The sequence below is a fragment of the Microcebus murinus genome, chromosome 18, assembly GCF_040939455.1.
Source record: "Microcebus murinus isolate Inina chromosome 18, M.murinus_Inina_mat1.0, whole genome shotgun sequence".
Lineage (NCBI taxonomy): Eukaryota > Metazoa > Chordata > Mammalia > Primates > Cheirogaleidae > Microcebus > Microcebus murinus.
The window spans coordinates 12,902,227-13,175,148 of NC_134121.1; the positions used below are offsets into that span (position 1 = coordinate 12,902,227).

General features: G+C 50.6%; 14 protein-coding genes, 2 long non-coding RNA genes, 19 other non-coding genes and 1 pseudogene across 44 annotated transcripts; 15 read left to right on the forward strand and 21 right to left on the reverse strand.

Annotated features, from left to right (window-relative positions):
* The first annotated feature begins 716 nt into the window (after positions 1-716).
* Positions 717-9,440, forward strand: LOC142861856 (uncharacterized). Its single transcript, XR_012912963.1, has 3 exons — positions 717-832; positions 1,320-1,409; positions 8,975-9,440. It is a non-coding gene; the product is annotated as an uncharacterized LOC142861856 (long non-coding RNA).
* Positions 4,914-8,636, reverse strand: LOC105878410 (POU domain, class 5, transcription factor 1-like; annotated as a pseudogene).
* Positions 9,441-16,076: 6,636 nt separating the features above from the next.
* On the forward strand, positions 16,077-25,181 carry ALOX15B (arachidonate 15-lipoxygenase type B). The gene is made up of 14 exons (XM_012775731.2): positions 16,077-16,249; positions 16,351-16,573; positions 16,862-16,943; positions 18,858-18,980; positions 19,251-19,354; positions 20,522-20,694; positions 20,913-21,059; positions 21,156-21,359; positions 22,243-22,329; positions 22,459-22,628; positions 22,794-22,915; positions 23,013-23,113; positions 23,192-23,362; positions 23,820-25,181. Exons 1-14 carry the CDS (start codon positions 16,103-16,105, stop codon positions 23,997-23,999), a joined length of 2,034 nt encoding a protein of 677 aa, XP_012631185.2. The 5' UTR covers positions 16,077-16,102; the 3' UTR covers positions 24,000-25,181.
* A 6,582-nt stretch (positions 25,182-31,763) lies between these two features.
* LOC105877329 (uncharacterized) lies at positions 31,764-36,629 on the forward strand. The gene is made up of 3 exons (XR_001156899.3): positions 31,764-31,876; positions 35,636-35,736; positions 36,394-36,629. It is a non-coding gene; the product is annotated as an uncharacterized LOC105877329 (long non-coding RNA).
* A 52-nt stretch (positions 36,630-36,681) lies between these two features.
* Positions 36,682-47,867, reverse strand: ALOX12B (arachidonate 12-lipoxygenase, 12R type). The gene is made up of 15 exons (XM_012775723.2): positions 47,461-47,867; positions 46,384-46,588; positions 43,804-43,885; positions 43,590-43,682; positions 43,373-43,495; positions 43,020-43,123; positions 42,567-42,739; positions 42,242-42,385; positions 40,588-40,791; positions 40,265-40,351; positions 39,765-39,934; positions 39,208-39,329; positions 37,656-37,756; positions 37,092-37,262; positions 36,682-36,886 (listed from the first exon to the last, which is right to left on the reverse strand). Exons 1-15 carry the CDS (start codon positions 47,605-47,607, stop codon positions 36,707-36,709), a joined length of 2,106 nt encoding a protein of 701 aa, XP_012631177.1. The 5' UTR covers positions 47,608-47,867; the 3' UTR covers positions 36,682-36,706.
* Positions 47,868-56,375: 8,508 nt separating this feature from the next.
* On the reverse strand, positions 56,376-76,838 carry ALOXE3 (arachidonate epidermal lipoxygenase 3). Its single transcript, XM_012775676.2, has 15 exons — positions 76,058-76,838; positions 75,332-75,536; positions 74,244-74,325; positions 73,576-73,695; positions 72,393-72,518; positions 70,231-70,334; positions 69,537-69,709; positions 68,593-68,736; positions 68,302-68,505; positions 68,125-68,211; positions 67,523-67,692; positions 66,773-66,894; positions 61,819-61,919; positions 61,044-61,214; positions 56,376-57,248 (listed from the first exon to the last, which is right to left on the reverse strand). The coding sequence occupies exons 1-15, from the start codon at positions 76,202-76,204 to the stop codon at positions 57,069-57,071; spliced, it is 2,136 nt and encodes a 711-aa protein (XP_012631130.2). The 5' UTR covers positions 76,205-76,838; the 3' UTR covers positions 56,376-57,068.
* A 541-nt stretch (positions 76,839-77,379) lies between these two features.
* Positions 77,380-77,452, forward strand: TRNAK-UUU (transfer RNA lysine (anticodon UUU)). The gene has a single exon. It is a non-coding gene; the product is annotated as a tRNA-Lys (tRNA).
* Positions 77,453-78,036: 584 nt separating this feature from the next.
* On the forward strand, positions 78,037-78,108 carry TRNAQ-CUG (transfer RNA glutamine (anticodon CUG)). Its single transcript has one exon. It is a non-coding gene; the product is annotated as a tRNA-Gln (tRNA).
* Positions 78,109-78,899: 791 nt separating this feature from the next.
* On the reverse strand, positions 78,900-78,981 carry TRNAL-UAG (transfer RNA leucine (anticodon UAG)). Its single transcript has one exon. It is a non-coding gene; the product is annotated as a tRNA-Leu (tRNA).
* A 191-nt stretch (positions 78,982-79,172) lies between these two features.
* HES7 (hes family bHLH transcription factor 7) lies at positions 79,173-82,915 on the reverse strand. Of its 2 annotated transcripts, none has more exons than XM_075993930.1 (4): positions 82,558-82,915; positions 81,520-81,615; positions 80,858-80,945; positions 79,173-80,577 (listed from the first exon to the last, which is right to left on the reverse strand). In XM_075993930.1, the coding sequence occupies exons 1-4, from the start codon at positions 82,597-82,599 to the stop codon at positions 80,126-80,128; spliced, it is 678 nt and encodes a 225-aa protein (XP_075850045.1). In that variant the 5' UTR covers positions 82,600-82,915; the 3' UTR covers positions 79,173-80,125. The 2 variants fall into 2 exon arrangements, with proteins under 2 accessions (XP_075850045.1, XP_075850044.1); XM_075993929.1 differs by having other exon boundaries at positions 80,126-80,597; positions 80,863-80,945.
* On the forward strand, positions 79,483-79,569 carry TRNAR-UCU (transfer RNA arginine (anticodon UCU)). Its single transcript is given in 2 exon segments — positions 79,483-79,519; positions 79,534-79,569. It is a non-coding gene; the product is annotated as a tRNA-Arg (tRNA).
* Positions 82,916-84,320: 1,405 nt separating the features above from the next.
* On the forward strand, positions 84,321-84,391 carry TRNAG-GCC (transfer RNA glycine (anticodon GCC)). The gene has a single exon. It is a non-coding gene; the product is annotated as a tRNA-Gly (tRNA).
* An 11,028-nt stretch (positions 84,392-95,419) lies between these two features.
* On the reverse strand, positions 95,420-95,501 carry TRNAS-CGA (transfer RNA serine (anticodon CGA)). Its single transcript has one exon. It is a non-coding gene; the product is annotated as a tRNA-Ser (tRNA).
* Positions 95,502-95,894: 393 nt separating this feature from the next.
* Positions 95,895-95,968, reverse strand: TRNAT-AGU (transfer RNA threonine (anticodon AGU)). Its single transcript has one exon. It is a non-coding gene; the product is annotated as a tRNA-Thr (tRNA).
* Positions 95,969-96,588: 620 nt separating this feature from the next.
* PER1 (period circadian regulator 1) lies at positions 96,589-111,780 on the reverse strand. 3 transcript variants are annotated; one of them, XM_075994154.1, is made up of 23 exons: positions 111,688-111,780; positions 105,802-106,218; positions 105,583-105,681; positions 105,335-105,489; positions 105,119-105,240; positions 104,826-105,027; positions 104,631-104,682; positions 104,344-104,486; positions 103,865-103,943; positions 103,681-103,787; positions 103,347-103,500; positions 103,138-103,246; positions 102,922-103,053; positions 102,578-102,683; positions 102,315-102,486; positions 102,093-102,223; positions 101,689-101,868; positions 100,842-101,075; positions 99,335-99,945; positions 98,721-98,907; positions 98,354-98,543; positions 97,862-98,012; positions 96,589-97,470 (listed from the first exon to the last, which is right to left on the reverse strand). In XM_075994154.1, the coding sequence occupies exons 2-23, from the start codon at positions 106,074-106,076 to the stop codon at positions 97,192-97,194; spliced, it is 3,870 nt and encodes a 1,289-aa protein (XP_075850269.1). In that variant the 5' UTR covers positions 106,077-106,218; positions 111,688-111,780; the 3' UTR covers positions 96,589-97,191. The 3 variants fall into 3 exon arrangements, with proteins under 3 accessions (XP_075850269.1, XP_012631092.1, XP_075850270.1); XM_012775638.3 differs by lacking the exon at positions 111,688-111,780 and adding an exon at positions 107,726-111,675; XM_075994155.1 differs by lacking the exon at positions 111,688-111,780 and adding an exon at positions 107,060-107,719.
* A 292-nt stretch (positions 111,781-112,072) lies between these two features.
* On the reverse strand, positions 112,073-117,734 carry VAMP2 (vesicle associated membrane protein 2). Its single transcript, XM_012775610.2, has 5 exons — positions 117,597-117,734; positions 116,960-117,080; positions 116,310-116,468; positions 116,166-116,217; positions 112,073-115,553 (listed from the first exon to the last, which is right to left on the reverse strand). Coding segments are annotated over exons 1-5 (351 nt in total). The 5' UTR covers positions 117,599-117,734; the 3' UTR covers positions 112,073-115,536.
* Positions 117,735-132,584: 14,850 nt separating this feature from the next.
* Positions 132,585-136,766, reverse strand: TMEM107 (transmembrane protein 107). Its single transcript, XM_012775607.3, has 5 exons — positions 136,525-136,766; positions 136,285-136,352; positions 136,087-136,187; positions 134,909-135,005; positions 132,585-134,669 (listed from the first exon to the last, which is right to left on the reverse strand). The coding sequence occupies exons 1-5, from the start codon at positions 136,609-136,611 to the stop codon at positions 134,600-134,602; spliced, it is 423 nt and encodes a 140-aa protein (XP_012631061.1). The 5' UTR covers positions 136,612-136,766; the 3' UTR covers positions 132,585-134,599.
* Positions 133,856-133,992, reverse strand: LOC142862307 (U8 small nucleolar RNA). Its single transcript, XR_012913373.1, has one exon. It is a non-coding gene; the product is annotated as a U8 small nucleolar RNA (small nucleolar RNA).
* A 10,993-nt stretch (positions 136,767-147,759) lies between the features above and the next one.
* On the forward strand, positions 147,760-147,831 carry TRNAW-CCA (transfer RNA tryptophan (anticodon CCA)). The gene has a single exon. It is a non-coding gene; the product is annotated as a tRNA-Trp (tRNA).
* A 418-nt stretch (positions 147,832-148,249) lies between these two features.
* Positions 148,250-148,331, forward strand: TRNAS-GCU (transfer RNA serine (anticodon GCU)). Its single transcript has one exon. It is a non-coding gene; the product is annotated as a tRNA-Ser (tRNA).
* A 227-nt stretch (positions 148,332-148,558) lies between these two features.
* Positions 148,559-148,632, forward strand: TRNAT-AGU (transfer RNA threonine (anticodon AGU)). The gene has a single exon. It is a non-coding gene; the product is annotated as a tRNA-Thr (tRNA).
* A 402-nt stretch (positions 148,633-149,034) lies between these two features.
* On the forward strand, positions 149,035-149,108 carry TRNAI-AAU (transfer RNA isoleucine (anticodon AAU)). The gene has a single exon. It is a non-coding gene; the product is annotated as a tRNA-Ile (tRNA).
* A 760-nt stretch (positions 149,109-149,868) lies between these two features.
* Positions 149,869-151,780, reverse strand: BORCS6 (BLOC-1 related complex subunit 6). The gene has a single exon (XM_012775581.3). The coding sequence runs from the start codon at positions 151,660-151,662 to the stop codon at positions 150,583-150,585; it is 1,080 nt and encodes a 359-aa protein (XP_012631035.2). The 5' UTR covers positions 151,663-151,780; the 3' UTR covers positions 149,869-150,582.
* Positions 151,781-158,407: 6,627 nt separating this feature from the next.
* AURKB (aurora kinase B) lies at positions 158,408-163,205 on the reverse strand. 4 transcript variants are annotated; one of them, XM_012775541.3, is made up of 9 exons: positions 163,085-163,205; positions 162,729-162,801; positions 161,200-161,302; positions 161,031-161,085; positions 160,630-160,821; positions 160,205-160,343; positions 159,946-160,094; positions 158,872-159,046; positions 158,408-158,717 (listed from the first exon to the last, which is right to left on the reverse strand). In XM_012775541.3, the coding sequence occupies exons 2-9, from the start codon at positions 162,774-162,776 to the stop codon at positions 158,544-158,546; spliced, it is 1,035 nt and encodes a 344-aa protein (XP_012630995.2). In that variant the 5' UTR covers positions 162,777-162,801; positions 163,085-163,205; the 3' UTR covers positions 158,408-158,543. The 4 variants fall into 4 exon arrangements, with proteins under 4 accessions (XP_012630995.2, XP_012630989.2, XP_075850271.1 ...); XM_012775535.2 differs by having other exon boundaries at positions 161,194-161,302; XM_075994156.1 differs by lacking the exon at positions 162,729-162,801 and having other exon boundaries at positions 161,194-161,302; positions 163,085-163,163.
* A 9,818-nt stretch (positions 163,206-173,023) lies between these two features.
* Positions 173,024-173,095, reverse strand: TRNAW-CCA (transfer RNA tryptophan (anticodon CCA)). Its single transcript has one exon. It is a non-coding gene; the product is annotated as a tRNA-Trp (tRNA).
* Positions 173,096-173,723: 628 nt separating this feature from the next.
* On the forward strand, positions 173,724-173,795 carry TRNAG-UCC (transfer RNA glycine (anticodon UCC)). Its single transcript has one exon. It is a non-coding gene; the product is annotated as a tRNA-Gly (tRNA).
* A 655-nt stretch (positions 173,796-174,450) lies between these two features.
* TRNAD-GUC (transfer RNA aspartic acid (anticodon GUC)) lies at positions 174,451-174,522 on the reverse strand. The gene has a single exon. It is a non-coding gene; the product is annotated as a tRNA-Asp (tRNA).
* Positions 174,523-178,595: 4,073 nt separating this feature from the next.
* TRNAT-AGU (transfer RNA threonine (anticodon AGU)) lies at positions 178,596-178,669 on the reverse strand. The gene has a single exon. It is a non-coding gene; the product is annotated as a tRNA-Thr (tRNA).
* Positions 178,670-178,974: 305 nt separating this feature from the next.
* On the reverse strand, positions 178,975-179,056 carry TRNAS-AGA (transfer RNA serine (anticodon AGA)). The gene has a single exon. It is a non-coding gene; the product is annotated as a tRNA-Ser (tRNA).
* Positions 179,057-179,523: 467 nt separating this feature from the next.
* Positions 179,524-179,597, reverse strand: TRNAI-AAU (transfer RNA isoleucine (anticodon AAU)). The gene has a single exon. It is a non-coding gene; the product is annotated as a tRNA-Ile (tRNA).
* A 733-nt stretch (positions 179,598-180,330) lies between these two features.
* CTC1 (CST telomere replication complex component 1) lies at positions 180,331-202,605 on the reverse strand. 2 transcript variants are annotated; one of them, XM_012775514.3, is made up of 23 exons: positions 202,497-202,604; positions 199,211-199,374; positions 193,806-194,043; positions 193,445-193,656; positions 192,945-193,101; positions 188,537-188,821; positions 188,309-188,437; positions 187,575-187,807; positions 187,276-187,453; positions 186,972-187,172; positions 186,321-186,447; positions 185,609-185,723; positions 185,156-185,480; positions 184,979-185,068; positions 184,529-184,722; positions 183,022-183,110; positions 182,748-182,922; positions 182,351-182,428; positions 181,794-181,938; positions 181,638-181,702; positions 181,247-181,412; positions 181,021-181,147; positions 180,331-180,854 (listed from the first exon to the last, which is right to left on the reverse strand). In XM_012775514.3, the coding sequence occupies exons 1-23, from the start codon at positions 202,527-202,529 to the stop codon at positions 180,715-180,717; spliced, it is 3,666 nt and encodes a 1,221-aa protein (XP_012630968.1). In that variant the 5' UTR covers positions 202,530-202,604; the 3' UTR covers positions 180,331-180,714. The 2 variants fall into 2 exon arrangements, with proteins under 2 accessions (XP_012630968.1, XP_075850273.1); XM_075994158.1 differs by lacking the exons at positions 180,331-180,854; positions 181,021-181,147; positions 181,794-181,938; positions 182,351-182,428 and having other exon boundaries at positions 181,277-181,412; positions 202,497-202,605.
* Positions 202,606-203,059: 454 nt separating this feature from the next.
* On the forward strand, positions 203,060-220,568 carry PFAS (phosphoribosylformylglycinamidine synthase). The gene is made up of 28 exons (XM_012775479.3): positions 203,060-203,191; positions 204,733-204,913; positions 205,000-205,135; positions 205,592-205,697; positions 206,084-206,273; positions 206,393-206,498; positions 206,857-206,997; positions 207,098-207,222; positions 207,404-207,532; positions 208,046-208,177; positions 208,322-208,450; positions 213,016-213,089; positions 213,192-213,348; positions 213,652-213,713; positions 213,858-214,019; positions 214,297-214,422; positions 214,557-214,688; positions 214,970-215,200; positions 215,377-215,557; positions 215,645-215,728; positions 215,959-216,114; positions 216,319-216,438; positions 216,739-216,884; positions 217,011-217,218; positions 217,376-217,467; positions 217,558-217,672; positions 218,644-218,967; positions 219,064-220,568. Exons 1-28 carry the CDS (start codon positions 203,072-203,074, stop codon positions 219,372-219,374), a joined length of 4,176 nt encoding a protein of 1,391 aa, XP_012630933.2. The 5' UTR covers positions 203,060-203,071; the 3' UTR covers positions 219,375-220,568.
* A 6,912-nt stretch (positions 220,569-227,480) lies between these two features.
* Positions 227,481-227,545, reverse strand: LOC142862296 (U7 small nuclear RNA). The gene has a single exon (XR_012913363.1). It is a non-coding gene; the product is annotated as a U7 small nuclear RNA (small nuclear RNA).
* Positions 227,546-231,989: 4,444 nt separating this feature from the next.
* Positions 231,990-233,386, forward strand: RANGRF (RAN guanine nucleotide release factor). Of its 2 annotated transcripts, none has more exons than XM_012775468.3 (5): positions 231,990-232,188; positions 232,278-232,394; positions 232,594-232,750; positions 232,840-232,925; positions 233,105-233,386. In XM_012775468.3, exons 1-5 carry the CDS (start codon positions 232,112-232,114, stop codon positions 233,226-233,228), a joined length of 561 nt encoding a protein of 186 aa, XP_012630922.1. In that variant the 5' UTR covers positions 231,990-232,111; the 3' UTR covers positions 233,229-233,386. The 2 variants fall into 2 exon arrangements, with proteins under 2 accessions (XP_012630922.1, XP_012630927.1); XM_012775473.3 differs by having other exon boundaries at positions 233,117-233,386.
* On the reverse strand, positions 233,354-238,185 carry SLC25A35 (solute carrier family 25 member 35). Its single transcript, XM_012775456.3, has 6 exons — positions 237,785-238,185; positions 236,452-236,848; positions 235,176-235,241; positions 234,602-234,754; positions 234,123-234,257; positions 233,354-233,958 (listed from the first exon to the last, which is right to left on the reverse strand). The coding sequence occupies exons 2-6, from the start codon at positions 236,824-236,826 to the stop codon at positions 233,785-233,787; spliced, it is 903 nt and encodes a 300-aa protein (XP_012630910.1). The 5' UTR covers positions 236,827-236,848; positions 237,785-238,185; the 3' UTR covers positions 233,354-233,784.
* Positions 238,186-248,953: 10,768 nt separating this feature from the next.
* On the forward strand, positions 248,954-260,944 carry ARHGEF15 (Rho guanine nucleotide exchange factor 15). Of its 2 annotated transcripts, XM_012775425.3 has the most exons (16): positions 248,954-249,043; positions 251,140-251,786; positions 252,074-252,406; positions 252,642-252,696; positions 254,139-254,197; positions 254,297-254,508; positions 254,595-254,755; positions 254,916-255,068; positions 255,184-255,313; positions 256,977-257,051; positions 257,161-257,253; positions 257,331-257,491; positions 257,587-257,739; positions 257,894-257,976; positions 258,090-258,194; positions 258,934-260,944. In XM_012775425.3, the coding sequence occupies exons 2-16, from the start codon at positions 251,189-251,191 to the stop codon at positions 259,083-259,085; spliced, it is 2,523 nt and encodes an 840-aa protein (XP_012630879.2). In that variant the 5' UTR covers positions 248,954-249,043; positions 251,140-251,188; the 3' UTR covers positions 259,086-260,944. The 2 variants fall into 2 exon arrangements, with proteins under 2 accessions (XP_012630879.2, XP_012630863.2); XM_012775409.2 differs by having other exon boundaries at positions 254,139-254,508.
* The last annotated feature ends 11,978 nt before the right edge of the window (positions 260,945-272,922 follow it).

Below are 272,922 nucleotides of genomic sequence, written 5' to 3' on the forward strand. Positions count from 1 at the left end.
GCAGCGCTGGGGCCTGTTCAGCCATCGCTGGAGGTGAGAGTCCCTTGCTCCCCACCAGGGAAGGCCCCCAACACTCGCCAAAGATGACCGAGGTCTTGGATGGTTTGGATCTGCATGTTGGGAAAATGCGTTCAGGAATTACCAAGCAGCTTTAAAGAAACCAGCAGTTCGCCCGGGCTGGTCTCACTTTCTCTGGCGTGGCTTAGCAGCCCCGGTGCAGGGGCAGGGAAGGGAGTGGGCTCCACCATCGGGGCAAGGCAGGGTGGCAGGAGAATTTAGGGATTAGGGAGAACATAGTGAACTGCCTTAGACACTCACTGCTTTAAAACCCACCCTCCTGCAGGATGCCTTCCTTGAATCATATGGAGGATATTTATTGTTTGGGTTTTCTATTGCCCAGAAATGGTCTGCCACCACTTCCAGGAAATCCACGGTACCCGACAGCTCATCAGCACCACTGACATGGCCACCGCGGGCAGCCAGCCTGGCATCTTGTATGCCCCTCCCCATTGGGCACAGGTAATTGGGCCAGGGCTGGGTCTCCGTCCCAAACTGGGTCAGTGAGAGCCCTTTTCTGGGGAACTTGGAATGAAACACTCCAAAACCTGTCTGTCTACTCTCTCAGAGAATATATAAATGTAATCTATTGTGGCAACCATTCTCTGCCATGTGAACCGGAAACAGAAAGACCTGGTCGTTGGCAGGGGGACGTACAAAACAGACATGCAGAGCAGAGAGATGGAGAGAACTTCCTAAGAGCTTACAATGGCCCCTCTGTGCCCCTGCCTTCTGCCCTTATAATAAATTCTCCTTTTCGCTCAAGTTCTCTCCGGTGAGTATCTGTTACTTACAAATGCAAGAGTCCTAATTAGCCCAATCCCCCCAGTAGCTAGGGTGCTACAGTCCTTTCTCTCATCTCTCAGGGATACGCCACTGCCCTGGGCCGTATCTTACCTTAAAAATGACACTAGGACTTTCTTTCTTTCTTTCTTTCTTTCTTTCTTTCTTTCTTTCTTTCTTTCTTTCTTTCTTTCTTTCTTTCTTTCTTTCTTTCTTTCTTTCAACAAAAGGAAAGTTCATTTCTCTTTGTACAAGTATCTTCAGGTCTTTCCAATTTTACAGTTTACTCTCATACATATAATTCTAGATGAGTAAGAAAGGGGTCCGTTTTTATAGGGTGAAGAGGTCAAGATGAAAGCGTTTTTCTTTTTGATATACGGGTTTAAAGCCGTGGTATTTGCTATGAGGTATTAAAGCTCCAACTGAAACTATGGTTCTCCATTCTATGGGAGAGACTCATTTTCTTTTGTTTCCAGCAGAGCTTTTAGCCTTTTGGCCTCCGTCATGGCCCTAACCAGCTGCACGTGAGACGTGGAAGGCACATCCATATAGCGACTGGTCCTCACCAGGTATGTTTAAAGAGTCTGCATTTAGGACCCTATGATAAAGGAATTTTTTTATCAAAGGACATGCTCAAACCAGTTGCCACAATCTCACAAACTACTTTTTTTTTTTTTTTAGACAGAGTTTCACTTTGTTGCCCAGGCTAGAGTGAGTGCCGTGATGTCAGCCTAGCTCACAGCAACCTCAATCTCCTGGGCTCAAGCGATCCTCCTGCCTCAGCCTCCCGAGTAGCTGGGACTACAGGCACGTGCCACCACGCCTGGATAGTTTTTTCTATATATATTAGTTGGCCAATTAATTTCTTTCTATTTATAGTAGAGACAGGGTCTCGCTCTTGCTCAAGCTGGTTTTGAACTCCTGACCTTGAGCGATCCTCCCGCCTTGGCCTCCCAGAGTGCTAGGATTACAGGCGTGAGCCACCGCGCCTGGTCCCCACTGTGCATTAGTGTACTAATGCACACTTTATTGCCAGTGACAGTGACAGTCATGGAGGGCAGAGCAGCAGCAGCATAATTTACTACCAGCATGAACAGCAGCCACATTCTTATCCTCTACCAAAGTGAGTGAAGACCCGGCACACTCCTCCTGGCTACTCCTCTCTCAAGCAGGTGGGACAGCAGCACTCACTGAGAACAGCCAGAGAGGCTGGGTGGCTGTCAAGGAGGAAGAGGATGACACTAGGTTTCATCTTCTTTCTTTTTCAAGTGAAAGTGAGATTTATTCAGAAACTATAGAAAGTCCACTCCACAGACAGGGCAGAGGCTAGTGCTCCCTGTGGAGAACCAGACCGTGGTTTCTGTAGCTCCTCTATTTATGCAACGGCTTAATTGTAGACTAAACAGAGGGAGGGATATTCATGATATTTCTTGGAAAAGGGTGGTGTTTCCCTACAATTAGGGTGATGTCCTCCTTTTGACTAAACATGGTCAAACAAGAAGTGTCATGGCGTCAGGTGCATGATGGGAGTGGGAGGTTCCCTAGACACTGTCAAGGTAACGAGGTGTATAAGGAAGTTGCAAGGTCGACAGGGGGTCGATTTCTCCGCCATCTTGGTTCTAACCAGTTGGAACTTGTCCTTCCTCCATCTTGCTTTGCTCAGGGTAGTTGGAGACTTTGTTTGGAGACTTCCTGACTCAGGCAGTGCCTGCCAGTTACTGGTCTCAGTGCTGTTTCTGATGCTCCATTCCCACTAGATTGGGAAATTCTGGCTCCCATTTATAGGCTGTCGGGGTTGGCTTGGGGACCTGCGTGGTCAGTTTGATGCGTCAGCTTGGCTTGACTATGGGCCAGCGATCACTCACCCCTAACTAGGTGATGCTATGAAGGGAGGGAAGCTGTAGGCAATGTCAGGACCAGCTGGCTCCTGTAAAGATGACTATTATCCCGAGTGTCCTGAATGCATCTCCTGAAAGGCAGGACTGAGGTCCCCACAGAGGCAGGAACTCCGCCTGTGGACGGCAGCATCCGCGCCTGGACAGGAGCTCCAGCCTGCCAGCGCAGCGGGATTGTGGGCCCTGACTGACACTGGGCCTACTGTGGATGAACATCTGTGTCCCCCAGATTCATATGTTGAAATCCTGACCTCCAAGGCGATGGCCTTAGGAAGTGGGGCCTTTGGGGGGTGATTAGGTCACGAGGGTAGAGTCCTTGGATAGGATTAGTTCCCTCATAAAAGAAGCCCCAGAAAGCTCCCTGGCCCCCTCCACTGGGTGAGGACACAGCAAAATGACTAACTCTATAACCTGGGCGTGGCGATGCCCAGCTGTAGGCCCAGCTACTTGAGAGGCTAAGGTGGGAGGATCACTTAAGGCCAGGAGTTTGAGGCCAGCCTGGGCAACAAAGTGAGACCCTTCTCTCTAAAAAAATAAATAAAAAATAGGCCAGGCGCGGTGGCTCATGCCTGTAATCCTAGCACTCTGGGAGGCCGAGGCAGGCTGATCGCTCAAGGTCAGGAGTTTGAAACCAGCCTGAGCAAGAGTGAGACCCCCTGTCTCTACTAAAAAATAGAAATTAATTGGCCAACTAAAAAATATATATATAAAAAATCAGCTGGGCATGGTGGTGCATGCCTGTAGTTCTAGCTACTTGAGAGGCTGAAGCAGGAAGATCCCTTGAGCCCAGGAGTTTGAGGTTGCTATGAGCTAGGCTGATGCGACAGCACTCTAGCCCGGGCAACAGAGTGAGATTCTGTCTCAAAAAATAAATAAACAAATAAGAGTGTTAGGCTGAATTTGGAGGCCAGTGGAAAAGTCCAGGGGGGCTTGCCCTTTGGACCGTTAACCCTTCCCCAACTTTGGGGCCCTCGTGGGTAAACAGCCAAAACTGGATATCCTGTTCTTGCAAGGTATTTGGGCTTATGCAAGACAGCCCCACACTCCCTTTGGGGCGGAGGAGGCAGCGCCCAAATTTGAAACCCTGAAACTCGCCGTTTTGGGGCTGGTGCCATCTTGGACTCAGCCTGTCTGTACGCAGACATTAAAATAAACTGCTTTTCACCTAGCCTGGCCTCGCACGTTCCTAACATTTGGTGCTGAAACCCGGGAGGGCTTCATGAGGAAAAGGACTGGGGTTCGGTTCCTGTCCCCAGCCCCGGCTTGCAACTTGGGGAGCAGCAGGCAGCGGTGGCTCCTGCTGGGCTAACCCCAATCCTGCCCTACACTGTGGGATCGGCCCTCCCAAGCCAGTTGGGAGGACCGGGACGCGGGGCATCCCTGCCTTTCCACTGCTCACCTTACATCCCACAGTGGCCGTCTCCTGGGTGAGGGACTCCTGCCCTCTCCAGTTTCATCTTCTATGGCATCTTCTATGGCCATCTTCTATGGCAACTCCAATCAGTTGTTTGTCCCTGTCTGGCGTGCACTGGTGACAAAGATTCTGAGGCCACTTCTGGGCTCAAAAGGAATCATTCATGATTGATTAGCAATGTCTGCTGTGGGCACAGCTTGGTAAGGGGCTGAGTGCTCACCGTGTGCATTTGCTGACCTCATCGCATGCACAACAGCCAGCTCCATGCCTCCCTTTGTAGCACACTCATAAGACATACTTGTTGAATGGCTACATGACAAGAGTGATTGTCTAAGGAAGTTCTTTGGTGGGATGAGTAACACTGAAGCAGAAAGAGGAAGAAGGGAGGAAGAGCAGGACAGGAGACAGAGGCATGTGATACTCTCAGTTCAGAAATCAAATACACAGGTGTGGTGGCAGGGGGGATTCACAGAGTACTTTCCTCACCTCATCTGACTAATACTTGCTCATCTGCAAAATCAGCGTGAGTGTCTTTACTTGTAGGAAGCTTTCTGTGATATGCTCCACTCCCATGTCTGCCTGAGAGGGACCTTTGTACTAATCAGGATTCTTCTGATTTGAAGGGATTCAATTTTCTTTTAAAGGAAATATTTGGTTCATGTAATGAAAAAAAATACCAAGTTCAGGCATGGCTGCATCCAGGTGCTCCCATGTGGTATCTCTCTATACTACTCAGCTATCCTTCCTCTCTGTTGTCTTCATTCTCAGGTGGGCTCTCCTGAAATGGTGACAGAAATAGCCAGTGACAGCCTCACGGCTTGCTTATATTATCTTAGCAACTTCTAAGAAATGAAAGGCTTTTAAAAAATAATTTTAACAACAGCAAAAATAAATCCCAGGGTTGATCTTAGGGGCCCAGACAAGGCTACTTATTCATCCCTGAATCAATACTCAAATTCTGCCCCAAACTCTTTGGGCAGAACTGGATCACGTGCCCACTCCTGGAGCCAAAGGTTGAAGTCAGTTCCACTGTAACCACGTGGGCTGAGAATGGGGAAGGGGTTCTTCTCAATAGGATATTGTCACCAGAATAAGGGGGATGGGTGCTGTCCTCCACACACCTTCCTTTATGCTCCCTTGGGCTGTGGTTCTTTCCATCAAATCAGGAGCTGCTGGAGAGCAAGGACTTTGTCCTGTTTATCCCTTTGTCCCCAGCAGCCAGCACAGGACCTAACCCGGGAGAGTTCCCAGATCGCTCTCAGCTGATGAGTGACCTTGTCCATGTTTCACTGACAAAGTGAAATAACCAGGAAGGGACTCTCACATCATCCCACCCCCGCAGCCTACAGGCCCTTCTGTGACTGTACCCATCTGCCCCAGCGTCCTGTCTGTTATGATGGAAGATGCTCCCTGCACTGCTGGAGGGTCCCTGCTCTGCTGTGAGAGTGGTTTGCTGACTAGCCTTTGTCCCCCTCCTGCTGGCACCACCCCTCACATTTCCTTTAGGAAACCTCCCATTCCCATTCTCAGTCATGGGATTTCAGCGGGACTGACCCCATCCCCAATTCCAAGCGTACACTGTGGTTGGCTTAAGCCACACAATGTACTCCATGCTCCTGGCCACGTTGTTCGGTTCAGGGATTGTGGTGTGACCCACATAGATCAATGAAAAATGACAAGAGGAGAAGACATTTGCCAGGGTTTTGGAAAAGAGAAATGTCAACACTCTTCCATAGGTGCTATCAGAAAAAAACCTCCGTTTTTTTTTTCTCCTGGTTGGTGTGGTGTAGGGATGTGAAGTCTGGAACCGCCTCCAGACCAGCAGCTACAGGTAGGACCATGGATGGAGCCAACTCTGCAGAAGGCAGAGAGAAGAGACAGAAAGACATTAGATCCTTGGCCATCTTGGGGGCAGCTATATTTGTAACCTCAAGACTGGGGAGGCAGAGGATAGAATTGTCACACTCAGCCTAGACCAAACATCATTAAGCACCTGGGGCTAGCCACCTTCCTGCCCCGAACCATATCTCGGTTGATAAGGAAAACAGAAGGCAGAATGGCCATTAGGGTGGATAATTGTGTCTGTCACACACCCTAATTCGTTGGTTACGAAAGTCAACTGTGTTGCAAAAGTCAGTTCCAGTTGGAACTGTTTTCTGTTGCTTGAAATTGTTGACTCTGACTTGTCACCAGTGTCCCTCCTTGGGCTCTGAGTACCTTTTCCACCTTCTCAAGTTTTCACTTCTGAAATGGACTCTTCTCCCTCCTATATCAACTTTGCTCCCTCATTTCCAAGAACACATAAACAGCTTCGGGGGCAGTGGTTCTCAACGGTAGCTGTACATTGACATCATCTGGGAAGCTTTATTTTTTATTTTATGTTTTTACTATGTCCCAGGCTTCTTTATTTAAGAACAAAGTGATGAGTGATGTGAGGATGAAAATCAAGAGCATCATTGAACTTGGCCTTCCTTCCAGCCAGCTCCCCCCAAACTCCCTGCCCCCACCCTTTGTGTTCTCAAATTCCTTCTTTAGTGATTGAAGAACTTAATCCCAAAGTCCCGCATGAACTCCAGGTTCTCCTCCCCTAGCTTCTCCTCTTTCCCTGCTCCCCAGCCCCCCATTCCTAGAAGGGCAGGCACCCCAATTTGAATGCATGGGAGAGCCTTCCCCTTTGGGGAAAAGGACCGAGGAGTAGTGGTGAAGTGAGGGCTCCCATGGCCTGGGGTACTGAAATGGGGCCCTGGGGCCAGAGGAAAGGACACTGGGTCTCCCGAGAAAGGAGACTCAGCAGCCTCAAACTCCTCCCATTGTGAATAGTCACTCCTTGATCCCGTGCCCTTCTTGCTTGATCACTGCTTGATCCCTTGCCCTTCTTACAGACCCACACTGGGACCACAGCCTTTTCCTGCCCAGGCTACCGGGCCATGTGGCTGACCTGCCCCAGTGTGAGTTTCAGGCGCTGCAGGAACAAGCTCTCCAGGTTGCCTCTCACTCGGTCTTCGGTTCTCGACACTCATTCTCTTTCTCTTTCAGCCTGCATCAGGGTCTGTGCTTTGTGCATCTCCTGAAGATTCTGGATGTTGCCAGCTTCCACCCCTCACTGCGGTGGCAGGGGCCACAGCTTACACTGTTCTCAATACTGGCTGCAGAGCTCAAAACAGCGGATGGCTGTTTGGCTAGACACCTTTCCAAAGAGAACCCCAGGGTGAGCCCCACCAGCCTGGGCATCTCCTAGGGGGGGTCCTCTTCTGCTCCAGGAGCTTGGCAAACTGCTCGAGTTCTCTCTGCAGAGCTTTGATGTCCTGGGACTCCTCAGGGTTTTGCTTCCGCTTCTCCTTCTCCAGCCTCACGGCACAGGGGTTCAGGGCTGGGGGGCGGCCCCCTCCGAGCTGCTCTCCACGCCAGCTCCTGCCTCGCTCCTGGGCTGAGAAGTCTCCAGGCCATCTTGGAGCGCGAGCCCCACTCCGGCCTGAGGTGCACAGCACGGCCACCCCTCCACAGAGCTCCCACGGTGGCGGGGGACACGGGGCTCCCCCACACCTCAGAGCCTGGCCCAACACCCCCCCATTCCTGGCCCTCCAGGAAGGCCTTGAAAGCTTAGCCAGGCCCAAGGGTCAACCCAGCCCAGCTCGCCCTCCTGGCCCATCACCTCCACCTGCCTGGCGGGGGTGAGAAGGCAAAATCTGAAGCCAGGTGTCCCGAGATGGGACAGGAAGGCGCCCCAAGCTGGGGGCCTGGTGAAATGAGCTATCCAGGAAGCCTTTTGACAAATACTAATACCTGGATCCAACACCCAGAGTGTGGGGAGGAACCAGGCATTGCATTTTCAAATGCCCCTAGCAGTTCCAACGTGAAGCCAGGATTGAGAAGTACTGTAGGAAGAATCGCTCATCAGGAAAGAAATCTTCCTGGATCCTAGATCCCTTGCTGCCCCAGTTCTTGGCTCCCTTTCACAATACAACTTATCAAAAGAATATTCCGCCCTCACTGCTTCCACTTCCCTACCTTCTGTTCGCTATTTCTTTTTATAATTTTGCAAGTCTTAAAAAAAAAAAACAACAACAAATAAGATGGATGCGAAAAAATAAAATAAAAATGAATGGCCGGGCGCTGTGGCTCACGCCTGTAATCCTAGCTCTTGGGAGGCCGAGGCGGGCGGATTGCTCAAGGTCAGGAGTTCAAAACCAGCCTAAGCAAGAGCGAGACCCCGTCTCTACTACAAATAGAAAGAAATTAATTGGCCAACTGATATATATATATAAAAAAAAAATTAGCCGGGCATGGTGGCTCATGCCTGTAGTCCCAGCTACTCGGGAGGCTGAGGCAGAAGGATTGCTCGAGCCCAGGAGTTTGAGGTTGCTGTGAGCTAGGCTGACGCCACGGCACTCACTCTAGCCTGGGCAACAAAGCGAGACTCTGTCTCAAAAAAAAAAAAAAAAAAAAATGAATGAAAATATTTTACAAGGGCCCACCTCTTTTTGCATTTTTGCCTTACGATTTTCCACAAAATTCAGCTTAGAGAACTTAACTTTTACCTCCTTCAAGGTACTCCCTGCTTCAGTAGAAGTGTGTAGAAAACAGTAAAAAGTGCTAGAATGGGGCTATGGGTGGAACCAGTGAGGAATTAGAAATAGAGAAATATGGCAGGTTGGTCTTCTAAGTTATTCTGGGTAAAACTGGAGATTTAACACAAACAGTGACTTCTGCTCCCCACCCCTAACCCCATTCAAATGGCAGTAAAGGGATTTTTTAAAAATGGTGTTGTGGTAGATTAAACATGTCCTCCCATCAAGAGGTTGAGTCTGTTTCTCCTCCCACATAGACTCTGAGCTGGTCTGTGGCTTGCTTTGACCAATGGAATGCGTCAGAAATGACACTGTGCCAGCTCTTAGGCTGTCAGAGGCCTCCTGGGATCCAGGCATCATGTATCGAAGCTCAGGCAGGATTACATTGAGAGAGAAAGACCCAGGCAGCCCCCAGCCATTGCGGACATGTGAGTGGAACCATTCTTGGATATTCCAGGGCCAGCCTATCTCCTCGGCGAATACAGCTGTGTGCGGGACCCCAGCTGACATTACATGGAGCCCTGCCCAATGCATGAAATCATCAAATACACAATTAGCAAATACACAATTTGGAGCAGTTTATTCTGCAGCAACTGATAACTGAAATAAGCATATACCACAAATGTCACAAACTAATCCAAAATACCCTATCACTAATATCCTCAGAGAAATAAGAGAAAATATTGCAACTATGAAATGTGAATAGGATGCTATTCAAACTATATACACAGAACAAAAAGTAGCTGTTGAAATTAACAAAACATGATAGGAAAAATAAAAATAACTCAATAGAAAAAAATCAGAAGTGAAAGTTAAGGAAATCTACCAGAAAACAGAACAAAAGGCAAAGCGATAGAAAATGAGAATGAAAACAAAATGGAAAACCAATGGGATGAAATGGAAAATGGAGAATCAGATTGGGAGATCCAACATCTGAATCACAGGAATTCAAAAAAGAGACAACAGACAACATGAAGAGAAGGAAATAATCAATGAAATAATTCTAGGCATCTTCCCAATACTGGGGGGCACAAGTGTCAAGACTGACAGGGCCCCCTGAGAGCACCGAGCAGTTAATAAAAGCAGACCGCTCTATGAAATTCTGAAAGCTGAGGGCAAAAAGGAGATCCTATATCAGGTCATAGGAAAAGATTTAGGAATCCAAATGGCTTTAGGTTTCTTTATAGCAACGCTGCTTCCAGTGGAACAGTGCTTTCAAAATTCCCAACAAAAATGACTTTCAAACTGTTGTTCAAGTGTCTAGATAGAAAATAAGCATTTCCAGACAAGCAGGCTCTTTAAAACGTCTCCTTCCTCCCACACACCCTCTCTTACATAACCACGGAAGGACATCTCATGAAGTAAGCCAACAAAGAACAAAAAAGATGCAAGAAACCAAAGCTCTAGCACAGCAGAGAGCTCAAAGGAATGGCGGTGAAGCCAGAGCCCAGCATGACAGCTAAGTAACAGTGCAGACTCGAGATGGCCCAGCAGGAAGACAGAGCTGATTTAGAATTGGAAGTTTCTGAACACGCTGAGAAGTGATCTGGACAAGTGGTGAAGTTTCTGGTTAAATTAATGAAAACTATATAGAAAATTAGACTCATAATAACAAATGTATAATTATCATCTACAGAGACAACAAAAGGTTTTGCAGGGAAAGAAAAAATATAATTACAGTATACTATAAAGCTCTCCTATGAATTGCGTGTTCATAATCCAAATCATGTAAACACCGAGTGCCAGTTTGCTTACAGTTTGAATGAAACTATATTAGAAGGACAGGAGATGAGAAAGGTTTGCCAATGGGGAGCAAGACTAGGAAAGAGAATGAAATCTTGTCTTCCACAGTGGGAAGCCAATATTTATCTAAAGCTGAAAAGCATTAAATAAACAATACATGCATGCTATTTTGAAATGTCACAGTTTAGATAATCAACTAAAAGAGTGAAAGTTATTGTCTGAGATGAAAGAGAAATGGCAGAAGTGCAGCAGGTAGCAGCTGTGGTTGGTAAGGGATTTGTAGAACTATATCACTCCTTAGATCACATGCATCTACAGATTTGATCAGGATTTTAGAATTTAAAAGAAAGAAAAACAGAAGGCAGGAAAGAAGGAAGGAAGGAAAAAGAAAGACAGGAGCCAAATCATTCAGGGGTTCAAATCAGGGGTGGGGTGCACATGATTTGCTTGACATTTTTAAATGTCAAGGCTGGGCTCTGTGGCTCAAGCCTATAAGCCTAGGGCTTTGGGAGGTTTAGGTGGGAGGATTACTTGAGGCCAGAAGTTCAAGACCAGCCCATGCAACATAGTGAGACATCTTCGCTACAAAAAATAGAAAAATTTAGCTGGGCATGGTGCCACACACCTGTAGTCCTAGCTGCTTGGGAGACTGAGGAGGGAGAATCCCCTGAGCCCAGGAGTTTGAGGTTGCAGTGAGCTATGACGATGCCACTGCACTCTGACTGGGGAAACAGAGCAAGATGCTGTCTCAAAAAAAAAAAAAAAAGAAAAGAAAATCAAGTCCCTTCCCCAGTCAGGGTTCTGATTTCTTCATCTATATGTTGATGGTTTAGAGGACAGCTCCCATTCAATCTATCTGAGATCATCATGGGCTGCAGGTCAGAATGATACAAAATATTCAAATACTCAACGGGAATGATTGTAAAGAAAAATCACTGTACTGTGCCTAGTATATTCCCCAGCAAAGCTTCCAGAGAGTCTGCCTTACTGGTGTTAGGTAGGGCTGGGGAACTGGCTTTTATTTATTTATTTAGAGACAGAGTCTCCCTCTGTCACCTGGGCTAGAGCGCAGTGGCGTCAGCCTAGCTCACAGCAACCTCAAACTCCTGGGCTCAAGCAATCCTCCTGCCTCAGCCTCCCAAGTAGCTGGAACGACAGGCAAGTGCCACCACATCCAACTAATTTTTTCTATTTTTAGTAGAGACTGGGTCTCACTCTTGCTCAGGCTGGTCTTGAACTCCTGACCTCAAGCAATTCTCCTGCCTCCTCGGCCTCCCAGAGTGCTAGTATTACTGGCATGAGCCACTGTGCACAACCAAGGAATTGGCATTTTTAACAATGCAGCCAAATATGTCTGATGCCAGTGGTCTGGTTGCCACACCTTGAGCAACCCTACTCTAGAAAAAAACCCTTGGAGGTGCAGGGTCACAGGTTTAATTAACATAAAATCACAAATCAATTCTCTTTCTCAGAGAGAAAGTGTCAGTTTGGTGTTGATACGTTTCCACCCTCCCTTTAACACTTGATAATCTTCCTCTGCAACAAGGAGCTGGCTGCAGGCAACAGAATCTACTTAGAATTGAACCAAACACTGGTTTTCATTACATTCACTTTATTGTTACCTTCTGTGATGGGAAGTGAAATCGATTTTCAATTTATAGTAGTGATACAAAGTTACCTTTAAAATAGATTCATTTAAATTTATAAAAGTCAAAATAAAGAGAAAAATAGCAGGAAAAGGGGATCAAGGTTGTATTTTAGGATGGGGAAGCAATAAACCATGTCTGCCTTTTCCTAGACTCACTGCTTTTGGGCACATGGATTTGTGTAATATTTGTTTGTCTTATGATAGTGACCTGTAAATAGAAAATATTTAACATATTTGGAAATGTGCATATAATTCACATCATACATCTAAAATTTGACCTAGCAATGGATAATAATTAGGAATAGATGGTTTGGGCAAAGACATTAACAGCCATTGCTCCAAAGATGATGTACAAATGGCCAACAAGCACGTGAAAAGATGCTGGACACTAGCAACCATTAGGGAAATGCAGTTCCAAACTACAATGAGATACCACTTCATGCCCACTAGAATGGCTATTATCAAACAAATAAACAATAACAAGCGTAGGTGAGGATATGGCCAAATCGGAACCCTCCTGTATTTCTGGGTGGGAATGTAAAATGGTGCAGCCATTGTGGAAGACAGTATGGCAGTTCCTCAAAAAATGAAGCATATAGTTACCATATGATCCAGCAATTCTACCACTAGGCATATACCTCAAAGAATTGAAATTAAGGACTGAAACAGATATTTGTACACCTATGTTCATAGCAGCATTATTCACAATAGCCAAAAGGTGGAAGCAACCCCAAAGGTCCAGTGACAGATGAATATATAAGCAAAATGTGGTATATCCACACAATGGGATATTATTTGCCTTAAAAAGGAAGGAAGTTCAGACACATGCTACAACATTAATGACCCTTGAAAATGTTAAGCTAAGTGAAATGAGCCAAACACAAAAGAACAAATATTGTATGATTTCACTAGTACAGTCAAATTCATAGGGACAAAAAGTAGAACAGGTTACCAGGGACTGGGAAAGGGGAAATGAGTGGTTCCTGCTTTATAGGCACAGAATCCCAGTTTCGGATGATTAAAAATTTCTGGAGACAGATGGTAGTGATGGTTGCATGATAATGCAAATGCATTTAATACCACTGAATTGTACAATTGAAAATGGTCAAGATGGTCAATTTTATGTTATGTACTTTTACCACAATTTTTTAAAAAAGTCGATGGTTTACAAAATCCAAATTTTTTACCCAGCAACAATATTTTCAATAACATATGCTCGCCTCTCTCTGAAGATATAAATGACAGTTTCTTTAAAGTTTTCTTCTGTTCCCTGCATTGTCTGTTTCCATCGAGTTTGTGTGTTTTGGTCTTTGCCTTTTAGGTAGAAGCCTTCCCTGGAGATCCAGGCATCCCTGAAGATGCCACCCATGCCTCTATAAAAGAGTGTGGCTCACACCTGTTATCATAGCACTCTGGGAGGCAGAGGCGGGAGGATCGCTTGAGGTTAGGAGTTTGAGATTGCAGTGAGCTATGGTGATGTCACTGCACTCTACCCAGGGTTGGAAACCATGGGAGCAGGGCTTGCAAATGGTGGGCTTAGTTTGGCAGGGCCATTTCACTGGGGGATCCCAAATGACACTTGAGCTGATAAGTCCCCGTAGAGAGAAATTCTTCAGTTTTGCATGGGAGTGGGGGTGGGACACATGCAGCTGCCATCACATCTGGAGCCATACAAGGGGGGCACTTGGGACTCCCACTGTCCCAATTTTTAGTACATGTGCTGCCGAAGCGAGCACATCCCACTGCTCAACATGCACTTTCACCCGATCCTCCTCTTTTAAGTATGGTGTCCATCCTCAGCTCCAGCTAGTATCCCCAAGTCTAGACTCCCTCTAGTTCAGTTTCTCCAGAAAATAAATCCCACAGTATCTGTGAGGCTGGGGGAGGATCCTCTCCCGCTGGTTGTGGGAGGTGCAGAAGTGTACGGGGGTGGACGGGTGCCTAACTGCATCAAATAAAAACTTTCATCAGATGGCATCCTGTTTTCAGTGTCACCTATGCCCCACTCTCAGAGGTGTCTGCCTCCCAATTCCTGTGACTTTTGGGTGTTTTAAGGTGGGAATTGACCTACTTCTGGGCTTTCGCCTTTCTCCTGTCTTGTTAAATCTGTTGCTGTCATCTCCATATTCATTTTCTTGTCCTTGTAGGTTTATGCTTTAAGGCTGGTATTTCAGTGAGGTCTCAGGAGGACAGAGGGGAAGGCGTGTGTACATGTTTAGCTGGAATTCTGTCCCCAGGCATTCTCCAATCCACTCCAATCTGGCTTCCACCCGCCTATGGCACCACTGAAACTGCTCTGGGCAGGGCGCCAGAGCAACAGTGGCATCCTGCTGCGTGTGGTTACACAGAAGTGGGTTGATTCCCTCAATCGTGCTCGTCAATTGGCAGCGCAAACCCAGAGATCTCCTTGCTGGTGGATCCAGTGATTTCTCTGTCTCCCTCTTGTCCAGTGTCTTAGCAACAGGTGACACAAGTGACCAATGTCTTCTTGGCTTTTATGAAACACCCTCTCCTGGTTCTCCTCCTGCCTCACTGACTGATCTTTGCTGCTTCTATCTTCTTTGCATGACTTCCAAATATCACAGGACCTTGGGACACAGCTTGCTCCCTCTTCTCTTGTCCACCTACAGCATGTTCTCGCTTAGTGCTCGCCACCATCCTGTGGCCTAGAAACATCTGTGTGCTGTGGCTCTCAGGTGCATCTCTAAGCTCTATGCCTACGTGTAGTTTCTCCACCTGGATGTCTAATGGGCACCTCAAACTTAGCAGTTTCAGACTGGAAACCTCAAATCTGTCATTCCCCCAAATCTAAAATCTATAACTTCCCCTTGACACCTCTCTCTCCCTCCCTCCCTCACTCCTGCCTTTCTGTCCTCTAACAAGGTAAGGAAGCTCTTCCTGACTTTAGGGCCTTTGCAGGGACGGTTCCTCTGCACAGAACTCTCTTCCCCACATGAACGCTTTCTCTGATCCCAGCGCACATGTCACCTGCTCTGAGCCTCCTGGGACCTTCCTCCCCACCTCTGCTTCTCACTCCCTCACATCAGCCTGTTTTATTTCCTTTATAGCACTCACCAACATCTGGAATTATGTGCTGGTTACTTATTTATTTTCTCTGACACTTGATTTTTTAATCTCCACGAGAGCAAAGACTGGGTCTTTCCTGGGCATATATCCCCAGCATTTAACATAGTGCCTGGCACAGAGTTGGTTCTGAAAATTAGTTGAAAGAAATAAAATAGTGGCTCACACCTGTAATCCTGGCACTCTGGGAGGCCAAGGTGGGTGGATCACTTCAGCTCAGGAGTTTGAGACCAGCCTGAGCAAAAGTGAGACCCTGTCTCTACTAAAAGGAGAAAAAAATTAGCAGGGCAAATAAAAATAGAAACAAAAAATTAGCCGGGAGTGGTGGCTCACACCTGTAGTCCCAGCTACTCGGGAGGCTGAGGCAGGAGGATCGCTTGAGCCCAGGAGTTTGAGGCTGCTGTGAGCTATGATGATGCCATGGCACTCTAGCCTGGGTGACAGAGTCTCTCTGTCAAAAGAAAGAAGGGAGGGAGGGAGGGAATAATAGATGTAGTCCAAGAAGAGTTGTGGGAAGAGGGGAGGTGGTTCTGCAAAGGCTTCTAAGGCTAAAAGGCAAACAAACAAACAAGGGGGGAGGGGTGCAAATGTACCCCCAACCCCATCTGGGTCCCAACTCTGGCTCTCTGGCCTGGCACCATCACTGAAAGGTCCTGTTCCCCAAACCTCAGGACTCCCAGTCTCTCCCTGTCCTAGTGTTGGCAACACCCCCCCACCCCTTCCGCATCCTTCAGTTCCACGTTCCAGCCCCTTGGCCCGCCCCTCCCTGCCCTGGATCAGGGGACGGCGATAAGGCTCCAACCCGCGTCGCCTGCAGAGAGCCGGGCCAGGCGGGGCGGGGCGTGTCCGAAGGTGAGCCGCCTGCTCCGCCGTCCAGCGCGCAGTAGACTGCCAGACTCAGGCTGGCACCATGGCCGAGTTCAGGGTGAGGGTGTCCACTGGGAAGGCCTGCGGGGCTGGTACGTGGGACAAAGTGTCTGTCACCATCGTGGGGACCCAGGGAGAGAGCCCCCCACTGCCCCTGGACCATGTCGGCAAGGCGTTCACTGCGGGCTCCGTGAGTGCGTGGGGGGAAAGGGGAGGGAGGGAGAGCTGTGTGGGGAGGGGAGCAGGAGGCACCGGCCACCAGCGTCCTGAACCTCTCCCCACACACACTAGGAGGAGGACTTCGAGGTGACGCTCCCCCAGGACGTGGGCCGGGTGCTGCTGCTGCGCGTGCACAAGGCGCCCCCGGCGCTGCCCCGCCCGCTCGGGCCGCTGGCCCCGGACGCCTGGTTCTGCCGCTGGTTCCAGCTCTCGCCGCCGCGGGGCGCCCCGCTCCGCTTCCCCTGCTATCAGTGGCTGGAGGGGGCAGGCAGCCTGGTGCTGCGGGAGGGGGCAGGTGAGGGGCCGCGGGCGGGCTGGGGCTGCACGCGGGGCACCGGAGGCGGCAGGGGGCTGGTGTTGGGGGGATGGGCGAGTGGAGTGAAGAGGTGAGCGGGTGTGGCCACCGGGCAGGGGCTGGGGACAGAGGGAGGGGGCTGGTGGGGCTGCGGGGAGGAGAAGGTGGCAGTCTGATGTGGGAGAAACTGTACTTTTGAGAGGGGGGGAATGGTAGGGGATGACAGTAGTGGAGGAGAGAGGCCAGAGGTGGGGGGTCTTATCCCCACCTATTCCCCTCCTCCCCCAGCCAAGGTCTCCTGGGCAGACCACCACCCCGTGCTCCAACAACAGCGCCGGGAGGAGCTGCAGGCCCGGCAGGAGATGTACCAGTAAGGAGGGGGCTACAGGGGCGAGGAGGGAGTGACCAAGGGATGAGGGGCAGGTTGGGTGCCACGGACCATGGCACAGACCAAAGCTCCTGCCGCCACCTCTCTTAGCAAAGAGTCATCCTGGGACCACCTGCATCTGCATCACCCAGGAACTCGTTAGAAATGCAAATTCTCAGACCCCTTCAGACCTACTAAATCAGATGTCGTGGAGGGTGGGGAGCAGCACTTTTTGTTTTAACAAGCCTTCCAGATGGCTCTGGTGCCCACTAAAGTTGGAAAACCGCTGCTCTAAGTGCCTTACCCTTGCTGGCGTCTTCCTGGCCGTGGGACTTTTTCACACATCACTGTATCTTCTGGGAAATATGGGCAGAATCAGAAATACCGCCACTCAAGCCCCAGGAACCTCAGTCTCCAGGCTGGGCGAGGGGTGGGATGGGGGCTCTTTCTCTGCTCTGGGCTCAGCACTGGAGGTCACAGGGGAGAGAGCTGGGCCGTGGAGGCCACCCTGGCAGAGGATGGAGGCTGCGAAGGAGCTGGGGCCTCCGGGAGGGTTCCCTTGGCACAAAGCTGGGAAGTGCACGCAGGCTCAGATTTTCAAAAGATCTCTCTGGCCAGTTCGGCTGCTGTCCGAAGCCTGGGCTGCAGACTTTTGCTCTTGGTCTCTGGGGACACAGCAGCCACAAGCTCATCTGGTTCCTAGTGATTCTACGTGTGTCATGAATTCCACCCTCGGCAAAACCATTACACCAAATCCGCCAGCAACAGCTCCAGGAAAGGGAATGGATGTTGAGATATGCTGTGGCCATGGAGACCCAGGGCCCTGCCAAAAATTGCTGTGAGATATTTTATTTTATTTTATTTTATTTTATTTTATTTTATTTTATTTTTTTGAGACAGAGTCTCACTCTGTTGCCCAGGCTAGAGTGCCGTGGTATCAGCCTAGCTCACAGCAACCTCAAACTCCTGGGCTCAAGCAATCCTTCTGCCTCAGCCTCCCGAGTAGCTGGGACTACAGGCACGCGCCACCATGCCCAGCTAATTTTTTCTATATATTTTTAGTTGGCCAATTAATTTCTTTCTATTTTTAGTAGAGACAGGGTCTCACTCTTGCTCAGGCTGGTTTCAAACTCCTGACCTTGAGCGATCCTCCCGCCTAGGCCTCCCAGAGTGCTAGGATTGCAGGTGTGAGCCACCGTGCCCTGCAGAGCTGTGAGATCTTAAGCAAGTCGTTTAATCTCTTTGATTCCTATTTTCTTCTGCAAAAGGAACTAAGAATACCAATCTCATCTGGGTTATTAGAAAGAAAAAAAAAAGAGAAAATGGTTAAGAATGCAGCTAGTCAACTGCGCAGCCTCACCCAAATGTATGCTGTTACTGTTGTTCCTGACGTCCCTCAACTGACTCCGCCGCGACTCTCTAGACCCTCCGTACTTCAAGTGAAGTCTCAGATCCAGAGCACCAGCAACGCTGAGGACTTGTTAGAAATCAGAATCTGCATTTTACCAAGATCTCTTGGTACACACATTAAAGTCTGAGAAGCAGGGTTTGGCCACCACCTGGTGGCAGTGTGCTTTAATTGCAAATTGCTCTTTGAAACCCAAAAGCAATTGTTGAATGAACCAAAGAATGAGTGAGGAAAGGACCGGTGTGTGTGTGGGGGTGTCTTCAGTTTGCAGGGGCATGATTTTGCCATTTCATCCACAGGTCTTGGGCTGTGTTGCTTGTTTGACAACAGGGTTTAGAGATGCCTCAGGCCAGGGCAGAGCAAACTGCTGTGGCACCCCTAAGTTGTGGACACTGAAGTGCCTCTCCATGACATGCCTACCAAGGACCCCAAGGCCTGCCACTTCCTCTGCCCTGGTCAAGGGGCCCCTTGAGGCCTCTTGCTGACCACCTTCTTGCTCCGCCCCCCAGATGGAAGACTTACATCCCAGGATGGCCCCACTGCCTCGATGAGGTGACCGTCAAAGACCTGGACCTCAACATCAAATACTCCAAAGCCAAGAACACTAACTTTTACCTACAAGGATACTCTGCGTGAGGATGCCTCCCCTGTCCTGCCCCTGGGTCTCAGATGCCCTATGACCCCTGCTCCCCCCGCCCCTCGGTGATAAACGTCACACAGACTGACCCGGGACACAGCCTCCTGCCCACTACCTATTCCCACAGCTCCATGGCCACTTTCGGGGAAGTGACTACCTCAGGTCCCAGGGGCTGGTTCAAGATCCCAGGAGGCATAAGGCTGGCTGACAGGGGAGGGTCTCCCAGGGTCCCCTGCCCCCTTCCCACCCCTCACATCCCTGGCAGGTTCACAGAGCTGAAAATCAAGGGGCTGCTGGACCGCAAGGGGCTCTGGAGGAGTCTGAAGGAGATGAGAAGCATCTTCGACTTCCGGACGACCCCAGCAGCCGGTGAGGAGCTTGGGCCAGGGCTCCCGACCTCTTCCCTGGGCCACCAGCTACCATGGCCGTCAAGAATCTCAGGAAACTAAGCTTCACTTCACCGTGTGACCCTGGGCAGGCCCTGTCCCTTGCTACACCTTACTTCTTCCACAGAGACAAAAGAGAATGCGGACTGAGGGGATCCCTGACCTTCTAGTGCCTTCTAATCCAACAGATATTTGTTGAGCTACTACACATCAGACACCGGTCAGGGGCTGTGGACGCCGTTCTCGTGTCACAGGGCCGACAGCTGAGCAGGCCTGTGGGTGCTAACCAGACTGAAATGATTCGTTTCACTTGTGAAAATGCTCATTGGTTCCAGTGAATGTGTAAAAGGGGGACCTGTTCTAGTCTGGGGGTGGCAAATGCTGAGACCTTAGTGTTGGGCAGGCATTAACAGTGCTGAGGACGGGGTCTAGGGCAGAGAGGACAGGCTCAGGGGACAGCAAATGTGCAGGCCCTGAAGACAGAAGGAGCAGACGCCTTTGGAGGACGTAGGAGCGGTGCTCGGGGCCCGGCTGGTGCAGGACTGTGTGGGCCACGGCAGGACGTGGGCCTTTCCTCAGTGCAGGGCCAGGCTGTTGACCGGTTGCCACATGGCGATGTGCTCTGCGGGGTGGCTCGTTGGGGCAAGAGCGGAAGCAAAAGGATCAGCCATGAGGCTCTGGCTGTGGTCGGCAGAGGATGGCGGCCTCAACAAGGCAGTGCCGATGAGTGGAGTGGATGCGGGGGACCAGGAGGTAGTCAGGGTGTAGCATCAGTAGGATTTGGTGGGGGGCAGGGAACTGCCAAGAGGGGGCCTCAGGCTCTGCCCCAGGCGGCTGGGTGGATGGACCTGCCCTTCCCCAGGGGGTCAGACAATGGGAGGAAGAGCCTACCTCTGGTCTCTGACATGTTATGTTTGAGGCTGGTGAGTCATCAGGGGGATATCAGGTAGATGGTGGGACGGTGGGCTGGGGACTAAGAGGGGCTGTTTGGTAAAAGGGCAGTGACTGAAGCCAAGGGGCCAGGGTGACTTTTCACCCTGAAAAAGGCATAGGGTACCTATGTCGGACCCAGGAGGAAACCACTGGAGGGTCAGGCTGAGACCTGCAGGGCCTGGGGTGACCCAGTCCCCACATGCCCCACCCTTTGCAGAGTATGTGTCTGAGCACTGGCAGGAAGATGCCTTCTTTGCCTCCCAGTTCCTGAACGGCCTCAACCCTGTCCTGATCCACCGATGTCGTCACCTCCCAAAGAACTTCCCTGTCACTGATGCCATGGTGGCCCCAGTGCTGGGTCCAGGGACCAGTCTGCAGGCTGAGCTGGAGGTGAACGACCCGCCCCAGGGGTCCAGGCCATCTTGGTGACTTCAGGCCCATCCCCTACTGGGGAGGAGAAGGCGGGGTACACCCACGTTTGTTAGGGACCCACTTTGTGCTGCGTGCCAAGCCCACTCGTCTCCCAGCCCTGAATCCTCTCCCTTCCACCACACCCCTGTCCTTTAGAAAGCCAAGTGACAGCCCAGCTCTGCTTCTTTCTCCCGCAGAGGGGCTCGCTGTTCTTGGTGGATCATGGCATCCTGTCCGGCATCAAAACCAATGTCGTTAATGGGCGGCCTCAGTTCTCCGCAGCCCCGATGACCCTGCTGTATCAGCGCCCAGGGTGTGGGCCCCTGCTGCCCCTCGCCATCCAGGTCTGCGGCTGCGCAGGGGCAGGGCGGCGGGGGAAGGGTCTGACTGAATGGCTGTCGATACTCATGGTTGCCTGTCTCCCCCGCTGCCTCCCCCAGCTCAGCCAGACCCCTGGGCCCAACAGCCCCATCTTCCTGCCCAGCGACGACAAGTGGGACTGGCTGCTGGCCAAGACCTGGGTACGCAACGCCGAGTTCTCCTTCCACGAGGCCATCACGCACCTGCTGCACACGCACCTGCTGTCCGAGGTCTTCACCCTGGCTACGCTGCACCAGCTGCCCCACTGCCACCCACTCTTCAAGGTCGGTGGCTTGGCAAGGTGGCCCAGACTGTGCCCAAGCCTGTAGATCCCTGCACCTTGGCCTGCCCCTCAGCCTGTTCTAAGCAGCCTTTGCCCAGCTGGCCCCACCCTTCCTGGCTGGGAAGCAGAGCCCCCGCCTGCGTCAGCACAGCTGCCCTGGGAGCCTGCTTTCCCAAAGGCCCTGAGGCACATGCCGTGCAGAGAGCACCTTCCTAACGGAGGCCAGACAGGATGAACAGCCATCGTAGAAGTCCAAATCCTAGGACAGGAGAGACCTGAAGCTGGCAGATATCGGAGTGTGAACATGGCTTTGAGGGACCAACAGGTTTTCTGCACAGAGTTCCAGGGTAGGGGAGTCCTGGGGCTCCCTACTCTGTGAAGGACATGGTCTCCCCTCCCGGGGGCCGCTCAGAGTCTCTGACTCTTGCTTAGACCGTCTCCTGGTCCCGGATTTAGACCCTGCTCCGTGCTCTCCAATCCCGGCTGATTCTTTCCAACCCTCTGCAGCTCCCAGGGCACAGCACCCAGAGCTGGGCTCTGGGGACAGTTCCACATTGCCAGGCCCATGGGCCCTGGTTTCTGCGATGCTTTCCCAAGGATTAGGAAATCACAGGATGCCAGAGTCTCGCAGTGCTCAACCCAGGCAGCCCCTTCATTTGACAAAGCGACCTGCTGCCCAGAGAGAGGAAGCTGCGTGCCTGGGGTCACAGAACCAGATGCTGGTGGCGCCCAGCCCCTGGAATGCTTCCCCTGTCCCAGGCTGCCCCTCTTGTCCCTGTTGTCTTTTCAGTAGTGACTTATAGGGCTGGTGCCTCTGGGGGAAGGTCTGGGGCCAGAAAGACCCAGGACCACCACCCCAGCTCTGCCATGCCTGCGCCCCACAGCTGCTGGTCCCGCACACGCGGTACACCCTGCACATCAACACACTCGCGCGAGAGCTGCTCATCGCACCAGGGCAGGTGGTGGACAGGGTAAGAGCTGCCGTGGGGAGGCAGTGGGTGGGCCATTCCTTCAATCTGAGGACTCCGGGATCCCCCACACCAGTGCTACCTCCTGCTTCTGGAGTGAGGGCTCCAGTACTCAGGGGTCCTGTCTCCCAGTCCACAGGCCTCGGCATTGGAGGCTTCTCTGAGTTGATACAGAGGAACATGGAGCAGCTGAACTATTCTGTCCTGTGTCTGCCCGAGGATATCCGGGCCAGAGGAGTAGAGGACATCCCGGGCTACTACTACCGGGATGACGGGATGCAGATCTGGGGTGCAGTAGAGCGGTGAGGGGGCCGTCCTCAGAGGGCCGAGGGCTTGCGGGGGAGGCAGGAAGCCTGCAGAGGAGAGGAGGGCCCAGAGAGGCTCACGACAAGGAGGGCTGGACATTCACGGCCCTGGGCAGGGGCTCTCCTTAGGGAGCTGGGACTCAACCTGGGTATGCCTTGCAGCTTTGTCTCTGAAATTATTGACATCTACTACCCGAGTGACGTGTCTGTCCGAGATGACAGAGAGCTCCAGGCCTGGGTGAGAGAGATCTTCTCTGAGGGCTTCCTAAGCCGAGAGAGCTCAGGTGAGGGAACCTCAGCCCTTGGGGTCCACCCTCAGGCCTCTGCAGCCTGGTCCTCGGGTCCCTGGTAGCCCTGTCCCCAGCCCAGCTCTCCCCGCAGGTATGCCTTCCTCACTGGAGACCCGGGAAGCCCTGGTACAGTATGTCACCATGGTGATATTCACCTGCTCAGCCAAGCACTCTGCTGTCAGTGCAGGGCAGGTGAGGAGAGGTCAGTGCTGGGGTGCAGGGTGGAGGTGGCCTGGTTCCTCGGCCTCATTCTGCCCTCTCGGCCTTCAGTTTGACTCCTGTGCTTGGATGCCCAACCTGCCCTCCACGATGCAACTGCCACCACCCACCATCAAAGGCCAGGCAAGGCCTGAGGGCTTCATAGCCACACTCCCACCAGTCAATGCCACATGTGATATTGTCATTGCCCTCTGGTTGCTAAGCAAGGAGCCTGGAGACCGAGTGAGTATGGGGCTAGGATACAGGACAGGCAAGTTGGGATAAGTGAGGGTGTGTTGTTTACGCTCCTGGCCCAGACCTGCCCCTGCTATCAGTACCCGGGTGGACCTTCTAATGGCACACATGAGCCTTGGACATGTCACAGTGAGGGTCAAATAGCCAAACGAGATGATGCAGAGTCCCCTTTAGCTACAAAGGCAATGTGTGACTGTGCTCCTTTGAAACTCTGAATTGAGCTTTTATTCCCCAAGAGCTTCCTGCAGACGATCACTTGGAGAGGACCTGTTTAAGGGGAGGGGCAGGAATCAGGCCCAGCTGGGGGCTGCTTCAGGTCCCCCAGGGAAGGGGCTGGGGCTAGAGCCGGCTAAGGTAAGTCATAGCTGCTCAGAGGATGGGGACAAGGAATCTGGCATGTGAGACCTCAGGGGGCCCCTCACCCAGCTTTGTGGTTGGTCCCCAGAGGCCCCTGGGCACCTACCCAGACGAGCACTTCACGGAGGAGGCCCCGCGGCGGAGCATCGCCGCCTTCCAGAGCCGGCTGGCCCAGATCTCGAGGGGCATCCAGGAGCGGAACCGGGGCCTGGCGCTGCCCTACACCTACCTGGACCCTCCCCTCATCGAGAACAGCGTCTCCATCTAAATCCCGGGAGAGCACAGCCCATGTGACAGACATCCCTTGACCACATCGCCCTGCCCTAACCAGCACCCAGAGAAAAGGACTCCCCAGGAAAACAGGCCTCCATGTGCCTCTCCTGGGACAACCAGGCCCATGTACCTCACCCCCTCACACACAAAACTAAAACAGAAAAACAACAAACCCACTGAGAACAGAATCTCAGGACAGTACCACCAAGCCTTTTGGAGACTCCAAGCCTCAAAGTGCCTGCACAGCCTCCCTTAAGAGTTTTGCTAGTTGGTCTTGGTTTTTGTTCCATTACCATGGGGGGGAGCCACAAGCCACAATTCTGCTGTGCGCCCGGCCACAGCCACCGCTGATTGGGCCTCACGGTCTCCTAACTCAAGGGCAGCCACCAAGAAGGCCTAAAAAGTGACCAAGGCCTAAAACCTGACCAAGAGGTTGATCATGACCTACTGTCCCACCTTTAAAATGAACAAAATGCTGAAAATGGGTCTCTGAAACCAGGCAGAAGGAGGGAGACCTACTTCCTGGGTCAGTGCCAGCCAGCAATGCCCACATATGCTTTCTTAAACGATTCCCTCAAAGTATAATAAACAAAATATACTTGTATATTATAAAGCAGGTTCCATTTCCGGAGAGTTAGAAAATATTATCACAGCCAGGCATGATGCCTCACACCTGTAATCCCAGCAGTCTGGGAGATAGAGGCAGGAGGATCGCTCGAGGTCAGGAATTCCAGACCAGCCTGAACAAGAGTAAGACCCCATCTCTACTAAAAATAGAAAAATTAGCCAGGTGCAGTGGCACGCGCCTGTATCCCAGCTACTCGGGAGGCTGAGGCAGGAGGATCACTTGAGCCCAGGAGTTTGAAGTTGCTGTGAGCTAGGCTGACGCCACTGCACTCTACTCAGGGCGACAGAATGAGACTGTGTCTCAAGAGGAAAAAAAGAAAATATTATCACATCATTAATCATACCTTGCCTGCTAGACTTCACCTTCAGTGATGGAATTCCAATATTTCATACACATTCTTTATTTCTGTTTTTCATTTTTTCTCATTCAGATTCGGTGAGAATGGATTAAAGTTAAAAAATGTGTCTTTTCAAATTTACCTAATGATTTCCATCTCTGTCTCATATTGCAGATCTGAGTGCTTTGGTTTTTCAGTTTAACTAATTTTTATAAAACAATGTGGACAAAATGTAATACTGATACTATCACTGCACAAACACAACCATGGAAATAAATGGGACAGTATTTCAGAAAGGGCAGGCTTGCCTTGCAGGCAGCACTTGAACTGCTCGTTCCTCACTGAGATTCAGTGTACCAAGAGTGGTTTAGACATGTGTATGTGTTAAACTTCTTTGGTTTCAATCAATAGAAAACAATTCCCACTAACTTAAGCAATAAAGGAGTGTTTGGAAAAGAAACTGAGTGCCTGGAGGAATTAAAGAGTTAACCCATGCAGTCTCAGGAAAGATAAAAAACCCAGGAAGCTCCAGGTAACTGGGGCACAAGAACCAATGGACTGTCCCCAGGCACTGCCATGAGAATAATAAAGCTCCTACCATTTTTTTTCCTTGAATGATTTGCTTCCATGTTCAAATTCCAAGAGGGAGAATCTGTTTGACTTGGAGTGGCAGAAACCACCAGTTGCTATAGGGCAGTCTGCGCTCTCCAAATACCTTGTGTACTTCTTAGCATTTCCCAGCCATGTGACTAATTCTAGCCAAAGGCCTGTGAGAGGAGTGATATATGTCCCTTCCAAGATGAGGCACCTTGGAGGCATGTTCCGATGACATGAGCCCCATCCTGATTTCTATCACTGGACTGTAAGTTCAGGAGGACATGGTCACGGCTGCCCACCACAGTGCCTGGTACAATACAGGTGCTTGGTAAGTTTGTGTTGAATGGAGGAATTCATACACAGATAATTCCTAAAATCCTGTGGTGCCCTTTTTCATTTACCTATGTATACCCAACTAGACCACGAGCTTCTTGAAGGCAGGAGCTGGGTCCCATTCAACTTGATCTGCCTGGCACCCAGCACTGCACTGATGCATGAGAGAGACCCAACGAGTGTTTGCTGAATGTTGGGTGATGGGAAGAATGATTGGATGGATGGGTGGACACATGCATGCAGGCGTGGATGAACTAGTGAGTTGGAGGGCAGTTGTGCCCCAGTCAATAAACTGGTGTTGGTTTCAATGGATGTCCTTTGGGATCAACTATCATCTCCTGGAGAAACTGGAGATTCTCAGGCAGCTCAGCAATGAAATTCCCAGCAATCAGTCTCTAAGCACCCTTGCAAATCATCTATCTACCTCCACTGCCCAGGCTCCATGAGCTTGTGAGCCCTCTGAGCTCCCTGCCCACCTCTCTCTCTCTCTCTCTCTCTCTCTCTCTCTCTCTCTCTCTCTCTCTCTCTCTCTCTCGCACACACACACACACACACACACACACACACGAATTCTAGTCCTTGGCTCTTGGCTGACCAGCCATGAGAAGAGAAAGTTGTTGCAGGTAACATTCACCTCTAGGAGATGTCCAGTTAACTTTCTTAGTTGGTGGTCCCCTTGCACTAGGGTGGGGACTTCTTCATGGACAGTGAGGCATTGGGCATCCAGGCCCCAAAGTCATGCTGTACAGACCCCTGCCCTAGTTGGATCGGCCAGCCAGAGGGGGAAGACCAGCTCCCTCTTCACTGTCTCTGATCCCACCTCTACTATCCCAGATCTTGCAGTTGGGAAATGAAGGGATCAAGGAAAAGGAAGAGAGAAGGAGAGAGTGGAAAGACCTAAAAGTGGGGCAGGAGCCAGCTTACTCCCTGCCCAATATTCCAGGACTGGGTGGAGGAGGAAAAGGGTGTGGATATGTAGTAGCAAAAGCAATAGAAACTGGCCAGGCGGTGGCTCACGTGTGTAATCCCAGCACTTTTGGGAGGCTGACGCAGGAGGATTGCTTGAGGCCAGGAGTTTGAGACCAGCCTGGGCAACGTATTGAGACACCATCTCTAAAAAATATTTTAAAATTAGCTGGGCATGGTGGCATGTGCCTGTAAGTCCTGGCTGCTCTGGAGTTGATGACACCACTCTATCTTAGGTGACAGAGCAAGACCACAGCTCAAAAAAAAAGGAATAGCAACAGAGATGTAAGATTCTAAGACAGCACAGAACAGGGACAATGAACTCCTGCTGCTAAAGGTTTGATGAGACAGTGTAAAAGGTCTCCAAGGTTTCCAGACACAAAAATTAAAGGCAAACAACCAACAGGAGAGACTATTTGCAATAAATGATAAACATCCAATATATACAAAGAGCTTCTACAAATAAATAACACAGCAGGAAAGGGGCAAACAATATAATAGGAAATTCACAAAAGGCAGTTCATAAAATAAACCTAAATGTGTAATAAACAGGTGAAAAGATTTTTAACCTTCCTAGTCATTAGGGAAGTGTATTCAGAGTTGCCAAGGGTCCGAAGCACCTGGGTGCTGGTATAACAATGTGACCGTGTAGCTTTGGAGGAAAACTCTTCGGAAGTCTCAATCAAAATTTAAGAGCAATGCAAATTATTTCTGTTCACTAGAAAAGATAACCCCAGAGATTGTAGTTTATTGCCCTGTAGCACACTGACTAGTTTCATATCTAACTCCGTAATCATATCCTAGCATTCCTGTATTAAATTGCCTTTATAAAGACTCAGCTTCTCAATTGTTCTTGGAATCAACATCACTATCCTACTGAATTGAATAAAATCTTTGACTTTTGTTCATTCTAATTTTTAAGAGTCATGTTTTTAATTATTTTGTTGGGTTTTTTTTTTTTTTACCTTTTTTTTTGTTTGTTTTTGTTTTTGAGACAGAGTCTCCTTTGTTGCCCAGGCTAGAGTGCCATGGCGTCATCCTAGCTCACAGCAACCTCAAACTCCTGGGCTCAAGCGATTCTCCTGCCTCAGCCTCCCAAGCAACTGGGACTACAGGCATGCGCCACCATGCCCGGCTAATTTTTTCTATATGTATATTAGTTGGCCAATTAATTTCTTTCTATTTATAGTAGAGACGGGGTCTCCCTCTTGCTCAGGCTGGTTTCGAACTCCTGACCTCCGAGCAATCCTCCCACCTCGGCCTCCCAGAGTGTGTTTTTAATTATTTTGAAAGTTATACTTTGACAAGCTGAAGGGAGGGGGCCACATGCCAACCCAGACTGGTGCCTAGAGCCCCAGTCTCTTCTCTCCTCAGTGCTGGGTCCTCTTCCAGCCTCCGGATCTTTGTGTCCACCCCCTTCCCATCTATGCGGACTTCCCAGATGCCTTTGCTCACTACCCTTGGAGGATGGGAAGCAGACTCCCCCACCCCCACCCCCACCCCCACCCTCACCCCCACCGACCTCAGAAAACGCTGGCCTGGGACAGAGACAGGAGACGCAGAAATGGAGAAGGGCATGCTGGCAGTGGGAGGACACAGGGTGACTCAGCGTCCGCTACTCCAACTGATTCACAGGACAAGCCCCCCAGGGCAGGGAGTGGACAGGTGGAGACGCAGAGGAGGCGCCCGGTGCTCTTCGTGGGGAGTCAACCCGAGCCCTCTGGAGGAGGGGACAGGGTGTTTCCCAGAGCCCAAAGGAGACCCAGAGCCCTGAGATCCGGAGAGACGGAGGCAAGCACGGACCGCAAAGCCTACGGCCAAAGGAGCTAACGTTCGACTGCGGTGGAGGCGAGGGCTGCGGAGCGGGTCGAAACCTCTCCCGGCGCCCTGCGCTCCGCCCTCTGGGCGCCGCTGGGTGGCGGCACCCCTCCTCCCGAGGGCTCCCGGGCCGGCGCACCCTGGTCTCAGCACCTCCCGCCGCCGTCCCAGCGACTGCCAGTCCCCCTCGCAGCTGAGCCCAAAGGCCAGCCAGCCAGCCCCTGCCTGGGCTTCTGCGGCACTGCCGGTCCCTCTCGACCGAAGGCCACGGGCGAGAGCCCGGTGCGCGCGGCCACCAGCGCCTTCCTGGGCTCGGGAACCTGGGACAACGTGTCAGTGAGCCTCGTGGGACCTGCAGCTGGACAACTTCGGGAAGAACTTCAGCCTGGGCGTGGTGAGTGCCCGCGCCGCCCGCCGGGCCCCTCCTTGCGGCCCCCTCACCCCCACCATGAGCCTTCTCCCACTGCCCCCTGCCTCCAGGAGGAGGACTTCGAGGTGACGCTCGCCCAGGACGTGGGCCCGGTGCTGCTGCTGCGCGTGCACAAGGCGCCCCGGCGCTGCCCCGCTCGCTCGGGCCGCTGGCCCCGGACGCCTGGCTCTGCCGCTGGTTCCGGCTCTCGCCGCCGCGGGGCGCCCCGCTCCGCTTCCCCTGCTACCAGTGGCTGGAGGGGGCGGGCAGCCTGGTGCTGCGGGAGGGGGCAGGTGAGGGGCTGCTGGCTGGCACGGAGGGGGTGAGGGAGGCTGATGTGCTTGTGGGTCGGGGGTCATAGTGGGGAAGGACGAAGGGGGTAGAGCCTCTGGGGGCGGAGCCTCTGCTCCATGCCCAGCACCACGCAGAGATTAAGCAGAGGCAGCAGAAATACCGGGGAGCAGCTCAGGGGACTTGGGGCTGTGATCCCAGGAGTGCCCACCTCTGGCATGCACCCGCACAGCTTTCTGTAGACGAAGGGCCTCCCTTGCTCCTGCCTTCTGAAGTCAGTTGAGCCTCGGATCTGACCAAGAACAGCACACCTGAGTCCTGGCACACACCCTCTTGTGAGCTCCCTGTCCCACAGCACTCTGTACCATCAGGCCTGGGGACCCACAACCTCTGTACCCTTTCCAGTCCCAGAAGGGTGGGGCCCAGCCTGCAGTGACTCAGGCTCATCTCCATGGCTGCCCTTGTCCAGGTGGAGGGAGTGTTTCCCAGGGATACCCCCTGCCTGGATGCCGAACATGGCAGGGAGCTTGATCCTGACTTGCCCTACTCGGTCACCAAAGAAGTCAACCAGAGGCCGGGCGTGGTGGCTCACACCTGTAATCCTAGCTCTCTGGGAGGCCAAGGCGGGCAGATCGTTTGAGCTCAGGAGTTCGAGACCAACCTGAGCAAGAGCAAGACCCGTATCTACTATAAATAGAAATAAATTAATTGGCCAACTAATATATATAGAAAAAATTAGCCGGGCATGGTGGCACGTGCCTGTAGTCCCAGCTACTCGGGAGGCTGAGGAGTTTGAGGTTGCTGTGAGCTAGGCTGACGCCACGGCACTCACTCTAGCCTGGGCAACAGTGTGAGACGCTGTCTCAAAAATAAATAAATAAATAAAAGAAGTCAACCAGAAATTCCATCTCACCTCCCTGGGATCCTGCTGGACACCCCCACACACACCTCTCCCTCTCTGTGCCAGGGTTCCCTCCCCAGCCACACCCTCTGTCTTTCCTTCTGCGGGAACACGGCTCTGACACCACAGGGACTGCTGGACAGTCAGATGCCCTGGAGGAGATCCAGCACACCTTCGTCTTCCCCAACTCATGAGTGTCAGGTCTGGCGGTGTGAGGGCAGAGGGGTGAGGAGGCTGTGGCAGGGCCAGAGGGTCTTCAGTGGTCACCTTATGGGACTGAGAACCAGAAAGCGGAGTTGGAATGTTCTGGAAATCACAGGACTGCACCACTGCCATTTCCCTCCTCATTTCTGTCCTGAGAAGGCACACTTCTTGTCACCTAGTGGGGCTGGCAGGGGTGGCCACTGTGTAGGAAAAAGGTGGTGAGGCTGCGGAACCCTAGGAGGATATTCCCCCCTAAATGTCCTCCTCATGGGGCCCACTGTTCACCCAGCTTCTCTTACCTATCAGGACTTTGGGAAAGGGGCCAGAAAGTAAGTTCTAATAACTCCAATTCTTTGTCAAGGCAAGCTGGGGTCCTGAGCACTTCCAGCACCAATGCTCCTGTGACCTCTGTCCTATAGCAAGCCACGCTCCTACAGCTGCTCCCAGGTCAGGGCCCTGGGTCTGTGTGCTGGCCATTCCCCTCCCCCAGCCCCATACCCACTGCTTCAAACTGTCCCCAACACTGAAAACACCTGTCCCATGAATATCCTCAGCAAATTAGCAAGAAACATCTGAAGCAGAAAGACTTTTTTCCTTTCAAAATCGTGCCTTCTTGGTTGGAGCCGAGGCACTTAGACTTGAAAGCCAACCTAGCCGGCGGACTGAGGAATGCCCACTCTCCGGTCCCCTCGGCCCTCTGCGCGCACCTTGGGTTCAAACTACACATGTTGAACCCTTGGTTCAAAAACCTAAGCACCAGCTCATGCCCCAAAGTGGTGCAAACTCTTTTTGAATGATTACTCTAGTTTAACAAATTATCCAGACTGTCTTTTGGCAAAGTAGCAGCAGAATGGGACATGGAACCAGTGAGTTTGACAGAGAATTGGAGTGGCCAGGCCAGGACAGGCTGTGCTGGGAGCCAGCGTTCTTCAGTCTTCTGATTTTCTCTCACTCTGTTCTCATCCTAGGTGTGGTCTTGGCGTCCTCCACAGGGTACATTGGGCCTCCCCCAAAATGTGTGGTTCACAGGACTCCTCGGGCAGAACCCAAACCTCCAATCCCTTGTTTTCTGAAGACCACTCAGAAAATAAAGTCTTCCAGCTAATCAGAGGAAGGAGGAGGGAGCCCAGCCCACCCACTATCATCAGGAAGTGACCATGCTGGGAAGTTGGAGGTGGGTCTGAGAGTGGTGGCAGTGCTGGAGGCAGGGGACCAGGGTGACCCTCCCCATACCCACCTCTGCGGAGTATGTGTTTGAACATTAGCAAAGAAGCCTTCTTCAGCTCCCAGTTCCTGAATGGCCTCAACCCCATCCTGATCTGCCGCTGTCGCTACCTAGCAAAGAGCTTCCCCGGTCACTGGGACCAGTCTACAGGCTGAGCTGGAAGGTGAGGGGCCCAGAGATCCAGCCTCCCTTCTCTGCCCTCTGGTGCCCACAGGAACCCACATGCCCAGTGCCCCAGGCCCCCAGCCTGCAGGCCCCCTGTCTTTCCCACCCAGCCCTGGCTGTCCTTCTTCCCCTCACACTCCTCTGTCGAGCTCCTCATCCTCAGCTTGCTCAGCCATGCCCTGGGTCAGAGACTCCTGCTCATCCCCATCCCTGGAGGGAGGTGCGTGGCTCTGAGAGGGCTGAGGGCGCAGGGCTGAGTGGGGACTGAGCTATCCTGGTACTTGCTAGGCTCTGTGCACTGGCAGGGCCCCCCAGCTCAGAAACCATGGTGATGAGTTGTTGTCATGGTTACTAAGGATGCCCTGCAGCTGGTCCGCTGAGTGGTCCCCAGAGCTGCCACTCTTCTCTTTCTGGGCCTTTGGGAGGAGACGTTCCCCAACCCCAGAAAAGTGCCTTCTGCATTGCAAGGCACTGAGCCCCAGCAGGGCTCACTTCTCTCACTGCCTGTCACTGACGCTTGGGTCTGGCCACAGCAGAGGCACCTTCAATACCTGGGTGAGGATGTGGTGGGGGAGGTCTCTTTCTTTGGAACCAGAAGGTGGCTCTGAGCTGAAATGCCCCACTGGCTCCAGAAAATGAGGTTCCTCTAAGTGAAATACTTTCAGATCCAGGGTAAGTCCTCCCTCCCCCACGCTTTCCAGAACTGCACAGGGTGGCTCACTCCCTAAGCCTTCCTCCTCCCCTCTCCCCCCATGGAGGGGCTCTCTGCACCTGGTGGGCCATCATCCTCTCAGGCCTCTGCCCCAGTGTCATCAATGGAAGGCCCCGGCTGCACCCTGACCCTACAGCCCCAGCGCCCCAGCAGTGGCCCCTCCTACCCCTTGTCATAGGGTGAACAAGGCAGGGCCCTGGGGCTGATGGGTGGGGTAGGGGAGCGTATCCATGTCCTCAGGGTGACTGAGAGGTTGTCTTTCCCCAGGGCCACTGTGCCCAGGGCTAGAGATCACACCTCTAATTTTAGCCTGGCCCCTCCTGAGTTTGTTGTTTTTCCTCCTTTTTCCTCTTTGTCCTCTTTGATTTCCAGCTTGATAGAAAGATCCTGATAGTCAGTGTCAGAAGACAAATTGCATCTTGACACTGGGGACAAAACTGACTCTACTGAATCATGTACCTTTGTCAGTTTGATCATGTTTCCAACAGTTAAAGTCTTAACCCCTTCTGGGGGGTGTCCCCCGCCCTCTCCATCCTTCCAATCTCTGCAACAAATGGAGCCCTGGATGACTGGCTGGTACCAGCTATGCCAACAAGGTGGCCTTGGGTCACTTCACCTCTCAGAGAGATTACTGTCAACTTCATTTTACTGTTGAGGAACCTGAGTCACAGAGAGGTTAATTAACTTTCCCACGGTCACACAGCTAGTAAAGAAGTTGATGTGTGATTTGGCCCCATGGAAGTGGTGATGGGCTGCTCTTCCCCAGTTTCTGCCTGATGCCTGCCCTTCCCTGGGTCCCCAACACCAGCTCATTCAGACACCTGGCTCAGACAGACCCATCTTCCTGCCCAGTGACCCAGCTGAGGACTGGCTCCCGGCCAAGACCTGGGTGCAACACCCAGAGTTCCTGGTGCACGAGAAGGTCACTCACTGCTTGGAGCCCACTTTGTGGCAGAGACCTTTGCTTTGTCCATGCTGCGGCAGCTGCCCTTGTGCCACCTTGTTTTCAAGGTAGAGAAAAGTGCCCAGAGCTGTGGGACACCTGGGGCTGCCTCTGGCTCTGGCTCTCTCAGCTGCTCACCCTCATTTCAGCTACACCTTCCGCATCCTGACATCTAGGCCCGCACTGGGCTCTTTGCACCAGGAAACTCACTGACCAGGTCAGGGGCCCGGGAGGCCTGCCATCCTGGTGGTTGGCAGAGGGGGCCAGGAGGGGGCTGAGGTTTGGTCCAGAGGCCCCTGCTCCTGAGCCCCCGGCAGCAGTGGGGTCTCTGCTCATCACTGTCAATGTGGTTGGGACAGGTGGGCTGCCTGGAGCTGACCGCCAAAGGGCTGGCAGCTGTCACCTACTGCTCCCTCTGCCTGCTGGCTGACCTCGGGGCCCAGGACCTTGCCCACTGCTCCTGCTGAGATGCTGCGCTTCAGATTTGGGCAGCCAGAGAGGTGACATTGTCCTGGGCCTGAGGGCTCTGAACCTCTCTGTTGGTTTATTTAACTTCCACCCATCTCCTGTCCAAACACACGGCCCTTCCTGCTTTCCCTTCTTCCTTCCCAGCTGTGTGGCCCTGGGCGAGTCATTTAATCTCTGTGCCCATTTCTTTATCGGATGATAGGGGCAATAAGAGCAGCTATCTTATAGGTCATTAGTATTAAATATAAAACCCTGAGAGCAAACCTCAGGGAATAGAAAGTGCTCTGCAAAGATTAGCTATTAATATTATTATTCCCCCCCCCCAAGGATTACTATTATTCACCCCATGGATTAAGTCACTGTATCTCCACATTTTTCCTCCTGAATCCTCCTCCTAGGAGAGCTCCTGGGGACATACTTCTGGCCTCCGCCTAGGTGGCCAGATGCTCTTGACATTCGGCCTCCTGCAGGTTCCCATCTCCTGCCACTAACCTGCAAAATGACCTCACTCAAGCACTGGGATGTAGGACAGTGCTGCTGCTGTGAGCCTCCCATGGCTCCCAGGTTCTTGCCACATGCCATGACGAGTTCACTGCGGCGTCCCAGCCCCTCTGGATCTGCCCCCTCCATTCGTCCTCCTCAGCATGCACTGGGTCGAGGGATGCCTCCCTCCCTACCCAAACAGCACCCCTGTTCCAAGCCCAGCTCATGTCCCACCTCTCCCTTGAAGTCCTCAGGGACCCCCCTATGTGAACACCCACAGCAGGAGCTTCCTTCGCCCAAACCTTCTCAGCAGTGATCCACACACCCTTCCTGAGCCTTACTGTGGCTGGGGACAGACGGCCCTTCGGGAGCCCGTCCAGGAGATGGGCCCAATCAGAGTCCCAACACAGAGGGGCCACACCACATATCTAATCCTTCCCTGTGGCTTGATGTAGCTCAAAAGGCTGGAACTCAAATGCCTGCAGGACCAGCAAGTAGAAAAAAGCGAGGGAAGAAGGATGGGCAGGGACTGTGGGCAGTGGAGAACTCATTTGTCTGATGGGGACAATGGTGACCCAGTTATCACTGTGGCCAGATCTTCAGATTTTTCAAGAGAAACTAGACATCTTCTAATATTTAAATGTCAGCAAGTGAGTCAACTAGAAAAAAAAAAAACAAACTTTGCCAGGCAATCAGACCAACTTTGGCCTTCAGGCCCTTGGTTTGCACCACCCGGTGAAGACGGCAGCCTCCAGGGTGAAACTCAGTTCTGCAGCCGAGCTCTGTGTGCCTGGCTGCCTCCCTTCCTTGGCCTGGTCCCTGCTTTGTGGGCATCTGGTCTCAGTGGCCTCTTCCACCCCACACCCCAGGTCAGTGTTGGCTCCCCCAACCATTAATCACCATAAATTCCTGGATCCCCAGCTTTGTGACCAATATTGGTGATATCTGCTACCTGGACAATGTGGCACTGAACAGGGACTCAGAGCTCCAGGCCTGGGTCGGGGAGATCGTCCAGGAGGGTTTTCTAAGCCACATGAGCTCAGATGAGGTGTCCAACCCTGTCTCCTGCCTTCCAGACCCCACTTCCCCAGGGCAGCTCAGCGCAGCTCCTTGGGTCTCAGCTCAGTTCTCCCCACCCCACTCCCATCTAGGGGTCTCCTCCACCCTGCACAGCTGTGCTGGCCTCACTCAGTATCTCACCATGATCATCTTCACCTGCTCAGCCCAACATGCTGCCATTAACAACGGCAAGGTAAGCCAGTGCCAGACCTGGGGGGACAAGCTGGGTCATGGGAGCAGTGGATCTAGCAGTGGCACTAGAGCTCCATACTTACTGAGTTTACGGGGTCAGTTTGAATTCAGTGCCTGGATGCCCAATATTCCACCACCATGAAGTTCCCCCACCACCACCAACGGCCAGACAGACCTGGTGGCCTCACTACCTGAGGTCAACAGCCCCGTGCTCTTCTGGGGCATCAACAATGAAACCAAAGACACTATAAGCAAGGCCTAGGGTGGGGATGGGTGTGGTTTCAGGTTCCAGGGGAGTGGGTAGGGTTACAATGGGTTACTTGGAGGGTACAGTTGGCAGGCTGAACTCCCAGGTGGGCAGGGTGTGGAGTGACCGAGTAGCTGGTGTGTGGTTTAGGGTGGTATGGATTCCTAGTAGGTGGAGCTCAGGGTTTCAAGTGAGTGTGGCTTGGGGCAGTATAGGCTTCTCAGAGGCCACTGGGCTTTTGCCTAGGCAGGTGGGTGGCTTATGTTTCAAGTTGGACAGGTCTGGGTCCCCTACATGGCTGGAGCTTGGGTGGACTAAGTCCCCAGGTAGGGGGACTTAAGATGGACCAGAATCGCCATGAGTTGAAAGATGAAGCTGAGGTCCCAGCCTTTTCTCCTGCTGTCCCCAAAGGCCCTTGGGCACCTACCCAGAGGAGCACCTCACAGAGGAGTCCTTGCAGCCTTTCAGAGCAGCCTAGCCCAGATCTTGAGGGGCATCTGGAGTGTAACCAGGGCCTGGCACTGCCCTACGCCTACCTGAACCCTGTGGTGGGTCGTGGATGACAGCATCACTGTCACCATGTGAGCACCCGGCGACCCCAGTCCCGGCCCGCACCCGGAGGCACCAGCCTGGCTGCCCGCCCCCAATAAAAGACCCAGGGAAAATGTTTGAAGAGTTTTTTGGAAAAGAGCAGGGCGGGAGAGGCGAGGAGGGAAGGGCTGTCCTAGATAGAAATGCTGTTCTCGATCAGCACGGGGTCCAGGTAGTAGTAGGGCACCGGGAGGCACTTGTTGCGCTGGCGGATGTTGTGCGAGATCTGCGCCAGGCGCTGGCGGAAGGCCTCCATGCTGCGCCGCGGGGCCTCCTCCACGAAGTGGATGTCCGGGAAGTGGCCCAGGGGCCGCTGAGGGCACAGAACCGAGAAGCTGGGAGGAGCCGGGCCCACACCCCGCCCCTCCTGCCAGAGGCCCTGGCCCCTCTGGCCTTCCGCTTCCTAAGTAGCCTCTCACTTCCTGCGCCCACCCTTGGCACCCCAACTACCCCTGTCCCTGCCCCTGCCCCGTTCCCAGCCCCCTGCCTAGGCTCAGGGTGCCACCTCCACCCCGCACCTTGTCATCAGGCTCTCGGCTGAGTGTCCAGAGCACCAGCAGCACGATGCACGTGGTCTTTACATCTGGCAACGTGTCCATGAAGGTCTCCAAGGTGGTCAGCCCTTTAGCCTGCATCGGCGGGTTTCGCATGGATGATGGGAAGTTGGGCATCCAGGAGGTGTACTCCAGCTGGAGGTGGGGTAGAGGAGGGGTTCTGGGTCAGAGAGCACCCCAGGAGCGCCGTTCCACCAGGCCCTTACCACCCGCTGTCCCAGCACAGACCTGGACTCCTGGCGGTGGGCAGGGGCTGGGCTGGGCGGGTTGGGCTGGCGTTGGGTTTGGGGCTGCCTTGAGATGAAGGCGGGGCTGGGGCTGAGGTTGGGGCTGAAGCTGGGCCAGGGTCCGAGTTGGGGCTGAGGCTGAGAGGCTGGGCCCAGGATTTCAGTTGGAGCAGGGACTCGAGTTGAGTCAAGTTGGGGCTGGCCTAGGCATTATGGCTGAGACTGGGTTTGAGGTTGGGTTGGGACTGAGTTTGGCAGGTCTGGACCTGGGGCTGGGGCTGGGGCTAGTGAGCACGTATACCTGGCCTGTGTTGACAGCTGCGTGCCTGGCAGAGCAGGTGTAGATGACTATGGTGACGTATCGGATCAGCTCAGGCACCGTCCGCAGGCACGTGGGGAAGCCTAAGGGGCAGGAGGAAGGCCCAGGACACTGTGTCAGTCCTGCCCTTGTCCTGGATGCCTGGCAGAAGGCCCCACTAAGCCCAGCTCTCCCTGACTTGCCACGGTCAAGCTGCTGCATCCATCCCCAAATCCTGCCTGCTTGGCCCTCCTGTGGCCACAAGCCCAGACCACAAGGCTGGGGGCAGGAAGGCTTGGCAGGCCCTGGCCAGAGTCCTCCAGGGATGTCTCCGGCCCTTGCCTGAGATGGCCCCTCAGATCTGTCTTCTAGCTCCCCTGGAGGTAGGGGGTCCTCACTGGTCCCAGGTCTAGGGTGGAGGGTAGCAGGGGCTTCCCTCTGTTTGGAAGAACCCTTGCAACCCCCTCAGTGGTGCCCCCTGGCACTTGGGGTAACTCCAAACTCCTTAACCAGATTGTGCCCCTGGCCCCTGCTGGACCCCAGCCTTGGTCCTCTGGGAGCCTGCCCACCTCCCGCCCTAAGCTCCAGTTGTGCAGGGAACATGATTCTGGTAAGCAGATCCCAGAACTCACTATGTTCTCTCTGGTTTCTAGGCTTTTCCACAAGCTGCTCCCATTCAGAACTCTCCAACCCCACCCTCTGTCAACTCACAGGTGACCTCCCCATCCTGCAGCCCTTAGCTAGACAGAGGTTAGCCAAGAAGTTAGATGTCAGCTTGCTGAGCCAGTCCCCCCCCCATCTCCAGCCCTCCCCATGCTGGGCTAACCCCGGGCTCCCAGAGCCCCTTCCCAGGCTTCCCCGCCAACCAACCGCACAAGTCCTGCTCTAGTGGAACCGCCTATGGGCTTGAGGGACACGCCCTCCACTCCAGACTGTGGGGTAGGGTCTGAGTTGGGCTGAGGCTGAGAGGCTGGGCCCAGGATTTCAGTTGGAGCAGGGATTCGAGTTGAGTCAAGTTGGGGCTGGGCACCCACCTTGAGGGTGGGCACCTTCACCTGTCTTGTTCCCTTTTGCTTCCTTAATAACCAGCACGATGTCACATTGTAGATGCTCACTACATGTTCATTGAGTATGATGTGCCCAAGTGGCATGACCTCAGGGTGCTCCCAGCCCTCCCCTGGAGCCTGCCAGCTGCCCCCAGCTGCCCAGCCTCCAGCACACTGTGGCCTTTCATGTTGGAGCTCACGTCCCATTCTCAGTCCACCAAAGATTTGTCTCGGGGGTGGGGAGCTGGGACCCCTCCAGGTCTCTGCAGAGATGACCCACAGCCCCTGTGCTCAGACAGGGACCAAGGGCCAGCCATGTTTTCTTCCCCAACTTCTCCCTGCTCCAGGGCCAGGGAAGAGCCCTGTCAAAATCCTAGAGCAGTGACTTGGCCCCCGCCAGCCCCCAGTGAAATCTGTTCTGATCCAGCCCAGAAGAGCCCTAGTGGACCTGCCTGAGGGCTGCCCCCAGCCCCTAGTCCCTGAAGGGTGCCAGGTGCCCTGACCCATACCTGAGCTCTCGCGCCCTAGCAGGCACTCCTTGAATATCTCCTGCACCCAGGACTGCAATTCCGGGTCACCCTCCACGGCTGCGTCATTCGGGTAATAATAGGTGATGATCTCTGTCACATACCTGACCGGGGAACAGGGCCTCAGTTTGGATCCTCCCCTCCCCCTCTTCAGCCACGCCTCTCCTACCTCCCCCAGCATGCTCTGGCCTTGGCTGGTCCCAGAGCTGCCCCAGGCCTGTGGGTGGGCAAGTCCTGTAGGGCAGAGTGAGAGGGTGGCTTGACAAGATCAGAAGACACGCAGAGAGCTCCTGATAAGGCCCGGGTAAGGTCCACAGGCCGCTGGAGCCCGGAAGAGGTCTGGCTGGTGGGCTGGGCTGGGAGCAGAAGCAAGGAAGGGCCCGTCGGGCCTAGGGAGCAGGTGTGTGATGGGCGTGCAGACCCCAGGCCCCGATTTCCCCATGACCAGGCCCACAGTCAGGTGTTGAAAAGCTCCCCGTAGCCCCTCCATCATCCCCAGGTGTCCACCCTGAGTGCCACCCACTGCCATCCAGCGTCACCTCTCCAGCGCATCCCACACTGCCAAGCAGTCATCGCGGTAATAGTATCCGGGCAGGTCCTGGACGCCACGCTCCACGAAGTCATTGGGGATGTAGAGGCTGTCATAGGTGAGCTCGGACAGAGCCCGCACCATCACCTGGGCAAAGCCCTCCAGGCCCAGGGACATGCCCTGTTGGGAGGAGGCAGACCTCGGAGTCGGCTGGGCATCTCTGCAAGTCCTCCTCGCTGGGGACCACACCCCTCAGGTCCTCTGGGGGTCTAGTGAGTGCGCCTCTCAGCCCAGCCCCAGCCCCCCAGGCACCCTCACACTCCAGGCCAGAACACCCGCCCCTGCCTCTGTGCCCTTTTAGACACAGCACCCACGTTAACCAGGCCCCTCCCTCCCTTGGGATCATCTCCTCTCAGGATCCAAAGGCAACTGGGAAGTCCTGCTTTTAGTCTAACTGCAAGGGCCAGAAGAAAGCAAATGTCTCGTTGAGGTTGGGGGCAGAAGTCTTACCCTGGCGGAGAGGCCCCCCTCGTTGAGGAGGAGGGCCCGCCCGATGCTGTTGATCTGGACTGTGTACCGGGTGTGGGGGATGAGGAGCTGCAGGGAAAGCAAGGAGGACAAGGACAGAGGGCTGACATTGTCCCCCAGGACCTCAGCACTCCACTGTGCAACAGCAGAGCCCCTCACTTTGGGAAGTCTCCACCCCAAACCCCCTCTTGTGGGTCCTCAGGTGCCTCCCAGGGCCGAGTGGAACCCTCTGACCTCTCAGAGCCCCAAGAGGCTTTGCGAGGCCAGGTGATGCCTCGTGGAGGCCTCTTCCCCCAAGCCCGTACCTTGTAGAGGGGGTGGCACATGGGTAGGTGCCTCAGCATGGCCAGGCAGAAGGCCTCGCCAATGAGGTGGGCCTCCAGCAGGTGGGAGATGCCCTCGTGGCTGTAGAACTCAGCATAGCGCACCCACGTCTTGGCCAGCAGCCAGTCCCACTCAGAATCGCTGGGCAGGAAGATGGGGCAGTCAGGCCCAGGGGTCTGGCTGAGCTGGGGGTAGGGAAAGAGGGAGGGTTAGGTGAGGGCAGAGACCCCCACTGCAGGAAGGAGGCAGAAGGGAGCCTGAGAAGGTGACAACTGCACCATCTACACTCCGGTTCATCTGGTCCCCTGAGGGTACCAGGGCCTTTCCTCCCTCTCCACATTTGCTCCTGCTGTTCCCTCAGCCTGCAGTACGTTCCCCTTGCCCTGTCTCTACCTGGCAGCTCCCACTTATTCTTCAAGAACCAGCTCACAAGCTGCCTCCTCTGAGAAGCCTTCCTTGCTTCAACCCCGAGGCTGCCACATTCAGGTGTGCAGGTTGTGCACTGTACAAGGGTGCCCAGCCTCTCAGCAGGAAGGGAGCTCACTGAAATCAGCCTGCACTGTTCCACTAATGAGCCAGGAGCGTTAAGGCTTGGCTGATAACCCACGAGGGATACTTTTCTCTAATTTACACGTGACCCTTGTGGGGATCTCTGGGAAGGAAACACCTCAGTTCCTTCCCCTACCAGATCAGACTCAAGACAGCAGCTAAGTCTGAGGACCTCAGTGTTTGCAGCAGAGGCCTGGCCCACAACAGGCGTTGGTTTTTCAAGTGGATGGATGAATGAAGTCAAAGAGACAAGCACAGGCCGGGCGCTGTGGCTCACGCCTGTAATCCTAGCTCTTGGGAGGCCGAGGCGGGCGGATTGCTCAAGGTCAGGAGTTCAAAACCAGCCTGAGCAAGAGCGAGACCCCGTCTCTACTATAAAATAGAAAGAAATTAATTGGCCAACTGATATATATAAAAAAAAATTAGCCGGGCATGGTGGCGCATGCCTGTAGTCCCAGCTACTCGGGAGGCTGAGGCAGTAGGATTGCTTGAGCCCAGGAGTTTGAGGTTGCTGTGAGGTAGGCTGACGCCACGGCACTCACTCTAGCCTGGACAACAAAGTGAGACTCTGTCTCAAAAAAAAAAAAAAAAAAAAAAAAAAGAGACAAGCACACTCACAGCGAAACACATGCTTACACATAGAAGCACACGAGTTGGCACACGCACACATGTAGGGGCGTACAGGTACAGTTGACCCTCTGTATCCATGGATTCCACCAACCCAGGATGAAAAATATTCAGGGAAACAAATTGCATCTGTACTAAACATGTACAGACTTTTTTCTTGTCACTATTCCCTAAACAATGCAGTATAACAACCACTTACTGTTTACAGTGTGCCAGGTATTATAAGTAATCTAGAGATGATTTAAAAGATAGGGGGGAATGTGCCAGGCAACATGCAAATGTGCCATTTCCCATAAGGGACTTGAGCGTCCATGGATTTTGGTATTGGGGGGGCCTAGAATCAATCCCCCACGGATACGAAGGGACAACTGTATACACACGGGCGCACACACGGAGGAACATTCACGCAGGCAGAGGCTCAGCACAGGCCACAGGCAGCCCCGCCCGCCGCCCAGGCACCTGGATGGCGATGGGCATCACGTTGCCCTCGGGGTTGAGGTGCAGCAGGCAGAGGGGGGCGCAGTGGTGCTGCTTGCGGCCGTTGAGCTCGATGGTGGGGATGCCCTCCAGGATGCGGTAGTCTGCCAGGTAAATATTCCCCTTCTGGAGGGGAGCCGCGATGTGTGGCGGGTAGGCACAGCTCCAGGCGCCCGTGCCCCACGCCGTGGGTGCACAGTGCGCTGGCCCCCAGGCGCAGGTTGGGCAGGGACGGGGCAGTGGGGGCGCCCCGTGCTGGCGTTGGAGGTGGGGAGAGGCCGGGAGGGAGGCAGGGGGCGGGCCTCACCTCCAGCTCCGCTTGCAGGCACGTTCCCTCGCCCAGGAACGGGGCCACCATGCAGTCTGTGACAGGGAACTTGTCTGGGAGCCGCGTGCAGCGGCGGATCAGGCCTGGGTTGATGCCATTGAGGTACTGGTACCCAAAGAAGCTGTCTTCTGCCCAGTGCTCAGCCACGTACTCTGGGGAGGACGATGCAGGGACGTCACCACGCGACCCGGCCCCCCTCAGGGACGGGGAGTCAAGGGACAGAAGATAATGCGCATGGAGAGGATTGGGAAGGAAAACAAAAGTCCTCAGCCTCGCCCTGAGCGGCCAGAGGAGCCTCGGGCGACGTTTTCCACGAGGCCGCCAGGGGGCGCGGCCGCCCTGAGCCGCTTCCTCGCGCCTCCCTCCGTCCCGAGCAGGGGGCCGCCTGTCCAGGGCCGGGACCACTTGGCTCCCCGTGTTCAATTCCCATACCGGAGATGACAGACTTGGTGCCAGGGAAAATTTTCTTAATGTCCTTCAGTCTCTTCCACGACCGTTTGCAGTCCACCAGGCCGCGGACTTTGAATGCCAGGGACCTAGGAGATGGGGTTCGAGGGGGGAGGCCGTCAGAGAGGCCGCCCAGGGCCGGCTGGCACAGGTGGCAGGGCTGCCTCGGCCCTCTTAGGTCTCTGCGTTTCAAAGTCCTGGGTCCCATGTCTCAAGGACTTTGCATCTCTGGGTCTCTGGGTATGGAGCCTCCTGTTCTCTAGGGCTGTCATTTCAGCTCCCTCTGCTGTCCTGGAGGCAGGCAGGGCCCTCCCTCTCCCCTCATCTCACACACTCACATGGGCCCCAGGCGGAAGAAGAAAGAGGCTGTCTTGACGAAGGAGAAGCGGAGATTTGAGTTCAGGAACTTGGTGGCCTTAATGTTGATGAGGATGGGGAATCCGGGAATGTAGCCATTCCATCTGTGGGGAGAAGGGCAGGGCTGGGGGCTGGCACTGGGGGACAGGGGTGGAGGGGCAGCCATGGGGGGGGCCCAGTACTACTTGGGGTCCTTACTCAGGCCGGTTGGGGTTTCGGTGCCGCCGGACAGGAGGGCGGTAACTGGGAATGTGGATGTAGTTGGGCAGGCCGGGAACGAAGACCCTCCAGCTGCAAAGAGAAGCCGGGATGGTGAGCCTGGTGCCATGCACCGTCCCCGGCCGCAGAGAGCCAGAGGCCCCCCCTCCCCTGACTCCGGCAGGCCCCCCAACCCTCCCACCCTCCCCCTCACTGGTAGAAGTCCTGCTTGGCTCTGATTTCCTCTTGTCTGTGCTCCAGAAGGATGGGGAGTGAGTCATCTGCCATTTTCTTTGCTGTGGGGAGACCAAGGAGGGGAGTCAGGAGCTGACTCCCTCACCTGCCCATCCACCCCTGCCAGCCCCACCCACCCCTGCCCACTTCAGGGAGCAAGAGTTCTGCTTCTATCCCCAAATAGGCTCTGGGGTGCCCATGGCCAAGGATAGGGAGGGCTCCCCCTGGAAGAGGGAGGGTACATCTGCTCCCAGAATCTCAGAAGAAAGGATCACAGGCCCACCCTCTTCCTCCACCCCTGAAGCTGGGCTCTGCTGCTGCAAGGAAGTCCCCCCTCTATCCCCCCTGAAATGTTGCAACAACAGTTATTTAGCACCTATGAAGCACCAGGCTCTTTTTAAGCACTTTACTTATATTAATAATTTAAGCTGCACAAGAACAACCTTATGAGGCCAATGACTATCATTCTAGGCCCAACCCATTCCCCACAATTCCAAAATACAAAAGGCTATGGAAATCAACTTTGTTTGTTTCACAAAAAATTCATTGGTGGGCCAGGCGTGGTGGCTTATGCCTGTAATCCTGGCACTCTGGGAGGCTGAGGCAGGAGGCTCGCTCAAGGTCAGGAGTTCGAGACCAGCCTGAGCAAGAGCGAGACCCCGTCTCTACTAAAAATAAAAAGAAATTAATTGCATCTCTGGGTCTAAAAATCCAACTAAAAATATATAGAAAAAATTAGCTGGGCATGGTGGCGCATGCCTGTAGTCCCAGCTACTCAGGAGGCTGAGGCAGGGGGATCGCCTGAGCCCAGGAGTTTGAGGTTGCTGTGAGCTAGGCAGATGCCACGACACTCTAGCCCAGGCCACAGAATGGGACTCTGTCTCAAAAAAAAAAAAATTCATTGGTGAACAAAACCTACTCTAAGTTTACCTGGAGCTATATACAAGCTTTATTTAATTTACTTGGTGTTCATAGTTTTTGCTGAGAAATATTAGTATATTTGCATGGGGATGCCCTGGGGGTGGATATATCCCATATTATATGGTGTGTGTGTGTATTAGAATTTGGACATGTGCCCAGATGTCCAGCTAGGGAGCAGAGGGGCTGAGATCACAATCTAGACTGTCTTCCTCCAGTATCCAACCGGCAGCCACCAGGCCTGCCTGTATGTCCTGCAGCTCATCCCTCAAGGCCCCATGTCACCACCCCCTCCCTTCTCTACCTGCCTCAGCTCACACTGTGTTCTGGGTGAATGGTGCCCCCTGGAGTTGTGCAACCCAGAGACCCAGCTTGGTTTCATCCTCAGGGCGGGAGCCTCACTTCTTCGAGGGCCCAGCAAGTGACTCAGGTCTCCCTGCCCTGGTGTTGCACGGCAGCTGCTCCACCCAACCTCATTCCTGCCTGGCCACCCGTGTCACCCTGCCTGTGCCTTGCTTCCATGTCACTCAGACCTGTCACTGTGGAAGATACTTTAAGTCCCCAGTGAGGCCCTCCCCTTGGCATGCCCACCCTCCTCCAGGCCTGTCCCTGGCTTAGGCCCCAATTCCCCTCCTTGAGGAAGACCTAGCACGGGGCAGTGAGAACAGAAGAAGGGAGTCAGCTGTGGGAGGATGGGGCTCCAGCCCCCTGAGTGTCCTCAGCTCTGCCCTCCCTTCCCATGTGCCTCACGGGAAGCCAGCAGAAGCTCAGTGGTGGAGCCAGGGGATAGTAGAGGACAGGCCGCCGGCCCCCATGGAACACGAATTAGGCAGCTGACCCCAGCCCGCCTGCCAGACAAGGGCCTCTGGCAGGGATGGGTGCAAGGAGCCCAGGCACTCAGGTCCTGTCCCTCTCCCATGGGAGCAACCAAGCAGCTGAGAGAACAACTGGGCAGCCTTGGCCAGCCTTGACCCTGGAGAAACCCCGAGAGGCGGCGGGAATAACAGGGCCTCCTACTGGCGTGGGACGCATCCCTGCTGGATTAAGGGCGGCCTTTTGGAGTGACAGTGAGTCCTGTTAGAGACATAAGGTGTCCCGTTGGGGTAATAGGGAGTCCTTTGGAGCAATAGAACATCCCATCAGTCTAAAAGATGCTCAGAATGCTCCAGTCGAAAGCCAGGGCATCGTGACAATGTACGAGACCAGAGGGCCACGGAGAGCTGTTATTTTTCATGGAATAACGAGGCGCCAGCTGGAATAATGGGGCCTCCTGTTGGAGCGGGGAGGCATCCTGTTGTGGTGGAATCCTGCCAGGGTAACAGGGAGTAGCAGGAGGTGTTATTTGGCGTAATAGATAGGGTGTCCTGCCGGAGTGCTGAGGCCTCTACTTAGCGCATGTAACAAGGGACCTTTCCGGAGGGGCCGGGTGTCCTGCCAAGTCAAGGGTGGCCTGGGGAGGTATGGGCACGCGCTCTGCAGTGCTGTCTGCTGCCAGGCTCTGGTGCCTCGGGCATCCTCGTTCCTCCAGCCCCAAGCTGGGCCCAGAGCTGCAGCAGTGACCGAGGGTAATGCTCGAGAGTGGCAGGAGAGCCTGGGAGTCCCTGGGGGGCTGGTGCCTGGGATGGGGGTGACGAGGGCTTACCTGTGGCCTCCCGCAGCGCCAGGGTCTCGTAGCCATCCATCCACTGGTAGGCGGGGAAATGGTAGACGCGGCCGTTGGGGGCGCAGATCTGCACGTAGTTGCAGTACCAGGGGTTCTTGGGGAGGATGGAGTGGCGCTCTTTGTGCAGGCGGATGATGATGAGCTCCCCCAGGTCCTGCTGGCACTGGACAGTGTACTCGTCCACCTGGGCAAGACGCAGGGACGGCCAAGTGGGCAAGACTCAATCCCGGCTCCTCAGGGCCCCACTGCTCCGGCCCCTCACCCGGCCCTGCTCCTGCTGGGCGGTGCTCACCTCCCAGGACTGGCAGAGAGGTGGGCTGTCGCCCTGGTCACTGAGTTCCCTTCTGCCCCATCACACTTGGCTGTCCCCTGCTGGGCCCATCTACCCAGGGCTGGGCAGGACCCCAGCCCGCCTTCTCTCCATCCCCAGCTCCTGTCTTCTCCCTCTCCCCTCCCCAGTCACCTGAGGGTGCAGAACCATGCAGAGCCCCGGGGCTGGGGTACAAAGTGGGGCCCAAGGCTTCCCAAGCCTCCTATAGCCTCAGAGTGGGGAGAGGTGGTCCAGCCAGCTCCTTCTCCCCAATATCAGTGAACACGTGGAGATTCAGAAATGGCCACATAGTTGGAGTGCCCTAGGGTGGTCCCATAGCAGCAGGTGGATGGGCCGAGTGCCCACAAAGGGTGCTTCCCACTACACAGCCTGGTCTGATGCCATTTTAGGTGACAGAGAATCCGATGCAAATGTAAGCCGGTTATGATGCAACTTAGCTCAGGAAGAGTAAGAATGGGAGAGGGAGAGGGAAAGAAAGAAGAGTTAGGGAAAGGGAAGGGGAGAGATGGGGAATGGCTGAAGGGAGTGAGAGAGGAGGGAGGTCGGGAGCCAGGTCTGGGTGAGGCGTCCAGAGCCACCCTAGGAGCCCACTGCCTTCAGAGCTGTCCCTGGCTCTCCAGCCCCTCCTGGCCAAGTTCATCTCACCTGCCCCCCCCACACGCTTCCGTCCCTCCCCGTGCCACACGCACACGCGCACACACATGCGCGCGCACACACGCACTCACCGCCCCAGTCGCAAAGTCTCTCCCAAAGTGGTTCAGCCGCTGCTTATCGCTCTCTCCTTGGGTCCCCACAATGGTCAGCGAGATACAGTCCGTGGTTCCCGACAAGAGGTCGGTGCCTGTGGCCACCTTGACTTTGTAGGTGGCCATGGCTGCTCTTCAGCAGGCAAGAGGGGCGCTCAGTCCGGACACGGTGTCAGGGGTCCACGGTGGGTGGGCCCGCGGCAGGCAAGCGAAGCCGAAGCCGGGCGGGCGCAGAGTGCCAAGGGCCAGCCTCCGAGGTGGGGAGGTGAGGCAGGACGACTGGGCCCGCCAGCCGCCCGGAGCCTGGAGAAGCCGAAGCCCTTGGCGGCCGGGTGTGGGTGCCAGCCTGGCAGGCCGGGGTGGGGCGGCCGGTGGCGGATGAGCAGGCGTCTGGGCTGCAAGCTCTTCGGGAGCTGGGGCAGGAACAGCAGGCAGGGCGCTGGGCCTGCCTCTGAGAGGGCGGATAGAAGATGCCACGGATGAAGGAGCCTTCAGGGTGGGGGAGCCAGTCCAGCCTGAGCCAGGGCCCCAGGGAAGTTGAGGGAGGGGGCAGGGCGGGGCCCCAGATCTTTATCAGCCTAACAAGCTCCTTCCTCCTGCTGGTACCCATTGGCTGCAGTGCCTGGCACCCCTGCTAAGCAGAGCCACAGGCAGTGGGTGACCTGCACTGGCCCCAGGGCCCCTGGTGGGCAGGGGCTGGGGGAGCAGCACTAACCTGCCGCTGGCTGGCCTGCTGCCTGCGATTCCTCCCTGGGAAATGGGGCAGTCAGTGGCCGCAGAGGGAAGCCAGGCCCATCCTTCTGCCCCAGGGCCCAGAGTCCACCACAGGAAGGGTGGTGGGTGTTGAAGCTAGGGCTCAGGGGCCGCACGGGGGCAGAGAGCCCTCGAGATGCCACAGGGAGGGATGGCGGGCGTGGGACCAGGATCAGCTGAGGGGGCATTGATTGGAGTTGAATACAAAATTAGCAGACGAGTGAAATCTGAGGCATAAGGATTAAGCTAAAGAATGGACAAATAATTTGTGGTATAAATCATAAAATAGAATTCTACCCAGGAATAATAATAATGAAAAAAAAAAACAAACTGCAATGTGGACGAATCTCACAAAGATTATATTGAGGGGGAAAATCCAGACATGAGAGAAGATGCCCTCTATGATTCCACTGATAAGAAGTTCCAGGACAGACAAAACTAAGCGATTCCTACACAAGTCAGGCCGGAGAGCACCTCTGGAATGGGAGCCCATGGAGGCAGCTGGAAGTGTTCTGTGCTTTGATCTGGTGGTTTATAGGGCACTGTATGCATTTTACCATATCTATGTTATCCCTTAATTTTATAAAGTACACACACTCCCCTGAGAACAAAATGAAGCCAGGAAAAGGGCTGGATTCAGGGTTGGGCTCCAGTGGAATTGGGTTTGTTGGGAACCAGGTCAGTCCCCTCTTCCTCCCCCCCTCCCTCCCTTCCTTTGTTCTTTCCCTCCTTTTCTTGAGCATGACGCACAGTGTTCTAGGCACCACAGATACAAAGAAGAAATAAAACATACAAGGAGCTTCCTGAATAGCTGGGGTAAAAGGAAACAGTAAACTATAATTCGTTCACTATAATTTTGGTTATTAAGTGCTCTGCAGAAAATAAACCTGGAGTTGGGGGTAGATGAGATTGGGGGCTAGTTTCTTTCTTTTTTTTTTTTCCGAGACAGAGTCTCACTCTGTTGCCCAGGCTAGAGGGAGTGCCGTGGCGTCAGCCTAGCTCACAGCAACCTCAAACTCCTGGGCTCAAGCCATCCTCCTGCCTCAGCCTCCTGAATAGCTGGGACTACAGGCATGCGCCACCATGCCCAGCTAATTTTATATATATATATTAGTTGGACAATTAATTTCTATTTATAGTAGAGACAGGGTTTGCTCAGGCTGGTTTCAAACTCCGGACCTTGAGCAATCAGCCCACTTTGGCCTCCCAGAGTGCTAGGATTATAGGCGTGAGCCACCGCGCCCGCCGGGCCGGGGGCTAGTTTCTGATAGAATCACAGAAGCCAGAGCAGTAAGAACTAGGGTAGGGTCAGGCCCTGGGATAGGGAGAAGGTGCTAGGATTAAGATTAGGGGCAGTAGGCCAGGGAGGTTGGCTCTCACCTGTAATCTCAGCACTTTGGGAGGCCGAGGCAGGAAGATCGCTTGAGCCCAGGGGTTCGAGACCAGCCTGGACAACATAGCAAGACTCTGTTACTACAAAAATAAAAATAACCGGTATGGTAGTGCACACCTGTAATCCTAGCTATTCAGGCAGGAGCATCACTAAACACAGGAGTTTGAGACTGCAGTGAGCTATGATTCCATCACTGTACTCTAGCCTGGGTGACAGAGTAAGACCCTGCCTCTAAAAAAAAAAAAAAAAAAAAAAAATTGGGAGCAGTAATGCAAAAGGGTAAGAATTATACTCTCAGCAGATAGCATTTCGGACCCAGGGAGAGTGAGGTGAGAGTCACGTTCCTATCCCCTCCTTCTGGACCTGCCCTCTTTCCTTCCACCTCCCAGGGGCAGCTCCTGCCAACCAGGAAGCACCAGCCCTGGTTTCCTTCCTGGTGGCACCCATCTGTCACCATCAAGGGAAAGTCACATGGTGCCTGGGCCAAGTTAGGGCCAAAGAGGCTGGGATTCTAAGATGGAAAGAAGCTTCCAGTAGATTCTGGATGAGGAATTCGGTCGAGACTGCAGTTCAGATTTAGTTTAAGGATAGGGATGTGGCTGGAGTTGTGAACTGAAATGATTTTTTTCAAGACCCAAATCTACTCACATCACCCTCTACTCCTTCCCCAGAACCATGATCAGGCCTGGCAGTGGCTCCTCCTTGCCTTTGGGATGGTGACATTATCCCTTCACATGGCCCCCACGGCCTGCCTGATTGGCCACTTTCCCCTTTGCTTGCTTCTGTGTGGGACTACGAGCCTTTCATTCATTCATCAACAGACACTGCCTGAGCCCGTACTGTGTGCCCAGCACTGAGTCAGGCCCTGAGAGTGCAACACGACCACAGCAAACCCTCCCACCCATGGAGCTTGCATTCTAGTGGGGGAAACAGACAATATTGCCCAATAACCAAATACATCTAATAATATGTTAAATAATGGTAAATGCTGAAGAGGAAAAATAGAGCAGAGCGGCATAATATAAAGTATAGGGGCCGGGCACAGTGGCTCACGCCTGTAATCCTAGCACTCTGGGAGGCCGAGGCAGGAGGATCGCTCAAGGTCAAGGGTTCGAGACCAGCCTGAGCAAGAGTGAGACCCCCATCTCTACTAAAAATAGAAAGAAATGAATTGGCCAACTAAAATATATATATAGAAAAAATTAGCCGGGCATGGTGGCGCATGCCTATAGTCCCAGCTACTTGGGAGGCTGAAGCAGAAGGATTTCTTGAGCCCAGAATTTTGAGGTTGCTGTGAGCTAGGCTGAGGCCAGAGCACTCTAGCTCAGGCGACAAAGTGAGATGCTATCTAAAAAAAAAAACAAGTATAGAGAAGCAGGGCCGAGTACAGTGGCTCACGCCTGTAATCCTAGCACTTTGGAAGGCTGAGACAAGACTATTTGCTTGAGGCCAGGAGTACAAGACCAGCCTGAGCAACATAGCTAGACCTTGTCTCTACAAAAAATATGAAAAATTAGTCAAGCGTGACAGTGTACAGCCATAGTCTCAGCTACTCAGGAGGCCAAGGCAGGAGGATCTCACAAGCCCAGGAGTTCGAGATTGCAGTGAGCTATCGTGATGCCACTGCACTCTATCTTTGGCAAAAGAAAGAGACCCTGTCTCAAAAAAAAAAAAAAAAAAAAAATAGGGAAGCAAATTTTTAATGTAGAGTGACCAGGAAAGAGCCCCTTGGGCTCTTTTGAGTAAAAACCTGAAGGAAGTGAGGTCAGCTCCTTCCTACCCCAGGACCTTTGCACATGCTGTTCCCCCCCTCTACCTTGTAAACCTGGTTAATATTAATACTTCCTCTTACTACTGATCATAGCTCAATAATTTCTTCTTCAAGGAAAGCCAAATTTAATATAAATGACTCTCACAGTACTATAGCTAACAACCTTTTTTGATGTCTGTCTTCCCTAAAAATTAGACTGTCCATAACTTGGTTTGGTTTTCTCCCCAGTTCCTGGCACAGTACCTGGTACCTGAGAGACTCTTGAAACATGGTTGATGGGTTAATGATAAAGATCAGGGTTGGGGACTGAATCAATGATAGGTTTAGGATTAGGGTGAAGATTCCGAAAGGAAAGCTGGGTTGAGCTAAGGGTGAGAGGAGGGGCCCGGAGTGATGCGGGGAGGGAAGAGGTTAAGGGGAGGGAGCGAGGAGAGGGGAGAAGGCTGAGGATGAGGGTCATGCTGAGCTTTGGGTGGCAGGACTAACTGTCCTGGGCTGAAGACAGGAGGTCTCAGGCTCAGTCTCCCTCCTGGGCTCTGCTCAGCCACCCTGGTGACTCTTGGAGGAAGCTGGGAGCCTAAAGATGCAAATTTGCATCTTAAAATGCAAATTCCAAGGAGGGGGAGGAGGGAAGGAGTAAATTCACACCTAACAGGTACAATGCATGCTGTCTGGGGGGAAGGGCACACATAACTTGGACTCAAACGGTACAAAAGCAATTTATGTAATCAAAACATTTGTACCCCCATGATATTCTGAAATAAAATAAAATGAAAATTTAATTTAACTTAATTTAATTTTTAAAAGATACAAACTCCTTGCGAGCTCTCTCAGCCTCCCCCTTTCTAGCTGCTAAGGCTGGGTGAGGAGCAGGGTGGTACAGTGGACAAACTGAGGCTCAGGGACATGGGACACTGCACCTCCAGGCCCCTTGGGAATGCAGCATCCTGGGGCATTTGAGGTGAGAGGCCCAACCTGACCCTTTGTAATCCCATGGTAAGATCATTGTGCAGGCCGGGCACGGTGGCTCATGCCTGTAATCCTAGCACTCTGGGAGGCCAAGGTGTGCAGGTCGCTCTAGGTCAGGAGTTTGAAACCAGCCTGAGCAAGATTGAGACCCTGTCTCTACTATAAATAGAAAGAAATTAATTGGCCAACTAATATATATAGAAAAAATTAGCCGGGCATGGTGGCACATGCCTGTAGTCCCAGCCACTCAGGAGCCTGAGGCAGAAGGATCACTTGAGCCCAAGAGATTGAGGTTGCTGTGAGCTAGGCTGACGCCATGGCACTCACTCTAGCCTGGGCAACAGAGTGAGACTCTGTCTCAAAAGAAAAAAAAAAAGGTCACTGTGCGTGGGGTGAGGAGAAGGCAGGGACACACAGACACCCAGACGCCTGGAGGACAGGATGGGAGACGGCAGCCGAGGCATAGGATGGGATCAACTGCAAGCAAAGGGATCAACTTAAAAATAACTCCCCAAATCTCTCCCCAGCTATCAACAGGTCTCCCCCTCCAACCAGTCCCTCTCCCAAAAAAGCAGGGGTGGTGGCCCTAGGTTTGCTCAAGGCACAAGTCTGGAATGGGAACCAGGTTCCTGCAGGAAATAGAGATGGAGGTGGGGACAATAGGGACGGTAGGGCTGAGGACGTGGCCGGATGGGATTAGGCATGAGGATGTAGCCGGGATACTCCCCAGGTATGACCAAAATGTGGACGCATGACTCTCGGTAGGTAGGTGCTCATTGGGCTGACGAACTGGTTCTCCTGGACCAGGGGTGGACCCAGAGAGCAAGAGAGGCTCCTGGGAAGGATGGGAGCTTGCCAGGGTGTCTCACTGGGGGCCACCCACATAGGAAGCTGGGTCCTTACTGCGAGGGCATCCCCACTGCCTGGCCCCACCCCAAGTCCTGCAAGGCAGGGAGCAACTCCTGGGGCCCCACTCCCCTAGGACACAGAGGGAAAAAAATCAAATCAGGTCACTCTCTTGCTTAAAATTCATTCACCAGAGCTTAAAAGAGTGTTGTCCTTAGGATCAAACCCAAGGACTTACCATAGACTACAGGACCGTGCATGACCCAACACCTTTCCTAGCCACTCCGGCCTTCTCTCTGTGCTCCAAGCATGTGCTCTTACAGGCCCTTGCACGTGCTCTCTCCTTGGTTTATAATACCTTCTCCCAAGCTGTTTCAAGAGTGTTTTGTTCTCGTGCGGGCACGGTGCCTCATGCCTGTAATCCTAGGACTCCGGGAGGCTGAGGCGGGCTGCTCGCTCAAGGTCAGGAGTTCGAGACCAGCCTGAGCAAGAGCAAGACCACGTCTCTGCTAAAAAATAGAAAGAAATTAATTGGCCAACTAAAAATATATAGTAAAGATTAGCCAGGCATGGTGGCGCATGCTTGTAGTCCGAGCTACTTGAGAGGCTGAGGCAGAAGGATTGCTTGAGCCCAGGAGTTTGAGGTTGCTGTGAGCTAGGTTGACACCATGGTAGCCTGGACAACAGAGTGAGACTCTGTCTCAAAAAAAAAAAAAAAAAGAAAGAGTGTTTTTTTCTCATCTCAACTCAGTGTCACATCTCAGAGGTCACCTTCCCTGACTTCTGTACCTAACGTTTCCCCCAGTCTCCAGTCATGCGGGCCCACCTCCTGGTTGTATCTCCGACTGCACCGGCCACCGTACAAAAGGATTTAGCTGTTTATGCACTTATTGTCTGTCGCTTCCACCAGCCATGGAAGCAGGGGTTGCCCCTGGGAAATTCACAGCCACTTCCCTGGAAGCTGAGGACAGTGTCCAGGGAGACAAGAGCCATGAGGCAAGCAGATCCAGATGTCAACACTGGTAGGGACTCTCCGGGTCTTCCCATCCCACCTATTTATCTGGCAGGTTTGGGCTACCGAGGCAGAGGGATTTGCTCAAGGCCAGCTGACGCGCTTCCCACTGTACCAGTTGGCCTGTTGGACTGGCCGGAAAGCATGGAGGGGTCCACGGTGCAAGCTGGAGGAAGCCCCACACCTCACAGGGCTCCGGCAGCTTGGCGTGAGCCCCCTCCCCACGTCCTGTCCCCAGAGTTGCCCAGAGTCAGGGCAGAAGTCCTATGTGCAGCCAGGTGTGTCCGCCCAATAAATCTCCCTCCAAGCTGGCTTTCTGGGAAACCAGATTCCAAGGATCTGCCCTGGTCCCTCCCTCTCCGGCTCAGGGGCATTTTTCAGGATAGGCAGGCCTTCTAAGGCTACCTTCGTGGAGGCCAAGGACGGTTCATCCTCTTGGCAGAAGGGGGTGCCTGAGCACGCCCTGCCTTTGCTCTCTGCTAGTGCCAAGTCAAAGCCAGGATTAAAGAAAGGGTCCTGCACTTCCAGCCTCGGCCACAGCCCTGCTGGTCACCAGGGGGCTCCTCTGGCTGTTTCTTAGTCCTTTAACTTTGTTCTGGGGCAAACAAATCTGGTGATTTGGGCTAAATTCTTAGGTTGGGATCTGCATTTGAGGCAGCCCCAAACACACCTCTTGGTGCAGAATAGCACAGGATCCTCTTGCAAGAATCGTAGATGCAGGTGAAAATCCAACAGGCAAAGGCAGCCTCCCCCACCGCACGGACACAAACACACAGACACACACGTGCACGCACACGTGCACACGCCCACACACAGAGAAGGGGTTGGGTTCAAGGGAGAAGATTCTTGGGCTGGAAAGAAAGGGGGAAAGGGATGGGCAGTGTTTTCTCCCGGGTCCGTGGAACTGTGGCTGCTCCAAAATTTCAACACAGCAGGGGCCCTGGGATGGCAACTTAGGGAGGAAAAGTGGTTAGATGCGGAGCTGTTTGTGGAAACTGTGCTGGTACCGCAAGCACTTTTTGTGTTCTTAGGCGCTGGCGGCCCAGGCCAAGGCGGCTGGTGGGTCCCCACTGACTGGAGGAATGAATCGAAGACGGTCTACGGTGGGGCTGTGCGACTCTGCACTCAGCAGAGTCCTTGGCCATGTGAGGGTCCGGGCGGGCCACTGGTTATTCTGATACTAAAGCCATCTGATCCCCCTGCCACTAGCACCACAGGGATGAAGCAGCAGTGACCGTGTCATTGTCCAAAGACAATGCGACTCTGGCCAGAGAGAAGCTGTGACCAGGGTTTGGTCAGGCCCAGAATTTGACTCGGGTGGCAGAGGAGGCTAGGTGGGCTGGATCTGAGGTCTAGGGAAGTAGGACACCAGGAAGGGGTCGGTGGCTGCAGAGAGAGGAGACGGGGGGGGGGGGGTGACTGACGTGAGGGCTGCACAAGTCTCTGTTTCTAAGGGCTGGGGGGCTGGAATGGAGAAAACCAGACGCCCCAGATTTGCGCCCATTTGGTCGGGATAAGCCAGATTACGCTGCAATAACAAACACTCCCCAAATAGCAACGGCTTCACCCAACAAAAGTTTATTTCTCGCTCAGTTCCACATCCGACTCAGTGAGCAGGGGCCTCTGCCCTGGTCCCTCAGACACACTGGCGAGTGCCACGTCAACACGGGCTTCCAGAATGGAGAGGCAGAGAGAAGAGAACTCTGGGGCCCTCCATGCCAGCCTGCAGGTGACCAGCATCACTGCTGCTCGTAACTCGGCCAAAACCCACCTGGTGACTCCACCCATCCATAAGAGGGACAGAGGCTGAGTCTTCTGTGCATCCAGGAGCAGAACCGGATGTCAGTGGCAACATTAACAACTACCACACCCAGCAGCCAGACTCAGGCTTTGCAAAATACCTACTTTTTCCCTTGAGTCCAGCCCCTTGAGTCCAGACATTCCTTCACCTCCAGATGACCCGCTCTGGGAGGCAACAGCAGGAATACGGGGCCGGCTGGCTGGTGGATTGAGCTGGGAGGCTTCCTGTCTCCGGAATATTTGATCCGTGGATGGACTCACTGCTGCTTCCTACATGTGCCATCCCCTGACACCTCCACCCCCGCCTGCCCCAAGCACACACACAACATAAAAATGAAATGGGAGCCGAATGCGTTGGTTTTTATTGAATTCACTGAGCTCAAGAACAAAAAGAAAAAAATGGGATTAGAGTTGGGTAGAGAGGTGGGATCAGAGCGCTGGAGAGGGATCCCCACATTTGTGCACAGGCCAGGAAGCCTGTCCCCAAGAACTGCAGCTAGAGGTCCAGGTAAGCTGGGCTGCTGAGGGCAAAGGGGACCATGTGTCAGATCCAGGCACACACCTGCAAGCCCTGTTTCCAGGCTCTTCCAGAGAAGAAAGCTGGGTTGGTTGGTGTTAGGCTTGAGGAAAGGGAAAGCAAAAGGCATGGTGGGAGAAAGAGTTTGGAGATGGGGAGGGCTAGGAAGGCGAGCTCAGAAACCCGAGCTGGCATCCCAATGGTAGGAGACAGATCCCACAAGAGGCTGGGACAGGAGCTGCCCAGAGTAGGGCAAAGGGCGAAGGGCTCCTTCCTTTGGGAGGGCCAATTGTGCATTTGACTTTAGACAGCGGCTTCTCACCCCGGACACTGCTGTACTCGTCCCTCCCAGCTCTGGCCCAGTCCCTGTGATGCCGGAGCCACCTTGGCTGCAACAGTTCCCCGGATGTGGAAAAGAAGGTTCAGGCTGGCTGAGAACTAAGGATGGGAGGGTCTGGAGGACCCTGAGAAGCTGCCCTGCTCATGCCTGGACCCTCCTTTCTTTTGGGGTCGTATGAGGAGGGGCTTAAATGGAGACGCTGTTCTCGATGAGGGGAGGGTCCAGGTAGGTGTAGGGCAGCGCCAGGCTCTGGTTCCGCTCCCGGATGTCCCTCGAGATCTGGGCCAGGCGGCTCTGGAAGGCGGCGATGCTCCGCCGCGGGGCCTCCTCTGTGAAGTGCTCGTCTGGGTAGGTGCCCAGGGGCCTCTGGGGAAAATCAGGTGAGAGGTCGGGATAATGTTCAGGATGGGATGGGAATAATGAAGGATCCTATGCGCACACAAACAGAGTCACGGTGGCATCTCAAACACGACCCAGCTGCAGCCATTGTAAACACCCCCAGTTTGGGGGCAAACCAGGACCCCAAACCACCGTTCCGTGCAGCCTGACACAGAACAGCCCTCCAACGCCCCAAGCCCACACGCTGTTGGGGCAGGATGTGACTCTCGGGAGCCAGCCATCCTAAATTCAGGGCTCCCTCTGCTGGTAACCCTCCGCCTGTTACTTTGACTCTTTGAGACTCAGCTCCTGCATCTGAAAGTAAATAGGTTGAACTAGAAAATCTTTAAAGATTCCTTCCAGTGCCTGATCCACTGCTCAAAGAACTAAAAGAACGCAACCACATTCATCACACAGCTGAGATCAACATAAACAGCCTTCAGCAAATATACCTAAGAAAACACCTATTACCCTCACGATTTCACAAAATTCAAGACAATCAGCATCCTGGTTCTGAGGCATCTTCACAATCAACCAACATGATGGAATTTTTCCAACACAATTGCCATCACCATACACTATTACACTTTATAGCATGGCCAATCACAATCAAGAACTATCACAATGAACGTCAGTCAATGTAATCCTGTGTACAGGACTATCCCTCCCTCAATTATCACAATACACAACCAGTTCACCATGACAACGCAAGGGCCCAGCCTCCTAGCTAGCACAGCTTCCTACCTAGTACAACCTTCATACAATATAACTGATATATAACAATACTGTTTAAAAATTACTTTGCTTGTTTTATTGCATTGGCAAAGCCCTTCAGATCAGTAGTAAGTAACAGCAGTAAGAATGGACATTTTCTTGTCTCTGACTTTAATGAGTAGACCTCTATTGTTTGATCATAAATACAGTGTTTTCTCTTGTTTTCTGAAATATACTTTTTATTGTAATGATTCCTTAAGGGGGTTTCATTTTACACTGAGTTTTTATTAGTAATAGATGTTCACGTTTATCAAATGCCTTTTCAGCATATATGAGATGATTATATGGTATGCTTCTTTATTGACGTAAGGAATTATATCACTAGATTTCATAAGGTTGAACCAACCTTTCATTCCTTTCATTCCATAAACTAGACTTTGTCATAGTATATTATTATTTTACCATTCACTATTGGCCTTCATTGGCTGATAAACTTTTGAGATTATTACAGCCAAGTGGAACAAGTTTATAATTTTATTTTCTTAACAACAGCTAACACATAAGCACATTACACGGGGCCATAACAACCATACAACACCCCTTGAGACAGGTACTTTTCATTCCCACTTTAAAGATAAGGAAATTGAGGCTTAGGGAGGCCAAATTACTAATCCATATCTGATATGTCACAGAGATCGTAAGTGTGGATCTAGGACTGCAGCCCTGTACACAAACCCCATCTTAACCCTTTGCCAGGTGTGGGTATCAGGGTTCTATAACCCAGTGAAATGATTTGTAAAGCTTCAACCTTTTTCTGTGCTTTCAAGCAGTATAAGTGACTAGGGAATTAACTTGTTCCTTGAAAGTTTAAAAGGATCAGATCTTTTACAACCTTTTATTACATTTGTGTATGGTTTTCATCTCTTCTGGAGTTAAGTTTTGGCTGTTTATGTTTTCCTAGAAAATCATTCATTTCTAGATTTATAAATCTGCTTGCATAAAACTATAAGCAGTATTTTCTTATGATTTTAAAAATCTTCTCTGTATTTGTGGCTGAATGCCTTTCCCATTTCTAATGTTGTGTACTTCCCTCTCTCTTTTTTTCTTGATTAGCATGTCTAAAGCTTTATTTTACTGATTTTTTTCAAAGAACCAGGTTTAAGTCTCACTTACCAAATTGGCATCTAATTTCTAAAACTATAGTGTAGAACTAGGACTGCTGGATTCACAGCCTACTTACTGTCGATGTGATGTTGAGCAAGTTGCTTGATTTCTCTGAACCTCAGTTTTCTCCTCTATAAAATGGAACTACCATTTATTGAACATGTATGTCAGCACTGTACTAAGTATTTTAAATATAGCTACTTGTTTGATCTGTATTTTAAAATAGCATATGCAAAGTACCTGGTTTAATGACTGAGCCATGAGAGAGCCTCAGTAAGTGACACCTGCCTTTAGTACTGTCATTATAAGTTTCCAGGTCTAACTCTTACAGGATTACAAGGGGAGAGCCCCCACCCCCATCGTCTCGCCTACTCATCCCTCATCCCTTTGGGACCAGAAAGGGGCAGGACCCACGGACAAGTTCCTGCCTTCCCAGGAAACATCTGCAATCTCTCTAACACCGAACAGACTCAAACATGAGAAATGAGGATATTCACCTGCCAGAGAACTTGTGAGTAAGACAAGTCAGGTAGGAGTGTGACTGGTGGCACAATGTGGAAACAGAGATGATGGGAACTGGTCACTAAAGGGTGGCTCCTAGGCCTAAACTACAGACCTGCCTCCCCTCTGTCCTCCTGCCTCCAAAATCACCCCCTCCACCCATTCACACAGCTACGGGAGCGCCCTTGCCAGAACAAATTGACCCACATCACCTCCAGCTTGAAATTCTTGAGACGCTCCCGATTCTCCTCTGAATGACACTGTGCAGACAGACCCCCTCTCCACCTGCCTCTCCACCCCGCTGCCTCCGCGCACTGAACCGTTTGTGACCCCACAAACACACCTGGAAACCCTTGCCTTCACTCCGTGGTCCTGTCCTTCCCTCTACCTAGAAACTAACCCTGCCACTTCTTTGTCTGCCAAACTCCTACTTGTCCCACAGGTTTCAGCTTAGATGTCACTTCCTCCAGGAAGCCTTCCTGGGTTCCCCCAGACAGACCCAGTAAGGTTCCACGGGGCCCTGCTCTTACCTCTATCACTGGACTGTAAGCTCATAAGGACAAGGTTCATAGCTACACATAGCAGTGTCTGGCACACTGTGGGTGTTGAATGGAGGAATTAATATATAAGTCATTTCTACAGAACTGTACTGCCTGTATGTCTCCTCAACTAGGCCACAGGCTTTTTTTTTTTTTTTTTTTTTTTTTTGAGACAGAGTCTCACTCTGTTGCCCAGGCTAGAGTGAGTGCCGTGGCGTCAGCCTAGCTCATAGCAACCTCAAACTCCTGGGCTCAAGCGATCCTGCTGCCTCAGCCTCCCGAGTAGCTGGGACTACAGGCATGCGCCACCATGCCCGGCTAATTTTTTCTATATATATTAGTTGGCCAATTAATTTCTTTCTATTTATAGTAGAGACAGGGTCTCGCTCTTGCTCAGGTTGGTTTCGAACTCCTGAACTCAAACGATCCGCCCGCCTCGGCCTCCCAGAGAGCTAGGGTTACAGGTGTGAGCCACCGCGCCTGGCCACCACAGGCTTTCTGAAGGCAGGAAGATCTCACTCGACTTCATATGCCTGAGCCCAGTGCTAAGCTGACACAGGAAAAGTACTCAAAAACTGTTTGCCAAATGTTTGGATGAATATGTGAGTAGTTGATGAAGGGTTGGATGAATGGATGGACAGACTGGTAAACTTGTGAATTGGATGGAAGTTGTGACCCAGCCCCTAAACTGGTATCTGCTTCCATAGATGTCTTTTGGGGTCAATTATCAACTGAAGAACCCAAACAGCTCAGCAGTGGGCATAAACCTTGGCGGTCAGTCCTCAAGAACCCCAGAACTGCCATCACCACCCCCACTTCCCAGGCCCTGCAAAACCCTTCCCCCTTTGACATCCCCCCAACACACCTGGTCCTTGGGCTCTTGGCTGACGAGCCAGAAGAGGAGAAGGTTGTTACAGGTGATGTTCACTTCCGGGAGGGTGTCTAGGTAGCTCTTCAGAGTGGTGGTCCCTTTAGTCTGGGGTGGGGGCTGCCTCATGGAAGATGGAGCATTGGGCATCCAAGCCCCAAAGTCATGCTGTGGAGACCCCCACCCCAGCTGAGTCAGCCGGCCAGAGGGGGAGGACCAGCTCCCTTGTCACCGTCCCTGCCCCTACCTCCACCACCCCTGCCCCCACCTCCACCACCCCTGCCCCCACCTCCACCATCCCAGGTCTTGCAGTTGGGAAGTGAGGGGATTGTGGAAAGGGAAGAGAGGGGGTAGAGGGTGGAAAGTCCCAGAAGTAGGGCAGGAGCCCAGCTCATTCCTTGTCACTCCCCACCCAGTCCGTTCCAGGACTGGGTGGAGTGAGTCACCAGGACTCAGAGTGCAGGTAATCCTAGCAAAGGGCCTTGGGCTGGCACGCCACACGGAGCAACCTGATACTCCACCTTGCAGGGTTCTACCCATGACAGGAGCCCCTAAGTCCTCCCAAGGTAACGTCAACATGAGTGGCCATTACAACTGGGCCCAGCCCCACCCAGGCATCACCTGAGGCCAGCCCCTCACTCCACCCAGTAGCCACTCCAAGCCCAAGCCTAACCACAGACCCACCCCAACCCTGACCCACCCAAGCTCTCGACCTGAGCTCAAGCCCACTGCTGCGGCCCGTTGCCCCCAGGCCTGCCCTCTGCAGCCTCACCTGCCCGCTGTTGACAGCGGCGTGCTGGGCGGAGCAGTTGAAGATGATTGCAGTGAGGAACTTCACCAGCTCTCCTGGGGTGCACAGCCTGCTTGGGAAGCCTGGGCGTGGGGAGGAGGAGAGAGGGTGTGGATGGATTCCGAGGGGCAGCTCGGGGCTGGGGCTCACCACAGTGGGAAAGTGAGGACGTAAGGGCTGAACGTTTGGCCACGACTGTCTTAAGACTAAGAGCAGGGTTAAGCTAAAGTGACGGATGGACATCACCAAGGTCTGTGGTCTCTGAAGGGGGGCAGGATAGGAGTGGGAGCTGGGATCAGGCCAGGAGGTGCCTGGCAGGCAGGTGCCAGGACGGAGCTAAGCTCAAGCCAAGCGCCACACTGCCTCTCCCTGACCTCCAAGGCACTCCAGTCTGCAGCCCATGTTAGCACTTATTTACTTCTACCCACTTCACCAAGATGTGTCTGTCCAAGCACCCAGTAGCAGACCATCCTCTGCTGGGCTTAGCGGCAGAGACAGAGGACCACAGAGGTTGCCGTGACGGAAGCAGAAGGGAGCACCCAAGGCCAGCGCCTGGCTCTTTGAGGACAGGGCAAGTAGGACAGACATGGGCACCAGGGTCAGAGGGGCTGTGGGGACCTCCTACAGGACAAGAAAGGTCTGCTCGAGCTGAAGGGTGGGTGAGCTTTGAATGGGAAAAGGCGAGAGAGGAGAGCACTCCCAGGCTCAGTCCTCCTTCTTCCTCCCTCCGTAGCTCACTAGCATCACCCAAGCCCACAGCTTTAACTGACTCCCACTGCCGACAGCTCCCAGCTTCACATCCCTGGCTGTGCCTGGCTCCTGAAGTCCGGACTCAGCAGCGGGCATGAACCTGCAGCTGCTTCCCTGACATGTCCACATGAGTGTCTACGAGACACCGCGAGCTGAACATCTATCTGCAAGACCAACTGCTCTGCTCCCTACCCCACGCGCTCCCCTCCCCGTCCCCCCCACAGGGGTTCCACTTCAGTGCTTTTTATCTGGTTTAGGCCAAAATCAGTGCACTCCGCCTCTTTAATCTAATCCCGCAAGTACCAGCATGGGAGACTTCCAGAAGCCAGTCTCGCCTCAATACCTCACCCTCCACCACCACCCAGTCTCCATCACCTCCCTCCCAAGGAATCCTGTAGTTTCCACCCTTGTCCCTTACAGCCTGCTCTTGACATGACAGCCACAGTGATCCCTTACGGTCATAAATCAGATTGTGTCACTGTTCGCTAAAAACCTCTAAGGGCTTCCCACCTCACTCGCCTCACCATGGCCCTACATGATCTGGCTCCTTCTCTGAATTCACTACTTCTGGACTTTCCTCCATCTCACTTACTCCACTCCAGCCACACAGGCCTTCCTGGTGCTCCTCAAACACGCCAGCATGCTCAGACCTCAGGGCCTCTGCTCGCAGTCCGCCTCCACCTCCACCTGCCCCTCTTAGCCCAGTCACCTGCACAGCTAGCTCCGCTTCCTCCAGTCCCTACTCAAGCAGCGGCTCCCCAGGGAGGCGGCCCGACCACCTATCTGGAATATCTCCCTACCTCGACATGCCACAGCCCCATGCTGTGTCGCTATTCTTCTTAGCATGCACAAGCACCTGACATGTTTGTTTGTCAGTTTTCCGTGTCCCCCGAAAAGAGTGCCAAGCGCCATGAAGGCCAGGATTTTTGTCTGTCTTGTTCGCTGCTAAACCCCAGCACCTACAACAGTACCTAATATTCAGGGCCCAGTGATTATTGGTTGAATGAAGCAAATGCAGGAGAGGCCAAGAAGCCAGAGTGGGAAGGCATGGGGCATAAGCAAGGTGAGGGGACAGGGAGGGGACCTAATCGGAGGCGAGGCTGCAGTGGAGTGTAAGGTCATGCGGTCTCTGGGCAGCATTTCAGAGGATTAGCAGGGTGGCAGACTTGGCGGGCAAGCAACGAGAGGCTGGGAGGGGTGGGTCTGGTTGAGAAGCAGCTGCCACCATGCAGGAGCACTGTGAAGAGGACTAGGACTAGGGTGGTGACAATGGGAATGATAGGGACAATAGGGATTAGCCACCCAACTGGATGTAGGAAGACAAAGAGAGAATGTGAGTCAAAGAGGGCTCAAGGTTTGGAGTCAGGCTGACTGGAGAGAGGCTGATGCAACAGCTCACAGACAGAGAGGTTGGGAGAAGGGCTGGGCATCGGCTGGGAATGTGTGGGAATTTTCTGAATGTCCTGTTTGTGGCTGACTGTCTAACCTTGGAGGCTGGGAATAGAAAAGTAAAGCAGGAGTCAGATTATCTATAGGGATTTTTCTGTAGTTCATAGTGTTTGTTCGGTTTTTTTTTCCCTTGGAATATGGAAGCCAAAATCAGACTGAGGTTGATGAATGTGTTTTGCCATTAAATATTGTATATGAATGTAGAGTGAGCTTGTACTGGTTAAAAGAGCTGTTGTCAACTGGTGTATTAAAACAGAGACAAGTTTAATAAATTAGGATAGGAGAAGGGAATCAAGGTGAACCAATAGTAATTAGATCCACCTCTGAGTCTTAAATAGGAAACAGACACCCTCAAATATGAAACAGCTGCCCGAGGGGAGTGGATCAGGAATGCTCATAATTAACAGTAGGCTTGCAAAACACAGGGAAATGTCAACCTTTAAAAAGCCCAAAAGAGATCTGGCTGTCACCACCTTAACCCATATACCAGTCTCGGCATCACTAATAGCGAGACAACCTGATATTATGTGCGTCCCAATATGATACAATGCGGAGGACACAGCATTCTTAGCAAAAAATGTCTAACCTTCAGATATTACTTCTGGTTTACAAAAAACACAGGAGATAGAGGAACAAGATGAATGACAGCATGAGGAAGCAATGAGATAAATTCAGAAAATGAGATATTCTGCAGAACAACTAGTCTTGGCTCCGCGATAAGTCTATATCGTGTGATTTTAGAAAGCAGAGGAGAGAGGAGTTGTTCTAAATTAAGAGAGACTTTCAAGTTGAAATTTTAAAAATGCACCATGCAGTCTTCGACCTGCTCCTGAATCAACAGGACCAGCTGGGGGGAAATGGGTCACAAGTGGAGAAACTTGAATATGGACTAGATATGAGGGTGCCATTGGAGATTGTCGTCAGTTTTGTTCAGTGTGAAAACAATATTGTGATTGTGTAGAAAAATTCCAGTTTTTAAGATGTATATTGATGAAATACGATGACTGGAATTTACTTTAAAAGGCTTCAGCCATAAACAAAAACAACAGATTAATCAAATATGGCAAAATGTTGGCAATAGTTGAATCTGGTGGTAGGTGTTCACTGTACTCTCTACTTTTCTGTGTTTGAACATTTTTGTTTATAAAGAAAATCTTCCAGCCGGGCGTGGTGGCTCACACCTGTAATCCTAGCACTCTGGGAGGCTGAGGCGGGCGGATTGCTCGAGGTCAGGAGTTCGAAACCAGCCTGAGCAAGAGCGAGACCCCCGTCTCTACTATAAATAGAAAGAAATTAATTGGCCAACTAATATATATATAAAATTAGCCGGGCATGGTGGCGCATGCCTGTAGTCCCAGCTACTTGGGAGGCTGAGGCAGCAGGATTGCTTGAGCCCAGGAGTTTGAGGTTGCTGTGAGCTAGGCTGACGCCACGGCACTCACTCTAGCCTGGGCAACAAGCGAGACTCTGTCTCAAAAAAAAAAAAAAAAGAAAAAAGAAAATCTTCCAAGCCTATTACAAGTAGGGCTGCAATAGCAACTTATTCTATTTGGAAGTGACCTGAGATCCTCCCTCCTCCCTGGGTCTACCCAGAGAGGAACCCGTCTGGGTGGACTCCAGAAGTCAGCTAAAAGCCATCTGTCTGCTGAGAGAAATCCCAGGCCAGGGCTGGGGAAACTGAAAGACGGACATTTGTGCCACTTTGAGCTTTTCCTTTTCTTCTACTGCACCAGATATAGAGGGCTCTTCTATGTTTTTGAGTGCCTGGAATACAAACTGCACGATACAGTGGCACTAGGTAAGTAGGCAACACAGAGTAGCAACAGGGTATGTAACCTGGGCAAGACCAGGTGTCATTCTATAGAGGGATGACATAGAGTTTTCATGTGCTGGTCTTACGGGCGACAATGAGACACCAAAAAGAAAAGTCCTTCAGGGAGTGAATGCTTGGGGGATTTCCAAGTCTGGGAATCAGCTATAGAGGAGAAAGAAGGGGGGAAAGGCTAATTCAATTAGAGAAGGGTAGAGAGAGGAGTCAGAGACCCAGGACAAGCCAGCAGCTAGGAAGCAGAGATGGCCCAGACTCAGGAAGAAGTGGGAAGGGCAGAAGAACGCATCCTCCCTGGAGCTAAGGAAGACTTTAAAGGAGGGTGGTCTGGGACATCTGCTGGGCACTGAAGTTAAGGAAAGGTGGCCTAAGAGGGGGCCCTGGTGTTGGTGGGTCTCAGAGGCCTCTAAGGTAGTGCCAGAGAGAGGGGAGAGTTAAGGTTGGATGACAAGTGTAAATAAAGACTCAGGTAGCAGCAAGACCAACTCACCCCATGAAGAGATTTGAAGCCAAAGGAAGAGAAGTGGGTGGCTTGAAGGGCCACCTGGCAGGACAGTTACAAGAGGGTATGAGAGAAGGTGCTAGAATCCTTTGGAGTCAGTGATAGCTGCTATTGCATGATGCTGTGCATGGAGAGTCCAGCAAGCTGAAATGAATGGACAGGCTCTTATTTAGGCCAAGGAACAAGAGGGGCACAGTGCCGTGGTTGAAAGCAAGGGCTTTGGAGACAATGGGAGCTGGCACTGAATCCTGCCTCTGCCACCAGCCCTGTGCCTATTTCCTCATCTGCTAAGTGGGGACAATAATATATGTACTTCAGAGGCTGGTCAATAAATAGGAACTGATTAATGGGGTAGGTGGGGGGTACAGGATGAGAGCCTATGGGGCAGGTGGGATGAGGGGAAATACCTGAGCTCTCCCGGCCTAGAAACGCCTGAGCAAAAATCTCGCCGACCCAGGCCTGCAGCTCCGAGTCCTGCTGCACCGAGGCCTCGCTGGGATAATAGTAGCCCACGATTTCTGAGACAAAGCTGCAGGAAAGAGAGGCTGGTGCCACTGGAGTAACCTTGGGCTCAGGCCTCTCCAGAAAACCAAGGCCCACACCATTCAGGCTGGGGAGAGGCAGACAGCCAGAGTCCACTGAGCATCCACAGGGGTTCAGTGGGGACCCCTGGATCCAGTTGGAGCCTGAGTGCCCAGGCTTCCCCTTAGCCCCACCCCCACTCCTGAGTCATGGGTGCTCTGTGCCTCCTTCCTGCACAGGGGCCTGAGGGGAGGTACACAGAGGAGAGTCTGGCTCATGCTGCCCCCTTCCCCTCCCCACGCAGCACCCAGGAGGAAGGAAGACCAGCATGCCTGGAGCGCCTGCCCATGTTTAGCTGGTGCACCAGCCCTGGCACCCTGACTCCTCCGAACACCCCTTCTTTCCCTCCTTCTACTACATTCACACACCCCAGCCCCTTTCTAGACCACAGCTACCAGCCATTTCACAGGGACCCCAAATCCAATTCAAAGCCTTGAGAATTATCTATGCTGGGGTCGGAAAACACCTGGACTCCCCACCCCCAAGCGCCCCAGCCGGCAGGAGCCCGGGGCCCACACTGCCCTAGCCTAGGAGGCCCTGTGGGGCTGGAGTGGCTGCAGGGTCCCGGCCCACACCTCTCAATGGCTGCCCAGATCTTGAGGCCGTCGTCTCGGTAGTGGTAGTTGGGGATGGCCAGGACACCGCGCGCCCGCAGGCTGTCCGGAAGGCAGAAATTGGTGTAGGTGAAGTGGGCCAGACCCGTGCTCATGAGGTAGAGAAGGCCTTGCCTCCCGATGGACGTGACCTGAGGACACAGCACAGCTCGGATCCCGGGGGTGGGGGGGGGCAGAGACTCGGTCCAGGGAGGGGCTTACTCGGTTAATCAAGCAGTCCACGACCACGGATCTAACACCCATGGGGACCTGCCTGATGCGGGCTGTGCGGGGTTGCGGCCCTATTACGCGCACAGGAGACGATCCTTAGGTATTGGGTAATTAAAAGAATGAACTGAAAGCCGGAGAGGCAGGAGCCCGGCTGGGCGCAGGGTCAGCTGACAGTAGCGCTGACGATGGGGATGCCCCGCCTGTGGAACCGCGGGCTGAGGGAGTGACACCCGTGGGTGGGACCGGCGGGCGGGGGCGGGGCAAACCGGAGACTGGCGGAGAGGGGCGGGGCTTGGGGCTGGGGCTCGGGACCGGGCGGGCGAGGCCTCGGGGACCTCGCGGGGAGGCCGCACCTTGTCCACGAGGCCCTCAGGGTTGAGCAGCGTGGCCCTTGCGATGGTGTTCACCTGCAGTGTGTAGCGAGTGTGGGGAAGCAGGAGCTGCGAGCGGAGCGAGGTCACGTGAGCCGAAGGTCAGGGCAGGAGGCCCCGACCCCGCTCCCTTTGGTCCTGGCCCGGGGTCGCACGGACCTTGTAGATGGGATGGCACAGCGGCAGCTGACGCAACGTGGCCATGGCGAAGGCCTCGCACAGCAAGTGCGTGCACAAAAAGTGCGTGTTGTTCTCGTGCACCAGGAACTCAGAGTTGCGCACCCACGTCTTGGCCAGCAACCAGTCCCATTCCGAGTCCGTGGGCAGAAAGATGGGGCTGTCGGGCCCCGGGGTCTGGCTGAGCTGCGTCGGAGAGTAATCAGGGGCTGGGGCTCAAGACTGTGAGTTCCCTGACGGCCCCCACCTCCGAAGCCTTGCCCCGCGGCTCACCTGGATGGCCAAGGGCACCAGCGCCCCCTGGGGGTTGAGCCACAACAGGCAGAGAGGGGCGGCGGCGTACTGGGGGCGACCATTTAGGCAATGCGTGGGGGCCTCCGCCAGGACCCAGTAGTCCGCGAGGAAGATGTTCCCCCTCTGGAGAAGGTGCACAGAGACTTAGAGTGCCATCTCAACCCGTGCTCCGCTTCCGTCTCTGTTCTCTGCTCACTGCTACCCCAGGGAGGAGCTAAGGTCCCGTGTTCCGGCCTCCGAAATTCCTGGTGCCTGCACTAATGGCCAACTTGGGTACCCCGCCCTTCCCAGAATGTCCGGAATGAGGTCCAACTGAGTCCCTGGTTGTGCAACCTCTCACCTGGCCTCCCGGCCACCGTCCTGTCCTCCTCCCCCCATTCCTGGACCTTCCTACTCTCTCAACTCAGATGGAATCCCCTTGGAGATCTGACCTGCCAGCACCCAACACAGCAAAATCAACGTCCGATGAGAGTTAACCAGCCACAGCTCTAGCCTTCTGGAGAATGCCTGAGGGCTTGGCTGTCCCAGAGAGCCCAGGTCGTCATCTACCCGGCACCCTCAAGGCTCCTCCTCCTCTCGATTGTCCCTGCTATATCTGGTGGCCCTGCCATTGGTCTGTCCTAAAGAAGCCTTCTTTGGGCCTCCGCACCAAGGACCTAGGAGGCCCAAGAACAGGGGCGAGGCCTTCTCCCAACTGTCCCTGTGGCTGCCCTGCTCATTCACACCCCTCCTACAGGCCCCATCTCAGGCCACAAAGCCTCCCAAGCCCCAACTGGCCCTCATCCATATCTGCTCTACTCAAAGATGCAGGCCCAGGGCTGCCCAGAGGGTGAGGCCACAGACCAGGCCATTCCCCATTACCCTCCACATGCACCCCTTGTCCACAATGGCAACCCCACTAATCAGGCCCACTGCTCACCTACCTCTAGCTCTGTCTGCAGGCAGGTGCCTGGCCCCAGCAAGGGGGCCACCATGTCATTGGTGACTGGCAGTTTGCTGGGCAAGCTGGAGAGGCAATGGAGCATGACGGGATTGACACCATTCAGGTATTGGTACCCGAAGAAGTGGTCCTCACACCAGTGCTCTGTGACATACTCTAGGGGGCAAGAGATGGGACCAGTTGGTCTGAAAACTACTTCTGGTCCTCCCAAGCCCTTTGCTCATTACCATTAGGTGTTCGTCTCAGCAAACCTGGGTGGTAGGTATAATTATATCTTCAACGTAATACTGCACACTGAAGGTCAGAGAGATGGAATGACTTGCCCGGTTGAGTGGTAGAGCAGGGATTCGAACCTAAGCCTTTCTGACCCCAAAGCCTGGAACCCATAGTGGTAGGACTAGGGGAAGAGAGAGTCATGTGCCCCTTTTGATCAGGATTAGCATCATCTAAATGACTGTGACCCTCTTCCAGGCAAGCAGAGTATCTCTGTTTTCACTCCCTGCTTCTCATGGCCTCTTCAGAGGAGGTGGCTTGGTCCCTGAGAGGAAACTGGGAGATGCCACCATGAAACCAGGAGCCCTTTCTGCCCAAATCCAGCAGTCTCCCTGTGGTCACTGGGAGCAGGCCCTTTCCCAGCCAAGATAAAGGACAGACATCTTCTGCCTGGCTCTACACACCTATAGTGAAGGTCTTATGGAACCAAAAGATGTTCCGAATGTCATCCAGCTTCTTCCAGGAGCCCTTGCGGTCTAGCAGCCCTCGAAGCTTCATGCCCACGGACCTGAGGGGGAAGAGGAGGGGAAGGTGAGGGTGGGGTCTGCCATCTGTTGGGAGCCACTGTGCTCTCAGCCTGGAGGGTCAGTCCCCAGAGTAGAGGTATCTGACAGTCCACAGAGAAAAAGTCTAGTGCCCAGTTGAGGCTCTGCAGCCTGGGGGGACTCTGGTTCAAATATAGCCATCCCAGGCCAGGGTCGGTGGCTCACGCCTATAATCCTAGCACTCTGGGAGGCCGAGGTGGGCAGATTGTTTGAGCTCAGGAGTTCGAGACCAGCCTGAGCAAGAGTGAGACCCCATCTCTACTAAAAATAGAAAGAAATTAATTGGCCAACTAAAAATATATAGAAAAAAAATTAGCCGGCATGGTGGCGCATGCCTGTAGTCCCAGCTACCTGGGAGGCTGAGGCAGGAGAATTGCTTGAGCCTAGGAGTCTGAGGTTGCTGTGAGCTAGGCTGATGCCACAGCCCTCTAGCATGGGCAACAGAGTGAGACTCTGTCTCAAAAAAATAAAATAAAATAAAATAAAATAAAATAAAATAAAATATAGCCATCCCTGGGAGGGATAATCACACATGTGGACAAGGGTGGCACACGTGGGCCTTATGATGCAGACAAGTCGTCCTCACTAGTGCTTTGGCCTTCTTTCTACAAGCTTCCATCTTGTCATATTCCCCTCTGCCTGCAGAACAAAGCCCCACCTGCCAAACCTGGCTAGCCCATGAAACTCCCCACCAGCTGGTTCCTGCCAGCCTCTCTCCCACCCTGGGCACCAGGCAAGGCCAAACAAGACTGCTCACCAAACATAACCAGAGATATACTTTGTACCCTGGACTGGTATAAGTGGGGTTGGCAAACTGAAGGATGTACCACTTTTCACTTTTGTGGATGTCTATACTGTCTGGATTTTTTACAGTGAGTATTAATATTTTTAGAGATAGGGTCTTGCTCTGTCACCCACGCTGGAATGCAGTGGTACCATCATAGCTCACTGTAACTTTGAACTCCTAGACTCAAGCAATGCTCCTGCCTCAGCATCCTGGGTAGCTAGGACTACAGGGGCATGCCACCATGCCTAGCTAATTTTTTAATAACTTTTTTTTATAGAGGCAGAGGTCTTGCTATGTTGTCCAGGCTGGCCTCAAACTCCTGGCCTCAAAAGATCCTTCTTCCTTGGCCTCCTGGAGTGCTAGGATTACAGGCATGAGTGACTGCAACTGGCCTATTATTATTATTTTAAGAGATGGGGTCTAGCAGTGTTGCCCAGGCTTGAGAGCAGTGGCTATTCATAGGCATAATAGCTTACAGCAGCCTGGAACTTCTGGGCTCAAGCAGTCCTCTCCTCTCAGCCTCCTGAGTAGCTAGGACTACAAGCACATGCTACTGTGCCTGGCAGCATTATTTTATAATAAGGAAAAAATGCTTGAAATTAAATTGGCTTTCCCCCATTTCCAGGGCTTCATGTAAGCTGCCTCTCCTAGAAAGCCATCTCCTATGTCTCCACCTGCTATAAAATCTATCTGTTCCTCTAGGCACATCTCAGAAGCAAATTCCTTTGTGAAGCATTGCTTGATCTCCCCCAAAACACATCTTGGATCTTTCACAAAACACTCACCAATCCCTGCATTACATTGTAAAACCAGTAGGTGCACATCATCCACATTATACTACAGCTCTGACATACCCAGCCCATAACAAGCACTCGCTAGGTAGGCTGAATCGAAGGAAAAGGAATGGAACAGAGAAGAGTGAGGTCTGTGGCAATCAGTCAGTCGGGTAGGATATGTAAAGATGCTGATGTGCCCTGAAGAGTGTGGGCACTGAGGAAAGGCAGGGTGGCAAGGGGTGACAGGTCCAGGGACACTGTCACCTGTGCTCAGGGAGGGGGGACTGGGGTCAGGGAAGGGGGATGGGGTCAGGGAGGAGGGCCTGGAGGGAGGGAAGGAGGGAACACTAGAGGCAGGGAGCAGGGACTGGGCTTGGGGAGGGGGATTGAGGGCAGAGACTGGGCATCAAAGGGGCAGGGTGACGTGAGTGGAAGTGCAGAGAGGACAATGGTCTCACGCAGGGATGGCATTGAGGAGCAGCGAGGTCGTCTTGGTGACAGAGTATCGAATATTGGGCTCCATGTGCAGCAGGGAAGGGATGTCAATCTTCATGGGAAAGCCAGGCAGGTATCGATTCCCACTGCTGGGGGGGGGAAATAGGACAGGAACCAGTCAGCGGGCCCTGAAGTCCACTCCCTTAATACTTACCTCTGTCCTCCCTCAGGGTCCCCGGGTCTCCTCTCCCTCCTGGCTCCTCCCCTGCCCTCTCTGCTCCTGACCTGAAATGACCTCCTCACTCTTGTCCTCTCCGCCAGACTCCTCAGGGCCATCCCTCGTCTACTCTCCCCCTGACTCTTTTTTTTTTTTTTTTTTTTTGAGACAGAGTCTCACTCTGTTGCCAGGCCCAGAGTGCCGTGGCATCAGCCTAGCTCACAGCAACCTCAAAACTCCTGGGCGCAAGCGATCCTTCTGCCTCAGCCTCCCAAGTAGCTGGGACTACAGGCATGCACCACCATGCCCGGCTAATTTTTCTATATGTTTTTAGTTGGCCAATTTCTTTCTTTCTTTCTTTCTTTTTTTTCTTTTTTTGTAGAGACAGGGTCTCCTCTTGCTCAGGCTGGTTTCAAACTCCTGACCTTGAACAATCCTCCTGCCTCAGCCTCCCAGAGTGCTATTATGATTACAGGCGTGAGCCACCAGCCTAGCGTGGCCTGGCCTGGCCCTCACCCTAACTCTTTTTTTTTTTTTTTTGAGATAGAGTCTCACTTTGTTGCCCAGGCTAGAGTGAGTGCCATGGCGTCAGCCTAGCTCACAGCAACCTCAAACTCCTGGGCTCAAGCAATCCTCCTGCCTCAGCCTCCCAAGTAGCTGGGACTACAGGCATGCGCCACCATGCCCGGCTAATTTTTTCTATATATATTAGTTGGCCAATTAATATCTTTCTACTTTTAGTAGAGACGGGGTCTCGCTCTTGCTCAGGCTAGTTTCAAACTCCTGACCTCGAGTAATCTGCCTGCCTCAGCCTCCCAGAGTGCTAGGATTACAGGCGTGAGCCACCGCCCCCAGCCTCCCCCTGACTCTTGAATGAAACTGCACTCATTACAGACCCTGACCCCTCCTTCCAGGCTCCTAGTGGCCCGTCTTCCAAACAGACCCTCCACTTCACCCCATCCACCTCCCTCCCAAGCCTTGGTCCTCACCTGTCACCCTGGTCTGCACGAGGTGGCATCTTGGTCAAGGCAAACTTCTTGTCTGACTCCATCTCCTCAAAGCTGCTGACATCCACCATGCGGGGGAAGCCAGGAGCATAGATCTTCCAGCTTCCAAGGAAAAGAGGTGAGAGGTGGCAGGTCAAGCTTGGGATAAACAGAAGTCTTAGCTTTTAAAGACATGACTTCAGATGAAAATGCCAACAACCACCCACTTTCTGGACAGGAGACAAAGCGCTGGAATTTTCTCCATGAAGGCACTGGGCTTCAGATCAGGGTATTTTTGAGGATGACATTAGTGCCCATACTGGTTTAGAGATGGGTTTGTGTGGAGATTCAGATCACGGCAGGTTTGGGAGTGAGGCGAGAGTGGACTGAGATTGGTGAGCACCAGGGTCATTGCTGGTATTGGGATCTGGATTTCACCAGGGAATGTTGGGGGTTGCGTATGAACTCACTGATGATATTGGGGCAATCGTTAATAATGGTATTGTGGGTTCTGACTCAGGGTCATTGTTAAAGCAGGGTTAGGTTTAAATAAGAGTCCTGATTGGAGTTGGGCTCCCAAGGTTGGAACTGAGGTTCGAGTTAGGAACAATCTGATGGAGGCTGAGGTCAGAATAAAGGCTGGGGAAGAAGCCAGACGAGGCCACACTCACCGGTAGCATTCTTGTCGGGCTCGGAGCTCCCGATTCCTGTGATCCAGGAGGAGGGGAAGGGAATCCTGACAAATGGTTCTTGCTGTGGGGAATGAAAATTACTCTTGGCATAAGCTTCTTTTCAAACAACACATTTTGTAAACCTTGCCTGAACCCCCCAACCCTTGAGCCCAATCCCATAGCCACATCCATGTGAATCACATGAGGGCACCCCTGTGTTCTTTTATTTCACCAGGAGAAGGGATGTGAGACAACCTGATAACAATCTTCCTAATTGTTTGCATGTTTGTCTCCTTTCCAGACTATGCACTCCTCGAGGGCAGAAATCATGCCGTGTTCATTTTTTGTATTCCCACATCTAGCACGAGCCTGGCACTGTGTACGTAACAAGCACTTGATAAACGACTGATAAGTAAATACATTTTGTGATGCTATGCATGGATGTGCCATAGTAATAGATGGGAGTTCACAGTGACGTCTATAAGAGCTCACTGCGGGCTGTGGAGTAATAATGTTCACTGGCCTCACCTTGACCTAGAATATTCATCTCTCATCCCTGAGACTTATCTCGACACTCAGAGCGGCCCTAGGGTTGCTTCTCTGGGTCAGGCAGCGCTGGCGGCTGCAGGCAGTCAAGCCCAGCGACTTTGAAAGGCCCCATGGATTACACAAGGGACCCTAACAGCGCCTCCCAGGGACTTCACCCACACTCGAAAAACTAGCACTAGAGGACAGGGCCTCTCTGGCCACATTCTCTAAACATTCAGGGCTTCCTCGCCTGTTGAAGTCCAATTACTCAACTGGAAGGTTAATGCCTCTCTGGGCTCCAGAGGAATTCACTCTGGGGCCATGCAGAGGGAGGCTGTGGAAAGCCATCTGCTTGTGTGAGAGAGAGACAGTGCCTGTCCACATGGTGCGCATGTCTGTCTGTCTCCAGAGACTAAACACTGCCTAGAAGGCCCTTGCATTTTCAAGGCTTGAGAGGCTCACTTTTTTCAGAAAGCGTCTACCTGGGAGCCCAGAGTTCCCACCCCTAATCCCAAAAAGATGCCTCCTGCAGTCCAGTTCAGCCCTGGCCTCTGGCCCACCTGTTCCCGGCCTCAGCTCCATTGTGCGGTGGCCTTCAATCCACTGATAGCAGGGGAAGTGGGAGACGGTGCCATCCGGGGCGGTGACACAGATGCGGCTGCAGTACCAGGAGTCCTTGCGGAAGAAAGCGAAGCGCTCCTTGTGTACGCGCAGCAGCAAGAGCTCGCCCAACTCTGCCGAGCTGCGCACCTTGTACTTCTGTACCTGAGGGGACCGAGGCAGCAATCAGGTGAGAGGCAGGGAACCACCAAGACCGTCCATGCACCTTGCAGTGTGCGTCTACACCTATGCCTGCTGCTAACCACAGGGTGCCTTTGTAGGAATTACAAAGAGTATCCAGGTAGAAGCAGGCACCATGCATGGTGCGCGAGCAGAGTGGGCGCTAGTGGATTTCCCTAGTCTCCTTGGGCATTGGGGAACCCTTGTGTAGGCCACCAGCAAACAGTCCTGGGGGCTGATGAAGGCAGGAAGGTCCCCTCCAGAGAAGAGGATACCAATGGCCACCATCAATTATAGGAAGAGCTAGGAAGCCAGAGGGCATCTTCCCACTCCCTGCTCAGTGCTCTCTGAGGATGAGTTTCAGGGACCACAAAAGGGACCTTGAGGAGGTCAGAGCCAGCATCCTGATTTGATGAGTCCAGAAGGAGTGCTCCTCCTCTCCTTCAGGGTCCCCTGCAGGCAGGCCCTGCCTCTGAGAGTCGCACTTCCCTCTCCTTGGTACTCACCGATCCAGCGGTGAAGTCCCTGCCAATCCGATCCAGCCGCTGCTTGGGGCTCTCACCACACGTCCCCACCAGCGTGACGGAGATGTTGTCCAGTGTGCCGGCCATCAGGTAGGGACCAGTGGTCACACACAGGCGGTACACTGCCATGGTGAAAGGGAGGGAGGGATGCCCCCGGCAAAACTGGCCACAGCAGCAGCCGGCCGGGAGGAGGGGAGCGGCAGGTCCGGCAGGGCTGGACTTGGGCGGGGGCGGCCTAGGGGGTAGGGGGACAGCGTGGGCCTGAGAAAGGGCCCAGCTCTCTCCAGGGTGCTCCTGGGCTGTCTCCAAAGCTCTTCGCTGGAGACTCGAGCTCCCTCTCCCCGCCCACAGTTTGCACTCTAATACTTGTTTGCCTGCCTCTAGCACAGCCGGTCCCTCTGGCTGACTCACCCAGATGGATATCGGGAGCCTGGGTCCCGCTGGGGAGGGAGGGACTAGATGCTGAGGTGGAGACAGGGAGGATAATTATACAGTGTCTCTGTACAATTGGGACGCTGACCTTCACCTGGTCAGGGGCCAGACTGATGCCCTGGGACCCTTGTCCGCCCACTCCCCAACTTCCCCCCAAGACCCTTTTCTCCTTCTCTCCCAGCCAGAACTGAGCGCGAGGCAGCTGCATTCCTACACGTGAATCCTCCGTGTGAATCACTATACACAGGTGAGCCGCACTTGACTACACACCTCGCAGTCACACGCTGGTGAATCGCACACGCGTTTCAGCCCCGGCAGGTGGTCAGGAACACGTGTCCTGTCACCCATACACCCATCTCCCCCAGGCCCGGCCCTGTCTGTCCCCGGTCTTGGGCACGCCCGACCTCAGTCTCCCCCTTGGAATAGGGCCGGCCGGGAAACCGAAGTGGAGTCCGGGCGCACAGCGTCTGAAGGCCACTTGTGGCATTCTTTCCACTCCAGGCCCTCCCTGGGCCTGCGGGACGGTAGGCGGGGGCCAGGTGCCGGAGGTGTGCGGGATCTAGGTCACGGGGCCTGCGGAGGAAGCTCTGTACCACGCAAGCCTGTAGCCTGCAGCGGCCCCGCGCGGCCAGTCCCGGCGCCGCACAGTTCCAGCCTCCGCGGCGCGCTAGCCCAGCGGCCCAGCCTCGGCGGGGCCTCTGAGGAAGAGAGGCAAAATAAAAAAGAGCAGTCAGCAGCAGGCGGCCTTCTCTCGCTCGCTCTGACTCTATGCCAGAATCGTCTGCGCAGACACAGTTCTCTCTCGGTTTTGCCCGCTGGGACTTCCGTTTACGAAAATCTCTTATAGAAAGGAGAGCACTGCGTTTGCAAGAGCCCGGATAGCTCAGTCGGTAGAGCATCAGACTTTTAATCTGAGGGTCCAGGGTTCAAGTCCCTGTTCGGGCGTATGCTTTTTTTTTTTTTTTTTTTTTTAACCTTTTGAGTACAATTAATATATTGTGCCCCTTCGAATAAAACAATGGAAAACAGTAACAAAAACACATCTACCTGTTTTAAAAGGAAATGATAATAAGTGGGGCAGGAACTGGAACTACTTTTCGAAAGGTACAGCGAATGACAGGAGAGGGAAATAAAGATGTTTTAGAGTAGTGCATATGTAAGCCATGTTTTCCAATATAAACATTCTAGTAGCTTCGTTAAAATGCAAAAAAAAGGTGAAATAAAATGTAGTACTATTGTTTACTTAAGACCCAATATTCCAAAGTCTTATTTTAATATGTAATCAATATTTAAAATTATTAATAAAATTTTGTCTTTTTTTAATGCAAAGTCTTCTAAATCCGATGTGTATAGAAGTTGACAGTACATCTCAATTTATATTTCAGGTGCTTGATAGTGGTGTTCACCATAGTCAACAGGGGATTTTCTTTTGTTTCTTCTTGTTTTCTGTAAATAAATGGATTAGAAAAACGTGCAGAATACAAAAGTATAGTAATGTATATAATCTCTGAAAGGTGCTTGAACAAGGGGGTTCCATGGTGTAATGGTTAGCACTCTGGACTCTGAATCCAGCGATCCGAGTTCAAATCTCGGTGGAACCTTGAAGTTTTAATCTCACACGCAGAACGTCTTATTGTTGGTTTCACGAATAACATGTTTCTTTCGTGACGCGAGAGCATCTGAAAAACAAAAGCGAATGAGGACCCTAAGTCTTTGAGCTTTTCTCACCGGTTAAGAGGATCTAGGACTGCCAGAAGAACATACAGTAAGTCACCTAAATATATTCGAGGTTGGGCTAATTTTGAGATGAGAATATTGTATTATGAAAACATGTTAAAATAGAGATCAGAGGCTGGGCGTGGTGGCTCAGGCCTCTAATCCTAGCACTCTGGAAGGCCGAGGCAGGAGGATCGCTCGAGGTCAACTAGTTCAAGACCAGACTGAGCAAGAGTGAGACCCCCCCCTCCCCGTCTCTAGTAAAAAATAGAAAAAAATTAGCTGGACAACTAAAAATATATAGAAAAAAAATTAGCTGCGCATGGTGGCGCATGCCTGTAGTCCCAGCTACTCGGGAGGCTGAGGCAGAATTGCTCGAGCCCAAGAGTTTGAGGTTGCTGTGATCTAGGCTGACGCCACTGCACTCTAGCCTGGGCAACAGATCGAGACTCTGCCTCAAAAAAATAATAGAGATCATGATCATTTATGAAGAAATAAAGATTTCTTCAGCACTTTCTATCAAGTCTTAATTTGAGCATGGGAGGAATGTACGATCTGTCTGGAAGACCACAGACGGTAGACTGTGGTGAAACCACTAGTAGGGGCTTCATAAAATTAAAGGAACATGCCAGATGACCCCTTATGGAAAGCTCAGACCAAGAGAAAAACTCCTGCCTGGCAGCGGTGGGATTCGAACCCACGCCTCCGAAGAGACTGGAGCCTAAATCCAGCGCCTTAGACCGCTCGGCCACGCTACCTGCACGGAAGCAAGGTCTCCCAATTGTCCTCCTAAGAGACTAGAAGGGAGAAGTGGGGCAAAGATGATACAGTTAAATTGGTGTCCTTTTCCATATTTTTTATACCAGGAATGGGAAACCGTCGAGACTCTAGACTGCATAGCAGCAGATGGTAGAAAAGATAAACCATAAGAAACAGAGACACACAGAAATTTACAACAAAAAATGTTTATTTGGGTGGGGCCACATCTGGGAGTGGGGTGCGCCAGAGCTGGAAGCACCCCAAGCAGGCAGCCGGAGCTCTGCACTCGCTCACTCGCTCATATTCGGTTGCTTTTCCTCCCTGTTTCTTGCGCGCTTGCTCACAAGCTTTGCGCCTGCTCCCTCCACCTAGCTGGCTTCTGAGATTCAAACCCATGCCGGTGACACTTCCCGCCCGATTCCCTCACACACACCCCCCCTGCCCATGCCCCTTTCCCATGCTAGTATCGGTAAGCCACAGGATGCCATTGCTCGCGAGGTGGCTCTGTGGCGCAATGGATAGCGCATTGGACTTCTAGTGACGAAAGAGCGATTCAAAGGTTGTGGGTTCGAATCCCACCAGAGTCGATTTTATTTGAATTTTTTCTCTCCTTTTTATCCGATTTTTTTCTCCAAGGTTCCCATCCCTTCTTCCCCTACTCTATCTGTGTTTTCCTCCTGGTTTCAGTTCCAACCTCAGTCTCCGCTCTGCTCTCTTCTTTACTTACCTGTCTGCCCCGGAGCTTGGGCCGTGGAGAGCAGGACTGGGGGTGGGAGACAGAAGGGAAGGGAAAGTGGGCGTGGACGTCGAGATAAAGGCAGGCCCCTGGCTCGGGGACACACGGGGATTTAATAACCACTTTATTCCATGCACTAGGGACTTGTAAAGGGACTGGGACTGGGCCGAGAGCAAAGAGGGTACAATCCTAGACGCCAAGGGCGGGGGTCAGGGACAAGGGACAGGAACCAGGGAAATATATATTTATATAGATACTCTAATATAGACCACATCTCACCCGCGCGCTGAGCCCGCGCGCCCCGCCGCCCTCCCCAACACCTCCTCGCCCGGACGCCCGGGTCCCTCTGCTGCCCACGGCTGGAGTCTCTACCCCACCCCCAGCCCCCGCCTCCACCCCACCAAAGCTCAGGGCCAAGGTCTCCAGAAAGCGGGCGGCGGGGGCGGCGGGGCCTTGGGCGCCCCGTCTTGTCTGTGAGGCGGCGGCGGTGGCGGCAGCAGTCCGGTGAGGGGCGCCGGCGCGCCGGCATCCCCGGCGCGAGGGGAGCAGAGGGGTGGGGACCATGCGCAGCGCGGGCTGGGGGGGCCCTGGTGCACTGCGGGGCGCCGGTGCGGCGCGGGGCCGAGGGCGGGTGCGGCGGGGTCCAGCGGCGGGCGCGGCGCTGGAGGCCTCGGCTCTCCCGGCTCGGGCCGGGGCGGTTTGGGGCGCAGGTAGCCGTGCAGCGCGGAGAAGAGCTGGGCGCGGGCGGCCGGGCTGGCGTCGTGCACAAAGGCCGCCAAGCGGAGCAGGCACTCGCGGAAGCCGGACAGGTAGCAGCTGGCGAGCGCCTCGGCGTCCTGGGCTGGGGACCGGGGAACCCCTGGAGCCGCGGCGGCAGGGCAGGGGCCCGGAGGGGTGAGGGGCGGGGCGGGGCGCAGAGATACCGAGGCCGGACAGGCGCACAGACAGAGACAGGAAACCAGGTGGAAGGAGAGAGTGAGGGAGACACAGAGACAGACACGCGCGGGTGTTAGCAACCTCGCCTCCGAGCAGGATCTGCCGCTCCCCAAGCCCACCGTCCGCCTGGGCCCGCCCGTCTTCCCCGGCCCGAGCCGCCGAGACTGCCCTCCGCCCTCCGCTGCCCCACCCCCGCGCTGTACCCGGGGGCTCCACCCGGCTTCGCTCCCTCAAGTAGCCCACGGCGAACTCCAGGATCTCCGCTTTCTCCAGCTTCGGGTTCCGGAGGTTCTGCAGACGGGAGGGGCGGGCGCAGAGACAGAAAGGGGTGGGGAGAGAGGGGGAAAGTGGCAGGGGGAAGAAGAGGGGCGGATGCGGGAGCTGGGGTTCCCGGGATCGCAAGTACGCGCTGCTCACAGAACGCAGGACCGAACGCGCAGTGGGTGACCACGGCCGGTCCTGGCCCGCCCAGAGACGAAACTGTCCCACCCGAGGGGATGGAGCCGATGCGCGACGTGCGAGGACGAGATGTGAAACGGCAGCCCAGGGAGTGAAATTAACCACCCGGCAGAACTGACGCTGGCCGCCCCGAGTGGTGTGGGGGAAGGGAAGGGGGCATTTAAAGACCCAAAGGTGAAACTGACCGACCCGGGGAGTGAAATTGACAGAGCCAGGCGTGAAACTTACAGACCCGAGGGGTGGCGAAGAAGATCGCGTTCTGAGAGCCAGAGGGGGTCTGGGATGGGATTCCAAGGGCGGGACTCGGGCCAGGGTCGCCAATCCAGCATAGGTCCCCACCCCAGTGGAAAGCCCTGGGACGCGGGCATGGGATGCTTGGGGGTCCGGGGCTGGCAGAGGGACTGACCTGGTCCCGGGTCCGCTCCAGCAGCAGCAGCCTCAGCTCTTCCAGGCTGCGGTTGATGCGGTCCCGGCGCCGCTTCTCCACCAGCGGCTTCAGCATCTGTGCCCAGCAGGAAAGGGAGAGCGGCCGACGGGACTGAGACTCAGCGCGGCCGCGCCGGCGGCCGGATCCCGCCGCGGGGACAGCCGGGCTTCCACCCCTTCCCCCGGCCCCAGATTGGCTAGAGCCGGCCTGCTCGGTCCCTCTCCTCTCCCCCGCCCCACGCCCCTAGTCAGTTTCTGCAGCTCGCCTCCTCTCTCTCCCGGGTCTTCCGCATGTTCCTGAGTCTCGTCCTCCCTCCTCCCCTCTCTGTGTCTCTCCTTCTCCTCTTTTCTCTCTACGTCTCGGTCTCGTGCAGTCTCTCTCTCTCTCTCTCTCTCTCTGTCTCAGTGGAGAACTTTGGGGACCCTCTTTGCTCGCAAGCCCATGGGCCGCACGGTGCGGGGCTCAAAGCTGGCGGCCCTGAGTGTAGAAAGGGAGATACCTAGCGCGACCGCTCCTCCTCTTTTCTCTCAAACCCTCTAGGCCGTCACGCTTCCCCACTCGTTCCTAAAATCTTACAGCCGGCCTCTGGCCTCTGGAACCAACGCCCCGCGGCCTTCTCTACAAGAGGACATTGGACCAGCTCCGGCTCACAGCCCGCGTGGAGCGAGTGCCTGTCTTCTCTTGTTGTCCCCATCCTCCTCCCCTGGTTCCATCCGCTCATTGCTTATTCCACTCAAACTCCGGCCCCCTCCCACACCCTCCAGGTCGCCAGGTGCCAGCCCCATTACCCAGGCCCCTAGACCTAGGCTTCCGCTGCCCACGCAGGTATTGCTCTGACCCTTGTCGCCTTCTTCATATTTCGTAGCTTCCTCTCCAGCTCCTGGCTCTTTGGGCCCCCCCTGGCACCTCTCCTTTTCCAGCCCTCAATTCCCAGGCTCTCCCCTGACCCATTGTATCAGGGCCCGGTCCCCTGGCCATACCAGGGACCTCTGCTCCTCCTCCCCTCCCGCCTCTCACCTTGGGGCCATCCCTGTTCTCAGTTCGATCTCGGGTGACCATTGCTCCTCCGGACCCTGGTGTGGACCGGATCCCTGCTCGCCTGGGGCCTTATAGCCCGCGGTGCCAGGTAGGAGGGATAGGACCCGGACCCGCCCACTTCAGCACCCAGATTCCGCCTGGCTAGGACCCCGGCACGAGGCTCCCGGAAAGGGGAGGAGTGAAGGGGGAGGAGAAGGAGAGGAACCGGCCTGGGAGTGTGGGAAGTGAGGGGCGAATAGACACAGACTGGTTTACCGACCATCAGGCTGTATAAGGAGGCGGGACCCAGCTGGAGGGAGGAGGCTATTAGGGGCAAAGGGAGATTAGGTTATTTGGGACAGAACTCCTTTGAGGACGAAGTTCTCAGTTCCCCCAGAACTGAAGCTTTCTTGGAGGCTCACTGTACCCTTACTATCTCTGAAATAAAAGTTAGCATCCCTCAGACCCCAGGCTGAATTTTATACTTCTTCCCTTCTTGCCCCAAATTTGCCTCCTACTCAGAATAGTGTGCTGGGTGGATCTGCCTGACTTAAGTGGGGCTCTGCCAGGAGGTAGAAGAGGCGCTCTGTTCCATGTCCGTCCTGTGCAAGTCCCCCGACCTCTGCAGGCTCACTTTGCGTGCAGGGCGCTGGTCTAGGCTCCGAGGTTCATACTGAGACGTGCAGTAGAGGCCCCGCTTATTCCGCAGGACCATCTAGTGGAAACGACGAGGTGTCATCAAGTAGCTATTACAGAAGCAGAGCCAAGCAGGTGCTCCGGGAAAAGAGTCTGCTTGAGGATGGCTGGACTGAGGTGGGGAACAGAGAGGACTTCAAGGAAGAGGAAGCGAGTCCTTGAAGCATAGCAAGGAGCGAAGGGATCTTTCCACCTACGGCACAACTATTTTATTCACAACTGATCCTAGGAGGTTCAGGAGTATGGCAGACGGGACACCTCACACAAGTGTGCCCGCTGGGTGCCTCTGGAGGCCCCTCGTGACTGTAAGGGAGCAGAGAACAGGCAGTTTTCCTAAAGGGACAAGAAAGGGATACAAAAAAGGGACCAACACCCACCTCAAGCCAAGAATATGACCCTTTGCAAATGAAGCGTGCACACTCGGAGGCTTCAGGACAAAGTGCCTGAGAAAATAAATCAGAAATTGAACGGGATAGCAAGACTGCCAGGGACAAGGACACGGAAGGACAGGGTTACAGACCGAGATGGAAGACAGCTGTGAAGTCAGAGACTTGGGGCTTCCTCCAAGCTCTCCGATCGCCCCTCCACGCCTTATTGGTTGTTTTGTTTTATTTTGTTTTGTTTTATTTTTTCACGGAGCCTGCTTTGCCAAAGCTCCAGCCCGGAGGGGCACAGACCTCGAGAAAGGGGCTCCTATTTGGGATCAGGGCCCCCAACACACCTCCCCCTACCTCGGCCAAATGGGAGCACAGATGTGTGGCACTAGCAGCCCCCGCTGCCCCCCTCCTTGGGAACCTGGGCTCGGGCTGAGTTTTTCTCACCTGCACGCGAGGCTCGGGGCCCTGGGCTGTTCGCACCCGGGTGTGGGGCCGCCCCCGGCCATATGGGGCGGCTTTATGGCCCGGTGGCCGGATCCCGGCGGGAGGAAGGATGGCTCGGCGCTCCACCCACGTTGACCATTCGCAGCCACTCCTTTCCTGAGCTGTTGGCCTACATCGTTTGCTTGGCGACGTTGGCCTCAACCTCCTACAAGCTGAGATGCAACTATTGCAAAGTGGCTGTCACTTGCATTGGTGGTTCAGTGGTAGAATTCTCGCCTGCCACGCGGGAGGCCCGGGTTCGATTCCCGGCCAATGCACTCGTCTCTTTTCTTTTCTCCTCCCCAAAAGGGAATGATAAGTTTAACGACCTTACTAAACATCTTCGCTTAAACATTTCTACTAAATATGAAATTTAGCCTTTTGACGATCTTAGAGTTTGAAGCCCCAGAGCTAGGCCCTGATTACTCATGTTCTCACACCCCCCTCCTCCCAGCCAGGGGTCCTCCAGCCTCCACATCCCTCCCCCCTCAGCCCGCACCTCCACAGGCGTGACCCTGAGAAAGGACATGGTGCTGGGATCCCTGCCTCCGGGGTCCTCTCGGCCCCCGCGGGGGAGGAGCCAGGTCTCCCCGCCCCACACACTCTAAATCCCTTGTTCTTTCCATTTCTCTTCTTCCGTCTCTTATTTCCGTTCTCTCTGAATCACTCTTCCTTTTCCTAAGTTCGTGGGTCTGGGCCTTCTTCGTCTCGCCGTCTTTCCGGGTTTCTGAGGGCCTCTTGGCGTCCCTTTGAATCTCTCCCGTTCTTTCCAGGGCTCTTAGCGACTTCGCTCTGGGTCTCTCTGGGTCTTCAGTTGTCTCGTCCCTCCGCATCTCGGACCCGGCTCCCCGCATCTGGGTCTCTCGGGTTCATCTCTCGTCGTCTCCCCGGGTCTCTGTCGCCGGCCCGACTCTCTGCGCTCCCACGCTCCTGCCGTCCCCTGGGAAGCTCGCTCGCACCTCCAGGTTCCTGACACCTCCCCGCCCCGCCCCTTCCCCGCCGCTTTGATCCCGCACGCGTCGGGCCGGCGGGCGGGCGGGCGGCCACCCGCTGCGGCCACTTGTGAGCGGGGCGGGGGCGGCCGGGGTCTCCCCGACCCGCGGCGCTGCCTTTCTGCCCTCTTCCGGCCCATTCCGCCCCCCTCCACGCCCCTCTTCTTGTCACTGTCTCCGGCGCTGCCAGGGCTTCTGTGGGCCCGGGCCTCCGGTTCGCCGCGTCTGGGTCTCGGTCGGTAACTCGCCCTGGCTCTGTGTCTCTGTCCCCCGCCTTTTCGCCTGTTTGCTTCGTCTGGGCCAGGGTCTGGGTGTCCGTCTTCTCCTCTGTTGTGTCAGTGACTGGCGATGCGTGCTCTCTTCTCAGCTCTAAGCCGTGACATTGGCCCCCAGGAGATTGTAGAGCAATCTGGGCATCTATACGTATGTTCACCCAGCCGGTACTTCTGCAGCGCCTCCTGTGTGCCGAGTATTATTAGGCATCGCAGGAGCACAGGGTCTGGTTCTCCTGAAATTCACACCAGAGTGGGGGAGAGACGGGAAATGACTAAGAAAGCAGAATATAATATAGTTTCAGACGGTTATAAGACTGTGGGAAGAAAATAAACAAACATAAAAACCCGCCAAAAAAAAAGGTCGTGGCAATGACTTGAAAGTGAAGCGCTACTTAACTCCGGTGGTCAGAACCGGCCTCTGTAAGGTGATATTTGAACCCAGGGCAGTCGGCTGCCATGAGTCCAGGCAAAAGAAAGCGCAAGTACAAAGACTGCGAAGTAGGAAAGCGCTTTGCTGGTGGGAGCTGGATAAAGAGAGCTTGCAAAGCGGGGATGGGAAATGTGAAGAACGGGAGAGGCAGGCATGGCCTATCCCACGGGGCCTTGAAGACTCCAGGACTTTGGGTTTTAGTGTAAGTGCAATGGGAAGGAAGCCAGTGGAGGATTTTCATTAGGAAAGTTATAGTCTCTGACTTATTTATTTATTTATTTATTTATTTTTGAGACAGAGTCTCACTTTGTTGCCCAGGCTAGAGTGAGTGCCGTGGCGTCAGCCTAGCTCACAGCAACCTCAAACTCCTGGGCTCAAGCAATCCTACTGCCTCAGCCTCCAGAGTAGCTGGGACTACAGACATGTGCCACCATGCCCGGCTAATTTTTTCTATATATATTAGTTGGCCAATTAATTTATTTCTATTTAGAGTAGAGATGGGGTCTCGCTCTTGCTCAGGCTGGTTTTAAACTCCTGACCTTGAGCAATCCGCCCGCCTCGGCCTCCCAGAGTGCTAGGATTACAGGCGTGAGCCACCGTGCCTGGTGACTTATGTTTTAAAAGATCACTCTGGGCCAGGCATGGTGGCTGACGCCTGTAATCCTAGCACTCTGGGAGGCCGAGGCTTGAGGATCCTTTGAGCTCAGGAGCTCGAGACCAGCCTGAGCAAGAAGAGCGAGAACAGTCTCTACTAAAAAATAATAATAATAATAATAGAAATTAGCTGGACAACTAAAATATATATGTATGTATGTATGTATGTATGTATGTATGTATATATATATATATATATATATGTAGCCGGGCATGGTGGCGCATGCCTGTAGTCCCACCAACTCAGGAGGCTGAGGCAGGAGGATTGCTTGAGCCCAGGAGTTTGAGGTTGCTGTGAACTAGGCTGACACCACGGCACTCTAGCCTGGGCAACAGAGTGAGACTCTGTCTCAAAAAACAAGTAAATAAATAAATAATAAATAAATCACTCTGGCTGCTATGTGGAGAAGGGAAGCAGAGAGTTGCCCGGGGAGCTAGAGCAGTTTTCTAGGCAACGCAGGATAGTGGCTCCTACTGAGGTGAAGGCGGTGAAGAGAGAATATGAACGGGTTTCTTCTAGGTCTTTGGCCTAAGTAGAGTCATGCTTCACTTAATGACCTCGACAGGTTCTGAGAAATGTGTGGTTAGTTGTGTGAACATCATAGAGCATACTTAACCAAACCTAGATGGCATACCCCTTTGCTCATAGGCTAAAAACTTGTACAACATGTCACTGTATTGAATTATTGTACACAACTATAACACAATGGTATTTGTGTATTTAAACACAGAAAATGTAAAAAAAACAATTTTAATAGAAATAAATTATTAATTAGAATTTTATGTGTTTATTTATTTTGAGACAGAGTCTCACTCTGTTGCCTGGGCTAGAGTACCGTGGCATCAGCCTAGCTCACAGCAACCTCACATTCCCGGGCTCAAGCGATCCTCCAGCCTCAGCCTCCCGAGTAGCTGGGATTACAGGCATGTGCCACCATGCCCAGCCATTAATTATAATTTTAAAGTTAAATAAATAAATAAATATGTCATTACACCAAAATAAATAGCCACACACACATAGGAAATGTAGAGCCCTCACTGGAGGACAGGAATTGCAGACCAGCCTGGGCAATATGTCTCGAGACTCCCGTCTCTATAGAAAATAATTTTAAGAAAATTAGCTCAGAATGGTGGTGCCTGCCTATAGTTTTGGCTACTCCAGTGGCTGAGGCAGGAGGATCACTTGAGGCCAGGAGTTCGAAGCTATAGTGAGCTAAAATCACACCACTGAACTCTAGCCAGGGCAACAGGGGGAGACCCCGCGTATTTAAAAAAAAAAAAAAAAAGGAAAGGAAAGGGGAAAGGGAAAGGAAGAGAAAGAAGGAAGGAAGGAAGAGAAAAGGTAATGTATGGCACTGTGATGTTAAGACAGCTATGGGAGACATCACTAGGTAACAGAAATTTTTCATTGTAATCTTAAGGGAGCACGGTTGTATATGAGGGCCATTGTTGGCCCAAACGTCCTTATGTGGCACATGACTGTAACTGGATAGATGGTGGTGGCTTTTACATTAATTAGCTTGATTTAATCATCCCCCAATGCATACATCACACTGTATGTCATAAATACATACAATTATTAGTTGTCAATTTTAAATAATAAATAAATGTTTTCTGACCCTGTATCCAACCAGAATAAATAAAATTTTGGAATGAAGAGAGCAGTAGCTCTATCAAAGCTGCCAGGAGGTCAAGCAAGGCAAAGCCAGAGAAGTAACCACCTAATGTGGCATCTTGGAAGTCACAGAGGACCTAGAGGAGAGTGACTTCTGCGCTGGCCCACTTGAGTGGGTGGAGGTGAGAATGGGACATGAAGGCATGTAGGCGGCAGCTATAGACAACCTGGACAAGTTTTGCTGTGAACAAGGAACAGAAAAATGTGTGGCGGCTAGGAGTACAGGAAGCAGAAGAGGGTTGTAGAGTACTTTTGATTCCGATGGGAACAACCAAGACCTTGGGGTGGGTGGAACAGGATGGGTGGAGCAGGGCCAGGTGGAAAACCAACCTCAGAAGTAGGGAAGACCCCTTTCCCACGGGAAGTGGAGGAGAAGGGTGTGGGTTGGTGGGCTGTGGAAAGGATAAGGGGGGCTCTCCCTGGTTGCTCCCCTTTCTCCAAGAACAGTGGAGCAAGTTCATTGCAGGAATGGGGAGAAAGAAGGTGTAAAATGTTCCTTTTGAATTGGATTGAGAGTTTGTTTGAGATGCAAGACCAAGAATTTCAAGTGCAGAGGCCAATTCACCATGAAGCCAAGGAAGCCCGAGAGCCCTCACTTACACAGGGTAGGCACACAGGGCAGGCCCCAGCAACGTGCTCACAGGGCTGCTTCTGTAAAATTTGCAAACATGAGCTCTTTTCACTGCAAGTGGTAAAGACCAGTCTCTTTCTCCTCCAGCTGCTTCTCTGTCACACTCTCCCCCTAGTGGCTATGGACATTTTGGGGATCCAGTTATGGAGAAGGTGGGTTGGAGACACATAAGATCTGGAGTTTCATGGGATATGTTTAGGTGATGTGCAGTCACTTCCATATATAGTGAAGTCACACTAGTCATCTGGTACAGGTATGGTGGCTTCCAGGGACACTCCTGTCCCCTCTGCCCAGTTATCAGGCTTCGTACTGTGTGGGTGTAGGGCCAGAGGGCACATGTGATGTGAATGTGTTCCTGGCACTGTGAGTACATAGGTGGTAGGAGAGAGACAAGATTTGAACTATAGGCCAGGCGCAGTGGCTCACGCCTGTAATCCTAGCACTCTGGGAGGCCGAGGTGGGCCGATTGCTCGATGTCAGGAGTTCCAAACCAGCCTGAGCAAGAGCGAGACCCGTCTCTACTATAAATAGAAAGAAATTCATTGGCCAACTAATACATATAGAAAAAATTAGCCGGGCATGGTGGCACATGCCTGTAGTCCCAGCTACTCGGGAGGCTGAGGCAGAAGGATTGCTTGAGCCCAGGAGTTTGAAGTTTGCTGTGAGCTAGGCTGACACCATGGCACTCACTCTAGCCTGGGCAACAAAGCGAGACTCTGTCTCAAAAAAAAAACACAAGGGAGGCTGAGGCGGGCGGATTGCTTGAGGTCAGGAGTTCGAAACCAGCCTGAGCAAGAGCGAGACCCCCGTCTCTACTATAAATAGAAAGAAATTAATTGGCCAACTAATATATATAGAAAAAAATTAGCCGAGCATGGTGGCACATGCCTGTAGTCCCAGTTACTTGGGAGGCTGAGGCAGAAGGATCGCTTGAGCCCAGGAGTTTGAGGTTGCTGTGAGCTAGGCTGACGCCACGGCACTCATTCTAGCCTAGGCAACAAAGCGAGACTCTGTCTCAAAAAAAAAAAACACAAAAAAACAAAAAGATTTGAACTATATACAGCCAGCAGCTAATCTGTGGAAAGTATTATAGAGGTGTGCAGGCAGTTCATTAATACAAATACCTATAAGTTATTTTTCTAGATTTCATGGCATTTGTCAGCTTTTTAAATTTGCAAGTTGTAATCTTTTATTTTACTCTAATTACTTTTTATACCTAATTTTATATTTTTTCTTAAAATATTCACCCCACCAAAACAAAACAAAACAAACTATATAAGCTTCAGGCCCTCCAAACCTACAGCTGTCGCAATATGAGATTATTGGACAGACTAGGTGATTTTCTCCAGTTCACTGTTCCAATGCAGATGTGGCCTGTGATGATGTCCCTCATACCTACCCCCAACATTCCTGTGGCTGAGAATGTCAATGAGGATCTCCATATGGTTTGCACGCCTCTGTGCCCTTGTGGGCCTGTGGCCGTGCACATTTGTAGTTGTACCCATGCACAACACGAACTAATAGTGTGTGGATGGTGACTGGGCCTTCAACCTCTTCCTGACTGCCCTGTGGCAGTGGGCCACATTGGGATTTGGGGGAGGAGAGCCCGTGGCCCACACATGCTCAGCCTCTAGGGAGGCAGGGTGGGGAAGGAAAAGAGCCAACACAGCTGGTAGAGTGTCTCAGCTTCCCCTCCCCTGCTGTGACGTCTTCCCAGACCCAGTTCCCAGGCTCAGCTCCTCCCTCTTCAATTCTTCAAAGGGAAGCCTGGCTTCCTGGGACCCCTTGGGTCCTGGTGGTTTGGCGGTTGGGAAGCAGGAGTACCAAGCCCCTGTGCCAAGGGAAGAACCAGGATAGAAGATCCAGGTCCTGCCTCCTGAAGTTCCACCTGGGTAGCCAAACTAAAGAAAAGAGAGGGCAGCACAGACCTCAGCAGAATAAAAGGAGCCGTGAAGCTGGGTAGAGTGGCTTCCGTCTATAATCCCAGCACTTTGAGAGGCGGAGGTGGGGGAATCTCTTGAGCCCAGGAGTTTGAGGCTGCAGTGAGCTGACTCTGTCCCCGAAAAACAAAGAAGAAAAAAAGGAGCAATGAGAGAAAGAGCAGTTCAGGAAGTATGCAACGCCCTTCAACCCCCAACCCCAGCACACAAAATGCCTGGAACCCTGAAATTCCTTCTTTCTCCAGCAAGCATTTGTAGGGTGCATACTGTGGGCTCAGCTCTGTTCTAGGCCCTGGGGATATAGCACCAAACAAAACAATAATCTCTGCCCTTTGGGTCATGAGTTTTTATGGGAGAAATAGTCAATGCACATTATACAAAATACATCATTTGTTGGATGGTGCTATAAAGTAGAATAAAGCAGAGAAGAGGAGTGGAGAGTGAGATTGTAATTTCAGATGTTATGATCAGGGAAGGACTCATTAAGAAGGTGTAATTTAATTGGTGATGGGGCAGGTTACTGGATACCTGAGGAAGAATGTTCCAGGCGGAGAGAACTATGCAGGAGCCCTAGGAGGCAAGCTTGGAGATAAAGGGGGAAGCAGCTCAGTAGGACCTTCTAGGTCATTGTGAGACCTGTGTGAGGACCTACACACCCCTGAGTGAGATGAGAGGGCTTTTCCCCTATTTTTTAAATGACATTTTTGGAACTTTTATTTTTTATATAATTTCAGACTTTCTAAAAAGTCACAATGAACTCCTGTATACTCTTTTCCCAGGCCCATTGTTTGTGTTTGCCCCAACTGCTTTACCATTTCTCTTGAAATATTATAGTTATAAATATTTGTTTTCTGAAACATTTTGGCCCTTTTGCCCCTATGTACTCAGTGTTTATTTCCTGGGAACAAGGATATTTATAGCATAATAGTACACCATGGTACAATTATCAAAATCAGAGCATTAAAATTAATATAATACTCCTATTTAATCCACAGTCCACATTCATATTTCCTCAATGGTTCCAATGATGTCCTTTATTTTTTCTAATCTACAACAACATACTGCATTTAATTATGTCTCTTCAGCCTTATTTATTTATTTATCTACTTATTTTCAAGACAGGGTCTCGCTCTGTTGCCCAGGCTGGAGTGCAGTGGCCCAATCATAGCTCTCTGTAACCTCTTAATTCCTGGGCTTAAGTGATCTTCCTGCCTCAGCCTTCCAGTAGCTGGGACTACAGGTTTGTGCTGCCACACCCGGCTAATTTTTTTTATTTCTTCTAGAAATGGGGTCCCTCTGTGTTGCCCAGACTGGTCTCCAACTCCTGGACTCATGAGATCCTCCTGCCTTGGCCTCCCAAAGTGCTGAGGATGATAGGCGTGAGCCACCTCACCCAGCCCTCAACCTCATTTAATCTGGAAGGATCTTTTTTTTTTTTGAGACAGAGTCTCAGTGCCATGGCGTCAGCCTAGCTCACAGCAACCTCAAACTCCTGGGCTCAAGCGATCCTGCTGCCTCAGCCTCCCGAGTAGCTGGGACTACAGGCATGAGCCACTATGCTCGGCTAATTTTATATATTTTTTTAGTTGGCCAATTAATTTCTTTCTATTTATAGTAGAGATGGGGTCTCGCTCTTGCACAGGCTGGTTTTGAACTCCTGACCTTGAGCAATCCACCCGCCCCGGCCTCCCAGAGTGCTGGGATTACAGGCGTGAGCCACCGAGCCCAGCCTGGGAGGATCTTTCTTTGTTATTTGTTCTTGACTTTGACAGTTTAGGAGAGTTCAGGATCATTATTCTATGGAATGTCCTTCAGTTTGGTTTGTCTGATGCTTCTTCATAGTTAGATCCAAGTTATTTAGGTCACACATTTTTGGCAGGAACATCAGCACCAAGGTGATACTGTGTCCTCAGTGCATCACATCAAAGACACGTGTTGGTTTGTCCCAACAGATATTGACCTTGATCACATGGTTAAAATGGTGTTCACCAGGTTTCTCCACTGTAAAATTACTATTTTCCTTTAGGGTAATTAATATGCAACTTGTAGGAAAATAAGACTCTTTACTACTTATACCTCATCAAATGTTTGCCCACGCACTCTGGGAGGCCAAGGCGGGAGGATCGTTTGAGCTCAGGAGTTCGAGACCAGCCTGAGCAAGAGCGAGACATGTCTTTACTAAAAATAGAAAGAAATTAATTGACCAACTAAAATATATATATAAAAAATTAGGGGCCGGGCACGGTGGCTCACGCCTGTAATCCTAGCACTCTGGGAGGCTGAGGCGGGCAGATTGCTTGAGGTCAGGAGTTCAAAACCAGCCTGAGCAAGAGCGAGACCATCTCTACTAAAAATAGAAAGAAATTAATTGGCCAACTAATATATATAGAAAAAATTAGCCGGGGATGGTGGCACATGCCTGTAGTCCCAGCTACTTGGGAGGCTGAGGCAGTAGGATTGATTGAGCCCAGGAGTTTAAGGTTGCTGTGAGTTAGGCTGACGCCATGGCACTCACTCTAGCCTGGACAACAAAGCGAGATTCTGTCTCCAAAAAAAAAAAAAAAAAAAAAAAAATTAGGGGGAAGAGGATGGGTATATACATACATAATGAATGTGATGGGCACCAACTGGGGGATGGACAGGCTTGAGGCTCTGACCCGAGGGGAAGGGGGACAAGAGCAATATACATAACCTTAACATTTGTTAACCTTAACATTTGCCCCGCAATATGCTGGAAAAAAATAAAATAAAATAAATAAATAAATAAATAAATAAACAAATAAATAAATAAATAAATAAAATTTAGCCGGGCATGGTGGCCCATGCCTGTAGTCCCAGCTACTTGGGAGGCTGAGGCAGTAGGATCACTTGAGCCCAGGAGTTTGAAGTTGCTGTGAGCTAGGCTGATGCCATGGCACTCAACCCCGGGTAACAGAGTGAGACGCTGTTTCAAAAAAATAAAGAATAGACTGTATGGGAACTAGGAACAAGAATGAAAGAATGTAAGCCAGGGCCTAGTGTGGTGGCTCACTCTGTAATTCTAGCACTCTGGGAGGCCAAGGTGGGAGGATCTCTTGAGCTCAGGAGTTGGAGACCAGCCAGAGCAAAAGTGAGACCACCCCCCACACCCTCACCCCCACATCCATGCCTCCCATGTCTACTAAAAATAGAAAAAAATTAGCCAGGTGTGGTGGGGGAGGCCTGTAGTCCCACCTACTCCAGAGCCTGAGGAGTTTGAGGTTGCTGTGAGCTAGGCTGACGCCAGGGCACCTTAGCCCAGGTGACAGAGACTCTGTCTCAAAACAGGAAAAAAAAATTTTTTTAAAAGGAATGGAACCCAGGAAATTTAGGGGATATTGCAATAATCTGGGTGAGAGACAAGGGTGGCTTGGACCAGTGTACTGGTAAAGGTAGTGACAAGTCATCCAATTTTCAACATATTTTAAATAGAAATTGCTGACTAATTTGATGTGGAATGTGAAAGAAAGAGAAAAATTTGGGAATGATTGTAAGGTTTTTAGTCTAATTGACTGAAGGAGTGGAATTTCCATGGAAATTCAGGAAGACTTCAGATGGAAGTCTTCAGGTTTTGGGAAGAAGATCAAGAGATTGGTTTGCACATTTTGTGGTCCCTGTTAGATATCCAAGTGGAGAAGATAATTAGGCAATAGGATATAAGCATCTGTAACTCAGGGAAGAGTTCTGGAGCTGCAGATGAAAATTTGGGATGTATTAATGTATTTCTTATCTGGTATTTAAAGCCATGAAACTGGAGACGATCAAGGTAGTGAGTACAGACAGGTAAAGAAGAGATTGGATAATTAAGCCTTGGAAGTACAAGGAATATCAGATGGGTGCAGTGTCCTAGAAAGCAAGTAAAGAGAGTGTTTCTAAGAGGGAGAGTAAGCCTTTGTGCCAACTGCTGCTAAGTAGCGGTTAATGGATTTAGCAGTGTGATGATCGTTTTTTTGGCAATCTTACCAAGGGCAGTTTTGGTGGAGGCGGGGGACGTCGGTGCAGAGGGTTCAGAGGAGAATGGGAAGATGGAATTGGAGACAGAGTATAGGATAGCTTGTTCTGCTTGCTGTAGAAGGGAGCAGAGAAATGGAGTGATAGGTGGAGGTGGGTGTGGGATTAAGATAGTTTGTGTTGTCCTCCTTGTTCTAAATTGGGAGAAATTCGTGTTTGTAGGCTGATGAGAAAAATCAAATAGAGAGGGAAAATTTGCTAGTATAGGAAAAAGCGATGTCTTTGAGTGGGCCAGAGGGTATGGGAAATCTGGTAAGTGCAGGGGCTGGCCTTAGGTGGAAGCAAGGTCGGTGGGAAACTCCTCGGAATGCTGCTTTATTTTCTCAGTGAAACAGAAAGAAAAGCTGAGGAAAGAAGAAGGGATTTGTGGTTTGAAGTGAGAGAAGAAATGAAACAGTGGTATAGGAGAGTAGGAAGGTGAATGGATTAGGGAAATGTAATATGACTGCTGAGTAGCAGGGACCACCTGAGTTGGGTGGAGTTACGAATTGAAATTGTCGGTAAAAAGGGTTCTGCCGGTTGGCAGGAGTCTGAAGCTCACAAGACCGCGCTTGCGGGCTGGTCCCGGGTGGCTGAGTCCCCGAGATCCTCAGAACAATGGTAGAGATTGCCGGCGGGAAGGAAAGGACTAGAAAACAAACTGTGGCTTCCCGGAGGCAGCAATACACCAAAACTACTAACGCTGTGAGCAGGATTCGAACCTGCGCGGGGAGACCCCATTGGATTTCGAGTCCAACGCCTTAACCACTCGGCCATCACAGCCGCGTGCGGCCTCGGGCCTGCGCAGCTATACCTGCCTATCAACATGCCCGTCTCCCGCCAACTCCGCCCTCGCTATCGCGAGATGTCTATGCGCATGCGCCTCGGATCTATTGAAGCGGCCGCTTTTCGCTTCTCCCTCCGCTCCCCAAGCACAGGAAGGTCTCAACAAAACGAGTCGCAATCCACTCTCCCATACTTTTGAGGGCAGACCTTATGATGTCTACTTCGCCCTGGTTCATGAAAGCAGAGTAAGAATCTCGGCCTCCAATTACCCACTAAAAGTGCACAGGAATAGAAGCCCAAAGAGATTGGTTTGGTAAGAAGAAGGACCTTTCAAGGAAATTTAGAAACGCATTTTCTTGGAGGCAATAATATACCGCCCTCAACTGCCCGAGGCACCGCTGGGATTCGAACCCAGGATCTCCTGTTTACTAGACAGGCGCTTTAACCAGCTAAGCCACGGCGCCGGTGGAGAAATTTTTGCGTTTCTACATAGATCAGCTATTAATGGGTGCCCGTAAGTGAGAACCATCTAATAATGGTTGTAGTGGGTCTTCAGTGATGCATCCTTCCTAGGTTAATCCTTCCCCTTTAGGTTCTGAGCTGGCGGATTAACGTTGTGCTCCTTCTTTGTCCCACACATGTGGGGGCCAACTCGACCATGAATGGGCACATGACCCCGTGTCCTTTAGTTACCCAGACTGACCCACTTGAAGGGCCCTCTCCTGTATGGTGACCAAGAAGCTAAAACAGCTAAACACCCTCAACTGCCTCCAGGACACCACAGGGTTAAGCAGGCTTCCCTCTACCTTGGTCACGTGTGACCCAAGTTGGAGCCTGCCCAAGCCTTAAGCCACCAGTTGCCTCTCATCTCTCCAGAGCAAACCTAGCTGAGTTAACGCGGGAGCTGAGAGGACAGTCTGAGTTCGGTGTAGATTTAGTGGGTGCAGCAAGGCCCTTCAGCTGGAAAGGATGTGGGAGAAGAGGAAGGGGGTTTGTCAGGGGATGGAACTGCCCACCCGCACTACAATCTTCCCAGAAGCAGGGCGACACCTCCCTTCAACACGCTCCCCTCACCCAAACCCCAAACTTTATTCCACAAAGTCCTGGGCTTTTTTTCTTTTTGTATTAAAAAAGTAGTAACAGACACAATATCAAAAACACAAATGCCATTGGTAGAGGGTACAGCTGAGAACGCCTGGGTCCCACCTGAGGGGCAGCACCAGGGACTCCACGGTCCACCAACCTCCCCCACCCTGGAGCAGCTAGCAGTTTGTACCCCTGGGTCCTGCTTGGGCCTCAGGCTCTCCTCCCATCGGGGAGGAGGTGGGAGAGAGAGCTGTCTCCTCCAATAAATAAGTGCAGCCCCAACCTTCAGGGCCAGACTCAGGCTCAGCTGGGATTTGGAGAGACCACTTCAGCAGCTTGTCAACAACTTTGTCCACGGGAGGGAAGGACTCCTCATCAAGAGTGGGGCTGGGCTGGGCTGAGGAGTTCCATCCTCTGTTCCCTAAGAGGTCAGAGACGGCCCCCTGAATCTTGGGCTGGTGATGGGGGTCCAGCCCCCTTCGGTGGGAAAAGCTGGGCAGTATCCTATTGATTGGTCTAGCCAAATCCAAGTTCTGAGAATTGGGACATCAAGGAGAAGGAAGCCTCTCATGGACTCCCAGAGGTGGTCCCAAAATGGAGTCTAGCTGGTGCCATTTTCTGTGGTAGGTAAGGCTGGACTGGATGAGCTCACACCTTGTTCCTCCTCCTCCATGGCCAAGTCCTGAGAGCTTGAGACCTTGGCCCCAACTTGGGCTTGGGCCTCCTTGAGACCCTCACCCTCACCACCACCACCACCACCACTTCCCCCCTCGCCTCCGCCCTCCTCCATGGGCTCCAGCCCCAGTCCATCCAGCTCTGAGAACAGTGGGTCATCAGGGTGGCCAGGGTCTTGTGCACTGCTACCACAGTCCACACAGGCCTTGAAGCATAAAAGGAAACATGAGTTGAGTCAGACAGGGTCCTCACTGCTGACCTGCCTGCCCAGCTTTCCACCCCCAACCCAACAGTGCTGCCCAAAATGTACTCCTAAGAAACACTAGTGCACACAGATGCACCTGGGGTTCAACAAGATTGGAAAATGCTTTGTACCCTCTATCCTGACCCCACTATGGTATAGTCGCAATGTAAGTTAGTATAGCAGAGGCTCAGAAAACTGCAAAAACTCAGGTGGCTTAACACTACATAATCCAGCAACAAACTTAGTAGAATTAACATCCTTCAAAATTAATGATCCAAGAACACTGAAATCAGCCCTGAGCCCCTAGACCTTCAATTCTTTCTTTTCCCCATTCCCAGGCTTTCCCTCTCACCATGACATCAAGGGCCTGAGGCAGCTGGCCCTTCCGGACCCAGGAGTGCACAGCACCCAGTTCCCGACGCTGGTCCTCTGAGAACCGAGGCTGCTGTTTCTGCATGGCCCGGAGCCGCTCCCGGTCCTGCTTTAGCACAGAGGTCATGTCCCTGCCCGAAAAGGGGTACAGAAGGCAGAGGCTGGGATCCCGGACTAGGGCCAGGACCCATGGAGCTGGCAGTTCTCCTATACCCCAACTCCCTACCCTCCACCTCACAATCCTCCCCTAGACCAGGGTGATGGGAGTTGATGGCTTCCAAGGCCAGGAAACCTGCTCTCAACCTGGGAGGAAGTAAGAATCAGGTTCCCAGGGGCAGGGAGCAGGATAGGAACCTCCAAGGCAGAGTTATCTCCAGAAAAGGAAACCTCAAGTTAGCTGGGGAGTGAGGGTGGGCCAGCCACCCTACTACCTTTCTGAACGGAAGCCAAGGAAGCCTCTGAAATGCCTCACCTGGAGGGCACCTGGTAAGTCATCATGACATGTTGGTCAGCGTTGGCCATGAGCAACCAGATGGGATCCTGGAGCACGTACTTAATGACTTGGTCCCCGGGCTCAGCCCTGGCCTGAGCAGCCCCAGCCTCAGCCTCAGAAGAGTCTACGCTGCCGAAGTACTTGCTTGTGTGGCTGCTCTGACTGCTGCCTGTGAAGCAAGGGGGCGGCCACTGGAGTCAGGCCAGCCTACACTCCCACCCCTCGAGGCCCCAAAGGTTACATGGCCATTCCAGGAGCCTTAGGAAGCTCAGCTGAGATGGGGCCTGGCCTCCCAACTCCCCAGTCACTGTCCCACCCTGGGAGATGCTGGAGGGTGGGCACTCACGAGTGATGCTGGCTGAGGTGCTGCCCCCTTCGTGGGAGCCTGAACCAGACCCAGAGCCCAAGCCAGAGCCCAGGGAGCCTGAGGCTGCAGAGCCCGTGCCAGAGCGAGAGTCCTCTTGCAGTAGCAGTTCCAGCAGGTCACTGGAGCCAGAAAGTGCGTCCTGATTGGAGGACTCTGTTACCTCCACCTGGGGGGGGGGGTGGACGGGAGGGATTAAGGGATCAGCACCCAGGCTTCCTTCAATGGCTGCCACTGGTTGGGGCAGGGGAGGCACACCCAACCCAAGCTGTCTCTGCTCCCCACTCCACGTTGCCAAGCTGAGAGAGAAGAGAGCTGGCGCAGAGCAGGGACGTAAGGCCAGGCCCTTTCCAAGTGGCAGATGTGCTCTCAGAAGTTACTGGGATGTCCTTGCCACCTGTCAGACAGATAGGACTGTCTTTTCACACAGAGGAGGCAGCCGATTTCTGAGCTCATTTAGAATTCACCTGGGGTCTCCCTCCCCACAACACCATCTCCTGGAGCCTGCAGCACTGGGCAGAGGGCAGGAGGAAGGCGGGGGAGGGGCAGTGCTGAGGGCTGGGGGCTACTGGGAGGGCGCAGGGGTCAGTGCTCACCAGTCTGGCCTCTGGCTCAGCAGCCTCCTCATTGGGAGGTGGGGGCCCAGCACTGCTCCCAGGGCCCCCTGCAACAGTGCCCCCCTCAGCACGGGGGGGCTCCTCGAGCTGCAGCAGATTGAGCTGGAGCGGGGAGCTGCATCTTGAGTTGAACAGTGGGGAGTCTGGGCGGTGGGGAGGGCTTGGGGGCAGAGGTGGCAAGGATGGGGAAGGGGAGTGGGAAGCAGGGGTAAGAGGCCCCTCCGTTGGGGTCTGGGGTGCCCCGTAGGGATAGCCGGATGGGGCAGAGAACAGATAGTTAGGGAGCACTAAGGCCACCATTGGGGTTACCAGGGGGGCAGGGAAAGTGGCAGGGGGCACAGAAGTGGGTGCAGGGGGAAGAGGCTGAGGGCCTCCTCGAGGGGAGAATACTGGGAAGGGGTAGGGTTGGACCACGGCTGGGAAGGGGGTAGTGGCTGGTGGGGGAGGCCAGGCAGCAGAGGGTGGCACAGGTGATGGGTGGGAGATGTAGCAGGGGGCTTCGGCCCGGGGGGTCTGGTGGTGGCGTGAGCGCTTGGCTTTGGATCGGCAGTGGTGTCGGCGGCCGGGGGGTGCAGGGCCATGGTGGCAGCCTGTGGGAAGAGACCAGGGTTAGCAAGGGCCTCAACCTGGGGGTTAGTGCCTTACCACTGCCACTGCCCTGACACTCTGACCAGGGAGAGGGCAGGCAAAGGCCCCAGAGAGGGTTTCACAGACCATACAGAACAGAGGGGATTCATGAGGTGGGGGCACCCTCAGGGAAGAATCACAGGAGGCAGGGACAAGGGGGTTTATTGAGAAAGACATGAAGGCAAGGAAAGGTTACATGAGGGGTCAAAGCTGGGGGCATTCAGAAGATAGAGGCACGCTGGCAGATGGCAGGAGGCAGGGTGGCTCCATGGACGAATGGGCAGGTGGCTCTGGTCTATCCACCAAAATCCTGCAGGCACCGCCGGCCTGGGTGTTGCTCCTGCCAGTTGAGGCTGTGCTCTGCCTAGCTTGTGATGGAGCAAAGAGGTGGACTGGAAAGCCCAGTCCTGAGTCCTGAGTCCTGTGTCCACCTGCAAGGGTCTCCCTCAGGCACCTGGAGGGGCTGCTTTCCATCTGCCCTGGAAGCCAGGACCCCACCCAGAGTTGGTCCAGAATCTATGCAGATCTCTTCTTGATCAGTGACAACTGAGTCCTAAACAGACACACTTGCTGCCCCTGCCCCAGGCCAGGCCTGAAGTAGCTTACCTAGACAGTGCACCTCCGCCTGCCTCAGTGCCGGCCACCAGGCTGCCCTTCTCTGGCTGCAGCCAGGAACCCCTGCCTAGTGGGGAGAGGCTTGCAAGAGGCACATCCCTAGACAAGGCCCTGGTGGTAGAGGCAGCACCAGCCTTGGTTTCTGGAGCAACAACATCTCCCTCAAGACCCACCCCCCGACAGTCTGGTCCTAGACTGGGTAGAGGGCAGACTCAGAGAGGCCCCGGGTGGCTACCTCGCTCACCAGGGGCGGAGGGGGCCGTGGAAGAGCTGTCGAGTCCACGCAGCCTGCCAAGGTCCCGGAAACGACTGAGGAAGGCTTGCTCTTCCTTCTGTGTGTGCAGGGACAGCACGGCCTTGGTCAGGCCCACTGGACGGTAGGCATCTGGGGCTGGGTCAGGGGCTACTGTGGGGCTGGGGGCCGGGCTGGGGGCTGGGCCTGGGGCTAGGCCAGGAAGGTCCTCCATCATGATGATGTCTGAGGAAGGTGAGATGGGGGAAAGGTCATCAGAATCACCACAAGGGTCAACACATCCACTCCACACCCTCCCTGTCCAGTAGCCTAGCCAAGCTGAGCCCCTGCCCCACAGCCAAGCCTGGGCCTCATGTACATCTCTTGGTCACCTCCCCACCAAGGGCTGGTGCTGGACCCTCCTCTCCATGCAAAGCTGTCCCGGGAGGAGAGAGGACATTCAGTCCCCTCCAGTGGCTACCCTGCCAGGAAACCCCTCTCACTGGAAGGGAAGCTCACCTCTTGCCCTTTCCCTACACATTTCCAAGGTCAATATCCAAAGACCCTTCAGGGGTCTTCAACATTCCTCCCCTTCAGCCCTCTGTGGGCTGCACCTTTGGGCTGATACCCCCCCACCCCACACTTGTGTTTCTGTTGACAGTGAGAACTCGGGAAGGAGGACAGGGCAGGGCATAACAGCAGGCAGGCAGGGTGGAGAGCAAGAAACTGAGGCTGGGCGGGAGACCATCTCCTCTCCACTGGGGCTGGAGGCAGAGGGGAAAGGCAGGTGGGAAGGAGCTCTAGCTGGGGGGGGGCCACAGGGAGCCCAGGCACTCCCCACCTCACTCCGCGCCCATACCCGACTCCGGGGGCTTCTTGTCTCCCACATGGACGATGGTGGAGCTGAAGCTACACTGACTGGTGACGGACACCACGCTCTCCGCCTTATTGGCCAGGGTGAGCGGGCTCAGGGTGCCTCCCACCACTGGCTCCTTCTGAGGAGTGGCCCCCTCCCCAGACAGCACTTCCGACGAAGGATCTGTGCAGAGAGATGGTGCCAGTTACCACTCCAACCCCCACTGGGAGGTCAGGAGAGGGGATCCCCAGGAGGACAGGGAGGGAATGGTGGTAGGGAGGAGGCTGGAGATCAGGAGGCTGGGGAGGAGGGCAGGGCAGAGCAAGGGGGGCCCCAAAGGCAGAAGTATAGAGACACAGGGCTGCCAGGAAGGGGCAGCAGGATCAGGGCATACACTGGGTCTTTACCTTTCTTGGTCCCCACAGAGACTGGACCTGTCCTCTGCTTGTCATCGTCAGAGGCGGAGGAGGCCGTGTAGGAGGAGGAGGAGGCACATTTACGTTTGGTCGTGCTGGGGATGTTGCAGCTCTCAAGGTACCTGGTGAAGGATGCAGCAGAGAAAATAAGGGTAGGGCCTAGGGTAGGGCAGGGGTAGGGCCCAAGGGGGAGAAGGTGTCAGGTGGCCTTACCTGAGGATGCTGTCCAGGCAGTTGATCTGCTGGTAGGAGCAGCTGGAGGCTTCTTTCCTCTCAGCCTCCTCAGGGACCAAGGCTAGTGGGGCCTGGATTGGAGCAGCAGCCAACTCTGGCTCTGGGTCTGGGGACTGGCAAGGAAGGGCCTTGGTCTTGAACATGCTTATTGCTGAGGCGAGGAGAGAAGAAGGTAAATGGGTTGGGGTGAAGGTCAGGGGATCCCTAGGTCCCACTCCTCCCATACGTCTTCATCAACTCACTGGGGAGGCGGGGCCGGGTTGGAGGCCGGGCCCGAGACTCAATAAAAAGCTGCTGCCCCTGGTGCTTGACCAGATGCACATCCTTACAGATCTGCTGGAAAGTCACCTGTGGGCCAGAACACAGGAGTGGGAAGCATTGGCGGGCTTGGCCAGTGTCAGGGGCCAAGGGCACAAATAAAATAAGGTGTCAGTAGGGAGGCACAGAGGCCTTGATGGAGCAGAACAAGAAGGAAAAGGCAGGGAGGAAAAGGCAAAGGGGACAGTGCAAAGCTTCGGGGCTGGCAGTGCCAATTCCAAAGACAGGAAAATGGATGACTAGAGGGAGGCGGGAGAAGGTCACTCACCGGGGCGGGAGGCCCAGGCCCCTCAGCATCACCCCCATTGCTATCACTGGAAGAGCCTGGGCTGTGCAGGGGACCTGGGGATGTCACAGGGCCAACTCCACAGAGCCCTGTGGGGCTGGGGCTGTGCACAGGCTGCAGCAGGGAGAGAGCCAGGTTAGACGTCTATACCCTGCTTCGCACCCCCTTCCCCTCCCACATCCCTCCCTCAACCCTCACCTGCAACAGCAGCCGGTGGATCTGCTCTGACAGGTCCTGGATATCAGTGTCCAGGGACGGAGCTGGGCTGGGGGCTGGGGGTGTGAAGACATCCTCATTCAGGGGTGCCCTGTAGAGTAGGGAAGGGTGAGTCCAGCCTTGCCCCCAAGTCCTGCCCCCTCCCACACTGCCCTACCCCCAGTACCAGCTCGGGGGCATGGCCCACTTACGTGCGTACTTTGTGTCGACCCAACACAAAGGCCACCTTGCGGCTCCAGGGGTGTACAAATCCAGCCCAGCTGGTGTCCATAGTCACATACTCCCCGTTACGGGCACAGAAGCGGATAGGGGAGTGGTCAAAGGGCTGGCCTGCCAGCTGCAGGACTGATAGGAGTGGAAAATGAGGTAGGGGTCAGCAGGAGAGGGTGCTAAAGTGGAGGACCACCCACGGGAGACCCAGGAGACCAAGGCACCAGGAAACACAACCACAAAGGCAGCTTCAACCTCCCCCCCCACCACGTCCCCGGGGAAGCTGGGAAGGGAGAGAGGATGAGAGGGACTCACTCTTCTTGTGGATGGCCAACATGAGGGGTCGGTCCTCAGGATGCAGGAATAGGAGCACTGGGGCCCCCAGGAGGTCCTGGGGCAGATAGCCCAGCAGTGGGGCAGCCCTGAAATAGGAAGGGGTGTCAGAGTGGCCATGGCCTCAGCCCTGGTCACCCTTCTTTCCTCCAGGTCCTGACCTCACCTTTCATCCACATCCTGGAAGAGGCAGCTGGGTGTGTGCCGCGTAGTGAATATCCTCTTGTCGGGGGGGATCCGGGGAGCTGAGACACAGAAAGTGTGGCACTGGGTTTTATCCAGAATGGTCCAGCTCCTCAGACCTCCACTCTGACTGGGACCCAGGCTGGCTGGCAGTCCTCGCCACAGCTCTGCCCTGGACCCCGTAGCCTGCTAAGATAGCCTGGACCATCCTTGTCTTGTGCCTTGTACCAATAATAAAACTGAGAAGCACCAACACATTTTTCTTTGCCCTCTCCTAGCTCAGGGCTCTTATCCAATTCTACTTCTAACAGGGCCCAAACCCTCATCCTTATAATATCTTCTTCAGTTCCAAAATTCTAGAAGACTGGCTCGTGCCTCCCAGATTCATGTCCTGTACCTCACCCAAGCCCAGAGGAAATGTCCTTCCTCCTGCCCTCCCCCAGCCAGGCCCTGCCTGCCCACCTTCATAACCGGAGTGGATGCGCTCTGCGATGAGCAGGCAGCATGGCTGCGCAGGGGTCCCATCTGAAACCCGGATCTTGGTCACATATGGGGTTAGGCGGAATGGCTGGTACCGAGGCCCTGGATCCCGGTCAGGGCCTCCTCTGGCAAGGGAGAGAGGAGCATTAGGAACTTTCAATGAACAGCCACCCACACCTCCAACCTCAAGGTCACAGCATACACAGCAGACACTGGGGGTGGGGTGCGGGGAGAAGAACAGAGAGGCCTGTTCCATTCTCCTCACCTACCTGATACGGCAGAAGACAGACTTCTCCTGGGTGAAGTCCTTGAGGCCTGAACCTGAAAGACAACAGGAGGCAGTGAATACAGCCCTCGCTAGGCTGAGAAGAGGCCACCAAGGGAAAGCTTGGGTCCCCAGCCCCTTACAGCAAAAAGCTTCCTGGGACTGTTCATCCCTCCCCCCAAGCACTTGGGCACCTCACCTGCCAAGGCCCCAGTGCCCCAGGTGGGCAGGCGAGATGGGGCTGTGGAACCATAAAAGACGCCCACATCCTGGGGAGCCAGGAGCTCTGAGAAGCGGGCACCCCGGAACACATCCCGCTTGCAACGCAGCAGGACACCCGCTTGCTCCGAAATGTAGACAATTCGGCCTGTCAGGAAGGAGACAGCCACCGAGAAGGTATCCTGGCAGGAGGGTGAGAACAAGAGCAGATTTAGGAGCTGTGCAAGTAGGATTGGGGGTGCGCCAGAATGGAGAGGCAAGGCCAAGGCTGACCTGGTTGCGAAGCGTGTACTCAGATGTTATGTGCTCCAGCTCCTCCAGCGTGTAGGTGGACATGTCCATGGCACAAGGCTCACCCTCTTCCAGGCTCCACTGCTGGTAGTATTCCTGATTGGCTGCCGGGCGAGGGTGGTGGGGCATTCAGTAAGGAGACTGTCCCACCACAGTAGCCCAGGCCCTGGCCCTTCTCTCCCAGGAAGCACCACTCACCCTGCACCTGTTTGACACAGGCCAGTGCGTACTGTAGCGTGGCCAGAGTCCCAGAGCGGCCCTTGCCCCGGCGCTCTGGCGGCAGTCGAAGCTTGAGCTCCCGAAGTGCTGTCATGAGTTCCTTCTGGGTCCTTGCCCGGGCTGACTGCTCACTGCTACAGGGCCCATAGGGAAGGAGAAGTAAAGACATTAGCCCCAGAGTGTGGCCCAGGCCCCCAACTCTCTCCCCCATCCCTCACTCCACATACCTGCAGCCACTGGTAGACGGGTTGTCCTGCTCCGAGCTGGCACTTAGGAGGCTGTAGGCAATGGAACTGCTGGGTGGGGATGGGCTCTGAGAGTTTGTGCTAGGGGAGAAGCAATAGGCCCAAGGTGAGGGGCAGGTGGCCAGCAGCATGAGGCCTGTCACCTAGCTCAGCCTGCTCACAAGAGCACCCCCAGACGCTGCAGCACACTCCCATACACACCTCTTGCTGCTCTCAGTGGTCTCCAGAAGGGCTGAGTCCTTGCCATTGCCAGAGGAGGAACTATGTGAGCTCCGTTGAGATGCACCCCTGGATTCATGCCCGTTGGATTCATTGCCGCTTGAGCCATTGCTGTTGGCATCAGTGTCATCGGCCGGGCTGGGGCCCGGGCAAGGCCAGTGCTGTGGAGGCCCTGGGGATGGGACCCCTCCAGGACAAAAGGATTCCCCCGGCCTGGGGTCCCCTCCCCCATCAGCCCCTTCTAGGGGACCGCTCATGTCTTGGCCATGGGGAGGACAGGAAAACAGGGAAGCCGAAGAGGCCACCACGGATGCACGAAGGGGCCTGGAGGCCTGGCTGATGTTGTAAGGTGGGAGATCTAGGTCTCTGAGGGTTGAGAAGTTTGATCACAGCCAGTACCTGGAGAGGGAGACCAGGAAGGAGAGCTTGGAAAAAGCTGGGCTGTTAACCCTACAGCACCTGTTAGCTTCACTCAGACTTTCCTCTGCTTCCCCCCACGCTCCTAGGACCCAGGCCTGGGGCTTCTTATAAGCCGAGGTGAATTCTGTTTCCTGTACCATAAGAGGGCCGCTGGTGGGAAGGGGGCTCTCTTGGGGCTTGAGCCACATCCCCTGACAGCATGGCCTAGGTAATGAGGGCCTGAGCAGTCTACTAGAGCTAGGGCTGTGGGCCAAAGCCCCGACATTTCCCATCCCCAAGTTCCCATTAGGTCCCTAGTCTCCAAGGCCGCAGAGAACTCCAAGGCCGCAGAGCAGGAGGTGAGCAGGTCGCCTCCTATATTTAGGCCTCAGGGCTAATTTTATCCGGGGGCGGAGCCACCCCCACCGCACATGCGCGCCGACGTGCACTGGCCCACCACGCGCTTCCGCCGCCGCCACGGTCGCCAGGGAAACCGACGTCAGCCGCTGAGCTCAGCGGTTGCTGGAGGGACCACAGGAGGGCGGGAGAGGCGACCCCTCCCCCATTTCCCGGCGGAAGTGGGGAAACGACCCACTCCCATACTGGCGGGCGCGGCTGGGGGTCGCCCACCCTAACCGTATCGCCAGTCCCTGATGGCCCCTGAGATCGTATTTAGAAGGACGGCCTTACGGGGTGCCAGGGTTGGCCCTGGCCTCCTCAGGACAAAACACAACAGCCACCGCCCTCTGCCCCAAAACCCCTCAACCTGGCCCTCACCTGGATCCCCATCATTCTGCTCAAGACAACACAACCTTCCCTTCTTTGGCCCCTTCTCCCCTACCTCCGCCCCTGACCAACGGGACGTAAGCTGGCACCTGCCATCGTCAAAGACCCGGGAATCCTCTTCTCAGTCCCCTACTTTTCCAGCCACTCCCTCCTCCTCCGAAGCCTTAGTACGGGATACACAACCGCCAGCGGATAGTTATTCCCCCACTTCCCGTCCAACCACACCCCCACCCCTGAGCATTTTCTGAGCGCCAGGAGAAAAGGGAAGACTGGCCAACAGCAGGAACTAGCGCTGAGAACGGGATGTTCCAGCCTGAAGCGGGCTGACATCACAGCCGGCCCAGGGCCAGGGACTGGAGAGGGGAAGGCGGGGAACGCCGAAAGCTTGAAGGGGTTCTGGTGGTGAGGCAAACCCGGAGACCCCCGAGTGAAGAGAAAGGAGACAGGGGGCATGCCCACTGAGGGTCGGCTGTGGGGTCAGGATGGCTGAGACCGAGGGGCAAAGCTGGAGGCAAAGGGAGCGGGGCAGGAGAGCAGACACACGGTGCATGGTTGCGAGAATCACCTAGATCCCCAGGGGCGGTGAGAGGGTTGATAGCGACAAGAAAGGCCGTGTGCCATCTGACCACCTAGGCCGAAACTGGCCCATCAGGTTGGAAGTGGCGGGCGGTCCGACTCGGGGGACAGAGACTGGCCCCAGGGTGGTCGCGGAGATTCCTACCTGGCAGTGCGAGTGTCCTCCGTCCGCCTGCCCGCCGCGGTTCCAGCCAGCAGCAGAGTGGAGGCTCCGCGGGGCGGGGAGGCGGGTTGCATAATGCCAGGCACTGCCCCCTCATTGGCCTCCTGCCGGCGGAGCCGCAGGCCCCGCCCCCGATTGGCTGGGGATCTCTTCCCGGCGCCTGATTGGCTATTGTCCCCCACTGAGGTCAGGGCTGTGTCACACACACTGGCGCACGTGGACCTGGGTGCTGGCGCTGGGCTGAAGGGCCCCAGACACCGCCCAGCCAATGGGCGCAGGACGCCTTGCACAGTGAATAATAGAAGGGAGATAAGCTGTCCCTCTTCAGGGAAAATGCCTGTGCCACAGTAGGTACTCAGGTGCTCAAGAGATGTCTACTTCCTGAGCGAACCAGCCTTGCAGAACAGAATACCTTAGCACCTTGGCCTTTCCAGGTGTGGGGAAAAGGAATGCAGACCCTGGGAGTTGAACCAAGCTGGATGGGATGACTGCTCCCTGAGAGGAGCGAAAGAGACAGAAACCTGGCTTGGCTTTTCCTGGTTGCCCTTCCCAGCCTGTCACCATACACACTGAAGTCCTTTGACCCAACCCCTTCCTCTGACACTTCAAAATCCTGGGAGGAAGACAGTTGAGGGTCCACGTGTGATAGAGGTTGAGTGGGTAGAAAGAGGATGCAGACAATGGAAGGGGCAGCCTGAACCATTAGGGGCTATGGAGGCAAACAATAGCAGGTAATTCTGTGGCCAATCAGAGAAAAGGTCTCCGGGCAGCCTACTTGGTGATTTGTATGTACTTCTCTCCAGAGGATGCAGCCACCCACAGTTAGGGCTGCCCCAAAAGTGGGGGCCAGGAAGCTAGGACTACAAAGGGACAAAGGAGATAGCAGAAAGAAGAGGCCAACTGGGGTCCTAGACAGAGAGAGATGGAGTGGCAAGGGCTTCATATCCCCACTGTTTGGAAAATAGAAAGCCAAGATCCAGGCACCCAGCAGAATCTCATCTGTCTCATTCACTGTACTCCCCAGCACCCAGGACACCCCACAACATAGCAGGTGATCAATAAACATGATGGTTTTGATTTTAACAAGGATAAGTAGGGAAAGTGGGGGAGTCTCAGCAGTGGAGAAGGGGCTGGAAATTATAATTCTTTTAAAGAAGGGAAGAGCAGAACACCAAGTCCAAGAAAGAGAACAAGGCCTTAATTGGGAGAAATAAAATGCCAGTCTGGGTCCAGTAGAGCAGCAGTTACACGGCCCCTCCATTCAGGACTGTAATGAGTTGTTCCTCTCAAGACTCCCTGGAAAACGTGGGTAGCAAGTGAAGAGGCCCCAAGCAGCTGCTGACATAACCAGCTGTGGGTGCACGCCCCTCACTGTCACGTGGCCTAAGCTTTTCTTAACAATGGGGGCAGTGAAGGGGAGGGCTCTGTGGAAAAGCTGGGACACAGCAGTGTTATAAATTAACCCAGAAAAAAACGGAAATGGGAAAACACAGAAAAGGATTTGGGAGCACAGTCTCAGTCTCCCCTGCCCCCTGCCCCCAACTCATATACTGTGGCCCTGTCTTTGTCTCCTTTTCAGACATCTCTTCTCTGGAAACATCATAGCTCATAGCAATCTCAAACTCCCTGGCTCAAGTGATCCTCCTGCCTCAGCCTCCGGAGTAGCTGGGACTATAGATGCACACCACTACACCTAGCTAATTTTTCTAATTTTTGTAGAGACAGGGTCTCACTTAGGCTGGTGTCAGGACTCCTGGGCTTAAGCGATCCTCCCACCTTGGCCTCCCAACGTGCTAGGATTACAGGTGTGAGCCACTGCGCCCAGCCTGGAGACAGTTTTTTGCCCTCCCCAGCTCTCCTCAGGGATTTAGGTGTGACCTCCCCTGACCCTGGCCGTCCTCGCTCTCCTACCTCCCCCTCCATATCTGTCTTTTGCATAAACAAAGGGGTCCAGCGCTCCAGCAGCCCCCACCTGCTCCCAAGGCCCTGGTTGCCCTGCCTCATCGTCCCCACAGTAACCAGGCCCTGCTGCCGTCAATGGAGAAGAGGGGGCGGGAGACAACGGTGACGTCAAAGCGGAAGAAGGAGGCGGGGCGAGGCAGCCGAGGAATGTGGGGCAGCGAGGCTGGAGAGGCAGGAGAAGCAGCGGTTTGGGAGGCGGCCAGCCAGAGAGGGCGGCGGCCAGCGCATTTGGGAACATCGTGTTCTCTTGGCTGGTGGCCCAGGACATGCACCCGGCCTGGGCGCCTCCCCCAACACAACCACAGCCGTCCTGTCCCAAAGCCAGGGATTCCTGGAGAGAGGATTAGGAGGAAGGGGTCTCCCTCCCAGCCCCATACTTGGCTCTTTTCACAAGTCTCATCTGCCCGCCCCTCGGCTTGTTCCTACAGCTCCTGGCACTGGCTTTTCCCCTCTCCCAAACTGTACACATCTGCTGACGCGGTGCCAAAGAGCCAGGGCGGGGAAAGTTGGAGGCCCAGGCTCTGGGACAGAACCCGCACCTTTGCTCCCTCCCAGAGGCCCCCTTCAGAGCCTGAACCTTTTGTTACTATGGCAGCAGACAGAGAGAGGGAGGAGGGACAAAGAGGAGAAAGGGTTTAGGATGAGGAAATCAAACTGGGACAGAGCAAGTGGCTTAGATTGGGGCCTGAGGAGAGAGATAGAAGGGAAGAATGAAGGAATTTGGGCGGATGCCTGAAGACCAGAAAAACCAGGAAGAGCGAAATGGGGAGTCATCAAAACGTGCAGAAAAGCTTGAGAATATGAGAATAGTTTCCAGCCACAGCATTCACATAAATCTCTCATCATGACCCAGCCATTATGCAAACACTTAACATACATTATTTAATCTCCAGAACAAACGTGTGAGGCAGTTATTATTATCCCTATATTGTGGGGGACTAAAGCTCGGAAGTTACTAAACTTGCCTAAATTGCCTCCTAACAAATGGAGCCCAGGGTTCAAATCGGAGCACTAATAATGGCTTGTCATTCTGGCTTCTTACCCTTCAGGAACCTGTGAGGTGTTACCCAACCTCTAAGCTGCATCCCAGCAGGACACACCTAGCCTCTCAAATATCCAGCTGACTCTAAGTTTGGTGCCTGGAACACAAGCTCCATCCAACACCTTCTCCCCCTTGGGCCAGATCTTGAAATATTCTGTTTGCACTCCCCACACACTTAACATCATCCTGGCCCGTTTTTCCTTGTTCACAAGGTCCTTGAGAGCAGCAACCAGCCCCAGGGATTTCCTAGGAGCCCCACTTCTTCACTCTTCCACCTTACTTCAGGCCACTTTACCTCAGGCCTGGTTGTTTGTGCAAATACCACAGCACCCTGTTGGTGCCTCCCCACTTCAGGGGCTCAGGAAGACACGTGCACAGCCAATCAGCACAAACCCCAAGAATATCCTCCCTCTCAGGACCCAACAATTGCTACCCCACCTCACGGATGGCTTTGAACCCAAACTCTCCCCTTTATATATAGGAAAGACACCCAGAGCCATGACTGGCTCCAGGTCTCACAAAGCATCACACCACCCTTTCTCAAACAACCGTGCCAACCTTTTGGTACCCTCCTCCGAGTCCTTCTAGGGCCTCAGAACCTATGCCTCTTTCAAGCGCTTAAGGTACCTAAACAGCAGCCATACGTAGCAGGGACTTCAGATCCCTCAGGACCCTGAGGACTTCCGAGCCCCTGCCTCAGGGCAGTCAGGGGTCCAGGCACTCTACAGCGGTGAGGGATTCGATGTCAGTAACTCCCACCCCTGTCTTTCTAGATCTGAGTTCGAGGTCCCTATTCTCCACAACCATCAGAGCTCCAATGACGGCGATCACGCAATTGCATGACCTCCCCCACTCCATTAACACCCCTCCTGACCGAACTCACCACACGAAAAAAATCTATACCGACCGCCCTAAACCCTCCCCACTCCTGGGCACTTACTGCTCAGCGCGCACCAGAGTCCAAATTTCCTCCTGACCGGGACCGCAGCGACTCCACAGGCTCCTTCAGTCCCGCCCACCGGGGGGGGATGCCACGCCCCCCAAGCTTATTGGCTTAAGGGCGCCGACCCATGCCCCGCGCCGCGTGCGGCAGCTCGGCCCCCGCACAGCCTCCATTGGCATCTCTGGCCGCCGTCATCTTCTCATTGGCCAGCATGCCAACAGGCAGTGATAGGGACACGTGCGGGCGGGGCCGCCCCAGCGCGTTCATTGGGAGCCTGACCGGAAGCCACGCCCTGAGTCGTTTCCGAAGTTTTTATTGGCTGTGGAAATAATGCCGGATCTGCCTAGATCGGTGACGCAATTGCCTTACCGGCCCTCCAAACTTTCTCATAGGCTGAGAGGTCTTGGAGATGTAGGGGACACGTGCCGGCGGTCTCACGCGGCGACTTGTTTACCCAGAAGCTGGGGATTTTCCTTGACGACACTCTCACTCAGAACGGCAAAGTCTGCGCAGGCGCAGCAAGCATAACCTGCACGCAGGCGCAGCTGTGAGTGGCGGTGGCGGTGGCGTAGGTGGGGGGAATTTGTGCAGACCTCCGGATGTGACAAGAGTGTCCCCTACGCTGGGGCTCCAGCCCTGTGTCCAAGAGGATCCCCTCCCCCTCGAAGCTGGAAGGTGTGACCCCTAGGATAAAGCGGCCTTCAGATTTCAGCACTGCCATCATGACGATGATGATGACAGCCCCTTCCTGATTTTCTGTGGGCCAGGCCAGGTGCTTCTCACAAACTCCGAGGAGGCTGGCTCACTTACTACCCAACGCCTTACAAATGAGATTGAGACCCAGAGAGGTTACATAATCCAAATTAACACACTAGTTAGTGATGGGGCTAAAATTTGAACCCAGATCCCTGACACCATAATAAGGCAGGTCCTAGGGCCTATGGAAACCCTAAACCTGGAAGGGATTCAGGCAATGAAGTGCAAAACCCTGAGCACTGCCTGGCATACAGTAAGCCCTCCAGAAAGTTGGATGTTATAGTAATGACTGTATACCTAATTATATGGGCCCCCAGGAACTGCTGAATCAGAATCTCCAGAGAAGGGGCCTGAAAATCTACTTTTCAAAATACCCCTGGTGGTTCTCAGAAGCCAACAGGTTAGGGAAACACTATGTAGGTTTCCTGTACTGTTGGATCTTCTTGCTGCAGCCCAGAGAAGCTGGCCCTCCGGAGCTCACCTAGGACCCTCCACTCATTACTGACACTCTTGGGAACAGGAATACTAGGGTAGTACGTCAGAGGCATCCCGTACCCATAGGCTGAGAGTTCACTGTGGGGTCTAAAGTCACAAGTCAGGCCAGGCACGGTGGCTCACGCTTGTAATCCTAGCACTCTGGGAGGTAAAGGCAGGAGGATTGTTTGAGCTCAGGAGTTCAAGACCCCATCTCTACTAAAAAGAGAAATTAGCTGGACAACTAAAAATACAGAAAAAATTAGCGGGGCATGGTGGCGCATGCCTGTAGTCCCAGCTACTAGGGAGGCTGAGGCAGTAGGATCGCTGAGCCCAGGAGATTGAGGTTGCTGTGAGCCAGGCTGACGCCACGGCACTCACTCTAGCCTGGGCAAGAAAGTGAGACTGTCTCAAACAAAAAAAATAAAAAAATAAAGTCGCAAGTCATACAACACAGTGCAGGGGTAGTAGGCGCTCTACAGCCAGCTCCATGCCATACTCAGCTGGGTCTCCCTGAGCCAAGTGTTTCAACAAGTACTTATTAACCCCTTCTAGATTTTGGCACTGTGCTAGGCGCAAAGGGGAAGAGATGATTCACAAAGTGGCCATGAATGGCCATGGGAGTGACTGCTGAGCATCTCAGAAGTAGCATCCAGGGGTAGAAAGGAGTCTGACAACAGGAGCATGCCCAGGCAAGGGAACGGAAAGGAAGCTGGGAATCAGAGACCACAGGGTTCACCAGGCTTAAAAGCTGGTCAAGTCACTTCCTATTACCAACTCCTGGTGCCCCTGGTGGCCACTTTGGAAATCACACTTTGCACGACCCAAGGTCAGGGCCTCTTGGAAAGCCCAGTCCCTTCCCAAATATTTTCTCAACTTTACTGTTATAACTGCAGATCCAATACTCTTCCCATTGGTTAACAAAAAAATCTTAGAACAGACACCACCTGGTTACTCATTACACATTTATTGTACATTTTCACAATCTGGATGCGCCACAGAATTGGGGGTATGGGGTGGGGGAAGCGGGGGGCAGGGGACACTGGGATAATATGGGGGGTCTAGAACACAGCACCCCCAACCCCCAGCATCTCTCCTACCCTTTCACACCACAGCTTAGCTATCCCTGCTCCCCCTCCGCACAGAAAACCTAGTGTGGGGGGGAAGAGTTTGGGGGGCCCCCTCCAGTGGCAGGTTAAGGGACTGCACCCTCAGACCCTGAAAATTTGTGCCATTTAAAAAGACATTTAGATCCTTCCTCTATCACTTCACCCAATGAGAGGACAGCTCTCTTCGAGCTCCATAGCCCTGGACAGGGTGAGGATCCCCATTTTTCAGCAAGTCCCACACACACATTGGCAGTGACTAGTACCCCCATCTTAAATCCAGGGGGGCAGTCAGAGGAGCTGGGCAGTGATGGGGGGGCAACACTCCCCAAATTGGGGAGGAGGGTTTTCAGTCCAACCCCAGTAGGGGCGAGACCAGAGATTTCAGACAGGAGTTGAGGGATTCTCTGCCCTGCCCCACTCCTCCCCAAGGCAGTGATGAGCCCCCACACACTGGTAGCCACCCCTCCCAAAAGAGATTAGATTGTGGCCAACCTCCAACTCTCCTGGTGGGAGGAGGTGGTGGATTGGGCAGAGGGGAGGGAGGGAAACTCCATGGGAATGTCAGCTGAGTGCCCCACATGAAAACTGGGGAGCAGGAATGTGGGGAGAGACCCCAAGTGGCAGAATTATTGGTCCATCATAACACACTGAACTCCAAGACACTTACACACCAGCTGGGGGAAGGGAGAAGAGTACAAGAGGTTTGGAAAATGGGGGTAGAGGAGGCAAACTAGACTAGATGGGCTAGGAGGGGCAATTCTGGGGGCCAGAACAGCCTGGTTCCCCAAAAGCCCAGGCTCCTCACCCCCTGCAAGTAATATCGTGCAAATGAAAGTGTGATACAAGGACCAATGAGGACTAATTCCTTAATAAAAAAGAAACACAGGTTGAGAGAAGAGTGATGAACAAAAAGAAGGAAACCAAAAGGAATGTCAGTATGCAAATGATATGCTAACTAACATGCTGGAAGCTCCCAGAAGACCTTTGGGATTCTTAGGACCAAGTGGGGCCAGTTTCAGAGCCTCCCAATGGATGCAAACAAGATACACCTAGGGAGCCCTGGACAGGTGCTTTTTGTTTTTTTTTGGGGGGGGGGTGCATGAGGGTGACAGGAAGGCCAGGGTAGAAGGAAGGATCAGCTAAATCCAAGGGAATAAGGAGGAGAGGGGAGGGACTATTGCATAGCAGATGCAAATGAAGGGACTTGGGATTAGTCAGGAAAAGAGGGAAAGGGAAGGTAGGAAAGAGAAAAGAAGTGATGGGAACCTCAGGAAGGGGTGTTAAGGACAACCGGAAAAATCTTCTAGTAATAAAACTACAAACAGACCAAATATATATAATATTATATATGTATAAATAACAGCTGGCTATTTACAGGGGGGCACACACACGGACACACACGCACGGATCCAGGGGAGGGGGGCTGAAAGATATGGCTGAGAGGTGGAGGAACGGCTGGGGGTTGGGGGAGAGGCCCTTCTCTAGGCAGGGCAGACTCCTCGGGGATTTAAGTGCTGAAGTAAACTGTGGAGAGAGGGAAAAAGGACCAGGAACAGAGATGGGGGAGAGAGAAAGACAAAGAGAAAGAAAGCAGTTGTGTCAGGCCTGGCCCTCCTCCAATCCTCCCCACTCCCCTGCTAGCTGATGTCCTTTCCCCTCTTTTGGCCTCAGTTTCTCCATCTGTAAAGCAAGGGAGCTGGACAGGTGGGTTCCGAGGTCCCTTTAACTCCACGGTATGGCCTTGGAGCCACAGATCCTAATCCTCTGGGCCTTTGAGACCACAAGATCTCAATGGGGTGCTTGGCTTCTTCCTGGTCATGTCCCAAGCCCCTGGGCCTTTCTCCCACTCCCCAGTTCCAGGGTTCCCAGACTCTTAGGACCAAAGGGTTCTCAATGAATATATCAGCTTCCCTGTTTCCAAAATCTTAACAGAAATTGGCTAGAACAATGCAAACTGCAGGCCAAACATCATCATCTAGAGCCAAGGTTTTTGGCACTAGATGAACTAGAATTGCCATTAGCAGCTATATGTGCTTTTTGCTAAAGAGTAAAAACTAGGTTAATGACCTTCAATACCCAGAACCACTGGGGAAACCTCTCCAGAGAATGGGCCCTGGCCACTCCTGCCCCACTCACCGATGATGATGATGAGGATGATGGCGCAAATCACTCCCAAGATGATCATCATCTGGGGGTGAGAGGGGAGGGTCAGTGAGGCAAACCATGATACCCCCATTCACCCTCCTGTCCTCCTGTCCTCCTGCCTGCCATCGCCCTTACCTTGAGGTTTTTCCACCAATATTTGCGCTTGAGCTTGGCTGCACTTGTTTCAAACTGGGAGGCCCCTGCCTGGAGTGCATCTGCACGGTCGTCCAGCTCCGATAGCTTCTGGTCCCGCTCCAGGACCTTGTCCACGTTCACCCTCATAATGTCCACCACCTGGGGGAGGGGCCCACGAGGCAGGGGGTGTGCCAAGGCCCACCTCAATGAGGGCACTCCTCGAACATGTGCCCATTGTGCCACACATGGAACATGCACCCCCGATGATGCCAGGCTAACATGCCAAGGACACACACAGAACATGCCTAGCACACCTGGGGACATGCAAGAAGCACACATCAGGGGCATGCTGATAGCCAGACATCTCCGATGTCATAGCAACACCCCCTATCTATGGAGTCTCAGGCAGTCTGTCCAGCACCAGAGCACACCTGGCCAGGCTGGCACATGCCAGGCTAGCAAGGCTGATTTAACACCCCAGTGCCCTTCCAAGTGCGTGCTGAGAGGGAGAAGGGGATGGGGCATGGTATGTCTTTGTCCCCAAACCCACAAACGTGCAGTGCCATCACCCCCAACCCAAGATGGGCCCTCAAACCTGTTTGCCAACCCCCAGGGTCCTTCCCACTGCCTTTGACTCCCCCCCCACTCACCTCATCCACCTGGGCCTGGGTCTGCTGCAGTCTCCTGTTACTGGTGAGGTTTGGAGGGGGTGCAGGGGGGCCACCTTCCCCAGCCGGGGCGGCAGGGGGGGCGGTGGCAGCCGTAGCCGACCTGAGGAGCAGGGACGGATTAAGACCCAGGACCTGGAGCCTCTGGCCCTGCAGCCAGGGCTCCGCCCATCCACCTGTCCATCCGTCGTCCCTCCAGTCCTCCTTTTCGGGAGGAAGGCCACAGATGAAAGCCCTGGTCTCTGTTCGGCCCCGCAGCCGATGAGCTGCGTGACCTTGAGCGAGGCCCCCTCCCCCATCCGGGACTCAGTTTCCCCGCCTGTCAAACGAGGGCGACCAAACAGACGCGATCCCGGGTCGACCAGAAATGATAGACAGCTGTGGTGACAGGGGCGGGGTGGGTAGACACCCGGTCCTCTCCCTCCTGCGGCCATCGCCCGCGCCAGCCCTGGACGCAGGGCTACCCGGCCGCCCGCGCGCAGTCACGGGCGCCAGCCTGGCCCCGGGGCTCGGGAGACGCGGGGGGTGCGGGCGGGACCCCGGGCACATTCCGCGGCCGGTCCTCAAGGGCGGCGGCCGGCGCGGGGAAGCGCGTGCGGGCGGCAATCGGCCGACTCACATGGTGGGGGCAGCGGGCGGAGGACTTGGCAGCAGCAGAGATGGCGGCAGCGGCGGCGGCAGCGGCGGCGGCGGCTCGCGCTGGCTCCGACTGGCGCTGGCTGCCCGGGACGGGAAGATGGCGGCCGCACGTCACCCGCATCCGGGCACTGCGGGCGGGGGCGGGGCGCGGCAGGCGACTCGTCGGCAGCGGGGCCGCGGGGGCGGGGCGCGCCGAGCGGGGGTCGTGGCGGGCGGGGCCGCCGGCTTCTCGCCGCGGTGCCCCTACACCTCCCACGGCCCTTGCGCGCCCCCAAGGCTGACTGCTGCAGCTGCCCAGCCCATCGCCACCCTGCCCTATCTAACCACAGCTCTTCCCAGCGCCCCCAAACCCTCTGCCGCCTGCCCCTTCTGGCACACCGCAGCCGGGCCCCACACCTCATCCGCAGACCACATCCTCCCTCAGCCGTGAACCCGATAAACCAGTCCGCACCCTGCACAGCCCAAGGTCTGGCCCTGCGCCCAGGTCCCAACACCTGGTGACCCGCCTTCAGCACTGAGAATGGGCAAGGGGAGGGAAACCAGAAGGGGCCGGTGCAGGTACCGGGGCAATGCGGATAGCTCAGACCCTGCTGCTGGGGCGGAGTGGAGCGGTGGGAGTGGGTCCCACCCCATCACCCTGCACTGCAAGTGGGATCCTGAAAGGTCTGGGGCCCCTGGCCACTGAGTAAGAGGGTATGAAAAAAAGGAGATGAGGCAGCCTCTTCCCCCTTAACCAAGTCCCAGGAGGGGCAGCAAGGTGAGAAAGCTGCTCCTCCTCCCAACTGAAGTTCAGACCAGGGGTATTGGCAAGCAAAGCTGGAGCAGGCCAGGCTGAGGTCGGGCGACCTAAGGACCCCAGGGAGGAGGGCATGAGGCTGCCCCATGAGGCCGCTTCACTTGGTGGCTGCGGGCTGGCCAAAACCTAGCTTTGCTCCAGACTTGGGTCAGCTACCCTGGCCATAGGACAGGGTAGTCTTTGGTCCAGGCGCAGGCCAAAAAGCCAGGTTATTTTTTTCTTTTTCTATTTAGAGGGGAAGAGGACAGTAGGCAAAGACGGCTCAGGTTATGTGGTGCTACTTTACCTGCGGATTAGGCTCACAGTTGTGACCTTGGACAGTTCCTCTCCTCTCTCTGAACCCGAAATACATTACATATGCAGGCACTAAATATATATTTGTTAAATGGCTTGATCTGGATAACGTTATAGCAGATTATCCTCAGCCTGGTCCATCCCTGACTGGTCTCTAAAGAGACCCAGCGGCTGTACACACTCCCACCCAGTTTGTCAGAGAAGACGACCAGGCGAGCTACCTGGTGGGGAGGGTTAAAGCAAACCCCAAGAGTGAAGGAGCATTTTGGGGGGGCCTATTTGCCTGGGGTGGGGGTGCTGACTACATCCCCAGAAGTGGGGGAGGGAGGCTGGCGGCCTTGATCTCTGAGACAAACAGGAGCCAGCATCTTCCCTCCCCCACCCAGGCTTCTCAGGGCCTGCGGGTGTGAGATCCTCCTCCATTGCAGTGCCCCACCCCCTCCCAAGCAGAAGCCCAGGGATGGCTCTGTCACCAGAGGTGTCACTTCCCAGCTGTCTGGGGGAGGTGAGTGAACAGGGAGCGTGTGTGCTGGATGTGGGGACTCAGCCCGATCTAAGATAAGATACTCTTGGCTCCCTCCCCCTCCAAGGAGCAGCCAGATCCCTGGTCCTTGTGCACTGGCGCACAATGTCTGGGGTGGCTCAGCCTATGTGATATGGAAGAAAAGGGCAGCTTCCACGGAGGTCTCAGATCACGCTGTGGGGTGCTGGCTCTTGCTTTTTGGTCCTGAGACCATTCTACTTTCTAGTCAGAGAACAAAGATGCCAAATTCCAGCCTTTTAAGTTCAAAAGCCTTAGTATCTGGGTATTAAGACAGGGAGGATTGGAAAGAGGTAGGAACAGACAGAGCCTCCCCACCGCCCCACTCCCCCACCACTAGCTGGAGGGAACATAGTGCAAGACCAGATAAGATGCTAGACAGTGGTTTAGGGGTGATGTGGAAGGGATAGAATCCTAGACAAATTTGGGGAGCTGAGGTCATGGGTGTGGCTTGGAAAGCTGGCACATTGCTGTTACTATTGGATCCCCGGGCAGGAGCAGCAGAATAGAAATGAGGGCACACATGACCCATGTATGTGGGAGGCCCAGGAGCAGTCATCTCAGAGAGAGGCCCCCCATCTAGCAGCTCCTACCCCCCATCTAGTGCCAAGAAACTCGCCAAATTTAGATCAATGATGGAGGTGGGAGAAGGAGTGGGGTGGGATGACTGGGTTCACCTGGAAATGAGTAAGAGTTTTCTACAAGCAGGTGGAATAAAGACTCAAAATAGAGGTAAGTTGAACTATAGAAAAATAATATATTTGAAATAACTGAGATCTGGTTTCTCCATTTACCTGCTGTGGGATTGGCCCACTCCCAAGGCTAATTCGAAAGATGGGGGAGGGGCCCAAGGTGATTCTGTTGTAGGCAACTGAGACACACTTTAATAAAGGCTTTCTTTTATTGTTTTTTTCCTCTTCAAACAGAGGTTTACTGGTTTCGGAGCTGGGGTGGAATGGGGCTGGGTCATTCCCACGCTGACTCATGAACTTGTTCCATCCACATGAATCAAACCTGACTGAACTAGTAATTAATTTCAGGGACCTTGTGTGTCCCTCAACACAGCTTGTCAAGAAAAGGTCTTTTAATTAGGAAAAGACAAGCTGTGCCTGCAATGGGGGCTGGGAGGCTAGTCTGTCCCCTACCATTGCAATTAGCTGCTCAAAGCCTGTGACCTCTGGTGAGCTCTCCAGTCTGGAAGGAAGGCTGCCAGGGCTATGTGTCAAGCTCTGGGCTCCTGGAGGGAAGGGAAACTCCAAGGACCTACTGGGTGCCAGACACTTTACATGGATTGCCAAGTACGTGAATTTGTTTTTTAATCACACAAATGTGACTGCAGTCTCCTCATAAATATTAAAACATTAAACATTGCTGGGCACAATGGCGAACACCTATAATACCAGCTACTCAGGAGGCTGAGGCAGGATTACTTGAGCCCAGGAGTTTGAGACCAGCCTGGGTAATACAGCAAGACTCCATCTCAAAATAAATACATAAAAAATAAAACATTTAAACATGAAGCTGAAGTTACCTTGGCCACCTCCCAACTCATTTGTCTTTTTTTTTTTTTTTTGAGACAGAGTCTCTGTTGTCCCAATAATTTTTTCTATTTTTAGTAGTCCAGCTAATTTCTTTCTATTTTTAGTAGAGATGGGGGTCTTGTTCTTGCTGAGGCTAGTCTCGAACTCTTGACCTTAAGAGATCCTCTCGCTTTGGCCTCTTTTTTTTTTTAATTATTATTATTATTATGTGTCTTTTTGTTCTACTTTCTGAAAGATTTCATGTATCCTCTTCTTTAGAAAAAATTGTTATATATATTTATCTAATTTTTTTCAATCAAGGATGCAATTATCTTCTCTATACCTCTGAGAATAATAATTATATTTTTAAAATTCAATATTAGATTTAAAATAGGTAACATAATCATATTGAAAAATTCAAAAGGTACAAAAGAAGTTTCAGTGAATCTGTGTTCTGAGCTATCTGGTAACCCAACCCAACATAGTTCCTGTCTTCAATCTTGTAAATCTTCCTAGGATAGTTGATGCAGACACAAACATATAGGTATTTCTTTTTTTTTTTCTTTTTATAAATACAAATTCTAACAGACTATATGCATTGATTTACACCTAGGATTTTTTTACTTTCCAATTATAGTTTTCTTTTTCTCGTGCCCTCTATTATCTCTGTCTCTTCCAGATTCCTTTGGTTGGCTTTTCTTTTCTTTTTTTAATATCTGAGAGAAAGCTCTCTCTTTCATTTTGGAGGCTTTCCTCAAATATCTGCTGACCCTTGGCTCTCTGTTTCTATTTAATAGGGAGCCACCAAGAAGCCTATTGGAAGATGTGTGTGTGTGTGTGTGTGTGTGTGTGTGTGTGTGTGTGTATCTCAAACTCCTGGGCTCAAGCAGTCCTTCCACCTCAGCCTCCTGAGTAGCTGGTATTATAGGTGTTCGCCATTGTGCCCAGTAATGTTTAATGTTTTAATATTTATGAGGAGACTGCAGTCACATTTGTGTGATTAAAAAATAAATTGAGGAGGCCGAGACAGGAGGATCACTCAAGGTCAGGAGTTCGAAACCAGCCTCAGCAAGAGCGAGACCCCCGTCTCTACTAAAAATACAAAGAAATTAATTGGCCAACTAAAAATATATAGACAAAAAAAAAATTAGCTGGGCATGGTGGCACATGCCTGTAGTCCCTACTTGGGAGGCTGAGGCAGGAGGATGGCTTGAGCCCAGGAGTTTGAGGTTGCTGTGAGCTAGGCTTATGCCAAGGCACTCTAGCCCAGGCAACAGAGTGAGATTCTGTCCCCCTCTTCCCCACCCCCCAAAAGAAGCAAAAACTAATTGACATACTTGTGTTTATGTGTAGGGGGAGGTGAACTTAGTGACTATTAGCTTTGCTGTAGGACAGGGAAAGCCTTTTCATGGGGACTCTCACACTTTGGGTTGGTAGGCTTTCTCTGTGGCCAAGTTTCCACATTTAACCAGAAGTCTTACTACAGTTATTTAACTAGTCTCTCAAGGAGGAGCTTTTAGGTTGTCTCCAATTTTTTTGCTATTACTAACATGTTTTTATGACTGTTGTAAATACCTCCCATGACAATCAACCCTATGATGTAGATATTATCTTGACCTTATTTTTGGGTAAACCTAGGCTTAAAAGAGCTGCCTCAATGGGGTATTTTGTTATTGGTAATCACCTTGTTTTTTCACATATAGAATGGTGTCTCTTTTGAAAAATCTTTTTGTACCAAAGCATAATATACATACATAAAGTGCTATCTTTTTAATCTGTGTAGTTCTCCCTGAACAAATACCAAGCATGGTGCCAGGAACATGGCAGGCAAATGGATAATGAATAATAGTGAATGATGGTCTCATTGAGGAGTGTTTTCAAAGAGAACTCTGAATAGCGACAGACAGACTTGCTACTGGTGGACTCCCAGGCACCTGTTTGGGGAGGATGGGTTTGGGTAGGATCTGTGTGTCCAGTGTTCTGTGGGGACAGCCCTGGTTGGGTTGGTGAAGCCTGATTGCTGGTTACCAGTTCAGCCAGGGAGCCAACTCCTGTCACTGCAGCAGAGCAGGCCCAGGCCTCTGGCTACTGGGAGGCAGGGTGGTTTGGGTGGTGGGGGTGCCACATGCCAGAGCCCTAGGTAGGTAGGACAAGATATAGGCAGATCAGAATCTTCTGGGATTGGAAGCCTAAGAGGCCTCCTGGTCCCAAACCCTCACTCTCCAACCCCTCCATTCATTAGAGATTCATTGGGTTTAACAAGCTCCTTATATTTCAAGCAAGGGAGTCTCCCTCTAGACATCTTCCCTATTTTCTTCCATATGATGTGCCAGGCCCAGAGCCTGGCAGGTTGTAGGTTAGTAGGTGTTCAACAAACACCTGTTAAAGTGAATCAACTGGTTTGGCCTGACAGCCCAAAGATCTGGGTTTTAATTGCAGCTCTCCCACTCTGCATGGCATCCTGGAACAAAAGGATTTCTTCTTGGGATTCATTTTTCTCATTTGTTAAATGAGGGCTCATTCTACAATGCCAGGCATTGTGCTGGCATGAGAGGCTACAATAATGTACACAAAAAGAGATCATTAAAACACCACGCCCGGCATGAGGCCGGGCGTGGTGGCTCACGCCTGTAATCCTAGCACTTTGGGAGGCCGAGGCGGGCGGATTGCTCAAGGTCAGGAGTTCGAAACCAGCCTGAGCGAGACCCCATCTCTACCAAAAATAGAAATAAATTAATTGACCAACTAAAACTATATATACAAAAAATTAGCCAGGCATGGTGGCGCATGCCTGTAGTCCCAGCTACTCGGGAGCCTGAGGCAGTAGGATCACTGAGCCCCGGAGATTGAGGTTGCTGTGAGCCAGGCTGACGCCACAGAACTCTAGCCGGGGCAACAAAGTGAGACTCTGTCTCAAAAAAAACCATAGCATGATCCTTGCTGTGATGGATGTAATGACCAAGATGCTTGCCAACCTAACTCAAACAGATGAAACCAAAAATGGAGAATCTGGTAACTGGAATATAACTAGAAACAGCTAGATCCAGGTACTCAAAAGATGTCATTGGGGATCTGTTTCTGCATTCCTCAGCTTTGCTTGCCTCTGATGTAGCTTCATTTACAAACAGGCAATATAAGCAGCTGCAGGCTCACGTCTGTTTAAACTGTTATAGTTTGTATCTTTTTTAAAAAAACAGTTTATGTTCGAAAGTTCAAAATAGCATATGGAGAAAGTCTCTCTCCTACCCTGTATCCCAGCCACTTATTCTTCTTCCTCAGAACACCCAATACTCCCTGTTGCCTGCGGCCTCCTTCTAGAGATGTTTTGTACATATAAAAGCAATCAAGTTTATAGCTTTCTACTTATTTACACTAATGGAAAGCAAACTATAAGTACTTTTCTGCACCTTGCTTTTATCACTTAACATATCTTGGACATCGTTCCATTATAGTGCATAAAATCCACTTTTTTCTAGCTGTGTAGTATTCTATTGTATGGATGTATCATAATTTACCCAATCCGCTGTTGACAAACATTTAGGTTGTTTCCAACCTTTTGCCAATAAAAGCAAAACTTCAAAGAATAACATACACATTCCCATTTCACTTATGCACAAATATGTAGGACTAATTCCTAGATGGAAAATCCTAGATCAAAGAGTATGGATGTTTGTGATTTTGACTTATTTTTATTTTGATGAACATGCCAAATTGCTCTCCATGGATGTGTTACCCAGTTTTTAGTCCCACCTACAAACAATAAAGCCTGTTCAGCCACACCTTCTCCAACACCATGAAACTTTTTGATGATTAACAATTGCTAATTAAACATGATTTGCATTTCTCATATGGTGAATGAGATTAGGCATCTTTTCATATATTTGAGAATTCTTTGTATTTCCTTACCTCTGAAATGTCTGTAGAAATATTTTGTACATTTTTTATTGAGTTGTTGGTTAAGATTTATCAGAGATTTTATGTGTCAAAAATAGCCCTTTCTCTGTGATATGAATTACAAATATCGTCCCTTAATTGTCATCTATCCTTCAATTTTTGTTTGTGATTTTTTTTTACTATGCATAGTTTTAACGTTTTCTTACTGGAAACAAAATCTTGCTCTGTCACCCAGGCTGGAATGCAGTGGCACAATCATAGCTCACTGCAACCTGGAACTTCTGGGCTCAAACAATCCTTTCAACTCAGCCTCCTGAGTAGCTAGGACTACAGAAAAGTGCCATCATATCCATCTAATTTTTTCTTTTTTTTTGAAACAGATTCTTGCTCTATCACTGGAGCTAGAATACTGTGGTGTCAGCCTAGCTCACAGCAACCTCAAATTCCTGGCTTAAGCTATTCTCCTGCCTCAGCCTCCCAAGTAGCTGGGACTACAGGCATGTGCCACCATGCCTGGCTGATTTTTTCTATATGTTTTTAGTTGTCCAATTAATTTCTTTCTGTTTTTTTAGTAGAGATAGAGTCTCGCTCTTGCTCAGAGCTGGTCTCGAACTCCTGAGCTCAAACAGTCATCCTGCCTCGGCCACCCAGAGTGCTAGGATTACAGGTGTGAGCCACCATGCCAGGCCAGGAGTCTCTCTTTGTTACTTAGGCTGGTCTCAGGCCTCAAGAGATCTTCCCACCTCAGCCTCTCAAAGTGCTGGGATTATAGGCAGGAGCCACAGTGCCTGGCCAACATTTTAAATATATATTTAAATGGATGAATATTTTCTTTTATGGCTTCTGCATTTTATTGTCATAGTTAGAAGTTTCTTCCCCACTTCCAAACTTATTTTTAAAAATCCGGCCGGGCGCTGTGGCTCACGCCTGTAATCCTAGCTCTTGGGAGGCCGAGGCGGGCGGATTGCTCAAGGTCAGGAGTTCAAAACCAGCCTGAGCAAGAGCGAGACCCCGACTCTACTATAAATAGAAAGAAATCAATTGGCCAACTGATATATATATAAAAAAAAAAAAAAAATTAGCCGGGCATGGTGGCACATGCCTGTAGTCCCAGCTACCAGGGAGGCTGAGGCAGAAGGATTGCTCGAGCCCAGGAGTTTGAGGTTGCTGTGAGCGAGGCTGACGCCACGGCACTCACTCTAGCCTGGGCAACAAAGCGAGACTCTGTCTCAAAAAAAAAAAAAAAAAAAAAAAAAAAAATCCCCCAGGAAGCCAGATGTGGTGGCATGCACCTGTAGTACCAGGTACTCAGGAGGCTGAGGGAGGAGGATCACTTGAACCCAGAAGTTTGAGGTTGTAGTGAGCTATAATGACACCAGTACACTCTAACCGGGGTGACAGAGGAAGACTCTGTCTCAAAAAAAAAAAAAGAATTCCATTCTTATGACAATGATTTCATAAATGGAGTTGTATCCTAACTACAAGTGTAGTTCCAACATGACCGCTGATTGATACACATATATATTTTATTTATTTATTTATTTATTTATTGAGACAGAGTCTCACTTTGTTGCCCAGGCTAGAATGAGTGCCGTGGCATCAGCCTAGCTCACAGCAACCTCAATCTCCTAGGCTCAAGGGGTCCTTCTGCCTCAGCCTCCCAAGTAGCTAGGACTACAGCCATGTGCCACCATGCCTGAGTAATTTTTTTTTAATATATATATTTTTAGTTGGTCAATTAATTTATTTCTATTTTTAGTAGAGACAGGTCTCGCTCAGGCTGATTTCGAACTCCTCACCTTGAGCAGTCCGCCCGCCTCGGCCTCTCGGAGTGCTAGGATTACAGGCGTGAGCCACCAAGCCAGGCCACATATATATTTTAATAGAGACAAAATCTCACTATGTTACCCAGGCTACAGTGCAGTGGCTATTCACAGGCATGATCTTAGTGCAATGCAGCCTCCAACTCCTGGGCTCCCAGGAGCCCTGGGAGCAATCCTCCCCAAGCCCTCTTGTACACCCCCATCGCCCCCACTCTGCCCTTCTCTAGCCTCCTGAGTAGCTGGGACTACAGGCATGAGATACCTCTAGCAGTCCTTGGTTGGTATTTTTATTGATATTTGTAAGACAAAAATGAAACAATGGGCCAGGTGTGGTGGCTCACGTGTCTATAATCCTAGCACTTTGTTTTTTGGGGGTTTTTTTTCTGTGTGTTTTTTTTTCCCCTCCCCCCCCTGTTTTTTTTTAATCCTAGCACTTTGGGAAGCTGAGGCGAGGGGATTGCTAGAGCTCAAGAGTTTGAGGGCCAGGCGCGGTGGCTCACGCCTGTAATCCTAGCACTCTGGGAGGCCGAGGCGGGCGGATTGCTCAAGGTCAGGAGTTCAAAACCAGCCTGAGCGAGACCCTGTCTCTACCATAAAAATAGAAAGAATTTAATTGGCCAACTAATATATATAATATAAAAATCAGCCGGGCATGGTGGCTCGTGCCTGTAGTCCCAGCTACTCGGGAGGCTGAGGCAGCAGGATTGCTTGAGCCCAGGAGTCTGAGGTTGCTGTGAGCTAGGCTGACGCCACGGCACTCACTCTAGCCTAGGCAAGAAAGCGAGACTCTGACTCAAAAAAAAAAAAAAAAAAAAAAAAAAAAAAGAGTTTGAGATCAGGCCTGGTGCCATGGCTCACTCCTGTAATCCTAGCACTCTGGAGGCCGAGGCGGGCAGACTGCTCGAGGTCAGGAGTTCGAAACCAGCCTGAGCAAGAGTGAGACCCTGCCTCTACTATAAATAGAAAGAAATTAATTGGCCAACTAATACATATAGAAAAAATTAGCCGGTGTTTCTATATACAGGGACAAGTATCTGAAAAATAAAAAGAAAAGAGATTACTCAGGAGGCTGAGGCAGCAGGATTGCTTGAGCCCAGGAGATTGAGGTTGCTGTGAGCTAGGCTGATGCCACAGCACTCACTCTAGCCTGGGCAACAAACAATGAAAATAGATTTTGTTTTTTTATTTTTTGAGACATAGTCTCACTCTGTTGCCCAGGCTATAGTGCTGTGGCATCAGCCTAGCTCACAGCAACCTCAATCTCCTGGGCTCAAGTGATCCTTTTGCCTCAGCCTCTCGAGTAGCTGGGACTACAGGCACGTGCCACCATGCCCGGCTAATTTTTTCTCTATATATTGATTGGCCAATTAATTTCTTTCTATTTTTAGTAGAGATGGGGTCTCGCTCTTGCTCAGGCTGGTTTCAAACTCCTGAGCTTGAGCAATCCACCTGCCTCAGCCTCCCAGAGTACTAGGATTACAGGCATGATCCACCACGCCCAGCCTGAAAATAGATTTTTGAAACTTCACTGGTTCCTCAATGATTTGAGGGACTTCTTTGCTGAATCAGATAAATAGTTTTCAAATCCTGGGAGAATATTTCCTCAATTTTTTGTGCTATTCACAATGTAGCAGTTATAGATATGAAACTTTAAAGTTTAATCTGCATTATTAACATTTTCTGCATCATTTTCTTAAACCTAGACAATCAACAAAGCCTAATTTATGTCATTTGCCAATTTCTGTTGTGTAAATACTCCCAAAAATGCCTATTAGGTATGACTACTATGTAAGTAGTCATTATACTGTACTATTTTTAAAGCTTATGTTATTTTTACTTTTGTATTGTTACTATTATTATTATATTTTTTTGAGACAGTGTGTCACTTTGTTGCCTAGGCTACAGTGAGTGCCATGGCAGTCAGCCTAGCTCACAGCAACCTCAAACTCCTGGGCTCAAGCAATCCTACTGCCTCAGCCTCTGGAGTAGCTGGGACTACAGGCATGTGCCACCATGCCCGGCTAATTTTTTCTATATATAATAGTTGGCCCATTAATTTCTTTCTATTTATAGTACAGACAGGGTCTCCCTCTTCCTCTGGCTGGTTTTGAACTCCTGACCTTGAGCAATCTGCCCACCTCGGCCTCCCAGAGTGCTAGGATTACAGGCATGAGCCACCCGCGCCTGGCCCATTATATGCTCTTGAAGATATTTATGTTTATTGTATCTATGGTTGGTTTACAGTTAGCTTTCTATATCCATGGTTCCTGCATCTGCAGATTCAACAAACTGCTGATCAAAACATTAAAATAATAGTGGCTGGGTGTGGTGGCTCACGCCTGTAATCCTAGCATTCTGGGAGGCCGAGGCAGGCGGATTGCTCGAGGTCAGGAGTTTGAAATCAGCTCTCGCAAGAGTGAGACCCCGTCTCTACTATAATTAGAAAGAAATTAATTGGCCAACTAATATATATAGAAAAAATTAGCCGGGCATGGTGGCACATGCCTGTAGTCCCAGCTACTCGGGAGGCTGAGGCAGCAGGATCGCTTGAGCCCAGGAGTTTGAGGTTGCTGTGAGCTAGGCTGACGCCACGGCACTCACTCTAGCCTGGCAACAAAGCGAGACTTTGTTGTGGCCCGTTTACAGGATGGAGGATGAACACAGAAAACAAAACACAAATGCAGAACACAAAGAAAAACGCAGACACATGTACAAACAGTTGACTCAAGTAATAATACACCGGGTCAGTTTTATGTTTATACTGTAAAAAATTAGTTAGTCCCTTGTTAGGGAAGCAGATATCCCCTGGCTCAACGTTTCCAGGTGGTTGCTCTAGGTTGCTAGGCATAGATCATGGACCGAGATTAGCAAGGATGGGCAAGGCAAGTCACAGGGGGCATTTCTCATCCCCATTTTCTCTTAGGGTGACCCCCTAAGATCTTCGGCTGAATCCCGGCAGCTGTGCCTGACTTAGGTCGCCCCTCCCTTGAGGGGTCTTACCTGTCATTGACTTACCAGCCATCTTATGGGGTGGTTATGTGTGGCCTCCAGACCCCCAATGCTGTGGGGCGGGGCTGCTCTTGCCACTTGCAGCTCAGGTCCTTTGTTACGCCACCAGGCAACACCTTTGTTTATCACGGGGAGCCTGTCTGGGAAAACTTTACTTTCAAACACTCTGGGCAGAACTCGTACATTACTCACTAACTTTAATTCTTTTTTTTTTTTTTTGAGACAGAGTCTGGCTTTGTTGCCTAGGCTAGAGTGAGTGCCGTGGTGTCAGCCTAGCTCACAGCAACCTCAAACTCCTGGGCTCAAGCAATCCTGCTGCCTCAGCCTCCCGAGTAGCTGGGACTACAGGCACGCGCCACCATGCCCGGCTAATTTTTTTTTTATATATATTAGTTGGCCAATTAATTTCTTTCTATTTATAGTAGAGACAGGGTCTTGCTCTTGCTCAGGCTGGTTTCGAACTCCTGACCTCGAGCAATCCGCCCGGCTCGGCCTTCCAGAGAGCTAGGATTACAGGCGTGAGCCACTGCCCTAACTTTAATTCTTAAACTAGGAAAACATATGCCAGTCCCCTACAAGACTCTATCTCAAAAAAAAAAAAAAAAAAAGAAAGAAAGAAATTAATTGGCCAACTAATATATATAGAAAAAATTAGCCGGGCATGGTGGCACATGCCTGTAGTCCCAGCTACTCGGGAGGCTGAGGCAGAAGGATTGCTTGAGCCTAGGAGTTTGAGGTTGCTGTGAGCTAGGTTGATACCATGGCACTCACTCTAGCCTGGGCAACAAAGCGAGACTCTGTCTCAAAAAAAAAAAGAGCATATAATGGTAAAATGTAGTAAAATAATCAGGAATAATGAATTTTGAGTATGTACTGCCTTTTTTTTTTTTTTTTTGAGACAGAGTTTCACTCTGTTGCTCAGGCTACAGTGCCCTGGCGTCAGCCTAGCTCACAGCAACTTCAAACTGCTGGGCTCAAGCCATCCTAGCAGGAGGAGTCTTGAGCGCAAGATTTTGATATTACGGTGAGCTATGATGATGCCACTGTCCTCTAGCCTGGGCAACAAGTCTCATTATATATATATATAATTTAATTATAAGTTTACATAATTTAATTTTTAACAATGACTATATATATGTTTAACAACTGGCTCACAAAAGTTCCTGAAAAGCAGTCAGCTTTCCCAAGTTGGTAGGAGCACTACACCAGGTCGGGGTGAAAGGTAGATTATCATGTGGCCTTCCTGATCAAGCCAGTAGCCATGGCCAGCGAGGCCCACCCTTCTCACCTCCTCCATACTCTGCAATCCTACCTCTCTGCTCCAGCCACACTCCAAGACCCCACTCAAACTGCTCTTGTAGAAACAATACTCCTTCCACCTTGGGCAAATTAATTCCTACCACATAGCATCTGTTAATCTCCTTTGTAGCACTTACCACAATTTGCTATTAAATTACTTTGGGAGTACTGGAAATTGTTTCTTTTAAGACAGCAGTCCCCAGCCTTTTTGGCACCAGGGATGAGTTTCATGAAGACAATTTTTCTACAGGGGTGTGGGGTGAGAGGTGGGAGGCGGAGTTCAGGTGGCGATACCAGCAATGGGGAAGGGCTGTAAATACAGATGAAGCTTAAGCCGGGCGTGGTGGCTCACGCCTGTAATCCTAGCTCTCTGGGAGGCTGTGGTGGGTGGATCGTTTGAGTTCAGGAGTTCGAAACCAACCTGAGCAAGAGCGAGACCCCGTCTCTACTAAAAATAGAAAGAAATTAATTGGCCAACTAATATACATAGAAAAAATTAGCCGGGCATGGTGGCACATGCCTGTAGTCCCAGCTACTCAGGAGGCTGAGGCAGGAGGATCCCTTGAGCCCAGGAGTTTGAGGTTGCTGTGAGCTAGGCTGACGGCACGGCACTCACTCTAGCCTGGGCAACAAAGCGAGACTCTGTCTCAAAAAAAAAAAAAAAAAAAGAAAAAGAAAAATACAGATGAAGCTTCACTTGCTAGCCCACCGCTCACCTCCTGCCATGCAGCCCCTTGGTTCCTAAGTTTCATGGAAGATAATTTTTCCACGGATGGGCGAGGGGTGCCCCGTGGAGCTCTAAGGCCTGGTCCCCAACAGGTCACAGAAATGGTACTGGTCCGTGGCGCACGGGTTGAGGAATGCAGTTTTAAGATTTGTGATGGCTAAACCTGAGTATGTATGGGTTGTATTCATATCTGTTCCCATAGTACCTACCATAGTGCTTTGCATATACTAAGTGGTCAATAAGTATCCATTGACTGAATGCTAAGGATGAAGGGCTGCCATGAAAAGGGACAGAAGAAAAGGTTATGTGTGTGAGGCATCACCTGAAAGCCATCACCAGAAAGCATCTCCTTGGATGCTTTATGCTTATTTGGAATGGCCTGGGCTCCACCATTCAGGGCTGAAAAGCATATAGAGAATCTTCCCACCATACAACGAATCTAAGAATATTCATCTTTAATATAATGGAACTTGCCAGGCACGGTGGCTCACGCCTGTAATCCTAGCACTCTGGGAGGCTGACGCAGGCAGATTGCTCAAGATCAGGAGTTCAAAACCAGCCGGAGCAAGAGCGAGACCCCGTCTTTACTATAAATAGAAAGAAATTAATTGGCCAACTAATACATAGAAAAAAATTAGCCGGGCATGGTGGCGCATGCCTTTAGTCCCAGCTACTCGGGAGGCTGAGGCAGGATTGCTTGAGCCCAGGAGTTTGAGGATGCTGTGAGCTAGGCTGAAGCCATGACACTCACTCTAGCCTGGACAACAAAGTGAGACTCTGTCTCAAAAAAAAAATAATAATAACAATAATATAATGGAACTTTAGATTCTTGTAATTTTTGTATTTGTATAATGCCTAATAGTGTGTATGTGTTTTAATAACTTTCCTTTGGACATGTTATTGCTGTGCACTAGCAGGCAGGAGTGGGGGTGGTCTCATCAGGCTACTAACTGGACAACAGGGGTGCTCTGCCAGGTTTCTTGGTGGAAGCTCCACCCTGAGCAGGTGGCCCTTCTTGCCACTGTGATATGGAAAGTTTGACAAAAGAACATTTGCAATTCCATGTATGATTGACACAAATGATCATTTTATAGAAAATCCAATATACACAAATGATTCTTTGCTCATTTAAATTTTTGAATTAAAAAAAGTAATATAGCAAACTAAAATTATGGAATTTAGAAATACAGATGTTTGACTTATGATGGGATTACATTCCAATAAACCCATCAGAAGTTGAAAATACATTAAGTGCCCAGGCGCGGTGGCTCACGCCTGTAATCCTAGCACTCTGGGAGGCCGAGGCAGGCAGATTGCTTGAGGTCAGGAGTTTGAAACCAGCCTGAGCAAGAGCGAGACCCCGTCTCTACCATAAAAAATAGAAATTAATTGGCCAACTAATACATATAGAAAAAAAAATTAACTGGGCATGGTGGCGCATGCCTGTAATCCCAGCTACTCGGGAGGCTGAGGCAGGAGGATCGCTTGAGCCCAGGAGTTTGAGGTTGCTGTGGGCTAGGCTGATGCCATGGCACTCACTGTAGCCTGGGCAACAAAGTGAGACTCTGTCTCAAAAAAAAAAAAAAAAAAAAAAAGAAAATACATTAAGTGAAATGTGGCCAGTATGGTGTGGCTCACACCTGTAATCCCAACATTTAGGGGAGGCCAAAAGGTGGGAAGATCACTTGAGGCCAGGAGCTTAAGACCAGCTTTAACAATAAAGCAAGACCCTGCCTCTACAAAAAAAAAATAAAAAAATTAGCCCAGTATAGTTGTATGCACCTGTAGTCCCAGGTTCTCTCCGCAGATTGAAGTAGGAGGACTGCTTGAGACCAGGAGTTTGAAGCTGCAGTTACCTGTGATGGCACCACTGTCCTCCAGCCTGGGCAACAGAACAAGACTTTGTCTCAAAATGAAAAAAAAGAAAGAAATGCATTTAATACACGTAACCTATGGAACAACCTAAGCACACTCAGAACACTTACATTAGCCTACAGTTGGCCAAAACAATGTTACCAACGCCCAATTTATAATAACATGTTGAATATCCCATAAGTTACTGAATACTACACTGAAGGTGAAAAACATAATAGTCACATCAGCACTTGAACTATGCACTTTACTCAATATCCTTCTGGCACCACGATAACAAATTCAATACCAAAGCATAAACTAAAAACACTCATTGGAATTCACAAATGAAACAAAAAACCGTTAAAACAACAAAACCAATTAAACTGCACCATACAAGTTATTCTCAACCAAAGTTTAAAACTAACACTCCAACAGTATTCTACATACAGTAGAAAAAAGATAAACCAGGATCGTCAGGAAGAATCAGATAGGAGCAATCAGAGTGTTGCAGGCTCTGATTACGCAGAGACGTATAATCACGTATCATGCGAACTCCAATCATCATTTTCTCATCTGCACTCCAAAAGGAGTAACAGGTAAGGATTATCCCACCTGACGATAACAAGCCTGCCGTGGCATTCCGTACTCAGCATATAAAATATCTCTATAAGCTAGGGTGACTAATGAACGCATTAGTCCTAGCAACCTGACCACTTAAAGTCCTTCCAATTATATTGCTGCATATCTTTGAGTTGCTTTAAAATATTTTTTTTTATTCCGTTCGGCTGCGGAAAAGGGATAAACAACTCCCCCCAGAATGCTCCGCTCATTCGGATGGAAGTCCTAGCCGTAAGCCCCATTTATTTACATATCTCCGCCCACTGCCTTCCGCCAGGCATTTACCGTAATAATCAAAATAGAAGCGATACCTTCTATCTTAAGCTCTGCAGGACTGGAAAACAGCCTTTCTTTTTTCTCCAGTAGTTTCACCAAACTAGTTGTCCCGTGAAAATTGTATAACTCTTAATCTTATTATAAAATACATTTTATGACAAAGTACTACGCTGATAATACCAGACTTGGGAGATGATTTTACCAACACTGACATCTTCCACCAAAAGCAGTTTCAGGGGCGAGGACGGAAGCCTATGCCTTCCTTCTTCCAGGAATGGTAAGCGGCCCTTGCTCCTCTGGACTTCATCCTCAAGTTCCCGTCATTAAAGTGATCAGAAAGGTTTCTTTTTCAGCCCAAATACAGCGACGAATAATGCCATTTCAGTAACAGCTGGGAGGACACTGCAGAAGGCAGGTGGTGGGTTCAGGTCCCCTTCCAATGTAAAGAACCAATTCTCCAAATCAGAGACCCTACCCCCAAAGTGCAGAGGGAGTGGGATGGGGGTGTGTGAAACTTGGAAAGACTCCAGGATGAATGGATCTGGTATTTCACACATACAGGAAAGGGCGGGGTGGGGGAAAATCTTCAGAAGTGGGGGAAACCTTCCTCCCTCATCCCCAAATATTGGGTGCTACCACACCTGCAGAAGGCAAAAATGTACCAGTACGTCGTGCACTCCCAACGCTCGAATATGAAGAAAGAAAGGGCCACAGACGCACTACAGTGAGCTCCAATGGCTTGGAAAGCACCAGAGTCAAGGAAAGTTCTTTGGACAGACAGGTTAGTGATGGGCCAGAAAAGGACAGTGGTCAGCCCTCCAGTTCATCTCTTGCTCCCTCACCATACTGTAAGGGCTAGTCAGTAGCCCTGCCTTCTTAGTTTTAGGACAGCCAAGTGAGGAGAGGCAAGAGCTGAACCTACAAAGAGGGACATCCAGCTAAGCCCACCCCATTTCTAAGGACTGGCTTGGACCCTTTAGGTGGGGTATGGGTAGGCTCTCCACCTACCCTAGGTCACACAGGAATGCTCACAGTGACTTGATACACTCTGCTGGACTCAGCCTCTAGTGCCCTGGTCCTCCTGACCCACAATTCAAGAGTCAAGAGCCTTCCCTGATCCATGTGCCTCACTTCCTTTGTCTTTTCTGAGTTCTTATAGTGCTTTGTATCTTTACACACTCCTGTAGCATAGTGCTTATCACACTGAATTACAGATGTGTGTCTGCTTCCTCCTCAAGGTAGAAAACTCTGTTTCACTCTCATTTTGCACTCCCCAGTGACTAGTGCCTAGCTTAATAGGTGTTTGAAGATTGTATTAAATTTCTCACAATGCCTAAGATTTTTTTTTTTTTTTTTTTTTTTTTGAGACAGTCTTGCTTTCTTGCCCAGGCTAGAGTGAGTGCCGTAGGGTAAGCCTAGCTCACAGCAACCTCAAACTCCTGGGCTCAAGCAATCCTTCTGCCTCAGCCTCCCGAGTAGCTGGGACTACAGGCATGCGCCCGGCTAATTTTTTCTATATATACTAGTAGGCCAATTAATTTCTTTCTATTTATAGTAGAGACGGGGTCTCGCTCTTGCTCAGGTTGGTTTCGAATTCCTGACCTCCAGCAATCTGCCCGCCTCGGCCTCCCAGAGTGCTAGGATTACAGGGTGAGCCACGGAGCCCGGCCAACAATGCCTAAGATCTTTTAACTGGAGAGATTCTTGCCGGCTAGGGCAGACAACTATTGTACTAGAAAGGCCTAGCTGCGTGGCTGTAGGGAGTCGAGTCGTGATGGAAATAGAGTCGTATGGGAAAGGTGGGCGGGAGAAAGGATACAGATGAGGCTCTGGGTGCTGTTGAACATGGAGACTCCTGAGAGGAAACCGGCCAGCTCCACTGCAAAGAGGCCCAGGGTGACAGAGAGCGCTACCACCAGCCTGCAGAGAAGAAGGGAACTGGCTCAGGCCTTCTGGACTTCAGACCCCTCCACTCTCACCATCTCTTTGTTCTGACCACCCTGGCCCAAGAGCTCACTGAGTGTCCTGCTTCCCATACTCCTCGGGGGTGAACCTGAGTGGCAGGCAGGCCAGGATGTTGCTGTCCTGGGAGCAGAGAGAAAGAAGAGTGAAAAAAGGGCGGGCTGTGGGGCAGGCCTAGGGGCTGAAGGGAATGGGAGGACCCACGTGAGTAAGACCCTCAAGGAAGGGGCACGGCTGGGCTGGGACCACTCGGAGTTGGGAATGGGGGTGTAACTAGGGCAGTCGCGGGTCTTACGCGAGACCAGAATAAGGTGATGACGACCACTAGATGCGCCAGGAGCGTCAGGAAGCGAGAGGGCACGAGCCCGGAGATCCGGCCCATGGCCCTCGGGGACAGGAGCACCGCCAGACGTGGATGCCGCGAGCTCTGAGGCTGGAAGTCCAAGTTCGGGGACGACCACTTCTAGAAGTCTCCCGGGCAAGCAGGCAAAATCTCGGCGAACACCTCCTTCCCGCTCGCTCAGGCACCGCCCAGTTGCCTTGGTAACTGCGTACGCGGGCGCGGCGTTTAGGGCTCTAAAACTCTCGCGAGAGCAGTGAATTCTCACGCCGCTGCGGGCCTCCCGGAGAGTGTAGTTGGGGGTACCCCCGTAGGTGGTGCAGACTCGGGGTGACTCGATCGCTGGCTACCTGCGTGGAGCTAAACGGCCTACACGGGAGAGTGTGCAGTGTGGCGCGGCCCTGCATTGCCCAGTGTGCCCACACAGGGCCGGCGAACGGAAACCCGCCCTGCCCTAGTCCGGGGACGTCCCTGCCGCCCAGATACCCACGCCGGGAGTCCGCGGCCCTCAGCCCCCGCCGCTGCCCAGGGTGGCCCTCCGCGTAAGAGTTGATCACCCGAGAGCGCTGTCACCGCCACGCCCTAGGCACGGACTCTCCCCTTCCCCTCCTTCGCATCCTTTTAGCTTCCCACTGCTCTGGGTCCGAGAGAGAAGGGGATCGAACGTGGAGGGGCGAGCGCCCCTAGATTATCCGGCATCCACATATTTTTACGGAGCCCTTGATTGTCCGAGGATCCCAGGCCTGAATCTTCCTTGAGGAAGACTCCGATTTCCCCCAGACAACTGTGCTCAGATTGGTGAGGGATTTGCAGCGTGCAGAAATGGCCAGAGTCCTTGAATTAGGACGTGGATGAAAGGTGCGTTTTGGGAGCAGAGTAGAGCACCGAGGCCAGAAAGACTGGGAGTGGAGGAAGGAAATGGAACAGCCCCTGCGTCCTTGGGAGGTTTAGAGCTGGCTGGGTAGCAAAATCAGCTCCATTTCACTATTTTTTTGAGGTGCTGGGCCTCCGACATGACCCAGCTACAGTCCAAGTACCTCTAACACGGCATGACCTCACTGACCTTTGGGCCTCAACGGAGATCCCTCAAGGGACCTCCTGGCTCATTTCCCAGGAGAACAGATGGATCCTCAGGCTAAGCACACCCCATTTTTTTTATTTATTTATTTTTTATTTTTTAGATCCTAGGAATACAAGGGTAAGCACACCCCATTTTTAAGGGCCAGCTTGAACCCTTCAGGTGGGGTAAGAAGAGTAGGCTCCCCACCTACCTCAGGCGACTCCCCATCTCAGTGCCTTCAAGCCAGTCTAAACTACAAGCCCAAGAAGTATTCATTCATTCATTCAACAAATATTTATGTATTTCTTGAGCATCTAGTAAGTGCCAGGCACTGTGCTGGGCACTTAGGAGTACACTGATGAACAAGACAAAAGTCTGTACCTTGGTCAAGTTTATATTCAAGTCAGGGAGATCAACAAACGTGCCAACAAATAACAAATCTTCAAGGTAATAAGTGCTATAAGTAAATTTTAAAAGGGCAAACTAGAATAATAGGATCTAGAAAAGGCTTTTTGAAAATGGACCATTACTTCTTAAATTTGGTTTTAGAAAATTTGGCCAAAAATCAGAGGGAATGCATTTCTCTCTTCCAGGCCCCCAAAATGATAAGTGGATTTTCTTTTTCTAAACCAGTGAGTGAAAAAAATTCAGAACTGAAAGTCAAATGTTTTTGGTCAAAATCATGAAAGACAAAGACTGAGGAGCTCTTCCAAATTAAGGGAGACCAAAAAGAGGTGACAGCTTTGGCGTCAAAAATTTAATGTGTGATCCTGGATGGGATCCAGGACCAGGAAAATAACTTTCTTTCTTTTATTATAAAGGACAGCAGTGGGACAATTGGCGAAATTTTAATGAGGTTTATAGCTTAGGTAATAACATTGTATCAGTGTATATTTCCTGATTTTTGATAACTGTACTGTCCTTGTGTAAGAGAATGTCCTAGGTAGAAATACACACCGAAGTACCTAAGAGTAAAGGGGCATTTTGTCTGCAACTTCTCCAAAACGGTTTAGAAAAAATATATTTGTTATGTGTAGAAAGATGATGATGAGGCATGCATGAGGTGAAGCTACATTGGAATTCTTTGCATTATTTTGCAATTTTTCTGTAAATCAAATTACTTTTGTTAAAAAGTCTTTTAGACTGGGCGCAGTGGCTCACGCCTGTAATCCTAGCACTCTGGGAGGCCAAGGCCGGTGGATTGCTCAAGCTCAGGAGTTCAAAACCAGCCTGAGCAAGAGCGAGACCCTGTCTCTACTATAAATAGAAATTAATTGGCCAACTAAACACACACACACATATATATATATATATGTATGTATATATATATATAAAATTAGCCAGGCATCGTGGCACATGCCTGTAGTCCCAGCTACTTGGGAGGCTGAGGCAGGAGGATCACTTGAGCCCAGGAGTTTGAGGTTGCTGTGAGAGAGGCTGACGCCACGGCACTCTAGCCCAGGCAACAGAGTGAGACTCTGTCTCAAAAAAATAAAAAAATAAAATAAAATAAAAAGGAAGGAATGATTTCTAGGACTGAGCATCTCTAAATGTTGTTAGAAACTACATGTTGAAATTATATGACATTTTTGTACAAAACCATCTTTTTTCTTTTTTTCTTTTTTTTCTTTTTTTTTGAGACAGAGGCTCACTCTGTCAGCCTGGCTAGAGTGCAGTGGCATCATCATTGCTCACTGCAACCTCAAACTCCTGAGCTCAAGCTGGAGTAGCTAGGACTACAGGTGCATGCCAGCATGCCCAGCTAATTTTTCTATTTTTTATGAAGAAAGGGGTCTTGCTCTTGCTCCAGCTGGTCTTGAACTCCTGACCTGGACTGATCCATCCTCCCGCCTCAGTCTCCCAGAGTGCTAGGATTACAGCCAGGAACCACTGCACCTGACCAAAACCACCTCTTTTTTTTTTTTTTTTTTTTTGAGACAGAGTCTCACTTTGTTGCCCAGGCTAGAGTGAGTGCCATGGCGTCAGCCTAGCTCACAGCAACCTCAAACTCCTGGCTCAAGCAATTCTTCTGCCTCAGCCTCCCAAGTAGCTGGGACTACAGGCATTCGCCACCATGCCCAGCTAATTTTTTGTATATATTAGTTGGCCAATTAATTTCTTTCTATTTATAGTAGAGACGGGGGTCTCACTCTTACTCAGGCTGGTTTTGAACTCCTGACCTCGAGCAATCCGCCCGCCTAAGTCTCCCAGAGAGCTAGGATTACAGGAGTGAGCCACCGCCCCCGGCCAAAACCACCTCTTTAGAAGGCAACACTGGCGGCATGGCTCCTGAAAAAAAAGAAAAAAGAAGTCAACACAGTGAGGGGAAAATGCAGGTTCTTGATCACATAACAAGGAACACTGTGTCCTAGCCTGGAGACCTCAGCAAAATTGTTACACAGTAGACTAAACAGGTACCAAGATAAACTTGCTTGAGTGCCTCAGCACTTTCTTGCCCTGAAAGTCAGCTCAAACTGGCACCGACTGCTTTGAAGCTGCTCTGGTTATCCTACTTAATTGCAATATGAAAATTTCCGCCTAGTGAAAAATTGTGTTATCATTAACACAACATGGGCTTATGACAGCATATGATGATGGTACTGTGCCCGCGTGGTAATATGTTTCACTGTGAACAAGCAAAGATACAATGTAAAACTTGTGTATTACTCATAGGAAAGGGATTTAAGGCAACATCACAGGGTGGGTAGATGGAGGTTTTGCTAGCAAGAAAGCTCCTGTGGAAGAAGTTTCTGTGCGGCCCAGGAGCAAGCCCCCTAGTAAGTAACCTCTAATAAACTCATCTAACTCATCACACTGGTCTTGTTTGAGTTATTCTTTGGTCTCTGGGTTCCCTCTCAGTTTGGGGGCAGTTTTTCTATACTGGCCTGGGATTTTCATGAAACACACAGCCTTTTCCTCATAATAGAGATGATGTGATCACCAAAACTTGATTTTTTATCCTTATAAAATAAAAATTGTAGGCTGGGTGCGGTGGCTCATGCCTGTGATCCTAGCACTCTGGGAGGCTGAGGCAGGTGGATTGCTCCAGGTCAGGAGTTCGAAACCAGCCTGAGCAAGAGTGAGACCCTGTCTCTACTATAAATAGAAAGAAATTAATTGGCCAACTAGTATATATAGAAAAAATTAGCCGGGCATGGTGGTGCATGCCTGTAGTCCCAGCTACTTGGGAGGCTGAGGCAGAAGGATTGCTTGAGCCCAGGAGTTTGAGGTTTCTGTGAGCTAGGCTGATGCCACGGCACTCACTCTAGCCTGGGCAACAAAGCAAGACTCTGTCTCAAAAAAAAAAGTTAAAAAAAAAGAAAGAAATTAATTGGCCAACTAATATATATAGAAAAAAATTAGCCAGGCATGGTGGCGCATGCCTGTAGTCCCGGCTACTCGGGAGGCTGAGGCAGCAGGATCGCTTGAGCTCAGGAGTTTGAGGTTGCTGTGAGCTAGGCTAACGCCACAGCACTCACTCTAGCCTGGGCAACAAAGCGAGACTCTGTCTCAAAAAAAATAAAAATAATAAAATAAATAAAAATAAAAATTGTGAAAATTTCTACTTTACTGAGGAATTGTTTTTTGAAAGACAGAGGTTTAGCAAAGTTCCTTTACTTCCTATTCAAATATAATAATATTGGCTGATAACCAGACATTATCCACACTGGTTTCTCAGCTCTGGTATGTAGAGAAAGTTCTCTTCTTAACTGGTGGACCCTTTCAGAGTTCTCAAAATATTTTCAAACCTCCTCCATCTTGGGAGAGACAAGCAAAACCATCAAATACAGTGGACACCACTGCTTTTCTCCTTTCAAGCAGCCATCATTGCCCTTTGACTCCTAAAATGATGACAGTGATGGCAGCTAACTTACAATGAGAGACGAGCTTCCTATATTCTCCAGCAAGTGTGCAAATATCCTTAAGACCTAGACATGTGAGGACTGAAGGGCTCCTCATACTTTCCTTCCCTCTGCCTGTAGCTTATATGCATTTTCTCTCCTGGTAGTAGAAAACCCAGGCCTTCAGAACTGAGCTCCCCCAGTGTCAGCTTATCAAGTTTGACTGTTCACAGATGAAAAAAGCTGTGTCGTAGGGAAAAAGTGAGGAAAATCCAGGACCCGCTTTTGCAAGGTTTTCCAAGGTCCCTGAACAGAATGAAGAGAAGCAGCCATATGAAAATCTGGGGAAAGAGCATTCCAGGCAGAAGAAATGTCAAGTGAAAAGGTGATGGGAACAAACCTGGTGTATTTGTTGAACAGTAAGAAAGCCAGCATTTCTGAAGTTTAGTGATGGAAGGAAAGATCACAGTGAAGTTGGATAGGTGTCCAAGGGCCAAATCATGTCATGTCTTGCTGCGCAGGGAGGCACATGGTCAGACTTAACATTCTAGAAGATGAGTCTGGTTGTGACCTGGAGAACAGATTTTAAGCAGATTTCAAGCAGAAGGCCAATGAGGAAGCCTTAAAGTTATCTGGAAGGGACAGGAAGGGCCTTGGACCACAGTGGAGCCAAGAAGGTAGAGTGAAGTAGGGGTTACCAAGAGTTATTTAGAAGATAAAGAAGGTCTGGACATAGGGCTGTGGGTGTGTGAGGAAAAGGGAGGGTCAAGGATGACTTAGATTTTGGGCTCTGACAGCTGGAGGTTTGGGACATTCTGCTTATAATAGGCTTCTTGTGCAGGGGACCCACTAGAAAGTAAAAACTGGGTAGTCACATTTCATGTAATGAATTAACAGTGAGTGAGCTGTCCTGTCATTTTCTATGACCTTGGTTCACAGAAGCCTGCCCTACAGAGAAGCTATTTCTAGCCTGCTCACTGAGTTTTAGAGCCAGCCAGTGAGCATAGGAGGTACTGATGATGGCCAGGTGTCCTTCCCCAGGTGGCCACTCACTCCAGGGGTGGGACTCACATGTCCTCACGTTGGAACTGGTAATAAAAGGACTTAAAAAAATGTTTTTATTATGGAAAAATTCAAACATATGTAAAAACAAAGAAAATAGTGTAATGAAGCCCTCCATTCTGCCCCAGCAATTATCAACACATGGAAACCTTGTTTCCCTTCCAACTCCCACTAGGTTATTTTGAAGCAAATCCTAGATATTATAAGTAATTCAAGTGGCCAGCTCTGCCCCGCCCACCGTGGTGGCTCACACCTGTAATCCTAGCACTCTGGGAGGCGGAGGTGGGTGGGATCCTTTCAGCGTCCTGAGTTCGAGACCAGCCTGAGCAAGAACATCACCCCGTCTCTACCGAAAAATACATAGAAAAAATTAGCCGGGCATGGTGGCACATGCCTGTAGTCCCAACTACTCAGGAGGCTGAAGTGAGAGGATCCCTTGAGCCAAGGAGTTTGAGGTTGCTGTGAGCTAGACTGACGCCACAGCACTCGCTCTAGCCTGGGCAACAAAGTGAGACTCTGTATTAAAAAAAAAAAAAATTATTTTGGGTATAAACCTAGGTGTGAAATTTCTGGGTCATGTGGCAAGTCTATGTTTAACTTTTTTTTCAAGCAACTGCCAAACTGTTTCCCAAAATGACTGTGCCATTCTCCATTCCCACCAGCAACGTATGAGGATTCCACTTTCTCCACATCTTTGCCAACACTTGTTACTTTTCTCTCCCTCCCTCCTTCCTTTTTTCTATTATAACCATCCTAGTGGAATATCTCATTGTGATTTTGATTTGCATTTCTGTAATGACTAATGATGTTGGACATATTTTCATGTATTTTTTCTTTTTTTTGAGACAGAGTCTCACTCTGTTGCCTGGGCCTCTGACTCCTGGGCTCAGGCGATCCTCCTGCCTCAGCCTCCCGAGTAGCTGTGACTACAGGCCTGTGCCACTACACCCAGCTAATTTTTAAATTTTTTTGTAGAGATACGTCTCGGTACTCTGTTTTATTTATTTATTTATATTTTATTTATTTATTTATTTTTGAGACAAAGTCTCACTGTGTTGCCCGGGCTAGAGTGAGTGCTATGGCATCAGCCTAGCTCACAGCAACCTCAAACTCCTGGGCTCCAGCAATCCTGCTGCCTCAGCCTCCCAAGTAGCTGGGACTATAGGCATGTGCTACCATGCCCGGCTAATTTTTTCTATATATTCTATATACATTAGTTGGCCAATTAATTTCTTTCTATTTATAGTAGAGACGGGTCTCGCTCTTGCTCAGGCTGGTTTTGAACTCCTGACCTTGAGCAATCTGCCCACTTCAGCTTCCCAGAGAGCTAGGACTACAGGCATGAGCCACCGCGCCTGGCCTGGTACTGTGTTTTAAAGTAACTTTAGGCCAGTGGAATGGCTCATACCTGTAATCCTAGCACCAAGACTAGCCTAGGCAACACAGTGAGATACCAAAAAAAAAAAAAAAAAAGAAAGAAAAAAAAAAAAAGAAGAAGAAGAAAAAATTAGCCAGACTTGGAAGGATCACTTGAACCCAGGAGTTCAAAGTTACAGTGAGGTATGATTGTACTGCTGCACTTGAGCATGGGAGACAGAGTGAGACACTGTCTCTAAAAATAAATTTTTGTACATAGCAACAAAATGATCCTTGAGTTGCTTTTTAATTTTAAAGTATGTCACTTTAAGTAATTCTTCTCTAGTGGGTTAAGTTACAAACTTATTTTACTATTAGGTTCAGTGGTTTCATTCTACTTTTGACTTTTATGAATTGTTTTTATTGTCTATATAGAAAATCTCAAAGAATCTACAAAAACTCCTGGAACTATTAATAATAAGCAAGTATAGCAAGGTCACCAGATATAAGGTCAATCTACAAAAGTCAACTGCCTTCCTAAATACCAGCAATGAACAATTAGATATTAAAAAAAAATTACAGGCCGGGCGCTGTGGCTCACGCCTGTAATCCTAGCTCTTGGGAGGCCGAGACGGGCGGATTGCTCAAGGTCAGGAGTTCAAAACCAGCCTGAGCAAGAGCAAGACCCCGTCTCTACTATAAAATAGAAAGAAATTAATTGGCCAACTGATATATATATAAAAAATCAGCCGGGCGTGGTGGCGCATGCCTGTAGTCCCAGCTACCTGGGAGGCTGAGGCAGAAGGATCACTCGAGCCCAGGAGTTTGAGGTTGCTGTGAGCTAGGCTGACGCCACGGCACTCACTCTAGCCTGGGCAACAAAGTGAGACTCTGTCTCAAAAAAAAAAAAAAAAAAAAAAAAAAAAAAAAAAAAATTACAATAGCACCAAAGAAAAGAAAATAAAGAATTACTTAGGTATAAATCTAACAAAATGTATACAGGATCTGTACGCAGAGAACTACACTGATGAAAGAAATCAAAGAAGATCTAAATATACAGAAAGACATATCATATTCATGGATTGGAAAATTCAATATTGCTAAGATGTCAATTTTTCCCAATTTGATCTCAATGAAATCCCAGTCAAAATCCCAACAAGCTATTTTGTACATAGCAACAAAATGATCCTAGAGTTTATATGGATTGCTTTTTAATATTAAATTGTTAATTTAATTTTGTTTTTAAATTATGTTGAACATTTACATGGCTCCAAAGTTGAAATCTACAAAATAAAATATATTTGGAGAAGTTAGGCCTCCATTCTGTCCTTCCTCCTGCCACTCCAGGTAAACCATTTTAATAGTTTTGGCTTACCCTTCCATTAAAAATAACACACACACACACACACACACACACACACACGCACACACACATGTTTGACAACAATTTTATAGCATGTTATAACTGAAAATAATTTTTTTTTATGAGACAAGGTCTTGCCATGTTGCCCAAGCTGGTCTCAATCTCTTGGGCTCAAGTGATTCTCCTGTCTCAGCCTCTCAAGCAAGATGAAAACTCTTTAATCTCCATGACCTGATTTGATCCTCACAACTCTCACAGGCAAGCTGGGTAGGAATAACCTACATGTTACATAATTTAAAAAGAGAAAGTTAAGCAACTGGCTAAAGTAACAACTAATATATGATACAGACTGGGATTCTAAAGGCTTTTCTGGAGCTACAGCCCATTGTCTGGACCCTAAATAACACCACTATGTCTGCCACTATGAAAAAGCAGCTAGGGAGCTGGCAGGAAAATAGGAAAGTAAGCGAAGAAAGTATCTTAAGAAGGAAGGATTAATTAACTGTGTTGAGTGCTGCTGAGATGCTGAATGCATTGTCTCTTAAACCTCACCCTCTATGAGGTAGACCCAGATAAGGAAGCTGAGGCACAGAGCAATATATTTATCTGTCTGAGGCCATAGAGTCTGTAATGGGTGACAAACCCAGTTGGACTTGAAAATCTGAGCTCCTTTTTTTCTTTTTTTGAGACAGAGTCTCATTCTCTTGCCCCGGCTAGAGTGCCATGGGGTCAGCCTAGCTCATAGCAACCTCAAACTCCTGGGTTCGAGCAATCCTGCCTCAGACTCCCAAGTAGCTGGGACTACAGGCGTGAACCACCACACCTGGCTAGTTTTTCTATTTTTAGTAGAGACCATGTCTCTACTCTTGCTCAGGCTGATTTCAAATTCTGAGGCTGAGCTCAAGCAATCCTCCCACCTTGGCCTCCCAGAATGCTAGGATTACAGGTGTGAGCCACCGCGTCTGGTATGATTTCCAACTTCAAAATGAAAAAATGAGAAAAAAAAATCACAAACAAACCTTGATGGCAACAGTATACAATGTCCCTTCAGTCTACCAGCTTTCAGCTTCTGGGCTGGTGCTGTCCAACAGAACTTTCTTTGATGATGAAAATATTATATATTGTCTCTGTCCAACATGGTAGCCAGCTAACACATTACATGTGGCTCATGGCTACCATATTGGGCAATGTGAACAGAGTGAAGTTATTTATTGATTTCTAAAATTTGAAAACTGTTAGAATGAAAAGAGGAGAAACATCACAGTACACTCTTCACAAGTGCTGCAGAACCACTCTGTGACTAGAGAACAACTCCATGTTCCCTGGTAACCATATTCACCGACCCAACTTCCCTTTCTAGCAAAATTTTCTAACTCACCCCAATGCTCTTCAGCTACCCAGACATGTCTCCTTCTTCTTTAAGCTAGGCTCTTGCCCACCCCATTGCTTTTGCTAAAGCCATTCTCACTAATTTCACAAATATTTATTGAACATATATTCCAGGAATTGTGCTGGATACTAGGAATATATATTTCCTACTCTCTAGTAGTCTAGTGAGGGACACACCAAGGGAACAACTAAACTCTGGTATTTTCAGTGTCATCCTGAGGAGACATAGGAAGGGTCTTCTCCCCAAGAAGCGAAGAGGAGTTTCTGAGTGAGTCCTGTGTGGTCTGGAAGGGCCAGCCAGGTAACCAAGAATTGGAAAGACCATCAAGCAATACCAGGGACGATGGCACAGACAGTAGAGACTGGGGTGAGTTTAGGCAACTGTAAAGGAGTCAGCATGGTTGTCATATGGGAGGTGAGGGGACATGGCTAAAGAATCAAGCAAGTTCCAGGTAGTAGTAGTAATAATAATAACAATGACTGAGTAATGATTCCCAGCCAGGCTCTGAACACTTAATCTGTAGTAAATAAATTAATAGTTATTAACCTTTATCATTTTAAAGATGGGGACATTGAGACACAGGAGGTTTTTAAAAAGTATCCTAAGCCGAGTGTGGTGGGTGGCTGCTGTAGTTTCAGCTACTGGGGAGGCAAAGCCGGGTGAGTGGATGGATTGCGTGAGGCCAGGACTTCCAGGCTGTAGTGCGTAATCATTGCGCCTGTGAATAGCCACTCTACTCCAGCCTGGGCAACACAGGGAAACCCCGTACCTAAAACAAAACAAAGACAAAAATCTAGCCCTAATTACACAGCTGATAAGTAGCAAAGCACATGTCCCTTGAGATCCCTGACAACCTGGTTCCAGAGCTCACATGCTTAACAGTACCACTCTATTGCTTGACTTTGGAGGTCAGCTAAGTAGTTAAGACTTAATCCCGAAAATGATGGACTACTAGCTTAAGCTCGTCCCCACGGGTCAAGGGGACAAGCACAGGCACCGCCCTTGCAGGTGTTCAGAATGGCAGGACAGTCCTTGGTTTCCAGGTCATGATCATTAGACCCCGGCCACCTGGCCGCACAGTGGTCAAGAGGAGACCTGTTCACCCCTGTGGCCGGCTGACCTCGTGGCGCAACGGTAGCGCGTCTGACTCCAGATCAGAAGGTTGCGTGTTCAAATCACGTCGGGGTCACTTTTTCTCTTAGGACTTTTATTTACTTACGCTTATTTTGGACTGTTTTCCAGCCCCAGCGTTCAGGTCAGAGAAGAAGCAGTATTTCTTAGAAGCCGAAAGGGAAGGGCTTCTGGTTCTAAGTCCCGAAGCCGCCCCGTCGGAGGATTCTAACACTCTCCAGTGGGTTTTTGCGGCGGATCCGAATACGGTAATTCTGGGTGAATATCCGGGCTCCTAAAGACAGGCGCAGCTCGAGACTGCTCAGCCCAGAGGGAAAAGGGTCGGGTAATCGCTCAGGCAAGGAGGTCTCTTGGTCTCCGGCTTCGCGGTGCTGGGCAGGCTCCTACCTAACGCTCTCCCATCGTGACAGAGGCGGCCCCCAGTCAGGAGTATGAGTTCAGGCCCCAGAGAAGAAACTGTGAGCCACTTTTCTGCAGACGAGGTGGCCGAGTGGTTAAGGCGATGGACTGCTAATCCATTGTGCTCTGCACGCGTGGGTTCGAATCCCATCCTCGTCGGCTTGCACTACGGTTTTGTAGTGTCAAAACTAGCATATTCTTGTTTCTCTCGGTCTGCCCCAGCCCCATTCAGCTTCCGTGTTTGGCACTCTTTCACTTCCCCAACGAAGTCCTTTGTCCCATCACATTTTCTAGTACAGCTTCAAATCAGAGGCCACTTTTACAGTCAGTCACCGACCATACAGCTGATTTGGCCAGAGAAATACGCTGCCATGGCCTTCACGGAAGGCGCCGTGGCTTAGTTGGTTAAAGCGCCTGTCTAGTAAACAGGAGATCCTGGGTTCGAATCCCAGCGGTGCCTCAGTACTTGCCCTGCTTTTGCATAGACCCTGCGATGAAAGTCACAGGGCTTTGCAGCATCTGGCCTACATAATTTCCCACGTTTCCAGCTATCCTCTTTCACGGAATCTGCCGGGTGACCTCAGGCATCTTGCGTTTCTGGTCGGGTGGGTGTTATGAACCTTTTGTACTTCCTGCACGTCATATTTGCTCCTGAACTTGCAACCAAGTGCCAAAGTCCCATCATCTGTGCTTGCCAGTATCGCGACCTGGCTGTCACTTGTCTAAATACTCAGTGAATCAGTTTTCGTATTCTACTTTCATGTCTTCTAGAATAGTTTTACCACTTAAAGATTCCCTCGAGATAGGGTGGAGCAGTATATATGCACTTACATGATTTCATATCCACCACTTATCCTCAACTGGCCGGTTAGCTCAGTTGGTTAGAGCGTGGTGCTAATAACGCCAAGGTCGCGGGTTCGATCCCCGTACGGGCCAGGAGTTCTCTTTTTAGAAAACTAGATGTTAATTTTTGGAGACAAAAAATGTAACTGGGGAAAGCTCTTGAAGCAATATTTCCGATCCTGGAACACATCACGCCTGTAAGAGAAACGTATTGTAGTTCAGTCTAAAGTGGGAGTGTCTTGAGGAGGATGACTTTAGAGAAACCAGAATTCTTTCTAAATCTTACGACCATAACATGTGGCTCCTGAACTTACTATGTGATTTGTAAACAGAAGGTGCTAGGGGTTAGGACAAGCTTTTCTCACACTATTACATGTGGCACTAATCAGAATTCTTTCTAAATCTTATGACCATAACATGTGGCTCCTGAACTTACTATGTGATTTGTAAACAGAAGGTGCTAGGGGTTAGGACAAGCTTTTCTCACACTATTACATGTGGCACTAATCAGCAGAGTGGGAGAAATGGTCAGGAGCTGACAATTGTTCCCAGTCTTCCTTCACAGCCAAGATGTCCAATCCAACCAGCCCCTGCCGTCCATCAGGACCTGAGAAAAAAAAACCTTCCCTTCCTCTTCTAGAACACCTGGCTTGTGTTTCTGCTTTCACTGGTTCTCTGGGCTCCTGTGAGTGATTACCTGTGTCACATTTCCCCTCAAATCCACTGCCTAATAGCAGGAACCATATCCTTCCCCATCAACCTGGGACCCCCACCCCATTCCTAGCAAGGGCCACAAGACCCACCCTCATTCCCATTCCTTTGGCTCATCAATCACTGCAGCCCCACACAGACAGAGCCTCAGCCTTAGCAGCAGCAGCACTTTAATTCCACAAAAACTCAGAAAGCAAAACTGATTAGAACATTCCACAACAGGTGGGCTTCAAAACCAGCAACAATTCTACCTGAACTCTGAGAGCAGTGAAATACCTCCCACCTCACCCCCTCCACCATACGATGCATTCCTCCCAGCTCCACCCGGGTTCCGGCTGGCAAAGTGGTATGGTAGAGGCCAGAGGGCAGAAGCAGGAGGTTATCCATCTCTAGGTGTGCATCCTTGCCTGCATGGTATTTGGCCAAGGACTACTCAAGCTCCCCCAGCCCCTGGCACCTGAGATGTGGCCTTTGGAGTCAGGATGGCCACAGTGGGGTCTGGGACCTTCTCTGTTCCCTTCTCTTGATCACATATGGGAGTCATGTCCTCACCTTCAAACCAAGTCCTAAAGCCCTGTGTTCCCAGGAATGGTGCTCTAGTTAAGGAGGAGAGTTGGAAAGAACAGGTTAGCTGCAGATGGCCAACTGAATAGAAGCAGAGCAACATCCCTTCCCCCCAGGACAGCCCCCATATACACCGGCCTAAGGCCCAGAGAGGGCACCGGCCTGCACAACTGTAAGAGCCTCCAACACAAAGGCCTCCCTCAGCCAGCAGTTCCCACCAGGGCTCCATGAAGAGTCCTTAGGGTCCTCCTGCACCCCGCCCTGGCCATCCCGGCCTCTCCTGCCCCCCTAGTCATTTGCACAGGGCCTCCAACACCTCCAGAGTGCGTCGGATATCCCGGACTTGGCGCGCCAGCCCCTGAACCGGCTGCAGAGCTCGCTCCAGCTCTTCGCAGCGTGCCAGCAGGGTGTACATTCCCTTGATGCTCATGTCCACGGCTTCTCCTAAGGAGTCCACGGCGTCGCGGTAGGTCTGAATGCAGCCCACGCTCAGCGCGGTCAGCTCCTGCACCGCGCCACCCAACCCGCGAAGCAGACGGTCCACCCGGCCGCCCAGCTCCCGACTCAGCCGCTCCAGATCCCGCAGCACGTCGGGGTCGATGGGCGGGATGACTGGTGTGGGTGTGGCTGCAGGCGCTGGGCAGGGCCGCGCAGGGGCAGGGGGCAGGGGGGGAGGGACGCCACTCAGACGGATCTTGAGTTGCAGGTTGTTGGCGACAAAGTGGGTGAGGTCGCCGTGGCGGCTCACTGTACCCTCCAGCTCCAGGGGGCTGGAGATGGTGGCCCGGCGCCCGCCGCCGGCCCCAGACTCCGCACACCCTGAGGACCCGGCGCCGCCACACGCCCCGCTCAGCCCGTCCAGGCTGCGGCTGTCCTGAAGGCGACTAGAGAACGAGCGGCCAGCCCTGCCCGCAGCCGCCGCCTCCTCGTCGTTGTCTTCCTCTTCATGCTGTTGCTCAACATTCATCTCGTCGCTTCCCGGGCTCCCTCGACGGCAGACCCTCTCGGACGCAGGCTCGTCCTCGGGAGGCTCAGGGACCTTGTGCCGGGAGGACAGGGGAGGGTCGTGCTCGGCACCTGGCGCCCCCCGGCGGCTCCGGGCCCCAGACAGCGTCCCTTGGGGCCCAGGCTCGTCTTCCCGAGCCTCCTGAGCCGGCCGGTGGAAAACGCTGCAGCTCGAAGTCTTCGGGGACGCCCTGGGGTGGCGGCTCGCGCCCCCAACGTTCTCGGCCTCTTCCTTCCCGGACACTCGGAGGCCTGAGGGCGGCTCAGAGGGCGTTCGGCCTGGCCCACCGCCGAAGATCGCGGCCTGCTGTTCCGCTGGAGCCCGAAGGTCGGCCTCGGGCCCGGGCCGCCCCCGAGGTGACTCCATACTGCAGGTGGGGGCCGGAACCGATGAATTGGTTCGCCGGGCGCTCCAGAGGCGGTGGCGGCGCCTTTAAGGGGCGTTGTAGAGGCGCGCCGATTGGCAGCAGGTCCACAATGGTCAGGACAGGAAGAGCACTTTGATTGGTCGCGGCGACCAGGAAGTCCCGGAAGGAGAGCTGTTATTGAACAGCCGAACACACGTGACAGCCAGCCGGGTGGAGAGAAGGCGGTGACAACTCAGCTCGTTGCCCCGCCCTTTCAGAAAGTTGAGGGGGCAGATCTTAAAGTCCGAGGTCCCGAAATACCGGACTCCCGCGGGGGCGGGGCTCCGACTCTTCACGCATCGTCGTCTGGCCCACAGTTATTGCTTAGCGGATGCCACAAATGGGAACAAGACTTGGGGTTCCTAGGAAGGTTCTTGGGATGGAAATAGTATATCCTGCTCTGACCATCGGGTTGAGGCCCTCCTAGTTGACTAAGGATGAAATCAGAATTCTCAGCATGAGCGTGAATGGTTCGTTCCTTCTCGCTGGGTTGACAGACCCATCCGTTAAACTGCCCACAGTGACTCATTGTGGTCGGCGCAGCGGGCCTATGGCCTTAACTGTGCTTTTGCCACTCTGTCCTCTGTCTCCTGCCCTCTCCACGTTGAGAGTACCTTCCCTTGGAGAATGGTGTGTGATTTTGCCATGAGTTAAAATAGTCAACAAATGAAATGATCACAAATTTTGATATGCACTATGTAGGAAATAAAGTGTTACGACTGAGAGTAACTGAGCAGGCACTAGTTTAGTTAAGGGGTCAGAAAAGGCTTCTTTGATGAAAAGGCTTTTAACTGAAAAGAACCAGAAAGAGCCAGACACCTTCCAGGCAGAGGGAAGAACAACTTGGGCTAAGTCTCAGAGACAAAGAAGGCTTGATATATTAAAGGAACTGGGTTGGAGGCCGGAGGCATTGAGGCGGAAACAAAATGAGTGAAGGGAAGGACTTCAAGGGGCTGAAGAAGCAGGCAGGGGCCATATCACCTGGGCCTTGTACTTCCTGTTATGAACGGAGATTTCTAAGTGCAAAGGTGCAGCAGACACTGGAAAGGTTGTGAATTGCAACATATAGCCAAAGCTCTGAAACATTGGTATTTAATAAAAACAGTTAAGTAACTCTTCTTAGCTGATAAAAGGTATGTTTGTTCTTATCTGGATAGAGAGATGACAGGAGGCAGGGTCATGCCAGCGTTCAGAAGTGCAACTACCCAGAACCTTCTAGCACCACCACCCTCTAGGTCCCTGCCAGGATCACATCCAGTCAATCCTGTTGCAAGCTATCTATATTTTATAGTCACCTGCAGCTTGATAAAAACCCTAGTCATCCCTCTGCTTTTTTTAAAAAAAAAAAAAGCCCATTTATATTTGGGCAGATAGAGATATTCCTTAGAACTGTGGTCTCCAACCCCAAGCCACAGGAAGTGAACGGTAGGCCAGCAAGAGAAGCTTCATCTGTATTTATAGCCACTCCCCAGCACTGGCATCACCGCCTGAGCTCCGCCTCCTGTCAGATCATTGGCGACATTAGTTGGAGGAAAACAAGTTCAGGGCTCCCACTTATTCTGCATTATGGTGAGTTAATTATTTCATTATATATTACAATGTAATAATAGAAATAAAGTGCATGATCAATGTAATGTTCATGAATCATCCCAAAACCATCCCCCTACCCCATCCATGGAAATATTGTCATCCATGAAACGAGTCCCTGGTGCCAAAAAGATTGGGGACCACTGCCTTAGAAGATGGGAAGACTTCCCTTGAGAATGGGAAGCTGAGCACAGGAAAGGAGTGATGTGATGGGGTCATATTTGGGGATTACTGGCTGTTGTGGAAAATGTTTGCAGGGCGACACAAAGGGACAAGTAGACCAGTGAGGAGGCGGTTCCAAGTAAAAGGTAATGGTAGCTCAGACTATCATGATGGCAACAGAATTGGGCCTGTAGACATTGTAGATGCATCTTGAAAGTTGCAGTGGACAAATGTGGGCTACCCGTTTTCCATTTTATGTATCTTGTAAGCCACTTTAAATTCTTTCTAGAATAAGACAGGGTATAAATAGCATTTTAAAATATGGTTTTTAGAAAGTAAAAATTTCTATGTACATTACTGCACTTGAGAACAGCCCATGTGGTAGGTAAGCACCATCTAGAGGATGGACACGCTTGAAGCTCTGACTCAGGTGAGGCAAGGGCAGTATACGTAACCTAAAAACATTTGTATCCCCATAATATGCTGAAATAAAAAAGAAAAAAAAAGACTCATAACAAATAACTTGGCTAATAAACAATGGAGGAGAATAAGAACTCAGGTGTCCTGACTGAAAATGAAAGCTCCATCATCTGCAGATCTCACTGCCATCCACAGGCTTTTGTAGGTGTGGGGGACAGATTACTGACCCCATGTTGCTGGTGGCATCACTCTACAGAAATGCAGAATGGCTTTGGGAGACAAGGTGAGGGAGAAGTTATCTGCCAACCTATAGAGGGAACAAGACCAGATCCCTTGGAAGAAGAAAGGTGGCTAAGGTAAGATGACTATCAAGTACCAAAAATATATAAATGTTTCAGTCAGCTGGGCTCAGCATTTGGGTTTTGTTTTATTTTGTTTTGTTTTGTTTTTTTGAGACAGAGTCTCACTCTGTTGCCTGGGCTAGAGTGCCGTGGCGTCAGTCTAGCTCACAGCAACCTCAAACTCCTGGGCTCAAGCAATCCTACTGCCTCAGCCTCCTGAGTAGCTGGGACTACACGCATGTGCCACCATGCCTGGCTAATTTTTTCTATATATTTTTAGTTGGCCAATTAATTTTGTTCTATTTTTAGTAGAGACAGGGGTCTCGCTCTTGCTCAGGCTGGTTTTGAACTCCTGACCTTGAGTGATCCATCCGAGTTGGCCTCCCAGAGTGTTAGGATTACAGGATAACATTTTCCACAACAGCCAGTAATCCCCAAATATGACCCCATCACATCACTCCTTTCCTGTGCTCAGCTTCCCATTCTCAAGGGAAGTCTTCCCATCTTCTAAGGCATTTTTTTTTTTCAGAGTAAGTGCTTTGAATGGCCTTTGATATCTTTTCTCAGAAGAATGTCAGCTAGGGCAGTTTTCTCCCCACACTCCAGGCACCGGCCCATGTGTTCTGTGTAGGGTTTGTTGAGTGGGATGTGGGGTGGAATGTAGGGTATATGTGGCATGTAGAATGATGTCATGTTTTTGTATGATGGTTGGGGGGTGGCTTTTGCTTTGGTTAGTTGGAATTTTCGTGAGTGAGGAGATGATGCCTCTTACAACAGTCTCAGGGCTGAAGCACAGACCACTGATTCTTACCATTCCTCAAAGTAGACAGGAGAGCAGCAGTCTAGAGAGAGGAAAGATCAAGTACAAAGGCATTGAGCGGAAATAAATTTGGTGTGTTCGAGGAGCAGAAAGGAGGCAGTGCTTTAATGATGGAAGTGGAAGAGCAGTCAGGGATGAGCTTGGAGCAGTAGGAAGGGCTGGATCTCTTAAGAGCAGGGTTTCCCACCTTCTCAGAATCAGCTGGGAGTTTAAAAACAAATGGATGTCTCAGCTTCAACCCAGACCAATTAAATCAGAATTTCTTAGGGCAAGGCCTGAAAGTTCTATTTTCTTTTTAAGCCCTCCAGATGTTTCTAATGTGCAGCCAGGGTTGAAAACCTCTGAGATAGGCCCTTACCAACCATGGTATAGGAGTTCAGATTTTATTCTAAGTACACTGGAAAACTGAAGAAGGGTTTTGATCAGGGGAATGACATGCTCTGACTTGAGCTGTGGGTAGAATGGACTCTAGGAGGCAGGAACAGAAGCAGGGAGAACAGGAGGTTGTTGCCATCATCCAACCCAGAAAGGATGGTGGCTTGAACCACTATGAGAGTGAGGAGTTTGTGCATATTGGAGGTGGGGCTAAGACTCTGCATTAGGAAGATTTGAGGAGGTGGGGAAGAAAAGGGAAAGAAACCAGAGATGATTCTTAGGGTTGGTAGGGTTTCTTTGTTGTTGTTTTCTCAGACAGGGTCTCACTCTGTTGCTAGGGCTAGAGTACAGTGATGTCATCATAGTTCAGAGCAACCTCAAACTCCTGGGAGCAAGTGATGCTCCTGCTTAGCCTCCCGAGTAGCTGGGACTATAAGCAGTCATGTGCCACCGAGCCCAGCTAATTTTTCCAATTTTTTTTTTTTTTTTTTTTTTTTTTTTGAGACAGAGTCTCATTTTGTTGCCCAGGCTAGAGTGAGTGCCGTGGCATCAGCCTAGCTCACAGCAACCTCAAACTTCTGGGCTCAAGCAATCCTCCTGCCTCAGCCTCCCAAGTAGCTGGGACTACAGGCATGTGCCACCATGCCCGGCTAATTTTTTCTATATATATTAGTTGGCCAATTAATTTCTTTCTATTTATAGTAAAGATGGGTCTCACTCTTGCTCAGGCTGGTTTTGAACTCCTGACCTTGAGCAATCCACCCACCTCAGCCTCCCAGAGTGCTAGGATTATAGGCGTGAACCACCACGCCCGGCCCAATTTTTCCAATTTTTGTAGAGATGGGGTCTCACTCTTGCTCAGGCTGGTCTGAAACTCCTAACCTCCAGGAATCCTCCCGCCTTGGCCTCCCACAGTGCTAGGATTACAGGTGTGAGACACCTGGCCAATTCTAGGTTTGACTTTAGTAACTGGGTGCTAAATGATGGTGCTATGGTGCTAACTGAGATGGGGAAGCTGTGATTTTTTTTTTTTTGGCGGGGGGGGGGGGTGGCAGTGAATCAGGAGTGTTGTTTTAGGCATGTTCATTTTGAGAAGCCTATTAGACACATCAAGTGGAGATTGCAAGGATGTGTCAGTCTGGAGCTAGGTAGGAAGGTTGAGGTGAGAGCCATATTTAAAGCTATGGCATAGAATGAGACCACTGAGAGTAGGTGGGGAAGAAAAGAGAACCCAGCACAGAGCTTGGCCAGGTCCCCCATCAGGGCTCAGAGGAGGACCCAGCTCAAAGGACTTAGAGGAAGACATTAGCCAGTCAGGCCAAGAGGAAAACGAACATAGTACCATACTCCAGAGGCAAAAGGTGGGGACAGAGGTATTTCTAGAAGAGAAGTTCACTCAAGTTGAATGTGGCTGGGAGGTGGGTCAGAAAGGCCCATGGGATTTGGCTAGGGCGGTTTCAGCAGCTGTGGGGCAGTGGATTGGGGACAGACACCAGCCACAGTGAACAAGAAGTGAGGAAGTCAATGTAGATAGTGAGTGTAGACAACGCTCAAGAAATTTTGCTCTTACTGTGCAGTTACCCAGGAGAAAAAAAAAATTTTGCTGTGGGGGAACAAAGAAATTAAGAGAGTTGGAGGATGTGGGGTCAAGAGAATATATATGTGTATTTTATATTAGTTGGATATATGGTGATAAGAATCATCTGGCAGAAAAGGGACATATTAATGGTAGAAAAAAGAACAATTACTGGAATGAAGTTGGTGAATGGCAAGAGGCTGGGGTCTACTACACCCTTGGAAGGGCTGCCTCTGATAGGACCACTTGAGGGGCCAGGGGGAGGCAGAAAATAGGTGAACAGAGGTAGCTTGGGCGAGTTGGTGGTTGGAATATGAAAGTACCCTGTCTGATTCTGCTGTTTCTCAGAGAAGATGGGAGGCCATGAGCACAGGGGCAATGGGGAACTTTGGTGGCGTGGGGTGTGCAAAAGCCAACACTATCCAGGCCAGGCGCAGTGGCTCACGCCTGTAATCCTAGCACTCTGGGAGGTCCAGGCGGGCAGATCACTCGAGATCAGGAGTTCGAAACCAGCCTGAGCAAGAGCAAGATCCTGTCTCTACTACAAATAGAAATAAATAATTGACCAACTAAAAATATATATACAAAAAACATTAGCCTGGCATGGTGCCACATGTCTGTACTCCCAGCTACTTGAGAGGCTGAGGCAGTAGGATCACTTGAGCCCAGGAGTTTGAGGTTGCTGTGAGCTAGGCTGACGCCACAGCACTCTCTCTAGCCTGGGCAACAAAGTGAGACTCTGTCTTAAAAAAAAAAAAATCTAGCCGGGCACGGTGGCTCACGCCTGTAATCCTAGCACTTTGGGAGGCCGAGGCGGGCGGATCGCAGTAGGATCACTGAGCCCAGGAGATTGAGGTTGCTGTGAGCCAGGCTGATGCCACGGCACTCACTCTAGCCTGGGCAACAAAGTGAGACTCTGTCTCAAAAAAAAAAAAAAAAAATCTAAAGCAAGCATCATACCTAACAGTGGAACTTTTTGTCAGGAACAAGACACCATCACTATTGCTTCTATTTGCTCCTGTACTAGGTCCTGAACAGAGCAGTAAAACAAACAAAAAGGACAATTTCTAGGGTATAGCAATGTCCAGTTGCTCTTAGGTTGGCAAAGGGGCGGTGGATGAACCAGGAAAGGAAAGACTAGAGTCAGACAATCGAGAGAGTGAGATGTGAGAGGTGGCCAGAGGTGGCTGGCGTTCAAGCATAGGGTGGGGACCTTAGGCCCCCAGCACTCCTAGGCTCTGGGAGTGGGGTGGGGGGAGGCTGGGAGCTGACCATTGGGTGTCAGAGCTGAGAGGGGCGGGTGTGAGCAGGGGAGGGTTAGTGCTGCAGTACTCATTCCTGCCACCTAGAGTGGACAACCCCACCTTCCCCTACAGACAGCTTCCTCCACAGCAAAGCCTCCACCTAGAAACATCTACACTCACTGGTATAAAAAGCTTCAGCCTTTATTAAACAAAAAGGAGGTAGAAAACAGATAAGGAAAAGGCTGGGACTCCTTCTTCCCCCTACACATACATAGACCTACAAACGCAGACACAACCATGTGAAAGGCAGAGACCATCAGGGGACAGACTGAAGGGCAGAGGGAGGCAGCACCCTCCGAGAGTGGGCCCGGACCCAAGGGTGGGCTGAGACCTGGGCCAGGGGCAGCCGTTCTGAGGGATTATGCCTAAGCAGCTTGGAGATGAGGTCCCGAGCTCCCTCGGGCACAGAAGGGGGGAACTTCAGGTCCACCTGCAGGTATGGAAAAGGACCGTGTTAGTTTCACGTGGCTACATTTTCCTTGACTACCCATTCTATTTGGAGTTAGGCAGGGCTGGAGGAACATGCTGTGCCCACCCCCAGGCCCTGACTCTGCTGCCAGCACAAAGCCCCAGGCAGCTCCCACCTTGACTATGCGCCTGTAGGTCTCGTTGTGTGACGCACTTTCAAAGGGCGGGTTCCCCACCAGCAGCTCGTAGCAGAGTACTCCGATGCACCACAGGTCCACCTTCTCGTTGTGTGTGCGCCCCTCAATCATCTCTGGGGGCAGGTAGTCCAGGGTACCACACATTGTCTTCCTCCTGGGTGGGATGAGGAGAGTGGGTAGGGGTCCCAGGGACAGCCAGCCTCTCCTTTCCCTGCTGCCTGACGGCAGGGAGTGAAGAGACCACAGGATGCACCAGGGGAGTGTTCCAGCCAGGCAGGGCCACTGGGAAGGGCTGGGTGATATTTACCAAAGGCCCAGAGGTGGACCTACACACTGCCCTAGTATCAACACACTGAGGAATGTATCTTAATAAAATAATCAGATAGGAGGGCAATGTTCATCTTGGAATCAAAGGAAAAATTGGGGACAAATCTAATGCCTATCAAGCATGTTCTACTTAAATAAATCCAGTTTCATCTCTACTATGTAATACTATGAAGCCATGAAAAATGATGTGGGAGTATTCTCAGTGATATGGCAGAGTCCTAACATATTGACTGGAAAATTTGGGTGACAGAACTCTCTCTGGTTTTTTTTTTTTGAGACAGAGTCTGACTCTGTTGCCTGGGTGAGTGCTATGGCGTCAGCCTAGCTCACAGCAACCTCAAACTCCTGGGCTAAAGCGATCTTTCTGCCTTAGCCTCCTGAGTTGCTGGGACTACAGGCACACGCCACCACACCTGGCTAATTTTTTTCTATTTATAGTAGAGACAGGGTCTCGCTCTTGCTCAGGCTGGTCTCTAACTTCTGAGCTCAAGCAATCCTCCTGCCTCAGCCTCCCAGAGTGCTAGGATCACTGGCGGGAGCCACCGTGCCAGCTTCTCTCTTATTTTTATAAAGATGGTGCTGTGTCAAAAAAAAAAAAAAAAGATACTGCTGTGTCTATATTTGTGTGAAGACAACCCTCAATGTCTATGGGTAACAAGGTTTGGAGGGGTTTTATTTAGAATGTTCCAGCCTCACACCCAGGGCTGGCCTCCCAGCCCACCATACCTCAAGGAGGGGGCGTGCACAGACCAGCCAAAGTCAGCAATCTTCAGCTCTCCCTTGAGCCCTAAGAGCAGATTCTCTGGCTTTATATCTCTGTGAATCACCTTCTTCCCGTGGCAGTACATCAGGGCATCTGCCAACTCTTCCATGATCTGGCAAGGACAATGACAGGCAATCAGACAATGATGGACCTCTGGCTACAAGCAGTGTACACCCAGTCCCAAGGCCCCTGCTGGCACCCCGGGTGCCCATCCTCCCCAACCGTGGCTGTTCGCTGCTCATCAAAAGTTCGGCTTTTCTGTAGCTCCTTGTAGAGCTCCCCTCTGGGGGCGTACTCCAGAATCAAGTAGATCCTCTTCCGATCATAAAAGTAGTTGTACAGACGCAGGATGTTGGGATGCCTGGGGGAAGTGACAGAGGAGGCTTCAGGCCACATCCTGACATAAAGGAGCTGGGAAAGATGGCAGAGGAAATGGGTCAGATGTGGACCAGGCCAGGGACACCAGGGCTGAGGGCAGTAAGGGGCAACTGGGGCAGCTCTCTGGATTCAAGGCTCTGGCCCAGACTGAGAGTTAAATGGGGCTCACTGGCCACAGCCAGAGACAGTCATCTGGACGAGGTAGGGCTGAACAGGGAGCTGGGGTGAGGGAGCAGAGGGGCTCAGGCTCAAAGGGTGTTGAAACATACTGCAGGTGGGCCTGGATTTCGATCTCCCTGCGCAGCTGGTGCTCCACACCCTCCTTCTCTATCTGAGACTTAAAGAGGACCTTGAGCGCCACGATGAAATGGCTTTTCTTCTCTCGAGCCAAGTACACATTTCCAAACTTGCCTTTGCCCAGAGGACGCCCAATCTCAAAGTCATTAATTGTGAAGGTCCGCCTGGTTAGAAAGTGGGGGATGGCAGCTCAGCACTGGTTTGTCATCAGCTACGGTATCTGCTTCCTCCCCACTCCCTCATCCCATCCTGCCCTCAGCTGCCCCATTTCTCCTCATCCCTACTCCTCCTGCCCTGAGGTTTTACCTCCCCTGCTTCCTGCCTGTTCACTTTCTGCTCCAGCCTCCTTCACCCCAAGGCTTGGGGCACTTACGTTAAGAGGTTGGGTGTCCCACTGCTATTCTCCACCGCCTTCTGGCCAGGGGCAGCTAAGGAGAGGACAGGTAAGTTGAGGCCCTCCTTTGACATTCTCATCCCTACACCTACCCATAGACTCTTGTTGCCTCAGGTCAATCCTCTCCCCTTATTCCAGTTACCTTTACCTGTGGACTGGACATTGGAGCGGCTCATGAGGACAAGTGCAGACGGGGTAGCAGGATCCTTCCGGAGGACTCGCTGGGGCAGGGTGCTCAGGCCAGATGGAGCCTGAGAAGGAGCAGGGGGTAGCTCTGAGGGTGCCTTTGTCCTGGTGACCCGACTGGAATGTGCTACAAGCAGCATTTCAGCTACTTACTAAAGAACCACCCACCCACCCCCAGCTCAAAGAGAAACACTATAACACAGTTTTGCTCCCCCTCCCCAAGACTCTGCTGCTAGTCCCACATTGAAATGGGTTATTGGTAAACAACCTAAGTCAGCCTAAGATAAGGGGCAAAGGACTCACCCCAACACCTAACATTTCACTTCTTTGGCCCTGGACCACACCACCTTCTCAGGCCTTAACCTGTTCAATCTGTGTAAGTCCTGTCCATAACACCACCCTCATTCACCAGCCCCCCACCTCCAGGGGCAGCAGAGGGCTAGGTCAATGAACACCCGCAATTCAGGGGGGCTTGGCACAGGGGCCTTCTCAACAGCCCCTGCAAAGCTTAGTCTGTTAAAACTTAGATAATTTCCTTGAGGCCTTGAACATTGCAGCAGACACCGTTATTTACCCCTTTGGAAAAACAGATTTTCAGGATACCAAGGGCTACTCTGATAGCCCTTCCAGTCACTTATGACTTTCAACTTCTCAGATTAATAGACATTTTCTTTTGGGAGTTACCAAGGTAAAAGTGACAATGGCCTCTCATTCAAGCTCCATTCTTGACCATCTCACTCAGTGCTCTATGATGGAGGGAGAAGAAGACAGGGGAACAGGTGGACTCTCCATGATACTCAAGTCCCACCAGCAGGGAGCTAAGCCTCTGCAAGGGTCCTTCCTTCTTCTTAAGCCAAAAGAAAACTCTAATACCCCTAAAAGCATGATCCTAAACAGTGATATTGTACAAATCAACAAATAAGCAAGTTGAATACAATACAGTCCAGAAATAAACCCCATCTTTGTGGGAATTTAATATGTATAATAAAGGTGGCATTTCAAGTCAGAGGGTAGACTCTAAATGAAAGGTGTGTGGACAACCGGGAAATCTATTTAGATCCTTACCTCACATCTGTCATTAAAATAAATTCTAAATGAACCTTTTAAACAGTAACTTTATTTCGTTCTAGAGTCTATTTCTATTTGCTGCCTTGTTTATTTTATTATTTTTTTCAAGACACGGGTTAGGAATCATGGTCTGAATGCCAGACCCTGCCTTCTCAGTCCCAGATATCATTTGTATTTTTGCTGCCAAGTAGGCTTAACACTGTAGGGGTCCTCAAGGGCTGGGAGTCACTGGCTGGTCAGATTCAAGTTGGCAGCACATGACAGTATGTGGCTGCAAATGACCAGACCGGGTTCTGCTAGCATACGTTGGACCATAACGGGGAAGAAAGTCCTAAGAGGACTGCTCTCTGCAGTACCTCAAATCTCCAAGTAGGAACTCGCCATGCGGGGCATGGGGGGCAGGCAAGGAGAAAAGGGCCTTACCGTCTGCCGGCCGTAGGGCCAGGGGTAGGCGTTCTCCTTCTGGGCCATCCTTAGAGGGAAAGGGGGAAGAGAGCTGGACAGAGAAGAGAAACAGCCGTGAAAAGCAGAAAAAAAAAGAGGAGGGAGGGAGGGAGAGGTCGGACCGATCTAGCCGGAAGTGCTAGCCTGGGCTGGTGAGAGGGACCAGGTCAGCCGCCGGCCGCAGTCAGAACACTTCCGGGGGCTTGTCTCCCCGCCTCACCCCTGCTCCCGGCCCCACCCGCTTCTAGGACCCTCTCTCCACCCTTGAGCGCTCCGCAACCCCGCAAGTGCGCGCGGGCCCGCCCAACGGACCCCAGATCTGCCAGATCATCTACCTTGTCCGGCGCAAGGCCCGCGAAAGGAGGCCCGCTCGCCTGCAGCCCGAGGCACAACTACTCTTCCAGCTCCGCAAACGACAGACTCGCCGGAGCCGTGCCTTCACCGAGGACCTTTCAAATCTCCCGCTCCGACCCCATTGGCTGAGGGCGCCGACCATACGCAATTTTCATTGGCTAGATTTCCTGTGACGTAAGCCGTGAGCCCAACACAGGAGGCCGAATGTGAGACGGCGCGAGCTGGGTGTCCAGCTAGGGGAAGTTTTTCTAGTACTCGTTCCCTTTCTCCCTGTCCTCCCTTTCTCTCTCTTTCTCCTTTTCTTCCTTATTTCTTCCTTTTTAAAAATTTAAATCTTTAATATAACTGTAATTCATCCATCTATATATGTATATATATATGAGTTAGGGTCTAACTTTGTTTTCTGCCAGATGAAAAGCCAATTATGGGCCAGGCGCGGTGGCTCACGACTGTAATCCTAGCACTCTGGGAGGCTGAGGCGGGCGGATGGCTCAAGGCTTGTGTACCCAATGAGCAGCTAAAGCCAAACACTGTGACACCAGTGCTTCGAGGCAGAGAAAGGTTTGTTTGATTTGGCCAAACCAAGAAGATAGGAGAGCAAAGTCTTTTCAAATCCATCTTTCTAAGGAAGTGAAGCAGGTGCCTGGAAATTCCCCAGCTTACAGGGCTGAAGACAGGGCATTGGGCAGGAATAAGAAACGAGACAGTAGAAGAGAAAGAGTGGAATCAGGGGACTCAAGGCTTTCCAGACCAAGAGTCCTGAGAGTAATTCCTCACTCGTATTTATTCATCCCAAGAACAAAAGATCATCGTAAATCATACGAACAAACATATTCAAAAGATACCCCACAGGCAAACTTTAAAGCTTATTTATAAAGATTAAGATATTCAGGTGCACAATAATCTCAGCAAAGCTATTGCTAGCCTAAAGCTAAACAGGAACATAAATTTGGGATTGAGGCTAGGCTAGTTTTCCAGCAGGTTGGGCATTCCTGATTGCAGTTCTGGAGCAGTTTTCCGCCCCAGGTGAGAAACTTTTTAGTTCCTTCTGCCCTTGGAATATCCTTACCATATGGAAAACAGCCACATCTATGCAAACCGTCACATCCACAGAGGTTCTTATGCCAGCAATATCTCAAGGTCACCCTAACATTTCAAAACTACCCCAACAGGTTGGGAGCTTTTATGCAGCTAGGGAATAAGGGTCTGGGATAGGGATGGGTTTCTGTGTTGCTTTTAGTCCCTAATAACACCTTGAATAACCAGACTTCTGGGCATCAGGAGCCAGTCACAACTTTCTCAAGGGCATTCACTCCTGCAAAACTAATTCACAGATTTTCCTTGTAACCCTGGAGTGCTTGACAAACAAAAAATCCAGTATATTAGCAGTTAATAGTTACTGCAAGAACAAGGGGTGCTGGGCAAGAAGCAAGCACTTAACATGTACAAGCAATTAAGGGCATAATCAAATTTTACATTATTTAAGTAATAAAATGCTGGGCTTGGCTGGGCATGGTGGCTCACTCCTGTAATCCTAGCTCTCTGGGAGACTTAGGCGGGCGGATTGCTCGAGGTCAGGAGTTCAAAACCAGCCTGAGCAAGAGTGAGACCCCCGTCTCTACTATAAATAGAAAGAAATTAATTGGCCAACTAATATATATAGAAAAAATTAGCCGAGCATGGTGATGCATGCCTGTAGTCCCAGCTACTCGGGAGGCTGAGGCAGCAGGATCGCTTGAACCCAGGAGTTTGAGGTTGCTGTGAGCTAGGCTGACGCCACGGCACTCACTCTAGCCTGGGTAACAAAGCAAGACTCTGTCTCTCCCCCCCCCCCAAAAAAAATAAAATAAAATGCCAGGCTACTAAAATCTCAGGGGGCCCAATTACAGAAGCATGCAGCCCCCATGGTTGCTTGTGGTGCTCCTGAATGAAGCAGCCTGACATTGAAGCTTATTAATTGCAGAAGCCAGAAGAGAGGACTGGAAAGGAGCGGAATACTTGATGACATTGTTAAGCCTCTGCATGCCAACTGCAGTACATTCTTTATGTGAAAATAGATCTCCTTCCCTAACGCATTCTAAGTTCTGTTATTTGCGTCGAAAGCATGCTGTGTAGAAGAAAACCAAACTGTTTTCCCTCTGCTCTCATACCACAACAATCAACACAGGAGACTTCTGTGACAAATGCGTAGGCATCTCTCCCCAACAACAAGCAAGCCAATCAGTTCTGCAGCAGACACTAGCTGGGTGTCCTCCAATTCAATTCTGACACTATCTACCTGGTGACAGCATCAGAGCTCATTCGTTGAAGACTCAGTCCTACAAGACTGCCCCCCAATTCTGATACCAGACCCTGCTGAGAACAACCACCACCTAGATATCCATCTGGATAAGAAAGTGTTGGTTCCTGGATTCCGCAAATACTGCCAGCCCCTCTTATTTCTCACCAAAGGTCACAATGGAAAATCCCCAGCTCTTCCCGCCAAAAGTCCCTAGTGTGGCCCAAATGGTATAAAAGGCCTCACCCCCTTCAAATGGATGTGACTTCTTAAGCCTCCCTCTCTTGGGACCGCAGAACCTTGTCCGGGAGCACATAATAAAGCCATGTCGTTTGGCCCCACTTTTTCTCTCTGTTTCTTTCACCACTGGAAAACTTTATAGTTTTACCTGTGCTTCTACCCACTGGCTACAAATTGAGGTTTCCACAACCCTCATTGGGTTTCCGAACCCATCCTTGGGTTCGATTAAATTTGCTAGTATGGCTCGCAGAACTCAGAGAAACACTTACTTTTACTGGTTTATTATAAAGGGTAGCACAAAGGATCCAGATGGAGAGATGCATAGGGAAAAGTATGGCAGAAGGGGTGGGAAGTTTCCATGCCCTTCCCTGGCATGCTGCACTCCAGGATATCTCTGTGTGTTCAGCCATCCAGAACCTCGCCTTCTCCCCTCCTCTTGGGCCTTTTATGGAGACTTCATTGGCTAGGCATGATTGAAGCATAGACAACCATGTAGAGATGTGATTGGACAACCAGGCATGGGTACCATAGCAAGACCCTGCCTTTACAAATTTTTTTTTTTTATTTGCTGGGTGTGGTGGCAAGTGCTGATAGTTCCAGTTACTTCAGGCTGAGACTGAGGTGGAAGGATGGCTTGGGCCTAGGAGGTCAAGGTTACAGTGTGCTATGATTGCACCACTGCACTCTAACCTGGAAATTTGAGCGAGACCATATCCCTAAAAAAAAATTTTTTTTTAATTAAAATAAATTGTAAAAAATTACAAAAAGAAATGAGATTGGACAAAAAGGGCTTGATCTAATACTAACAGACTGAGTAGGGAAACCCAGCAAGACTTGTCCAGGTTCTTCTTGGCCTCTCTGTGCAGCTCTCCTTTCTCCTGGGATGAAGGGCAGGGCCCCTTCTGAAATGGGGGTCTTATGACCTACAATGGAAAAGGTAGGTCAGAAACTCTATATGGCCAGCTCCAAGACGGAAAGGCAAGGGGAAGATTAGAGTGTGTGTGTGTGTGTGTGTGTGTGTGTGTGTGTGTGTATATATATTTTTTTTTTTTTTTGAGACAGAATCTCACTTTGTTGCCTGGGCTAGAGTGCTGTGGTGTCAGCCTAGCTCACAGCAACCTCAAACTCCTGGGCTCAAGCAATCCTCTGCCTCAGCCTCCCGAGTAGCTGGGACTACAGGCATGTGCCACCATGCCTGGTTAATTTTTTCTATATATTTTTAGCTGTCCAATTAACTTCTATTTTTAGTAGAGATGGGTCTTGCTCTAGGTCAGGCTGGTCTCGGACTCCTGAGCTCAAATGATCCACACACCCTGGCTTCCCAGAGTGCTAGGATTACAGGTGTGAGCCACCACGCCCCTGGCTCAAGTTTATTTTTAGTTTCTATCTCTTGCCATGGGGAAAAACAGAGCAGGTGAAAGGGTGCAGGAGAAAGCCAGAAAGTTTTGTGAGGCTTGATTTTGGGGTCCACAGTGCCCCAACATTATAACAAAATATGCTCTTTCACCTTCATCTTTCTGAAGCTATTCCAAAGCTACTTCAGGAGCCAAGGACAAAACAGAGGTATACTTTAACAAAAGGTAAGTTTTTTTTTAAGTCTCTTAGGAAATGACAAGGACTATGAGAGTTATGAACCATAAATGAAAACCAATATATAAATAATATCACACATACCAACTGACACACATCTACAAACCTACAGTGTTCTTAGTTATTCAGGTTGACTCATATGAAATTGCTGATGCTCAATTATTTTGACCTACAAAAATAGCAATTTCATGAGATTCAACCAAATGTGTAACAAATAAGCCCTTATAAAGTTTCTAGATCAGTTCATAATGCTTTTGGCTGCAAGTAACAGAACATTTGTTAACAATGGCATAAACAATAGGGATCTGCTTTTCCTTACGTAACAAGAAACCAGGAGGTAGGTGGTTGGTTCAGGGTAACTGGACAGACAAGGTTAGAGATCTGGATTGGCCTATCTGTGTTTGATTCTCTTAACATTTCTCTTATGATTGCAAGATGGCTGCCAACTGTCTCTTTTATCAGGAAAAGCAGAAGCCTTTCTAGGATTACCCAATAGATTTCTCATTGGCCAGAGCTGTGTCACATGACTACTGCAAAAGAGGCTGGTAAAAATCAATGTTTTGTACAGTTGCTACCATGAAAGCAATAAAGGGGAGATGGTAGAAACAGGTGTTTGCCATGACTGTTGACAATTTTATTCTGGGGAGCCCATGATTTATTTAAAAAATCAGAGATGTCTGTATGATGAGGCATCTCCAGAGATTTGATAATCATGGCCACTATGCTGCCATTTGTGAAAAATCGCTTTGTTAATGGCAGTTCACTGTTTTTACTTAGGGTCAGTCCAACCCCACTTCTCAAGATCAGGGAGCCCCTTTCAATTGCAGCACCTTTACCAACATAATGGCATTAGCTAATGAAGAGCTTTATGACAGTTCTACCACTTGCAGTATACTTTATTCCTCATGACTTAGTGAAGGGAGACTTTTCTGGAACCTATCAGGGCACAGAGGCATGGGTGGAATATGCCTAATAGATTCAATATAATGTCCCTATCCCCTGGAATCTTTAAATTCCTAGGTATGACACATTATGTCAGGACATTTTTGGCCTTTCAGGAATATTTGATGGGCAAGCATGGACGCAGGATTTGCATTTTTCAAAATAAGCAAGACTCTCAGGTCTTCCATCTGCTTGGCCAAGTTGGTGAACAAAATCTCTATTATCTACCCCAGTGCCTCTCAATGATTTGTGGGGAAGGACCAACCTTTATTATTTTCAATCTTTCAAAGATCAACACTTTTATAAAATAACAATACAAATGAAGTCCTTGAAAAATAAAAAATATGTAAAAATTACAAGCCCACATTTTTTGGTTATAAACAACATATATAAAAGTACTCAGACAAATGCTATAAGAGTTTTTATTTTATTTTATTTATTTATTTATTTATTTATTTTTTGGAGACAGAGTCTCGCTTTGTTGTCCAGGCTAGAGTGAGTGCCGTGGCATCAGCCTAGCTCACAGCAACCTCAAACTCCTGGGCTCAGGCAATCCTCCTGCCTCAGCCTCCTGAGTAGCTGGGACTACAGGCATGTGCCACCATGCTGGGCTAATTTTTTCTATATATATTAGTTGGCCAATTAATTAATTAATTAATTTCTATTTATAGTAGAGACGGGGGTCTCGCTCTTGCTCAGGCTGGTTTCAAACTCCTGACCTCGAGCAATGGGAGGCCCGCCTCGGCCTCCCAGAGTGCTAGGATTACAGGCGTGAGCCACCGCACCCGGCCTATAAGAGTTTTTAAATGCCTTCTTTCAAATTCTATATTTATACAAGTACATGAATGGGCCTAAAGTAAAAAAAAAAAAAAAAAAAAAAAAAAAATTCTATATTTGTCCTGGCACAGCAAGAAACAGTTCATGAAGTGGCACCAGGCCAGGCAAGGTGACTCATGGTTGTAATCCCTGCACTTTGGGAGGCTGAGGTGGGAGGATCCCTTGACGCCAGGAGTTCCAGACCAGCCTGGACAATACAGTGAGACCCCCATCCCTACAAAAAAAGTTTTTTTTTAATTAGCTGGTTGTGGTGGTGTGCGCCTATAGTTCTAGCTACTTGGGAGATCTTTAAAAAAATTTTTTTTAAAGCCAAAGAGGAACCTTTAACTGTACATTTTTAGATGGTTAAAATGGTATTTATGTTTAGTATATTTCACCACAAAAAAGCAATAAAATGGCCGGGCGCTGTGGCTCACGCCTGTAATCCTAGCTCTTGGGAGGCCGAGGCGGGCGGATTGCTCAAGGTCAGGAGTTCAAAACCAGCCTGAGCAAGAGCGAGACCCCGTCTCTACTATAAATAGAAAGAAATTAATTGGCCAACTGATATATATATAAAAAATTAGCCGGGCATGGTGGCGCATGCCTGTAGTCCCAGCTACCTGGGAGGCTGAGGCAGAAGGATCACTCGAGCCCAGGAGTTTGAGGTTGCTGTGAGCTAGGCTGACGCCACGGCACTCACTCTAGCCTGGGCAACAAAGTGAGACTCTGTCTCAAAAAAAAAAAAAAAAAAAAAAAAAAAAGCAATAAAATATCTTAAATACTGAGAATACTCTTGAGGGCTCATGGTGGCTCATGCCTATAATACCAGCATGCTGGGAGGCCAAGAAGGGAGGGTTGCTTGAGTTCAGGAGTTCAAGACCAACCTGGGCAAGAGCAAAACTGTCTCTACCAAAAATAGAAAAAATTAGCAGGGTGTCCTGGTGTGCACCTGTACTGCCAGCTACTCCAGAGGCTGAGGCAGGAGGATCACTTCAGCTCAGGAGTTTGAGGTTGCAGTGAGCTATGAAGACACCACTGCACTCCAGCCTGGGTGACAGAGTGAGACTTTGTCTCAAAAATAAATAAATAGAATAGAATACTCTTGAAAATCACCTATTATTCAATTAGTCAAACCTTAACATGTTTTGCTATATTTGCTTTAGTTTTTTTGGTTTTTTGTTTGTTTTGAAACATAGTCTTGCTTGTCACTCCAGATACAGTGCAGTCATCATAGCTCACAACAACCTCAAACTCCTGAGCTCCAGCGATCCTCCTGCCTCAGCCTCCTCGAATAGTTGGGACTACAGACAGGAGCCACAATGCCCAGCTAATTTTTCCATTTTTAGCAGAGATGGGGTCTCACTCTTGCTCAGGCTGGTCTTAAAGTTTTGAGCTCAAGTGATCCTCCTGCCTCAGCCTCCCAGAGTGTTGGGATTACAGGCATGAGCCACTGCACCTGGCCAGCTTTTTGTTTTTTTATGAAATAAAAGAAATATAGATAAAGCTCTAGTATAAAATTTCAAGAATTAGGTCTATGTATATTGTTTCTCTACCATTTTCCTCTATTGTTGTTATGGACAGAACTGTGCCTCTCCAAAATTCACATCTTGAAGCTCTAACCTCCATGTATTTTGATACAGGAACTTTAGGGAGTTAGTTAAGGTTAAATGCGGTCATAAGGGTGGGGCCCTAACCCAACAGGACTGCTGTCCTTATGAGAAGAGAAAGAGACACCACAGCTGGCTGTCTCCTCCCTGCACAGAGGAAAGGCCATGTGAGGACACAGGGAAAAGGAGGCTGTCTGTCTACAAGCCAGGAAGAGAGGCCTCACCAGTCACCAACCCTGATGGCATCTTGATCTTGGACTTCTAGTCTCCAGAACTGTGAGAGAATGAATGCCTGTTGTTTAAGCCGCCGGCAGCATTTTGTCTGCTTGGGCTGTCCTAACAAAATGCTCGTTTTCCATTGACTGCAACCACCCAACTCAGGGAAGTCCTAATCCACCCAACCCTTCAGGAATGAAGGTTTGGGTCTCCCACCAGGCAAAGAATCAGGACCAGCTGAGGTGCTTGCTGAGCACTAAGGGCAGTAGAAGAAGATAATCATAAGCATTAATACGAACTATGGCCACGTGACCAGAGAAACCAGGTCTGTAATTGTCCTGAGTATTTCCTCCTTATCTTGTTCCGAATATATTTGTGTGTGTGTGTGTGTCAGCTAATAAATGCAGACAAAAAGATAGAGTTAGAAAACTATCACTTTGCATCTTCTTATGAGATAATTAGTGCAGGCAAGGTGCTCTGGTTTAAGCGGGGCGGGAATACCGAGCGGCCAGCCTCACACCCTGCTCCACGTCAGCTCCTATGATTCCTAGGCTGTCGACGTGCCAAGTCACCAGCAGTTCTTCAATACAGGCACACGCAGCGTCTGCCACACGGGCGGGTCGGCTGTCCGCCTCTGTCTTGGTGCGAGGAACAGGGACCACTCTGGCAGAAGGCGGGCCTGGGACAAGGGAGGGGAGAGGAGGGCGAGATTCCAGCCTGGGTGAAGTGGGCCGCCTGGATGGTGGTGACACCGCCCAAATTCCTGGTCACGCTAACAAAGGCGATGTTAGCGGCGATGTGAAGGGAAGAAATTTCCCCTTGGGAAAGATAAGGCCTATCGGGTGGTCGGCCTGGATCTCTTTATTTCAGTGTGCCGAAAGCAGCAAAAAATGCGCACCATTCGGGGTTTCTTAGTGACTCCTGGGAAGTATGGAGAAACGTATTACTTGTATTTAATAAATACCCTTGTGTTCTACATCAAGCTGCCATGGATAGAACAGCAGAGACGATTAAAAACATTAAAAAATAATTCGGACCCAATTCCGAATGCAAGAAGACAACACTGGGAAAAAATAATTAATGAAAAGGAAGAAAGAAAGAAAGGTCTCTTTTGCATGAAAAAGTCACATAGCCCTTTTGACGGTAGTACACTTAGCAGTACTAAGTGTCAACGAACCTTTACCCTGGAACTGGAGTTTCAGGAATTTATGTCACAGACCTACTCAGTAGAGCAAAGGGAAAAAAAAAATTGCACAAAGATGCTCATGGCAACATTTAAGTACTGACAAAAAAAGTGCAGATAAACAGACAAACAAAATGTCCAGCTTTAGAATTGTTAATAATTGACAGAATTGTCATCAGATTTTAGGTAGTCATTAAAATTATAATTACAAGGACAATGGAATCATATTTCTGCTACAATGAGGAGTGAAAACAATGGAGTACAGTATTATGGACACCACTGGCAAGTATAAATTAACACATTAACTGCCCTGTGAGTTGTGTTTAACTTATGCTAGTTTTGAGCCCGGGGCCTTGTGAAACATGGAACTCACGTGTGTCTTCACTTTGGGAGCCGCTAGAACTATTTTTCAAGTTGCATATAACTCACTCACAGAAAACAATAAAAAATAACACATTAAAAAAATTAAATTAGAAAAGATCGTTTTGTTTTCAAAGTCTTTATTCTGTTTTCCTAATAAAACACCGTGGCCCCAAGGAAAAAAATTTTTTTTTCTCATATGGCAATCAATGAGTTAAATTGCCAGCAATGAAAACAGCGGTTTAGGATAATAATTATAACTGACTATTATTACTTTAAAAATGACTAATTATTGCTATAGTCTTTCCAATAAAGAATATTTGTTTTTTCAAATACATTTTCTAAACAATAATAGGGGAAAAAGAAAAAAAAAATAGCAGAGGCATCACCTCTGGAAAAAAAGGGAAAGAACTGGGGAATGTTGTTCATAAACAATTTCTGTGTTAGGATACCTAGAATATTAAAGGTATTACTTTACAAGTGGTCGATTTGACGGAAAGAGTAAAATGAAATAAAAGTGCCCAAATTTGTGTTTTAGGAGAAAATCCAGATACTGTAGAAAAACAAAAAAAATCACAGAAACGCTCACGTTCGTGATTATCTCATAAAGTACAGCGAGGAGAGTTATTTCTTTACCTGGAAAATATCCCTGTAAACCTGTTTGGATATCAAAAGCAAGTATTCCTAATGACCCCGACGTGATTTGAACACGCAACCTTCTGATCTGGAGTCAGACGCGCTACCGTTGCGCCACGAGGCCTGCCCGAGTCCGCGGCTTGACGGGTCCAGTGAACAGATCTATCGTCAGCACCGAGGGGCGGAGTTTTGCCCTCAGGCCCCGCCTCTGAGGTTTTGTTGACGAGGTTCTACGAGGCACTGGCAGGCGAGACGCGTGCGCGCGCAGATAGGGATTAAATTCACCCTCTGGGCAAATGATGAAGAGAGGCAAATTTTGTTTAGGTGCATTTGGCTTAAGGCTCAATTACTTAACCTTGAAACATTGAGCTCACTCAACAGAGAAGCTATTCTTATGTGTCTGGGACATTTTTTTTCTAGGGATGATAAATCCTCACGGTGTCGCTGCAGTGCTCGTCCCTTCTCTGCTGGTGACTCAGAAAACCTCCTACTCAGTTCCTCTTGGACCTTGGTTTCTTCATCTGTGGGCAGGGATCCCTGCTGTCTCCCGCAAGGCAAGTGGCACGAGCTAGCGAGGATGGGAGCCTAGCGCCGTCTACAGGTGCGCGCTGGGCCGACGGCAGCCGTCGCTTCTACCTTGGCTTCGCTAGTGTCCGCGCCCTGGCTCCACGCCGGTCCGGTCTCGGGCTTTAAGCCATTCAAACCAGTATAGAAAAACATGAGGTGATTCCAGGAATGCTTTCCATCCACCAGCGTTGGTGGTATAGTGGTGAGCATAGCTGCCTTCCAAGCAGTTGACCCGGGTTCGATTCCCGGCCAACGCAAGTGCTGAGGTTTTTTTTTTGTTCCTCTATCGCATTCCCTGAATCCTTGCTTAGAGCGTTGAGCGTTGTCTGGAGGAACCGTCCTCGCTAAGGGGACGCGCCCTCCGCTTCGCCCGCCACCCCGGCTAGGCCGCTGCACGCCCTCTCAGCGGGAGGAGCGCGCCGGGATCTCCGCCGGTACCGCTTCCTCTGAGCCGGTCGCAGTGCGGATCCACACGCACAAAAGCGGAGAGGCGAAAGGCGACCCGACGGCCCGGTCTCGGCGCCCTGGCTCCGAGCCCGGGCCGCCCGCTCTGGGTCACGCTGTGACTGGAAAGGCAAGTGCAGGAAGTCAAGTCCCACTGAGGATTGCGCGGGCTGTGTCTGTTTTATATCGTTTTGCCCATATGTGTTTATTAAGCCATTGTCAACAAACACGTCCGATAAACATATTGAGTGGAGAGAATAATGGCTAATTTTGGCACACGTTTACATTGCAAGTTACTCGAAGTAAAATATAAACTTGAAGCTTGGAGTGTGGGCTCGAGAGCTAGGAAAACTCCCCTTGTCCTTCTCCCTTGCTCCCCAACTTCTTTGTATCTCCCTACGAAGGCCCAGGACGAGACTTTACTAAATACATATAAGATTGAAGAAAAAATTTAAAACAGCAATGCTCCTCCCCGTCGGGGAATCGAACCCCGGTCTCCCGCGTGACAGGCGGGGATACTCACCACTATACTAACGAGGAATGAGCTGAGAGGAGGCCTCTCTGAATCCGTGATCTGAGACTCTCACCGTGCTTGGCGTGCCGATAGCAGGGTCATAGAAGTGCTGATCAGAAATTTAACGCACACCCTAGACCACGACTGAGTGCGAGTGGCCAGAAAGTCCCAAACAAGGAGTGACGGAAAGAGACAGAGTGCCTCCAGGGCTGCAATGACCCGAGTTCCGACAGTCTCCGGGCTCTCCCAAAAACACCCTAGTAAGTCTCGTTCATTCCACTACCCGTCACGCACAACTATAGGTCGACAGGCATCCTTTAAACCGGCGCCAGGCTCTGGTGGCCGAGGTGAGGCACCAAACAGGAAGGCGGGGAGCAGAAAGACAGCGGTTTGCCCAAGTTTGGGCATGCATCCGCTTTCCCTAACACACCACGCACCACTGCGAACTGACCTTCCTGCTACCGGGGTGTCACAAAAGAGCTGACTGCACGCCAGCTCAGGCTGATGACTTCCCAGGTCTGCCTTCCACAGGGCTGTTCAAGGAACGTACAGTTTGAAACCCTCCTTGTTTTAGCAAGAAAAGCAAGAGCGGGCTCGTCCGGGATTTGAACCCGGGACCTCTCGCACCCGAAGCGAGAATCATACCCCTAGACCAACGAGCCGACATGCGACAGGGGCCGCGGACATCCTTAGAGGTCGTAGCAGGCTTGCTGCAGTCCTGAGGCCACCTTATGTGGCAGAACGGTCCCGGTGCGCGCTCGGGTACCACTCGCCCCGAGGCCGCATGCTCTGGAGTGCGAATATGGGACTCTCTCTTGGCTGCTGGCCCGCGAGCTGCGACTCCTCCCAGGAAATAGCGTCGAGGAAGTGGGAGGGTGTGATCTCGGCCTCGCCCCCGCGCCGCCCTCCTTGACTGCCTTGAACACCAGGTTTCCCGCTCTCTGGGGTCTCGGACCGGGTCCTTCTATAACCTGAGGTCTCGACTCTTCCCGCCTCCGCCTGCAGTCCTCGGACCCAGCCCCCTGGCGCAGAGCTTTGAAGACAAACGGTGGAGTTTCCTGGGTTTGGTACAGCCTGGGGACTGTTAATGGGCCCTCAAATCACTATGTCAACAGTCCCTCTCGCTGTCCCTGTGTCCATCCATCCTCCTGGGGTGACAGACAGGGCCAGCCCCGTCAATAGCCCACGGTTTCCCCAGACCGCGTGGCAGTTCCCAGCCGGGGGAAAGAGGCAATGATTTTTGGGACCCAAAAGCCCCACAGAGGAGGCGTCACTGAGCTGGGTAGCTGGCGGGGAGTGGGGGGAGACCGGCTGTCCAAGCTGCAGAGTGGGGCCGAGCGCCAGGCCATGCGACTGGTCCCAGGGTTTCTGGACTGTAAAATCAGGTTACGCCACCCTCCTGTCTAGCCTCTGCTCTCAAGTTCCCTCTAGGACGGCCCTGAAGGAGACCTCCTACCTGCTTCCTAGGATCCCCAGAGGGTAAGGGCCTCTGAGGCAAGCGGCTGCATGAGTGAGGCCTCTAGGCCGGGCTTTGGGGCTTTGCAGCGTCCTCCGGGCTGTTCAGAGAACTTCTAAAACTCTCGACACACCCACCATGTTCTTATCTGGGGGCTACCCAGAGTCCCTGCAAGATCTGGTGGTCAGTTGCAGACCACATGTCCCGCCTTCCCTCAGCTCAGCGCCTGCTCTAGGAAACCCTCCTGGCAGGGTTCTGACCTGCAGCGGCCCTCTAGAACCATCGTGTTCCACACCCAAGTCGTGTGATTTGTGGGGCCAGGCCCTTCCTAATGCCCAACCCACGGATATGTTTGTGGGGGTACTTCAGTGAGGGGTTCAGCTCTTAGTTCGTTCTTTCCCAGATGTCCCTGGCCAGACAGTGGGGAAGGGCAGCATAGGTGAGCCCAGCCTTTCCCATCAGTGTCCCAAGTCTCTGAGTTGGGTAAAGAGGTTCTCAGGGCTGATCTTTGGGCATTTCCTCCCCCACCTTTTCCAATCCCTGTCTCCGGACTCTTGGGCCCCAATTTTCTCTGCGAATTGAATCACCTCTCTCTTATCTGGTCTCAGGCACTTAATCTGTGCAGAGGGGGAGGCCTAAATCCTTTATGGCTATGATGAAAGCTATGGCCTATCTTCCTAGAAAAATGCATGCAATACTAGAGAGTTCACAGATACCCTGCGTCCCATCTGAGGACGCTACTTTTAGAAACCAAGAACTAACACGTAAACAGCTGATCATTGTTTAAAACTTTGGCGGATGTATTTTACATATTAACAGGAGTCAAAGTTTTACACTGAAAGATTGAGTTCTAAGGTTTAAGGTTGGTCAATCACAGCTGTTGGAGATTGGGTAGGAAACAGGAAAGGGTACGAAGACATCTTTAGTGAACGCTTCCCTAAGGGAGTATTCTGGCATCATTCTGAATTTCTCCCGCTTATTCAGACTCCACATCCTATCAGTTACTGAGTCCTATTTTTATTTATTTATTTTTTATTCTAAGCATGCCTTGAATTCGCCTCTTTCTGCAATTGCTCGGTACAAGCCTTTGGCGTTTCTATAACCAACCCCTCCCCCACAACATACTCTGATTGTAAGTAATTAAAACCATTTTTTGTGTTTATTGTGTGTCATTCCTCTCCCTCCACTCCCCAATATAACTCTAGTAGGGCAGAACTCTTCATCTATTTTGTTCCCGGCTGGTTCCCTGGGCCCAGGACAATGCAAAGCAATCGTTTAATAGAACATTAGGGCACGTTTCTACATGGTCTTTTTTTTTTTTTTTTTGAGACAGAGTCTCGCTTTGTCGCCCAAGCTTTCAGCCTCCCGAGTAGCTGGGACTACAGGCACGTGCCACCATGCCCAGATGGGGGGGGTGTGTGTGTGTGTGTGTGTCAGGCTCTTGCTCAGGCTGAGTTTCGAACTCCTGACCTCGAATCTGCCCCCCTCGGCCTCCCAGAGTGCTAGGATTACAGGCGTGAGCCACCGCGCTGGGCCTCTACATGGTCTTTAAGACTTAGGTCCTATCCACCAGGAAGCCTCCCCTGAGCACCCTGCGTCCTCAGCCCAGATGAGATCCCTCTTCTCTTCTCTGTTCTCACAGCACTTTGTCGGTTCTCTTAGCGAATTGTGTTGTGATTGTGTCTTCCCGAGAGCTCTGAGAAAAGGGGCTGTGCCTTACTCATTTGGTTATGCACAGCGCCAGCCCACTGCTTGGCATAACATGGTCTCAGCGTCAATTGCTTGACCTCGAGATAGTAATTCCTTCAAGCCAAGATTTTTGCTGAGACGTCTTACAGTGGCTCCCAGGCCAAAGGATGGCGTCTAGAGTTGTCTGCTTATCTTCAAGGAAGTTTAGGCCCTGCCAAGAGCCCATGAATACTATTTCTCGCCTTCTTTCCGGCATTTACTTCAAACCCTCACGAGCCTGGCTCAGTGCTCCAGAAATGGGCCCTACCCTTCCACACCAGGCTCCCACCCGAATGGCGAATGGTGCTTTCTTCTTCCTGTACACATGGTCCCAGCCCTGCAGCAAACCAGATGGCGCCCGGCCAGCCAAATGCCCGCTTATGGCTTACCCTGACTTCCCGCTAGTGCAGAGGGATGGAGGTAACTGCACGTGAAAGGCCTGGTACAGGACTGCACCTAGAAGCTGCACCAAATTTTAAGTACGAATACATAAATATATATATTGTACTATATATAAAAAATTATGAGGCTCCAAACCAAAAGAAATATAATGAATGTTCAGAAAAAACAAAGCGGCTCAGGTTCTAGCAGACATCCTATGATACAGGGACGAGATCTGGGCGGTGGAGCAGCCTTTCCCAGCCATCGAGTGCGAGGTGGCCGCCACCAGTGGTGGCATCCGCTGGGCAAACGACAGTTAGGCCTGTGCAGCGTTCCTGCCCTGGTGAGAGGGCCAGCTTTTGGAGTGTCTGTCTCAATGGGACTGTCGGCAAGGCTCAGCAGGAAATCTGGGTGCTCAGGGAGCAGAACTGAAATCCCTGCGCAGTCAGATATAAAAACAATCAATAAGTCCATCAGGAATATGGATTCAACCACAAAAACGGAAGAAAACGTACCTCTCTATGATTTGAATAAAGGCACCGCTGGGATTCGAACCCAGGATCTCCTGTTTACTAGACAGGCGCTTTAACCAACTAAGCCACGGCGCCAATCTGGCAGAACTTCTCCCAAAGTTGTTCTACAAGAATATAGCACTAGGAGCCCAGTTTTATTAGACCTTTCTGAAACTGACTTGGTAAACCAACTGGTTATGGTGTCACTCGCCTGTTCATGGACTTTCCCCAGTGTTGAAAGAAGTAAATTGAAGATCTCAAATCCAGGCAGAAGTGCAAGGATTAGGAACTTCCCGAATTCTAGAATTCCAGAATTTCTGTTTGCAAGATGCCTACTGGATCAGTTTCTTACCTTGCAGAAAGGGAATGTGGTGGGTAGTTTGTAGAAGAAAAACGGAACACGTAGTCGGCAGGATTCGAACCTGCGCGGGGAGACCCCAATGGATTTCTAGTCCATCGCCTTAACCACTCGGCCACGACTACACCACCTTGCTGAAGAGTTTCATCCTAAGCTTTTCTTAGTTGCCATGTCAAGCACACATTTTTGTATCTTCCCTTTCTTTGTTCCAGGATTGCAATGGCTAAAAGAGTGAACGGCAAGAACGCCAGAGCAGAACAGGATCGAGATCGAACTGTCGCTCACAAATCCACTCCACTCCACTCCACCCCGCCTTTCTGAGATCCCCGTCCCTGATTTTCCTCCATTCTCCCATCAGTCTCCAGCAACCCGCTTTCGGGGAAGAGAATAGGCGGCAGCCGCCCAGGAACCTTCCTTTTGCTTCGGCTCAGAAAACTCCGCTTACAAAGCTTCTGGGAGCAGGAGCAACACAGGGTTTGAGAAGCAGTGCGAGTAATGTGTTGTTCTGCGATCAGAAGGCTCAGGGCAAAAACTTCTGGGTAACAGCGGGTAAGGTTAGGTAATTAATATAGGGTGAGAAAACAAAAATTACTGGCCCGTACGGGGATCGAACCCGCGACCTTGGCGTTATTAGCACCACGCTCTAACCAACTGAGCTAACCGGCCAGCTGTGAGAAATGCCTGCCTCTAATCCTCATATATGGTATTTTTGAAAGTACATCTCAAAATGAATACCACAAATTCCGTGTGTATGGAACTAAATTTGATCCAAAGGCCTCCCAAACACAAACTGGAACCTATCCCTAACAGCCAGAAAGAAATGCCCTTTGTGCAATCCTAGGAGGAGTGGCTCAGCTTTCTCTATCCACATAGTGAGCGGTCAGGAAAGAAATGGGAGAATACCAGCCAAATGCATGAGCACCCCCAAATAATTGCTCCTGGATCCCCTAATTCTGTGGATTGTAATTTAGGAGTTCCTACGGGTCTCAGTGTTAATCAAAGATCCACCTATGCCTGATCCTTGCCAAGGTCACAGTGCTGACCCCTGACTGGAGCTGTACTGTACAGGCACCCAGCTTCCTTACACGTCTCTCCTAGCACTTGGCATTCCCCTCATCTCCTACTTCCCAACAACTCTAGGCTCTCAAGCCAGACTTCTTGCCAGGCCTGGCTTTGCTGATTGAGACCATCATACTCATGTTCTCTACTTTGTCCTCCACTCCCCAACTTACTCCTTGTAAGGACTAACTTTGGTGTTATTTCTTCTGCCAGACCAGAAACTCTTCTCCAAATCACTTTCCACCTTTGGCGCTGGTGGCAAAGGGCTGAAATGATGGTGAACAACTGGCCAGCCACCTGGATTCAGGAGGCCTGGGACCCCAGACATGAGCACAAGGGAGAAACTTCACCAGAGCTTTACTGCAGGCCAAAGGGCCTGTCATCAGCACTCCCACAAGGGGAAAGTCTTGGTCCTTCTGGCTCCTGTCACAAAGGAACCCAGGTGCTCAGGACAACCTGTGAATGCAGATGCTTTGACTCCAGAGAGGAAGTATTAACAGTACCATGATGTGTCTGTTTCCACAATTTCTCCAAGATAGGCTGGCACTGGAATACCAAGGAGGAGAAATTACAATGGGGTAGCACAGTTTGTGAATTCAGGGATCTTGAGTCCTACTTCAGTCACAGAGAAAGTAGAGGCCATAACAAAGGGGAAGAGCCAGGACCCAGGCCTCAGGTTTCCAGCAAGGCAGAAAGAACTTTCAAGCCATTCTTGCAGTTGAAGTTAACAGGAGGAGGCAAAGACCCCCAGAGAGCTGGGGTGCTCTGACTCCTGGATAGAAAGGCAGAACAGTCTGAGCCTGGGATTCATGTGAGTCAGGAGAGGGTGGTCTCCACACTGGAACCGCTGTAGCCGAGGAGGTTCTGAAATGGGAAAAGAGGAAAAGCACAAGTCCTAGGCATGTAGTTTTTAGTCTCCAACCACCATTATCCTCCTCAACTGAAGAAATTCCCTATCAATCCCTCATCCCTCTTCCTCCCAGGGACCCATCATCTGTACCACCATGACACCCCCCATCTCCACCCTTACCTAATGGGACAATCTTAGAGGACTTCCTCTCAAGCTCAAAAGAAAGCACAATAGGGCGGAGGACAGAGGAGCTGGTACAAAGTGTCCGGAGGAAGAGGGTCAAGGGCTCGTCAATCTTGGCTGAGGACTAGAAAGGGAAACTCAGGATTAATCAGAACCCATGCTCCTAAACCCCCTGCCAAAGGCCCAAGAATGTGAGTATCTGAGCCCCACCTCCCCGACATACCTCAAGTTGGGCTCCAAGCCCCACAAATTGCAAGGCCACTTTCCCTGGCACTCGGACAAACTCCAGGAGGGAGGTCCACTCACTAGGGCACAGCCCTAGTGCTGCTGCCACATGATGATTCCTACAGGTCACCACAGCCTCGGCAGTCCCATCTTCCACCAGGAGCCTGGGGCGAAGGCAAAAGAAATAAAAACTCCCACAGCAACCCAGGTGGCTAATCCCCGGGACCCAACGTGCCTCCTTCCCCACTCTTTTTAGTATTTAGCTCACTTTACCCTTATTCATTCATTCAAAAAATATTAAGCAATCCTGTGAGTCAGGAATTATGCTAACATAGAAATAGCAGACAAATGAAATACAAGGTGCGATGGGTGGCCACCTGTGCTCTCACCTGATGCTGGCCTGGCTTACAGATGTCTGCGTGGGGCAAGTGGGGTCCTGACGAGTGCATCTTCCCTGAGATGAAGACAGTGGTTGGAAAAATCCTCTTGGTCCCACCACCTCCCTCTATCACTCTATACCCAGCTCAGCCTCTCTCCTCCCATACCTGGGGGCAGACGCTGGTACAATGAGCACACACCCAGCTGAGCTGAAGGCTAAACACAGAAACGATATGGCAAGATGCAGTGGCCCGGAATGGGGCCCGGCCACCCTGTAGAAGTTCAGCCAGGAAGATATGGGGCAGGGGAACACTAAAGAGAGACAGAGAGACAGGGGTTAAGAAACAGGTCAAGGGGTTCTGAAAGCAGGGAGGGTCTGGAAAGACTTAGCAGGCATAGGATGGGTACAGCAGCGGCTTTCTTACTCTCCTGAAAGCCCCATGGCACCTCCATTTTGATTCCTGATCTCTGATAGTCATCAATTATTTTTTAGACTTGAATGCCATGATGCTAGCCAAGAAATATTTGCATGTTATATTGAAAAGCCTTTGAAAGCCTAGAACACTAAATCATTCTGGGTAAAAGGATAAATATTATGCATTTTTAATTTGGGGTAGAGGAAATCTTCTGATTCAACAGATTCTGCTGGGATTGAAGAAGACTATACTGATGGCAAGAGCCAGGGAGACCATGAGATTTAGGGGTCAGGACCTGAGGCACTGACCTGATTGTGGTCTCCGGGGGAAAACTCAGGACCTGCACATAAGTGGATGACCGGAAGCAACAGTAAACATTGTGGGATCTGCAAGCAGAAGAGGAATAGTGATGAGGAGAAAGAAGTCAAGTTGGGGTAGGAGCTGGGACTCAGAGATCATGAACCACAGGTTGGCCACCATCCTGAGGGACATACCCTGGCCCTGGCCCTACCAAAGCTGGAGGAAGAATAAGAGAAGGACTGGTCTGCAGCACCTCATCAGGGTAGTGGGCACAAATGGCAGACTGACATGTGGAAAATTACATCAAAAGGAAGGTGTTCTTGCAGCAAGGTTAAGTGGGGTGAGCATAAAAGAGAACTACATCCTTAGGGAGAGGAGGTCAGGCCACTCAACACAGATCTGCACCTGGAAACCCTTTTCTCCAGCTGGACAAAGTGGACCCGGGCTCCAGGAAGGAGTCCTAGTAAGGGAGGCAAGTATGGTTCTTCAATATATATGTCCAGGTGAGGGGGGAAGTCACAGTCAGCAGTCTGTAGGGCTACGGTTAGCTTCACACACCCTCTCATGGCCTCAGTGTTCCCTACAGAAGGAAGGGGTGGGGGTTAGTGGGATCTGTCAGGACCACAAGGTCCCATCACTCTATTTCACACCTTCCCCACCCCAGAGGAGGGGTCATTACCAGGTTTCGTCTGGAGAGGGGTCAGAAGGGGTTCACACGTCATCCGTGACAAAATTTCAGCCGAGAAAGACACCAAGGAATTGGTGACGCTGGAAGGTCAGAAAAATACACTGAGAATGGAGGCACAAGAAAGCACAGAATGGAGAGAACATATCAAAGTACAGAAAAAGGAGCTAAATATCTGCTAGAACTTCATATATAAAGCCCTAGAAAACTTTGAGATCTGCCAAATCAAAAAATAACAGGGCTTATGGGAAAAATAGAGTTGTGGCAGATCATTCAAAACCTATACAACTTTGTAACCAGAGGCCTTCCTAGCAGAGGTAAATCTCCACTTGCATTTACAGGTAGAATCTCAGTCAGTCCATCATTTGCAGGCTTATATCTTGGGGCTTTTGCCCCCTTCTTCAAAATGTAGGTCCTCGAAAACATTCACTTCTAAGAGACACCAATTTCATAAAAATTACACATAAAATCCATTTTGTTTAACATAGGGAGAAATATCTCTGCAGCTTCTTCATTTATACAAGCAGCTACCCCACAAAGCTTACATGAGCAAAGTATAGTTGTTCCCAAGGCCATAAGCCAGCCACTTCTTGCACTAAAAGAAGGCCCTTCTTGAGATTTTCAGCTTTTTTCCTTTTATTTTCTTACGTTTCTTTTATTTCCTTTTGTTGCTAAGGCTTTTCCTTAATTGTGAAAGAGCCTGCTTGTGATCATTTCAAAATAGTTACATGCTGGGGGAAAAATCAGGTATGAAACACAACTTCCCTTTTACACTAACATTCCTCCCCCAGCTAACTCATACTAAAGATCAATCACATGCTGCCTATAGTCCCAGCTACTAGGAAGGCTGAGGCAGGGAGATCCCTTGAGCCCAGGAGTTCAGGGCCGCAATGCACTATGAATGCGCCTGTGAATGGCCATGGCACTCCAGCCTGAGCAACAAAGCAAGACTTTATCTCTCTAAAAAAAATAAATAAAGCCGGGCGTGGTGGCTCACGCCTGTAATCCTAGCACTCTGGGAGGCTGAGGCGGGCGGATAGCTCGAGGTCAGGAGTTCGAAACCAGCCTGAGTGAGACCCTGTCTCTACTAAAAATAGAAAGAAATTAATTGACCAACTAAAATATACATATATATATATATACACAAAAAAATTAGCCGGGCATGGTGGTGCATGCCTGTAGTCCCAGCTACTCGGGAGGCTGAGGCAGGAGGATCACTTGAGTCCAGGAGATTGAGGTTGCTGTGAGCCAGGCTGATGCCACGGCACTCACTCTAGCCTGGGCAACAAAGTGAGACTCTGTCTCAAAACAAAACAACAACAACAAAAACAAAACAAAACAAAAAACTATTAAAAAATGTTAAAAAAATAAATAAAATGATAAAAAAAAAAAAAGAAAGAAACATGCTGAAGCAGAAAACAACAGACTGTTCCCCAAACCCAGCTCACTCAGCAGGAAAGAGAGTGGCCAAATTAACCAGAGGGCTCTGGTGGACATTTACTTGCCACTGAGCAGGTCCGTGAGTGAGGATTCAGGCAGTGCTTTGTTTGTAGCCAGCACATCTGGGATGTCCTGGGAACTCTCAAGCTCCAGGGTCCAATTATCCTGGACAGTGAGGCAGGACACACAGCCAGCCAACTCCAGAGGACGCTGAGATGTGCAAGATGAATCATCCTTCTCGAACAACATTGATGTCTGCCGGGAAATGGGAAGATGACTGCATCTGAGTGTATCCTAGTCCAGCAAGAGGTTCATAAAATACTCTGACCCAATTTTGTTTCCTTTCTGGAACCTGGAGAAGGAATTGATCTCAACACAGACAGGCCTTCTAGTTTATCTAAACCCAGCCTTCTTCCAGGAGACCTAGAGATTGACCCAGCACTGGTGTACCCCTCCAGATCCCAACCTGTAAAGCCTCTAGGGGAGGGGTATGATGAAGTAGCACACTCACAGGGGGGCCAGGAGCCAGGAGTCGGTACACTTGCCCTGGGTGCAAGAACTCAAACCAACGGACTGAAGAGCCAAGGAAGATGAGGAGAACCTGTGCAGAAGAGCAGGGTGCTGGGGTCCCAGCCAGGGACTCGGGGCACAAGACGTCAGGTCCTAGGTCCCTGGAGTCCTGGTTTACCTTCTGATCCTTGTCCTCATTTCTCTGAGGCTCGGGTGGGCCCCATCCAGTCCCCTCCTTCTTCTGTGTGCCCCCAAGCCAGCTCCCTGACACATAGAAACAGAGGGTGGGCTTGGGCACCTCTTGATTGGCCCCTTCTGGGACACAAAAATTCCGCTTCATGAGGGCCTCCTTGTGGGACAGCAAGAACAGCCGACTCTGTTCTATGTGGGGTCCGTCTGGGCAGGTGGAATCTGTCTGTGGTGTTGCGCAGGTGGCTGAATGAAGGCAGAATTTGGGCACAGGCAGGATCAGGGCATCAGCCAGAAAGATCTGGACATAGATCCTGTTGGGAGAGACAAGGAATAGATTGCTTAGTGATGCAGGTATTGGGTGTTCCAGGCCCAGCATCCCACCACCTGCACCAGGCCCTTCCTCCCCCTCAGACTCAGGAGTATACCCCAAGGAGCTAACCTGGTCTGCTGCTTCTGGATAAAGCCTGGTGTGCTCAGCTCATTCCAGGAAGGGAAGCTGCTTCTGACGCTCCTCTCTGCAATTAGCTGAAACTTCTCTGCCCGCACCAGACAGCCTAGAACAACACAGTTTTCTATTTTGGCAAGAAAAGACAACTGTGGGAGGGCAGTGAGGCAGACCACCCTGCAGGTCTCACTGCCCAACCCAGACCAGAGCTTCTCCCCTAACTGCTGCCCACATCTAACTCCACTTTTAGAGGGTGACACCTCCAAGGTGAAACCATTCCATCCACATGTCCAACCCCACCCTGGCCTCCTAGGCTGAAAGGCCTTGATTATACTTTCTCACAAATCCCTAAAATGCCCCTCCCTAAATCTAAGAAACTTTCCTCCCCAGCATTTCCCTGTCTATAAAACTCAATAAGCCCAAATAAGACCATTATTCTTCTAACCAAAAATGTAGGAAACAGGAGTTGTAACCCGGGTGTGCATGCTAAGAGCTATGGTGGAAGAAATGCATGCTGGGAATTGAGCTAGGAGTCCCCCTGCTTCTTTGCCTGCTATATGGCTCTCCCAGATGTCTCCCAAAAGTTGTAGATCAACATGTGTCACTTCAGCATCTCTGATAAATCCCAGCAGATTCTTCCTCCCAGGCTCCCCCAGTTCTGAGAACCACTACCCCACCACCATCTTTCTACATCTGAACTCCAAACCTAAGAGCCGTGGGTCAGTAAGGGGTTGTGAGTGCTTGGCCAGCAGCAGGCAGTGCAGGGAACCACTTTGGTCCCTCAGTTGCAGACAACCTTTATGAGATGAAGCCACCAGAACCCCAAGTAAAACCTGCAGGAAGATGAAGGCCAATGTATCAAATATTTATTAAACAAATACAGAGCATCTACCATGTGCCAGGCACTGTGTTAAACAGTAGAGCTACAAAGTGAACAAAAAAGACATGGTCTTTGACCTCAAAGGACTTATACTCAAGTGGGGAAGACATACATGAACAAACACACATGCATCTGTACCTGAAGCAGGAGAGAAAGGGCACAAATTGAGGTTAGAGGTAAGAGACCATGTAGGACCTCACAGGACATAATGAGGAGTTTGGTTTTATTTTATATGTCCTGGGAGAATCACAAAAAGGACTTAAACAAGAGAGTTCTGTAATTCAAGTTACAGGTTTTACCCTCTCTTTCTAGATGTTGCAGGGAGAATGAATTGGAGGGGGCCAAGAACAGACGGTGCAGTCTACTTATAAGGCTAGTGTAGTCAAAATGACAAAAAAAATGACAGTGACTTGGACCAGTGGCAAAAAGAGGATGTCCTCTGAGCCCTGCTGGTGCCCCCCGCGCCCCTCCCCTTACCTGGGCTGGTTGGAAGGAAGAGGGCTGCAGACAGACCCAGGACCAGGCCAGGCGGTGATTGAGTTGGCAGCTGGGCAGGTGAGATGCCTCTGGGAGGGGCAGAAGGGTCTTAGGGTCAAAGGAGGCCCAGGCCCTGCGCTGTACTTCATCTTTAAAGGTAGCCAGAGCGGGGAAAGAGTAGGGAGTCTGTAGCTGAGCATACTGTTAGGAGGGAAGAGAAATCAAACCGTGTGTCCCATGTGCCCCGGCAGTCCTCCAGCGCATTATTAGCTCCGCCACCCATCTTTCCCCCACAGCCTCATACTTTCTGGAGGGGACACTGATGCAGCTCTTGAAGGATCTCAACATGTGCTTTCCGAATGGGGCTGCCTGGTGGAGCTAGAAGATCCAGGGAGGGAGCCAAGAGTTGCAGCCCCGGGCCGGGGTTCCCAGGAAAGGAAGGCTGCAGGAACTGCTGGTATCTTAGCACGTGGGGACACAGCCTGGGCCAAGAAAAAAAGCATGGTCACTCCTTCAAGAGGCTATCTCTTCAAGGATCCTGCTTCCCTTGCAGACGTGACCTACTCCCACCACCTCCCCACCCCAGACCCTTGTCCTCCTCACTTGAAAGCCAGCTCCTCCAGGGCCTTGGCAGCCCACAGGTAGAGGGGAAGTCCTAACTGACGTTCCCAGACCAGCTGCTCATACAGGGAGGCCCCAAAGGCTTGGTGTGATGACAGAGTTCCAGGCTTCTGACGAGAGAAGCCCCGAAAAAGAACAGCACCACGGAGGCAAGGGGCTAGCACTGGCCTTCTTGTCCCTCCACCCACTGACTGGAGGAGGTGAACATCCTGGAGCTGGGAGAAAGCAAGAAAAGTGAACCTGCTGCCTTGGTTCCAAGAGGAAGAAACACAATCTCTCCTACACTGGCTGGCCTCGCCTTCTAACACAACCCACTCCGCTGCAGTCAGCCTTCAACTCCCATGAACTCCACTCAGTCTGCTGTGGGCCAGGTGGCTCTTGGCACGACAGGCAAGGCTCAGGCTTCTCACCAGGCTGCCTGAGATCAGCTGGGCCACACACCTATGCTTCCGCCATCTCCTCTCCAGCTGGAAGGTTTCTGTGAAGGAGATGCTCTGGCCTCAACCCCTCCTCACAGTGCTCAAGACTACTCCTTTTCAATCTGAGCTTTTTGTCCAAATCATTCTTTACGAAAGCACTACCCCCGCACCCCCGCCACACAGCACACTTTTTGTTTATTTTTCCTGTAGAAGTTCCCACCCTGCCACAGAAAGAGATAAGCCCATAAGGGTAAGAGAAACTGCTGAGAGCGGCAGCAGCCCTGATCTCTCATGTACCTCCAGACAGACCCCTGGTCTCATCACCCTCCTGAGGCCACGGAACTGCTGGTAGGCGAGGCAGAGCCCCAGCTTCCCGTCCAGCTCGTAGAGGCCAGCAGCGTCATTCAACACACCAGTGACTGTTCCCTGCAAAAAGGCCAGAGGTGCAGTTGACCACTATTTCCTTCCTCTCTGGACACCCACATTTCCTGCCCCTTGAGCTCTAGGATTTCTCCCTGCACTCACCGAATATGATAAAAGTGTGGAGTCCCGGACAAGACCTCTCTGCCCCATCCTGTCCTGGGAGTTGCTGGGAGTGGGGAGTGGCTTGGGGTAAACCTCCAAGAGGGGTCCTTCCAGGTCCATTTCCAGCTCCTCTACACATTCTGGTTTTAGCGGCAACACACGGGAGGAGGGACTGGTCGTCCAAACCCGGTAACGGTGACCACGGACCCTGGATACTCGCAGTTCTGTCAGCACATAGTCCTTACCAGGCCAAAGGGCTCGGTGCCACACCAGCTGAGCAGGGATCTGGCTTGTGCAGAAACAGGCAACAAGGCACATGAGACACCTCCCCCAATGCTGCCCTCTGCTAGAGTCCCTTTCCATCATGATTTGACCTCAAAGACCTGCTTCCTGTGAGTCTTCCTTCACCTCTTCATCTTCCCTGTTTGCCAATTAAATCTTAAGCCACAGAACTTTCTCTCCTCTCATAGGGGATGCCAAATATTTACTAATCCCTTCCCTAAGATACAAACCATCCCTAAAACTTCCTAAAAAAATACAATACATAAATGGTCCATTGAGAAAAGTATGCCCTATTCAGCATAAGAATCCCCTATCCCTGGCAAGGCGCGATGGCTCACGCCTGTAATCCTAGCATTCTGGGAGGCCGAAGCGGGCGGTTTGCTCAAGGTCAGGAGTTTGAAACCAGCCTGAGCAAGAGCGAGACCCCGTCTCTACTATACATAGAAATTAATTGGCCAACTAATATATATATATAGAAAAAATTAGCCAGACATGGTGGCGCATGCCTGTAGTCCTAGCTACTGGGGAGGCTGAGGCAGGAGGATCACTTGAGCCCAGGAGTTAGAGGTTGCTGTGAGCTAGGCTGATGCCACAGCACTCACTCTAGCCTGGGCAACAAAGTGAGACTCTGTCTCAAAAAAAATCCCCTATCCCACCCTATAACATACAAACAACATTCATTTGTGTAATCAATACATATCGGGTACATATGGATCCAGTGTTGGGACAGATGTTAAGAAAACAATAAACTCTTCCCTCTTCTCCAGCATATTTCACACCACTGGCGAACACAGACACAAACCTAAGCAATAATATGGAGCCATATATAATCAAGTACAGAAACCAATATACATTCGGAAAGAGAAAGTCAGGATGGGCTGGAATGATCAGGAACACCTAGTGAAAGAAGTGGAACTAGAACAGAGTACTGAAGGATATATCTGGCTTGTCTAAGTGGAGAGGAGAGAGAAGGGAGAATTAAGGAGGAGGCAATGCTCAGAAATGCACAGAAATGCTCAGAATCCAGAATGAGCAAGGCATGATTTGGGGACACTGAAACAGTGGTCAGGATGAAGACAGAATGTTGTTGGGAGTTGCAGGAGGCAAGACAAGAGAGCCAAGATGAGGAAAAAAGCCCAGAAATGCCATGCAGGGTATATTACAGACTAGAGAAGGAAAATGATAGGGCAGTTGTTGAAAAATTTTAAACACAAGGAAGAAGATAGTTTTATGAGTGAGATTGTTCATAAATATAACAATCTTCTAGGGCATGTTCCTCCATAACAGAGCACTTGTGCCTTTCTCAGGGGCTTCAAAACACACTGATGACTCAAGACACTTGAACTTCATGGTCATCTGAGCTCAGCTTTACATAACTCCATTTCTGCTCAAAAACCAGCTGAGTCCTACCAACTAAACTTTGGACATCACAACTCATCATAAGATATTGCTAAGACCTTACTTAAACTTACTACTTGGGCCAGGGGTGGTGGCTCATGCCTGTAATCCTAGCACTCTGAGAGGCCAAGGTGGGCGGATCGCTCGAGATCAGGAGTTCGAAACCAGCCTGAGCAAGAGCAAGACCCCGTCTCTACTAAAAATAGAAAGAAATTAATTGGCCAACCAAAAAAATAAATAAATAAATACATACATATATATATATATACATACATATATATATGTATATAAAATTAGCCGGGCATGGTGGCACATGCCTGTAGTCCCGGCTACTTGGGAGGCTGAGGCGGTAGGATCACTTGAGTCCAGGAGTTTGAGGTTGCTGTGAGCTAGGCTGACGCCACAGCACTCTAGCCTGGGCAACGGAGTGAGACTCTGTCTCAAAAAAAACAAACAAAACAAAACAAAAAAACTTACTGCTTGGCACCAAACACATTGTTAATAATGGTTTGAACAAATGAAGGAATCCTGGTGCTTCCCCCCATGTTCATTAAACATGTCCTCTACCCTCTCATTAGGACCTATGATACCTCAGCCCCTTCTCCTTCACTCAGACGTTGAGGTCCTTCCCTTTCCCCGTCTGAATGCCAGGCAGGATCTGAGTGCCTGGTCTTTTTACCCTTCACCCTGGAGCCTACCAATACCACATCACCTCAGCTCTCTGCTTCCTCAACTCCTTTTCTAAGGCAAAACCTTACCTGAGGAAGATAGATCCAAGACACCCGAAGATAGATCCAAGACATCCCAGTGCCAAACATTGATGCTGACCCTCTCCAGTTGGGCCCCCGTCACTGCTTAGCAATCTCTTCTCCCTGGCTACCTAGCATAGCAGTAAAGTTAACCTTTCCTCCTCTTTTCAGAGTCTAGTCTTTCATTTCCAAGAGATGACCTCAGCTCCTCTACTATACTCCATTATCCTCTACTGTAGAAGAGATTCACTGGGTCATCTAGAGTGTCCATGTGTCTCCAACTTGTCTCTCCAGTAGCTCACCAACATACCAAGATCAATCCTTTTCTGACCTCTGGGGCTTACTCCAAAGCCCACCTCTGCACCCTCATTACAACTCATGCGTGTGCATGTCCACAGCCTTTAGGATCCTGCACAGTAATCACTAACTCACTCATCTGGTTGAGAGCTTCCAGAGGACAAAAGCCATTGTCCTGTTTGATTTTGTGCCTGTAAGTTACCAAGGTGCCTAGCATATAGCCCATGTTCAGTAAAGACTAAATATAGGTAAAGGTTATTCTCCAGTCCAGAACATTCTCTCCCTACTCTAGCGATTCATATCCTATCAATCCTTTAAGACCCAGGTCAAGTGTAAAGTCTCTCACAAAGCTTCCTGCCATGTGATAAACTCTAACTGAACTGCTATAGCAGTTACAAACTACACCACACATCTTGCAACTTACATACTATTTTGTATTATTCTCTGCTTGTCTCATAAATCAATACCATATAGGATCTACAATAAAAGTAGAAACTACCTAAACAATTTACTCTGCTTTAGTTACCCCACAAAATTCAAGCACATTTCAGAGATTTCTCCCTTCACATACAACACACAAATGAGCCAATCCCACCCATCACAGAATTTTCTCATGGTCTCTAGATTTAAAACTATATGATGTAAAGAAAATGAATTAAGATCTTCTTTAACCCAGAAGGAAAAATCAAGATCAGAAATTTGGCAGCATCTAAGCTTTTTTTTTCGCTTGCTGAATCTTCAGGTGAAACTAAGCATTTTTAGTTACTTTACATTCTAATTAGTTACTCAAGCTTATCTCACATACACACACACATGATTTCTTACGGTGCTAATAAATTGCATAGTTTCCTTTTTTGAAATGCATGTTAGAAAGCCTTTTCCTTCTTTAATTGCTTTGAATGCTTTTGAAACAGTATTCAGATAATTATATAAGTCATAAAAAAATGGTTAGATTAAAAATTAATGGGCTGGGCATGGTGGCTCACGCCTGTTATCCTAGCACTCTGGGAGGCCAAGGTGGGCGGATTGCTCGAGGTCAGGAGTTTGAACCCAGCCTGAGCAAGAGGGAGACCCCGCCTCTACTATAAACAGAAAGAAATTAATTGGCTAACTAATATATATAGAAAAAATTAGCTGGGCATGGTGGCGTATGCCTGTAGTCCCAGCTACTTGGGAGGCTGAGGATTGCTTGAGCCCAAGAGTTTGAGGTTGCTATAAGCTAGGCTGACACCATGGCACTCACTCTAGCCTGGGCAACAAAAAGTGAGCTTCTGTCTCAAAAAAAAAAAAAAATTAATGATTTTTAAATTGTACCAGTTGATGCAAAAAGAGTCAACAATAAACAGCAAGTTTTTTTAAAAATGCATTTACTCAATGTCTTAATGGTGTCAAGGTGAATATTTACTTGGTCATCCTCCTAACGCAGGGTAAGAACAAATGATTCTGGCAGGTTTTTAAAAGGTCATATGCAATACAAAAGCTGTATACTTGGATGAGTTGCACAGCAGGAAAGTCTATTCCCTACCTCCATGCACAGACATTACCTGATCTTCCCTCAACAGAAAACAACTCTCCCAGCTGCCCTCCTTTCCTATGAGTTAGTCTATAATGTTATCTTTCCTGTTAAAAGCTCTAACACCCCTTCCACACCTCCATGCCCCTGAATTGACCCTACTTCTCACCTGCACAACAATGGACACATGGCTGGCAGTCTCGCTGACCTCTGAAGATGATTCACCAAGAGATAGGACAAAGTAAGATTTGCGCTGACTTTTCACCAGAGCACTCAATCGAACCAGCTTCCCAGCCAGGTTTCGGTGCACACCTCTGGGCTTGATTCTAAGAAGGAAGAAAGGGGAGAGAAGTTAGTTTTATTTCTCTTCTTTTTCCCCACAAATGTTTTCCCATCCACAGTAAAGAAAATGTGGTAGTGATGTAAAATATCCACGCCACAAAGCTACTACTCTGAAAACCTCCAAATCCTTCTTGCTCTAGACAAGGCACATTTCCCTTGAAGAAACTTCCTCTTAACACTCTTAACATTCAAAGCTCCATCATTCGCTTGATTTGGAACATTCCATCTATATTACTATCAATACCCTTCTTTCCCTCCCACTGCTGACCCACCATCATCCTCCAGGTTTCACAGGGCTTCCTCCACCCGCAGTGGGGGACAAATTACCTGAGTCTGAGTATGTGGGAGGCACTCTCTGTGTAGAGGACGGGGATAGGCGTGGGAGGACCAGGACTGATGGTCAAAGGCAACACTGGCACCGGGGTATCCCAGAGCTCCAAATGCCCTTCCCCTGAGAAATTCCCCCTGGCAGGAGGGAGGTAACTCCAATTGGGGAACAGAAAGAGATGGCCCAACCAAGAAAGGTCCAGATCTATGAGCTAGAAAAGACCAAGAGCAAGTGTTAACTGGGACCCTAGCATCCAATCGACTCCCATACTCCTTTGTTCCCTCAGAGACTTAATTGTCTTACTTCCTAGACACCATTCTTGTTAGAATCTAAGACACCTGACTTTTGCCTTCCACTTACCTCACAGCCCAGGATTCCAGTGTTATCTCTCACATAGAGGCTTCCATCCCTGCGCTCTTGTTCCACATCCCCTGACAGGTCTGTTAGTGTCCCTAAAAGTAAAAGTCGTTCTCGGGCCAGAGGGGTCACATTTGGTCCAGCCTCCTGGGCCCAAGCCTGATAGGCACTACTGCTCCAGGACAGGTGGCTGCAGCACGGCAGCTGCTGGTGGGTCCTGAGGTCCTGTACTGAGACAAAGCTGTAGAGTGAAGAGAACAGAGGTCCTACAAAGTCAGGTCCAAGCCTAGGAGGTTACCCTCAACCCTGACAAATCCCCAAGAGCCCAAAGAAAAATTGAAGGGGAATAAGGACTAAGAGATGAGTATGTATGGTTGATTGAAAGGGAAAACACTGGGGCTAAAGGCCTAAAAAATGAGGATGCTGCTGGGTCCCAAGGCTGGGCAGTACCTAGGGAGAGCAGGAAGAAAGACTGTGCTGAGTAGTAATACCTTGAACAAGATAGTGCCAGGGAGAGGACCCAGAGAAATGAAGTAGGAATGCAAGAGAGACCTGAGGAAATGAGTGTGCGGGGAGAACACTTTATAGACAGCTCCCTTGAAGACATCTCAGCTCGTAGATCCACAGAGAACTCCAATGGGGCCACTTAGGCATCTGCCTGATGGCTCAACTACAATGTCCCCAGGCAAGTTTCATTTCTACCCTAGAGTATCACAGAAACAGAGACACTAGAAACTTGTTGGGAAGCTGAGGCTGAGATGGTGGGTGTTGGATGTGTCACAAATAATAGTTAAATTTATAAAAGTTTTGATAAATTCACATTTTGATAATACCATTATTCTTACTTGCTTACATTCCCATTTTTTTTTTTTTTTTAAGAGACAGGGTCTCACTATGTTGTCAAGTCTGAAGAGTAGTGACTATTCACAGGCACGATCATGGCATACTACAGCCTCAAACTCCTGGCCTCCAGTGGTCCCCCTGCCTCAGTCTCCTAAGCAGGAGGGACTACAAGTGCACACCACCACGCCCAGCCTCCCAGGACTTTTTTAAGTGGAAAAGAAATAGGATAAGGGTCAAAACAAACATCACAATTAATCCTCCTCGTTGTAGTCATGGATATAATCCATAAGCAAATACTAAAGACGGGAATGCTGGTGTACATGGCCAGCTTCTCTTCTGCATATGCTCTTATACTTCCCCATATGGCTTTGGAGAAGACAAAAGGCACAGACAGAAACTAACACATGTTAAGCCCCTGCTGCGCACATTGTACTATATTGGGTACAGTCACACTTAATATTGTGTTTAGTTTTCACTAAAAAACCCATCTGTATTCCTCTCTGAAGTGGCAAAAAACCAAAAACAAAACCTGTAAATGCCACCAATGAGAAAACTTAGGGAGGCTCACACAGACGCATAGGTGGCACAGCCAGGTGTGTCTTATTCAAAAGTCCACGTTCTTTCTTTGTGTTTTTGAACTTCTATGAAGGCCCACGAAAAAAAATAACTAGAGAGAACTGTCTCTTTATCTTAGATATCTTCAGGACAGAAAATAGTAAGGATAAGGGTCACTTTTCCCACATTCTTCAAGTTCTGGGTCAAGACACTAAAGATGGCAACCTTGGTCCTTTACATTTGTCATTGCTCTCTAACTTCCAAGACCGAGCACAGTGCCTGGCACACAGAAAATGAAAAAACAGGCCAGGCACAGTGGCTCACGCCTGTAATCTTAGCTCTCTGGGAGGCTGAGGTGAGCGGATTGCTCAAGGCCAGGAGTTCAAAACCAGCCTGAGCAAGAGCGAGACCCCATCTCTACTAAAAATAGAAAGAAATTAATTGGCTAACTAAAAATATATATGGAAAAAAGATTAGCCGGGCATGGTGGCGCATGCCTATAGTCCCTGCTACTTGGGAGGCTGAGGCAGGACAATTGCTTGAGCCCAGGAATTTGAGGTTGCTGTGAGCTAGGCTGATGCCATGGCACTCTAGCCCAGGCAGCAGAGTGAGACTCTGTCTCAAAAAAAAAAAAAAAAAAAAAAAAAAAAAAAAAAAAAAAAAAAAAGAAAAAGAAAAATGGAAGGCCGGGCGCGGTGGCTCACGCCTGTAATCCTAGCACTTTGGGAGGCCGAGGCGGGCGGATTGCTCAAGGTCAGGAGTTTGAAACCAGCCTGAGTGAGACCCCGTCTCTACCAAAAATAGAAATAAATTAATTGACCAACTAAAAATATATATACAAAAAATTAGCCGGGCATGGTGGCACATGCCTGTAGTCCCAGCTACTCGGGAGGCTGAGGCAGTAGGATCGCTGAGCCCCGGAGATTGAGGTTGCTGTGAGCCAGGCTGACGCCACGGCACTCACTCTAGCCTGGGCAACAAAGTGAGACTCTGTCTCAAAAAAAAAAAAAAAAAAAAAAAAAAAAAAAAAAAAAAAAAAGAAAAATGGAAAAACAAAGAAAATTACATTTAGGCCAGGCGCAGTGGCTCATGCCTGTAATCTCAGTACTTTGAGAGGCTGAGATGGGAGGATATCTTGAGGCCAGGAGTTCAAAACCAGCTCTGGGCAACATAGCAAGACCTTACGTCTATAAAAAATTGAAAAAGAAACAAAACCCAGGTATGAGTATCCTTAGAAATTACTTTGAAATTAAAATAACAAAATGTCATTTAATGCCTCCCAAATAGGCAAAAATAAATAAGTAAAAATTTTTAACCAAGGTAAAATTTAGAGAGGTTCTGGCAAGGTGCAGTGGCTTACGCCTGTAATCCTACCATTCTGGGAAGCCAAGGTGGGAGGATTGCTTGAGCTCAGGAGTTCGAGACAGCCTGAGCAAGAACGAGACCCCCATCTCTACTATAAATAGAAAGAAATTAGCCAAATAACTAAAAATAGAAAAAATTAGCCAGGCATGGTGGCACATGCCTGTAGTCCCAGCTAGCCGGGAAGCTGAGGCAAGAGGATCGCTTGAACCCAGGAGTTTGAATTTGCTGTGAGGTAGGCTGACGCCATGGCACTATAGTCCAGGCAAGAGAGTGAGACTCTGTCCCCCCCCAAAAAAAAATTTAGAGAGGCTCAAGATATAGATGTACACTAGCATGTGTGTAAGTTGGTACACACCCACTGGAAAGCAATGTGGAAACAGCTAATGAGGTTGATGGTGTGCGTTCCCTATGAACTCGCACTTCCTCCTTCAGAACACTGGTAACTTACAGAGAAAGAGGAGGTGAGAATTGGATTAGAATAGTTAGGGGACCTCACTAAATCTCTAACATTTTACTTCTTATAAAAAAGAATTGAAGCAAATATAGCAAAATGTTAAGGTTTTTAAAAGTTAAGCAGTAAATACATAGGTATACACAATGTCACTAGTAAATAGTAGTTCAGCTAATTATTTTTCACATGAAAAATTTTCTCAATGAAGGAAGCAGTATGTTGATTTACATTCTGGCAGACTAGCATTTCAAGTACTCTTGGTTTATAACAAAATCCATGGATGAAAAACTTACACAGAATTATGGAATGGTGTTTTGGATAATTAAGCTGTCTTCTCACCAAAGATCCTTTGCCTTTACTGACACAGATAACCAGGCTGTGTGAAGTGTTTCTAAACTGTTATAAACAGGCTAAAGGACTGCTAGGGAAAAAATACTCTGTGCTAAACAGCTTTCTACCTTTTTGTTTTTAAAAGGATAGACAGTGATATGTATATTCACAAAATAGAATACCATAGAGCCATTAAGTGAGCTAGAGCTATATGCATCAATATGAATAAATGTCAGAAGCATAATGTTACACACAAAAAAGCAAATTACAAAGAGTATATAAGGTATGGTACAATTTATATAAAGACTAAAAGGTATGCAAATCACTACTGTACACTTCTTAGGGATAGATGCATATGTAGTAAAAATATAAAAATATTCATGGGAATAATATACCCTACATTCAAGAGAATGGCTACTTCTATGAGGAGATAAACAGATTTCTTTTTGCAGGACTTTTCAGAGCCTTTAATATGTTCATAAGCCCTGCGACGCTCCTAGAGAAGGTTATCAAATTCAATGACTCTCAAACTTATTTGGCCACAAACTCCATTTCTTGTGGTGCTTTATTAACATTGCAAGAATGTTGGAAATGTAGGAAATGGTAGTACAGTAAAATAACCAAATACAAGAAAAGACCCTCAGAAGTCCTTAAACTCAGGTTTTAAACACAACCATCTGGGCCAGGCGCACGCCTGTAATCCTAGCACTCTGGGAGGCCAAGGCAGGAGGATTGCTCGAGGTCAGGAGTTCGAAACCAGCCTGAGCAAGAGCGAGACCCCGTCTCTACTATAAATAAAAAGAAATTCGGCCGGGCGCGGTGGCTCACGCCTGTAATCCTAGCTCTCTGGGAGGCCGAGGCGGGCGGATTGCTCGAGGTCAGGAGTTCGAAACCAGCCTGAGCAAGAGCGAGACCCCGTCTCTACTATAAATAGAAAGAAATTAATTGGCCAACTAACATATATAGAAAAAATTAGCCGGGCATGGTGGCGTATGCCTGTAGTCCCAGCTACTTGGGAGGCTGAGGCAGAAGGATTGCTTGAGCCAGGAGTTTGAGGTTGCTGTGAGCTAGGCTGACGCCATGGCACTCACTCTAGCCTAGGCAACAAAGTGAGACTCTGTCTCAAAAAAAAAAAAAAAGAAATTAATTGGCTAACTAATATAAATAGAAAAAATTAGCCAGGCATGGTGGCGTATGCCTGTAGTCCCAGCTACCCTGCGGCAGGAGGATCGCTTGAGCCCAGGAGATTGAGGTTGCTGTGAGCTAGGCTGAAGCCACGGCACGCTAGCCTGGGCAAAGCGAGACTGTCTCAAATAAAAATACAACACAACCATCTGTACTTCATGAATTCATACATCTCTCAGTATCTTAGTTTCCTAACACACAAAACAAAGATGATATCTCCTCACTTTGAGATCTTTTTCCAAATTTTCTATCTTCCCCTTTCCTCTAAACTTTACTTAACCCAATTTAGGGAACTTTAGGAAAAGGACAGCTTGATGGAGAATAGGAAAGTTTTGCAGAAAGGGATGTGTTTAGCTGGGTGTCGTGTGTGACTATAGTTCCAGCTACTCAGGAGACTGAGGCAGAGGATCACTTGAGCCCAGAAGTTCAAAGCTGCAGTGAGCTATGATGATGTCACTGCACTCCAGCCTGGGCAACACAGTGAGACAGTATCTCAAAAAACAAACAAACAAACAAAAAAACCAAAAAAACAAAAAACAAAAAACACCAAAAAGTGAGAAGGGGACATGTTTAGGCCACCTTGTCCTCCACTCATTCTTCTTACTTCCCCTTTTCTAACTACAGGTTCTTCCTTTGGAATCCCAAATTCAACCTCTCCCCCAACCTCACCTCTCCTTACCTGTAGCTGAGGGGTAGTGTATAACCCTGGTTACTTCCCTGGGACGACCAGACAGTCTTCACACAATCAATTACCAACTGAGTCAACTGAACATTAGGCTCCTTGTCAGTTGGACACAGGGTCTCTTGGATGAAGGTCTCAGCAGTCTTAAGCCAGGTTTGTTCCTGAGGAAAATGAATCTAGTTAAAACATGACTATCTTGCCTACCAAGGAAACTTTTGAGAAGAACAAAGAACTAGAAAAAGAATCCAGAGGGCATGTAAAATGAAGATCCAAATAAATTAGGCTGGCTCACGCCTATAATCCCCAGCACTTTGGGAGGCAGAGATGGGAGGATCACTTTAGGCCAGGAGGCAAGACCAGCTTGGGCAACACAGTGAGACTCCATCTCTACAAAAAAAAAGTTATTTATTTATTTATTTTGAGACAGAGTCTCACTCTGTTGCCTGGGCTAGAGTGCTGTGGCATCAGCCTAGCTCACAGCAACCTCAAACTCCTGGGCTCAAGCAATCCTTCTGCCTCAGCTTACCGAGTAGCTGGGCCTACAGGCATGCGCCTCCATGCCCGGCTAATTTGTTTGTATATTTTTAGTTGGCCAATTAATTTCTTTCTATTTTTAGTAGAGACCAGGTCTTGCTCTTGCTCAGGCTGGTTTTGGACTCCTGACTTTGAGTGACCCACCGGCCTTAGCCTCCCAGAGTGCTAGGATTATAGGTGTGAGCCACCAAGCCTGGCCAAAAAAAATTTTTTTTGTAATTCTTCATGCTTTAACAAAAAGAAAAAAAAATGTTTTTTAAAGTAGCTGAGTGTGGTGGCAGGAGGATCATTTGAGCCCAGAATTTCAAGGTTGCAGTAAGCTATGATCGTGTCACTGTACTCCACCCTGGGCAACAGAACAAGACACTCTCTCTTAAGAAAAATAAAATTTTTAAAAAGTAAAGGAGTTTAGAACTTGAAGAAACCTTATAAATCTTAGGCCAGCCATACAGCTACCTTAGACGGCTGGCCATATAGCTTTGGTCTTGCCTCTTTCTCTAACAAACTTGTACTAATCCTTAAAATGCTCAACTGGAATATATATTCCTGTATAGACCTTTCTCTGACCATACCAGACAGAATGCTGCTCTTTCCTTAAAGCTCCCACAGGACCTTGTACATAGATCTATTATAGAACAATTATCACCACATTTAGTGGTATCCCATTTTACATGGACTCTGGTTTTAAAGTCAGCAATTTGAAAAACAAAAATGGGTAGAAATACCATTGAAAAATCCTTCAAAATGCTCATAAAGGAGAGGACACAATATTGTACCATGTATATGTAAATGTGCCTAATTAGTGGACAGTACATAAAAATGACAGAACATAATTTTTAAAATCACTTTTTTTATTCAAGTGTATGCATTTAAGTTCCCATAAGCTAACCACATGCAAGATACAATCCCACTGGGTTTGTTTCCTGTTCTGTCTTTTCAGCTAAGATGTGGGCTTCCTAAGGAGGACATGGACCATCTTTGCATACTTCACACAGATTCTAGACACATAGTTACCATTATATACAGATAACTTTAGAGAAGGGGACCAGCTTGGATACTCCAAGTGTCAGGCAGCTTTATTTTTAAAATAAAGAGTTCAACAGTACTTAGACCTTTACCTTTCTTGATCCTTGATGCTACTTATAAACCATTACAGCTCCATCCCTGGTCTTCCAAGGCTCCTCTATTACCTTTCTGATCAGCCTTCCACGTTCAGTCAATCTTTTGCAGCCTAAAAACAGCTTGAAGAACAATCTTCAAGTTCTAGATGACTTCAGCATCCGGTAGACAGCCCTACCACTGACCTTCACCCCACCAGCCAAACACTCTCATTCATGGTCAGAGTTATGCACAATGGACCAGATGGTCATTCAAAGCCACACCACCAACACAATCAACGCCCAGGGTCTATACTTTTTGTCTTCCTCTCTCAGTCTTCTTTTTTGTTCCTATTCATCTGATGGCCTATGCACTGCTTGGCACACTGAATACCATTATTTCCCAAAGTGATAGCATTACCTCAAAGTGAAATCACCTAAGTTTTGTTAAAAAGGCAAACATGGTCTCATCTACTGAATCAGAATGAGGGTGGGGGAGGACGTAGGTGTATTTGAAATAAGCTCCACAGATTAATATTGATATAGGCTGAAGTTTAAGAACACTATATGCTTTTCCCTCAATGATCTCAACCACTGCATGACTTTAACAACCATGAATAAATGATTTTTTTCTATATCTCTACTTTAGCTGAGATCACTTTCCTGAGCTTTTGTCCTATCCACCTACACACCTGATTCTCCATGGCCAACCTACAGGCAGCACGCATGCCCAACAATGAACTTTTCTCAAAACCCACTCCTCTTCTAGCACCGTTCTAGTGCTATATTCACTAACTTAGCAAATAGCACCGTCTACCAAACAGTTTTTCTACCCTGAAACCTGGATGTCCTTCTTAACCCCTTATTTTCCCTACATAAGACCCAATCCTTCAGATTCCATCTCAATAACCTTTTTATTGTCTTCACTTTTGGAACCTCAACATTGCTGCCATGGTTGGGGTCACCAACCTCTCTTTGCATTTCAACCACAGCCTTCTAACGGTACCCTTCAGGCCACTCTACACACCGCTAACTCAGTGAACTAAAACCTAAATATCATTCAATCACTCTTCTGCTTAAAACTACCAACTCTCAGTTATCCTCAGGTTAAAGTCGTTGCTCAGCAAGACTTACAAGACTGTCAGCTCTGAACCCTTCAACATCACCCAATTGAACTTCTTGAGTTTTTCATACACCTGCTCTATCTCTTGCCTTTGAATATGTGTTTGCTTCCGCTCGAAGCCTCTTTCAGCGCCTCGCTAACTCCTACACGCATTCCAGGGCTCAGAAGCTTTTCCTGGTTATCTGTTGCCGTTTCCCCTACAGTTGCTTTAGCTGGGGTCTCTTCCAGGAACCCACAGCCCCATAGCTCCCCCATTAACCTGCTCCTGGTTTTCCACTAGGCTTAAACCCTAGAGAGTGAATGGAGACGTGTTCAAGGCTCACAATGGGCGCCGCGTGAATGAAAGAATAACAATATTCGCAGAACCAATAAGAGAAATAGCGAATCTCCTCGCACCGCCCTCATCCCCGGCCCGGGCGCGGCCAGCGAGGTCAGGGAACCCAGAGATAGAAGGTGGAGGTAGCAGGAGAAGAAAGAAAATCCAAGACAGACATGAAAAAAGAGACAAGGGACGCAGAGCAGCACTCACGGAGGTAGGAACCTCAGCCTGGCAAGCCGCCATGATGAGCCAAACCTACGCTCCTGAGAGGCGCGGGTGCTCACGGGAGGGCCTCTGGGTGACGTCATCGGTGGGCGCGTCCCGGCTCCACCTCCCGGGCCTTGGAAGCTGCTCCCCACCCTGCGTCTCCAGGACCCTGCTCAGAGCTTCTATGCAGCAGCCCCAAAACCCTGTCACTGAAACATCCTGTCACTGAGACCTTCACCTGAGACCCTGCAGGCCTTCACGTGGGGTGGGGTGGGCGAGCTCTGGAGCTCAAATACAGCCCACCTGGTTGACACCTCCTAGGCATCTTTCAATCTCACTGATCGTGCCAAGCAGAGAGGTGCTTCCTTCTTAATGCAGCCAGAGTACAACATTAATACTTGTGTTATGGCCTTAACTCGCTGATGTAATAATTAACTTTACCCACGGCGACAGGGAACTGAATGTATTTTCACAAACGTTAATTCAAAACAGATTTGTTGGAGAAATCACCTGGAGCATAAGCCCCTCCCCGAGAAGCTAGAGGCCGGCACTGGCGACCGCACCAGCGGAGAGAGGAAATGGGCAGGCCAGAGTCGCCTAGGTTCCCGCAGGCCGGATCTCTGTCCGCGGCGCATGCGGATGACGTAACGAGCGCGCCACCATTCGAGGAGCTCTGGGTCCGCGAAAGTCTCTTTCACGTGAGTATAGCTACCATGCGTGATCTTGAGTCCCCCTGCCAGGTACAGCCCTTCGTCACCCACCCCAAGCCTGATTCAGTATCCCCACCAGGCCGAACTGCATTCAGCTCGGGCCCGCTCGCTTCCTTTAGTGGAGGCATCCATCTTCTGATCTTGCGTGCGCTCCGCAAACTCCAGCATGGGTGATCCCCCACGTAAACGCAGCCCTTCTCTCATTCATGCACTCCATTAATGGAAGATCTGTTGGCCGTCTGCTTTGTGTCAGGCGCCATGCTAGTCGTTGGGGCTATAGCCCTCACGTGGGCAAACCCTATCCCTGAGCTCTTGGAACTTACATTTCACCGGGAGTGATAGACGAAAATCAATTGGCCTAAAAAACAAAAAGATTTCAGGAATATTGTCCAGAAACGGGAGGAAGGGCTGAGGAGTGTGGTAGGAAGCGAGAGTTCATTCAGTCAACAAGTGTTCCTTTTTTTCTTCTTAGCCCTGGTATTGTTCTAAGCCTTGTAATTCGGTGGAAGTGAATCAGTTACAGCCCAAGCCCACATGGAGATTTTGTTCCAGCGGGGAGTATAAAGTGCAAAAAAATATATGAGATGAAAATATCATGATAAGTGTATTTCCTAAATACATAGGAAATGTAAATGCCCATCAGGGCCTGGCGCGGTGGCTCATGCCTGTAATACAAGGTAGAGAATTGCTGGAGGCCAAGAGTTCGAGACCAGCCAGGGCAACATAGTAAGATGCCCATCTCTACAAAAAATGGGGAAAAAAATTTAGCCAGTCATGGTGGTGCACACAGGAGAGTTGCTTGAGCCCAGGAGTTCGAGGGTACTGTGAGCTATGATCACACCACTGCACTCCAGCCTGGACAACAGGGCAAGACCTTGTCTCCCTAAAGATAAATAAAACAGGGCCATCTGATAGTGGCCACTTAAGTGCCATTTCTCCCAGGAAGTCTTTCCTAACTCCTAAAGTGCTGGGTTAGTACCCACAATCCCTTGACCTTAACCACCCTGGACTGGCAATGTCTGGTACTTGCCTGTCTCCCTCAATAAAATATAAACACTGTGAGGGCAGAAGAGGTTTCTCTCTTGTTCACAGCAGTGTTCTTAAGACCTTGCCTGAAAAAAAAAAAAAAAAGACCTTGCCTGGAGCCCAGCAAAGTGCAGATGCTTCAGGAACATGTGTCAAGGATGTACCTGTACACCCACCTCCCACATTACTAAAGGCCACATTTTGCAGGATTAGTTAAAATCTCCAAGGTTGGCCAGACACGGTGGCTCATGCCTGTAATCCTAGCACTCTGGGAGGCCGAGGCGTGCAGATTGCTTGAGATCAGGAGTTCGAAGCCAGCCTGAGCAAGAGCGAGACCCTGTCTCTAATTAAAAAAAAAAAAATCCCCAAGGTTACATTTTTCAGATTACCTTGTTTTTCTAAATTCCCCTGTTACGTTCCCCTATTTCATCTCTAGTGCCTGAACTATCCTCGAAACTTGAAATCCATTCAACAGATAGGCCATAGTTAATGTTGTTTTTTAGGAACCTAACTCATCTATTCAGCAAAGGACAGCTGCAGAGATGTCCCCTGTCCTTCACTTCTATGTCCGTCCCTCTGGCCATGAGGGGGCAGCCTCGGGACACATTCGAAGGAAACTACAAGGGAAACTGCCAGAACTGCAGGGTGTCGAGACTGAGCTGTGCTACAATGTGGACTGGACAGGTTGGGCCCAGGTATTGGATTCTTAGGGGAGGCGTCCCAATGCCAGAGGCAGCTTCTCAAGGTGTCCTTGCCCCGTCTCCCCGCAGCTGAGGTCCTCCCAAGTGCTGAGGAGATGAAGAAACTGATGTGGCTGTTTGGCTGTCCCTTGTTGCCGGGTGATGTTGCTCAGGAGTCCTGGCTCCTTCTCGGCTCTAGTGACCTGCTGCTGGAGGTCGGACCCCGGTAAGGGTCTCATCCTGGAGCAACTTGTTCCAAATTCCAAGGCACATGATCCTTTCATACACGCTGCCCACCCTTTCTGCTTCCATTCCTTTACTTTCTCTTGTGCTCCTTGGGAGAATTAATTTTCCTTTGCTGTCCCCTGCCTAGAAAGCCATGCACATGCTTTTCCCATTTGGATAGATGCCTCTGAAGCCGGAGCCAGCTCCCAGGCATGTTCTGGAAGTAAAATAATTTCGCATTCTTAGAAGTTAAAATCAAAGCAGTTTTCATACTAGAAGGGCAGTTATGGTTTGGTTTAGTTTGGAAGCAGGTTTCTTGGTGCCCAGTCTGAGGCTAGAGGCCAATAGTGAGGCAGTAGCAGTGGGAGGTTGGCTGTACAGCCATGGGCAGGATCCACCTTCCCAGCCAAGGCCTGCTGAGGACTCTCAGGTACTAACCATCCGGCCCACTGCTCAGGCTGAATTTCTCCACCCCATCATCCACCAACATTGTGTCCGTGTGCCATGCTGCTGGGCTGGAGGCTGTGGATCGTGTGGAGACTACCCGGCGCTACCGGCTCTCGGTGAGGCAGTGGGCAGTTGGGATGGGAAATCGGGACAAGGAGATGGGCCAGAGATAAGAGATTAGATCCTAGACCCTAGAGAGAAGCAGGAGGAAGAGCTTCTGGTTTTAGGCCTGCCCTGTATGGTTGTGCAGGTTGTTCTCTGCCTGAGGGTACCTGTTTGAGGGGTGAATGGGGCAGAAATTCAGCCTGTGCTCCTTTTACTTATCTGTGCATCCCAGCTTGGACTCATGTCTGGAAAGGGCATGTTTTTGTAATCTGAACAAATGTACTATGTGGGGTGGCAGTGGACTGGCCCTGTATAACTTGGAAGGTTAAGGGGGAGCTATTTATCTCCATTCTTCAACTCTTCACCCCCTGCCCTCTGTGTGTGTCTCTGCCCCTAGTTTGCCCACCCCCCTTCGGCTGAGGTGGAGGCCATCGCTCTGGCTACCCTGCATGATCGGATGACGGAGCAGCACTTCCCCCATCCCATCCAGAGTTTCTCCCCTGACGGCATCCCAGCACCCCTCAATGGTCCCATCAACATACTGGCCGAAGGCCGGCTTGCGCTGGAGAAGGCCAACCGGGAGCTAGGTGGGCAGGGGTCTCTGGGAGAGGAAGTGAAGGGCTCAGGATAGACCTGCAGGGATGCTGAGACCTGGAATATGGCTGCCTGAGTTCCACAGTCAGCTTTTCCAGGGTTTGTCTCCTAGGTCTGGCCCTAGACTCCTGGGACCTGGATTTCTACACCAAGCGCTTCCAGGAACTGCAGCGGAACCCCAGTACTGTGGAGGTCTTCGACTTGGCTCAGTCTAACAGGTGGGGAGGAGAGAGGTCATTCTCATATATCTGAGCCCTTAGAGATTGGAAGAGAAGACCACAGGAACTCACCTGCATGGCTGCCCGTTGGCTTAGGGACCTCCCTGAATCTGAGGGCCTGCCTCCCCTGTCCATTCAGGAGTCTACATTCACATCTTGGTGTTATCTTCACTTTGGCTCTGGATAATCTACAATGACAAAATACTTGAAGGCTGTGACAATTTGGAATATGTTCTGACCTAGTGTCTAAGTATGAATTGGCTGTAACTCTGCTGTTAAATGCTGATGAGAAGACATGGTACAAGAAATGACCCCCTCTTTCTGCCTTGCTTTCTCCTCCCCACATCACCCGGTGCAGCGAGCACAGCCGACACTGGTTCTTTAAGGGCCAACTCCATGTGGATGGGCAGAAGCTGGCACATTCGCTGTTTGAGTCCATCATAAGTACCCAGGCATCCTCGAACCCCAACAACATCCTCAAGTTCTGTGACAACAGCAGGTAGGCTGTGCCCTAGGCTGGGGTGGTGTCTGGCTTGAGGGAGGGGAGGCCCCAGGCCCCATTCGGGTTGGTGCATATCCCAGAATGGATGTGTCCACAGTGCAATCCAGGGGAAAGAAGTCCAATTCCTACGGCCCGAGGACCCCACACAGCCAAGTCGCTTCCGGCAACAGCAGGGGCTGAGACATGTTGTCTTCACAGCAGAGACCCACAACTTCCCCACAGGTGAGCTGGGTCCCCCAGAGGGATAAGTGAGATCAGAGAGTAGGGGAGGGCAAAGGTCCCTGGTCCCTGAGCTGAGCTTGGGAAAAACAATCATGGAAGCTGGTTGTCCCTATTTTCAGAGTGGGTGGTCAGAGATGGGGTTCGTCTCTGAGGCACTCAGACCTCTCCTCTCTCTTTGCAGGAGTAGCCCCCTTCAGTGGTGCGACCACGGGCACAGGGGGCCGGATCCGAGATGTCCAGTGCACAGGCCGTGGGGCACACGTGGTGGCTGGCACTGCCGGCTATTGCTTTGGAAACCTGCATATCCCAGGTCCATCTTCTTCTTCTTTACCCACCTGCTTTCCCTTCCAGATTCCTTGTCCTGGCAGGCAGCAAACACTTTTATCTGTTAGGTCAGATGGTCATCCTGGGTGCCTTTTTGTGGGAGGGAGGGCCCCAGGGTAGCTGGGTTTTCACTGGCCATGGTCATAGGAGTACAGGCCAGGGGAGACAGGGGTGGCCAGACTGGCTTTGCAGATACACGATTTTTTTTTTGAAACTAGCATCCACTCAGCATGATGTTGGGGTCGTCTTATGATAACCACCGTTTCCCCAAATCTAGTTTCCTGGAAAACCTTAAGAATTCTGACCCTGAGAGTCAGAGAGGAGGCTGGTATGGGAGATGGACAGCAAAACCAGTGTTTTCCTGCAGGCTCTATGCCCTCCTAAAATGGAACATTCCAACCATACAGGTGGTCCTTGATGACTTTGACTCTTCCCAAAGGATGCTGGCTCCTCCGTCTTCTGTCTCTATAGTCCGTTAAACTTTCTTCTTTCCTTCCAGGTTACCATCTACCCTGGGAGGATCCGAGCTTCCAGTATCCTGAGAACTTTGCTCGGCCGCTGGAGGTTGCCATTGAAGCCAGTAATGGGGCTTCTGACTATGGAAACAAGTTTGGGGAACCAGTGCTGGCCGGTGAGGCTGAGGGTATGGAGGGATGACGGATACCTAGTCCCAGAGGGGCTTGTTGGTGGGGTTTGTGACCCAGGGGTGAGTGCTAGAAGGGACAAAACTGGGTTACTGGTCCCTGTTCCCCTCTCTCTGATGTCCACGCTGCAGGCTTTGCCCGCTCCTTGGGCCTCCAGCTCCCAAATGGCCAACGGCGTGAGTGGATCAAGCCCATCATGTTCAGTGGGGGCATTGGGTCCATGGAAGCTGAGCACGTGAGCAAGGAGCCCCCAGAGCCAGGTGAGAGCCTTTCTCTGCATCCAGCCAGCTTTCTCCCCAGCACAGGGCAGCTGCAGGGAGGGGTTTAGAGGATACTTCAGTGGTTAGTTTTTAATGTCTCAACTCATGTCTCTTCTCCCCAGTATATGTTTTCAAGACAGGACTTTATGCCAGTGGGCAGTCTCAGTATTCATTGCCTTTGCCCCTTCCGTGGTTTACTTGTGTGTGGCAGGGGCCCTCCTCAGTCCTACCCCTGTGGTTCTGGGTCACACCCTGCTAAGTCAAGGCAGCCGGTGTTTATTCAGTGCCTGCTGTGTACTGGGGCTTTCCTCTCCTAGCTCAGTTCAATCAGGAAACTTACTGCACTCCCTTTCTGTGCTGGGCACTGCTGGGTGCTGTGGTAGAATTAAGATAAAGTCCAGCTCCCTGTTTGTTGACTAGGTGACCCAGTCACATGATTCAAAATTCAAAAGACCAAAAAAATTGCACAGTTAAAACTCCGTCCTCTGGCCCCAGGCCACCCTGTTTTTCTCCCTAGAGACAACCAATGTTAATAAGTTACTTTTGTTACTTTTGTATCCTATCAAAGGTATTTCTTGGGTATGTAAATAAGTCCATATGTATATCTGCTTCTTTTATAAACAAATGGCATAATGTGCACACTATTTTTTAACAGCCACTTTATGAAAATGTAATTCACGGACCATAAGTTTCACTCTTTCAAAGTGTACAAGTTGGTGGTTTTTAGTATATTCACAAAGTTGTACATACATCAGTCATTACTTCCTTTTTCTTTTTAATTTCAGAATATTATGGAGGTATAGATGTTTTTGGTTACATGTATTGGTTTTGTTATGCTTGAGTCAGGGTTAGTGCAGCAATCACTACTAACTCCAGAACATTCTCATCCCAGGGGGAAGCTCTGTACCCATTAGTAGTCATTCCCTATCCCATCCTCCAGCCTCTGGCAACCACTAATTGATTTCTGTTTCTATAGATTTGCCTGTTCTGGACATTGCATGTACAGTCTGCATCACTTAATGATGGGGATATGTTCTGAGAAATGTGTCATTTGGCGATTTCATTAATGTGCAAATATCATAGAGTGTACTTACACAGACCTAGGTGGTATAGCCTGCTACACAATCACGAGACATGGGCTCTCACTTGCAACCTTATCCATGGATTTTGTATGCGCGGGGGCCACAAGGAGCAAAACACCACAGGAGAAAATGATACAATCAAGAGATGTGGTAAACGCCAGGTGTGTGAGGCTGCTTCAAATGTAATACAACATACTGTCACACAGTGACAGTTTTTTTTCACATAACCAGGAATACACTCTAAAATAATGATTAAAAAAATATGGTACATAGCCGGGCGTGGTGGCTCACGCCTGTAATCCTAGCACTCTGGGAGGCTGAGGCGGGCGGATTGCTCGAGGTCAGGAGTTCGAAACCAGCCTGAGCAAGAGCGAGACCCCGTCTCTACTATAAATAGAAAGAAATTAATTGGCCAACTAATATATATATAAAATTAGCCGGGCATGGTGGCGCATGCCTGTAGTCCCAGCTACTCGGGAGGCTGAGGCAGCAGGATTGCTTGAGCCCAGGAGTTTGAGGTTGCTGTGAGCTAGGCTGACGCCACGGCACTCACCCTAGCCTGGGCAACAAGTGAGACTCTGTCTCAAAAAAAAAAAAATATGGTACAGTAAATACATAAACCAGTGACATAGTCGTTTAGTATCAAGCATTACATAGTGTACATATAGTAATTGTATATGCTATACTTTTACATGACTGACAGCACAGTGGGTTTTTATACCAGCATCATCACAAACACGTGATGACTATGTAGGAATTTTTCAGCTCCATTATAAGCTTATAGGATCACTAACATATATGATCTATCATTCACTAAAACGTCATCATGCAGTGCATGACTATAAATGGAATCATACAGTATGTGGCCTTCTTGTGTCTGCCTTCTTGCACTTAACACTTGCAAGTTTCGTTCTTACTGTAGCATGTATCAGTATACTTCATTACTTCTTATGGCTGAATAATATCCCATTATATAGATTGGTCCAAGTGCAGTGGTGTTTACAACTAACTGATCACAACCAGTTACAGATTCCTTTGTTCCTTCTCCACTCCCACTGCTCCTCTTGACCAGTAAAAAAAAATCCGATCATATAGATATGTCACATTTTGTTTATCCATTCATCAGTTGGGTTGTTCTGCTTTGTAGCTAGTTATAAACAATGCTGCTGTGGATGTTCGTGTGTAGGTTCTTGTGTAAATACATGTTCTCTTAGGAATATAACTAGGAGTGGAAGGAATTGCTGGGTCATGTGGTAACTGTTCAACGTTTCAAGGTATTGTCGACTCAACACTTGTTATTATCTGTCCTTTTGAGTAGAGTCATCATTGTGGTTTTCATTTGCATTTCTCCAATAACTAATGATGTTGAGCATCTTTTCATATGCTTATTGGCCATTTGTGTATCTTCCTAGGAGAAACGTCTATTCAGATCTTTGCCCATTTTTTAATTGGACAATTTGTCTTTTGTTGTTGGGTTATAAGAGTTCTTTATATATTCTGGATACTAGCCCTTATCAGACAAATGATTTGCAAATATTTTTTTCCTATTCTGTGGGATTTTTCCCTTCATAGTGTTTTCTGAAGCACAGACATTTTTAACTTTGGAAAAGTCCAATTTATGTATTTTTTTCTTTTGTTGCTTTTTGTTTTGGTGTTACCACTAAGAAAACATTGCCTAAGCCAGGGGTCCTCAAACTTTTTAAACAGGGGGCCAGTTCACTGTCCCTCAGACCATTGGAGGGCCGTTGGAGAGTGCGATGCACATTCTACACATGCACACTGTGGGCCCGGGATGAGTAGGCTGCTAAGCAGGACAGGCAGAGGCAGCAAAAACACCCAGCGGGTCAGATAAATGTCCTCGGTGGGCCGCATGTGGCCCTCAGGCCGTAGTTTAAGGACGCCTGGCCTAAGCCAAGGTTTCAAAGATACACTCATATGTTTTCTTCTAATACTTTTATCATTTTAGCTCTTACATTTAGGTCTTTGATGCATTCTAAATTAATTTTTGTGTATGGTGTGAAGTAGGGCTCCAACTTCATTCTTTCATATGTGCATATCCAATTGTCCTAATACCACTTTTTGAAAAGACTGTTTTTTCCCCTTCAATTGTCTTGGTACTCTTGTTAAAAGTCAGTTGGCTATAAACATGTGGGTTCATTTCTGGACTCACAGTTCTATTCCATTGATCTATATGTCTGTCTTTATGCTAGTGCCATACTGTTGTGATTACTGTAGTTTTGTAGTAAGTTTTTTGTTTTGTTTTGCTTTGTTTTGTTTTGTTTTGTTTTGTTTTGTTTTGAGGCAGAGTCTCTAGCATAACACTTTCAAGCCCAGGCTAGAGTGCCATGGCATCAGCCTAGCTCACAGCAACCTCAAACTCCTGGGCTCAAGCGATCCTTCTGCCTCAGCCTCCCGAATAGCTAGGACTACAGGCATGTGCCACCATGCCCAGCTAATTTTTTCTATATATTTTTAGTTGGCCAATTAATTTCTTTCTATTTATAGTAGAGATGGGGTCTCGCTCTTGATTAGGCTGCTTTTGAACTCCTGACCTTGAGCGATCCACCCACCTTGGCATCCCAGAGTGCTAGGATTCCAGGTGTGAGCCACAACGCCCGGCCTGTAGTAAGTTTTAAAAGCAGAAAGTATAAGTCTTCCAATTTTGTTCTTTTTCAAAATTGTTTTCTCTGTTCTAGGTCCCTCACATTTCCATATGAATTTTAGGAATTATCAGGTTCTACCAATTTCTACAAAAAAGGCAGCTAAGATTTTGATAGGGATTGTGTTGAATCTGTAGATCAATTTGGGGAGTATTGCCATCTTAGCAATATTAAGTCTTTCAGTCTATGAATATGGGATCTACTTCCATTTGTTTAGGTCTTCTAAAATGTTTTATACCTTTTAGTGTATAAGTCTGCATTTTTATTGTTAAATTTATTCCTAAGTTTTTTATGCTTTTTGATGGTATTGTAAGTGGGTATACATATTTTTGCACTTTGCTTTTTTTTACTTAGCAATGTATGTTAGAGATCATTTCATATGAAATCATTACTTCATTACATTCATTACATACATTATTCTCTTTTTTGGTAGCTTAGTGTTTCATTGTGTGGACATGCCATAATTTATTTAATCAGTTCTCTGTTGTCAGCTAATTTCCTGTCTTTGCTAATACAAACAATGCTGCGATTTGTCATCTGTGCTAATACAGTGTTTAATCTTATACATAGGTGATTTTATAGCTGTGTAAATGAATCTGTAGAATAAGTTCCTCCAAGTGTATTAACCTGATCAAAGAATGTGTGTGTTTCTAATTTTGATTGATATTGCCAAACTGTCCTCCACAGAGGTTATACCAGTTTACTCTCCCCTCAACCTGGTGGAGTATTAAGGCTCCTGCTCCCCTAATCTCAGCTGCCCTTACCCTCACAGTGGCTTTGGGTGGCTTCCCCAGTTTTCTGATTTCGCCCTCCTTCTTTGCAGGCATGGAGGTTGTAAAGGTTGGAGGTCCTGTCTATAGGATTGGAGTTGGGGGTGGAGCTGCTTCATCTGTGCAAGTGAGTGGGAATAGCTAAAGACTCTAACGTTGCTGGGCACTGTGCGTGGCAGGTATGGGAGCTTGGGCTCCCAGAGCTGAGCTGTGCCATGTGTTCCCCCAGGTGCAGGGAGACAATGCCAGTGACCTGGACTTCGGAGCTGTGCAGCGGGGAGACCCGGAGATGGAACAGAAGATGAACCGCGTGATCCGGGCTTGTGTAGAGGCCCCCAAGGGAAACCCCATCTGCAGCCTCCATGACCAGGGTGCTGGTGGCAATGGTGAGGGAAGGGCCTGGGCTTACCTGGTCTCCTGCCACATTTGGTTTAGGGAGAAGCATTGTGGATCCGAAACCAACTACCCTCAGCTCTAGCTCCCATTCCCCACCCCCTATGTATTCTGGACAGGTTTAGGGTTAGAGCAGGCAGACACTTGCCTTGGGATGGCTGGCAGTAAGGGTGCAGCAGCAACTCACACAAGAACACACAGAATTAGGGGCAACTCTGGATGCTAAGGGCTGCCTTTTGTTTACTTGGAGCTGAGTATTCTCAGGTCACTACCTCTCCCTGAAATCCTCTCACCAGGCAACGTCCTGAAGGAGCTGAGTGACCCAGCTGGAGCCATCATTTATACCAGCCGCTTCCAGGTAGGTCTCATCCCCGATGTCTGGGTCTTTCCCCACCCCTGCCGGCCCCAACAGGCCTCTACCCATCTCTTCCCTGTTCTTTGCAACATGAGACTTGGGAGTGCCCACTGACCCTTCTCTGTCCTCCCCGCCATGGCTGTGCAGCTGGGGGACCCAACCCTAAATGCCCTGGAAATCTGGGGAGCCGAGTACCAGGAGTCAAATGCACTTCTGCTGCGGCCCCCCAACCGGGACTTCCTGAGCCGTGTCAGTGCCCGGGAACGCTGCCCTGCTTGCTTTGTGGGCACCATCACTGGAGACAGGAGAGTGAGTTGGCCCAGGGAATCGGGGGTGGACACTGTGGGCAGACTGGAGTCCCCTGGGTATGAGCTAGAAGGAGAATTGTCAAGGGAGAGACACGAGAGGAAGATGGGAGACGGTGGCAGACAAGGTGTGGGGAACAGGATATAGGAGGCGGGAGGGATAGGGACACAATAGGGAAACTAAACAGGGTGGAGAGAGCATTTCTGTCCCGATTTCTAGGAGCATTCCCTGCTAGTGTTCCTAGTCTAATTTCCTCTGGTGGTGTCCATGTGGTCTACAGATAGTGCTGGTGGACGATCGGGAGTGTCCTGTGGGGAGAAATGGCCAGGGGGATGCCCCCCCAACACCTCCTCCCACCCCTGTGGACCTAGAGCTCGACTGGGTGCTGGGCAAGATGCCCCAGAAGGTGTGTGTGGTGGGTGTGGGAAACTGGGTTTCTCCTTCTGTGGCCTCCTCCCCAGACCAGCCTTTACCCTGTGGTCACCTATGTGCCCAGCCCTCCCCAGGTGCTCATACTCCCTGTCGCTGTCTGTGTTGCAGGACTTCTTTCTCCAGAGGGATGCCCCTGTGCTGCAGCCCCTGGCCTTGCCCCCAGGGCTGAGCGTGCACCAGGCTCTGGAGAGGGTTCTGAGGCTGCCTGCCGTGGCCAGCAAGCGCTACCTCACCAACAAGGTCCTCCCTGCAGCCCCACTCTGCCCCCTGCGCCCTCCCTCCACTCCCCTATCCCTGGCCTTCTGCCCTCAGGGACCACTATGGAGGTTCCACGGGCCCTGGGAAGGAGTGGCAGGGGCCAGGCAGCCACCCTGATGGCCTGGTCTCCCTGCTGCCCACCCTCTTGTCTACATGTTGGAGAAAAGCCAGGTCTCCTACCATACTGTGTCCCTTGGGAGCAAGTGTTGGGGCATACTCTCTCCCTGTCCTTGCTGTCTTGACAATCCCACCTCGTTCCACAGGTGGACCGCTCCGTGGGTGGCCTGGTGGCCCAGCAGCAATGTGTAGGGCCCCTGCACACTCCTCTGGCAGATGTAGCAGTTGTGGCACTGAGTCATCAGGAGCTCATAGGAGCCGCCACAGCCCTGGGAGAGCAGCCAGTCAAGAGCCTGCTTGACCCCAAGGTTGCCGCCCGGCTAGCTGTGGCCGAAGCTCTTACCAACCTGGTGTTTGCTCTGGTCACTGACCTCCGGGTAAGTTCTCCCACAGCTTCTGCCCTGGAGCCCCAGGCCTTTGGGACACTCCCACATCCACGACTTACTCACCCTCTTGGCCTTCATTTCATGCTCATCAACCTTCCAGTCCCCGTGCACCCCTAGACTCTCCACGTCTCTCTTCCCCTCTAATGCCATGCCTCTGCTGCTCCCAGGATGTGAAGTGCAGTGGGAACTGGATGTGGGCAGCCAAGCTCCCAGGGGAGGGCGCGGCTCTGGCCGATGCCTGTGAAGCTATGGTGGCAGTGATGGCAGCCCTGGGTGTGGCAGTGGACGGTGGCAAGGACTCCCTTAGCATGGCTGCCCGGGTTGGCACTGAGACCGTGCGGGCTCCCGGTGAGGTCTGGGGGCCCTGGGGAGAGCGGGAGGAGCTGCAGGGCTGGGCTAGCAGCTCACTCTTTCTCAATTCTCCTTGTTCTACAGGGTCGCTGGTCATCTCAGCCTATGCTGTCTGCCCAGACATCACAGCCACTGTGACCCCAGACCTCAAACATCCTGGAGGGAGAGGTATAGATTCACTCCCATTCCCACTGCCTTGTGTGTTCTGAGTGTGGTCCTTGCTTTGGGTCCGCTTTGTGAGTACTGAGCCCCCTCATGTCAACACTGGCTTGTGGTGCTTTCAGGAACTGGTGGTCTGGGGCATCTCACCACATTCTGGGAACAGCAGTGCTGTGGGCACTTCAGGGAGGGGTCCTCCTGAGCTGTCCATCTCCCCTCACTGCTCCCCATCTCCCCAGGCCACCTGCTGTACGTACCTCTGAGCCCTGGGCAGCACCGGCTGGGGGGTACAGCCCTGGCCCAGTGCTTCTCACAGCTTGGGGAGCAGCCTCCCAACCTGGACCTGCCCGAGAACTTGGTGCGAGCCTTCAGCGTCACCCAGGGGCTGCTCAAAGGTTAGTGAGGCCCCAAGGGAGATAGTGCACATGGAGCCAGGCATGTGGTGGGCATTCACCAGCTAAGCATGTGGGCATGGGGCAGGAGGGTCTCTGAGGCCCTTCTCTCTAGTTCTCTCACACATGCAACCAGCTCTCCAAAAGGCAGGTGGAGCCATCAGGTTTGGGCCCCAAGGTTGCTGAGTGTTCTTTTCCTTTCTCCAGACCGCCTCCTCTGCTCAGGCCACGACGTCAGCGATGGAGGACTCGTCACCTGCCTGCTAGAGATGGCTTTTGCTGGAAATTGTGGGATTGTGGTGGATGTGCCTGCTCCTGGGGTTGATGGTGAGGACCCTGGAGTGTAGGCTCAAGCTTGGGCTACTCTGCAGACCCCATCACCTGTTAAAGAATGGAGTGCCCCTGACCCCTGTTCCCTGAGTCTTCCTGAACTGTCTCTTCTGTGCTGTCTTCACTGACAGCTGAACTGGATAGAACTGACGGCACACCCACTGTGTTCTGACTGCACCCCTAAGACCTCCCATCCCTGAGCTGTCCCTGATGCAGCAGCCTTGATCCCACCCTGATCCCTGCCTCCTCCACCCCCCGGGCCTCGGCCCCCTGACTCTGCTCCTGCTGCTCTCCCAGCGCTGCCTGTGCTGTTCTCCGAGGAGCCCGGCCTCGTGCTGGAGGTGGAGGAGCCAGACCTGGCCCAAGTGCTGCAGCGTTACCGGGGCGCTGGCCTCCAGTGCCTGGAGCTGGGCCGCACTGGCGGAGCCGGGCCCCACGCCATGGTGAGGAAGCCAGGAAGAGAGCGGCACATGTGGGCAGTTGGAGTGGGGCAGCCCAGGTCCACCTCTGCCAGCTGCGGAGAGGCCATCCCTTCTCCTAGCCCCCACTAGATTTGTCCCTTTCCCTAGATCCGGGTGGCAGTGAACGGGGATGTGGTTCTGGAGGAGCCTGTTGGGCAGCTGCGAGCTCTGTGGGAAGAGACGAGTTTCCAACTGGACCGGCTACAGGCAGAGCCCCACTGTGTGACAGAGGAGGAACAGGGCCTGAGGGAGCGGATGGGGCCCCGCTACTGCCTGCCCCCAACCTTCCCCAAAGCTTCCGTGCCCCGGGAGCCTGGTGAGGGAGCGTGTGTAGAGGCTTGCCTTCCTGGACACATTGGGTCTAGAGGGTGTAGCCAACGTCCTGGATGCCTGGGCCTGCCCTGGAAAAGGTGTCTGGGGAGCTGGAGTAGGGAAGTAACCCTCTGGACTAGAGACACTCCTTCTCTCCCCAGGCGGCCCCACCCCCCGAGTTGCCATCTTGCGAGAGGAAGGCAGTAACGGAGACCGGGAGATGGCTGATGCCTTCCACTTGGCTGGGTTTGAGGTGAGCAGGGTAGGGTAGAGTGGCAGAGCTGGGGGCGGTGATCTAGCCTCAGCTGCATGTTCTCTGACACTTCCCCTCCCCATCCTCCAGGTGTGGGATGTGACCATGCAGGACCTCTGCTCTGGAGCAATCGGGCTGGACACATTCCGTGGTGTGGCCTTTGTGGGTGGCTTCAGCTACGCAGACGTCCTGGGCTCTGCCAAAGGTCAGTGTGCAGACTTCTGCCCACTCCCTCCCTCGTGCATTCCTGAGAGGTGCCTTTAGCATCCCCCTTCCTGGGCTGGGGATTGGCCTCTCACCTCTGCAAAGACAGGGCAGACTTTCATTCTGGTCCAGATGCCAGCAGAAGGCCTGTAGGTACCTTAAATGAGGCAGGGGGGCGGATGGGGCCCTGCCAACACGGAGGGCACATGTTCTAACTAAAGGAATGGCTGCTACTCAGCTCTAGCAGATTATCCTATTGGAAAGATGGCTCAACATGGCCAGATCTTTCTGGTTTTTTTTGTTTTTTTTTTTCTGAGACAGAGTCTCACTCTGTTGCCCGGGCTAGAATGGTGTGGTGTCAGCCTAGCTCACAGCAACCTCAAACTCCTGGGCTCAAGTGATCCTCCTGCCTCAGCCTCCCAAATAGCTGGGACTACAGGCATGCACCACCATGCATGGCTAATTTTTTTTCTGTATATTTTTAGTTGGCCAGTTCATTTCTTTCTATTTTTAGTAGAGACAGGGTCTTGCTCTTGCTCAGGCTGGTTTCGAACTCCTGACCTCGAGCGATCTGCCCACCTCAGCCTCCCAGAGTGCTAGGATTACAGGCGTGAGCCACCACGCCCAGCCGGATGTTTCTGTTTTTCAAGAGAACCCCAAAATCCAGATTTTCATATGAAATCTTATCTTTAAACATTAGGCAACTAAATAAAAATATTTGAAAATGTTCTGCTGGCCAATCATGGGCCACCTCTGGCCCAGGAGTTGGCAACATCTGATTTAAGCAGAGAAACTCATTTTTCCCTCACACTTGCCCCGAGCTCTGCAGAGAGGGGTCCTTGGGGAGAGTAGCAGTGGTTGGGGGAGAGTAGCAGTGGTTGCGGGATGGAAGAGCAGCCTGGCTGCTTTGTTCTCCCCTTCCCCTTTTCTGAGGTCTTCCATATCTCACCCCGACTTCCCTTTCCCTTGTAGGGTGGGCAGCTGCCGTGACCTTTCATCCACAGGCTGGGGCTGAGCTGAGGCGCTTTCAGAAGCGGCCAGACACCTTCAGCCTGGGCGTGTGTAACGGCTGTCAACTGCTGGCTCTGCTGGGCTGGGTAGGAAGCGACTCCAGTGAGGATGCCAGAGACACGGGCCCTGACTCCTGGCCAGCCCGGCCCGGCCTCCTGCTACGCCCCAACCTGTCCGGGCGTTTTGAGTCTCGCTGGGCCAGCGTGCGTGTGGGGCCTGGACCGGCCCTGATGCTGCGAGGCATGGAGGGCGCCGTGCTGCCCGTGTGGAGCGCCCATGGGGAAGGTCAGGCCCAGATAGGGCAAGGGGAAGAGTCTGAGGCTGGGGGATGGGTGGAGAGCGTGGAGTTTGGCTTTCACTTCCCTTCTCCTTTTTTTCCAGGTTACATGGCGTTTTCTTCTCCGGAACTCCAATCCCAGATCGAGGCCAGGGGCCTGGCTCCGCTGCACTGGGCAGATGATGACGGGAACCCCACAGAGCAGTACCCCCTGAATCCCAATGGGTCCCCAGGGGGTGTGGCTGGTGTCTGCTCCCAGGATGGCCGCCACTTGGCTCTCATGCCACATCCTGAGCGGGCCGTGAGGCCTTGGCAGTGGGCATGGCGCCCCCCTCCATTTGACACTCTGACCACCTCCCCCTGGCTCCAGCTCTTCATCAACGCTCGAAACTGGACCTTGGAAGCAGACTGCTGAGCAGGCTGGGGAGGCTCACCTGGGCCTCCTGGTTTGTCCCCGAGTGTGTGATGCCCTCTGCCCCATCACCTTCAGGAGCATCCCAGATTATTACCACAAGTGTCTTGGACAGACAAGGACCAAAATGCCAAGAAAACCTCAGCTGACTAGATAATCTGCCTGCTAATTCTGTCTTCTGCTGCTGGATCTGTTTTCAGTTCCTCTGCTCTAATGTGTGCCCTTCCTCAGGCCCAGGAAACGGAGTGTGGTTCAGAAAAACGCTTATGAGGAGAAGTTAGGATTCATGCGGTGGGGGAGGGGTTCATCGCCCCACTGCACTCCGCCCAGTGATCACCTTCGTGACTCATTTCCCTCCTCTGGGCTCTCAGCGATGTTTTATGTTCCCTTTCTCATCATTAGGTTTAGGGGATGGGGACAGGTGTCCAAGAACATTCAAGTCAGCCCTTCGTGGCCTCACTGTTCACATCTGAGAAAGAGCAGCAGCTCTCTGGATTTCTCTTAAAGTGTTACACTGTGTTAAATGTAAAAAACTGTTGCGGAAGTTTCTCTGACAGAGTCTCTGGCTGTGTCCCAGGGCTGGCCTGATGCTGGCCTCTGAACTCAATATTTCTGATACTTGCTTCTAATTTGGCAGCTCCTTTTCTGATAGAAGTTGTTGGCACCCTCATCCCTGGAACTGAGCCTTTAATATATTGGAAACTACCTCTTTCTTTCATTCTATTAATGTCTGTTGATTAGCTATTGTGCCAAGTACAGTCATTGGTCCCTGAGAGTCTGTGGTTGAATGGAATTAAAAATAATAGCTGTATGTAGCACTTGCTTAGAGCCAAGCAGGTACTAGGCATTTTATATTTGAATTAATTCTCACAAAAATTCAACAGGTACTGAGTAGCCCCACTCCTTTTTTATTATAACAAAGGAAGAATTAAGGTTAACTGGAGTGCCTAGGTCACTGAGCTTATAAGGGACAGCCATGCTCACCCATGCTACATCTGCTTCCCACCCTGCAGTCACACTTCCCAGAAGCAGCATATCAAGATTTCCTCCTGACAGTGTCTCCCATCATCCATTGCTTCCTCTGTTAACACAACTGTGTATAGAACTCACTTCCTCATGACTGTTCTGTTGTACAACTCAAGTCAGTTGGTCTCCTAAAAGTTCAGGATTGCTTGATTAAAGAAGTTTCCCTGAGAATAGAGACTGGAATCTCAGATCCTGGAGGGCACTGGGGCCTGAAAAAGGGGGCAGGGAGGCTGAGCAGGAGCCACCCTAAGAAGAAACTAATACAGTAATAATGAAACAATGTTAAATTATGGGTATGGAGAATATTTTAGATCTTTTTTTCATTGCTTTGCAAAGTGGCCTCCTTTAGGCAGTGTGGAGCTAGTAGTAATGATCATTTTTGACATTTGACATTCCTTCCTGACCCTGGGAAAGAATATATGTATATTTTTTTTAATTTATGATCTCAAAACATGATTTTGGGGCTGATAGTAAGGCTTAGATGTCAAGTTTACTGAATACTTGATGCAAAAGTAGAAGGATGACGAGGTAAACTGCTTGGCCCTGACAGATATTAATATATTCATGGATTTCGAAGGTGGAGCGGTTTCTGGTTTGGATCACCCTGGCCAAACAAAACCCACACTCCTCAGTCACTGTCAAGACCAAGGCCTCACCTAGCACTTTGGGAGGCCGAGGCCGGCGGATTACTCGAGATCAGGAGTTCAAAACTACCCTGAGTGAGACCCGTCTCTACTAAAAATAGAAACAAATTAATTGACCAACTAAAAATATATATACAAAAAATTAGCCGGGCATGGTGGCGCATGCCTGTAGTCCCAGCTACTTGGGAGGCTGAGGCAGTAGAATTGCTTGAGCCCAGGAGATTGAGGTTGCTGTGAGCTAGGCTGATGCCATGGCACTCTAGCCGGGGCAACAAAGGGAGACTGTCTCAAAAAAAAAAAGACCAAGGCCTCTCGGCTTCTCATCCCTGTTTTCATTTAGTAGCCATTCAACCCATCCTTGCTGGCCCCTGACCCAGCTCCTATCTTCCCCTGACCCTTACCCCCAAGGACCCTCTAGCAAACCCTACAGGCTAGCTCTGCCCCTCCTTCCCTTCATGGAAAACCAGCTGAGAGCCACTCCTGCAGTCCTTCAGGTGGTGGCTTTTCTTCTCAAACCCCACATGTCTCATCTCCCTCAGGCTGGGGAGTTGGAGTTGGGGTCCTCCCTCTACCACTTCCAGACTATTCTCCACCCAATTTGAAGAAAATTGCCCACGTTAGGTTCAGGCCAACCTACTATATCCCCTTTACCCCCTTCTTTGTGTGCTACTGGCTTCCCCATCACTTCAGGTGGAAGGTGGAAGAGGCTGCCAATCCAATTGGTCTCCAATATCCAGTTCCTCCTAGAAATAGAACCTTCCTGTATTTTAGCTGCGGTTGCAGCTGCTGAAAATAAACATCTCCCAGCTTCCTTTCTGGCTATGATTAAATTCTGGCCAATGGGAGAGGGAATGATGTGTGTAATTTCCAAGTGTTCTTGAAGGGTAGGTGCTCCTTTTCCTCCATTCTTGCTTTGTGTTGTCTGGAATGTAGACTTGACAGAAGTTCAGCATCCATATAGGACCATAAGTAGCTTTGTGAATTGGTGCTATGCAGCTACAAGATAAAGGGAGACTGATTCTCTTGACACAAGAGAGCCTTATGAGCCCTGGAAATGCTATCACTGGGTGTCCTGAGTGTAGGAGACAAACTTCTGTCTTGCCTAAATCCAATTAATTTTAGTGTTTTCTGTTACTTGTAGCTAAACCTTATTGCATTCAACCATTCCTAGCTCTACCTCAATCCTAGTTCCACTTGCAATCTTATATTGAACTATGTTTCTTTTTCTTTTCTTTTCTTTTCTTTTTTTGAGACAGAGTCTCACTCTGTTGCCCGGGCTAGAGTGCCATGGTGTCAGCCTAGCTCACAGCAACCTCAAACTCCTGGGCTCAAGCAATCCTCCTGCCTCAGCCTCCCAAGTCCAGCCACCATGCCCAGCTAATTTATATATATATATTTTAGCTGGCCAATTAATTTCTATTTTTAGTAGAGATGAGGTCTCGCTCTTGCTCAAGCTGGTCTCGATCTCATGAGCTCAAACGATCCGCCCACCTCAGCCTCCCAGAGTGCTAGGATTACAGGCAGGTGTGAGCCACCGCACCCGGCCTGAACAATGTTTCCTGATCAAAGATCTGTCTTTCCGGTAGATATAAGCTCCATGGGACCAGGAGCCCACTAGGAGTGCCTGTGGCCCTGGGCCACCCTCCCTTGTACAGGAATGGGTTTGTGCAGAGCAGCCTGGCACTACAAAATGGGACGAAGCACTGTGAAAAGAGGGCCCCACCCAGTCTGTCATTCCGGTAAATACATGGTCAAGGGCTTTGTCCTGGGGAGCACACAAGAGGGAGACAGACTTGAAACAAGTGATTTCAATCAAGTGCCTTTTAGGGGAGACTCAGGGTACCATGGGAGCTCAGAGCAGGGGATGCAGCCCAGATCAGGGAAGGATTCCGGGGGTAAACTGAGACCTGAAGGACAAGTAGCAGTTACACAGACAGAGTGGCACTCTAAGAAAACAGAACAATATTTGCAAAGCCTCACAGGGTGAGAGACATGTAAAGAAAGTGAACAAAGGTGAGCGAGCCAGCCTGAAACAGTAAATACAAATAGGAAACAGGACAGGCAGTCAAAGGCCTAATAGACCATGTTAAGGAATCTGAACTTGATTCTAAGAACAATGGGAAATCATTTGAAGGGGTTGGGTTTATATAGGGGTTAGACATAAACAGCGCTGTATTTTTTTGTTTGTTTGTGTTTTGTGTGTGTATTTGGTTTTGTTTTGTTTTTTGAGATTATTTAACCTGAAAGGGCCTGAAAAATGGCAAAATGTATTACATGTATTACAAAATGTCTCTTTAACTCCTCCTCACTCCCTTTCGGAATTAAAACCTGCATTCCTGCCTGAAGCCAGTGATCAGAGGGACTGGAGAGTGTCCTCTGTTCTTCGTATCACAGGAGATGGCTCAACGGAATTGTTTAGACAGAGGTCACCAGCCTGTCTTCACTAGAAATGCTACAGTTAAACAGCAATAGCCTGAAGCTAAAAACTCCCTTTACTTATTTTTGAGACAAGAGTTTCACTCTGTTGCCCAGGCTAGAGTGAGTGCCATGGCGTCACCCTAGCTCACAGCAACCTCAAACTCCTGGGCTCAAGCAATCCTGCCTCAGCCTCCCGAGTAGCTGGGGCTACAGGCATGCGCCACCATGGCCAGCTAAATTTTTCTATATATTTTTGGTTGTCCAGATAATTTCTTTCTGTTTTTAGTAGAGATGGAGTCTTGCTCTTTCTCAGGCTGGTCTCAAACTCCTGAGCTCAAATGATCTACTTGCCTTGGCCTCCCAGAGTGCTAGGAATACAGGCATGAGCCACTGTGCCTGGCCTAAAATCTCCCTTTAAAAGCTCTGTATTTTTGCTTATAGTTAGGACGATTGTTCTTTACAATGAAAGTCTACCATCTTCATTTGCTGACAAATTAATAAACTTCTCTTTCTTTTCCCTCCAATTGCTTGTCCTCATTCTTTCTTCATTCAGCCATGGGGACAAGAACTGAACTTTTGGTAACAACAAGGTGTCACTCTGTCACCCAGGCTGGAGCACAGTGGTGCATTCATAGCTCACTGTAGCCTCAAATTCCTCAGCTTAAGTGATCCTCCTGCCTGAGCCTCCCAAGTAGCTAGGACTACTGGCACTCACCACCATGCCCAATTAATTAAAAAATATTTTTTTGTTTTGTAGAGACAGTGTCTTGCTCTGTTGTTCAGGCTGGTCTTGAGCTCCTGACCTAAAGCAATCTTCCTGCCTTGGGCCACCAAGATGCTGGATCGCAGGCATAAGCCACTGTACCCAGCCCAGATCTCTGTTTTTGAGATATCTCTCTGGCTGCAGAGGAGGAAGGCAGGAGGGGATACGGGAGTCAAAGGAGAAAGCTGCGACATCTCCAGGTGGAAGTAACGCTGGCCTAGACTAGGGTAATGGCAGTGGAGGTGGAGACAAATGGAAGGATTCGAGAGACCTTAGGTGGTAGGATCATCAGGAACTGGATGTGGGTGGAGAAGGAAGGGAGAGAGTAGCCAATGATGATGCCCCGGCTTCTTGCTTGCACCACTGGATAGATAATAATTTCATTATCCATGCTAGGAACACATGTTTGGGAGGAAGATGATGTGCTTTGCTTAGGTTGTGTTGAGTTTGAGGCATCAGTGGGACATGCAAATGGAGGTTTCCGGGAGGCAGTCACAATAGATCTGGTCTCTGCTAACCTTACTTAGAGAGAGAGAGAGATCTGGGATAGAGATGAATATCTGGGAGGCAAATATTAATATGGTATGTGGATGGATAAGTTATCTAGGGGGAGTGTGCAGGTCCTGGTGGCCCAACATCTAAGGGGTTGACAGAGAGGAGGCTGAGAAGGAATGGCCACCACTAACTTAACAATCTAACCGGCTGCCCAGAGATCCAAGGCACCAGAAGGGACAAGGGGGCCAGCCTCCCCTGCTCCTCTACAGCTCCTCTCTCCTGGGTCCTTTCCCCACTCAGTGCACTTTCCCCACTTTCCCCTCCCCACTCCCGGACATCCCACCTGCCTTTGCTAAATAAAGCAGATGAGGCCGGGCACAGTGGCTCATGCCTGTAATCCTGGCACTCTGGGAGGCCGAGGCGGGCAGACTGCTTGAGGTCAGGAGTTCGAAACCAGCCTGAGCAAGAGTGAGACTCCATCTCTACTAAGAATAGAAACAAATTAATTGGTCGACCAAAAATATATAGAAAAAATTAGCCAGGCATGGTGGCACATGCCTGTAGTCCCAGCTACTCAGGAGGCTGAGGCAGAAGGACCGCTTGAGCCCAGAAGTTTGAGGTTGCTGTGAGCTAGGGTGACGCCACGACACTCACTCTAGCCTGGGAAACAAAGTGAAACTCTGTCTCAAAAAAATAAATAAATAAAATAAAGCAGACAAAAAGAGCTAAATTAGGCCAGGCACGCAGTGTGTCACGCCTATAATTTTAGCACTTTGGGAGGCTGAGACAGGAGGATGGGAGGATCGCTTGAGGCCAGGAGTTCAAGATTACAGTGAGCTATGATTGCACCACTGCACTCCAGCCTGGGAAACATAACGAGACCCTCGTTTTGTAGAGACAAAATGTAAAAAAAAAAAAAAATTAGCTGAACGTGGTGGCATGCTCCTGTAGTCTCGACTACTTAGGAGGCTGAGTTGGGAGGGTGGCTTCAGCCCAGGACTTAGAGGCTACAGTGGGCTTTGATTACACCACTGTATTCCAGCCTGGGTGACAGAGAAAGACTGTCTCTAAAAACAAAAGAAAACTAAAGGCTGCCAGAACGTAGTTGGGAGAATGTGCAACTCATTTGGAACGCGGTGGGGATATGTGCTGTTAGCTGGCTCCAGACACATATGAAGAAATGTTATAGAGCACTGGCACATGGTGCAGTTGTCCCAGCCACACTGGCTAGTGATAATCCTATAATGAAAAGGGATGAATGGCAGAGTCAGAGAACCTGGACTTTGCTGTTGGGAAGTAGGGGGCAGGGAGTAAAGTGCCCAGTCTTGTAACTTAGGGGCAAGAACAGAGGTCCTCTCCCCTCTTTACTGTCCAAGTCCCTATTTCTGTCTTTGGTGTCTCCGTTCTTCTTGGCCAGGCCTCCGCCTTTCAACCTGCTCTTCACTCTTCCTCTACACCTTGTGGCTAACCCATATTACTGTCTGCCTTGCTTAGCGCTTATCCTGGCTTCGTCTCCCCTCTCCCATCTGCAGCAGTTTGGTGCAGACCCTCATCCCTCCATACGTACTGCGACACAATTCCGGCACCACCCACCCGGAGTCAGTGTCAGACCCCACAGGTTAAGGACTCAGTTTTACACAAGACTGCCCTGACTTCAGACACCAGCCACAAATCTTGGAGTTTCCCAGGTCAGCCACACTTTGGCTATCTGTTCACAATCCCCACAGGTTCAATCATTTACTAGAACAACTCACAGAACTCAGGGAAGTGCTACACTTATTATAGTTTTATTATAATGTATATAAATAGGCAAGGTTGGAACAAGTCCCAGAATCTGAGCTTCCATGTTCTCTCTCCAGAGAGTCAGGGTGTGCCACCTTCTGGCACATCAATGTGTTCACCAACCAGGAAGCTTCACCAAACTTCAGTGTCGTGAATTTCTATTTTTTTTTTTTCACATCAGACTGGTAATGTGCCCATGTTATAAAAATGTTTGAGAGAGGCACTTCTTTTTTTCTTTCTTTTTTTTTTTGAGACAGAGTTTCACTTTGTTGCCCAGGCTGGAGTGAGTGCTGTGGCGTCAGCCTGGCTCACAGCAACCTCAAACTCCTGGGCTCAAGCAATCCTACTGCCTCAGCCTCCCGAGTAGCTGGGGCTACAGGGATGTGCCACCATGCCCAGCTAATTTTTTCTATATATATTAGTTGGCCAATTAATTTATTTCTATTTATAGTAGAGACGGCGTCTCGGTCTTGCTCAGGCTGGTTTCAAACTCCTGACCTCGAGCAATCCTCCTGCCTCAGCCTCCTGGAGTGCTAGGATTACAGGCCCGGCAGAGAGAGGCATTTCTTACACATGAGCTTGAAAACCCAATTGTCACACTTAGGATTCATAAATGGATCTCTATTTTTTTTTAGAGCAGGGTTTTGCTCTGTCACCCAGCCTGGAGTTCAGTGGCATGATTATAGCTCACTGTATCCTTGAACTCCTGGGCTCAAGTGATCCTCCTGCCTCAGCCTCCTGAATAGCTGGGACTACAGGTGGACACCACCACACCTGACTAATTTTTCTTATTTAAAATTTTTTTTGTAGAGATGGGGGTCTCACTGTGTTGCCCAGGCTAGTCTTGAACTCTTGGCCCCAAGTGACTCTCTGGCCTCAGCATCCTAAAGTGCTGGGATTATAGGCATGAGCCACTGCAACTGGACTTAACTGGTCTTTTTTTTTTAATTATTATTATTATTTTTTTTAATTTTTAAATTTTTTGGCAGTTTTCCAGTGAGGACTGGAAAACCTGCTAGACAAATTCTAAAAAAGCTGTAACATTTCTTAACTAGTCTTAATTGGTAAATAACTTCCTGTCTCTTAATCAAAATCCATTAAATAAATACTTATGAGGCAGGGCACTGTGGCTCACGAGTTCTGGGAGGCTGAGGCGGGAGGATTGCTCAAGCTTAGGAGTTCGAAACAAACCTGAGCAAGAGTGAGACCCTGTCTCTACTAAAAATAGAAAGAGGCCGGGTGAGGTGGCTCACGCCTGTAATCCTAGCACTCTGGGAGGCAGAGTGGATTGCTCAAGGTCAGGAGTTCGAAACCAGCCTGAGCAAGAGCGAGACCCCCATCTCTACTATAAATAGAAAGCAATTAATAGGCTAACTAATATATATAAAAAAATTAGCTGGGCATGGTGGCGTGTGCCTGTAGTCCCAGCTACTCGGGAGGCTGAGGCAGAAGGATCGCTTGAGCCCAGGAGTTTGAGGTTGCTGTGAGCTAGGCTGACGCCACGGCACTCACTCTAGCCTGGGCAACAAAGCGAGACTCTGTCTCAAAAATAAATAAATAAATAAAAATAGAAAGAAATTAATTGGCCAACTATAAATACACATAAAAAATTAGCCAGGCTTTGTGGCACATGCCTGTACTCCCAGCTACTCGGGAAGCTGAGGCAGAAGGATTGCTTGAGCCCAGGAGTTTGAGATCGCTGTGAGCTAGGTTAACGCCACGGAACTCTAGCCCAGGCAACAGAGTGAAACTCTGTCTAAATAAATAAATAAATACTTATGGGCCAGGCCCTGTGCAACTTAGGGAAAGACAGACGTGGTCCCTGCCCTCCCGATGTTCAGTGCATTACACCACAGTGGGGTGCCTGCAGCAGCCACAGGAGCCCACAGGGGAGCAGTTAATCCAGTCCTGGAGATCTGAGGACCAGCTAGCCAGGGAAGAGGAGAGAAACAAAGTTTTTCACAGAGGACACAGCATGTGCAAATGCCCAGAGGCTTGGAAGAGGTGGACTCAGTCAAGGGAGTGAGGAAAATTCAGAGAGCCTAGCACACAGACTATGAGGGGAAAATGATGAGATACGGGGCTGGAAAGTTCCAGGGAGGGGCCTAGGTGACAGTTATAGAATCAACCCAAACACAAGGACACACTGGTCTTCCTCTAACTGACCTTCATGATATCAGGCCCTTGTTTAGAAATCTACTGTGGCCACCACTGATTGCCACTGGACATCTCTCCAAGGCAGCTTTCTCAGCCAGGGGCTAAGTGGGAGCACTGATGTCTATCCCATACCAGGGTGTGAGCTGCAGTTTGGCCCGAGCTCTGCAGCTCACACGGGCTCAGAAAGAAGCACCTGGTTTCACCCATTTTGGGCTCCTCCCCTAGAGCCTAGTACAGGGCTAGGGACACATAATACTCCATAGCTGGGTTTCTGAACCTCTAGTCAATGAATTTGGAGGAGGAAAAAAAATCACATCTTCTTAACTGAAATGTAGTACTTCCTTTCACTGTGATTGTAGATAACAAACCACAGTAGCATTAGCTCTACCTATGATTTCATCACAATAACTATCACAGATATTCTAATCTTAGAATTGTTGTGGATCTCCTGAACTACGTTTTATGTGCAACACTAGTTTGACATCACATTTATTATACCTGCTGCTAGCTGTCGTTAATATAACAAAAGAGAGTTTTACCATATCAAACATCTGGGTTTTACATTTTGATATTTAAATATTTTAGTTTTCTTTGTATTCCTTTGTTTTATGAATTTAAAAATATTATTCATACACCTGTCCATCAAAGCAAAAAAAAAATAAATAAATAAAAAAATAAAAAAATAAAAATATTATTCTGAGGAGGGGACCATGGGCTTTACATGCCAAAGGGGTCTATGGTAGAAAAAAAAGTTAAAAACCCAGACTTAATAGAAATATGTTGTCCTAAGTCTTCCTAAAGGGGTGCTTCACTTTGGGTGTTGTTAACTCTCTGGTCTGAGTCCATCTCTTGGCGCCCTCAAAGGGAGCAGCTCTGGGACACTTGTCCCCAGAGCAAACAACTACATCAATTGCATGCAGGGCATTGGATAAAGGAACGTCCCAGGGAAACAGAATCGATCCGTTGCAGGCCTCCTTCAGCCAGCAGGCTGAAAGCCAGCCATACCCACACACCCTCCTGAGAAAGGTGGCTGCCAGCCATCTCAGTCTACTGAGCTTGTCCCATGATACCCATTGTCCTAGCCACAGCCAGCTGGACCAGGGATCTCATTTGTATTTGGCTGGTGGACTGAGAAATGGCCAGGCAGGAGAGCCTGCCAAATAGATACTTTCAGATTGAATGGCAACTAATTGACTCAATTAGATTCTGTTTCTTGGGAAGCTTGAATTTGAACACAAGGCACGGACAGCAGGGGTTGGGGGTGTGGGGGTGCAGACAGCATTTGGGAGGGCCAACAGAAGTGATAGGCACAAAGAGGTGAAAGGAGAAAGGGACGAGGAGCCAAAAGCAAGGATTTGCTAAGTTAGGGTGGTCTTCCACCCCATCCTCCCAGAGGAGGTCTGGCCTCTACTTCGTCACTTCTGCTTCCTACCACCTGGAAGAGCCCATTGAGCCCCTCCCCCAAGAGCTCACAGAACTGTGCACGGCCAGGAGTCCCCAGCTGCACAAGGCTCATAGCAGAACATGAGACATACCAGAGGCCCAAAACGAGGAAACTGAGGCGGAAGGCTTTCTCCTCCATCTCCCTAACATTGTTTGACCTCCTCCTGGCCCACGAATAGGCCTCCACACCTTATTTCCAGCACCAGGACTCTGTTAATTTCTGTGTCCTTGAAGGTCCCTCTCTAAGGACTCTCTACCTGTTCGACTGCTTCCAAAGCAGCCAGAGCTGGTGTTGCCCCTGGCGGGGAGGGGGAACAGATGGCAGGCTGGCAGAAACGCAGAGGGAGGGACAGAAAGGCCTGTCACTCCTCATGTGAGAGATGGAGCATGGGGTAGACCCCTCTAACCTGGCTCCTCTGGTTTCCCACTGCCTGGCTCCTTCTCTTCCTCTGGGGCCTAACACTCCCCTCCTCTCTAGAATTCCTCATGGAGCAACCCTCGTCCACTCTGTTTCCCAGAATTAGATTTGCAGATTCAGATTCCACTATATACACATCTTATTTCATCCCAACGACATCTTAGAGATAAGGAAATGAGGCTCAGAGAGAAGTCTGATGCTTGCAGTATGAAATGAGGAGTCCATGCTCTTTCCTATGCTCTACAAAATCCCTGCACACCTGGCCAGTCACGGCTCCCTGCCACTCATCCCCACTCTACACCACTACCGCCACTGCCACCTCCCCACACCCTCTACCCCTGCCAAGCTGATATGCTTGCATTCCCCAAAACATGCCCTCTCATCTCCAAGTCTTTGCTCCTGATGTTCCACTGGCTAGAATACCCCCAGAATGTCCTGATGAATTCTCACTTTAAGACTCAAAAGTGTGCTCCACTGTTCCTACACTAGGTGAGGGGCAGGGGCTGTGTCCTAATTGTATCTCTAGCCCTTCACATAGGGCCTGGCAAGGTTAAGGGCCCAATAAATATGTGCCCCTGGGCCCCATTTCACTAACTTATTAGGGTCCAGAGAGGTATGGTCAGCACTCGGATGTGGTATGGCCTAAAATGAGAATCCTCTTGCCCAGTCCTTGGCTGGGAAGTAGGTGACCTCTAGAACCCTGAGGGCATGAATGGTCTGCTGGGTTTCAGCCATTGGCACTAAAGAGTTTATTCAGTCGCTCAACAGTATATACTAGGCTTGTTGTGCTCTAAACAGTCTGCCAGGTGCTGAGGATCAAAGATGAAAGGAGAAATTAACTGGGAGGATATAGTTATGCTAAAACTTTAAGAACACTCTAAAAATCTAAAAGAAAAACAACAGAGGGTTTAATCCCTGCTTCTGTCCAGGTGCATGTGTGGGGAGGGGTGAGGAACCGCGACCCCCCGCCCAGACGGAAGATTTAAGGGGGATTAGATCTCTAATCCCCGGGTTGGGTCTCGCTTTCAGGAAAGCCTGAATCCTAACCCGGACCCACACCTGGACCCATTGTTCTAATTCCCTGCATCGGGACGAGGGAATTATCGGTCGGGTTGGCAGCCCATTCGCCATCAAGTGGCCCCAGTGACATCTTGAAACCATTCTCCCCAGACTCAGGGGACCTCGCCGAGACAAGAGTCCCTACGACGAGCAACCGCCCCTCAGGAAAGTCTCAGGCGACCTTCTTAGAAGGTGCGACCCCTTTAAAGGAAGGAGGCCAGCGGGCGCGTGCTAGTGACCACAAAGGGCGCCACAAATCTCGAACTGGGAGCCTAGGTCCAGGTTAGACCCGCTGCCCGACTGCGCGCGCGGCGAAGAGCGCGGCCTCTGCAAGAGCACCGATGGGCTCCGCACCAAGGCGCAGGCGCCGATTGGCCGGTCCGGTCACTGGGCGGGGCCAAGTCTTAAAGGGACCGGGAGCTAAGCAAGACCGGAGGTGGAGGTGGCAGCTGCGAAACCCAGGGAGGGGATGCCATGTGACCTCATGTGGGTTTCTTTTAAACCTCTCTAACGCCCATACTCCGGTCTCAGGCCCATGGAACCCACAAGAGACTATCCACTGTTCGGGGGCGCCTTTTCCGCCATCCTCCCCCCCGGGGCCATTGATGTAAGGTGAGAAGGCCTGGGCGCCCGTGGAGGCCGACTGGGTGGGTTGCTGGAAGAAGCTGGGGTCAACCAGGGTCTGACTCCACTCCCTCCAGCGACCTCCGACCGGTCCCGGACAATCAAGAAGTTTTCTGCCATCCAGTGACGGACCAGAGCCTGATCGTGGAACTTCTGGAACTGCAGGCCCACGTGGGGGGCGAAGCTGCTGCGCGGTGAGGGAAGGGGCCCACGGCTGGCCAATGGGAGGGCCGGAGCCGAAGAAGTGGGCGGGGCCTGCGGCCGACGGTTAATAGGGCTAGGAGAACTCCAAGGGCTATATACTTACTATGCCTCCCCCACCCCCTTCCCGGGAAGTGAGCGATGCCTAGGACTTTAAAGATGCCCCTCTTTGACCCTACTTTCCCACCCCAGGTACCACTTTGAGGACGTTGGCGGGGTGCAGGGGGCTCGGGCTGTGCAAGTGGAATCTGTGCGGCCTCTCAGTTTGGAGAACCTGGCCCTGAGGAGCTGCTGTCAAGAAGCCTGGGTCCTCTCAGGCAAGCAGCAGGTAGCTAAGGAAAACCAGCAGGTGAGGGGCCAGCAGTGCAGGATGTCTTGGAAGGGTGAGGAGGGTGACCCTACGGATCCAGGTAAACATCCTCACTCTGGTCCCTTTAGGTAGCAAAGGATGTGACGCTGCATCAGGCGTTGTTGCGGCTGCATCAGTACCAGACTGATCTCCTGCTCACCTTCAATCAGCCCCCGTAAGGAAGAAGGAAAGGGCGGGTGTCTCTGGACTCGGTCCCCAGGAGAATTGGGCTGGGAGGGGCACAACAGGGAGATTGGCTGGTGGGTTCTCCATCTGGAGTGGGCCAGAGATTTAGGGTCACAGATACCTCAAGCCTGGATGATATTCTCTCTCACTCTCTTCCCCCACATCAAGCCCTGATAACAGGTCATCCCTTGGCCCTGAAAATCTGTCACCTCCACCCTGGAGCCTGGGTGACTTTGAACAGCTGGTGGCCAGTCTGACCCTTCATGATCCCAACATCTTTGGTCCCCAGTAAAGATGCTGAAACACTGCATGATGCTGCTGAGGACTTCAGGACCCAGTTCTGTGAGGGGGAAAAAGAGGTTGAATATCTGGGTATCCTCTTATTTCTTCCCTGTCCATAAACGTAAGACACCTCTCTGCAGAAATAAACTTGCTTTATAACCAACATAATCTCTGTGCCTTTGCATCTAACAAGACACATAGGTTCCCCCAATTCCCTTTGGTCTTAGAGAAGGAGTAGTTTGAAGCTGCGTGTGGGAGCAGGAGGGACCCAAGGCTGGCAATGGAGAGGGAGGAAATACACTTTGGAGTGACTGGTTCAGCCCTGAGAGAGGGGGTATGAAGTATACAGGGGGATGGGTAGGGAAGGTTTAAAGCAACATCCAAGGAAGGGAGGGAAACTATGCCTTGTAGTGATTGAACCCTGAGAGCACAGATGAGGAGTGGTGTTGGCTGTCCCCTTTGGATGTATGAATGGTCACCTGGTCAGTAGTCAGTCACCAGGACATATTAGTGGAGGCACAAGTGTCCATGGAGTGCCGATTTGGTGGAGTGTGGGAGAGTGGCTGTTATTTAGTGTATGTGTAGTACAGGAAGCGCAGCTGGTCCCAGAAAAAGAGGGAGAGGACAGTGTGGGGGCCAAGGCGGAAGTAGGAGGCACCTATACCCTTGTACATGCCAAAAATTCCCTCTGTCCGTGCTATCTGCAGCAGAGCATCCAGAATCCCCCGGTACATGAGGCCCTGAGAACACATCAGAAAGGGAGGGAGAGCACAGGAAAGCTTGTCAGAGCCCACCAGGGACCTTGCCTCTGCAGACTGCATTTTAGGCTGTCCCACCAGCACCCACAATCTGCTTTCCCGCCCCCTGCTTCCCTGCCTGCCTGCATCCCAGAGCACTTCCTTACCTTGCCCTGTGCATCTGTGGGCTGGTTGTAGAGCCTTGTGCTGGCCACATCAAAGGGTGTCATGGCCAGGACCACTGCAATGCCACTCACCATGGAAGCCGCCAGAGCCACCTTCCAACTCTGGGGAGGAAAGATCTAAATCGGGAGAAAGGAAGAGCTTTGTTAGTCAGCTAATCATTCAACCCCTAGGAACAGGACAGGCCCTGCCCTGGGAATACAGAGAGCTGGTAACACGGGGAGCTGACATTCCACAATTCTAACACAGTGTGACAACACAGTGAAGGAGGAAGGCCAGGGTGCCCCTTCTAGGAGGAAGTGACAGGAGAACTGTAGGAAGGGTATAAAGAGTCAATAACTCCCAAGCCCTCCTGCTGCTCCCTCACATTTGATGTTGGCACCATCCCCTCCAGGGCCCACCTCAACTTGCCCTCCCCCTGCCCCCACTTCCCAGACGGCCCCACCGCTTTCCTGGGCAGTACCTCCCACTGGCTCAAGAGGTCCTTGGTGGATGAGAAGGTACACAGCTGGGCAGAGGAACCGACGATGACTCGGGGCAGACCGCCCACGGCCCCACGAAACAACCCTACCACACCATGTTTCCGGCCAATCTCGTTTAGCGCCTGAAGCATGCCCTGGTGGGGGGAAGATCATGGGGGTGGGCTTCAGTCACCCCAGCCTCAGGGGCTGCCACCTCCTAACACTGCCAAGGATGGGTTCTTAACAGGTACCTGTTGTCCAGATAACCAATTCAATGTGGGCTTAGAGCCAGAATGTGGACCCTACCACCCCATTGTCCCATCCCTCCCCACCCCAGAATAGGGGCAGGATATATGGAAGTGAGGACATTAGCAGGTCAGGAGAAATGAGCAGAAGATTAGAGGAACTGGGGTGGATGTTGGAAAGAGTATCTGGGTGGGCGTCAGGGGCAGATTGGGACTGAGCTGATGGGTTGGGCAGAGCAGTGACTGGGGCTGGAGCTGTTGGGTGCAGGCAGAAAGCTGGGGAGAAATGGGAGAGGACGGTAGGGACTCCAGCAGGTTGGGGAACCCTCACCTGGTGCTTATACTGGTGTCCTACAGCAATTTCTGAGGCTGCCTGTGCCTGTATGTGTGTCTTCACCTGGGAACAAGAGAGTATCACAACCTATGCCCCAGTGGCCTTCCTCTTGCCTCAGAGACCCAAATGCCTGAGCCCCTCACACTTCCTCTAGGCTGTTCAGCAATGAATATCCTTTTAATCTGATAATTATTGTTGTTCCTACTTAACAAATTGATCATGAGACTCTGTGTCCCTTGGCTCTAGTCCCAGGGGGATGGATCTCCTAGCACTTCAAGATACCCAACCCCCTCCACATCCTCCTTCCCTTGGAGCTAGAGTGGGGGTGGAGAGACTGGAGAATGGCAATATTTCCTAAGACTGTTCATGTTAGGCAAGACTTGCTTGTCCAGCCTCTCACGCCAGCTCCCTTTCCCAGACCAGATCTCTAGCTGCCACCTCGACCACGTTGTCAGACCCTGGGCAAAATTTGCTTTCCGGCCCCTAATCCCCATAAGGGCACATGGCTATCTAACTTTGGTGAGAACACTGTCCCTGAATCTCACACCCTGGGAGTGAGACTAGACTGCTTCTCCTACAGAACATACTGCCTCCCAGTCTCTTTTGCTCTTAGGAGCACTAGGCAGGGCCTAGTCCTAGCAGTAAGCAGCTGTGTGACCTTGATCAGGTCACTTCCCCTCTCTGGGCCTCAGGCTGTCAACCCTTCATCTATACCAGATAACTCAAAGGTGTAGATGGTGACATTGTAATTCTGTGATGCCCAGGAACTTCCTGATCGCTATGCTGATTGATGTTACTCAAATTCCACATCCTACACAAACCCAACCTCAATATCAGATAATAATAATAAAATAATAAAAACAATACCATCAAATGCTTACTATGTGGAGGATTTGTACTAGGGCTTTACACATGTTGTCTCATTTGTCTCCCTCAATCCTCCCAATAATCACACAAAAAGGGCACGGCAATTGTTCGTTTTACACATGTGGCAACTGAAGCTCAACAACTACTAATTTTCAATGCCAGCATTGAAGTTCCAGAGAGACTAATTCCAAAGCCTATAATCTTAATCAATAACATTCATGTGTGTTCATTGGATGGGTGTGTATAGAGCAGATCGGGAGACCCAAAGCCTGTCAGCGCTTTCCTGATGCCCTTCCCTACTTGCAGAGGGACAGCTGTCTGCCACCTACGTTCTTGTGGAGGTCTGGGCTCCTACCCTACACCAAGGTTCTACCCTGAAGGCCCCAGGCAAGGCCTCTCTTCTTACCATGTAGATGGGGCTCCCCAAATAGGCTCCCAGGATCCCAGCCAGGCCCCCAACTGCTGCACTTCGAGTATGACTGAAGTTGCCGTCCGCTGTGTGCATGTAGCCTCCAGCCTCGGCCAGCCCATAGGTGCCCAGTCGGATGCCATTCATCAGGAACTGATATAAGAGGGCGGGAGCCAGGCCTTTCTGCAGGGCAGCCAGGCCGTCCACCCTGCCGATGGTGATGAAGGCATGGAAGACATTTCGGTAGTGCTTCTGGTATGTGCCAGGGGCCTGCAGTTCTCCTTGCAGCTGCATCCTGGTCTTCACCACTTCCAGGGGATTGGTGAACACACAAGCCCCACAGGCTGCCAGACCACTCATCAAGAAGTCCATGGTGGGATAGCAGCAGCAGGAACTGGCCCAAGAGTAAGAAAGTCAAAATGAGTCTCAGAAAGGGGGGTCAGAAGTTAGGGGAAGACCTCAGTTTCAGCAGCACAATCTTCAGAAGGTTAGAATTTAGAAGTCTGGAGTCAAGGGTGTCAGGGTCAAATGTCAAGAGATCAAGGGTTAGCTGGATTTGGGAGACAGGAGCTGGCAAAGAGGGAAGAATGGGGAGTTTGGGAGACTTCTTGGTGAGAAGGTTATGGCAGGGCCCTGTTGTTCAAGGGATTTGCGGTCAAGGAGGGGAAAAGCCAGGAAGTGACAGGTGGGAGGGATGCTTGGGCTACCGGGGGCCTGGGGCGTAGAGGAGGGAAAAGCAGAGTTGGGAGCTGGAAGCCGGGGAGGCAGGAAAAAGAAAAGCAGCAGGTTAAGGAGAAAAGGATCCGAGAAGATCTGGTGGCGTCCCCAAGACAACAACGAGATCTGGATCCAGGAGGAAGTCGGGTCTCCGGCCAGGTAAGCAAGCGTCCCCAGGCAGCTACCGGAGCCCTCGGCAGCTTCACCCGTCGTAACCTGCGGAGACCCGGCCCCCACACTCCGGCCTCCGGAGCGCTGCGCCAATTGGGAGCCTCCGAGGGCCTCAGCCAATCAGCGCCGAGCCGGCTCCGCAGCCAATGGGAGGCGCCCTGGGCGACCCGGCCCCCGGAATGTGCGGAGAGGCGGTTGGAATTAACTCTCCGGGCCCCGGCCCCTCGGGAGGAGGCGAGGTTGGACCCCGGGTTCACTGCGGACGGGCCGAGCGCAGAGGCTGCAGTCCCCTATCTGGCCGGGACGGAGGGTTCCCTTCCTTCGCCGTCCAGCCCGGGCCGTGACCGGGCGCGGCCGCCTGACTGCAGGTCCACGCCTGCTGGGTGCGGGTGCGGGGAGATCCCGGAAGCTGCGCCCGCCTGCGCGGGGAGATGGGACCCACCTGCTGGACCGTCCCTATCTCCCGAGGCTGAGTAAAGTGTGGAGTCTAGCGCCAGGGTGTGTCTGGCTGCGGGCGCCAGGGAGGAAGACCTGAAGGGTGCAGAAGAAGCTCTTTTGATCTTCGCTGCAACCCGGAGGAGAAGGCAGGGCGGGCCGAGGCCGCGGCTTTGATCCCCTCTAAGGCGTGGCTTAGGTTACAGAGAGCCAGCAGGTGGTGGAGATCTTGCTCCTGAGATTCTAGGCTCCTGTCGTTGCTCATGAGGCTGGTAATGGTTAATCGCGCTAGAACTTTAGAGGAAAGAGACTGGGGAAGCGAGGTGGGAAGGTGTTGAGAAAGAAGGCAAGGGGCTAGAGAATGTCACCTGGGGCCGGGCGTGGTGGCTCACGCCTGTAGTCCTAGCACTCTGGGAGGCCGAGGCGAGGCGGGAGGATCGCTTGAGCTCAGGAGTTGGAGACCAGTCTGAGCAAGAGCGAGACCCCGTCTCTACTAAAAATAGAAAGAAATTAATCGGCCAACTAAAAATATATATTTATTTTTTCTTTTTTTTTCTTCTTTTTTTTTTAATCAGCCTCAGCCATTTTCCATCAGTAAAAAATATGTAGAAAAAATTAGCCGGGCATGGTGGTGCATGCCTGTAGTCCCAGCTATTCGGGAGGCTGAGGCAGGAGGAGGATCCCTGAGCCCAAGAATTTGAGGTTGCTGTGAGCTACGCCAACCATGGGCAACAGAGCCAGACTCTGAAAAAAAAAAAAAAAAGAAAGAAAGAAAAAAGAATGTCACCTGGGGTGGGAGGGAGAGGCAGAGAGAGTTCACCTGTGAGAGAGGCAGCCACCAGACTTAGAGCATCATTTGAGTTTCAATTTGGATCTTCCTGCTTACCAACTGGGTGGCCTTTGAGAAGTTACTTTGCATCTCAGTTACTTTGCCCCTTGCAAAATGAGAGTGGCAGCTATTGCATATACTTGAGAGAAAGTGTCGGACTTGTGCTCAACAATTTAGGTTTCCTGGCCGGGCTCAGTGTAATACTAGCACTCTGGGAGCTGAGGCAGGCAGATCGTTTGAACTTAGGAGTTGGAGACCAGCCTGAGCAAGAGCGAGACCCCCGTCTCTACTAAAAAAAAAAAAAATAGAAAGAAATTAATTGGCCAACTAAAAATATATAGAAAAAATTAGCTGGGCATGGTGGCACATGCCTGTAGTCCCAGCTACTTGGGAGGCTGAGGCAGGAGGATCTCTTGAGCCCAGGAGTTCGAGGTTGCTGTGAGCTAGGCTGATGCCACAGAACTCTAGCCGGAGCAACAAGAGTGAGATTCTGTCTCCAAAAACAAACAAACAACAACAACAACAACAACAAAATTTAGGTTTCCTGCAAAGTCAAGAGCTATCAGACCTCTGTGCCCTGTATATCTTGTTCCCGCTGCCTAGAATGGCCTCCCGGGCCCCTTTTTATGGTGATCTCCAAGTCTTGAGGCTTTTCCAAATTCTCGACATTCAGTTACTCCCATCCTGCTGTGTTCCTTAAGCATTTACCCACTTTTCTTATTTTTATTGCGATTGTTTACTTTCTGTCTTTTTCACTAGCTGGGGAGTTCCTGGAAGCCCTGGAGGTCAGGTCTGAGTCATTTCCATCTCACCAGTGTATCCTGCTAAGTCTTTGAGCCAAAAGATGGGCCTACGCTCAAGCCACCCTCCTCTTCCTGTTTCAGCTAGGACTACAGGCACACTTGTGGAGACAGGATCTTGCTGTGTTGCCCAGGCTGTGTCAAATTCCTGGTCTCAAGCCATCTTCCTGCCATTGGCCTCTCAAAGTGTTGAGATTACAAGCATGAACCACCATGGCCAGCCCAGAATTGTTAACTCAAACCAGTATGGGAAGCAACCTTACCAATTGGATTACAGTGTTTATGTGTAATTCTTTAGCCTCATATGTTTCTTTCCTTTTTTTTTGAGACAGAGTCTGGCTCTGTTGCCCAGGCTAGAGTGCCGTGGCATCAACCTAGCTCACAGCAACCTCAAACTCCTGGGCTCAAGAGATCCTCCTGCCTCAGCCTCTCGAGTAGCTGGGACTACAGGCATGCACCACCATGCCCGGCTAATTTTATATATATATATATTTTTAGTTGTCCAGCTAATTTCTTTCTATTTTTTTAGTAGAGACGGGTCTCACTCTTGCTCAGTCTGATCTCAAATTCCTTACCGAGAGTGATCCACCTGCCTCGGCCTCCCAGAGTGCTAAGATTACAGGCATGAGCCACCACTTCTGGCCCAGGGGATTTTTTTGTTGGTGGTGGGTTTTTTGTTTTGTTTTGTGTTGATTTGGTTTTTTTTGAGACAGTGTCTTGCTCTTGCCAAGCTAGAGCACAATGGCATTATCATAGCTTAAATGCAACCTCAAACTCCTGGGCTCAAATGATCCTCCTGCCTCAGCTTCCCAAGTATCTGGGACTTCAGGCATGCGCCACTACACCTAGTTAATTTTTCTATTTGTTGTAGATACTGGGTCTCACTCTGTTGCTCAGGTTGGTCTTCAGCCCCTATTCTCAAGTGATCCTCCAGCCTTGACCGTCCAAAATGCTAGGATTATAGGTGTGAGCCACCACACCTAGCCTATAACTATTGTATTTTACAGAGTAGTATAAAAAACTCCCTGTATTTCACCAATTTAATACTCATCAACCACTGATCTTTTTACTGTCTCTATATACCATATTTCCCCGAAAATAAGACAGGTATCCCCTTGGCTTATATGTGTCTTATATTTATTATCTTATATGTGTCTTATATTTATTTTATCTTATATTTATTCTTATTATCTTATATGTGTCTTATATTTATTTTTCCTCAAGAAGACACCCTAGGGCTTATTTTCAAGGGATGTGTTATTTTTTTTTTAAGTACGGTACAACAATCTACATTTATTCAAATATAGTTAACTCGTTTTCTTCTGGAACATCATCATAACTCTCCAAACCCCGAATTCCATCCTGAATTTCTTGCGACTCTATTTCCTTTAGAACCATTGGCCCCAATCTCTCATGTCAAGCAATAGAGCTCTGATGGGGCAGATGAGAAGGACTGCTCCTCTTCTTTACAGCTCCACGATGAAATGCATGGGTTGTGTAGCCACATCCATCACTAGGTCTTATTTTCGGGGTAGGGCTTATATTACGCAAATGCTTAGAAATCTTGCTAGGGGCTGAGCATGGTGACTCACACCTGTAATCCTAGCACTCTGGGAGGCCCAGGTGAGCGGATCGCTCAAGGTCAGGGATTTGAAACCAGCCTGAGCAAGAGTGAGACCCGTCAGCAAGAGTGAGACCCGTCTCTACTAAAAATACAAAGAAATTAATCGACCAACTAAAAATATATAGAAAAATTAGCTGGGTACAGTGGTGCATACCTGTAGTCCCAGCTACTCAGGAGACTGAGGCAGAAGGATTGCTTGAGCCCAGGAATTTGAGGTTGCTGTGAGCCAGGCTGATGCCACGGCACTCACTCTAGCCTGGGCAACAAAGTGAGACTCTGTCTCAAAAAAAAAAAAAAAAAGAAAAGAAAAGAAAAAAGAAATCCTGCTAGGGCTTATTTTATGGGTAGGTCTTATTTTCAGGGAAAGACAGTATTTGCCTTTTCCAGAATGCCATACTGTTGGAATTATGTAGCCTTTTCAGATTGGCTTCTTTGACTTAGAAATATGGATTTAATTTTTATCCATGTCTTTTCATGACTTCATAGCTCATTCTTTTTTTTTCCTCCAATTTCATGGTGGACAATTTTTTTCCCTCCACCTAAGGCAACTGGAAAGCATAGCTCATTTCTTTTTATCATTGAAGAATATTTATTTGTGCCACAGTCTGTTTATTCATTGAGGTATTGAAAGATATTTTGGTTGCTTCTAGTTTTTGGCAATTATGAATAAATCTGCTATAAACATTTGTATACCGGTTTTGATATAGACATTAGTTTTCAAATCTGTTGAGTAAATACTTAAAAGTATGATTGCTAGATTGTATAGTATGACCATATTTAGCTTTGTAAGAAATTGCCACTCTGTCTCCCAAAGTGGCTGTCAAATTTTTCATTCATTTCTCATTGAGAAATGATTGATTCAGTCCAATTAGCTGTGTAGGAAAAAGAAAAAAAAAAAAAAAAAAAGAAATGATTGAGAGTTTTTCTTGCTTCACATTCTCCATCAGCATTTGATTTCAGGGTTTTCTTTTTAGGGAGGGTTTGGGGGATTTTTGGATTTGACTATTGTCAGGTTTGTTTGTTTGTTTGTTTTCCTATTCAAATAGGTGTGTAGTGGTATCTTATTATTATTTTAATTTGCAATTTCCTAATGATAAATGATATTGAGCATCTTTTCATAAGTTTATTTGCTATCTGTATATCTTCTTTGGTGATATGTTTGTTCAGGTCTATATCCACTTAATTGAATTGTTTTCTTATTGTTGAGTTTTAAGAGTTCTTTGTATATTTTAGACACAAATCGTTTATCAGATATGTGTTTTCCAAGCATTTTCTTCTGTGGCTCTTCTTGTCTTTTTTCTCTCTCTCTCTTTCTCTATTTGCAAAGCAGAAGATTTAAATTATAAAGTCTGGCGAGGCTCAATGGCTCACACCTGTAATCCTACCACTTTAAGAAGCTGAGGTAGAAGGATTGCTTGAGCCCAGGATTTCAAGACCAGCTGGGGCAACATAGTGAGACTCCCATCTCTACATTCTGAAAAGATATATAAAAAATACATAAATTATAAAATCCAGGCCGGGCGTGGTGGCACACGCTGTAATCCTAGCATTCTGGGAGACTGAGGCAGGTGTAGAGCTCAAGGCCAGGAGTTCAAAACCAGCCTGAGCAAGAACATCATGGCACTCTAGCCCAGGCAACAGAGTGAGACTCTGTCTCAAAAAAAAAAAAAAAAGTTATAAAATCCAACTTATTAATTTTTTTCCATGGACTATCTAAAAACATATCATCAAACCCAAGGTCACTTAGATTTTCTCTTATGTTTTCTTCTATAAGTCTTATAGTTTTACATTTTGGTCTGTGATTCATTTTAAGTTTTGTGAGTGATATAAGATCTGGATCTAATTCGTTTGTTCTTTTGTCTTCTTCTTCTTTTCTTCCTCTTCCTCTCCTCCTCCTTTTTTTTTTTTCCTTTTTTGACATATAGATGCCCAATTTTACCAGCATAATTTGTTGAAAAGACTATCCTTTTTCCACTGAATTGCCTTAGTCCTTTTGTCAAAAAAAAAATCCGTGATGGCCAGGTGTGCTGGGTCATGCTTGTAATCACAGTACTTTGGGAGGCCAAGGCAGGAGGACTGCTTGAGGCTATGAGTTCAAGACCAGACTGAGCAGCATAATAAGACCCCATCTCTACAAAAAATAAAAATATTAGCTGGATATGGTGGTACACACCTGGAGTCTCAGCTACCTGGGAAGTGGAAGAAGAAGAATTGCTTGAGCCCAGGAGTTTGAGGTTGCAGTGAGCTATGATGATACTACTGCAATCTAACCAGGGCAACATAGTGAGACCCTGTCTCCCAAAAAAAAAAGACACAAAAAACAAACAAAAAAAACCCAGGTGACTATATTTTTATGAACCTATTTCTATACTCTCTTTTCTGTTCTATTGATCTATGCATCTATTCTTTCACCAATATCATGTTTTTTTTTGTTTTTTTTTTTTTTTTTTTTGTAGAGACAGGATTTTGCTCTGTAACCCAGGCTGGAGTGCAGTAGCTCACTGTATCCTCTAACTCCTAGACTTGAGTGAGCCTCCTGCCTTAGCCTTCCAGATAGCTAGGGCTATAGGCCGACCCCATCACATCTAGCAAATTTTTAAATTTATTGGTAGAGATGAGGGTCTTGCTATATTGCCCAGGCTGGTCTCAAACTCCTGGCCTCAAGCAATTCTCCCATTCAGCCTCCCAAAAATGCTGGGATGACAGGCTACCATGCTGTCTTTTTTTTTTTTTTTTTTTTTTTTTTGAGACAGGGTCTCACTCTGTCGCCTGGGCTAGAGTGCTGTGGTGTCAGCCTAGCTCACAGCAACCTCAAACTCCTGGGCTCAAGCCATCCTCCTGCCTCAGCCTCCCGAGTAGCTGGGACTACAGGCATGCACCACCATGCCCGGCTACTTTTTTTCAATGTATTTTTAGTTGGCCAATTAATTTCTTTCTATTTTTGGTAGAGATGTGGTCTCGCTCTTGCTCAGAGCTGGTTTCAAACTCCTAACCGTGAGCGATCCACCCACCTCGGCCTTCCAGAGTGCTAGGATTACGGGTGTGAGCCACTGCGCCTGGCCCATGCTATCTTAATTATTATAAACCGTTATCATTTTTTTCCCAGGAGTGAATGTTCTGAGATAGGTTTTTTCTTTATTTTTTTGAGGTGGGGGTCTCACTCTTGCCCAGGCTATTGTGCACTGGTGCCATCATAGCTCACTGCAGCCTCCGACTCCTGGGTTCAAGCAATCCTCCTGCCTCAGCCTCCATGTTAGCTGGGACTACGGGTGTCTTTCACCATGCCCAGCTTCCTGAGATAGATTTGAGAGGAGCTGGAGGTGGAACATGAAAGGCCTCAGGTGTTTGAGAAAAGGGGTGGTACCACAGACAGGGAAGGAGAAAGATGCAGAGGTTTGGGGACACCAAGCTGTGTCTTTCATACTTACTCTCAGGTGGCCCAGATGCTGATGGGTTCCGTTTTGGCTGCTAGACTCGAACCTGAAGTGCTCAGACTCCATCTGGTGGCAGGTTGACAGAATCCTCTGTGTCTATTCTCACCTGGATCAGAACCTGTCTAAATTTCCAAAGCAGGCCAGCTTTTCCTTACTCTGTCCCCTTCTTGATTTATCTTACAGCACAGGCAAGCTACCTACCTTGACAACTTTCCAGACAAAAAAGAGGCCCAGGTGTTCTGTGCTCCATAAAGGATTCTATTGGACTTCAAGGCCCTGGCCTTGCCAGAGGCAGTTGTACTCAACACTTCTTTCATTATGAGCTCCCTTTGTATGAGATTTATTTATTTTGGTAGTAAGTGACAGAAGCCCAAACTAACTCTACACAACTGAAAACTCCAGACACAGACATGACTTCATGCCAGCAGGCTCAGGGACTCAGATCTGTTTCTCTCCACCTCTCCCCTATGTTGGTTTTCTTCTCAGGCCACCTCATTCATGGCCGCCAGCAGCTCAAGGCTTATGTCCCTCCAGCTTAGTGTCCCCAGTGGAAAGACAATGTTTTTGGTTATCCATTACTGCATTTGGGAATTTGGGATGGGAGGGATTATTGTAGCCATCTTGGAAAGAAACCTACCAGAGAGCCTGGAGTCTCTTCTCCAGTAGCTTAAGCAGAAACCCTGTGTGGATTATGCTTTGACCCTGCCCATGTCGCATGCTCAGCCCTGAACCAATCTCTGCGGCTAGGGGAGAAAGAATGTGTTGCCTGGGTGGCTGCCTCTGGGCCATGCATTTCCCCAGAATGAGCCAAGTGATGGAGGGGCAATTCCTCAAACGAAAACCAGGTGCTGGTAGCAGAAGAGGGAATGGGTTTGGAAGTGGTTAAAACTACTGCTGTCCACTCCTCTCACTCCTGCTCGGAAACCTTCGGTGCCTGTCTGCCCTGTCTGGTTGCCCATGATGTCGCATCTACTTGTTCCTTTAGCCTCATATGTTTCTTTCCTTTTTTTTTTTTTTGAGACAGAGTCTCACTTTGTTGTCCAGGCTAGAGTGAGTGCGGTGGTGTCAGCCTAGCTCACAGCAACCTCAAACTCCTGGGCTCAAGCAATCCTGCTGCCTCAGCCTCCCGAGTAGCTGGGACTACAGGCATGTGCCACCATGCCCAGCTAATTTTTTCTATATATATTAGTTGGCCAATTAATTTCTTTCTATTTTTAGTAGAGACAGGGTCTTGCTCAGGCTGGTTTCGAACTCCTGACCTCGAGCAATCCACCCGCCTCTGCCTCCCAGAGAGCTAGGATTACAGGCGTGAGCCACCGCGCCCAGCCCGTATCTTCCTTTTCATTTCAGCTAAGCTTCCCTTTCACAGGTCTCCAGACGTGCCTACTTTCCTCTCCACTGCACCCACATTTCCCTGGTTTCCCACAGTGGTCACCCATGCCTCGCCTCTCGGCCTGGCCAGACCCCTAGCTGATCTTCAAGGAGCAGTCTAAGTGCCTCTCCTCCCTGATGCCTTTTCCAGCAACCAGGTCAGTGACATAAGGAAGACTGAAGGAGGCTGCCTGAGGACTCCTCCATCCTTCCGGAAAAGAATCTCCAAGCAAAGTCAAAACCAATCACGTTGAAGCCACTGGGGTTACTTCCTTAATAATATTTTGAACTGAAATTTTTTGAAATTGAAGTTTGTTTTTTTTTTTCCCCATAAAGATGTTCATTGCAGCATTATTTGTAATGGCAAAAACTGTAAGCTTCTCAAGTGTCCTGCACTCGGTAATGAATTGTAATGGCCAAGATTCTTTCTACTGTAAGTGACAAAAAACCTAGCTCAAACTAGCTCAAGCACAAAAGGGAATGTTGCGGCTCAGGAATTGGGAAGTCCAAGGGGTTCAGATGACATTATTAGGCACTCCCCGTCTCCCTTTCTCTCTCTCTCTCTCTTTTTTTTTTTTTTTAAGAGAAAGGGTCTTGCTGTGTTGCCCAGGGTAAAGTGCAGTGGCTATTCACAGGTGCGATCATAGCACACTGTAGCCACTCCTGGGCTCAAGCGATCCTCCCACCTCAGACTCTCCAGTAGCTGGGACTACAGGTGTGCGCCAACATGCCTGGCTCTCCCGTTCATCTGTTGGCTCTGCTCCCTTAAGGTTTGGGGCTCATTTTCTCCCATTACTGTCTCCCAAGGCACAGACAGCTCCAGACTTACGTTATTCATGCCTCATGAGCTTGGAGGAAAGAGAAGCTGCTCTCTCATCAGGAGGCTGATCGCTCATTCCTGGGCCTGTCTCTATGGCCAGAGGAATAGGGTGCTGTGATTGACCAAACCTGAGTCAGGTGGCCAGAGGGAGGCTGTTGGGTATGGCTGTCTCATTGGAACCGGTGGAGAGTTTCCTAGAAGACGGGGGCTGCTGTTACCAGGATGGCAAAATCTAGTAGATGTAACATTATATTCTAGGAAAAGATATAGCTGCAAAGATCGTGGGGCGTCATGAAAAATGATTATAAAACAAGGCTAAGAGAAGGCAGAATACAGACTTGAAACTATGATGGTGCCTTTTGGAATATGAAAAAATAGAAATCTTTTGCTTTGTGGGGGTGGTGAGAGAGTGCATTATTACGTCAAAAACCAACATCTTTGGGAAAACATTTGTATAATAAAATACGTTTATGCAAAAATAAGCTTGTGTATATCACATGATATGATTTTCCGAGCTCACTTTCTTTTTGGAATGAGATGGGACACAAATAAATAGACGGTGATTTTTATAGATATGAAAAGTCATGGTTTTCATCTTTCCAGTTGCTTTGGGTAGTGGACCCAATGGAACCTCTTTGTTAGGAAGGTTAGAATATTCTCAGTGTAGCTCCAGGCAGTTTCAATTACCCAGAATGAGTTCTCTTGCCTTTGGGAGTAGGGGAAGTTTCTCCTTAACAAACAGGTGAAAAGCCTCCAGGTGGATCTGTCTGGGGTAGGGGAGATAAGCTCAGACCAGACAGAGAGGACTGGTAAAGGTCCAGGGTCCTGCTCAACCCACCTAATTCCTCCTCTTCTCCACTCTTGCGACCCCACATCCCCACTCAGAGCTGGAGTGGTTAATGCAGTACCAGGTGCCATCCTCGTTTGCAGCTAATAACTGTACCTTTTGGTTATCTTCTTAAATGTTATTTTTCAAGTAGCAAAACTAATAAAGATACTCCCATTTCAGTAAAAACAAAACAGGATTTGTTTGGCTACATGTGCATATCCAGCTTTCTTGATAGAATCTTGAGATTCTTGGAAAGGTTTCCTCTCCTTGGATGCCTAAAAGGACCTAGAGGTGAGGGCTGGGTGGTTGGATGCCTGGCACTGGTTTGTGTGTGTGTGTGTGTGTGTGTGTGTGTGTCTGTCTGTCTGTCTGTCTGTCTGAGAGAGAGAGAGAGAGAGAGAGAGAGAAACTGGTGAAGTCACCAGAATTATGGAAATGGTCTGTAGGGGGAAAGGAAGAAGAATAGCGAGTTGTGGGGAGAATTCAATTCAATTTGGTCCAATTCATCAAATATTAAGTACATCAGTGAACAGTGTAGATAATTATCCTGCCTCCAGGAAGCCTGCTTGCTTGCTTTTTTTTCCACCAAGCAGATTCGAGAGACAGAAAGCTTACTTACTAATGTGGAAAGATAATTCACTATAAAGAATACATAAGCAGACCATATGAGATCTCATAAGGTATAAATTGCTGCAGTCAAAATGGGAGCTCAGGAATATGGTGCGAGGAATATGGTGCGATGTTAAAGAGTAACAGGCAGGTCCCATTGAGAAGTGAGTCCTTTGACTTGCAGGCGTTGAGGGGACCATCCCTGGGGAAGGAGATTTCCAGGCCGAGGGCCTCCCAGTGTGGAGCCCTGAGGCAGGAGGACTTTGAGAAAACAGAGGTTAAAACATATGTTTTGCCCACTTTCTGGATTTTCTTTCCAGTGGCTCATTTGGGGGTGTATAGGTCCAACAAAGGCAGGCACCTGGGTGTGGGCAAAGGCCCCAGAGTTCATAGCTGGCCTTTGGATCTTCCTCCCACTACCCCACTTCCCAGGCTGGGGTGTGGCTCATTCCACCTCCTCAGTTGTTTTGGACGCACCCACAGCCCTCTGGAACTCTGCTCCTCAATCACAGAGCAAATTGGGGTGAAAAGGACCCCCATGCCCCTGCCCAACCATCCACAGGGTACTGACTTCCAGCCAATCAACGTGAAAGCTTCCCAGTGGGACAGAGACAGGGACTGAGAATGGTGGGTGAGCAGCAAGAGTTCCACAAATGCTATATACTCGGGGGAGACAGATCCCGATCTCCCTCCCGACCCCTCCTCCTCTCCCCCTCCCCCACCCCTACCTCCTGCCAGAGCCCTCGCCCACTCTTCCTCCCCTAACACACACACACACCCCACACAATGGCCGGGTGGGGCTGAGGAACTGGCTTCCTCCGCAGAGATCTCAATCTCGGCCCTCAGTTCCCGGCCCAGAACCACAGGAACAGACACTCGGCCCAGCACTTCTTGCTCCAAGGGGCAGTCAGGGCAGGCTGAAAATAGAAACTGCTTCCAAAGAGATAAAGGTAAATTCATGGGGAGATATTACAGGGCTGGGGGGGGGGGAGGAAGCCCGGGGTTGGGGGGCGTCCCTGGGTGTGAAATAGTAGGTTGGCTCACACCCAGGGGGACAGATTGGAAGCTGAAGAGACAGGTTTGTGCAAGTCGCAGGAGAGATGGCTGGATACGCTGTGGGGGGACACACACCACCCCTTAGCTGAGAATGAGGCATCCAGATGCCCATGCTGTGCGGCCGGCCACGTGGCCACCCCGTCAGTCCTCAGTCCTCACCCCGCCCCGTCCACCCCCAGCCCCGGTGAGCCCCTGTCCACACAGGAATGCCGGTGGAACCTGCCCATACAGAACAGCCGCTCCCATGCCTGAGTTTCAGCTGTTCCCCTGATGCCACTGACCTCCCAGACCCTGCACACCGGGTCCCTCACATCTTCCAGGGCCCCCCGTGTGCGCATGTGGAGTGTGGTGTGGTTTGGGGGGGGAGGTGTCCGGTTGGGAGGAGGATCCAATTCCTGTTTCCTGCCCCTACTCACTCAGCCCTGGGAGGTGACTGAGAGTGGAGGGGACTCAAGGGTGAGTGCTTGGGGCTCGAGTACCTGGGTCCCTCAGTGGGGGTAGGGAAGGAAGTAAATGCAGGTACTGAGAGGGCAGAATCCCTGAGGGGGGCAGCGGCTGGGGGGAAGGTGGCCAGGGGTTGAGGCCACCGTGTGGGTCACCTCGCTAAGTAGCTTCCTGCCTGAATGCAGAGACCATCGAGCTGTGAGACTCACAGTCTACAGCCCCCAGCCCCCACCCTACATCATTTCTCAAGAACCCAATATGAGGTCTGGAGGGGTCTGACTCTTCCTCTGACTTTTTTTTTTTTTTATCTGAGATGGAGTCTCACTCCATCACCTGGGCTAGAGTACCGTGGCATCAGCCTAGCTCACAGCAACCTCATAGTCCTGGCTCAGGCAATTCTCCTGCCTCAGCCTCTGGAGTAGCTTGGACCACAGGCATGTGCCAACATGCCCGGCTAATTTTTCTATTTTTTGTAGAGATGGGGGGGTCTTGCTCTTGCTCAGGCTGGTCTCGAATTCCTGACCTCAAGTGATCCTCCTGCCTCGGCCTCCCAGAGTGCTAGGATTACAGGCGTGAGCCACCGGGCCCAGCCATCCTCTGACTTCTGGAGGGAATTTGGGGGCTCCTTGTTTCCCAGCCCTGACCCTGAAGCCTTCTAAGGATTGTGGCCTCCTTCCCTGAGTGGGGAGGAGAAGCCAGGCCCCAGGGTCCTGGCCCTATTGGTCCTATTCTTCAGTCTGCTCTCCTGGCCACCGCCCAGGCCTCCTGGCAGGACCCTGGCCTCCACCTGGGAAGCGCTCTGTGACCAGCCCCAGGGGTGGGTAGGGATAAGAGGATGAGGGGCAGGAAAGACTGTGCAGGAGCCTTCTCGTCTCTGGTGGTCAGAGGCTCCAGGAATCTTGATGGCAGGAAAAGGAGACTAAAAATAATCCGGAAAGGGAGAGTCCGGAGGGAGGAACTGGGAAGTGGGGGGCGGAGGGCTGGCTGGAGCAGGGAAACAGTGATGCATCCCTCAGAGCCCAGGCCCGGCGCACACACGCGCACACTGTGCCCAGATAGCGCGGCACGCAGGTCGCACATACCCGCCAGCACCCCCACCTGTAACATTCACACCGCATACTCATTAGTGGGCTGCACACCACGCACTGCGCGCTCCACTGCATGCTCGAATCACACACAAACTTCCACGACACACACCACGGACACGCAGCTCATCGGGCAGACACTGACAGCAGAATTCGCCTCACTGATTGTACTGATTCTCCGGTATTCCCGCCCCCAACCTGGGTCTCCAGCTAGCCACCGACCTCCTGCCCCCAGCCTCACTGTCTGCTCGGGCCTGACTCTGGCAGCAGCAGGTCCAGGGGCCTCAGAAAATGAAATGATAAGGAGGGTGAGAGGTGGAGAAGAGAGAAGACGGTGGGAATGAGAAGCAAAGAGAGAGGTGTGCCAGCCTTCCCTCCTGACTCCAAAATCATGGCTTCAGATGGCCTCAGTCTACCCACCCAGGAGGCACTAAGGGTCTCTCTCCCTCCCTTCTCCCCAGGGGATGACTCCAGCAGAGCACCCCACTCCTTTGAAGAGCTCAGAGGAGGATGTCAGCCCAGTCCCTTCCTGCAGCAACACCCCCTACCCAGAAGCCCCCTCGGATCATCCGCCCCCGCCCCCCTTCTCGACCCCGGGCTGCCCAGTCCCCGGGGCCTCCCCACAACGGCTCCTCTCCACAAGAACTTCCCCGAACTGCCAATGATGTGCCAACCCCGATGTGCACCCCTATCTTCTGGGAGCCCCCAGCTGCACCCCTCAAGCCCCCTGCGCTTCTGCCCCCCTCGTCTAGAGGCAGCCTTGACTCCCAGACTTTTCCAGACTCAGCTTCCAGCACCCCCAGTCCAGTGTCCCAGCGCTCTGTCTCCCCAGAGCCTGCTCCCCGGTCTCCAGTGCCCCCACCCAAGCCCTCTGGGTCACCCTGCACATCTCTACCCCTGCTCCCCACAGCCGGGGGCCTGGTGCAGGATGGCTCTGCCTCGGCCCCTGGCACTGTGCGGAGACTGGCTGGCAGGTTTGAATGGGGGGCTGAAGGCAGGGCCCAGGCTGCAGACACCCTGGAACCAGGTCCCCAAGGGGGAGCAGATGTGAACGGGGAGAGAGAGGCTCCCCTCACCGGGAGTGGGTCCCAGGAGAACGGTGCTCCCGGTAAGTGTGTGGTGGGACTGGGGTGGCCTCAATCCATCCCATCTTCTTCATTTTCAACACATTTTCAACACTTGTAGGGGCTAGCTTTTCAAAAATGGATTTCGTGTTTGGAAAATCTGGTTTCTGTATTTCTGGGGTTTGAAGAGAGTCAGGGTGGAGGAGATCTATAGATGCCTGGGGCTGGACCTCCACGTTCAGGTTGCTGGGCAGGTTAAGCATTGGAGGCGCCTGGGTGGAGTGGGGCTGGGCCCCAAAGGCTTTCTTCTTAGGACACCTGTCTCCCACAGATGCAGCTCTGGCCTGCCCTCCCTGCTGCCCCTGTGTCTGCCACGCAGCCCGGCCTGGCCTGGAGCTCCGATGGGTACCTGTCGGGGGCAAGGAGGAGGGCCCCAGGGTCCCCTGCCGGGCCTCACCCCTGCGGACCTCCCGCTCCCGCCCCAACCCTCCAAGCATCCGTCACCCCTCCGTCGTCCTCACGTCCTACCGCTCCACTGCCGAGCACAAACTCCTGCCACCCCTCAAGCCCCCCAAACCAACTCGGGTCAGGCAGGATGCTACCATTTCTGGGGACCCTCCACAGTTAGATCTGGATCTGCTTTCTGAAGACGGAATCCAAACAGGTGCAGGGCCTGGGGAGTGGACCTCTGGGCTATGAAGGGACAGGGTAGGGGCGGTCTGAAACCCAATGGACTGCAACCCCGAGAGGCCCTGGGCTTTTTGTTCCTCTACCAGCTGCTGCTCTGGGCAGAGAGGAACTGTAGTTCTCATAGTGACAGTCTCTGCTGGGGCTGGAGTCAGCAGTCGCGGGCTGGGGGTGCCGGGGGTTGTTCTCTTCACTCTGTCTTCTCTCTCCAGGCGACAGTCCTGATGAAGCTCCTCAGAATGCTCCTCCAGCAACCCCGGAGGGAAGGTACCAAACGCCCCCAGGCTTAGTCCCCCCTTCTCTCCCCGCCATGCTCCTACCTGAGGGCAGACTAACCTTTAGGTCGGGCTAAATCCCACCTCCATGAAGGCACAGGGAAGAAGGGCCGGCGCTCTAGAAACAAGCAGCCCTGATTTCTAATCCCAGCTCTGTCCCTTATTACTTACGTGACCTCACACAAATCCTTTTTTTTGGTTTGTTTGTTTTTGCCCAGGCTAGAGTGCTGTGGCATCAGCCTAGCTCACAGCAACCTCAAACCCCTGGGCTCAAGCAATTCTCCTGCCTCAGCCTCCCGAGTAGCTGGGACTACAGGCATGCACCACTGTGCCCAGCTAATTTTTTCTATATATTTTTAGTTGGCCAGCTCATTTCTTTTTATTTTTAGTAGAGATGGGGTCTTTTTTTTTTTTTTTGAGACAGAGTCTCACTTTGTTGTCCAGGCTAGAGTGAGTGCCGTGGCGTCAGCCTAGCTCACAGCAACCTCAAACTCCTGGGTTCAAGCAATCCTGCTGCCTCAGCCTCCTGAGTAGCTGGGACTACACCCATGCGCCACCATGCCCGGCTAATTTTTTCTATATATATCAGTTGGTCAATTAATTTATTTCTATTTATAGTAGAGACGGGGTCTCGCTCTTGCTCAGGCTGGTTTTGAACTCCTGACCTGGAGCAATCCGCCCGCCTCCGCCTCCCAGAGAGCTAGGATTACAGGCGTGAGCCACCGCGCCCGGCCCCAATCCTTAACCTTTCTGGTTGTCAGTGTCCTCATCTATGAAATGGGGGTAAGCATAGCGACTGCTCACGGCGTCAATGGGGTCTGCTGCTGGTAAAGAGCTGGGCCCATAGCGAGTGCTCCATTTCCTTCCCTTCCCTCACCTTGAGCCTCTGTTGCAATTTCTGCCCCAAAATCCATTTAGCAATCACGGCCATCTCTTCTGTGTTATCTGGCCTTAATCATCTTAGATTCACCACCATGATCGGAGGTAATCTGCGTCCGTTCACTTATTCAACAAACGTTCGCCCATATGTTTTTAGCTTGAGTGAATGGCTGTGCGTTGGTGCTGTGCCCAGAAGAGGGGAGACAGAGCTGCAGGTGGTGGTGCGCCGGTGTAGGAGTTTGCATTTGATCACGTTGAGCCTCACTGAGGCTCGAATAGGGCATTTTGCAGACAATGGTTGCTACAAGAGAGGGCTGAGATAGAGACTTGGAGGTCTCTGGGACACAGTAGGTGAGATAGCAGGAATAGATGTGTCCCGCTTAGTTCAGGGCCTTCTCTCCAACAGGCACATAAAACAACCGGGCTTTGACTGGGGAGCTGTCAGGGTCCCTGCATAACCTGCGTGCTGATATCCCTTGTGGTCCCCGGTGAATCAGCCCTGGGGTGTGCAACAGCGGTGGCCCTGGGGACTCCCATCCCTCGCTCTCTCCACAGGGATGAGGACAGGCTGGAGGGGCTGAAGGAGCAGAATTGGGAGCTGCCCTTGCAGGATGGTGAGAGCCTCTGGACCTGGGGGCCCCTGCTGAGACCACCGAGCAGTGGGGAAGGGTTGTGGACGCTGGACTTCCCTGAGTGCTATGTGTGCCCTCTAGAACCTCTGTACCAGACCTACCGAGCGGCCGTGCTGTCAGAGGAGCTGTGGGGGGTTGGTGAGGATGGGGGTCCCTCTCCGGCAAGTGCTGGAGAAGCTCCCACCTTTGCACGGCCCCCTGGACCTCGCAACACCCTGTGGCAGGAGCTTCCTGCTGTGCAAGCCAGCGGCCTCCTGGACACCCTCAGCCCCCAGGAGAGGCGCATGCAGGAGGTAGGCCGGGCACGAGGGCGGGGGGTGACCAGGGTCCTAGGCTGGCACTGGGCCGGCTTTCCACTACCGCCCTGCTGTCTCCCCAGAGCCTGTTCGAGGTGGTGACGTCTGAGGCCTCTTACCTGCGCTCCCTGCGGCTGCTGACTGACACCTTCGTGCTGAGCCAGGCACTGCGGGACACGCTCACCCCCCGCGATCACCACACGCTCTTCTCCAATGTGCAGCGAGTCCAGGAAGTCAGCGAGCGGTCAGTGGGGTCCCATCGTCCCAGGCCCTGGGCTGCTGAGCACCCCCTTACCTTTCTCCGGGCCCCAGAGTGGGCCCAGTTAGTTCCCAGCTCTTTGCTCATGAACCTGGGAAACCTGGCTCTCTGCCCCCCTCCAGTGCTTGCTTCCCTACTCCTTCAGGTTTCTGGGAGCGTTACTGTCCCGTGTGCGTTCTTCTCCCCATATCAGCGACCTGTGTGACGTGGTGCATGTCCACGCCGTGGGTCCTTTCTCGGTGTATGTGGATTATGTGCGGAACCAGCAGTACCAGGAAGAGACTTACAGCCGTCTTATGTGAGTGTCCCAGAGGCGAGGGAGGAAGGTGGGGTGAAGGGAGGGCTGGAGCCCACAGCAGGCTGGGGCATCTGAGCCTCCGGGCAGCCCCTAACCCCAGGGCCTGCTTCTGCAGGGACACCAACGTGCGCTTCTCCGCGGAGCTGCGGCGGCTGCAGAGCCTCCCTAAGTGTGAGCGGCTCCCACTGCCGTCCTTCCTGCTTCTGCCCTTCCAGCGCATCACTCGGCTCCGCATGCTGCTGCAGGTACGTCCTGGCTTGGGGCCCTCTCTGCCCCACCAAGGCCACTGGAGACCTTCCCCCGGGCCTCTTGTCCAGCCATCACCATTTCCTGCTCCACCGTTAACACAGAAATTCCTCACATCACGACTCCCAATCTGCGTCTCTGAGTCCAGGAACCACCAAGCCCGCCCTGGAGCTGCTCAAATGCTCAGGAGGCGGAACAGGTGCAGGAAAGTGTCTCTGGCTGAAACCATGAGTTCTAGACTTAGCTCTGCCACTAACTAGCTGGGTGACATAGGGCAAGTCCCTTCCTCTCTCTGGGTCTCAGGGGCATCGTGGTGAGTGGTCTTTGAGCTGTCCTCCCGTTGTATTGCTCTACCTGCAGGCAATCTCAATGCAGGTGATATCACCTCCCTGGGGGCAAAAATTGGTTCTTGGAGGTGAAAAAAATTGGTTCTTGGAGCGATCTTCTCACCTTGGCCTCCTAGAGTGCTAGGATTACAGGCGTGAGCCACCACCTGTAATCCTAGCACTCTGGGAGGCCAAGGCGAGAGGATTGCTTGAGCTCAGGAGTTCGAAACCAGCCTGAGCAAGAGTGAGACCCTGTCTCTACAAAAAATAGAAAAATTAGCCGGGCATGGTGGCCTGTGTCTGTAGTCCCAGCTTCTCAAGAGCCTGAGGCAGGAGGATCACTTGAGCCCAGGAGTTTGAGGTTGCTGTGAGCTATGACAGTGCCACTGTGCACTCTGGCCAGGGTGACAGAGAGGGCCAGGGTGACCTTGTCTCAAACAAACAAACAAAAAAACAAAAACAGATTCACAGTATATCTATAGAATTAAAATTTCATGGTGGGAGCAGGAGATGGTTAGCGAAAATTGGTCAAAAAATCCTCCTTAGTGTGGTGATACTGGAAAAAAAAAGTTGGAAAACACTCTGTTATTGCAAAATAGAGACCCCTCCCTAACCAGGTCACCCACTATGGGGCTCTTTATGTGAAGAGTCCCCAACTAGATTATCAGCTTCTCTGTGTCTTACTCAGCCTAGTGTAGATAATACAATGATAATAATGATACTAATCACAGTAGCTCAACAGCTATCGATGTGCTGTTCTAGGCACGGTTCCAAGTGCTAGCAGCTATCAGCGTGACCTTACTGACAACTGTGTGTGGGCAGGAGCTATTATTTACCCTACTTTACAGATGAGGAAACTGAGGCACAGATTAAACGACTTGCCCAGGTTAAACAGAAATAATGTATGGAGACACAGTTGTAATCCAGGCCCCCTGAACTACTCTGCTTTGTTGTTTGCACTAACGGTTGTGGTTAATAATTATTAAAATAATAGCAACCCTCTTTTCAGCAGTTACTATGTGCCAAGGACTACGCTAAGCACTTCACATATGTTACCTCCTTGAATCCTCACAACAATGCTATTGATATGCTAGGTGGGTAAGGCCCCCATTTTACAGATGGGGAAACTGAGGCTCAGAGAGGTAACATGATGTGTTCAGGGTTATGCAGACGGCAAGTGGTGAGGTCACTCGGCCTTGTCAAAGCTGGTCCCTCAGCCCTGTGAGCCCCAAACTAAGCATTTCACCAAGGCAGGCAGGGACCTCTGAGCTGTGGCCCCTCTGAATCCCAGGGCTGCAGAGCAGGGGGCCCAGTCACCCTTCCTCCTTGTCCCCAGAATATCCTGCAACAGACAGAGGAGGGGTCCACCCGCCAGGAGAATGCCCAGAAGGCCCTGGGTGCTGTCAGCAAGGTGGGCAGGAAGGAAGCTGAAGCTGGGAGAGGTGACAGGGTGGTAGGGAGAGAGGGAAGGGCGTGGGGGCTGGCCACACGGGGTGGGTGACTCAGCTCCCCCTGCCCAGATCATCGAGCGCTGCAGCGCGGAGGTGGGGCGCATGAAGCAGACTGAAGAGCTGATCCGGCTCACCCAAAGGCTTCGCTTCCACAAAGTCAAGGTGGGTCCCTGCCCAGACTCTCCATCTTGCGCTTCCCCACGTGCTGCGGAGCTGCAACCTCCTCTGCCTCCTTGCAGGCCCTGCCCCTGGTCTCCTGGTCACGGCGCCTGGAGTTGCAGGGGGAGCTGACTGAGTTAGGATGCCGGAAGGGGGGTGTGCTCTTCACCTCTCGCCCCCGCTTCACCCCCCTCTGCCTCCTGCTCTTTAGTGACCTGCTGCTCATCACTCAGCCCAAGAGGTGAGTCCCAGGGAAGTTGAGGTCCAGGCTGGGGTGGAGGTGGGGCATCCAGATGGCCCCTTGCTCTTCCTCTGAACGTCCTCTTCCCTGGGCAGTGGGCAGCGGCTACAGGTTCTGGACTATGCTCATCGATCCCTAGTCCAGGCCCAGCAGGTTCCAGACCCATCTGGACCCCCGACCTTCCGCCTCTCCCTTCTCAGCAACCACCAGGGCCGCCCCACCCACCGCCTACTTCAAGCTTCATCCCTGTGAGTTGTGGCTCCTTCGGAAAACACCCTTGGGGCCCTCACCTGACCTCTCAGACCACCACCTCCTTCTTCAGTCTTTCTCCTCTGTGGGCCCAGCTCCGCCCCCAGGAGGATCTCCTGGCCCAACTCTGACCCCTTCCTCCCTGCCCCCCAGATCAGACATGCAGCGCTGGCTGGGAGCCTTCCCGACCCCAGGCCCTCTTCCCTGTGCCCCGGACACCATCTACGAAGACTGTGGTGAGTTCCCCTAGAGGGGAAGAGGGAAGGAAAAAAATGAGTCTTAAGGGGAGTATGGGGGAGAAGCTAAAAAGAGTCTTGATCCCACCATAATGTCACTCACCCCCAACCAGACTGCTCCCAGGAACTGTGTTCAGAGCTGTCTGCACCTTCCAAGACTGAAGGACGGAGTCTGGAGTCCAGGGCTGCCCCCAAGCACCTGCACAAGAGCCCCGAAGGTGAGAAAGCCTTTCATTTATTCATTTAATAAATATTTATTAAGCATCTAGGAAGTGCCACTCACTGTTCTGTGAACCAAACACACAGAGCTTCCTGCTCTACTGGAGACGTATTCTAGTGGAGGAGGCGGACAATAAAGACTGAACAAAGTAAACAGGGAAATTATAAAGTATGTGGGAAGGTGATGAGTGCAATGGAAAAAACCAAAGTGGAGCAGGGTAGAGGAGGACAGGAGTCCAGGGTTGGATAGGGTTACAATTTTAAAAAGGGACACTGAGGTGGACCTCATTGAGAAGGCAACATGTGAACTTGATGGAGGTGAGGAATTTAGGCACATGGTGTCTGGGGGAAGAGTGTCCCCGTTGGAGGTGACAGGCAGTGCAAAGGCCCTAAGGTCCCACGTATGAGGGAAGAACTATAAGAAGGCCAGTGTGGCTAGAGGGAGCAAGAAAAGGGGAGAAACAAATGAGGTCACAGGGGTAACAGGGACCAGATCATGCAGGTCCAGGCAGGTCCCTGTAAGGACTTGGCCTCTCACTCTGAGATGAACAGCCATGGCAGGGCTTGACAGAGGAGTGACCCAGACTCGCTCTGATGCTACTGTCACCCCACCTCTGATGCTCCAGGCTTCCCCACTAATTGCTACACCCACCATGACCCCCAAGGCCTGAGACCCCCTTTCCCTCCTCACCTGCTCCCTGCCCCCACCCACTTGGGCTCCTGACTGTCTTTCCCCAGGTTGGCTGAAGGGGCTTCCCGGGGCCTTTCCTGCCCAGTTGGTGTGTGAAGTCACAGGGGAACACGAAAGGAGGAAGCACCTTCGCCAGCACCAGAGACTTCTCCAAGCTGCTGGGCCCTCTTTGGGCACCCCCAGTACCCCCCCACCCTAATGCAGACTGGGGAGAGGGCACATCTAGGAGACACCTAGCAGCGTGGCCCAGAGAGGACAACGCCCGCCCACGCCGCCATTGGATTCACTGTCTGTGGAAACACTACCTCTAGTGGCAACCAATAGGGACTGAGCTTCAGGACGGGCAGCCAATGAAAAATAGGCCGTCTGAGCCCACAAGGATAAGAAAGGATGGCTTGAATGCGTTGCCAGTGGAGACAGAGGCTCGGGCAGAGCAGCCAGGGAGTGCTGAACTGGTTGAGCCAATGGCTAACGAGTACCCCTGCTACAGTCAGCTAAGGAAGATGAATCCAGGTCACGGCGGTTCAAAAAGGGCCTCCGTGAAGATAAAGTCCCAGGATAAAATAGCCAACAGGGATGAGCAGAGACCCTTCCAGCCAAAGATGGTGATCTGGGCTCAGGAGACCAGTAGTCACCCTGCTTGATTCCACAGCAACGACATCCCTGCCTTTGAGTCTGGGAAGTATTAGAGTCCACTCCTGGGGTGCCTCCTGTGCCCTCTCAAGCCAGTTCCTCTCTTCTAGAAGAATCCAGACTGTGTCTCAGAGAACATGTGTGTGTGTGCATGTGCACATGTGGTATGTGTGTGTGCGTATCAGGGGAGCAAGTCTGATGAACGCGGTGTGTGTGGTGGTTGCCCTCCCCCTGCAGATTGCTCAGTGCGCCATTTCTCTCCCCTCCCCCTATCTGCCCTATTATATTCTCCAGAAGAGTGTGCTGGGTATGGCTTGGCAATCGGAGGCCAGGGCTGGGGCTGAGAGCTCTGGGCCCTGGGTCTCTTGGAGGCCAGCTCTCTGTGGCAGTTAGAGGGTGATGTTATGGTGCCACCACGCTCTGATGCCTGGCAGAGGAGCCTGAGAAACTGAACATGGCCAGCAGCTGGGGCCTGAGGCCCCCTGGAGTCTGCAGTTCTTTCTTCTTGCCCCAGACACGGGCCTCGTGATCACTGCCTGCAGATCTCTCAACCTGAACTATACTCAGCCAGCCTCACTCGGGCTTCAGAGTCGCCTGGCTCCCAGGTTGAAGAAATGGGAGCTGTGGATCACAGGCCAGCCAGTGAGGCCCCTGGGCTTTCTGGCCTTTGTCCAGATCCTTTAACAGAAACACTGAGCCGAACAGTGGGGAAAGGACAGAGAGCGAGTGTGGCTGCCCAGCTCCATCCAGAGCACCTGCCTCCTGTGAGAAACCGCCCCTGCATGATGCCAGAAGGAGGTGAGGGATGGAGACAGCAGAGCTGACAGTAGCTGGCAAGGGGGCCCAGGCCTGGCACAAAACTTCCTGGGCTAGGCCATCACACCTTCCCTTCAGCTCAGGCACGGTGACTTGCCCAGGACAGAAGCCGCCATGTCAACCACAGGAGGTGCAGGGACTCTGGGAGACTCAGACGGAGAAGGGCGCTGGCATCTGGCATGACCGTGACTTTGGAAACTCGCCTAGCACAGTGGCTGACATGTGGGAAACCCTGGATAAATGGTGGAGGAGTTGTACCGAGACTCTTCGGGGCAGCGAGTGCTCACAGGAACACTGATCTCCAAGCGTGGCTTTGTAAGACGGTGGGGCTGGTTGGAAAGGGGTCAAGAGCAGGGGTCAGTTTTGCTGCAGACTGGGGCTTGGAGGCCAGATTCAAGGCCTGAGTGTGTCGGCCCGCTCATAGCTCCCGAGAGAGCTAAGGTAGCGTGACGGTGGTGGTGGCGAGTCTGCAGCTGCTGTGGTTGGGGGCTGCTGCAGGCTGGGGAAGACAGGACAGGGCAGGCCTGTCTGAGGCTCTGGCAGGGGGTGAAGAGGCAGCAAGAAAGACAAAAGGGCAGTCGGTCAGCAATAAAGGCTCTTCACTGACTAGCTAAGCATCTCTGTGTTTAATTCAATTCAATTCTACATGGATTTATTGAGTGCCTTCTATGTGCCAGGCACTGTTCTAGGATCTAGGGACACAGAGATGAAAAAGACAAGGGCCTTGCCCTCAGGGTGCCTACATTCTATGGGTTTGGGGGGGGTGCAATTATCAAGTTAACAAACTAATAATAAGATAAAATCAGATAACAGTAAGTACCATGAAGAAAATACAGCAAGGGCTGTCACACAGAATGCTGTGTATGTGTATGTATATGTGGGGTGTGGCTTTAAGGAAGACCCTGGAAGAGATGACATTTGTGCTGAGACCCAGAGGACAAGAAGGAATTAGCCTTGGGAAGATCTGGGGAGAGAGCAGGGGATTATAGTCCAGGAAAGAAGGTAGTGGTAGTTGGGATGGAGCATTTGGCATAAGACGGAGACACACTGAGCTACTCAAAGAGAAACAGACAGACATCCAGGGGCAGACACAGAGCTGCGCATGTGCCCCAATCCTTTTCCTCCCAGCTCCACACCCCCTACCACAGTCTTGCCACTAAGGAAACCCCCATGCTTCAATTAAGACTTTCTAGGCCGGGCGCGGTGGCTCACACCTGTAATCCTAGCACTCTGGGAGGCCAAGGCGGGTGGATTGCTCAAGGTCAGGAGTTCGAAACCAGCCTGAGCAAGAGCGAGAACCCATCTCTACTATAAATAGAAAGAAATTAATTGGCCAACTAATATATATATAAAAAATTAGCTGGGCGTGGTGGTGCATGCCTGTAGTCCCAGCTACTCGGGAGGCTGAGGCAGCAGGATTGCTTGAGCCTAGGAGTTTGAGGTTGCTGTGAGCTAGGCTGATGCCACGGCACTCACTCTAGCCTGGGCAACAAAGCAAGACTCTGTCTCACAAAAAAAAAAAGAAAGAAAGAAAAGAAAAGACATTCTAATAGTGGGATCATGGGGAGATGCAGACCAGATAAGAGTTATTTTGGAGACATAAAGGCACATAAAATACAACCATGTGTGTTCCAAGAGACTGAGAAGACAGGAAGGAAGGGGACTTCCATGTTTCCTAAAGTGCTGAGGTTGGTTTTTGTTATCTTAGAGCCACCTTTTCACTCTGGGGTGACCTGAGTGTGTATGTGCAGTCTTGGAGGGGTCTGCATTCTGCAGGTCTGTCCAAGGGGCCAAAGGGCACGGAGCACAGCTATATGGGAAAGGGGCTGGTGTCGGGGGATGAGGACCACAGCCAGGAGGAAAGCTGATGGGAGACGGGAATGGGGATGCGGTAAGGAAGACAGAGATGGATGGGGAGGCATGGGGGTGCAGGCGGGACAGGTGGCAGTAGGTAGCCTGGCTCTGAATTCTGAATTCTCTCCGTCCTTTTTCCACACCCCGCCTCCCCAGGCATCTGCCTCGCTCCTTGGGGTGCCCATCATCCCTCCCACTTCTGTTCTTCCTGCCCCTCTGGGTGGCCTCCTGAAACTTCCTCACAGGTGTGGTAGAAGGGTGCTTGGGAGAAGTCTCTCAGTGGTGCCCTGTCCCACGTTCCAGGCACGGTGGCGTGGGTGGTGGGTGGTGGTGTCGAGAGGTTCACTGACTCACTTGGAGAGTTCTGGAGCTGCCACTACCCCATTCCTTCAGTCCATCATGCTGGGGAGGTGGAGGAAATGAACATTTCCACAGGCTCAGGAAAGGCACAGGTGTGCCCCAGCCCTGAGGGAGGTGCCTGAGGGGACAGGGTGGGGAGCTGGGCCCCTGTTGGGAGCCTGTCTTTGAGTCAGTATGTGCTCTCCGCACCCACAGCCCTCCGGGAAGCTGGTGATGAGACAAGGCAGATAGGACAGGGCTCTGACCTCTCTGTGCACGCCTTTCCGTGGGCTCTGGGTCAACCTCTTCGTGGCCACTATGCCAGTGAGCTGGGGGAGGGGTTTGCACTCACGACCACAAGCAACAAGTGGGTGAGAGGAGCCTACCGCCGCACCCCACCCCTCGCAGCCTGCCCGCTAGCTCTCTCCCCTTCTGCTACCCCCAAGGACCCCTCCAGCCCGCTTCCTGAGCCCTTCAGCCTGGCTGGCTCTCTCTTTTCTCCATCTTTCCTCGCAGGGCTCGTCTTCCCCTTCAGCTCCAGAGGTAGCTGCGGGTTCGGGCAGGAGTACCGCCCCGCCGACTGCTCCACCGCCGGCCCCGACCTTGCTCCCCAGCGCGCCCTCCCCAGAGTACCGTCCCTCCACCCTCCCGCAGCTCTAGAGCGCCTCGGCCCCGACCGACTGGAGCGAAAGGCCAGAATTCCCTGAGGTTCCCCCTGACTCAACCCGGGCGCCCTTCACCCTCCTGGGCGTGGCCAGGGCTCCGGCTCTGGCCCCGCCCCCTGGACTTGGCCCCGCCCCCCGGGTCTTCTGCCAGGGCTCTGCCTCCTGGTTCCCAGCGCTCGCCTCCCAGGGGGGTGGCCCGCCCCGGGGAACAATCCTTAACAAGTGGAGGCGCTGGCTCTCGGTTTCCAGACTCATTAATAAATATGAGAGTTTTGTCACTGAAATATTTCTTTTTTCAGGCTGATTTGCTTTATTATAGGCAATTGTGTGTCCACTTCTTTGGAACTGCCAGACTTTGACCAGATATACCCAAAGGCTACCCTATATATGGGGATTCATAAAACTTCCACATAGACATACTTGTCATTTGTAGTCCCACTACAGATTTGTACCCTGTGAACACAGGAATCTTGATAAATTCTAACTTATATGATTACCATAAAAAAAATGTATAGTGCATTGATACACATAGGTGTATCAATGTCAGTATTGGTACAAATTAAAGCCTCAAGCTTTTAATTTTTCACATCCAGTGATTGAAAGAATTTTCCACAGACTAGCTTCTGGCTCTGGTTATCTCGATTTTGTTTCTTCTCCACTACCAATATACGGCAGTGCTGGACATTGTAGGATTTGTTCATATTATGATACCACCTTTTGTCTTGTATCTTTGTTTTACAATATTGGGTGATCAGACTGAGTGATCACCAGAGTAGATTGTAGGAGTATATTCCTAGAAGCTGTTCTCACACTAAGACAGTTAGCAGTAATTACATACAGAAGTGACTGAAAATTATTGTATCAAATTGCATTAGTTATTATCATGTAATGAATCACTCTAACATTCAGCAGCTTAAAACAACACACATTTTACACCCATTATCTTATAGTTTCTGGGGGCCAGGAAGCCAGGTGTAGCTTAGCTGGGTCTGCTGCTCCCTGGTCTCTCATGAGGACACAATCAAGGTGTTGGCATAGGGTCTGCAGTCTCATCTGAAGGCTCAACAGGGAAAGGATCTGCTTCCACACTCATTTAGCAGTTGTTAGCTGCATTTAGTTCCTCACTAAGCTAATCCAGGGAAGTGGCATACCACCACTTTAGCCATTCATCAGAACCAAATTACTAAACACTGCCAATTCAAAAGGCAGGGAGGTTACAAGAGTGTGTGAATGTCAGGTGAGGGGAGTCACCTGGGGGCCAGCTTAGAAGTCTGCCTACTATATTCACTAAATGCAGACTGAATGTTTCCTCCACTCAGCTTCCTTTGGTTGGATCCCCAAAGTGTCTAAGTCTACTTCAATGCTACAGGACATGGCGGGGAAGAGCTGAAGTTGAGTGGAAAGAATAACCAATTTTGGTTAAGACTTTTGCAAATTTTACAGAAACATATGCTTATAGGAACGCATCTTAGGGCTCTGCAAGGGGGTCTGGAAGGGGCCAGTGAAAGTTAGGACCTTAAACTTAAGCTTTATTAGCTTCACGGAGTACCAGTCTCTGTTCCTATTCCCAAATCCAAGGCCTCTTTGCCTCTCCAGGCTAGAATCTAAACTGGGCCAGCCCTCCCTCCTCCATATTTTGCCTTCTCTCACTATCCCCCTTTTTCTATCCTCCTTTTGATCTGAGCACTTAGCAGAGCTGCAGCAAATGTTTGCTAGATTTAATTGACATTTTATCCACTCCTGTTGGCACTCCTCTTGGTTCTCGCCTCTTTTCCTCAGTCTAGCTTGTTTCTTCTCACCCCAAATATGAATAGAAAGAAATTTCAGAAATAAAACAGTTCCTTCCCCCAAAAGAAAGTGTTCCTGAGGTCTCTGGGCCTGGGCTCAGGGCTCTTCTGTGGCTTGGGCAGTGAACTGAAGGATGCAGGCAGGCTGCCTTTGTGTAGAATAATTAAATTATATAATGAAATTAAATAATATTATAATTAGATGTTCTCTCCTGGAACTCTGGACCTTGGTGGTTAGCACAAGGAAGGGGGAGGTGTTCAGAGTTATTTATCACAGTGGCTGTGTCACTGTGTGATGGAACTCTTTGGGCTAGTAGTCTGTTGCTATGATTTCTGCCAGCTTCTTGCCTGACTGCCCCCAAACTCCCTTGGTCCTGCCAACCCTCTAAACTGGCCCCATGATTCTGTGAGCCAACTCCCCATATCCATCTAATAAATTACTATGTACTTAAGTTGGGAATACAGGGACATTCAGGGTGGTTTAATGGGTACTAAACCCACCGAGGGATGATGGGCGGTTTTGCTCTGGGAACCCTGGAAGTAGAGACAAAGGAATGGCAAATAGGAGAACTTAGGAGAGACTGGAATAAGACCCATAAAATGCCATAGAATAGTCAGGTAAGGATTGATGCGCGTGGGCTCGGGAGCTAGCCGGCCTATATTCCAGTATCAACTCTTCAGCTCATCAGCTGTGTGGTTTCTTGGGTAAGTCACTTAACCTCTCAGTGCCCCAGCTCCCTCATCCATACAGTGAGGATCATGATAATAGTTATACCTGCCTGTTGGGATTATTTAGAGGGCTCAATGGCCTAACAATAGGTGTGAGGTACTTAGAACAGTGTCTGGTCTATAAGGAGTGTTCAGAAAATATTAGGTATTGGTGCAACATAAAACTTCAATGTTTTTGGTCAACAAATTACTCATGAATCTTTTTTTTATTTAAAGAATTTTTTTATTTCTTTCAACTTTACCTCTTTTTTTATTTTTTAAATGAGAAATGATTTTGCTTTTTTTAATTTTTTTAATTTTTTTTGAGACAGAGTCTCACTTTGTTGCCCAGGTTAGAGTGAGTACCGTGATGTCAGCCTAGCTCACAGCAACCTCAAACTCCTGGGCTCAAGCAATCCTGCTGCCTCAGCCTTCCGAGTAGCTGGAAATACAGGCATGCGCCACCATGCCCGGCTAATTTTTTTCTATATATATTAGTTGGCCACTTAATTTCTTTCTATTTATAGTAGAGATGGGGTCTCGCTCTTGCTCAGGCTGGTTTCGAACTCCTGACCTTGAGCAATCCACCTGCCTTGGCCTCCCAGAGTGCTAGGATTACAGGCGTGAGCCACCACGCCCGGCCTTCGTGAATCTTTAAACAAAGGAAAATTAAAAGACTGAATAAGGAATACAATTTAGTTACATTTGAGTGAAATGAACAGTTAACTTCTCTGTGAAGAGTTTGGGGTTGCCAGGCGAGGGGAGAGAGGCTGTTGGGTGGCATGCTACCACAGAGAGAACTGAGCCACGTCACTGAGGAGCTTCCTCTTGTGGCTCTGCCCTCACTCCAAAGGTGGGAATTTTTCCATTTCCTGTATCATCCTGAAAGCCTGTTGGCTGTTGTATTTTTTTCTTTTTCTTGAGACAAGGTCTTACTCTGTCACCCAGGTTGGAGTGCAGTGGCATCATCATAGCTCATTGCAGCCTCAGACCCCTGGGCTTAAGCAATCCTCCTGAGTAGCTGGGACTACAGGCATTTGCCACCACGCCTGGCTAATTTTAAAATTTTTTGTAGAGATGGGGGTCTTGCTATGTTTTCGAGGCTGGTCTTGAACTCTTGGCCTCAAGGGACCCTCCTGCCTTGGACTCCACAAAGTGCTGGGATTACAGGCATGAGCCACTGTGCCCACTGCTGTGTTTCAACCAACAAGCCTGCTGTACTCAAAATCCACAGGGTCCACCGGAAGCATCTGTTGATGTTGGGAGCCCCTCCCTGACTGGGCCATGTGTGTGGGAGGCTGGTATGGGAGGTGAGTGGGGTATCGCCTCATCTACAGCCACCCCAACTCTATTAAAATTAGCTGGATCTGGTGGCACACTTTTGTCATCCCAGCACTTTGGGAGGCCAAGGCAGGAGGATTGCTTGAGCTCAGGAGTTTGAGGCCGTAGTGAGCTATGATCACACCACTGCATTCCAGCCTGGGTGACAGAGTGAGACCTTGTCTTTTAAAAACATAAAACAAAATAAAAAAGAATTATACGCAAGTTGTTTTTCTTTCTTTTCTTTTTTTTGGACACAGAGTCTTGCTCTGTTGCCCTGGGTAGAGTACAGTAGTGTAATCATAGCTTACTGCAATCTCAAACTCTTGGGCTCAAGATCCTCCTACCTAAGCCTCCCAAGTAGCTGGGAGTACAGGCACGTACCACTATGCCTGGCTAATTTTTTCTATTTTTAGTAGAGATGCAGTCTTATTCTTGCTCAGGCTGGTCTCGAACTCCTGACCTCAAGCGATCTTCCCACCTCAGCTTCCCAGAGTGCTAGGATTACAGGTGTGAGCCATCTCACCCAGCCAGTTTTTCTTCTCGAACTCAGTTTTTCTCCTATAGCAAATTTTATTTCAAGCATGAAGTTAAAGTTAGCTCAAAGATTGATTTTACCCACTGTCCTCTGAGATAGTGGACGTATATTAGTTACTTCTCCTTGGCTTAAGACAACCATTGGCCATTGTGATTGGGTCAAGATGGGCATGTGTCCCAGTTTGGGCCAATGAGTTCAGAAACAGTTAACCTGGATCCATCCAGGAGCTACTGAATGAGGCCTTCTTTCTTCCTCTGGACATTGTGGCATGAGGATGTGAGGTCTGGAACAGTGACTGCCATTTCACTTCCATAACGGGCAGCTTGGAGTTGCTGGGGAGGCCACTGTATAGCCTAATGATGGAGCTGACACCACAGAAGAGCAATGGGGAGACAAGGTGAGGCCAGGTCCTTGTTGCCATCACTTGAACTCCAGGATCAGTTTCATCTGAAGCTTATCTCTTGATTTTTCAGTTCTATATACCATTAAATTCCCCCTATTATTAACCAGTTTGAACTGCTCTATTATTAGCTACACAGAGTCCTAACTGGTTCAGCTGATCCACAATAAAACTGTATTCTCCTCACATATTCCAGAAAAGCCAGGAACCTCACTGGCAGCTCTTTCTTTCCTATGTACCTTCCTGTTTAGAGTCTGTGGAGCACGCAGTGACTTTCCAAACTGTAGGGTGCAAATCCGAGGTGGGCATGTCCACCTCAAAGTCTGCTTGCGTGCTACAATATGACACTTTGCCAAAGTTGGTTAATTTGGTCATGACCATGGCTTGCCCTTTTATTTAAGACTAGACTGGGCATTCAGAATACCAGAGTGAAAATACAGGATTTTGTGTGTTGGTTTCATTCTCTCAGAAGAAACTGAGGCACAAAGAGGCTAAGGAATTCACTTAAGCTCACACAGCTAGCAGTTGGTAGAGCCAGCACTTGAATTCAGAAAGTCTCACTGGAGAGTTCTGGGTATATTCAAAGGGTCCTGGAAAATCAGCAGGATAGGGGAGGGGGCGGTGGTCAGAGCAGTGGGGACCCCAAGAATGAAAGGGATTCCTCATAGGCTCACGGCTCAGCCTCATAGCTTCACTGCCCACTCTGCACCTGGCTTCAGTTAAAAAGAACTCTGGGGGATCTAGCTTGGGTCACCATTTTGAATTGGGTCACGCGCTCACCACTTTGCAGCCCCCACCGGAACCACAATGATGAGTTTTCAGGGGTCAATTCATAGGAGACAAGCACAGAGAGATAAAAGGAATACTATTATTACTGATAAAGGTGTCTGGGCCGGGAGCATATAATCCTAGCACTCTGGGAGGCCGAGGCAGGAAGATTGCTTGAGCTCAGGAGTTTGAGAAATCTTTGCTGTTTTAAGCTATTCAGATTTTGAAGCTGTTTGTTACCACAGCATAACCTAGTCTATCCTGACTGCCACATTGGCCAATCAGATAAGCCACTCCACCACCTTTGGGGGAGGAATGAGTAAGAAGTAGTGAGGTTAGGGGTTTTCTTTTTCTTTTTTTTTTTTTTTTTGAGACAGAGTCTCACTCTGTTGCCTGGGCTACAGTGCCGTGGTGTCAGCCTAGCTCACAGCAACCTCAAACTCCTGGGCTCAAGCAATCCTCCTGCCTCAGCCTCCTGAGTAGCGGGGACTACAGGCATGTGCCACCATGCCCGGCTAATTTTTTCTGTATATTTCTAGTTGTCCAATTAATTTCTTTCTATTTTTAGTAGAGATGGGGTCTCGCTCTTGCTGAGGCTGGTTTCGAACTCCTAACTTTGAGCGATCCACCCGCCTCAGCCTCCCAGAGTGCTAGGATTACAGAAGTGAGCCACTGCGCCTGGCCAGGGATTTTCTTCTATCATGGAAATATGAATGGAGAATAAGTTCCTCTTTCTAACACATATTATTGAAATGAGGAAAGAGCATTTCCCAAAAGGAAGGATGAATCAGTCAGGATTATAGGTATAAGCAAAAGAGTGCAACTTTGGTGATTTATGCAGAAAATGGCATTTATGGAGAGGAAATTGGGTAGTCACTGAATTTCCAGGAAAGCTGGAGGATCAAACCTATGAAAAAGGCAGGAGTGAAGGAGGTAACATAATCCAAGCTACCACCAAAAACACCCTGCAGAACTGGTGTGCTGAGCATGCACTGTGGCTGCAGCCCACACTGGGTGTCCTGGTCGGCATGGCAACACAGCTCACACTGCCAGGAATGCCCACAGCCCGTGCTGCTGCCTGTACTGCTGACACTGCCTCTCCTGGCCCTGCTGCCGTCACTACTGTAAAATAGATTCTCCACTGTCCCTGCTTGGGGTCATTGGCTTCCAAGTTTAAGTCCAGGGACATTGCATCTGATTAATCTTAGGTCATGTACTTTGCATTGGAGGTTGGGAAAATAAACATTTGGCCTTTTCTCTTTCTGCAGTTGGAACTGGCTGTCTCCCGCATAGGAGTCTTGAAGTGAGAAATCTCTCAACAGTATAGGTTTCTCAGATGGTTGAGGAGCCAAATTGAAAATCAGATGTTGGCCGGGTGCAATCCTAGTACTCTGGGAGGCCAAAGCGGGAGGATGGCTCAAGGTCAGGAGTTCAAAACCAGCCTGAACAAGAGTGAGATCCCCGTCTCTACTAAAAATAGAAAGAAATTAATTGGACAACTAAAACATATAGAAAAAAAGTAGCCGGGCATGGTGGTGCATGCCTGTAGTCCCAGCCACTCAGGAGGCTGAGGCAGAAGGATCGCTTGAGCCCAGGACTTTGAGGTTGCTGTGAGCTAGGCTGATGCCATGGCACTCTAGCCCGGGCAATAGAGTGAGACTCTGTCTCAAGAAAAAAAAAAAAAAACAACACAAAAGAAGAAAATCAGATGTCCATCACAAAGGGTACAGCTGCTCTCAAAAGGAAGAAGAGGAGGTCAAATAAAACAAATAAAAGTCCATGATACAGGAACAAAAGTCCATGATACAGGGTACCTGATAGAGCATGACCATGGAGATTAATATTGATCAGAATGTGCCTGGGAATTGTAGGGACAATTGTAGGGATAGGTAAATTAAGTGGCTGGCATTAGGGAAGCCGTCATCCAGAAGCTGGCATGTGAGCTCAGCCTCGCAGTATGGTGCCCTTGCACAGAGCTGCCACTCCGTAGGACACTTGCTGGGTAATCTGCCAAACTCTTCTTCCTGGAAGACTGTGCATTCCACCCCAGGATGGGCTCGCAGAAGCTATATTCTACTACATGGTTGTGACCACTGCCCATGGCTGACTGGTGGTGGGATATACAACTTCTTTAAGCTGGGCCAATCAGTGTCCTTCCCTGGAAATTTGGGACTGGAACCAAGAAATGTTCATTGTCTGGGCTCTTTGAATAGAACAAATGTAAATATTTAGGAGTAGCAGAGAAGAATGAAACAGACACAGAGATGTTATAGAGGAGCAATGGAAGGAGAGTTCACTTCGTGGTTCCAATTTCTTTCTGAGACTGGCTGCATCCCCCTTCATGTTCTGCATAGAACCTTTCTATCCTTTGCAGAAGATTTCATCTCAAACCACAAACTTAGCAAGACATTGAATAGTGTAAGACACTAAACAGTTTTCATTTCTTATAATTCAACTTAATTTTTAAGGTAGAACCTTCATTCCACCAGGTTACAGTGAAAAACAAAATACAGCTTGCTCCCTCCCACCACTGACTAGAGCTGGAGCACAATATGTCAGAGTGACTCCCAGGGGCCTGGCCCACTGTCCTCCCACGTCGTATTGACATGCCCGTTGCTTCTATCCATGGGGTCCCTTTAGGTCTGGTGGCTCTTTGCTGCTTCCATGTCATGTTTGGGCCACGGGACTATCTTGGGAAGCTGCCAAGTTCCTATCTGCCCAGATGACCATAATCATCATTCCCTGACAAGGAGCAGGTCCATGTCTCCCTCTGTCCGCCCCACTACTCTGGAGAATTCTTTTCCTTCTGGGGGTGTCCCCACTCTTCTGACCACCTCCCCTACTCTGCTGATTTTCCAGGACACTTTGAATATATCCAGAACTCTGGGGTGAGACTTTCTGGATTCAAATGCTGGCTCTGTGACCTTGAGCAAATGACTTAGCCTTATTGTGCCTCAGTTTCCTCTTCTGAAAAACCGTGATGATAATAGCTCTCACCTGTCTTCATTTGGGTTTCCCCAGAAGCAGACCTTGAGAGAAAGATTTGAGTGCAGGTAGCTACTGGGGAGGTGACCCCATGACACAGTAGTAAAAGTGTAAGGAAGTGAGACAGGGAAGGGAATAAAGTCAACAAAGGGCATCAAACCAGTTCCTTCCATGGGAAACTGGAGTTCCAGACCCTTGGGAACTTGGGGTGACAGCACAGAGAAAGGTCAGGTGACTCTGTCCTGGGCCATAAAACAGTTTTACTGGAATAGCCACGCCTTTTCACTTACCTATGGTCTGTGGCTGCTTTCACACTGTAAGAGCCACGTTGCAAAGTCGTGATGGAGACCGAGTGGCTCACAAAGCCCAACCTGGACCCACCTGTACTGAAAAACGTCGCTAGCCCCCGCTGTGGCACACGCGCCAGGGTTATCCCAACCTAAGGGCAAGGAAGCCAGCAAGTGTCCCTGTGTCGTTAGTAGAGGGCTGCCACCCTTCCCTTCTGCTCCCTTCTCCTCCTTCCACATGCCAGTTTGCCTCTTCTAGGCTTTCGCTTGGGCAACATCAATGCTGATACCAGTTATGTTTACTTCTGGGGCTAAAATTAAGTTTTCCGTGCTTTGTCCATCTGTTGATTGTAAAAGTTGAAACTCAATGAAAAGTGTTTACCTTGTATCTTGTGACCATATAAATATGTTTTGTTGCAGAGCTAGTAGTCACCAAGATTACATTTCCTTTCTTGAACAATTTGTAATTATCTTCTGAAAAACAATATTTGATACATTTACAGGATTATATGAAAGCCATGTTAGTTGTAAATGGTGATAATATAATGAATATGTGTGTACCCATCACCCAACCCAGGGACTAGACTATTACCAATCACGTGTATGAGCCAAGGTAACACTTCCCGTACCATTCTTTCGCCTCTGGCTCCTTTTTAAAAAATACCATGCAGGCTGGGCGCGGTGGCTCACGTCGCCGGTAATCCTAGCACTCTGGGAGGCCGAGGCGGGTGGATTGCTCAAGGTCAGGAGTTCGAAACCAGCCTGAGCAAGAGTGAGACCTCCGTCTCTATTAAAAATAGAAATTAATTGGACAACTAAAAAAAATATATATATAGGAAAAATTAGCCGGGCATGGTGGCGCATGCCTGTAGGCAGGAGGATCCCCTGAGCCCAGGAGTTTGAGGTTGCTGTGAGCTAGGCTGATGCCATGGCACT

What these genes read in the sequence shown, in the direction of transcription:
- HES7 (XM_075993929.1), bottom strand. Translation starts at nt 82,599, where the DNA reads ATGGTCACCCGAGATCGAACTGAGAACAGGGATGGCCCCAAG. An exon ending in TGGAGCGGACCCGGGACCAG is followed by an intron (nt 80,946 to 81,519) that starts GTCAGTCCCTCT and finishes TCCCGTCTGCAG; the next exon opens with AACCTCCGGAACCCGAAGCT. An exon ending in GAGCGAAGCCGGGTGGAGCC is followed by an intron (nt 80,598 to 80,862) that starts CCCGGGTACAGC and finishes TCCGGGCCCCTG; the next exon opens with CCCTGCCGCCGCGGCTCCAG.
- PFAS (XM_012775479.3), top strand. Translation starts at nt 203,072, where the DNA reads ATGGGCAGGCCAGAGTCGCCTAGGTTCCCGCAGGCCGGATCTCTGTCC. An exon ending in TGGAAACCTGCATATCCCAG is followed by an intron (nt 207,533 to 208,045) that starts GTCCATCTTCTT and finishes CTTTCCTTCCAG; the next exon opens with GTTACCATCTACCCTGGGAG. An exon ending in GTGGAGCGCCCATGGGGAAG is followed by an intron (nt 218,968 to 219,063) that starts GTCAGGCCCAGA and finishes CTTTTTTTCCAG; the next exon opens with GTTACATGGCGTTTTCTTCT.
- RANGRF (XM_012775468.3), top strand. Translation starts at nt 232,112, where the DNA reads ATGGAACCCACAAGAGACTATCCACTGTTCGGGGGCGCCTTTTCCGCC. An exon ending in CCCGGGGCCATTGATGTAAG is followed by an intron (nt 232,189 to 232,277) that starts GTGAGAAGGCCT and finishes CACTCCCTCCAG; the next exon opens with CGACCTCCGACCGGTCCCGG. An exon ending in GGGGGCGAAGCTGCTGCGCG is followed by an intron (nt 232,395 to 232,593) that starts GTGAGGGAAGGG and finishes TTCCCACCCCAG; the next exon opens with GTACCACTTTGAGGACGTTG.
- CTC1 (XM_012775514.3), bottom strand. Translation starts at nt 202,529, where the DNA reads ATGGCGGCTTGCCAGGCTGAGGTTCCTACCTCC. An exon ending in AGGCTGAGGTTCCTACCTCC is followed by an intron (nt 199,375 to 202,496) that starts GTGAGTGCTGCT and finishes CATTTTCCTCAG; the next exon opens with GAACAAACCTGGCTTAAGAC. An exon ending in ACGGACCTGCTCAGTGGCAA is followed by an intron (nt 183,111 to 184,528) that starts GTAAATGTCCAC and finishes CTGACCTTCCAG; the next exon opens with CGTCACCAATTCCTTGGTGT.
- ALOXE3 (XM_012775676.2), bottom strand. Translation starts at nt 76,204, where the DNA reads ATGGCAGTGTACCGCCTGTGTGTGACCACTGGTCCCTACCTGATGGCC. An exon ending in GCCTGCAGACAGAGCTAGAG is followed by an intron (nt 68,737 to 69,536) that starts GTAGGTGAGCAG and finishes CACCTTCTCCAG; the next exon opens with AGGGGGAACATCTTCCTCGC. An exon ending in CCGCTGTCAACAGCGGGCAG is followed by an intron (nt 61,215 to 61,818) that starts GTGAGGCTGCAG and finishes GGGTCTCCACAG; the next exon opens with CATGACTTTGGGGCTTGGAT.
- TMEM107 (XM_012775607.3), bottom strand. Translation starts at nt 136,611, where the DNA reads ATGGGCCGGATCTCCGGGCTCGTGCCCTCTCGCTTCCTGACGCTCCTG. An exon ending in TATGGGAAGCAGGACACTCA is followed by an intron (nt 136,188 to 136,284) that starts GTGAGCTCTTGG and finishes TCTTCTCTGCAG; the next exon opens with GCTGGTGGTAGCGCTCTCTG. An exon ending in CAGCACCCAGAGCCTCATCT is followed by an intron (nt 135,006 to 136,086) that starts GTATCCTTTCTC and finishes GTGCTTTCCAAG; the next exon opens with CCATTGGAGCTCACTGTAGT.
- SLC25A35 (XM_012775456.3), bottom strand. Translation starts at nt 236,826, where the DNA reads ATGGACTTCTTGATGAGTGGTCTGGCAGCCTGTGGGGCTTGTGTGTTC. An exon ending in GACACCAGTATAAGCACCAG is followed by an intron (nt 234,755 to 235,175) that starts GTGAGGGTTCCC and finishes TCCCCCCACCAG; the next exon opens with GGCATGCTTCAGGCGCTAAA. An exon ending in CCACAGATGCACAGGGCAAG is followed by an intron (nt 233,959 to 234,122) that starts GTAAGGAAGTGC and finishes ATGTGTTCTCAG; the next exon opens with GGCCTCATGTACCGGGGGAT.
- ALOX12B (XM_012775723.2), bottom strand. Translation starts at nt 47,607, where the DNA reads ATGGCCACCTACAAAGTCAAGGTGGCCACAGGCACCGACCTCTTGTCG. An exon ending in GAGACTTTGCGACTGGGGCG is followed by an intron (nt 46,589 to 47,460) that starts GTGAGTGCGTGT and finishes CGTCTTGCCCAG; the next exon opens with GTGGACGAGTACACTGTCCA. An exon ending in TGATGCCCATCGCCATCCAG is followed by an intron (nt 40,792 to 42,241) that starts GTGCCTGGGCGG and finishes CCCTACCCCCAG; the next exon opens with CTCAGCCAGACCCCTGGGCC.
- BORCS6 (XM_012775581.3), bottom strand. Translation starts at nt 151,662, where the DNA reads ATGGAGTCACCTCGGGGGCGGCCCGGGCCCGAGGCCGACCTTCGGGCT.
- ARHGEF15 (XM_012775409.2), top strand. Translation starts at nt 251,189, where the DNA reads ATGTCAGCCCAGTCCCTTCCTGCAGCAACACCCCCTACCCAGAAGCCC. An exon ending in TGAAGACGGAATCCAAACAG is followed by an intron (nt 252,407 to 252,641) that starts GTGCAGGGCCTG and finishes TTCTCTCTCCAG; the next exon opens with GCGACAGTCCTGATGAAGCT. An exon ending in CTCATCACTCAGCCCAAGAG is followed by an intron (nt 257,492 to 257,586) that starts GTGAGTCCCAGG and finishes TTCCCTGGGCAG; the next exon opens with TGGGCAGCGGCTACAGGTTC.
- PER1 (XM_075994154.1), bottom strand. Translation starts at nt 106,076, where the DNA reads ATGAGCGGTCCCCTAGAAGGGGCTGATGGGGGAGGGGACCCCAGGCCG. An exon ending in CTCTGTGGGGACCAAGAAAG is followed by an intron (nt 101,869 to 102,092) that starts GTAAAGACCCAG and finishes CTCTCTGCACAG; the next exon opens with ATCCTTCGTCGGAAGTGCTG. An exon ending in CACGGCCCCCTCCGCCCCTG is followed by an intron (nt 99,946 to 100,841) that starts GTGAGCGAGGTA and finishes CTCTTCCCACAG; the next exon opens with GCTGCCACCATGGCCCTGCA.
- ALOX15B (XM_012775731.2), top strand. Translation starts at nt 16,103, where the DNA reads ATGGCCGAGTTCAGGGTGAGGGTGTCCACTGGGAAGGCCTGCGGGGCT. An exon ending in GCCCGGCAGGAGATGTACCA is followed by an intron (nt 16,944 to 18,857) that starts GTAAGGAGGGGG and finishes TCCGCCCCCCAG; the next exon opens with ATGGAAGACTTACATCCCAG. An exon ending in ACTGCCACCCACTCTTCAAG is followed by an intron (nt 21,360 to 22,242) that starts GTCGGTGGCTTG and finishes TGCGCCCCACAG; the next exon opens with CTGCTGGTCCCGCACACGCG.
- AURKB (XM_012775535.2), bottom strand. Translation starts at nt 162,776, where the DNA reads ATGGCCCAGAAGGAGAACGCCTACCCCTGGCCCTACGGCCGGCAGACG. An exon ending in GGGACACCCAACCTCTTAAC is followed by an intron (nt 160,822 to 161,030) that starts GTAAGTGCCCCA and finishes CTTTCTAACCAG; the next exon opens with GCGGACCTTCACAATTAATG. An exon ending in GAAATCCAGGCCCACCTGCA is followed by an intron (nt 160,344 to 160,629) that starts GTATGTTTCAAC and finishes CACTTCCCCCAG; the next exon opens with GCATCCCAACATCCTGCGTC.
- VAMP2 (XM_012775610.2), bottom strand. An exon ending in CCCAGGCCCAGGTGGATGAG is followed by an intron (nt 116,469 to 116,959) that starts GTGAGTGGGGGG and finishes CCCCTCCCCCAG; the next exon opens with GTGGTGGACATTATGAGGGT. An exon ending in ATTGGTGGAAAAACCTCAAG is followed by an intron (nt 116,218 to 116,309) that starts GTAAGGGCGATG and finishes TCTCACCCCCAG; the next exon opens with ATGATGATCATCTTGGGAGT.